The following is a 288,358-nucleotide window of genomic DNA, read 5'->3' on the forward strand; positions in this document are numbered from 1 at the left end:
CCTTTCTGTAAAAAATCAATAAAAATATATTTAAAAAAAGAATCAAATGGAAATTTCAGAACTGAAAAATACAATAACCAAAATTAAAAGACCAGTGGATGCACTCAAGGGCAGAATGGAAGGGACAAAAGAGTAGCTACCGGTGAAATTACTCAGCCTGGACAACAGAGGTCAAGTAAACTAAACATAAATGAACAGAACCTCTGGACCTCTGAGATTATAACAAAAAATCTAATATTCATGTCATTGGATTCCTAAAAGGAGGAGAGAAAGAGGACAAGGATGAAAAAAATACTCAAAGAAATAATAGCTGAAAACTTCCCAAATTTGGCAAGATATATAAACCTACAGATATAGGACACCAAATGAGTCTCAACGGAATCAATGCCAAAGCACCTCAAAATTAAGCCACTGAAAATTCAAGACAGAAATTTTGAAAGCAGTCAGAGAAATACAATATCTCCTGTATAGGAGAAAAAAACAACAGAATAACGAGATTTTTTTTTATCATAATCTATGAAAACTAGAAGGAAGAATTGTCAATACAATCTGATAGCTGGGGAATATATCTTTCAGGAATGAAGGGAAAATCAAGAGAAAAACTAAGAGGCTGTGTCTTAGGAGATCTATCCTCAAAGAGTGGCTAAAGGAATTTCTCTAAACAAAAAGGAAATAATATAAAATGGAACCATAAAATATCGGAAGGAAGGAAGGAAGGAAGAATATAAAAGAAGGGACACAATAAGCACAAATATGAGTAAATATAACAAGCTTTTATTCTCTTGAGTTTTCAAAATTGTGTTTGATGACTGAAGCAAAAATTTTAAACTGTCAACTGTGATTCTAAATGTATGTGGAAGAAATACTTAATACAATTATAAATGTGTAAGGTAATGAAAAGTAAAGGGAGCTAGGGTTTATATACTTGACTTAAGTTAAACTGGTAAAATAAGATCATCAATGAGTTAGTTGTGTTACGTACATATAATGTAATACTTAGAGCAACCTGTATGAAATCTGTATGAAGAGTTATACTCCAAATACTATAGCTAAATCAAAATAGAACTCTTAAAAAAAAAATCCAAGTAACTCACAGGAGGACATGAAAAGGAAAAGAGAGAAATGAAAAAGAGAAGGATCAAACAGAAACAAAATGGCCAAAAAAAAAATCTCAAACACACCAATTAAAACACTAAATGTAAACAGTCCAACTATAACAATAAAAATGGAAATTGGCAGATTGGATTAGAAAACATGATGTACCCTGACCAGGTGTTTTAGTGGTTAGCGCACCTGCCTCAGACCTAAGGGTTGGGGGTTTAATTCCCCATCCAGGACACTTATCTTGGTTGCAGGCAACCAATTAATTTGTCTCTCTCCCATCTATGTTTTTCTCTCTTCCTTCTTCTCCCACATCTCTTCCATTCTCTCTAAAAATCAATGGGAAAAATATCATCACTTCTCAGGTGAGGATTAAAAAAATAAAAATAAAAAAACATGTTGCATCAATGTTTCTCCCTCCCTCTCTAAAATCAGTAAATATATATATATATATATATATATATATATATATATATATATATATCAAATGATATAGTCATCTTGATGTTTACAAAAATATGACTGCTATATTTTAGGGTTAATTCTCTTCTAATTTTTTTCTTTGAAAAAAAGGAGCTTAAGAAAATAGTTGTGGCATGTTGCCAGCTGAACTTTGGATACAGATGGGAATTCCCAAGTAACTTGTGCCGTAACTAGAAAAACTACAGACAAACCATGCCTAAAAGTTAATCTATTTAAAGAATTTGGATTTTGAAATAATTCCATAGTGAACAAAGTTTACAATGAATAGTCAGAAATGGTCCTGATCAATGAAGCTCTAGGCATCTAGAAGGCCAGTAAGATCAGAGGAAAAAAAAAAAAAAAAAAAAGAGGAAATAAAGATTTTTTTTTGTAAATGGACATGAAAAAGTTTTCAACATTTCAGAATTATAGGAGGTGGGAGGAAGCCTAACGGTCAACATAAATATTGACAGTTTATAATTTGTGAGGAATAGTTGTTAGATGTGTTGTTCTTAATATCACCATCTGTTTTTTTATAGGCATCTGTCTATTTTATGTGATAGTTATATCTCCAACTACCATCACACTGGGAGTTATAATTTAACGTATACATTTTGGGGGACAGATAGTCTGTCTATAGCATAGATATATAAAATGCTCATGCATACACATGGACTTTTTATCTCGCACAAAAGATGTAATACAAAATTTTGACTGCTTCATTTTTTAACCTAATGTATACATTCTTGAAATCCCTCTATATCAGTTAATAGAGATATTTACTTTTTTTTTTTTGCTTGATAGTTCTCTATTGTACAAAACTACCATAATTTATTCAACCACTCTCCTATGAATAGACATTTAGGTCATTTCCAATATTTTGATATTGCAAATAATGCTGCAGTGAATAACCATGAGCATATATTTTTTTATTTGGGGGGGAATGTTATCTGTAAAAAGGGAATTTCTGGACAATTAAATATGAGCATCTTTATAAATGTTTAAGGGTCATTTGAATATCTTTCCCTGTAAATTGTCTACTCATGCTCTTTGCACATTTTTCTGGTGAAATTTTGTCTTTTAACCTTTTGATTTATTAAGATCTCTTTACTACTGAGAGTGGTTCTAAGAGTAAGTTTATTTTGTAAAAAATGCTCAAGCACCATTATATTGACAATTAAGAACTGAAATTGGCAGACTATTTCCTTTTTTTAAAAGAAAACCAAACTCCTAGAAAAATAATACTCTATTAACTTTGTTGTATAGCTTGTCGTATAGAAGAGGAAAAATCAGGAGCTCACTGGCCCTCGGAGAACTGCACCCACCCCCAGGTAAGCCTGTCTTGTATGGTGAGAAACAAATATACAATTGAGCAGTTCTGTTCAAAATAATCCATATGGGATTTTTAAATATGTCTATTTGTATTTGGTTCACAGAGTACAGTTCTCTACATATTACACGTAAACTGACTGTCATGGTCAAAGCAGTCTTCTGTGTCCACATCTGACCAGAACACTGCCTCCACACAAACTTTCTGTGGTACCTCGTTAACAGTGTGACCGCCTTCCATGTCATCCCTCAGAGAACACCTCTCGCATTTTCCCACTTTAAGGAATACTTATACCTCAGGAATCTTTATCACTATTAGCCTGTTATTCTAACTCATAATTATCTAGATCAGAATTATATTATAGGATGCCCTAAGTAATATGTCTTACGTGTTATTAGTAACGTACAAGTAACATCAGACAGCTTCTTTCTCTCTCTGACTCACTCTTTTTCTTTCCTGTAAGATACCCTTATATGTGTACCTGAACCTGGGTTTGTACTATGTAAGGCCTTTCTCCTGCATCCTGACTTCCACAGTTCAAAGCTATGTTAGCCTGGTGTGTAGGCGTTTCAGATTGCAGAGTGAACAGAAGGACCTGGAACTGGATAATCAGGTGCCTCTGTTTCCATCGGACTCGCCCACTTATTTGCATTCTCTGTGACCACATGTGAGGGGTTCCATGTGAAAGCCCACATTTTTATGTGTTTGTGTATTTTATTTTTCATTTTGGAATTGGCTGGTAGATAATTACCAGTGATAACACCCATTTAGATAAAATAGAAATCAACCCAGCAAGTCCACATGTTTATAAACTGTTATTTTCACACTTGGGCAATTTATTACCCCTGCTTAAGTATATTACACTATCCTGAAACCTTTTAATTATTATTTCTTCCATTTTCCCATTTGCTACTATTCAGATTCTTTCCCATTCCGACTTATAATTGAGTAAGTTGTTTCTAGACAAACATAATTCTCAAGTCTGCAACCTGAGATGGCGTTTCTTTCAAGAGGAATCAGATTATCTCAACAAATGAGTCATTAAGTTTCCTTTCTACTGCCAAGTGCACATTATCTTTTCTTCAACATGATACGCTGAATCCAGAAATGTCCCTCGATGCCAAAATGTCATTTCTCTCTCTCCACACTCTTCTCCAGGGATCCATGCATTTCTGCTCACTCACCTCGGCCTGATCCACATGCCTGCTATTTCCATCGCAGCCATCCCTTCGAGCTGCCAATCAGCCTGCACTTGGCCAGAAGGCTTGGAGCTTTTGAGTTTGTACAGCCAGCTATCCAGAGGCTGGGTTCACTCCACCCAACGCTTTTGGATTTGGATTTTGGCATTTATTTTACACACAGACTTCCAGAAAGGAGCAGTTGCTTTACCAAATCCCCATGCCACCAGGCTCTTCCTACTTATTTATTTTACATTTCCCCAGCTACACCATAGCAACCACTTAGAGGGAGACAGCAGGGACTCTCGGGGGTACACTGAGTTTCACCCATGCTGCCCGATTGCTGCCCAGGGGCCTCATTTACTGAACATTTCAGTTTTGTGTTTCCTTCTAAGCCACCTCAGCAAGAGCTTTTCTATCTTTCTTTTTAAACTCATCTTTATTGTTGGAAATAATAGAGAGGTCCCATTCTTCCCCCAACCCCCATTGACTCTCCACCACACTCCGATCCCCTCCCTGGAGCTTTTCTTTTGGATTTCAGTGGAGAAGGATAATAGAATGATGACAGGTTGGGGTGATGCCACATACCCATTTGAATAGAAAGAAGCTTAAGGATTTTGGAGAATGTATCTGGAAATAGCTGGAGATCATTCGCTTTGAGGATGCTGACTGGTTCAGCTGAGAGAGGCTGAACCACTGAAAGTAGCCCATTTGCTTCTCACAGTGACATTCTTATTCTTCGCAAAATTTGGAGTGAAAAGTTTTTGGAATTAGTATATTACTACATCTTATCGCCTCATGTTTGATAATGCTTATTATTGGGATATAAGAATTTACAAATACAAATCAACTTGACCAAAAGGGTTAAGAATATCATTTCATCATAGACAATTCATTACTTGTGTCTCATTAATTAAAAAATACACATTACATTTCTTAAATCCATCGCCCTAAAATAAGGGATTTATTATTAATTAAATCTATGTTCTCCTGCACTAAGAGGGTATTTTACTGCTATTTGTTAAAAACGGGTGTTTTTAATAAGTAGCATTGTATGCCACCCCTGCCTCTACCCAATCCCTGTGTGCGTGCCCCTCTCTGCAATGTATGCCCCATTGTCCCTGCCCCATATTAATAAATCACATATCTATATATCTATATCTATATCTATATCTATATCTATATCTATTTCTATATCTATGTCTGTCTATGTCTATGTCTCCCTTACACTCTTAAAATATCCCAATCAAAACCAACCAAATAAAACATCCTTACAACTCCCCACCCACAAAAAAAAGATCACTTCTACTATATTAGATAACCCAACTCTCAATGTGAAAGAACTGAGACATGAAATTAGCAAGCAGAGATGGTTTGGGGAGAGTGAGATCACACAGAAGGACTGGAGAGGGACTGAGCATGTCCTCATTCAGCCATTTAAGCAATGTTGCTCTACAGGTTCCTTCTTTCTGAGGGCCAGTCCTTACAGTCAGTCTCACTCACATGCCCTCTTGTTCTCTACTCTTCCTTGCTCCCTTTCTCCTTCTCTTTCTTTTTAAAATGTTTCTGATAACCACCAGTACATTTTCCCCCACCTGGCATGCTCTCTTCGTCTCATTCCATTATAACTGGCTTTCGTTTATGTTGAAATAGCACCTTTCTTAATTTCAGCATACCTTCAAGCTGAAAGGGGATAGATTTTTTTTCCTTTGCAATTGCTTAGTGAGGTTCTTATTTCTCGTTTTTAAAGAGATTAATCCTACCAATAAGCAATATTGAGGAACTTGTGTTTCGGCCATGGATGGTTTGGGAGAGGGAATCCCATCCACCCATCATGTACTCATTCTATTTAGCTTCTTCACAGTTGCTTACCTCTCCTTGGGGAGCCCATCTTTTTCTGGACTTGAAGCCTCATACGTCCCCTAAATATCCCTCCCCCAAAGGTTTTTTTATAAGGATTACTGGAATTAGAAGTGCCACCTGCAGTGAAACTACATGGGAAAATCAGCTGGCTTCGGCTCCCTTAGCCACAACCAATGGTTGTATCAAAGGAGGCATATATTAGAGGGTAATGCTGCATGCAGGCCAGAATTGGTTCTCTTGTGAGAGATTTGGATTTGAACGTCAGCTCCACTGTTACTGCAGCTGTGGAACCGCTCTGAGCTGTAGTTTTTGTGTTTGTAAAATGTAGAAAATAAATCCCTCTCCCACTCCAACCCACTCTGTCCCATACCACCACTAGGGTAGCTGTAAGATTTCAATGAAACCTTTTATTCTTGGACTAGTCATAGTGGCTTTTTCTGACTGATTCCAAGCTGACAGAGCTGGCTGTGGTCAAGTTCAGGAAGTTTCCAGAGAGTGGAATTCATTAGAATAGGGCTACTTTCTGTCCTCCATCGAGAGGACTTATAGATTATTCGAATAATACTGTTCTCCCCCATTACACTGTGAACCCGAGTCCAGTGCTTGGCACAAAGTAGTTACTCAAGTAACATTTGTGGAAAGCCAGCATGCATGTATGACATCTTCTGTTTATTCCACTGCTCACTCCTCTTCTTAAATATATTCTTTCTATCCCTCCTACCACAGAATGGCTAGGCAAAAACCACATTTTTTTTTTTATGGATCCTATTCTTCTGGTCACATTGCATTGTTCCAGATCACATCTGGTTAATCCAATGTTTTTATAGAGTTTTTCAAGTGGAAACCAGCATAAGGACCTCTTTCCGTATCAGAATAGGTTGGCAGCCACCAGAAGCCATTATTTCAACCGTGTGAAGGGAGTCTCTGGAGGAATGGAATGGACATGGAAATAGAAGGCATGTGAGATGGTGAGAGAATTCTGTCAGTAGTCAAATCTCCTAGCTGGAGTATTCCCCAGAAGGTGGCATATTCCTCACCATTACAGTTTGGTCACGAAGGATGATCTATCACCTACTTGCCTAAGCAAGTTTGAGTTGAGTTTCTGTCATTGCACCAAAAGATATACCTGCTCATATACCAATAATTTTTTTTAATGTTTATAAATGAATGCATTCTGTTCTAGCAAAAAGAACCAAGAGCTAGTGTAAGGGCATCCATTTAGTTTCCCATTACATTATCCTCAGGATCCATGCTAACTCATAAGTGCATTGAATCACATGCTTGCAACATTACATCATATTTTACCTGCCTACGAGTCATTCTACTTCATTACTCTGTAATTGACAGGACAGCAGAGATGGTCTTTCATTCGTTCTCACATTCCCAGCATCTAGCATATTGCTTACTCCATAGTAGGTGATCAGCAATTTTGTGTTGGATGAATGAAATGTATTTAGACAAAGTATATAACAAAACAATATCTGTTTTGAAACACTGTTTTAAAAAGCATCAATAGGTATATTCATTGAAAGAAATATTGGACATATTGTAGTTTTTTAATAAAAAATTTTGGATAGTTTCTTAACATTTTGATTACCTGGGGAAATACAAGCACACATAATTATGCACCACTTTAAATTGTTTCCTTGAATTCAGAGTGGGGGAAAAAACAACACAACACTGGAAATACTATGAGGTAATTATTTAGTATCTTATCCCTATCTCCCTCACTCCCTTTCTTCTTTCTGTGTGCCAGCCTTATGCTATAAAGGCTGGGGATAGTTAGATGTATAAGCAATCAGTCCTTCCTTAAGACAGATGGTGAAATCTAGTAAAAAGTAGAGATAGATACCCTGATATCTATCTATCTATCTATCTATCTATCTATCTATCTATCTCTATCATCCATATAACATGGTTAGACTTATTAGAGAGAAATGTTATTTTATAACCAAATGACCAGTACAGGATCTAGTAGCAATAATCATTTTGTGTTTTAGAGTAAAAATTGGCTGTTTTTCATTCCCTAAAATATTGAAAATTGATTTAATTTTAACAACTTAAACAAAAGTGGAATAAATATATGGAAAAGAGTACCTAGAGTTAATGCTTTGGAAAATAATAATGATAATAATGTCTAGTAGTTATGGTGCTAAGTACCATGAACTCTGATACATGTATTACATATGATACCTATATCAGTGTATTCCTACGAAATCATATGAGATAGATGTAAATTATCAGGGGGACAGCCAACATTCAAACCCACAGGCCTCTATCTGCAGATCCAGCACTCTCCTGAACTTAGAGAGGCAATGTCCAAAACACACACACAACAAAGAGGAAAATCACAATGCTACCACTGACAATATGGAATGTGGACCTTATGAAGCTGGTGGAGCAGAGTCTAGCAGAAGCCTAGTGATGAGAACTATGCAGTTAGGGAAGTTGGGGGTGAAGTTTAAATATTTTAGAGATGATCTTATCGGGTAAAGGCAAAGGTTCACAATGTCAGAGGTGGAAAAATGCTTCAATACACATTTAAATGAAATACAGCATAAAGATACTACTACAGAACGGATGATGATCTTCAACAGGTCAGATCTCAGAATTACCAAAGGTTAAGTAGAATATTCTTGTATCCACTTTATAATGTTTACTCTACAAATGTTTAAGACCTTGGGTCAATAAAGCTAGAAATATACAGATTAGCAACAAGGTGCTCCTAAATTGAGGGGCTCCATTTAATTTAAAGGACTGAATCTGGACAAGGCAGTTCATTGAGGAAAATTGGAGCATTCTCATAAAAGCAAATGATGCCAGGCAGGAAAAATGAAAGCAGACATTTGCTTCATGTCGCATTTGAAATATTTCTGAAATCTGCCCAGTATATCTAGCTGGAGCTTTGAGTCCATATGTGCTCCTTGTGCCTCGACTCCACTACTTTTCCTTTCTACGATTGGCTTTGCATGTGCCCTATGGCTCCTGGCCTTCGCCTCAGTCTCTCCTATAGGAGGTCAGATATGATGGTGGAAAGAGTATCAGACTGAGAATCCTGAGTTCCAGGCAGGACTCTATGAATGCTGTGATTAGGCTCCAGATCACCAAACCTCAACCGAACTTGTTCTAATTCAAAGGAGATGAGTGACTCTGAGAACCCATTCACTTCTAAAATTCTATTACTCTTTGCTGGTCCTCAGCCCTGAAGTTATAAAATCCCTTTCCTGCAACCCTCCCCACTCTCTCCGCAAGCATCCTGAGTTGGTATTTTCTCTTCCTATACACATTAGCATAGGAACTTGTGATCTCTGCCCAACAGGTTTTGTCAAGGTTGGTACATTTATTTATTTGAACATGTGTATGTCAGCTCAGCTCTGAATTATTTTTTAAAGGGCTATATATTATATACTGTGACAAATACAAATTAAAGGCTCAACATATAGTTGTTTAGTTAACTAGAAGCCTCCGAGCCAATTCACTGTCTCTTACAATGAAAAAATAAAGTAATCTCTCTCTAAAAATTGTTTCCATCATTAGGAATCAATCAGTACTGTTTTGTTTTACAGAGGTGTAATTTAAAATGAGGCAAAGCCAAGATTCATATCTAGGTCATACCTCATGTTTTGTGATTTCAAATCACACTTTCTTCCATCTATATCACATAACTATCTGCTATAAAATGTATGTTTGTAATTAACAGTCCAGCAAGCTGATTCTGCTTCCAAATGCTCATCCATTTTTTTCCAGTTGGTGTGTTTTGTACCTACTGTATGCCACGCCCTATGCTTGGCACGTGCAATAGAAAGAAAAAGAAGCCAGTGATTGCTGTAAGTTGGCTTATGGGGTGGTGGTGGGTACGTGAAGGCAACAATATAGTGTGAGGAGTAGAATGAGGGGCCAGGATACAACGTAGGGGGTACCTCATCCAGATTGAATGGGATAGGGACGGTCTTCTGGAGCTAACGAGAGCCAAGCTACATCTTGATGGGAAATAGAAATCAACCAGGCACAGAAGGAAAGAATGAACCTTTTAGGCAAATGAAGCAGTATACACAAAGGCAAAAGGACAGGAAGATGCCTCATGCCTTTGGAGTGTGGCTGGGCCCAGGGGCAGAGAGAAGACTCTACATATAAGAATTCTTCTTTAGTTAAAATAATTAAGTGGGTTTATACTATACTTAAAAGGAACCTGTAATCCATCACAAAGTGAAAATAGGTGTGTGTGGACTTTTTTTTTTTTTTTTAAAGTGTGACAATAATATAAGGGCTGAAAGAACAAGATCAACCCCAGAAGGAAGGAAAATGAGACAGAGAAGCATGAAAATAGCTTGACTTTTGGTAGCTGGGAAGCAGATGAAGGTCTCTCTGTGGTCTCCCCAGCACAAATCAAGTCTGCCAAGGTGAAAGTCACCTGAAGAAACAGACATAAGTCACCGGGCGCATTTATTTTCCCCACCACAATCCAGGAGGAGGACGAAATCAATTCAGATCTTGTGGCTTTGCCTGCGTGAGTGATAGCAGGTCGTTTTCAGTGGGCCAAGTCCAGCACTGTATTTATTCAGTGTTGAAATGTAGCGAGGGAACAGGGAATTGGTTGACTTCCAGAATTATGAAATAAAACATTTGGCCTCAAAATTAACCAAATGAACAAACGGCTTTTGAGGTCTGTTGTGGTAGCTGCATTTTGCATCAAGCCTGCTTTGGGATGTATAGGGTTTTCATCTTATACTGCATCAGTTTGCCTCAGCCAATGAAAATCATCAATGTCAGAATACATAGGATATTATGTATTACAGAATCCCCAGTCGTTTCCTTGAGCCCCAACAGAAATTGATACCTGAATCACTCTAAAGGCCGCTTGCTTTCAACACTGGCCATCTCACCAGGGAGGTAAGTCTCTGATTTTTTTTTTTTTTTAAAGTTCCCCAAAGCCAATATTAACACAGGCCCTGAAGTTCTATTCACTTAAATTCTGCCTGTTTCCTTTGTCAGCTGAGGTTGAAATTGGCTATCCAACTAGACTTAATTAGGTTGTATTCTATTAACTCTGGATTTTATTACTATTCAGTAAATGCCTAATAAAGTGGGCTGGGCCCACCCACTCTATCAGAGTCTCCAAACTGGGAAGAAATACATCAAATTGTTTTCTGTATTCTTTGTATTCCATTTTGAGTTCTAAAGCATGATTTTAAACAGTTTTGAATGAGAGCTATTGTAAATTACCGTTTTGTAATAACAAAAGAAACTTCTTGCTTTGGCATAGTAGAATTATCACTGTGTTTAGGGATTAGAAACCCTGTCTCCTCCCCTAGATCTGAAACTAGCTACACTCTTTATACTGAACAAGTCAAACCTCCTCATTCTTCAAATTCTTCCTGTGTAACAAAGTATATGGACTAAAAGGCCCCTATGATTCCTTCCTATGATTCGCTGAATGTTTAAACAAATGTTCATTCAAGGCTTCTATTAAAAGAAATCTAGAAGCAAAAGATAACTTACCATGAAGTCACACCATCAAATGATTTTTTTTGACTAGGTGATTAGTAAGCCCAATGATAGCCTCAACTATCATGATATAACATTTGTCAAATGTCTACATGTTCATGTCACCATGCTAGATGCTAAAATATATCAAATAAACTAAACAGATGTGGTCCTGGCTGAACTCCTAGGAGCACAATAGATAAAAAGAGAAAATGGTTTCCCACATGAAACTGCTCCCTCAAAGGAACTATTCTTCAGGCTTTTCCTTCAGCGTGATTCATGATGTGCAGTATTCTGTTCACTTCCAGGTTAAGATAGAACCACCGAGTACAGAACTGACAAATTAAGTCAGTCAGTGCCACCTGCAGTTGGAACACTGACACAGGTCCTTCCACTTTTTACAAGGAAAATCTATTGGAAACTATTCAGAAGAAAACCAATTAAGCCATCAAATATGGGGCACTGGTTACACAGTTTTCAGAGGGAGGGAGAAGGGAGCAGAAGATGAAAATCTATACCTTAGTGCATTCATACTCAGGTAAGAAGTACAATTACAAATTAAAATGGACTCCAGAGATTATTTGCCATTTTATTAATTCTAATAGTTAAAGTTGTAGGAATGGAAATACTTACGTGCAAATGTAGGACCTGATGATTGTCATAAACAGAAAATAGTCCATGAGCTGAACACAGAATGACTGCTGTGCTCTTTCTAAACTCATTTGTGACTTGAATGAGGCATAAACATGGGATAACTTCCCATTTATTTGTGTCATCTTTATTTATTTCATCAATGTCTTGTTGTTTTCAGTGCACAGATCTTCCACCTGTTTGGTTAAATTTATGCCTATTTTATTCTTTTGTGATGTTGTAAATGGGATTGTTTTATTAATTTCCCTTTCAGATATTTCATTGGTAACATTTAAATATGCAGCTAAATTTTGGGTACTGATTTTTGTTTCCTGCAATGTAAATGAATTTGTTAGTTCTAATAGCTTTTTGGTGGTCTTTAGAATATCCTATATACAACATCATGCCATCTACAGAGACAATTTTACTACTTCCTTTCCAATTTGGATGCAGTTTTTGATTTTTGTTTTTTTCTTGCCTAATTGCCTTGCAAGAACTTCCTGTTCATTTTGAATAAAATTGACAGCCTGGTATTGTTCCTGATCTTAAAGAAAATCTTACTTCAGCATTTCAACACCGAGTATGATGTTGGCTGTGGGATTGCCATTTATGGCCTTTATTATGTTGAGGTATGTTCCCTCAATACCCATCTTGTTGAGTTTGTATCATGAAAGGATGTTGAATTTTTGTCAAATGCTTTTTCTGTACCTATTTGGTGCTTTTTTTAAAAAATGTTTCATTTTGTTATCTTTCATTTTGCTAAGGTGGTATATTACATTTATTGATTTGCCTATGTTGAATTATTTAAGCCCAAGAATCAATCCAACTTGATCATGATATATAATTCACTACTGAATTTTTTTGCTAATTTGTTGAGGATTGTTGCAAATATACTAGTCAAGAAAATTACACTTGTAATTTTCTTTTCCTGTGGTGTCCTTCTCTGGCTAGTGTCAGGATACTAGTTTTATAAAATGAATTTGAAAATGTTCTCTCTCCAGTGTTATGGGAGTTTGATAAGTCAGTATTAATTCTTTTCTAAGTGTTTGATAGAATTTGTCAGTGAAGTCCTCTGGTCCCAGACTTGTATTTGTTAGATTTTTTATTACTGATTCCGTCTCCTTACTAATAATGTGTCTGCTTAGATTTTCTATTTCTTCATAGTTCAGTCTTGATAGGTTGTATTTTTCTAGGAATTTACCCCTTTCTTCTAGGTTAATCAATTTGTTGAGATGTAGTTGTTTATAGTAGCCTCTTATAATCCTTTGTATTGGCATAAATTGTAATGTGGCATCTTCATTTATAATTTTGTTTATTTGAGTCTACTAACTTTTCTTGGTTAGTCTAAGGTGTATCAATTTTATCTTTTAAGAATCACTAGTTTAATTTTTTCTATTGTCCTTCTAGTCTCTACTTCTTTTATTTCAACTGGTTTTTTATGTCCTTTTTTTTCTAATGTAGGCATTTCACTATAAACTTCACTTTCAAAACTATTTTTGTACCCCAGAGAGCTTGGTGTGTTGTACTCTCACTTTGTCTCAGGATACTTTCTGATTTCCCTTTTTTTCTTTGACCCATTGGTTGTTCAGGAGTATGTTGTTTACTATTCATCTATTTGTGAATTAAAAAAAAAATATCTGTTATTGATTTTTAGTTTCATATCATTGTGATCAGAAAATATACTTCATATTATATCTTAAATGTGTTAGGATTTGCTTTGTGGCCTAATACATGCTCTATACTGGAGAATGTTGTGTGCAGTTGAGAAGAATGAATTTTGCTGTTGTGTGATGGCATGTATTTTTTTTTTTTTTAATTTTTATTGATTTCAGAGAGGAAGGAAGAGGAAGAGATAGAAACATCAATGATGGGAGGAAATCATTGCTCAGCTGGCTCCTGCATGCCTCTCACTGGGAACTGAGCACAAAACCCTGGCATGTGTCCTGACATGGAATCGAACCTGACCTCCTGGTTCATAGGCCCATACTCAACCACTGAGCTATGCCAACCGAGTGGGATGACATATTTTATATTTGTCTGTCAGGTCCATTTGGTTTACAGTGTTATTCAGGTTTATTGTTCTTTATTACTGTTCTTTCTGGCTGATCAGGTGTTGGTAAAACTGGATATTCACGTGCAAAATAATAAATCTGGACATTTTTCTTATACCATACCAATAATAACTTAGAAATGTGTTAGGACACATTAAGGACTTAAATGTCAGACTACTAAAAAGCTTTCCACAGCAAAAGAAACAATCAAGAAAATAAAAGGGAAACCTGTGGAATGGAAGAAAATTATATATAAACCAGATATCTAATAAGAGGCTAATATTCAAAATATATAATGAACTAATACAATTCAATAGCAAAAATACTTTTAAAATCCAAAAAACAACTCCGTTTAAAAATGGGCAAAGGACAACACGACATCTCCTCAAATCTGTTGCGATGTGTATTATTTTTTTAAAAAGATAACAAAGGCTGATAAGGATGTGGAGAAAAGGGAACTTTACTACTCTGTTTTAGGGCATGCAAATTGGTGCGATCGTTATGGGAAACAGTCTGGAGGTTCCTCAAAATATTAAAAATAGAACTACCAAAAGTTCTAGGTACTAGTATATACCCAAGGAAATTGAAACCAGAATCTCACTTCTAGGTACTAGTGTAAACCCAAGGAAATTGAAATCAGAATCTTAAAGAGCTACAATAATTGCACTCCAATGTTCATTGCAGCATTGTTCACAATAGTCAACACATAAAAGCAACCTAAATGTCCATCAACAGAAGAACAGATAAAAGTTGGGATATACTTACAATGGAACATTATTCAGCCTTTTGAAAAAAAGAAACTTGTGACAACATGGATAAACCTAGAGGACATTATGCTAAGCAAAAAAAGGCAGATCCACAAGGACAAATACCACGATACTACTTATATCGGGAATCTAAAATAGTCAAGCTCATAGAAACACATAATGATGGATGCTGGGGACTGGGGCAAGGGAAAACAGGAAATATTACTCAAAGGGTACATTAATTATGTAATATGAATAATCCCTAGAGGTCTACTCTATAGCATACTCCCTATAACTAATGATACCGTATTATATGTTTTTAAATTTGTCGAGTATATCTTATGTTAACTGTTCTTACCATTAAAAAAGTCTACATGCTGTGTGATTCTATGAGGACAATCTACAGACAGGGAAGAAATCAGTAGTTGTAAAGAGGGTTGATTGCAAAAGGCACAAGTGAATCATTGGTGGAGAGAGGAAACGGATCTATATCTTTTTTTTTTTGTTTTTTTTTTCCCCTGCAAAAAAGCTTTACTGTTTCCACCCGGTCTAATGCATGAAAGAGGGGTCTAGCTCGGTTAAAAGAATGGCTAGTGATTTCAGGGAGTGGCTCAGGCAAAAGCCAGACACCAGGAACATGCAGAGGGGTCCCTCAAAGACCTCTGGGCTCTAAATGCTCCTTGTCATGTTTGAGGGAGAGCCGTTCTGAGTTCCTTCCCCAGCCCCACCTGGGTGCTGGCTGCCTGCTGAGGTGAGTCAGGTGTTGCCCATCTTCCTGATGAGTTTCACTTCCTCACCCCGGAAGTGGTTCTCCCGGAAGTCCAGAGCTGAGCTGAGCTCTGGGCAGGCAGCACCCGGGGCACGCAGCTCCTGGAGGGCCTGGTTTGGGTTCCTCTCCCAGGCCAGGGCGGCTTCCCTGGCGCCCTGAGTTTTGCCCCACTTATCTTGGGGAGGCTTCAGCACATCCTGGAAGAGAACGTGGTCACCGTGCTGATTTTGCATCTTTAAGGGTCGCTTGGGACCCTCGGCCTTCTCCCAGAAGTGGCCCACGCCCTCGACAGCCACATTGTCACGGTTGAAGTAGAAGCCCAGCGAGAGGTAGGTGTGGCGGGCCCCACAGATGCGGGCTGGCCGGGCGGGTGAGGGCAGCCCCCACCTGGGTGGAATAATGCTGACTAATTTGGGAGCCCATGGTTGTTTGGCAATAAGGTAAAACAACAAAAAAAGCCCACAAACCCACTCCCTCCACCAAAAAAGGGTGTTGGATGGTCTCAGAGGCTGAGGATGGTTGAGGTGGTTCCAAAGGTGGAGACTGGAAAAGTGGCTGGAAAGTGGTCAGAGGCTGGAAGAAGGGGTCTCTTCCGTCCAAACACCGTTGAAGCAGGAGACAGATCTGGGGGAGGGAGGGCACTTATTCTATATATTGATTGTGGTGGGAGTTAATATTGCTGAGTATATTTGTCAATATTCATAGAATTGTATACCAAAAAGGGTGAACATTATTTTGTGTGTGTGTGTGTGTATTTCAATTAATTTGATTTAATTACATATATTTTATATATATGAAAACGAAGAGGAAATCAAATGTTTTACTTAAAAAATTTTAGCAAACACAAAAGAAGGCAGTATTGGAGGAGATGAGGAATAAGAAAGATATAAGACATAGAAAATAGCAAAATGGTAGAAGCCCTTCATTACCAGTAATCACTTTAAATGTAAATCAATTAAACTCATCAGTTAAAAGATAAAAATTTGCAGAATGAAAAACAATACATAATTCAATGATATGCTGCTTATAAGAGACTTATTATAGACCCCAAAACACAAATAGATGGAAGGTGAAAGGTTGGAAAAAGATTCTCCATAGCAATAGTCACCAAAGGAAACCTAGGGTAACCACACTAATATCAGACAAAATAGTTAAAGTAAAAAATTTTTGCAAGAGACAAAGAATGAAATTATATACCAATGGAAGATATAAAAATTATTATAAACAAATAGACATCAAACAACAGGGCTCCAAGATATATGGAGCAGGGAATTGAATGGAGAAATAGGCAATTTGGCAATTTTAGTCAGAGTTCAATAATCCACTTTTAATAATGGTTAGAACACTTAGAAAGAAAATGAATAAATAACAGTTTGAACAACACTCTAAAGCAACTAGCCCTAACAATGATATATCACCTAACAGTCACATATATAGAAGGTCTAATATATACATATATGACCAAACAGCCACATACAAAGCACTTCACACCACAAAGGCAGGTACACACGGAACATTCTCCAGGTAGAAGATAAGTAGGCCATAAGACAATTCTCAATATATAGCCAAAGAATGAAATTATATTACATGTCTTTCAATTACAAAGTAAATGAAGCTGGAAATCAATATCAGAAGGGAAAGTGGAAATTTTGCAAATACATGGACATCAATCAACACACTTAACCAGTGAATTGTACAATAGAATAAATTAGGGGAGTTAGAAAATGCTTGGATATAAATGAAAATTACCAAAACCTGGGATGGAGCAAAAATAAAGAGCAATAAATGCCTACATTAAGGAAAAAGGATGATCTTAAATTAACAACTCAACTTAGATCTTAAAGAATTATAGAAAAAAGGGGAAACGAAATCTTAAATCAGTAGAAGTAAATATAAAGATTAGAGGAGAATTAAATGAAATAAGAGAATAGAAAAACAATGGAGTTAATAAATCCAAAGTTGATTGAAAAGATAAAGAAAATTGAGAAATCTTTAGAAAAAAGACATAAATCAGAAATGCAAATGGAGATATTACTTCTGACATTGCAGAAATTAAAAGGATGATAAGAAATACCATTAGCAATTGTAGGCTAAAAAAGATGTGATATAGGCGAACAAATTTCTAGAAAAACAAATCACCAAAACTGACTCAAGAAGAAATAAAAATCTCAACAGACATATAACAAACATTACAGACATTGAATCTGTAACAAATCAAAATCTTCAGATTTAACAGATAAAATTTGTGGTCCATATGGCACATATAAAAATTAACATCCTGTTAATTTTAAAAGGCTTTTAACCAAAATTTGCTTAAAATTAAGTTAACAGGTTATTTTTTGTTATTAATTCACTGTTATTTTAAAATATTTTAGCAAATAGGCCATATGTTGAAAAAACATTATAGTAATTTTGCTGATATAAAATATTACATACCTACAACTGTAATCTATATATTTAAATGCAAGAGTCACCACTCCTAAACAATGTTCAGGGAATGATTAGCAGGTGATCACACTTCACCTCTTGGTAATTGGTTTTGCTGTCCTGTGGAGGGACTTTCTGCAGCAGTTTTAACCCATGAGGCTGACATTCCTACGTGCCCTAAGCCACACTCCATTTGTTTACTCACAGTGACTGGTGAATGCACCCGTTCACTAGACCTACTCAGTATAAATTTAAAACTACAGTAATACATATAGAAAATTTTCTTTGAAATTAAACTTTTCATACATACTTAATTTTAACTATGCTCACATGTCTATATAAGTAAAAACAGGTAATGGAACTAATTTGTCAATTGTTTTAACATAAGCATTCATTTGGAAAAACTGCTTTATTATATAACACTACTTTTGGCTTTAACAGACACCCCCTTGTCTGAATTAATCTGTTACATGAAGGTTTTACTGTATATTCCTAAAAGAATTAAAATCAGAGACTCAGACAGATTCTTGCATGCCCATGTTCATTGCAACATTTTTTTCTCAGTAGCCAAAAGGTGAAAACAATCCAAGTGCCCTTCATTGGATGAATGAATAAACAAAAGGTGGTATATACATACAATAAAAAGGAACAGTATTCTGATACACATGTTACAATATGCATGAACCTTGAAAACATTGTGCTAAGTAAAAAAAGCCAGACACAGAAGGTCATATATTGTCTAATGCCTTTTATATGAAATATCCGTACTAGAGACAAATCCATAGAGACAGAAAGCAGGTTCAGGGTTGTCCAAGGATAGAGGAAGTGGGGGGTGGAGAGTGATTATGTAATGAGCACAGGGGGTTCTGGGGTGACAAAATAGTTTTGAGATGGAGATTGTAGTTGCCCAACATTTTAAATGCACTAATTGCCACTGAATTGAACACTTTAAAATGTTAATTTTGTTATTTGAATTACATTTCAATGAAAACTTAAGTTGTTTAACAGTTATATACTTGAGTTCTTACCACTCAGCAGTTATAAAAATTAAACAATTCTTCGGTTCTGAAATTAATGGCTTTAAACGTCATCTTACTCTTTCCAAATTATCTTCATTACTAACTTAATCGTGGCTCCATAAACATGCACAGAATGAGGTGTGGATCTAGGGAAAGAGGCTTTTTTTCTGTTTTATTTGCTTCATTCAGTGATCATAAGTTGAAATACTTTGGAAAGATAAGTATGTCTGGATGAGTGTTCTGAAGCATTTTGGTCTAAGTCGCATGTAACACTGAGAGACTTCAGTGATCTAGAGGTCTGAGCTGTGAGCCACTGGATACTGTTTCAGCCTGCTTTCTTCCTTTTGGCATTTGTGTTTGGATGATATCTGTTGTTGCTGCCTAATCATAGCGCCTGCCCTTAGTCTACTGAGTCACATACAGGGGACATCAGGCAGAGAAGTGCTATGGGCATGTAATGTCATGACTGTCAAGTCCCTGAATTCTGCCCCAATGGCCTGAGCTTCCAGGGAGAGCATTCATGCTTGCTCTGACTTAAAACAGCATTGAGTAATTGAAAGGAGGTGCCTTTTGCTATAATCCAGCTAGGAATTATTTATTGTTGTCAACAGACTTTGTTTTGGTAAGTCAGGTGTTCAGCATGATGCTTCTAAAGCAATTTAGGCCGAAACCGGTTTGGCTCAGTGGATAGAGTGTCAGCCTGAAGACTGAAAGGTCCCAGGTTCGATTCCGGTCATGGGCATGTACCTCGGTTGCGGGCACATCCCCGGTGGGGGTGTGCAAGAGGCAGCTGATCGATGATGCTCTCTCATCGATGTTTCTAACTCTCTATCCCTCTCTCTTCCTCTCTGTAAAAAAAATCAATAAAATATATTTAAAAAATAAAAAAAAATAAAGCAATTCAGTAGCACAGCCCCATTTTCAAAATAATGAAATATATTAAGAACTGTTTTTTAACACGAAGTCTGCATTATTGCAAGAAATACATAATGTAAAAAAAATCACCAAAATGGTAGAGTGTGCCAGGACCCCTGCCTTTGAAGAAGAAACATACATAATATAAAGGAAATTAAATACCTCAAGACAATATACCATAACAGCTCCATAGGATCGGAGATTTCTTTGCTTCTATTGAGGGTCAAGTGAAATATTTATGTTTAATATTTTTCTTAATTATACCTACTATTCCAAATGAGTCCTATAAAGTTCAAAATTTTAGTGCTCCAAATTTCATCAACATATACTAAAACCCCATTTTACTATTTACCCACGTAAGAGAATTAATCGAGTTAGGAATGTTCAGTGTAAAAAGGCCCCATACTTAAAGCAATACTCCACCCTGTGGTAGAGTATAAAAACGCATAGAAATTCTTTCAATAACAAAGAAATGATTGCAAATTTAATGCCTCTGAAATAGGCTTTTTTTCTTTTTTCTTGACTTGGAGATAATGCAAGATGTATAGATTTTTTTTGTAATGACTTCTCAAATAATGATTATTCAAAAGTAAAATTTCCATCTAAATAGAAGAAAACAGACCTTTGCGATAAATAAAATACTCTCTGTGATATTATTGACTAATTTTAATGTGCATATATTGATAAAAACACATTTTTAATTTAAAAGAGGTGTTGAGTTAGTTTTCTTGAATAAAATACAAAGCATAAACTTTTTAAAGTATTAGAAAAGTCAAATATAAAACTAAAACTAATTTATGCACATGTTATACATTCATAACATAAGTGATTTTATAAATCATGATTCCACCATAACATACTTGATAACAAAAGAATTGTGTTATGGTGAAGAGAAGCCCAAAGCTTTAAAAAAGAACTGAAAATCCCCACTATTATTCAGAAATCTACATAGCCATTACAGTTTCTAATTTAAAATCTGATCATTTTAAAGTTTAGTAGTAAGTGTTAAGAGAGTAAGTAGTAAGTAGTAAGATATTTTTAAGTATATATTTTTCGCGATGGTATTTTTGTTTTTACTTTTTCAATAAGAACATATCTAAAGTATGTTAATACATTTTCTTTGAATAATAACAAAGTTTTCTTTGAAAAATCTGTGCATAGCAAGAACTGTTGTTTTAGCTACAATTAGTTGTGGATAACCATAGCTAGCCAGTGAATCAAGTATTTTTCCTACACTACCTCTAAACCTTTAACATTCCCACATGACAAATCTTATTGTCCCTACTTGAGGAAATAGGTTAAGTAATCTGCCCAAGGATTTGAAACCCTAATTCTGCCAGGATTCAAACCCTTCCACTCCATAAATACCCTTCTCCTTTCCAAGGCAAGGAAGGGCAAAGGGGCAGCTCATTTACAAAACAAATTTTACAAGTTATGTGAGGATTTTTTGTTTTTGTTTTTAATATTTTTAATGATTTCACAGAAAGAGGGAAACACCCAAGATGAGAGAGAATCACTGATTGGCTGCATGCCCCACACTGGGGAGCAAGCCTGGGCTATGTGCCCTGATGGGGAACCGAACCGTGATCTCCTGTTTCATAGGTCGATGTTCAACCACTGAGCGACATTGGCCAGGGTGCTGTTGGTTTTTTTAACAAATGGGAAATAGTATTAAATTTACATAAAATCAATGATTAAAGATATATTGCTATTGTCAAAAAAGTTTCAAAAGGTATATGTCAGACAATGTATGAATTTATTGTGTGTAAGTTAACAATACAGGAGTTAGAAGTTTCACCTGAGATTAGGATAAATTAGCCTTTTATTAAAATGTCAGGTCTGATTTTAAGTATCATGATGAAATTACAGGTGAACAAATTGAGAAAGATCCAACAGGAGTTATTCACTCTTCCACAGCCTGAAGTAACGGGCAGGTGGTCAGTTAACCTAAATGAAATATCTTGAAAGTACTTATGAGGAAGAGCTGAAGGGTGGAAACATTACTTAGGGCAGTGATCGGCAAACTCATTAGTCAACAGAGCCAAATATCAACAGTACAATGATTATTATATAAAATTTCTTTTGAGAACCAAATTTTTTAAACTTAAACTTCTAACATCATTTCTTCAAAATAGACTCACCAGGCCGTGGTATTTTGTGGAAGAGCCACACTCAAGGGGCCAAAGAACCACATGTGGCTCATGAGCCAGTTTGGGAATAGGCAAAGGACATATTTATCAAAACTGCCAACCAGCGGAAACTGGTTTGGCTCAGTGGAGAGAACATAGGTCTGAGGACTGAAAGGTCCCAGATTCAATTTTGCTCAAGGGCATCTATATTGGTTGCAGGCACATCCCCAGTGGGGGGTGTGCAGGAGGTGACTGGTCTGTTTCTCTCTCATCGATGTTTCTAGCTTTTTGTCCTTCTCCCTTCCTCTCTGTAAGAAAATCAATAAAATATAATTTTAAAATTGCCAACCATGTCAAAACTGTGATATGGATTATATCTCTTTGGGGGAAAGAATGATGATTCCTTAATTTCCATAAAGTGGTTACTTTTAGGGAAATGGAAAGAAATGTGCTTTGGAGATATTCTCAAAAGTTTGCAAAAACCATCAAATGTACTTGCATTTCTGCTTATTAAAGGGGCTTTTTAAGGCAGGAAGAATTCTCTTAGAAATGAGAAAAATACCATCAGCAATCGTGGGGTCTTCATAATCCTCACTCAAAGAGCTGGTATCCTAAGCCTTTCTTATTTAGCTTGTATTTCTTTATCTTTATTATTGAGAATATTACAGATGTCCCCATTTTTCCCCCATTGACCGCCTTCATCCTGTTCCCCACCGTGTGTCCATGGATAGTGCATATATGCATCCAAGTTCTTTGGTTAAACTCTGCCTGCTCCTTCCCCTTCTCTCTGGGATGTCAGTCTGTGGCATGCCTCCATGCCTCTGAACCAATTTTGTTCATCGGTTTATTCATTAGATTCCAGTGAGTGAGATCATGTGATACTTGTCTTTCTCTAACTGGCCTATTTCACTTAGCATATTCTCCAGGTTTCTTCAAGCTGTCTCAAAGGGTAAGATAAGAAATCCTTTTTTACTGCTGCGTAGTATCCCATGGTATAAATGCACCACGGATTTTTTTTTTACCCACTCATCTACTGATGGGCACTTGCGCTGTTTCCAAATCTTAACTATTGTACATTGTGCAGCTATGAACATAGGGGTGCATATGTTTTTGTTTTTTTTTCTGATCAGTGTTTCAGGTTTTTTAGATATATTCCTAGAAATGGGATCACTGGATTAAATAGTTCAATTTTTACTTTATCTTGAGTCAACTCCATTCTGTTGTAGCTGCACCAGTCTGAATTCCACTAGCAGTGTACTAGGGTTCCCCTTTGTCCCCATCCTTGCCAGCATTTGCTCGGTGATACACTGATGGTAGCCATTCTGGCAGGTGTGATATCTCATTGTCCTTTTGTGTCTGACAGTGACTTTGAGCACTTTCTCATGTCTCTAGGACATGTGTATGTCCTTTTTGGAGAAGTGTCTATTCAGGTCCTTTATTCGTTTAATTGGATTGTCTGTCTTCCTTTTATTGAGTTGCATGAGTTCTTTCTATTTTTTGGAAATTAACCCCTGATCAGATGTATCATTAGCAAATATGAGTTCCCTTTGTATTTTGAGGGTGGTTTTTTTTTGTTTTGTTTTTTGTTTTTTGCTGTGCATAGCTTTTTAGTTTGATTAGTCCTATTTAGTTTTTCTTGTTTCTCTTGCCCCAAGCAATGAATGCATCTATGAAAATTCTGCCATGTGAGATATCTAAGGTTTTGCTACCTATAGGTTTCATCTGAAATTAACCCTTTGCACTCCGCTGTCCCCTCTCAGGGGACATTGCAGTTTATTAGTGATTACGGGGAATTGAGTTAATTCAACGCACGTTTCGCAAAGTAGTGTCGAGTAGCTGGTAGACAATGTCCAGAATGGTTCAGAGTGCAAAGGGTTAATAATGCAGTCATATATAGTGACATTTTATTAGGAAAATCGTCCTTGCCCACAAACCACTTACATTAATAGCAAAAACAAATAAATAAAAAATCAACCTTTAGGAGTCAAACTAAAAAAATATGTTAATGTTATTTTGTAAGAGTTCAAATTAGACATAAGAAAAGGAATACTGAATTGTTTTTGAAAACAACTGATTTCAGGGAGTAAGGGAGGAGAGGAAGAAATACCGATGAATCATGGATTGGCTGCCTCTTACATGTCCCCTACTAGGAATGTGCTCACAGCAACTCAGTCATGTACCCTGAATGGGAGTCAAACCATGATCTCCTGATTCATGGATCTACAATCAACCACTGAGCCACACCAGCTGGGCATTTTTTTTTTTTTTTTAAACTCAAGTGTGAAGGTTCTAATTAGGATGTTTAAACTCGATTATTGAATTAAGATGCTTAAAAGAACTGTGTTTGGGTCACAGTTAATTTGCACACCCAATGGTGCAAAAAAAGGTCAAAGGGTCACATGAACTGGAAGTTATAAAATTTTATACAAATGTATATTCATTATAGAGAACTTGAATGTCTTTATATACTGCATGCATTTTCTTATTTAAAATAGTGTGTGCCAAAAGAGAATAAAACGTATAATATATTTCATTTTAATGGCACTAAGATTTTTAAATTAAATGCTGTGAAACTGATACCACTACCTATCCATTACAATGGGGGTAGGGAGGAGGCTGACAGTACTAATTGCTGGAGAGGATGCAGAGCAACAGGAACTCTTATTCACTGCTGATGTGAATGTAAAATGAGTCAACTATTTTGGAAGGCAGTTTGGCATCTTCTTACAAAGTTGAACAGTCCAGCAAGTGCACTCCGGTCTTTACCCCAACTGATCAGAAACACTGTAGCGGCCTACTCATAATTGCCAAAGTGTAGAAGCAGCAGAGGCCCTCCACAGGGTGGACACAAACCACAACATAGCCATACACTGGTACTCTTCTGCAATAAAAGGGGAAGAGCTTTTGGCCATCAAAAGACACAGATTAAAAGCATATTGCTAAACGAAAGAAGCCATCATTGTGTAAGTTAGCTGTCCTTCCTTTATGTACACCCGAGGTTCTGAACTATTTTATTTTGTCTCTTTGAATAACTTTTTACTTTTTCTGTAAAAGAATATTTATTTGATAACTCAGAGATAGAAACAGTAATTCCTAAAAGAAATAGGCTTAGGAAACAAGTTATGGAGATACAGGACCTTTGGGGCTTGGGAGTGAACTAATGGTGAGGTGCCTGGGTGGGGAGGGGTGGGAAGGGGAATAGAAAATGCAAGGGCCTGCTCTCTGGAGGGAGAGCACTGGGCCCCGCACCTGTAAAACTGCTGAGCATTCTACCGAGATCTTCCCCTGGGATCTCTAATTGTTTTTGTTTTTGCAAAGCTAGTATACTGGCAATAAGTTCCCCCAATTTTTGTTTGAGAAAGTAGGTTGGTGTTATTTTTCTCTCACCACAACAGTATTTCACCCCATTATCCTTTTTACATGGTTCCACAGGAGAAATTCAATTTATAATTCTTTTTTTTTTTTTAATATACATATTTGATTTCCTACAGAAAGGGAGACGGAGAGTCAGAAACATCGATCAGCTGCCTTCTGGACACCCCCCACTGGGGATGTGCCCGCAACCAAGGTACATGCCCCTGACCAGAATTGAACCCCGGACCCTTCAGTCCGTAGGCAACGCTCCATCCACTGAGCCAAACCGGTTTCAGCTGAATTTAATTCTTACACTTGTCCCTTCATAGGTAAGGTGATTTCCACTCAGGATTTTTCTTTGATTTACTATAATTGGGAAGTGATATGCCTAGGTGTTTTTTTTTTTGGCACTTATTCTGTTCCTAGTTTCCTGGATCTGTGGCTTGGTGTCTGGGCAAATTCTGTCATTACTCTTTCAAATATTTTTTTTTTTTATCTCGGTCTCCTGATATTCACATTAAGTGTATATTATGCCTTTTGTAGTTTCTCATAAGCCTAGATATTGTTTTATTTTTTCTTTTTCAGTTTTGGAGGTTTCTATTGAGATTTCCTTATAGTCAGAGGCTTTTTCCTCAACTGTGTCTGGTCTTTCTAATAAGCCATCTAAGGTATTCATTTCTGTCACAGCATTTTTAATGTCTAGCATTTCTTTTTGTTCCTTTCTTTGGATTTCTCTCTGCTCATATTGTTCATCTCTCCTTACATGATATTTCATGCATTGAAACACTTAGCATATTAACATAATTGTTTATTTCCTAGTCAGATAATTCAAACATCTCTGTCTGGTTCTGATGCTTTCTCTGTTCCCTCAAATTGTGGGGTGTTTTTGTTTTTCCTTTCAGTATGCATTGTCAGTTTTTCTTGATGGCTGGACATGATGTACCAGGTTAAAGCACATAGGCTGTGTGAAGGGGAAGCATCTGTAGTCCTAGGAGTAGGAAGCTGTTTTGGTGTGCTTGTGCCTCTGGACTGTGACCTTCACAGGTTATGTTCTCCTCCTCTTAGGTGGTAGATGGCCAGAGAGGGCCGGAGTTGTGTTTTCCCTTCTCCCACAGAGCAACCTGGAGCTGAACAGTTATTTTCCTTCCCCTGAGCTAGACTCTGCACATCTCCCAACAGGTCAGGCTCAGGTGAACTAATTTCCCGAGGATAGCTCCTTAAGAGTGGCTCTTTTCCCTCCCCTGGCCAGAAGCACAAGGGGATTTCCCTCCAATTTTACTATGAGAACCTGGTCAAGCTCCTGGAGGTAAATCTCTCAATAGCGTGCACACCCCCCCCCCCGCCACCCTCATGTCGGGGTTCCCCTGGAGCCCTTCAGACTTATCAATGACAGCCCAGCTTTTCCTTCTCTGGCGCTGGCTTCTGCTGGAAATAATAAATTTTCAATACACTTTTTAAAGTTTAAAAATTAAATGTCATACAGTTTTTTTAAAATCTCATGTATTTGCCCCTCTCCAGTCTGGGGGAGTGGTTTGCCCTGTGACTTCTCCCTGTGGATCCAAGAATTGTTCCAGCTTCTTTCTTTTTGTTAGGATGGAGTGTCCACTTCCAGGCTCCTCCTATGTAAAACCAGAAACTGAAAGTCCTCTCATGTGTGTGTTGATTTTTAACAAGTTTCTCATAATTTAGGTGCATTTGTAGGGAGTAAGCTAATGGGGAGGATGCCCTTAAACAAATACCTATATTGCACATTTAGTAACTAGAGGGCATTTGAAGGAGTTCACATGAGAAGAGAGTTTCAGTGGAAGGATATGAAAAAGTGAGAAGCGTTAACAGTGAAAAAGGAATTGAAAGTTATTACCCTGGGAGCTGTGAAATTGGAATGTTTCTTTAAATGCTCTATGAAGAAAAAATATTAAAACAAAAGTAATGAAATGCAATCTCTCAAGTGCAGATATGAGGAATTAACCCTTTTAACTGTCATCTTCACCTCATAGTGTTGGGAGGGCCCAAGCATACTCCGCTTTCCTCTCACAGAAACCTGAACTATTGGGACTTGTTGCCTGGCTACCTTCAAGAAAAATTATACAGTATGAGGTTTTATTTAACACAGTTGACTCTGCATGAATAAATTCACTTATTCTGGAATTATCAGTTCAGTTAAATTTCACTTTTTACCTAATCACATATAAGTTTTTGTCTAATTTTATACTATTATAATCCATTTTACTTTGGGCTTAACTTTTAAATGTTCAAATTATTTTAGTGATTATTTTGTCATGTAGTTAACTCTTTTACCACTTAATTATAGTTATTTTAATCTTGCATATATCTCTCCGGTCCTTAATTATTTCTATTCTTCTCAAAACAACCTTCAATTTGTTAGCCAGATCAATGTATTTTATATATAGCATTATACTTTATAATAACTCCTTGAAAGTTTTTAAGATTTTTTTTAAAATATATTTTATTGATTTTTTAGAGAGGAAAAGACAGATAGCTAGAAACATTGACCAGCTGCCTCCTGCACACCCCCTTCTGGGGATGTGCCTGCAACCAATGTACATGCCCTTGACCGGAATGGAACCTGGGACCCCTCAGTCCGTAGACCCACGCTCTATCCACTGAACCAAACCGGTTTTGGCTTAAGATCTTTTTCATATTGAATTTTAGGATTGGACAGTTTTCATTAGCAGAAAAATGTAGAAATTGAAAAAATGTCAAAATATCTTCCCCTGCCCATTCATCTTATCAGATCTGCAATCTGAACAATAAAACTTTAGGACTGAAATTTAATGTGACAGACAGCCTTACAGTATAAATACAGAGGGTAAATATTGTTTCATCTTGAAACACATTATCCCTCACTTCATTGATCTAATAGTTGGCTGATTGATTAAAAATAGTTATAGTTAATTCCTCTTCCCCACCCCATACACGTTTTATCTGTTCGGGGGGGGGGGGGGGGGGGTTGGTTTTTAAAGTGTAAACTATATCTTTTATAAAATAACATTACATGCTGATACCGGTTTGGCTCAGTGGATAGAGCATCAATCTGTGGACTGAGGGGTCCCAGGGTCGATTCCGGTCAAAGGCATGTACAGTGTGTGCAGGAGGCAACTGATCGATGTTTCTTGTTCTCTATCCCTCTCCCTTCCTCTCTGTAAAAATAAATTAACATTACAGTGACTTCCAGATTTACCTTACAAATCTTGCCCATTTTGTGAGGTGACATAATCAGCTTTCTAAAAATGGTTCTCCACCATAAGCAAATGTTAACTCATTCACATTACTTGGCTATCAGAAGTTTGAACTATATTAGCATAATCCAGAACATGGCACATTGCATTTTAAAGATTTTTAGTTCACTAAAGATTTTAGCTATAGGGGAAGGAACAATGTTTGTAGCCTTTTTGTCCATATATGGAAACTGCAAACAGTATGTTTTCAATACATTCTTTTTAAAGTTTAAAAATGCAATACAGAGTTTTTTAATCTCATCAATGTTCTTTATATACTTTGGTCACTCTTATAAAATGGGGAGGAAAGGAAAAGAGGTAGGAGAAAAATTGTTTAATAACATCCATTCACATGCAAATAACAGTTACAAGTCTAGATAGTTCCTCCAAATAGCGAACATGCCACATGCTCACCAGGGTAGCTTTACAGTGCCCAAATGCATCAGGGCGGTCACTAAACTCAGCCTTACTCAGATGAGGAAAGAGAAGAGAAATGCCTTATTTCAGTAATCAGAAACCTGAGCAACTTTCTATCATACTTAAACAGTATTTTAAATATTGCAATAAGCTTACATGATTTAACGTAAGTGAAAGCCTTACAATAACCAGTCCCTAATGGTAAAGAGTTCTATGGTTGCAAAAAACAGAACTCTCTCAAAAGGATTCCAATTAAAAGCATGTTTATCATTCATAAAGAGAATACCCTAACGGAAGCCAAAAGCAGGAACTATAGCCAGGACTTACATGAGGTAGACATTTGGCTGGCAGCCAGTCTCTCAAAGACTATCCCTCTGGGTCTTACAATCTATCATCTTCGCACAGATAACAAGCTCTCTTTGCAAGGTCCTAATTTTTGCTTGTCAGTAGTTTAGCTTGCACCAGAATCTAGCTGACATTATCTCTCTTCTTCATGAATTTACAACTCCAAAGTCCATATAATATGCTGGTTCAGTTTCTGGTTTTCTATCTCAACTTTTTCAGAAAGAGAGCATGACTGTTTCCGCTTGTGTCACTGTCCATCCCTGAGAAAATCAGCATGGCCAGAAAACTGTAGGTGTATGATACAAAGTCCCTTCCTGGGACTGTGGGCCAGACTTGATTGGGTTAAAAGAGAATGTGCAAGGAAGAGAGAATTCATTTCTTATCATAGCTAAAGAGCATTTCTCTTAACCACTTACTTGTGATGAGGATTTTAAATTACATATTTACTTCCATATGCTAGTTAGTCATGTGGTTTCATTGCAATGGTTATTTTTATGGACTTTAAGTATTATATTTCTTAAGCATATTAAAAAAACATACCTGAATCAGTAAATTATACTTACTGGAAGAGAAAATAACACCTGGAACCATATAATTGATCTAATTATTGCACACAGGTTGAAAGCCATGAATGAATGAAAAAAAAAATTATATATAATTTGAAATCAAAACAGATAAAACATGTTTCACGTGACATGTAACATATTTTTCCCTGATGACAGGTCTTATCCTTGAAATAACTAATACTAAAACAATTATTGAGCAAACACCATTAATTCCTTCAAAATAGTTTCAATGGTCAGCAAACTCATTAGTCAACAGAACCAAATACCAACAGTACAATGATTAAAATTTCTTTTGAAAGCCAAATTTTTTAAACTTCTAATGCCTCTTCTTCAAAACAGACTCATTCAGTCCATGGTATTTTGTGGAAGAGCCACACTCAAGGGGCAAAAGAACCGCATGTGGCTTGCAGTTTGCTGACCACGGGTCTAGATTATTGGTCAAGGCTAAATCATGTCAATGATTCAAAAAGATGTAACTTTATTTGAACTCATCATGTCTCATTTTTCTACTTTGCTCACTCTAGTTTAGCCACACAGGTATCCTTGATCAGGAAATACTTCAGAAATCTGAAACCCAGAACATTTCTCCCATCTGTAGGCCTTTACTGAACTCTAAAATTCTCTACCTCTAGAATCCATCTCCTTCCAATAGTGTCTTCATTTACTATCCTGTTAAAAACAGTAAACCTCACCACACTAACATGTCTTCTGCATTATTTTTTCTTATAACATTTATATGACATACCACCATATACTTAAATTTTTGTCTGTGTCCTCCACTAAATAGGCAGTTTTGTGTCTCTCGTTTTTTTGACAACTCCAGTGCCTAAAATCAGGTCTGACACATGATAGGCATATACCAAGTACTGGGTGCAGGAATGAATGGCATAAGACAAAAAGGAAAAACCAGAAACTGTCTTAACTGCAACAAAGCAACTGACTTTCAGCCTCACAACATAACCAGGGGTCTTCAAACTACGGCCCGCGGGCCGAGGAGTCTGATCTGGCCCGCCAGGTTTTTTGGGCAGTGAGAGCAGCCGAGGTGTCACAGTAGGAATTAGTAGTTCATATAGTCCGGCCCTCCAGCTCTCTGAGGGACCGTGATCTGGCCCCCACTTTAAAAAGTTTAAGGACCCCTGCGTGTAGCCCTTATGGTACGCCAACCTGTGATATTTAGTAGGTTATGCAGTCTGAAACCAAATTTGACAAAAAACGCAATTGTAGTCCTGGCTGGGTAGCTGTTAGGTGTTCGTCCCAAACACCAAAAGGTTGCAGGTATCATTCCAAATCAGAGCAAGTACCTAGATTGTGAGTTTAATCCCCAGTCAGGTCCAAACAGGAGGCAACTGAATGATGTTCCTCTCAAATCAATAAAAATATTTTTCCTTAGAGGATATTTTTTAATGCAATTTTAGTTAAAAAATTTCATGTAATACATTAAATGCAAAGCTTTTCAATTTTATTGGTATTATATATGTTTCTAAGACAAATTGATAGAAACTCCCCAGCAATGATTTCTGGAACCATACTGATCTCTACTTGAGATTAGAGCTGTCACTTTTACGATCTGAGTTGTTTCAGTCTATAAACTCTATTTGGAAAAAATTCAAAGTCCTTAAAATGTAGGTGGGAGTATTACTTATGATTTAAAGAGGAAAGAAAGAAGATTGGAGTAATAAGTGATGTTCTTAGAGCTAACAGTATAGAAATATGCATAGAAAATACATTATAGAAACTTGTTTCACTGCATAATTTACTTTTAAGACATAAAATAGGTGTCTAACCAAAAACAAAGCTGTTTTTTTTTTTTTTTTTTTTTTTTGAGCTTTAGTCCTGTCTAGTCCAAAGTGTTCATTTTGGACATTTTAGAGGCCAGGGGAAAGTTTTCACCCTTTATTTTTAAATAAGTTGGCAGAACAGGTTTTCCATATTTTGAAATAAATCAAACTCAAATGCAGAGACAGTTAACAAAGGAACCCAAATCCAGGCTGTTCCCTCCCTGTCACATGTGGATTGGGAAAATATACAGAATCTCCAACACCAGGCTGGATGAAAACAATGCTGCTCTCGGCTTTCCTTTAATCTGCTGACTACACCCAAAAGGGCACTCTGGCATTCCTTTCTGTTTTCATTTGTTTTTCTTGCACAGAGCAATAAACAGCATGCCAGCACCACAAGCCACAGCCTCCAGGCCAATGAATGGGGAATCAAACAATGAATGGGAAGACTGGAATAAACTCTGCTGCCCCAGGCCTGGTTAAAACTAATGAGTGACCTAAAAAACAAATGGCTTCTTTCCAGTTTATTTTAATTTATGATTTTTGAAAGGAGGAAATGAATAAGCCTTGTATTTCACAGGGAAAAAAAATACAAATTTCCAGAACTATAGCTTACTAAATTTATAAATGCCTCGCCTAATCCTCCCACCACTTATGGCCCCTTTGTGATGACACAGGCATATTACCTCTGGGTTATAAAAACAGAACATACATCTTCTCAAGGCTGTATGTTCCCAATTTGGATGATTCATTTAGCAATAGCCTGAGGTTGCAATTTGCTAGTAGATTCAGATGTTAATGTATAATTAAGATGATTCTCCATGAATAAAAAGTTGCTACTTCCATCTCATTACTTTTTCACTGAATAATAGAAGGTACAACTCAGTCAAAACTCTATTGGGAAAGAAAAAATACAAAAAATGTCACCATTTCAAAAATAATCTAATATGAAAATACTACGTTGTTGAGTACCAAAATGTAGAGGTCACATTTGGAGTATCTGCCTTTTGGGGGGAAACATAATTTTACAAGTCCTTACAAGTTATCGTAAGTCCGAGTGCCAGGCTATCTTAGTGCTACCAGGAATGCACCACATCCCTAAACTGGGCCAGTGGGACTAACACTCTCCAAATGGTTGGGCTTGCAGGGAAGGCCTGGGAGTGGTCAAGAAAAACTCAGCCCTTTCCAGTACCTTCTAATATTTCTTGAGGTCCAGCTGCATTCTTGTCCTGGAATCAGTATGGCAGCCCTGAATTTTTATAGCCAACTCTTATTCCCACTTATGGCTTCATTTGCTTGGGAAAAAAGTAATTCTAAATTATAACATGGGAAGATGACTCAATAAACTGAAATTCTTATTTATTCCAACAAAGATACAAAATGTCCATGTAACGGGTCAAGTCAATGTAGCTTTGAAAAACAAAGCAAAACAAAAATGTTGTTAGTGGCATATAGCTCTAGAGAAGGTAAAGCTCCCTATGAACCATATTAGAATTCAGAAGTGCTCTTCTCTCTACAGATGAATTCCTCAGGCCACTGGCCTGCACTCAAAAGGGAATGGAACAGGAGTTCTCTCCAGCGCATCTCCTGGACTGAAGGAGTACACTTTCCATGACTGTCCTACATACTTGGTAATAATCGGTCTTAAAGGGTAAGAGGGTACAAGAAGAATTAAGAGTGTTTTAATTAATTGTTTTCATAACAATGCATGGTACCAGATGGGTACTTGAATTATAAGAGGTTGTGATGGGGGAGGAGAATCACTTTGTAAATTATGTAATTGACTATTTTTTATGCTATATACCTGAAACTAATAAAATAATATCAACTTTTCAAATTAAACACAGTTTTTTAAATTGCCAAATATATCTTTAAAAAATAAAAGGGTTGATGTAGTTAAGGTTAGGGCCACCCAGATAATTTCTCTTTCTTAAAATCAACTGTGCATATAATTATAATCATTGTAATCATAGTTATAAATAAAAATCATCATCTACGGTTATGAGAATAAGGGTGGGACATATCAGGGGCCACGTAGGCCTTCAAATCTGTAGAGAAAATATGGATTGAATTAAAAGTTTGGAAACATGTGAACATCAATTTTGGGGGAAAGTAAATTCCTGCATCAAACTACATACCAATCCAGATGGATTAAAATTTTTAAATGTATAATCATAAAAAATATCTGAGTGTCTCAGTGGTTGAGCATCAACCCATGAACAAATGGTTCAATCTTGGTTAGTGCAGGCAGTTGAGTTTCAGGCTTGATCCTCAATAGGGAGCATACAGGAAGCAGCCAAGACGGATGATTCTGTTATCATTGATGTTTCTATCTCTCTGCTCTTTTCCCTCTATGAAATCAATAAAAATGGTTGTTATCTTTTAATCTTGGGGTGTAAGTGCCTTAAAACTCAAAAGAGATCACTAATTAAATACCTGAACAGCAAATGATAAAGCTAAAACAAATTACAAAAATTGAACATATGCAGGGAAAAAAATTATCATCCCAATTATGGAGAGAGCTCTTGAAAAAAGTTACAAATGGAAAAACACCACACAAAAATCAAAGGGCATGAAGATAAATTTAAGGAAATAAATGCATAGACAATAAGTGGTTCAAGCTCACTAAAAAACAAATCAGTAACAATTAGTTACGCAGCATAACATTTTCACCTATCAGATTGTCAAAATTTACAATGACAGGTAACTTCCGTGTTGGCAAGGCTGCCAACCACACATTGCTGATAGGACTGCAAACTGGTACAGTGTCCTGGAGGACAATCTGATGATCTATATCAAAAAGTAAAATTATTTATTCCTTTCATACAATTTCACTTCTGTGCTTTTTATCAGTCAAATAAGGATGTATGCTCAATGTGTGTGTTTGAGAGGGAAAAGTTAAATCTAAATGTTCACCATTAGCAAATGAAACAAATTACATATTGAAATTCTGCCTACATTAAAATTAAGAATACCTTTATAGTCCTGACTGGTTTGGCTCAGTGGATACAGTGTCAGCTTGTGGAGTGAACGGTCCCAGGTTTGATTCTGGTCAAGGATATGTACGTTGGTTGCAGGCACATCCCCAATGGGGGGTGTGCAGGAGGTAGCTGATCAATGTTTCTCTCTCACTGATGTTTCGAACTCTCTATCCCTCTCCCTTCCTCTCTGTAAAAAATCAATAAAATATATTTTTTAAAAAGAATACCTTTATATATTCATATGGAAGTATATATCAAATGAAGAAAGTAGGTTAAAGTTCTATGAATGTTTGCATTTATAATTTAAATATTTTAAAGTCCATTTAAAAACAAAAATCTAAGACTATAAAGCTGACAATAGTACTTATTTTTGGGACATAGATTGTTACATGGGTATGTTGAGGTGGGGGGGGGGGTTGTAGAGATCATATCTAGAAAAATGGGGAGATACTTTTGCACTTGGAATTTAAAAAAAAAAAAATGGATACATACTAATTTTGTGATAAAGTATGTCTTCTTTGTGGATGAAAATGTCCAAGGATGATCCTAGTGGTGAATACATAAGCAAGTAAGAGACTCAATTTTGACCATTTAGAAGTTTTCCATTAAGTTATCACTGACACACTTATGGGATAAAAAATAGTAGAAAACCACATCAAAATATATAAGCAAAGCACTTAATGCATTAATTGAAGTAACAATATGTGAAAAGGTTAAAAATATATATAAGAGGCAAGGGAATGCCACTTGAAATTGTGCTTTTCATTTTATCAATTTAAATGAACCCTAGTGCACACACTGTTAATGGAATGCAGACTGGTATAGCCACCTTGGAAAGCAGTATGAAGTATCTTCAAAAAATTAAAAATGGAACTGCCTTTTGAAACAGCAATTCCACTTTGAGGAATGTTAAGAATCCTGAAACACCAATTTGAAAGAATATATGCACTCCTATGTTCATAGCAGCAATATTTACAATAGCCAAGATCTAGAAATAGCCCAAGTGCCCATAATGGATACAAAAGTTGTGTTACATTTACATAATGGAATAGTACACAGCCATAAAATAGGAACTCTTACCTTTTGTGGCAGCCTGGATGGACTTGGAGATTATTATGCTAAGTGAAATAAGCCAGTCAAAGGAAAGCAAATACCATATGATTTCACAATGGAATCTAACAAAACAAGTCCAGAGGCATGGAACAGACTGACAGCTATCAGGGGGGAGGTGGGAGGAAGGAGATTGGATAAAAGACAGTGTGAAAGGATTAGCCAAAGAACAAACATACCAATTATTTTTAATTGTATACAACATGAATGAGAAAAGCACCAACTGAAACTATACAATGTGGAAATTTGCTTCTTTTGCTAAGCCCCAATTTATTTTTTCATGAATAACAATTGGAAGCTTCCCTGGTATAAAGGGAAAATTGTTTCACAAAATTTAATTTTCTACATTAAGTCAGACATGATTTCAATTATGTATTCAAATATTTTTAAGGAAGCACTTATAAAACATTTTCAGGGCATGCCACTATATTCAACACTGAGAATATAGCTTGTTTTAAACCTTTTTCAACTCATCCTTCCTTTAAATCAGTGTTGTTAAAAAGAAAGATAATGTGAATCTCAGATGTAATTTTAAATCTCAGATCTTTTAGCAAAATAAAAAAAAGCCAAAAAAAAACCTGAAAAGGCTGAATTTTAATATTTTATTTAGCCACCAAAAATAATTTCACCAATATACTAAATTGAGATATTTTATATTCTTTGTACATCCTTAAAATCTGGTATGCATTTTCTACTGACACCACATCTCCAGTTGACTATCCACATTTTAAAGGCTTCACACTCATGTGAAACTAAACTGTGTGGGAAGACACTGGCTCGCACATTTTTCCGCTGTCTGGCACACCTACTGTAGACTAACATGGCAAGCTCTGCATTCTATCATTACAGATTTGGATCAAGAAATACTATGAGCCCTAACTGGTTTGACTCAGTGGATAGAGCGTTGGCCTGTGGACTCAGGCATCCCAGGTTCTATTCCGGTCAAGGGCATATACCTTGGTTACGGTACATCCCCAGTGGGGGGATATGTAAGAGGCAACTGACAGATGTTTCTCTCTCATTGATATTTCTAACTCTTTATCCCTCTCCGCCTTCCTCTCTGTAAAAAAAAAATCAATAAAATATATATTTTTTTTAAATACGAGAATTTATACAGTAACGAAAATTAAACAATGTGAGACCAGTACAATTTCTAATGCTACTTAAATGGCAACAAAAATGGCTCAATTCAACCATTCACCCATTTACGCATGCTAACACAACTACCAGTAAAAGGAAAATTATTTTTCTTTATAGCACTTACCAGTTACCAATTTTCTGTGTGTGTTCTTTTATTGTATTGGCATCTGTTTCTCCTGATATTCTGTGAGGGGAGGAACTGCATTTGCCTCACTGGCCATTATATTCCTGGGCCTTAGTAGAATGTGTTGCACATAGAAGATGGTCAAGTACCTGTTGAGTGAAGACTGCCATGTATTGGTTATCAACCTGAACCGGTAATCATTTCATCACTCAGTTATCCAATAGTCACGGACTTGGACATGTTAATGCTTGGCATGTTCTCAGTAAAAGCAATGAACAGCTGTTTTCTCTTCAGAACAATTTCTAGCAGCCTAACCCAATTATTAAAACGTAATTGGGAAAGTCCCCACTAATCAGAATCACGTTTTTCCTGTCTTCATCCAATTCTACTTCTCCAACACTCAACAGAAACAAAACGGTTGAGGCACCAATGAGGAAGTACAAGTGGAACAACTTTCCACTAACCCCAAAGACTAGATAAAAAAGAAAATGACACCACACATGCACCTGGAAGGAAAGAACAGTGAATACTGTTCCTACTAGCCAGTACTGACATGGTTCCTAGGAGTGCTGGAGACTGCAGAAGCTCCTGTGGCAAACCACTCTCAGTTAAACAACAGGAATACTAGAGTAGCCATGATAAATGAAAATCTGAAACTGGCAAATGCCTTGAATTTTTTAAAAAGCTGGTAATTTCATGATAAAGGTAAAATCCATTTTTTAAAAAAAGAGCAATATTTGATCCAGTGATCTCACTTCTAGGAATATGTCATAAGAATCCCAAAACACCAACCAGAAAGAATATATGCACCCCTATGTTTATAGCAGCACAAGGAACAATAGCTAAGATCTGGAAACAGCCCAAATGCCCATTAGTAGATGAGTGGGTAAAAAAAGATGTGGTACCTTTACACAATGGAATAGTATACAGCAATAAAAAAGAACTCTTACCATTTCAGACAGCCTGGGGGGATTTGAGTATTATGCTAAGTGAAATAAACCAGTTGGAGAAAGGTAAGTATCACATTATATGACTTATATGTGAAATATAATGAATACAATAAACTGACAAATAAAATAGATCCAGAGACATAGAAGCATGGAACAGACTGAGGAATCTCAGAGGGAAAGGGGAAGGGCCTGAAGAGATTAACCAAAGAGCTTATATGCACAACCCATGGACACAGACAATACTGCAGTAGGTCTGGGAAGGGGGAGGTGGGCAGAGGGGACATGTGTGGGGTTGAGTTAATGGGGGCGGGGGGAAGGGAGAAGAAGGGAGACATCTGTAATACTTTCAACAATATAATTTTTTTTAAAAAACAATAAACCAAAAATCCAAGCTCAAATTGACTCTTTAATGATATAACACTGCATTATAAAGTCTTTTACTGGTATTGAGTTTGTAGAAATAATTTTATTTAGAATGTAAAAACTGGAAAAATGCCAAAGTTACGACTAAGAGCAGATCTTACCTTTCACTCTGTATACAATAAAATGGCAGTTTAATAGTTTCCTGTTTTGAGAATTATTTCATATTATTCAAACATTTCATCTACAATCTTTAAAACAATTGTATTTACAATGTACTAAAGGAAATCATCTTTTCCTTTTCTTTTTAGGAGAGTGTTCCAAAACTGTGGTCAATTCAGCCTCCTCACTGTGCTTTCTTTTCTTTTTCTTCTTTTTATGGTCACTCTGGTAACCACTGGAGTCACTGGCCAGAAAAACAGGGTCCTGGCTCTGATCGTCCTGGTGCTGCTGCTTCTCTGGCTCTTCCTGCCAGGGGCCACCATTCACATTATCAATCTGCAGGTCTGTCTCCTCCCTCAAGGGGACGCCTGGGAAATCTGCTAGCTCCGTGCTCCCACCCTCTACTTCACCCGGCTCTGGGTCTTTCTTCTTCTTTTTCTTTTTCTTCTTCTTTGGCTCTTCCTCCCAGAGGCCATTCACATTCATGGTGTTACCGATCTGCAGGTCTGTCTCTTCCTTCACGGCCACTTCTGGAACACCTGCTAGCTCAGGGGTACCACCCTCTGCTTCATCTGGCTCCGAGTCTTTCTTCCTTTTCTTCTTCTTCTTCTTTGGCTCCTCCTCCCAGAGCCCATTCACATTATTACCTATCTGTAGGTCTGTCTCTTCCTTCCCGGTGACATCCGAGAGATCTGCTAGCTCCGTGGTACCAGCCTCTGCTTCTTCTGGCTCTTTCTTTTTCTTTTTCTTCTTCTTCTTTGGAGGTTTTTCAACAGCTTCTTCAGTCCCAGTTTCTGTTACTTTTTCAGAAACTGCAGAGCACTTGGTTTGTAAACTAGAAATGAACAGTTAAAAATTTTAAAGAGCAGTAAGCAAAAATAGAAGAACAAAAACATCAAGAGCATCTCAAGCTACTAAGATTTTTCTAAGTGGCAGCAGTATGCTGCATTCTATGGTATAAATTTCAAACAGTCTTTCCCATTATCCTCTAGCCCTTTGAAATGTTAAAATTACCATTTCCCAAGGACTTCTCCCAGATTGCTTCCACACACGTGAACGGCATGAAAAGGTTGTCAAAACATGGCTTCTAAATTCTGGTTTTGTTCACAAAAATTTGGTCCCTAAACACTACACATCACAATATCCAGGCTTATTAGGTAACAAGTATATTTTCTGTCAGTTTGTCTATCAAAATAATGGAGTTTCCTACTTTCTCAATCCTTGTTTCAAATAATTGTTCTTCCTAACCTTTGCTGAAGCACATTTCACAGTTGTGAATTATATCACTAAGATAAAAACAAGGCTCGATGAAGCTGCCTTCTTTCTAGAACTCCCACTTTTTTTCTAGAACTAGAGAGAGCACTAGCCACATATCTCACTGAAATTACTTAAATTTAAATATTTATAACTTTAAAATTTAGCTCAGTTACACTACTCTTATTTCAAGTGCTCAATTGTGAGACTACAGAATTGTACAAATACAGCACATCTCCATCATAATCACAGTTCTATTGGACAGCTGCTCTAGAACTTGAATCCACATGCTGGTTATTTATCAAAGCAGAATCCAGAAAAATTGCTAAATTAACATTAGTAGTATTCCAAAAGTATCCCCACTCCCAAAGAGAGCTCCTAGAGCTCAAGATTCAAGATCAAAGTAATTCTTATAAGAATTTCAATACGGAAAAATATAGAAATTAAATGGTCTACCTGGCATAATGACATTAATCAAATTATTTTTGTTTCAATCATGTACAAATAAAAGCAGGCTAATAGTTATACAATATGATTAAATTGCTAGTTTCAAGCTCAGATATTAGCTATTTTAAAAAATTAACAATTAGAAACTATACAGTAAAATTGAGTTATTAAAATAAAGACCATTTAGCTATACGTAGAGCTTTAGAATATTTAATGCACTGTCTTAGCACTTAAGATAATGGTTTATAATGACTTTCTGGTTTGAAAGCATAAGTATAATAAACAATTTTTAAGAGGGCTTATGGTCTCTAAATTCAGAATTAAATAGAAACAAGTATCAAAATGACAATGTGAGTAGGAACTGACCTAGTGGTATTTAGTTTTCCCCGAATGCAGAAGACTCCGGCAGCATCTGAGTCTAAACGAAATACTTCAAATTCTAGTTCATCACCCACATTTATCTCCAGGGTCTGCCACTGCTCAGTTGGCATCTGCTCAGGTTTAGGGATGGAGGCATTGAAACACCCATGTACTAAACAGCCAATGTGGCTGGAAGACACTTTATTAACTGTACCCTAAGAAGAAAAAAAGGAGAGTATAACATTAAGAAGGGATCCAAAGAGTTAACAGAAAAATCAAACTTTTTAAGATTCAAACTGATCTTCAAAGAGAAAACATCAAAATAATAGTACAATTTGGTATGGAAAATGTTGATCTCAAAATTTACATGTTATATTAAAGCAATGCTTTAGAACACTGTAGAGGTTTTAGAAAGTTCAAACTTGATTAAGCAAGTAACTGCTTATCAACTGCCTAACTGGATAAACATTTACCCACCCTTTTACCTCGTGAAAAACCCACCTTAACTCTCATCTAAGATTCCTAGGGGAGTGGAGTACTCTACCACCATATTGAACCAAGCAGAAATTACTCTTTAATATGTCCTACACGTAAGAAGACCTCAAGGCAGGAAACATATGCTTTTTATCACTAGGATTCACACTGTATTTCTATAAACAGTCTGAACTTCAAAGCTCAAAGAGCATTCTTTAATGATTACATTGAGCATGATGTACTAGTAAGCAGTCCTATTAGAAGACAGCTTACCCTTTATATGTAAATCTTGAACAGCTGTTTGGACTAAATTACAAAAACACTAGAAGCTTAAAAACTAAGATAAAAGGATGTACTACAGAATTTTAAGCTTGAAATAAAAATTTCCAAAAAATTTAGTTTTCTATTCTTTCTATATAAGAATCAACAGAGATAAGGTATATGAATAAAAACCCAAAATAGTTTAAAACTATTTTAAATTATAGATTTTAAAATAATATTAACATGCATAATGTCAGCAACTCCTTATACATGTAATAGAATAAAACTTCAGTCATTATCAGGAGGCAGCTGTCCACAATGGTACCTTCTGCAAGGTCTGGAAAAATATGGTCCATCTGTAAAATGGAGTAATATTCAGAAATAAAACAAAATGAACCAACAAGTCATGAGAAGATATGGAGGAATCTTAACTGCATAAATGGTAGGTGAAATAAGCCAATCTGAAAAGGCTGCCTATTGTGTGACTCCAACTATATGACATCCTGACAAAAGAAAAACTAGGGAAATAGACAACACAAAGAATGAACTCTAATATAAAGTGCAAACTTTATCTAATTATCAATATTGGCTCAACAACTATAACAAACGTACCACACTCACACACAATGTCAATTATAGAAATAGTGTGTTTGTTGCATTTTTTCTGTACCTCTAAAGCTGCTGTAAAAAAAAAACAAGTCTATCAATTAAAAAATATTCAGTAGGGAAAGGAAAATCTTTTCAATATGTGGATCTGGAATAACTGAATAGCTAATGGACAAGGAAATAGATCTCCAGGGCCTACCTCACATTATACACCAAAAATTAAAGCTTGAACACAGACCTACATGGAAAAGCTAAAACTACAAAAATTATAGAAGCTTCTAGGAGTAGACAAGTTTCTTAGATCGGATCCAGAAAGCAATATCCATAAAAGTATACTATGCTGAACTGGACTTCACCAAAAGTAAAAGCTCCTGGAAATGCTAATTAAAACCATTATGAGAACTACTATACTAAAAGACTGACAGCACCAAATGTTGGCAAAGATGCATAGCACCTGGAAGTGGTGTATGGGAAGTTAGCCTACCAGTTTTTCATAAACACACATCTACCCTGCAACCTAGCAATACTGCTTCTAGTTTTTTACCAGAAGAAATGAAAATGTGTGTTCTCAATAGTTTTATTCTGAAAACTACCCAATGTCCCTCAATGAAGATGGTTAATCAAAATGTAGTATCTATAATAATAAAAGCATAATATGCTAGTTAGACCAGATATCCTTCTGGACAAAGCCAGGGCTGCAAGAGAAGCTGATGCCAGCAGCTGGGGGAAAGAAAGGCCTACTATTGCACGAATTTTGTGCATCAGGCCTCTAGTATTCATACAACTGAATACCACAAGTGCTGAAAAAAAGAACAGTACACACAACAGTATGGATGAAACTCATGGTGAGCAAGAGACTATATGAGAGTTTATAATGTAAAATCCCACTACTATGAAATTCTAGAACAGGCAAAACTAATTTATGGTCAATGAAATCACAACAGTGGTTGTATCTAGGATAGAGAGAAAGGATTGACCAAGAAAGGGCATGAGGGTATATATACCATCTAAGGACACACAATGGTATATGCCTTTGTCAAAATTCATTTAGTTGCACACCATGATCTATACATTTTATTGCATGTACATTATCTCATATTATTAAAAATAAAGAAAAACTGAAAAAAAAAAGAGTATTTAAGGACTGGATATTATTGTAGAGGATAGAGTAAAAAGGATCATTTTACTTTTCATTTTATATTTTCTTTACAGTTAGAATGTTATTTCCATGGACATGTTTGCATTGTAATTTACACAAAACAGATGACAGCTGAGTTGTGGAATTTTTAACTATAAACCTACTGCCAACTTTAACAGTTGAAGGCAGGTTGTAGGATTCCAGTTTGGCAGTCCAAGTATACTATTTCTTCCAGGTTAATAGGTATTAAAAATTTTTTTAATTAGAAATGCCATGTAAATCTTGCCATAGTAAAATCTAAGCTATATTTTTATTAACAGTATCAAGGCTTAGTTATTGTTATTAAACAATTCCTCTAAAAAATTTAAGGTAGAGCCGAAACTGGTTTGGCTCAGTGGTAGAGCGTCGGTCTGCGGACTGAAAGGTCCCAGGTTTGATTCCGGTCAAGGGCATGTACATTGGTTGCGGGCACATCCCCAGTGGGGGGTGTGCAGGAGGCAGCTGGTCGATGTTTCTCATTGACGTTTCTAGCTCTCTATCTCTCTCCCTTTTTCTCTGCAAAATATCAATAAAATATATTAAAAAAAATTTAAGGTAGAAAAAATTGCATACATACATATACACACACAGAAGTGCAAGTGAAGAGGATAAATGCATAAATTTCAGATTTCATGCCAATTTTTGCATTTCCAGCTTCTCAAGGAATAGACTCACTCCTGTTTTATATTCTACAATATGGTTTGAGTCTTTTATAAAGTAACCATATTTGTGTATAATTGGGAAATTTTAAAATAATCAAAACTGATTTTTTTTAAAAAAGAATGTGTTCTTTTGTGGTTTGTGTTTGTTTTGTCAATCCTCGCCAGAGGATATTTTTCTATGGATTTCTAGGGAGAGTAGTAGAGAAAAGGAAAGAGAGAGAAGCATTGATGTGAGAGAAATACACTGATTGGTTGCCTCCTGCACAAACCCTGACCAGGGCCTGGACTGGGGAGGAGCCTGCAACCAAGGTATGTGCCCTTGACCAGAATCGAGCCTGGGACCCTCTGTTCTGTAAGCCAACACTCTAGCCACTGAGTCAAACCAGCTAGGGCTGATTTTTTTTTTTTTTTCTTTTAACCTAAGTTCACTTTGGTGCTATATGAAAAGAGTAAGTTGAATGGACACATACTCTACACATGCATGTGAGTTTTAGGATGATGAAGTTTCAAAACATACCTAGATTGAAATGATGGAAATGAATTTCCTTTTATTTTTTAAAATAACTTTTAGTTATCCAAATAACAGTCCCAAAGTGTATAGTTTCTAAAGTTTTCAAATTACATAATTATATAACTATACAAAAAAGAGACATACATACCATAATCTTTTGCCCTGGTTCAGGACAGAAAATAATGAAATCGGCTTCAATATTAAGATGAATATGTCCTTGATCATCATAAATATCTCCCAGTTCACCAACTACTTTAATGTTATCATATGCAATGGGAACACCTAGAAGGCTTTTTAAAAAAAGGAAAAAAAATGGTATTTTTTTACCCTCTTTTAATTGGCATTGTCATATCGTTTAAAAACTCTTAGTCCAAAAAATATATCTCTAAATATAACCACCAAAACCAAAAATACCATATAGTATATTACAGGTTAGCCCAGTGGTTGGCAAACTCATTAGTCAACAGAGCCAAGTATCAACAGTACAACGATTGAAATTTCTTTTGAGAGCCAAATTTTTAAAACAAACTTTTCTTAATGCCACTTCTTCAAAACAGACTTGCCCAGGCCACGGTATTTTGTGGAAGAGCCACACTCAAGGGGCCAAAGAGCCACATGTGGCTTGAAAGCCGCAGTTTGCCGACCATGGAGTTAGCCTGTAATAATTTTAGTAGTCCAATTTCACAATGTTCCTAATATATTGGCTAAGTTAAAACTGATTTAACCTAACTTTAAGATAGATACCCAGAAATATCCAATTACGCCAGAGCAAAAAGTTTACCCTTCTTCTCTATTTGCTACTCATTTGGATTCTAGTCATGCTAGAATGACAGGAAAACCTGGCCAGTGTGATTCAGTGGTTGAGCATATACCCATGAACCAAAAGGTCACTGGTTTGATTCCCAGTCAGGGCACATGCTCAGGTTATAGGCTCAATCCCCAATAGGTGACATGCAGGAAGCAGCTGATCAACGGTGTTTCTCTGTCATTGATACTTTTATCTCTCTATCTCTCTCCTTTTCTCTCTTGCTTAAAAAAAAAATCAATCAAACATATTTAAAAAAAATAGTAATGAAAGGAAAAAATAGGACTTGGCAAGAAAAATGTATTTTTTCTGAGTATGACTTAGTCAAAGAAATTTTGGCATTATCCAGCATTACTGAATTTCTGTACTAGGTGGCACATAGCAAGAGAAATGTTAAGGTTAAAGCTGAAGCCCCTGAGCATTAAAGCCAATGACTAAATAGAGAAAAATCCAAACTGCAACTGTTGCTTAGTAAGTGGAAAGGCTAAAAATACAATTATCTTATTGCTGACAATGACTCTGACATTTTAGTCTACAGGCTTGTCAGTCAGGATTAGGGAGCAACTACTATAGCAAAAAGTCATTTCCAGGTTCTTAAGGAATTATACTACAGAGGTAGACCTAGTGGCTTCCACTACCACACCCACAACTCTTTCCAGAAAACTTCCCAGACAAGGCTGACACCTACACTCCTTTACTCCTATAGGAATCCAGGCACAGCATGATCGTTCTTAATCTCATGCTATTGAATCTATCTGTATATATGTTTGGATTCCACTAAGATTCCTTTGAGAGAAGAGAACATTTTTGTTGAGCTCAATATTCTAGAATAATCTCTCTATATAAAAGGCTAATATGCAAAGTGTCCCCTTGGGAGTTTGACCAGGAGTTTGGTCATTTACTATGACGTGTGCTGACCACCAGGAGGCAGCACAGAATGAAGGAAAGCCCCGACCAGCAGCCAGAAGGCCCCAATCAGCCTACTCGCCGGCCAGGCCTAGGGACCCTACCTGTGCATGAATTTAGTGCACCACGCCTCTAGTTTATACAGAATAAGAGAAAGAATTTCTCCTAATAGCAGGTGTTTGAGCAAAACAGCCAGGAGTCACTGGAAAGGAACTTTAATAACTACTAAATTAGGAAAAACTTAAACTCAGAGACTATTCTGGAAAGCACTCTTTTGAGTTAATTTCTGCATGTGACTTTCCTGAACAGGAACACCACCACTGAGACAATATTAGGGGCACCGAAAACAAAGAGTTAGAGAGCAAGGGTAGCTGCCATATTAGACAGAAAAACAAAATTAAGACTGTTTCCCCTAATCAATTATTAGAAGGTGAGTCTCAAGTGTCGGGGGATACTGCTGTCCCCTAGGCAGCATTTGGGGATTTGTGGTACTGACCATGGCTGTGACAATCACTGGCTAAGGCCAGAGATATGAGACATTCTGCCCTGTGCAAGACAGTTCTGTACAATGAGGAAATGTCCCTAGCTCTACACCACTTTTGAATGAGGGGATAGATTAATTTATAAATATCTGGGCATAGAATCTAACTTAAAATCACACACAATATTAAAGTCATTTTTGAATGGTTTTAATATGCATTATAAATTCCAGGAATGTAGCTGGATATATTTAAGGCTAGACTGTTTTGTGTGAAACTTTCCTGAGAATTTCCCATTGTTTCAGAAAAGCATTAGACCACTGGAGACACTGTGTTTGTGAGGTGTCAACTCAAAACCCCTGCATCAATGTACTTTTGTAACTGACACACTCACAATTATTCTAGGTGTAGGTGTGGGAGGCATCTAACTACTTTGTTCTTCCCAGGTAATCATGCTTACGCATTACCACATTGAAATGCATTTTACTGTACGGTGTTAGAGCACTGAATGTATTTCTTTCTTTTTTTCTTCTTTTTTTGCAATTGCGTAGGTAGGTTATATTATCTTTTAATTTTCATTTCATTTCATCACAGCAAAGAGCATTTTCATTTCATTAACAGCAGAACTGCAAACTATTACAAGCGGGAGGTTATAGGGTTCTGTAGAATTCAGAACTATTGACTAGGGAATGAAACCACAGAGCCTAACTAAGCCCCAAAGGATTTGTATAAATCCATCCAATCTTCGGGAAAGCAACTCCCAGCATAAAACTCACTAACTCATCAGATATATAATGATAAGCCCCTTAACCATGTTAATAATACCTGATTTACTTTTATTTTCAGACACCATCCTGGATAGGTTGGTAGCTTTAGGTTTAGATAGACAACAATTAAATCAAGTTTAATGGCTGCTTAGATTGCACATTTAAGGCTTCTATAGAACTAGTGGGAAGGAACATTATTTATCACTTCCAACTAACTCAAGAGAAATATCAATGTGAGACACATGGATTGGTTGCCTCCAGCAAATGCTCTGATTAGGGCAGGAATCGAACCTGCAACCTAGGTAGGTGCCCTTAACTGAAAATTGACTGGAAATTGAACATGTAACCCTTTGTTACGAGGGCTAACACTAACCACTCTAAACACCAGTCAGGGCAAGATTTTTTTCCTTAATGGCCTCTCAAAGATATAACTTAGAAATTATGTGATTTAGAAAACTACTTGTTCTGCCGAAACCCGTTTGGCTCAATGGACAGAGCGTCGGCTTGGGGACTGAAGGGTCCTGGGTTCGATTCCGGTCAAGGGCATGTACCTTGGTTGCGGGCATACCCCTAGGAGGGGGTGTGCAAGAGGCAGCTGATCGATGACTCTCTCATCGATGTTTCTAACTCTCTATCTCTCTCCCTTCCTCTCTGTATAAAATCAATAAAATATATTTAAAAAAAAAAAAGAAAACTACTTGTTCTAAGCAAAAGTTTTCAAAATTGATGTGAAATAGCTTTTAAAAAAATTATGTCACTGGGGAAAAAGGGTGCAGTCTGTCAAATGGAGGATGCTGTTGAGATAACTTGGATGCTACTGAGAGCTATTCTCAATTTCTTTCTTTTCCTCATTTGCTAAACAAAGAAAAGCAGGTCCTCTTGCCTCTACAGCAGTGTTTCCCAAAAGTCTCTCATGATGAGAATCACCTAGTGGAGTTGTTAAAATACAGATTCCTGAATCCCAACTAAGAAGTGCTAAACTAGAATTTCTGCGAACATATATAAAATTGCATACTTAGCTAGTGCTCTAAAAGCTGTAGTTTAACAACTCCACCAGGTGATTCTCATCATGAGAAGTTTGGGAAACACTATTCTACAGGATGGCCCCAGTCTGCAGACAAACAGCTATACCTGATATATGGTTGATTGCTATAACAATTTCCTGCGGGTTCAATGTTTGCCCCTCATTAGTAATCACAGTTAAATGTGTGGTGCCTGGCTGCACTGAATACACTGGAGTTTTGAGCACATCCCAGAAATAAGGGGTGTGAGCCGCCGGGTGAGGTAGGCTGGATGGGGAGCTGCCGATATGTTCAGAGTGCAACCTGCTCTATAAACTGACATGACAACACTGTCCAATTCATTTAAAGGAATTATCATCCAATCAGTTCCTAGTCTCTCTGGTGGAATGGCTCCTATTGGAGGCATGTGGGTGATTTTGCCCTAGATCAGTGGTCGGCAAACTCATTGGTCAACAGAGCCAAATATCAACAGTACAACGATTGAAATTTCTTTTGAGAGCCAATTTTTTTAAACTTCTTCTAATGCCACTTCTTCAAAATAGATTTGCCCAGGCTGTGGTTATTTTGTGGAAGAGCCACACTCAAGGGGCCAAAGAGCCGCGTCTGGCCCGCGAGCCACAGTTTGCTGACCACAGCCCTAGCCTGTCAAGTTGAGACATTGATGTATTTTACAACTTTCTGAAACCAATTAAACAGTTGCCTATGTTTCCACATTTTCTGACCACCCTGTATATCCATCCTCTATGAACTGGTCTTTTGCCTAATGTATCACCTCCCTTAAATCATAATCTACCACTACCAAATCGTAACCAGATTTGCAATGTAAGAAATTTTCCATGTCAATTTTCTTTACACCCCAAACATCAGGGACATGTACTATTCTCAACAGTGTGCCAAGCATCAGAGTTAAGAGGATATTGTGCTAATCCTGGTTAAGCAAAAAGTAGAAAACACACACACACAAAAAACACACCCAACAATTGGCAAAGCCAAGAAAGAAGAGCAAAATGGCAATCTTCTCTGATTTGTCCCCCCACTCTGTCTTTGGCCCACTGCCCTCCTCCAACTGTACCCACCGTCTTTCCCGACATAAACTTTACTCCAGTTATTTAACACGTACAATCCTCTGGTCAAAGCATCCTATTTCACATCTACCATCCACTTGCTTATGCCACTCTCTTTGCCTGTAGCACTACCATCTCCTCCTCCTCCTAGTAAGTTGTTCTCAAAGATCCTATGAAGGAATTCACCACTCAATATATATTAACAGACTTCTGCAAGGTTTTAACATTTCATTGCATTTGGCTTGCCGGTATACCTCTAATAGAGTCTAAAATCCCTTAAAACACAGATCTTGTTTTTTTTTCTTTGTTTTTACACACCCCAACTCCCTATTATACAAAACAGGCATAGGGTGTGTTGGTGTTTGGAGGGAAGCTGTATCTTCTATTTGATTCTTAACCTGTGTGAGGTTCAGGGTTTTCTTTGAGAAAGTGGAGAAACGTCTGGATGCTTTGATTTAGAAAATGGACAAGGAAAATTCCTGCAATTTCCAGAGGCTCATGAAATTGGTAGCAAGCAACCGCTAGAGAGTCTGCTCGGCCTGGTTTTGGGGAGATCCCAGGGAAAGAGCCCAGTGGAAAATTCAGCAGCATCCCAGGTGTGTCCGCTCAGGGTCTGGTCTCCCCTGACTGGCTGCTCAGCGCCAGGGCTGCGGGTCATTACTCCGCGCAGCCGGTCCTGAGGGCATCGGTGGCTGGTTTTGCCTCTGAGCCCGAGCAGCCTGGAAGAGCATTAAGATACATCTACCCACCCCCTCCCCCGACCTCTACCTACCCTAGCAACTCGGCGTTTGCAAGTTATTCTTCAAGGTCTTCATTCAAATGCACCTACAGGTTCTCACCCCGATCGGAACCAAGAGACGAGGAAAAGTGCCGGCCGCGGCCATGACCACAAAACCGCCCCTTCGCCCACCGTTGACAAATACAAATTGTATTGATACCAAGGCTTCAATTTTCTATACAATGAGTGAGAATCAACTCAAGTGCCACACTCCAAACGTTCACTGTCTCCCTTTAAAAACGAAAACACCCACATACAGACCTGGGCCTAACGGGTCTCCAGACCCCCGCTCTAGTCTCAACCCTACCCCCCGCTTCTGGAGCGAAATCCCCCCCAAATCCCCCGCCGACACAGAACACACCACCTTCACGCTGTCTTTCCTGCTGGGACCGGGGCCCCGCACGGGTCCGGACCCGGGAGGCGCCGGGGGACCAAGCGCACGAGGCCGGCGCGCTCCTCCCGCCACCCCCTCCCCACCCCCGTGCGCCCCTTTCTCCGGCGCCATCGGCACCTCCACCCGCGGACCCCTCCCGCGCCCCAAAGGAAGAAGGGGCCGCGCAGGGGGAGGCCAGGCTACCTTTCGGAATAGCGCAGCAGCTCCGCGTCCAGCTGCTCGCGGATGCCCGTGCGTTTCCGGTGCAGGTAGCGCGGCGACAGCGCGATGTGCCTGCGGTGCGGCCCCGCCACCAGGCAGGAGTAGCGGCTGCTCAGCAGCGCGCACGCGGCGGCGTAGGTCGGCAGCTCCAGGCAGGGCAGGGCGCCCGCGGGCCCCGCCACCGGCCCCTCCGAGGCCGCTGGGGCCCGCGGAGGCTCCGGGCAGCCGGCGGCCATGCGGCTGGCTGGTCGGGTTTCCCGCGGCGCGCGCCGCTGACGCAAACGTGACCTACTTCCGGTCGCCGGTCTGACGCAGCCCACCAGCCGCCCCGCCCCCTTGTGAAGGGCTTCGCTTGATTGAGCCGCAGTACCCAGCGCTGGCCAGCAGGGGGCGCCCGCTTTCGCTTCGTTGGACGACAACTGGAGCTGTGGACTGTGGATGGAGCATGCTAAGAAGAAGGGTTAACAACCACCACGTTTCTTAAGGGCTGGCAAACCTGTGTTTTTACTAAGGTTCTCTTTGTATGTAGTATGTAGGTTTAATATGGATTTAGTATGTAGGTTTAATAAGAGTTCACACGTGGGTCATTTCCAATAGTAAGGTGGTTTGGTAGATTTTTGCAAGCATATGGAATGCATCTATAGGCAGCCTGGATGCCCCAAATGAAACAGTCTGTAAAGGAACCCCTCCCCCCAGGCCCCTCTCTCTCCAGTCCCTCATTCTGAAATTGCTAATTCAGGAAATCTTACCGCTGGCTTTCAAAGGGCTTATCCAGCTGTCCTCCGTGGGGGGCTTCTCTTGTCCTGTTGTGGGCAGCAGAAAGGCACTAGGGGTGAGGCCAGTGGGGTAAGACAGGACCTGGGTTCAGCAACTTCGATACTTGAGTTCGGGCTAGGGGAGGATTCAGAGCCAAGACCCCAACTATCACAGTTAGAAGAAGTAACTGATAGAAGAAATGGACCAGGGAATGAGTTATGGAGGTAAAGGAAGGGCTGTGGAGCTTGGGAGTGAGGAAGCGAATGGTAATACCCTGAATAAGGGGAGAGAAAAGCACAGGCCGTGTTTTAAAGTTAAAGAATTTAGAGGAGGTCCCAGGGGAAGATCCCAATAGAATATTCAGCAGCATTCCAGGTGTGTCCGTTCAGGGTCTAGGTCTCCACTCATTGGTTGCTCAGCGCCAGGGCTGCAGGTCATTCATTATTCAATGCAGCTGGTCCTGAGGTCATCGGTGGCTGGTTTTGTGGCTTTTCTGGGCCAGCAGCTGACATACAACTGAGGCCTAGAGGTTATCTCTAAGGAGGAAAGGTCAGGGGGGTCCAAACTGAATGACCAGCGATGTTAAGGGAAGAAAGGTCACCCTGGGGGCCTGGTCCCACCCTACATTGTCCATTGTTAGGTACCTGGGGCTTTCCACTAATTGCCTACCACTGTCCTCCCAAACATCAAATCCGCCCCAAGGCCTGCGGGAACAGAACCAAAACATGGCTCTCTGGGGACACTTCTCTCCATTCTAGCTCTAAAACTATGGAACTGCATGTGGAAACTTAGCCTAATGGTCAAGAGGGCTCTTTTGGAGTAGCCAGATTTTCTCTGAAACAGATATGAACATGACTTTCTCTGTTTAAAGCGCCACGAAGGTGCCCCATTTTCTTCAGCATAGTACACACTCCGCAAGTGTGTGTTTATGTGGCTCTCCAGTCACAGGGCCATTGTACGATCCACCTACAGCAGTTTCATTTATCACACTTCGTCTGCTAGCCAGCACCCATGCTCCTTGATCCGCTTTCATCGCTCTCTCCTCTCTCAATCCCCAGTTCATTCTATTCCTTCTTCCTGGGAATATAGACGCTTCTCTCATAAGGGGAAATTCTACTCCTGCATCAAGTTTTAGCTTAAAAGTTATAAATATATGTTTTATTTTAGAGAAGAAGGGAGAGGGATAAAGTGATTGAAACATCAATGGTGAGAGAGAATCATCCCTTGGCTCTCACCTGTACACCCCCTACTGGGAATTGAGCCCAAACCCAGGCACATGCCCCCACTGTGACCTTCTGGTTCATAGGGTCCATGAGCAACACTGGCTGGGCTAGCTTAAATTTTATATTCTTTTCTGCAGTTTACTGCCACACTTTCCTCTTCTCCCATTAAGAATCAGGTAGTTCCCCATCTTTGTAAATTACCACCATCAAGAACTTGTTTTATGTTGATTTTATGTTAATTGCCTCTTTGCCAGATCCTTCACAAGACTCCAAGTTAAGGGACCCTATTTGTGCCTTCACCACTGCAATCCCTTTCATGACTAAAAAAAAAAACAACACACCACCAAAAAAAAAAAATCTCTGTAAAGAGGTCACAGTCTAAGTGAGGAAATAGAAACTAAACATAAACATAGAACACAGATTACACTGTACAAGTGCCAAGAAAATTGTACAGCAATTAGTGGTGTGAGCACTGGCACACTTGTGCCTCCCATAGCTCCTGTAAAAAGGCTCTCACCTCCTAAAACCAGTTCTCACACTTGTAAAACAGGGACAAGGATGCGGGTTCTCAGTTCTTCTTGCAAGAAAGATCTCGCAACCTGAGTCCATTATGTTCATTAAAGTTTAACAAAGGAAGGGCTTAGGTAGAAGAGGCAAGACATAGCCACAGCAGCGAGCCCAGGTGGAGCTGCCTTGGTCCTTAAGTCATAGAGGCAGAAGAAGTGCGCCATCTGGGCTGCGTGGACTCAGGAAACAAGTTACTGAGACAAAAGAAGGGGTCATTGGAGAAAGAAAACAAAGATCTATGCCTTAGGAAAGATGGGGGGAAGGCAGAGAGAGAGAGAGAGAGAGAGCGCGAGCTGGAACTGGGACCATTGCTTTAAGAGCTTTTATCTGCTTTCCAAAGGCAGGAATTTTAGGTGAGGATCTCACCAGAATAGTCATCAGCTTTCCAGGTGTGCCTGTGGTATGCAGTTAGACAGGAGCAGAGCAAGGGCAATGGGACAGAAGGTCACCAGTGTGGGAAGCCCTAGGTGCCTAGCAAAGGACAATTGTAAGGCAGAACCTCGCCCTCAGGGTGACATTTGCTTCCCTAGGATTTTGCTGGACATGAGGTTTGGATTCCCCTGACCTTTCCTCCCTATAGATAACTTCTAGGCCTCCGTTGTGTTTCAGCTGCAAAACCAGCCAGAGGACCTCAGGACCAGCTGCATTGAATAGTGACCCTCTGGTGCTGGCCAATCAATGAGCAGAGACCACAACCCTGAAAGGACACACATGGAAACTACGGAATATTCTAAGAGATCTTCCCCTAGTACCTCCCCTAAAATCTCCACCCTTAAAACCCTTAGGCCCAGAATGCAGAGAGCTCTCACTCTTGGGAGCATGCCCTCCTCTTTCCCTTTCCCTTCCCTTGCCTTCCTCTACCTGCACCTCCTCCTCTCCCCAGATGTGTTATGACTAGCTTCCTCATTCCCAAGTTCCAAGGGTGCTTCCTTTACTTTTATAACTTTCTTCCTAAGCCTATTTCTTCTAGGAATGACTTCTACCCATAGGATTTTATAAATAAATGTTCTCTCGTTGTTTGAGCCTTAGTTCTGAATTTTTTCCTAGCCAGAACTCAAGTACCGAGGTTGCTGAGCCAGGTCTAGTGTGACCCCTCGGGTCTAACACCCAATGTCCTTTCAGGGAGGTGGCCTCTACTGATTGGTCAGGGCTACGTCAGGGGTCATTAATCCATGCAGCTGGCATCGCCTGGTCTGGTTTTGCCACATTTCTGGGCCTGGATCTGAAACACAGCTGAGGCCTGGACATTATCTCTAGTTCAACCAAAACTCTGTGTCTGTGGTCATCAGACATGAGGCTTTGTTCCTCAGATTCTTTGACGCTGATCAGAGCCTCCTTGTCCTGAGGACTTAATGTTTGAAGGACCGGCAATGCCAGAGAGGAGGAGGCAGTTGAGTCAGGGTGCTGATGGGGCCAGTTTGAATGGCCAGCTGTCTCACTTTCCCCATTCCACTAATCGAGGAACTTTCCTGGATTTTTACTCTCCTGCCTCAATAATACTTGCCCTGGCTACTATAGAGAGGATAAGAGGCTCAAATAAGATAAGTAAAAAGCATTTTCGGTGGTATTCTTTAGCTGACTCCAAATTCAGCAGGAGATGGCGATGGGATGAAACGGCTCCCTCAGCCCAGTGAGAAACATGTTAAGTTCATAAATGGGAAATGTACGAGCCTTTACCTTGATTTTTTTTTTCAAAGTCCTACCATAGCCCTGTTGGAACTTTAAAACCTGAGGAACTTTAAAATATTTGATGCCTTGATGGTGCCCAAACCAACTATCAATAAATCTAAACCTCTTCTTGCAGTCAAGATGCCTCTAGAATGCCTGTGAGTAATTTGAAATAAAACAATTTGTCCAACAGCAATTAAGCAAAAACAATAACAACACAAACAAAAAAAACAAAAACCCAAGCTGGAAACCAGGATAATTCAGTCAAAACAAAACTTACCTGAAATAGCCCGGCTTGGAAAGGCTCAGGGAGGTCACAGTAGGATTCAGCATGGGGCACGCAGGAGGCAGCTGGTGGATAATTCTCTCTCATCATTAATGTTTCTGTCTCTCCTATCCTTTCCTCTCTGAGATCAATTTTTAAAAAATCTTAGCGGAAATCAATGATCCAGGAATGATTTTCTGCAAATTGTAAATATGGAGTTTTGTAACTGCTTCTGTGTTCATAAACAATTTAGAACTTTGCCTGTTTTCTTTTGAAAACTGTTTTAGTTCTCTTAATTCTGGTCTGATTGCTAGTCACTATCCACACTCAGCATTGTTTGGAAATTAAAAGGTAATTCAGCCTACATGTACATAGTCACCATTATGAACTTTCTTTATCAAATTAACCGTTTCTGCCTATCACCCAGGGAAGAGGAAGGGAAAAGAACCATGAGATCCCTCCTACTAACCTCCCATTTCACATACATACACAAAGTTTATTTGATCAGGGACCTATCGTTGGAAGGCACCTTTCTCTTTTCTCCTAAAATGTAATCAAAGTGCCACAGAAAGTCAGGCATTGGCGGTCCTGTCTCAGGAAAACCTGTGGAGCCAAAGGTAAGTACATGTGAGGAGAATCTGCTTTCTCCAAAGTGAGGAGAGAAGGTTCGAAACGGCTTTGACCCCGTGTCCACTGACCCCTGAGAACAATGTCCCAGGAATACTCGGTATTATTCTTTTTTAACCATTGACTTCTCCCTCTCCAACATGCACGTATTATGTTAGCATGTTTCTATTCCTCACACCAAAGAATCTCTGGAATAACTAAATGTGCAATGGTTAGCAGTTTGCTGAAATAAATTATGACATGCTCCAATTTTTACAGCTAATACACATGCTTATTTAATTAAAAAAAGAATCTGGATATTTAAATCCCATGCATTCAACTTCCTAATCTGTAGTGTAGGGGTATGATGATAGGGAGAAGTTGTGAGGATTAAAGAAATAATGACAGTGCAATACTAAGCACAATGACTGGCCACCATTAAATGATCAATATAAGTGATCATATATAAATAAATGATCAATAGTATATCCATTTTTGAGTCTGTGATCAGCACTTCGTTTACCATATGCATGATTTCAGCATAATTAAGACTATAAAAACTAAACTTGGGAGCAGGAGCATATGGCCTCCTTGGATAAATAGCAAGGTGGAGCCCTGGATTTAGGAGGAACATTTTGGAAAAGAGTATGAGTAAAAACTGCAGAATGCCTTGGCTGCCCCTCTGGGAAGGATGTTTTGTTTTGGTATTATTAGCATGATTAACTTCAACTCCACTTCAAGGTAGTACTGTTAATATGAGCAATCGACACATATAAACATTTGATTCAGCTTAAAACACAGATTTCAATATAGCATCCTCTTAAAATATTTTACTGATAAAATTCACTGTGTATATGCACTAGGGATACTGAAATACAAGTGCGCAATTTTATTTTTCAGTAGCAAGACTTAAAATAGGTCTAACACAAACTGGTTGTTTGAGGTAATTTGTAAAATAGAGTGGTTCTGGGGGAAACACACGTTTAAATTTTGCCTAATGGGTTTTGAAAATGAAAAAACAAACAAATATCTGAACATAATGCATATCAGTATCCACCAGCCCTTGTAACTCACAAATGTGTCAGCAGATGGCAAACGTGAGCTTTAAATGGGTAAAGTCTCACTTTACCGGAAGTACTGTAGGAAAGGCAATTACTTGCTGAGAACTTGTTTTTAACTACAACCCTTCAAAAGAGGACTTAAGATCAACTTTTGACCCTGAAAGCCCTTCTCACTTCCCCATTAGACTGTTGAACTTAGAGATGTATGCCATATTCACAAATGTAGAAGTGTTACATTTTATTAAGTAGGCTGTTACTGAAAATACACAAAAATGAAATAATTCACATGTATCTGTCTGTAAGATAAGACCCAACTCCTTTTATAGGGTTACGTTTTCTTGGGGGTCCTCAAAGTCAGGTCCCCAAAGTCAGTTCCCAGACCAGGGACCTGGGCATCACCAGGGAAGTGGTTAGAAATGCACATTCCCAGGCCCCGCCCTGGCTTACTGACCCAGCAGCTGGGGTGGAGCTCAGCACTCTGTTCACCAAGCCCTCCAGCTGATTGTACTACCTGCTGAAGTGGGAGAACCAGCACTTAAAGTCCTGCCGGACTTAGAGGACAGTAGCTCTGAATTGATCCTTTTTATTCATATTGATGTAAAGGCCGTAATAATTAACAATGTAGTTGATTATTTCTTTCATATAGTTCAGTGTTCCAATTCAGTAAAATTTGCAAAATAAGAAACATAAAATACTGCACAATTTACACTGAATGGCCAGATTATTATGATCTCTGAATGCATAATCTGGCCACTCAGTGTATATCCTATATAATAAAAGGCTAATATGCAAATTGTCCCCTCGACCAGGATTTCAACCAGTAGGCAGGCTGGTCAACCACCCATGTTCCCTACCCCTGGCCAGGCTGGCTGGACCCCACCCATGGATGAATTCATGCACCAGGCCTCTAATACACACACACACACACACACACACACACTCAGAAAGGTAGAATGCCATTACTTAATTTCCACACATTTCTTATGCTGAATGAAGAATTTTACTTTGTATTCCCCTTTGGATTACACAAAAAGTGACCACATTCTGGCAAGTTTTGCATTAAAACTTAACTAATGAAACAAGTAAAACTAAGAAAAAAATATGATTCTTCCCAAGGAGTATGGAGCAATCTTCAGGAAAGAAAAGAATTCTCTAGAAAACATGTATTATTCTCATTTGTACTTGCACATATGTACGGTCCACTCTCAAGTGTAGCCAAATCCTCCTGTAAGTCTTCTGTCACTGAAATAAGACCAATGAACAAAAAATGCTCAGGCCACATTTCATTTGTAAAGAAGAGAAGGTATACAATAACTGTTTACTTTGTGGTAACTTTATCCTAAACACTACCTTTTTTTTTTTTTTTTTTTTGCCTCAATTATCTTATTATTTGAAATTACCTTCTTATTAATTCAGAATTTCTCAAGGAACATAAACTACCACTTCCAATCAAAGTGTTTATTCTTCTTCAATCCAGAAGCAACCTTTCCTCATGTCCATAATGTGTAAATACAGTTTTTACATAGTTTTAATAAACAGGTTATTTATATATCATATTAGGTGTTTATGAGGGTAATAATAAGAGCAAAAAACGTAAGTTAATCATTGTATTCTTACTCTCTGAATATGTAATTATGTGTGTCTTTCTCACTTTTGTAGTAACCAGATATGATATTGTAAACTCTAAATATTATCTACAAATATAAGCATGTGTGTATATACACAATACATATAAGTTTTAAATCTGAACTTTAAGACATGGACTTTGATAAAACCATACCCACGTTTTAGCTTCACCTGAAGTTGCAATTATCTGTCTAGATATCTATCAATCAAGGAGGCAACTACATAGCCCTTTTGGATGAAAGACTCTAGTTGAAAAGGATTGACTTAAGTGATAAAATCAATTTAGATGTTTGTGCATGTGCATGTGAGAATTAATGGCAGCTGGGAAGAGATAAAGAAGATATCAGAAGTGGGTGGGCCATTTTCTGAGGTTATGATGTCATCTTTATTGTTGTTAATCCTCACCTGAGGATATTTTCCCATTGATTTTTAGAAAGAGTGGAAGGGAGGGGGAGAGCCAGAGGGAGAGAAACAATGATGTAAGAGAGACAAATCAATTGGTTGCCTCCCACACAAGAGCCCCAACCAAGGCCAGGACCGAGCCTGCAACTGAGTATGTGCTTTCGACTGGAATCAAATGTGGGACCCTTCAGTCCACAGGCTGATGGCTCTATCCGCTGACCCAAACCAGCTAAGGCCATGATGCCATCTTTATGTAATTTATACTGACCTTTATAAAGATATATATTTTTATTGATTTCAGAGAGATAAAGGAAGAGGGAGAGAGAGATGTAAACATCAATGATGAGAGAAAATCATTCATCAGTTACCCGCACACCCCCCATTGGGGATCCAGCCTGCACCCTGGGCATGTGAGCCTGACCAGAATCAAACCCAGGACCCTTCAGTTTGCAGGCCAGTGCTCTAGCCACTGAGCCAAACCAGCTAGGGACTACACTGTCCTTTTATGAGAACTGGGGTCAGCATTTCTCATCAGGCCCTATTTCTTTCCCAATTAAATCTTACTGCAATGGAGTTTCAACACCCCTCTTTCAAGGTTTTCAAACTTCAGGAATCAGGCCAATAAAATTAACCATGGCGCTTTCAAGGGTGCCCGGGAAAATTCTCATTTACTTCCATCTCTTTAGCTCAGTGCAACACAAAAATAGAAAACCATTTTATTTTTATTTTTTTTGAATATTATTTTAAAGCTGGAGTTTAATAAGCCACCTGCTGGCTGCAGAGTTTGTGTAGTTGTGGACTCACAGGTCCTTGACATTAAATGTATTCCAAAGAACATGGTATGGAAAATTTGAGGGTGAAAAGTAGATGTGAAATTTAGACACAGTGCATTCAGATATATAATTCATTCCCAAGTCATTAGACAAAATGCAAATTAATGGATTATATTCTAGACTCCCTCATACGAGTCCACAGGGTGTTCTTAATACTTCTGTACTTTGGAAATTATTACAATAATGCTTTATTCTTTATCCAGTAGCAAAGAGTGGACCTTCCCAGTCACAAAGAATGCAACAGCCCTGGCTGTGTGGTTGTTGGTTGCAGGTTCAATTGAAGTCAAGGCACATGCCCAGGTTGCAGGCTCCATCCCCAGTTTGAGGTGTGCAGGCATCAGCCAGTTGATGTTTCTCTCTCTCATAGATATTTCTCTTTCTCTCAAAATCAGTTTAAAACAATTTTTTTTTGAAAAAAATGCAACAGCACACAGAACATATCTAGGGAAGACTAGATGAAAGCCACATTTGTCAATAAAATAAAGATCTGGAACTCAACAAGTCACACTGAAAAGGGTATTTGCATGAGGAGGAGCACTAATTAAGAAGAGCAACTCTCTGCCGGGACCGGTTTGGCTCAGTGGATAGAGCGTCGGCCTGCAGACTGAAAGGTCCCGGGTTCGATTCCGGTCAAGGGCATGTACCTTGGTTGCGGGCGCATCCCCAGTAGGGGGTGTGCAAGAGGCAGCTGATCGATGATTCTCTCATTGATGCTTCTAACTCTCTGTCCCTCTCTCTTCCTCTCTGTGAAAAATCAATAAAATATATTAAAAAAAAAAAAAAAAAAAGAAGAGCAACTCTCACTTTTCCTTGACATTTCTCACTGGGATTCCTGCTGTCTTGTACCATATCCATTTAGTGTGGTACCGAGAGTGTTAGTTCTGCTTGAATAAAAACTCTTCTTTTGATGTCTTTTATGCAGGTAGGAAGACTAAACTAGGCATTTCAGTAAAGAAAGACAGATATTACAAGAAGTAATCATATCTCCCGTACAAAGGAAGAATTTTGTTCATGACAAAATTAGTTCTTTCTATAGCTTACTGACCCAATTCCCTTCTGAAGCTCAAGGTAAGATGGTCAGCTTCTAACTGACAGCTCCTGCCTGTCCCCAATGATCTCCTAGATCTTCCAAGTTTTTTCTTTTTACACCAGGGGGATAGGAAGCTCAAGTTTTCTCTTCAGTTATCTGAGAGCCTGCCATGGAGTTCCTATTTCTGATTTGAGTTCATGCCTGATTGCAGGTGACCAGCATTGCTGAAGCTGATTCTGTCACTGGGTGCGGCTGGCTTGGTGGCCAAGGCCAAACTTCCCTGGCTGATGCAGGTGAAGGCATGTGTGAAACCATCCTGAGAGCCTGGAGTGAAGGGAGTGGGTGCAGTGGTCAAAACTTGGCAACTAGAGAGAGAAAGTCTCAGGTTCAAGTTCCAGAGGCCAGAAACGGACATCAAGGCAGCACCACCGAACCAGAAACTTGGATATGAGGGCAGAATAAGCAGAACAAGCAAAGGGTTGTGGTTCCTATGGGATGGATTTGTGGTTTGTTTTTTTTGGACCTAAGTGTATACAAGATGCACGGTTCAGTGGAATGGCTTTAAAATACATGCCTACAGCCAGACATCATTTCACCTTTTAGCTGAAATATTGATGTATTCCCACATTATCCTTATTTCATATTAAATAAATTATATTAATATCATAAAGGGATATCTACACTTATAGACAACGTACGTTAAAATGGCACTTGATAAATCCTTATGCTTTCTCTGCTGCACCACATCCTTTTTTACTATTAGGTAATAATAGCCAAAAAAATAAAATAAAAAGGATAACAATAAGCTAAAATTACCACTATTCACTCTATCCTCACTTGGAAACTTGAAATTCTCTCCAAAAGTTTGCTTTATTAGAGAGAATGGAGAGCCTTTATTTTATTTCATTTTTCTCTGAGGTTGATGTACAAGTATAACTATACCTAGAAGGCAGCAAAGACAGAAAAGCTCAGATCTCAAAAGATTTTGAATTGTAATGAGGGCAGTGGACATCTAGACAGCATTGGGCCTTTAGGGTGTGTTTATATGATAAGGTTGAATGTTACCTCTTTGCTTGGCTGATTGATTATGAAGGACAGAGCGAGGGTTAGTATTGGCTGGTAAAGCCACCCACAAAGAAAACAATAGCTTTTTAAAAATCTTGGCAGTAACATTGGAGGGCCCAAGACATGCATTTCTTCCAGCCCTCCTTTCCTCTGCCTGAGTAAGGTGGGGACCAACAGATTAATAACAAGGAACAATCATGAGTCCTGATTCCTTGTGCTTAAAGAAAGGTGTTTGCTTTTGTTGTTGTTTTTGTTTGTTTGTTTTTGCAAATTTGATAAGATTTTAGCCTTTTCTGTAAAGCTTCAGGCAATATCTAGAGGCAATTTTCAGTAATATTTTGAATTGTTGGGGTAAGGCTTGCAATATATTGTATGGCAAAGAAGCAGAACTTTTGGGTGTTAATGAAGAAAAAAATTTGAAATCAATAGTTTGTAGTTGATGTGAAAGAAATAAATATGGACCCTGGTTCTTAAAGATTTCCAATTAAATAAGGCCTATCTGCCTATAATTAGTTGATACAGGTAATATTTAACTGTTAAAATACTGAAAATTTCTTAACTAGATTTGGAATTTGACTTTTCAAAATATATCGCTTGGGAAAATCATTCTTGATAAGAAGACTCGTGTCCAGTAAATAATTTTACTGGCAAAAAGAGTTTAAAAAAAAATTCTTATGTGTAATTTTAGGTGGCATCTACCTTTCCAAGCAATTTCTGAATTGGTTTCCTCTGCGATCACTAACTGACAACCTGTGATTTATGGATTCAGAATAATTGAATTCTTGGCTGTCAGATACTTTGAGCAAGAAATATTACATATGTTTCCAGAAGAATGATCTAAGGAAGAAAAGACTGGAGAGACGCCAGGTTCTGAAACTGTATTTGCAAACTGTGCTCTTAACCAAATGGTCCTGAAGATGCTCTCTCTGACTTTCTGAAACATGTTTGCTAAAGAAGCTTTGAATAATTTTTGAAAGTAGGATTGAACATAAGGTTTCTAAGCATGCTACTTTTGAGCTAAAACAAAGCAAAGAGAAGAGAGCAGCCTATTGTTGTTCTCACCTTCCCCAGAGCAACCAATATAGATTTTTTTTCATTGACGCATGAAATAGGCTGAATAAGTTTCTTCAGAAATAGGAGCTACACATCTCTTTTTACCTGTCAAATGGAAACTATTTAGTGAAAGCTTGCCATGAATAGAATTTTAAAAAAACCAAACATGAACCCTCTAATGCACCTTCTCAACTTGGTTATGTTTTCGTCTACATTGTACTTTTGTGAGTTCAGTCAATGATTGAATTGGTCCATCGACTTCAAATTCCATGGAGTATCTTTTCATACATCCTACTATAAACGTCATTGGTTGACAGTGGCACAGCCTAAGTACTGAGGGTTAGGAAGCAGGTCTCCTCTCGAGTTTTTGACCAGCATTGTCCCATAGGACTTTCTGAGATGATGGGAATATGCTGTAACTATTGTCTTTATCTGGCTATTCAGCCCTAAGAAGGTGGCTAGTTCAATTGAGAAACAGAATATTTGCTTTTGTTTCAATTACTTTATAGTCAAATAACCACATGAGAGAAGATAGTGGTTATTGTATCATAATATAGGCCAACTTTAGAACCGTGAGTTTATAACCCTGAGTAGTTCAGGTCTACGCTGATGGGTAGCATTAACATTGGCTGCTCTGGGTAATGTTCAGAGGTTTCTCTGGGTGATTCTAAATGAGGGGGCAATGGTTTCCTATCAAAGAGACAGGTAAAAATTTGCTAGGACATTTTTGGTTGTAACAACTGGAGAATTCTCCTGGCATTGGAGGGTGGGGCCCAGAGGTGATTAAAGGTCTGAAATATATAGGACACTCTGCCAATGAATTATTGTCCACCTCAAATGCCAGTGGCAACCAATTTGACAAACCCAAATAGATTAGTAGAGTCCTCTAAATACAGATATTCCTTAAAATAACATTGGAGTTACATCACAATAAACCTATCAGACGTTGAAAATATCATGTGAGAAATGCATTTAATATACCTAACCTGCTGATTATCAGAGTTCTTAACATAACCTACCTTAACTGTCCTCAGAGATCATCAGACATAATCCCACCTTAAGTCAAGGAGCAGCTGTAATTGCCTTCCTCTTTCTTCTCACCAGAAGCAAGAGACACATTGGGCATTTTGTAAACATGATGGGATGAAAAACACAAAGCATGCTATCCAGAAATACTGGCAATACAGTCTTACACTGTAGAGTATCAGTTGTTTACCTTCAGAATCACGTGGCTGACTGGGAGATGAGGGTCACCACTACTGCCCAGAATCTCCAGAGAGTATCTTACTGCAGAAGGAAAAAATTCAAACTTCGAAGTACAGTGTCTCCTGAAAGCCTATAGCTTTTGCACCATCAGAAAGTTGAAAAATCCAACGTCCAACCGTTGAAAGTCAGGAACCATCTGTATTGTGGTTTCATTTGTGAGGTCTCCTGTGGTCTCCGTCCTATCTGTAGGTAATACTGCCTCTTGTGATCCCATCTTGTTTTCTTCTGCCTCCTCAGGGACCTCGCTTTCTAATTATGCTCATTTTGTCTTGTATCTCCAACCACTCTTTCTCTATATCTACCACATTCTAATCCAGTGGTTGGCAAACTCATTAGTCAACAGAGCCAAATATCAACAGTACAACGATTGACATTTCTTTTGAGAGCCAATTTTTTTAAACTTAAACTTTTTCTAATGCCACCTCTTCAAAATAGACTCGCCCAGGCCGTGGTATTTTGTGGAAGAGCCACACTCAAGGGGACAAAGGGCTGCATGTGGCTCGCAAGCTGCAGTTTGCTGACCACTGTTCTAATCTATCCTATCTCAAATAATGTCTTTTCTTAATTCCAGATACTCAAGCTGGGACCATCTCTGCCCTCTGTCCCCTGCCAATCGCAGAACAGAACATTTATTCACCTAGCTATCCGGGGAAATGACTCTATTGTTGTTGTTGTTAATCCTCACCAGAGGATATTTTTTCCATTGACTTTTTGAGAGAGGGAGGAAGGGAGAGAGAGAGATGCATTGATTGGTGCCTCCTGTACACTCACCCTGATCAAGATGGGGAATGAACCTGCAATCCAGGTACGTGCCCTTGACTGGAAATTAAACCCAGGACCCTTCTGTGAGCAGGCTAAGTCTTTAGCCACTGAGAAAAGCCAGCCAGGGGTAGGATATTACTTTTTGTATCGTGATGAAAAGAAAGCACACCATATATAGTTTCAAAAGACACAATTTTTTATTACATAGACATATCAATAGAGTCATCATACCATGTTCTACTTTTAAACAATGGTATATATTTGTGTGTAGGTGTGTACACATACACACACATATATGGTTAAAAAATTTCAAGATGAGTCCACTTTTAATCTTCTATGCTTATAACTGCACCTTTTGTAGCTAGTCTCTACACCACCACACTAATTTCACATACTTTTTTCTATTTTAGGATCCCATTACTTTTTCCCCAGGGAAGGCTCATACTAAAGCTGTAATGCAGTCACTTAAAAATGCTCTAGTTCATAGTTCATTATTTTGTGAAAATTAAATGTTCAAGTACTGCAACAATGTCTCCCTAATCTCCCCTATCTATCTCAAAAAGTATTACTATACATCCCAAATATATCACTCTAAGTAACTGAGCCTGAAAATGGTGGGTTAAAATAACTTACATTTAAAGATATAGCTCTACTTGGCTAAATACACCGTAGACTATTTGGAAAATTGTGATGATTGTATTTCTCCTTAATTCTATGTCAAAGCAGTGGGATGCCTACTTTTGTCCTTTAAGTGTGATTTCATAAATTATTTCAAAGGCAATAAAAGATCTTACTGATGTATTATAACTGTGTATTGTGCAAACATGTCTATGAGGAAATGTAACCTGAAGTTAGAGTTGGTGATTATTTTTTCAGTGCATCCTTGGATAAATTCAGTAGGACCACATATACACAAAATATCTGCATTGTATAGTTTAGATCTTTCCAGAAATGAAGATCATGCCTGCTTGTGGCATCCAATGAACAGTGCTAATGTTGATTCACCATGTGAGGTTGCATTTATGGCAACTTCTATAATCTACTGGATAATGAAGTTATCCAAATGAGTTGGGAGAGTTCAAAAACTACACTACACAGCCATAGTCCAGTTATTTCTTTTGACTGGATACAGCCAGAAATTTTTAATGAGCTGATTGAAATATGGTAGGTGATGACTAGGTTGCTCTAAAACTAAAAGACCCTCAGATTTCCATTAGAGGGAATTATTATTTCTTAGCACAATTAATACCCATATTTTGCTTCTAAGTTATAATATGTTCTCATACTAGATATTAAAGGTGTTACTTTACCTAAGGTTCAGTAGGCAAGTCATAAAAAAATCAGTTGAAAATGTATTAGCTTTGGGAAAAAATAAAAGTATGCAATACAGTGAGAGTTATATATTTTAAAATATGAGTTCTTTATCTGCTGCCAGAGGTTATGTTCTTATAAATATTATCAAAAACCATGCTATTTTCTTGCCTATTGTCTCAGGTTGCTATTTTAACATTCCATCATGGAAGTATTGAATCTTGCTACGTAAATGTGAGCCTATCATTTTATTTTATCCTACAGATAAGTCTTTCAGATTCTTTGAAGATATGCATTCTTAAAAATGGCTTGTCTGTATTATTCTAGAATTATAAAGCAAACAAAACACTAAATTAAATTATAGCAAAGCTAATGGTGACTTCATCATTTGGGCATACTTCTCCTATCCTTTTATATAATTTAATTGGGCTGTAAAATGTTTAAAATGTAAATACCATTAATAATCAAAAGTAATTATGTGGCAGTACATAATTTAAAGTTATGTTTATAAATAAATATTAATAATTGCCATCACATAAATACCATAATAAAATAGCCAAATAACTAAGTAATTTATCTTTGTATTACACTATTCAGATCACTCAACCCTATAAATCTCAACTGCAATAATTTTTACAGCAGACATAATAAAAAGAATGAAAATGAACCAATAAAGTAGAAATTAAAATGTGATTTTGGGGTATAGAAAAGCCTTGAACAATTGCTTTTCCATCTCTGTAGGAATGGAATCTTGATAACATCCCACGATATCACAATTTCTTTTCTACTACCTACTTACATTCATGATGCTATACGTATGTGCTGTATATATTTTCAATATTTACAGAATATATACGCACAAACACACACACAGTTTGTTTTGTTCCTAGGCTCATTCATGAACATGCAGATCAATCTGCACAGTATGATCAATACATGTTTATATACCTTAAATGATATTTATTTACAACTTTTCATTCTTGTGCAAAAATGCAAAAATATCATACAGATTAGTGTTCTCTCTCTAAAAAAAAAAATCTTTTTTATGGTTTACATTGTTTTGTCATTTACAAATAAATTATGAAATATAGTTCATTCACAAGTTGAAAATAATAACAATGTTTTTACAACAAGGCATTGCTGAGGTTTTGAATCATGGCTTTCTTGAAGCCACTGTCTTTCAAAACAAAGACGTCAACAGTTATTGTTATTTTTGATTCTTGCACTTTTTTGAATACTTATATGAGATAGGTGATAACAAATCTAACACTCATGCTAGTCAAATAATGTTTGTATAGAAGAGGAATCTTTCAGTTTTATCTTTTCCTCTTTTTCCCCACCCTGAAAAGTCTTTTTTAGGACCATCTGTACTAGAACATTTCTGGAAAGTTTCCCCCTAATAAAAAAACAAAACAAAACAAAACAAAAACCTGAAGACACAAGTGAGGCAAAATAGAGAAAAAATAATTTTAGTGGGTGCTCAGGAGAGATAACAGCAAACGCAAGAACTGTTTCAGTTTTATCTCCTAGTCCTTTGGTATTTCCTTGCCTCATGAAAATCCTAAAAAAATTGTTCAGTCCTTTAAAACATTAATTATACTCTTCCATTAAATATCAGGTGTGGTCCTCCATTGCTCATGTTGTCTGTCATTTCCTGTTAGGAAAATAACATGAATTAATTAACATTTCTTTCAGAGTAAGACATTTATTTGGTTAATGGGTTTGCAAAACAGACATTTCAAGCCATTGAAAAACTTGCTGAGTTTTGGGGAAGGTCAATGATTAATACTGGTGTTGAGTTTGAGGAAATGAAATTTCATGGCATCTCAGGCACATGAAATTGCTGAAGTGACAGTCTCTGAGACCAAAGTCTTCTGCCCTCATGAACAATTCATTCGCTCCCCAGTCCCGATTGATTCCCCATTGGTTCCTTAACTGTCTTTTGGGAAGACCTACCTAGAAAGAAGAAGATGGTTATATGCCCAAATTTCTCCAAGGCAGGCTCCTTGGCTGAGCATGTCAACAAAGGGCCAACACCTTCATTCTACAGAAAAGTGAGTGGCCTTTTTGCTAAGAACTGAAAAAGGCCCCTGAGGGGCTGATGCTTACTTGCAACTATAAATCACGGTGGAAAGAGTAGTTTTCCCAACACTGTTACTCATACAGTTAAAAAATAAATAAAATTCTTATTATGTTTTTAAGGGATCAATTATTAAATTAATAAGAAAAACTCCATGGGAAGGCAATAAAATTTAAGTATAAAAGATAACCCAATATAGTAAGCTCCATTTGCAGTGATAGGAAATATATTAATTTAAGAAAAATTTAGAAGCTTTCCATTTGTGTTTTATTAAACATTAAACTCTTCCCTACACAATAGAAGGTAGCGAGGAGATGTGTGGCCCATTCACATTTATAAGTGCACCAGATTATAAATAATTTGGCAAAACTATGTAAAGGTAGATGACAACATCTTCCCTCTCTTGAACAAGACTATTTAATAATTCAAATGGAAATTATTTTCTCAATGATTTCATGCCTATCAGTTTATATCGACTTACGGTGTGGATGAATGAACAATTACAAAGTAAAGCGTTTGCTGTTATAAACTTTAGAAACTCTTCCAAATACTTATTTGAAAACGAAAAGTCATCCATACCTCATTTTTAGCCTTTATCTCTTTGAAAATTCAATACAGAAGGTAAAAGAGTGAACAGGCTTGCTTTTTCGGATTGGGTGGTTTGGAAAGTTGCTTTGGAGGAGCAGTGAGGAACTTGAGTCAGTCTGGTGTTTGAATCTTACTTTTGAAAACTTTGGTCTTTTAGAGGATGGGTAGAGTTTCTTCCAAGAAGATTGTGGGAAAGGAGACACTAGGCACTTTTCCTCTCACATCAAGAAGACCTGTCTTGCCAAAACCTGTTTGGCTCAGTGGATATAGTGTCAGCCTGCGGACTGGAAGGTTTGATTCTGGTCAAGGGCATGTACATTGGTTGCGGGTACATCCCCGGTAGGGGGTGTGCAAGAGGCAGCTGATCGATGATTCTCTCTCATCGATGTTTCTAACTCTCTATCCTTCTCTCTTCCTCTCTTAAAAAAATAAATAAAAAATATATATTAAAAGAAGAAGAAGAAGAAGAAGAAGAAGAAGAAGAAGAAGAAGAAGAAGAAGAAGAAGAAGAAGAAGGAGAAGAAGAAGGAGATGGAGAAGGAGAAGGAGAAGGAGAAGGAGAAGGAGAAGGAGAAGGAGAAGGAGAAGAAGAAGAAGAAGAAGAAGAAGAAGAAGAAGAAGAAGAAGAAGAAGAAGAAGAAGAAGAAGAAGAAGAAGAAGAAGAAGACCTGTCTTTGCATGCTTTGTGCCCTGACCCAGTCCAAGCTCTAGGGGATTAATTGTCTTGTTCCTGGGCAGCCATTATGTCTCCCCTGGCAAGATGGCAATAAATTACTAGAAATAAAAAAACAAACAAACTGAAAACTCAAACCCATTCAGATAAAGCTATGCTGGGAAATGTAGAACATCCTTTGAGCCAGCAGCTAGCCTCAATGGTCTGGTGATGGTTCAGCTCACTGAGGGGCTGGCTCTGTTAGTGATATATGAGGTGGAAGTAGTCTAAAAATAAACTGAGATTATTGAACTGTGGTAAAGTTAGTAGATAAGAAACTTGACTTGAGGCTTCATTCAAGAACTCAGTGTTGGTGGCAAGATAAGTAGAACGAATCCCTCAAAAAAAAAAAAAAACAATCTTTAACAAAATTTACTCATACACCTTTTTCTGCTTTTCTTACTAGAACAAAAATACAATTTCCCAATGAATTTATAAGAAATAAGTTCCTTAGATTTCTTTTCTTCTAAAATGCTTTAAGAATATAGCTTCAAAACTATTTACAAATTTAATCTAATGTATAATCTTTTATTGCAGGATTTTAAAAATCCAGTTTTTAGAAATTTTACCAAAAAAAAAAAAAGAGTTTCCTTAACTAAATTCATCCTAATACAGATACAATAAAATTAGTGATAAAAAATAACAGTAAAAATCAGTTTTTAACTGGATGAGTATCTTTAGGTTATTTGCAAGTGAGCACATCCAACTTAACGAGATTACACTCTAACTTTGGGCCTGACCAAATGGGAGTATTTGCAACTGGACATAGTACGTCTACAGTTGGACCACGGTATCTGTGTGACCGTCTGTAGTTCCAATTCTGCTGTTTAACCAAACCAAGGATGGAGACTACTCTCAGCAATCCAAATTAAGGGAGCTAAATTTGAAATGCATCACATCAGATAATTTTACAAGGAGAAAGTTTCCCTGCAGAATTGTTACTGTCTTAGTGCTAGGCTTATCTGCTCAGGCAGATGCAGTCTGTCTTTATCAGATCCGTCTATGATTAAAAACAAAACTCTGGTCTGTGAAGGATGAGACTGAGTCGGAATCATGATGTAGCAGAGAATAGAGGAGTCAGGAATCATCCAAGCAGAGAGGTGTTTGGATGCTTAGAGGAGGCTGAATATTTTAAATACTCAACCAAGTTTCAAGCTGCAAAACTCGGCCATGTAGGTTTTGGCAGGTCCTCAAAGTCGCTCTCATGAAAGCAGGACTTTGAGGAACCACATCCAGCAGTCGAGGCTGATCTGCTGACACCATGGCTTCCTGGAAGAGGCAGCACTTTGGGCAGTGACATTACAACATGGCAACTCCCTAGAAATTCGCGTACCTTGTAGGTAACTCTGGTGTCGGGGGCACCACCGGGCAGCTGGGCAAGTCGGTTATTTCAATAGCCCTCAATCTCTAATATAAATATAACAATTATACAGTAAATATTGCACACACATTTACACACAAAAAACGACATCACACTAGCATAACAAATAGAGCATGATATACCCTCTATTAAACATATAATAATAATCTACTTTGAACAACCCATTTCTGTAAATGACCAGTTTTACTATTAACTCTTTTTTCAAGGACACATGTAAATCTGTTTAAAATTGCTTTCTTGAAACAATTTAAGAGCATTTATTCTGTTTACTGAGACGTATACAAAATTGAAACACATAAAACTAAGAATAAATACTTTTCCTTCAAAACAACATCATATAGAAACACCTGGCACTAATTCTTGCTGTTCTTTCCTCTGTTCTGTGGTAATGCAGTTTTATTTCCCTGATCTCAAGTAAATTATGATGTAGCTATTATCTTAGTGAGTTTATGTCACAGATACTTGACTTTTCCTTAATAAATCCAGTAGCAGGAAGTAAATTTTAAAACATATGCAAATATAGTAGAAACACAGACAGTTCACTATATCATTTGTCCTTTTCTGTGGTAAATGTAACTTCCTGTTTGAATGGGTTTCATGAAACAATTATGCAAGGAACACTGTTTAAAATACAGGCAAAGCTACCCAAATATGCATGACATGTTAGACAAGAATTAAGTGAAGCTTTATGTGAATTGTAATTTCTGCACTGGTAGGCAAGGCTTTTTGTTGCCTTATTAAAGGGCCCCTTTATGCTTGAAACTCTAATTTACATAATCAAATGCATCTCCTTACAAGCACAAGGGTGGGCTAGAAAGGCGAATTCATCCGATTTCTAAAACTGGGGTTATTGAGTTGAGAGTGTACTTAGTGTTTTTCCTCAGCACAATACCTAAAAATCCATCTTTATTAGGCATTTGGGTATTTTATGAACTCTTATTTTAGGAGCTGTGCTTTTGTATAGAGAGGCTACAAAAATTATGCTGAAAATAAGTGTGCCCAGAATTGCAGAGGAAAAAAAGTAATACATTCCTATCCTTAGTCCAACGGGACCTACATTTCACAAAATCTAGTTTCTCACTTTCTCATCTAAAGCAACGCGTCGGTTCACCTAGATTTGCCTGCAGTCTTCATCACATACCAGCCACGAGAGGAAAAGGGACGAGACTCACTTTCTCAGCCATCTCATGGGAGTGGTGCAGGGAGTGCTCCCTCTCCGAGAACATCCTCCTCTGTTCATAGCTGGCCAGCCGACAGGTGAGCCAGGAGGAGAGGGTGCAGCCCCCGATCCCGATGCACGCCAGGGACATGGAGGCCACGTGCAGCGGGTACAGGGAAGAGGTCCTTCTGGTCACGGCCCGGAGGAACTGGAAGTTCAGGATGCCCCCGATGAGGCCGCAGATGCAGCAGGCGGAAAAGAGGATCATCTGGCAAGAAAAAAGGAGCGTTAATGTGGAGGAAGGATGGTTGATCTGTTTGGTGCTTCCTACAGGACAGGAGCTGTGCTTTCCCCATGATTCTATGTCATCAGACTGAATGGAGAGGGCATAGACCACAGTGTTCCCAGAATGAAGTGCTGACTATCCAGAAGCCAGGGATACATCTTAAGAAAACTGTGAGGTGAGCAGAATTGGTCTTCTAAGAAGATTCAGATTACCTAATATTGATTTAATATCTACTATGTGCTACTATGCGAGGTACTTGAACAGAAATCTCAATGAACCCATCCAGCAATTCTCTGAGAGAGGAAGGTAACAATCTTACTCAGGGACTGAGCCCATATTTTCTGACTCCAATCCAGTTTCACTACGTGAAACCTCCTCACCCCCCAACATATCTAAAGACATTTTCATTGAACTGCCACTAGGTCCACAGGCTTCAGATATTTATACTTCTTTAGTGTTGTGATGTGAGGGAATTTTGTTGACTATTCTATGTAATAAAAGCCTGATATGCTAAGTATCCGGTTGTTCAACCAATCAAAGCATAATATGCTAATGATATGCTAAGGCCACTCAATCGCTCACTATGACGTGCACTGACCACCAGGGAGCAGACAGTTGACCAGTCAACCAGTTGCTATGATGTGCACTGACCACCAGGGGCAGATACTTAGACTGCTACGTTAGCTTGCTGCTGGGGTTCCTGCCAATCAGGATTGAATGAGACAGAGTAGACATGCCTTGGAGCCCTCCTGTGGTTCCTCCCTGGGTGGCAACTTCCTGCATCCCTCCCTGGCCCTGATGGTACACCAAAAGAGTTCCTTGGCCTGGCCTACTCCCTCTTGCAATCTGGGCTTAGGGTTCCCTCTGCCCCTGAGTGCATGAATTTAATTTATAAAATGTTTATCCCTGTGAACTGACCCTTCATCTTGCAAATCTTGTGTTACCATGAGGTGCCACAGTGAAGCATACACAGTAGGTATTCCCATAATACATTTGGACTGGCTGCTTGGGGGAAACTCGGTATGTGGCTTTGCTTTTGATCCTCCTTTTGGCTTGATGTGGATCTCTATTAATAAAACCAAAGTGTTTTTTTGTTTGTTTGTTTGTTTTTATTCAAAGCAAATATCACAGGGTCTCTGGTAGAACTAAGTATAATTCCTGCTGTGTAACAAATGTTTTGTGAATATTTAATAAATTTAATAGAATATTCTAATAGCTTTAATAATTTTATTTTATTTTGCACAAGTATCTAGGGTTTTCATGATACCTTACAGTGTAATGCTAATTTAATTATCTAAACTTATCTCCATCATTCTCCTGGCACAGCATCTGTTCCAGTCACCTCTCTTATCCATCAATATAGCTTGTACATTCCTACCTCAACAATATGTTCATTTCCTGAAAATAACTTTGCTTTTTTCTTTGGACTCTTAGATGGAAGGCCCAAAGCCTGTCCTAACTTTCTCAGAACGTTTCCATGATTTTATTGATCTCCTCCTTTGGCATAAATCTTCAGGGCGGACAACTATACAACTGACCTGAGCATTTAATTCTACAATATCAGGTATTTTGGCTGTTGACAGTTGAATCTAGCAAACACATATTGAGCACCTATTATCTGTTAGGTCTTGAGTGAGGTTGCAGTTGGCATTACAAAAAAGAACAGCTCCTAGTTATTCCACTTGAGTACATTGCAGTCTTGGAGAAGATCCAACATTTCAAATAGCCCATGTGAAGAGTGGTGAATGGGTTGCCCTCAGAATAGGGAGCAGGGGAATTCAGTCTAACCGGTGGTTTTAGACAAGACTTCCCTGACCATATGTCACCTAAGCTAAGTGCATGCAGTTCCCAGTAAGGGGTAAGGCTATGGATGCAAGAACTAGCACAATAAAATAGCATAATAGAGAGAAAGAACTACAAGTAGTTTTTTTTTTTTTTTTTTAAATTTCTCTAACTTTATTCAGCACTCCTTATTGTCTGTCTCATGGTACTCATCATCAAGGCTAAAAATCTAGTGATGGATAAGTAAAATATTTTTTATAGCGATTAAATGTAATCCTAGGTATCAATTATCAAATAATTGAATCATCCCAAGCGGGAACCTGTAGCTCCTTCTGGTAGAATCAACCAGTTATATTCCATTTTAGAGTATATTCAGGAAATGTAGATTCTGGATAATATATTTTGGTGTCTAGTCATTCTCAGAAAATATGAAAAGAATTAAATGTTAGCTTTTTATTAAGTCATTACTGTTCATTAAGAAAAATGGCTAATTCAATTGACTATTAGAGGAAAATATATTTCTTCTGATTTTTTTTTTTGTAATTCTTTAAAGGCACCAGACTTTATTAACAAGTGCAGATAGAGCATTCTCACCTAGGAATTAAAATGTAAAATCTACACCCAAATATATGCATATTTGCATATAAAGTATTTGGTTAAACTCTTCCTGTCCCCTGGCCCTGCTTCCTCTGAGATTCAACAGTCTGTTCCATGGATCTATTTTGTTCGTCAGTATATTTTGTTCAGAGTAGGGAGCAGGGAATTTAGCCCAACCAATGGTTTCAGACGAGACTTCCTTAACATGAGTGAGATCATGTGACACTTGTCTTTCTCTGACTGGCTTATTTTACTTAGCATAATACCACTCTTCAGGTCGCACATGTCTAAGCAATGGGGCCTTCACTCTTTTTGTCACAATTGACATTCTCACAGAGAAAGATGTGATTAGAAAAGGAGATAAACAAAATAGCTGCACTGCTCCCCATTCCCTCCTTTCCTCCGATAATTGGTCTCCGCTTGGAAACCCTTTTTAGGCTCAAAGATCACTTCCTCGGGTCCATGTATATTATTCATTTTGCCAAACTTTAAAAGTGTATTTTCCTATTGTACTCAATAAAGTAAACCATGCCTTTTCCTTCTTTCCAAACTCTCATAAAATGCAGGGAAGCCACATTGGAGCACGCAGAAGCTGTCCTCCAGCCAACATCCGAGTTAACTGGGAGCATGCTGCATACCCCGAAGCCCAGGGTAGTTCCATAAAGCATCTGAAAACACTTACATTTGCATTCACAGAAATAAAGAAATAAAATAAAACATCTTTGTGAATTAACTGTCACTATAACAACACAGCTGTTTTGCTGCTTTGTAAAATTATCTTGACAGTCAAACAAAGCCAGCAATCCGTAGGCCCAGGTCCATGTTTAAACAGTTAAATCTCCCATGAACTCAAGTTATGTCTTTTTCAGTTTACTGAAGGATTCATGCGAATGTTTAGGAGTCTATAAACTGGAAAAGTGGATACTGTCATCCACAGAAGTCATGAAGGCTGCATATTCATGCATTTACAGGGTATATCAAAGCCTTTCTTTTTCTCTCTCTCTTTCCTTCTTTCTTGCTTACAATCTGTAATAATCTTTTTTTAATCCTTAAGCAAAAATATTTTTCCATTGATCCCTAGATAGAATGGAAGAGAGAGGGAAAGACAGAGAGAAATATTGATGTGAAAGAAACATCTCGACTGGCTGCCTCCTGCATGAACCCTGACCAGGGCCTGGGTCTGGCCCCGCTGGAATTGAACCTTGGGCCCTTCCGTCCACAGGCTGAAACTCTATCCATTGAGCAAACTGGCTGGGCTCTAATAATTTTGATGGTTTTCTTTGAAGATTAAAAAAAAGCCAGGATTTATTTGTCAGTCTTTTTTTCTACCCTAAATGAGTCACATTCAACATATGAAAGTTGACTAGTCACCATTTCCATTTCTGTGTTCTGACATTTCAAATACTTCAATGTACAACGCAAACAAGGCAGAAACTTACGATAAGTCCAGACTTTTTTTTGGCGCACAATATTCCACATATGCCACAAAGAAGAAACTGAAAGGAAAAAGAACAACAATCATTTCACATCCAAAGATAAAAGAACGCCTAGTTTTTAGCTTGTAGTTCACTCATGACATTTGCTCCAGGGAAGCTGGAAAAATTTATGCTCTCATTAAGCTGAAAAGGAACATCCTCCATTCCAGAATAGGAAGAAATAAAAGTGTAAGCGCTAATGAAAGTTTGTTTTTGCCAGGTTGATATGGGTAACTATGGGATATAAGCAAAACTTGAATCAGTTTTATCACCAGTCAAAATTCGGAAGCAAATGAATGTAGACTTGTTCCTCCTGTGTCCATTCATCATCTTCTTGTCCTTTCCCACTTTCTCAGGGAGAACAGTGGTGTGACACAATCATTCCTGCTAAGCAATCAGAAACCAATGGGCTATCCTAGCACTAATGAAAAGATAAGGCATTGGACAGGGATATGTTTTTCTTCAGAGACATTCTTTATACCTCTCAGGTAAAATGGCTACCCCCTCCTTCTGCCAGAAATACTGTCCTTGGAGATACATCAGAAGAACACAGGGGATGAAGCTACAATAGTTCCCCCATCCACTGGGGACACATTCCAAGACCCCCATGGATGCCTGAAACCACAGAGTACCAAATCCTATATATACACTTCATTTTGTCCTATTCATACATACCCATGATAAAGTTTCACTAATAAATCAGGCACAGTAATTAATTTATAACTAATAATAGAAGAAACAATTATAATAATACTAGAGGCCCAGTGCACAAATTTGTGCGCTGGTGAGGTCTGGGGCCTGCCCTAATCGAGGTATTTAATCTACACCTTATTAGGAATTCCCTAATAAGGTGTAGATTAAGCTTATAATCATTTAATTTTGGAATGTTTCCATTTAATATTTTCAGACAACAGTTTTCTATAGGTAACTGAAAGAGCAAAAAGCAAAACCATAGGTAAGGGGGAAATATTATATTGATGGCATCTAATTTCTTGTAAGAAAATACATGGGTGACCTATTTGCTTGGCAAAATTAATTGCATCAACTTACCTATCAATGATAGTTGTCAAAAAACAGTAAATTGTTTAAGTTATGTAGAAACAGGGCCATTTAAATGCACATTTATACATAATTCTGGTTGAGAGAAACCCATGTAATAAAATAATCATTCATTAATAAATAGTAAGCTTACTAAGGACTTTTAGATTAGCAAAGAAAACTTTGAGTTGTTTTAAGACAGCTTATTGAACTTTCCCCCCACATAATGTTTACCCATCCCAGATGAAACAATTTTCACTGAAATTTACTTCTCTAGAAATACACTCATTGGTGAATAGAAACAAGCTTACATTTTTCTCCTCAAGATAATGAACTGAATCTCAAAGTGAGCTTTAAAACGCTGATAACCTTTAAAGATTTTTATATGATTTTATCAAAACAAATCAATTTTTTTTAAAAGAAGCATTATGCTAAGTGAAATAAGCCAGTCAGAGAAAGATAAGTACCACATGATCTCACTTATTTGTGGAATATAATGAACAACATATCGATCAGACCGTCAAACCTCAGAGGGAAGGTAGGGGAGGGTGGGAGGTAAGGGGGAGAGATCAACCAAAGGACTTGTATGCATGCATATAAGCCTAACCAGTGAACATAGACAACAGGGGGATAGGGCATGAGTGCGGGACATGGAGGGGCAATGGGGGGGATAAGGACACATATGTAATACCTTAATCAATATAGGGGGGAAATGATGTAGAAAAAATAATAGGAAAACACAGACAAATGTTAAATGTTGACTAATTGATATGAGAGAAATCTATCTTTGGTTCAATAGTGCATTTTCCTTGTGTCTGGATTAAAAGTTTGGTGATTTACTTTGCTACCACCAATTCTTGGATGTTTTTATTCTACTTCAGTCACCAGTTAAAGAATGACAACTGGACTCTTTTAAAAGTGTTATTTTGTAGTTTAGTTCACAAAATGCCAGTGTGCTGAGCAATTCCTTTTTTTTTTTTTTTTAAATACTATGTTAATGGGATTATGATTTTCTTAGAGGACACCCTGGCTAGACATCTAAGGCTGTCTTCTAGGCCATCAGCTTCCTTCCATTTGGGATCCCATGTCTCTAGTGATTCCAATATAAATTACCTGTGTAAAATGGGGAAAGTTTATTAAGTTGGCAAGCCTGCCTGATGGCAGTGATTCTTGGCTGTGTATTAGCGTTTAAAATTCCTGATACCTTGACTAGCAATTAAAAACCAGAATTTCCAGGTTGGGATTCAGGCATCAGTATTTTTAAATCTTTCCAGTATTTTAAAAACTTCAATGTGTTCTTAACATCCAGAACTGCAGGCAGGGTGCCGGCCAGTGCTTTATCAGCAGAACTGCTCACTTTAGAGCTCATCGCTGAGGCACTGATGTTCCCCTTAATTACTCTCCGGGAGATATGGAGGGACACAAAGCTACATAAAGTGCTCTTCAAGGGAGAAACATTAAGTGCTTGTTTATGACGTAAGGTCAGAGTGTCAAGACTGTTTGGTCTCTAATGGATCTTAAAAATAGAGATCCTTATTTCATTATCTTTTGACTCATTCTACCCAGTGCCTTTCTTTCATCATTGCAAGCATGTTTTCTCCCTATTTTCTTCAATTTTTAGTTAACTAGACCTAGAATTGGTCAGGACACACTATTATCTGGAAGAATCTGACTAAACTTATATTGGGAATTGAGAAAATAGGCATAAAAAGTCACATATACAAATTATCATCATTGTAAAAAGTGTAGGAAAGTAATAGATTGAAACCAAACAAGATCAATGTCAAGGAAATAGCAATTGAATTAAAATATGGGCAAAAGGTCTGAACAGACTTGACTAAAGAACATTTGCCAATGTCAAGTAAAAGTAGGAAAAAACATTCAACAACATTTATCATGAAAAATTATGGATTTAAACAACAATGAAGTGCACTACCCACCTATTAATTGGCTAGAATACAATAAAACAACAACAAACAAATTGGTGATATCAATTGCTGGTGGTGTAGAGTGACAGGAATTTTCATTCCTTGCTTGTAGGAGTGGAAAATGGTGCAGTTATTTTGGAAGTCAGTATGACAGTTTCTTACAAAGCCAAACACAGACTTTCTAAATGACCCAACAATTGTGCTTTTTTTTTTTTTGTATTTACTCAACTAACTTGAAATGTTACAGCAGTGTTAGCCATCACTGACAAATACTGAAAGTAGCCAAGATGTCTTTCAGTAAGTCAGTGGATAAACTGTGGTATATCCATACAATACAATACCATTCAGTGATATAAAGAAATGACTCCTCAAACTATCGATACTCAGAGACATAGATGAAATTTACATATATTGTATATATGCAATATTCATATGTTGCTAAATAAAAAAACAGCAGTCTTTATAATGTATGATCCCAATTATATGGCATTCTGAAAAAAAAGTGAACAATAGGGACAGTGAAAAGATCAGTAGTTTCTAGGGTTTGGGAAAGGTAGAAAGAGTTGAATAGATGAATAGGGGACATTTTTTAAGACAGCAGAACTATTCTATATTATACTGTAATTGTGGACACATGATACTATTGTTAAAACCCATAGAAATGTACAACACAAAGAAAAAACCCTAATAAAAATTATTTAGGGGGTCAGGAGAATCCCACGATAGAAAGCAGAATATGATGACAAATCTAACTGTATAACAAATGTATAAAGTACTTTCACTGAAGGAGATGGGAGAAAAGACACTGGTCTAAGTAACTTTGGAAATGAGTGGAGTCTGTAAGACTAAAGGCAGAAGAACATGTACATAAGCACTAAACTCTATTTGATACAGTGTTACTGGTTAATAATTCTTATAGTACTGTACATGTACTGAAATTGAACAAGTAAATTCAATGGATAATGGGTGGTGGGAGCAGGTTCTCGCGGTTGGAGAGAGTTTATAGATAAGCAAGGGGACAAGCTAAAATGATCCATCTGGTAATGAATTAGCACTGTTGATGTCAGAATGAACTGATTTTTAGCTTAACCTTTATATAGTTATATCTACTTATAGATCTGTTCAACTTCATGTGTAACGAGAGAAATGCAATTTCAAACTAACTCAAGTATACTTCTTTTCACCTGTCAGATTGTTAGTAATCCTGAAGACTGGTAATAAATTAGATCATCTTGTCAAAAATATGGGGAACTAGATGGTCATACATTGCTTCTAGGCACCCAAAGTGATAGAACCTCTACTGAGAGGAACTCAGCAATAATTATAAAAAATTAAATACATATGCATATATACAATTATAATGTATCTGTATATCTCTTTTGCTTCAGCAATCCTGGACTTGACAATTTATCCAAAAGATATAGCTACATGTCTGCAAAACTATCTGTGTCAGATTATTCATTTTAGCATTGTTAGCAACAATGTAAGGGGAGCAATCCCAAATGTCAATCAATAGATAATTGATTAAATTCAATGGATTTCTTTGAATCTATTAAAAAATGTGAAAAAGCTCTCTATACACTGATCTGGAAAGTTCTCCAACCTGTCTGGTTAAGTGAAAAAAAGTAAGCTGTAGAACTGTGTGCGAAGAAAGTGACATTTTGTGTGAAAATGCAAGAAAGATGTTAATTTACATACATATTTGCTCTGATATGCATAAAATAATTCTAGAAAAATATAAGAAACAAAGAGCCGTGATTACCTTGTTTGGAGAAATGCTGGAAGCTGAATTAAGTGGCTAAATTTTCATCAAATACTTTTGGTAATTTATGTTTGAGCCATGTATAAATGTTACTACTAAAAAGTTCAATGAGTAGGCTTCTATTTGTTCAAGACAAAACTATTTTTGAGGTATTAGGAAACAATTGCCCATCATAATTCATCCTTATTAGTGAATGACTCCCAGCCTTGGGTATAGGCAGGCAAGATAATGGCCTCAGGGTTGAGATTGAAGAAACGTCAACAGAACTCTTTGACTCCAAAGTACAGGCTGCAGTCATCCGAACACATTCTGAAAACGTATAGTTTGGTGAATGACTCAAAGTTCTATTCTCCTTTATGGGTATTTACAAAGAAAAAAATGAATGAAAATTCCCTAAATTATATGTTTTAAAAATATTTTTAATCTGTATGTTTTAAAAAATATTTTTATGAATTTTAGAGAGGAAGGGAGAGGGAAAGGGTGATATAAACATCAACAATGAGAGATAATAATTGATCGGCTACCTCCTGCACATCTCCCCACTGGGGATAAAGCCCGCAACCCAGGCATGTGCCCTGATTGGGAATGGAACCGTGTCCTCCTGGTTCAACCACCGAGCAACACTGGCTGAGTATCTGTTTTTAGAATGTGTCTTTGGAAAGGAGGTTGGCCAGCCATATTTTGGGGTCTAGGAGCTCTGCTTAGATTTCTTCAATTTCAACATGTAAGGAGGTCTTGTCTGCTTTTACACAGGTTGGTTTTGCATGTTTGATGGAATCGAATTTGGAACCTGCTAGGGGCAGAACTTTCAGGCACAAATCCAAAAGTGCCAGAGAAATTTACAAGAATTTGAGGTCATCCTTCTGAAATAAACAGAGCTTATCATGGTGAATTGAAATTGAAAGCTGAATGTGGATTATTCTGAGTTAAATATGACAAATCATAAACCACTGCATATTAAAGTAGATGTGGCTTCATCTTCCATGACCAACATACTTCATCTTTATTCAGATGAGATTTTGTAGTTCTATACATTCATGATAGTAGTGGAAATAAAGGTGTCTTGTCCAAAGCATTTTAAATCCCTCAACTCTCTAGAAAAAATAAATGGACTGAAAAAGGAAATTTTACTCCATGATGAGCAAATCAATGAAGAAAATACATTTTGGAGCAAAGAAGCAAAAATACAATTGAATATATCATTTCATTTGCCATTATTGGTATGGTTATGGTGTGAGAACTTTTATTTTTATATCTAACTTTGCAACAGCTACTCAGACAAAGCTGTGTTGTTGAAATAAAGTTTCTAGATAACATAATGGAATTTGAAACTGAATGAATGAGTTAGTAGATGGATGGATGAATGTGTTTACAATATACATGGGAGGAAAAGAAATTAATCAAATTTAGTCAATTTCAAGACACATAACTGGCTGTAATTAATCTTTTCACTGAATAAAATCCAATTAATTTCTTTTTTGTTTTTCTGAAATACTCATGGTTGATCAGATTAAGCTAATTCTCTTCTCAATGGTAGCATTTTAAAATAATTTGAATGGTATTGACCTTTTAAATGTCACAATCATAGCTTTATGAGTTTCAAAATTTCCTTCTCAAACCTCAGATGCTCTTTATATGTCAGCATTAGACCTTTCAACACAAAAATCACTGAAAAAGATCTTACCTTGGCACTGAGTGATAATTGCCACATTCTTTTTGAAGGTGAGAAGTCACTTCCCAAACTAGAAAAGGTTATGATCTTTTAAAAAAATTTTATTGAGGTACAATTGATATACAACATTATGTTAGCCTGTGTTCATAATGATGTGAAACAAGATGACTTGGGAAAGTAACCTATGAGTATATTTCCCAGCTGTCGATTCATTTTCTCTGAGAACACCAGGATTGGCTTCTGCAAAGACACAAAATAGCCTTTTCCACTTCCTGAAACTAGAAACTGGGCAGTGTCTCCGGGGCACTCCTCCTCTGCATGCTACTGTCCCGCATTGGCTGTTCTGCAGTCAACTGTGCTTAGTGATTATAGTTCAATCTCCCCTATAGTCACCCTTTAACCTTGATGCACACACTATATCCCAATCCCGTTCAGCAATTTGATCCTGGAAGAAATCCAGATCCTTTTTATTCAGTCCAAGATCAAATAGTGTAAAAATAATCACATAGTGTAAAAACAAGCACTAAAAGCTTTAGGAGGTTAAAATATCAGAATACAAATTTTTAAAAATTGGTTTGTTGCTTTGTGGTTTTGTGTGTGTGTGTGTGTGTGTGTGTGTGTGTGTGTGTGTGTGTGTGTTTTAAGCCATTAGGTACTATACCTGGCAAATCAAACCTGTCTGAAAGCATAGGACTGATCCACGTTTCTAGTTTGACTTAACGAGCTGGCCCCACCAAAAGCTGGCTGGAGGTGGGACCCACCATGGGAGCAGCAATGGACATCTGATATCTGACCTGAACACTAGGCTTAGCTGACGAACCCCATGTTTTCTCTTTCCTGGAGGGTTTAAACTCTCCTAAAGAACACTTATTTCTCCATTCCCAGGGACCAAGCCAGTTAACAGAAGCACCCTAGCAGAAGTAAGAGTGTTTTGTTCACACATATTTCCATCAACCACAGGAGAGGAAGTTGTGCTAATTTTTCTGGATCCTATTGTAGACATTTTATGCATTTGCCTGGCCAGTTTTATGTGGTTTATCTTTTTAAAAAATATATATTTTATTGATTTTTATTTATTTATTATTATTATTATTATTATTATTTTTTTTTTACAGGGAGGAAGGGAGAGGGATAGAGAGTTAGAAACATCGATGAGAGAGAAACATCGATCAGCTGCCTCTTGCACACTCCCCACTGGGTGTGTGCCCACAACCAAGGTACATGCCCTTGACAGGAATCGACCCCCGAGTTCGCAGGGCAAAGCTCCATCCACTGAGGCAAACTGGTTAGGGCTATGTGACAGGTTCATTTTCCCATTATAGAACTAGGGGTATATTTGGACTTTTAAGATCCTTTAAGCTTTTTTATCCCCCCTTTGATTCCCATGAGGGTGAATTATTTTTGGTGATCAGAACACCAAGATTTAAGTGAAGGTGGGGCCACCAGCATTCCACATGGAGCCTCCAAGGAAGGAGAGAATTGCTTCTCTAAAGGGTTATAACAAATGGGAAGTTTTCTTTCCCTAATGTTTCTTATTCATCTCTTTCTCTCTCTGCCTCCCTCTGTCTTGTAAGAGAGTCTGAACCAGCTGATTGGAGTCTTGCAAAATAAAAACAGAACATTTTTAATTGCACGGTGTGATTCCACATTATAATTTATATTATTTAGCTAGGCTTCCTCTGTTCCCAACAGTTCTTATAATAAATACTTTGGATCAGGTGGAAAATTATAGTTTTCTTTTTGAATACATTTACACCAGAGCCTGTCAGTAAACATAAATGGACTGTGAAAACCGAGAGGTTGGAAAGAGTCAATCAGAATAAGGTGTTTCCAAAACACAGGGGTAACCAAAGAGTTGCAGAGCATTATTTATAACTCACCCGAAATTTCCTTAGGGAAAAGCATCCCTTCTCTCCACAAAGCTATTTAGTTCAGTTCAAACTGGTTTGAAACAAGGGCAAACATGTATTGCATCTTCCACGTACCTGTTTCAAGTAGATTGCCTAAAACTCTGACAAGGCTAAATAGAGAGGCTTGTAAGTCAAATCTCAAAAAAGGTCACTGGAAAACTTATAAAAGTGAACTGATCATAAATTTCTCATTGCCTTAATAATTTGAAAATATCTTATAAGGACATGAATCAGGCTGTTAAAACAAGCATATTCCGGGAAATGATTCTGAAGAGAGGTTTTTGAGGCCTGAGCTTTGGAAGCAATCATTGTAATTGAAGTGCCATAATGGTGAGGAAGATTTATTAACGTAACCTAATAAAGGATCCAGGGGAGATGCCGCGTTTCTGAATTCTTCAGCATACCTCTGAGCGATGGTTTCTGAGCCTCGCTGATTTGGGTTACTCTCACGATGGCTTTCAGCTTTCCCTGGATAAAGAGGACCATCATAAACTATTAGAACCCACCTGCCAGGCTTCTGCTGACTCATTTCTTCAGCAACTTCATTATGCCAGTGTAGTTGTATAGTCACGTATATGATTTGGTAGTATTATGAGATGATACTATAGTGTATAAAAAAGTAACATCTACACACAAAAGAGCCATGCAATCTGTTCTGGTATTTATTGAAAAAGGAGCAAAAAGATTTAACCTGACAGATTTCCTACTTCCTGGAGTTAAGGTGTGCTTTTACTGAAAACCACACAAAGATGGCAGGAAGAAATAATAACATGGCAAAAAAAAAAAAAAAAAAGGAATTTTGGAGCATAAATATACACTTCAGAGAGAGTCCTTGAAGAAAATATGAAACGCTGCACTCTCCATCAATATACTTCAGCACAAAGAATATTTGCCTTACTGGAAGAGCATGCGAGGAGATCTTAGCAGATGGGTCTCTCCCTTCACCATACAGTCCCCCCCTTTTTTAAAATTCTTATTTATTGTAAAAATGTGACTCTCTGCAATTTATCTCTGATGAACCAGAAGACATTTTGATTTTAGGCTCCTTGGTGTCCAGGGCTATTTTTCCAAAGGGAAACACTTTCTTAAGTATTCTGTTGAGATCAATTCTCAAATTTCCGCAGTTTACTTTTGCAATAGTTCGTAACACTTATTATTTGGGTTATTCCTCTAAGTATTTCTGGGAAGGCTGGAAAAAAAAACACCCTCTTTAATATTTCCATTTTGTGACTATAGGAATTCATATGCCAAAAATCACACAGCACGTCAGTGGCATTAGTTCAATGAGAACTGAAGATTGGGGTTCCCAAATTATTGCTTGTTTTGTGCTACACCTTGTTTCACAACAGCTCTCCGTATATTAGAGACTTCTCACCAAAAATATTCTTTTGATAGAGAAGTCATAAAATGTTCCCATGGAAATGCTTTGAGAGAAACTTTTCTGGAGAGAAGAACAGCTGTACAAGTGTGCCTGTCACCTTAGTTTTAACCTTCCACTTGACATTCTGTTCCATCTTTCCTCACAGTCTCAGGTTATGTATCTCCAGTTCCACTGTGGATAAAGCCTAGCATTAAATAAATCCTTTCCTATTCATCTCCTCAAGACAACTAAGATAAGCTGATACCGTAAAAATAAATAATAATAATAAAAAAAAGCTTGGTAAGATAACCAAGGGGTATGACAGAAAAATTAACAAAGAATGTGTGAGATGCGGGACCATGATCCCCTCCCTACAGTACAACTCACCCCATATGCAGGCTGTGTTCTAACCACATCCTGTCTGAAGGACCAGGACTGATGATTTCAAGAGGATATCAAACCTGAGGAGAAAAGGCCCAGAGGCCTCCTGCAGGATCACCTGCTTCCAACTAACATCATCCTATGGGGTATTCTGTGAGTTGATTTAATAAAAATGGTGACCTCTTTGCTTTTCACTCTGATCTCTATCCAGATTGTTTTTTTAAGTGGATTTTCTATATGTGCAACTTTCTATCCAGATTTTTAAAAATTGAGTACCTCAAGGCTCTTTGTCTTTATTGATTTTAAAGTGCTGAGAACATAAAAATGCCTGTCCATTTGGTCACATGATTGGTCAAAGATAAGCTATGCAGAACAGGTGCCTTTTGTGCTGTAGCATGTACCAATTCATAGGATGAAGGTATTAGTACCAAAAGTTTGGTTCTTTGGACTATCTGGGACATGGGGGTGGTTTAGGATGTTGACTATTATTCTTGGATTTATATTCTAGAACTAAGAATAATGCATATGAGTTACATGGAGGGATTTTTTTCACTCATTACCAGGAAAATTTTCCTAATGAATAGACCTGTCCACAAAGTAGCTTGGTGGGGGAGCACAAAACTAATGAGGTCCCTTTGGCAGATGGGTCTCTCCCTTCACCATACAGGAGGTGTTCAGGGAGTGACCCAATGACCTCCCCTTGGGGTACAGAGGACAGGTTGGTATAATTCTGACAAGGGGCTTAAGTAGGATCCTGTGAACTATACTGACATTCTGTTGGGAGTAATTCACCACATCGCTAGATGATCAATTTTTACAGAACTGGAGTTTAGCGATAAACATGTGACTCTATGTAATCTATCTCTAATGAAACAGAGGACATTTTAATTTTAGGCTCCTGAGTGTCCTGGGCTATTTATTTTTCTGACCATAAATTAGTCATGACAATATATAAATGTATGGATGTACTGCTTAATCGAGGCTGCTGAAAATAGAATGTCAGATAATAGTTTACTATAACTGCAAAAGCAGCCTTGCTATTTTTACCTTTTTTTATTTAAGGTTAATAATAGATGACACTTCATGGTTCCTAGTGTATAAAATTATAGTTGGCATTCATATATGGGTTTTGTTTTGCAGGCAACTTTCCAAAGAATTAATTAATTCATATTCTTTTGAGCACTGTGAGTTAGGGGAACTATAAGGGGATTTAATTGCCTTGCCCAGAACCTCAGCAGGAAGTAACTACTGCCAGATCTGATTTAGAATATAGAGGGTTTTTCCATTCCTGCCTTCACTCCTTAGTTCTTCTCTCTTTGGAATTAGAGAAATCATATAACATCCCTCTCACGACTGGCAAAGTTTGCTGTTGCATTTATTTTACCTACTTAGCTTCTACCTCTTTAGGTTGGGTTGGATTGTATTAACAATCATTGTATTGACAATAAATATTTAGGTTTATGGAATGTAAATGTAGTGTCATAGGTATAGTAATAAGAATGGGCTAGCTGGAGGGTGTAGTTCAGTGGTTGAGTGTCAACCTACCAATCGGGAAAACACAGTTCAATTCCCAGTCAGGCACATGCCTGAGTTGTGGGCTTGATCCCTAGTAGGGGGTGTACAGGAGGCAGCTGATGAATGATTCTCATCATTGATGTTTCTCTCTCTCTCCCTATCCCTTCCTTTCTGAAATTAATAAAACTCTATTAAAGAAACAAGAATGGCCTAACATTTATTGAACACTTGCTAGAGACCAGGCCGTGGGCTAAACATTGTACAAACATCATCTAATTAAATCCTCATATTCTACTTAGAAAACGGATCCTGAGACCAATCCTTTCACCTCCTGCAGCTGATAAGCGGCAGATCAAGTATCCAAGCATTGGCCTTTCCAACTCTAGAGACTGAACTAAATTAGGAGTTCCCAATCATTGTTTCACCCCAATCCTCTCAGCATTCATTGCAGTCATGTGGCTTTTTCCTTTCTGTACTAGAGGAAGCTCCTGAGACAGAGATCAAAATGAGCCTTAGATTTCTCTTTTGAAAAGAGGATATTTTTGGCAGCGTGGTAACAGAAACCAAAAACAGCTTTCCATTTAATGACGATCACAGCTTGGGTGGATGTGATGCAATGGGAAGAAATGGAATAAGTGCGGGTCCACCACATAATCACTAAGTTGTGACAAAGGAACTTTCCCCCCAAAGGCTATGGATTCCAGTCTCTAAAGAAACACTTTCCTACCACTTGGTGGCAGTAATGACTAGTTAATTTACAGGATGGTTTTTCGATTTACCACTAAAATACTGGTCTTTATCTCCATCTGGGAGAGATTTTTAAAAAGATTTCTCCCTTCAATTAATCAACCTTTTAATGAAGCACATTTACTTCTATGAGTTCCTCTCCCATGTGTGTGTGCATATATATATATATATATATATATATATATATATATATATATATATATAATGCCCTCCTGCCTCTCCTTAGTTAAAGTTCTCCTGCTTTCTCTTTAGAATAAAGACCATATATAATTTCAACAGAGAAATCTCTGCCATTCAACCATTATAGCTTTGGAGGTGTTCATTGTGTGGCTGACCAAAACCTGGTGGATGAAAGAACTTGGGGGAAAAGGATAGAAGAGCTTATCAAGGAATAAATGGAAGGGAATTTAAACTCACTGAGAATTAACTTATTAGTATTGATTTATAATAACCAAGGAACTTCAAGCATGTTGTCTCAATTGATAAAACCAGTTCATTTTACAGAAGAGGAACTAAGATTTAGAGAAAGATAAATGATCTTGTCCAATATATACTTGGATGGTGTTAATAAATGGCAGAATCAGAATTTAAATTCAGATCTGTCTGACTCTACAGCGTGTGCACTCCCTGCTGTCTCATGCTGACTCTAATAATGGTATTATCATGTCCAGGGAAAGAAGCAGTTAGGAAAGACATCTAATTTTCAAGCTCGAAAATGAATAACATTCTAAGGATGTTCAACTCTCTAATCAAGAGACAAGAAGAAATGAGTTTATCTTGACAAAGAATACATTTGGTTAGCTTTGATATAAGGTAGGCAGTTGGAGAGGTCTACTAAAATGAGAAAAAGCAAATATTTTTTTTAGGAAGTATAGATTGCATCGAAGTATTTGGAAGAAGAAAACTGGGCTAAATAACTAAAATTTAGTCTTTAAAATCATGTTTTCTTAGAATGTGTTGGACTGTGATAAAATGCTTATAACATTTATGTTATAAACACATTTTAATGCTTATAACACTTATGTAAACATTTTAATTTTAACATTCATAACAGAATACAAAATGTTATGTACTTTTTATATTGCAAAAATTATTCTTTTCATACTAACAAAGCTAAGGCAATATATCACAATATAATCACTGATTATCTCTGAGTAGTGGTGATTGCTGACTTTAATGTTACTTTTGCTCTTTTTTATTTTCCCAATTCTCTATAGTGAACTATAAAATAACAGAATATTTCATTTACTATTTCTAGAACTTTGTTCTGGTTACATTTTTAAATCAATGATTATGGCTTTAGCCTTTAGAGGAGTTAATGAACATGAACAAGATGGAAAATAAGCTAGCAGAGACAACCCTTCTTAAAAACACAGAAGGACACAAAGTGTAATATGGAAAAAAACTAATCGAAATATTTCTCTCTCTGGTTTTAAGTTCCCACCATGTGAATATATATATGAATTAAGTCACAGAATCCCCAAAGGGCATTCACTTAAATTCCAACATATCACTTGGGTGGGTTAGACACACAAAAAAATTAGTATCCATATGGGGGAAACATCATTTTCTTGTTTATGTGTACGTCAGAACCTTGGTAGTAATCCAGGGCAATGCTAAATGTCCAAGAGAGTTCTGTTCCCAATGAAAAAGAAGGTCAAGGGATTGGGGAGTTGGCCTTGTATTCAGTAACGGCTCCTCCAGATTCCTCTCTTCCATTTATCTTCCTTCCTTTGTCCTACTCCCTATTCCTGCTTCCAAATAAACAACATACACAAACAATTCTCCTACTTAGTAAGCTGGGATGTCAATGACTCATGTGTCCAACACCACTATTTCTTTTAGGAAAATTTCCAGATCATTGAGGTCCCCAATGATCACTATGTCTAGTCCATAATATTTACCCTCCTTATGGATATTTGTAGAATTAACATGTCCTAAACTAGTGGAAATTTTTTTTTTTTGTAAATATATTTTATTGATTTTGTACAGAGAGGAAGGGAGAGAGATAGAGAGTTAGAAACATCGATGAGAGAGAGTCATCAGTCAGCTGCCTCTTGCACACCCCCTACCGGGGATGCGCCCGCAACCAAGGTACATGCCCTTGACCGGAATCAAACCCGGGTCCCTTCAGTCCCCAAGCCGACCCTCTATCCATTGAGCCAAACCAGTCCCGGCCTAAACTAGTGGAAATTTGCTGTTGGCTGGCAGATTTCTTTAAGCAGTGGCCTTCTGTTGTTTGATATCCCAGGCCACTTTCTCTATTCACAAATAGGATAGCAGAGGTTAAAATATATGAGATCTACAATGTTTAGTCCTTTATAAACAAATATAATCCATAATCTAATTCCCTTCCTTTACAGTTTGTTCTATACTTTACAGAACTCAATCAAATTAATGTCATTCCCTCAGAAATAAAGTGAGGCTTGTGCAATTGACACCCAAAATACAGCTTCAGAATCTCCAAAGGAGGAAACATCATGTAGTATGTCATTTTAAATATTTGTTTTAAAGCTTCCAGTTTCCCCAAAGCTCATTTCCTTGAATAATGTTTTGTTTTCAAAGGTGTATGAGAGAAGTAACTCTAATACTTAGAACAAGGTGAGGAGAATGGTTAAACGTGCAACACAATTTTAAGTTTTACACTAATTTCTTGGGGAAAAATAAAGAAAAGAGGCATCTGAATAGAGAAAAAATATCATAATTATTTTGGGGTTTAGGGTAGAACTAGGAAGAAGCAGGTTGAGCATCTGATAGATCACATGAAGAGGAAACAAATATTGGAAGGAAACATATAGCAGACAGATAGCATGGTGGTTGTGCATTGACTATCACACAAGATTACAAGGGAGAGAAGGGGACCCTTGGCTTTTCAAGCAGAGCTGCTGGCTACTAAGAAGCCTTAAAAGAGTCATATTTATGCTTCAGGTAATTTATCACCCTAAATAAAGATCAATCTATGGGTGCTGTCCACTAAGTCCTGCGTTGTAGAGCCAGCACTACTCTTTATAGCGAAGGCTTAAAAGAAATGGATCCCTATTAAAATACCAACAGCATATTTCACAGATCTAGAACAAATACTCCAAACATTTATATGGAACCAAAAGAGACCCCAAATAGCTGCAGCAATCTTGAGAAAGAAAAACAAAGTTGGAGGGATCATAATATCAGATATCAAGTTATACTACAAAGCCACAAATCAAATCAAAACAGCCTGGTACTGGTACAAGAAGAGGCATATACTCTGAGTGGCCAGATTATTATGATCTCTGAACATATAATAATCTGGCCACTCAGTGTATATCCTATATAATAAAAAGCTAATATGCAAATTGTCTCCTCGACCAGGAGTTTGACCAGTAGGCAGGCTAGCCAACAGCCCATGTCCCCTCCCCCTGGCCAGGCTGGCTGGACCCCACTCATGCACGAATTCATGCACTGGGTCTATCTATCTATCTACACACATACACACACACACACACACACACACACACACACACACACACACTCACACTGAGTGGCCAGATTATTATGTATTTAGAGATCATAATAATCTGGCCACTCAGTGTAGATCAATGGAACAGAACAGAGACCTCAGAAATCGACCCAAGCCATTATGCTAAATTAATATTTGACAAAGGAGACAATAGCATATATTGGAGTAAAGACAGTCTCTTCAATAAATGGTATTGGAAAAATTGGACAGATACGTGCAAAAAAAATGAAACTAGACCACCAACTTTACACCATACACAAGAATAAACTCAAAGTGGATAAAAGACTCAAATTTAAGTCATTAAACCATAAAAATCCTAGAAGAAAACATAGTCAGCAAGATGTTAGACATCTCTGGTAGCAATATGTTTGCCAATACATCCGTTAGGGCCGTGGTCGGCAAACTGTGGCTCGCAAGCCACATGCGGCTCTTTGGCCTCTTGAGTGTGGCTCTTCCACAAAATACCATGGCCTGGGTGAGTCTGTTTTGAAGAAGTAGCATTAGAAGAAGTTTAAATTTTAAAAATTTGGCTCTCAAAAGAAATTTTAATTGTTGTAATGTTGATATTTGGCTCTGTTGACTAATGAGTTTGCTGACCACTGGCCTAGAGCAAGGGAAACAAACGAGAAAATAAACAAATGTGACAACATCCAAATAAAAAGCTTCTACACAGCAAAAGAAATCATCAACAAAATGAACAAAATAAAAAGGGTGCCCACTGTATGGGAGAACATATTTGCCAATGATACATTTCATAAGGAGTTAGTATCCAATATATAATTAACTCATATAACCGAATCAAAGGAAGACAAACAATCTAATTAAAAAATGGGCAAAGGGCCTAAATAGACATTTCTCCAAAGTGGATGGCCTAGAGACATATGAAAAAATGCTCAAAGTTACTAATCATCAGAGAGATGCAAATTAAAATGACAATGATGTATCACCTCACACCTGTCAAAATGGCTATCCTCAAATCAACAAATGACAAATGCTGGCAAGGATGTGGAGAAAGGGGAACCCTAATACTTGCTGATGGGAATGCAGTCTGATACAGCCACGATGGAAAGCAGTATGGGCTTTCCTCAAAAAATTAAATATGGAACTCGAATTTGACCCAGTTATCCCACTTCTAGGAATATATCCTAAGAAACCCTAAACACCAATCAGAAAGTATATATGCACCCCTATGTTCATAGCAGCATTATTTATAATAGCTAAGATCTGGAAACAGCCCAAATGACCATCAGATAAATGGGTAAAAAAGCTGTGGTACAGTTACACAATGGAATACTATGCAGCAGTGGCAGGAAAAAAAAAAAAGACCTCTTACACTTTGAGACAGCATAGAGAGACCTGAAGAGTATTATGTTAAGTGAAATAAGCCAGTCAGAGAGAGACAAGTATCACATGATCTCACTCTCCAGAGACATAGAAGCTTGGAACAAAGTGAGGAATCTCAGAAGGAAGTTGGGGTGGGTGGGAAGGGATTAACCAAAGATTGTATATGCATATATACACTGAGTGGCCAGATTATTATGATTTCTGAACGCATAATAATCTGGCCACTCTGTACGTGTGTTTATGTGTGTGTGTGTGTGTGTGTGTGTGTGTGTGTGTGTGTGTGTTTGTGTATGAGGCCCGGTGCATAAATTCGTGCATGGGTGGGGTCCAGCCAGCCTGGCCAGGGAGGCGACATGGGTGGTTGGCTGGCCTGCCTGCTGGTCGAACTCCTGGTCGAGAGGACAATTTGCATATTAGCCTTTTATTATATAGGATATGCATTTAAAGATCATAATAATCTGGCCACTCAGTGTTCATAACTCATGGACACAGAAAATAGTGTGGGGAAGGCCCGGGGCAAGGGCAGGTGCAGGCTAGAAGGGTTCAAGGGGGAAAGAGGGAACATCTGTAATGCTTTCAACAATAAAGATAAATTAAAAAAAAAAAAAAGAAATGGGTGGAGAACAGCATACCTGTAAAGAGTACAGACTTTGGAGTCAGGAAGGCATGGGCTTTAAGTTTGGGCATGCAACATATTAGTGGGACTTCAAGCAGCTCCTTAAACTTCCCCATCAATAAAATTATACACTATAAGTATCCTAATACTTATAGTGCTATTAGAAGGATTGAGATAATGCTCATGTTGAACTTGTTATGATTTCTAAATACCCAATACAGCATACATAAATGAGTTACTCATAATTAGAAAAATTGTATAATATTGTTGAGCATCTGATAGATACACACCAGTGTCTGAATTACTGAAAAATTAAAAAATATATTTTATACATTTTTTTTTTATTTATAGAATCTTGTCTTATGCCAACCCATGTGTATATTTGATTACATAACCTCCTTCATGGAAGTGGGTTGTTTGACATCAAATCAATATGTATCCAGGGATTTGGGTATTATAATTCCCTCTAGCTTCTTCTGGCCCTGCTATGCCGAGCTGCAATGCTGAAGACTCTAAGGCTTATAAGTGGACTACATTCTAGAAAGTAATAATTAAATGTACTAATTTCTATTTGATACAAGGGAAGCCTTTCAAGTGTTACTGATATTACTTGCCTCTGAATGTGATATTCCAAAGCAAAATGTCATGTGTAAAGTGGGTTCATGTTACAAGAGACCAGAGAATGACACAGTATGTTGGTAGTCATGAAAGCTTCGTCTATTATTAGCTCAGCCTACAATCAAGCTGCAATTCAGTGTGCTCGCAGCCAGAAGCTCAGGGATACTGTTAGTTCCAAACACTCAGAAAATACCTCTCAACTCTGCTTCTACCCACGACTTCCCCACTTTTTATTACTCTTACTACTATTCTCTCAAAAACTCAGAGGCCCTTTTGACCCTGCCCCCCTATCCATAGCGTCCCCATCAAATCAATCACTGCGTGCCATGAATTCTACATCCACAGTGACCCTCTTATTTCATTCAAGCCCTCACCAGCCCTGGATTATTTTAGAGTCTCCCTGGCCTCAGATGCCCCTTTGTCATTCTAAGCATGATTTCCCCCGCCTCTGTTCATTCTTTTCAATGGCTGCACACACTTCTTGGCCTGTAATCAGGGCCCAGATGGCCGGGTCATAAACATTTGCCCTTTTGATTTCCATTCCCACTGGAGTTGCCCTTCATTCTGATTCTAAATTTTAACACGAAAGATGCACATAAACCCCCTGGCTCTAATCCTCTGCACTGCTGACTAGGCAATTATCCCTAAAATACTCATGTTACTCCTATCCTCAAAACCATTAAACCATGTTTAGTACCTGTCAAGTTCTTTAAAAAGTATATAATTCAAATTTCATAGCATAGTACTCAGGCTCCTCACAGGTCAAGCCTACCTCTCCCGGCTCTCTTCCTCCTTCCTGCACGTTCTGTGCTCAGAAACCAACATGCTCTACCATTCTCAGGCTTCCCTCGGATCAGGCCTCCACACAGCTGGAATGCCTTTCTCTCCTCTCCTCCCATCAGTCCCTCTACTTCATTTTCCCAAGCTTGTTCCCAAAGAGGCAGCCCCCAGGAAGCCATCTGTCTCTCTCTTCCCTTTCCTTTGTGCATCCATGGAATAAGCATACATTGCATTCTATATGTATTTTCTTTAAGTTAATGATTAAGGGAGATGGATCTGGAGTGAAAGTGGCTGGGTTTGAGTCATGGCTCCATCATTTTCCAGCTGCGTTATTTTGAGAATGTTCTCAATTTATGGTATCATGGTGTTCTCTTTAATTAGGTGCAGGAGAGTCCATCCCTTATAGAAGTGCTGTAAATATTGGATAACACAACAGATGTAAAGCACTTAGAAGAATTTACGTGCTTAATATGCAAGATCATTTCCCCCACCGGCTGTAAAGACCTGAGAGTCAAATTCCGGGGATATTATCTATCCCCACATTCTTAGCAAAGTGCTTCATTTAAAGTTAGACTAGTAATTATTTGCCAAATTGATATATTGGGACGCTCTAGGATCCTGCATGTTCTGAGGCTTTGTATTATCATCAATCAGCTCAGTCCTGCTACCGCAACAACTACCCTGTTTCCCCAAAAATAAGTGTCTTATATTAATTTTTTCTCCCAAAGTTGCGCTAGGTCTTATATTCAGGGGATGTCTTATTTTCGGGGAAACACGGTAGGTAGGAAAGGAATGAAAAGAGGGAAAAGCAGCAGAATTTTAAAAGGGGAGATGATGGGGTAAAAGTGTTAATAATATTATAATTGCGACTCTAGATAGAACACAGAGAGGAATCTTGAACGAACCAGTTGACAGCTTGCAGGAGGCTGCAGTTACACACTAATGAGGAAAAGTTTTGCACCAGGCTCCCATTCAGCCTTCCTTCGCCATTTACTTACATGAGGCCAGTCAATGGGTTTTATCTTTAAAAGGAGGGCGTTGGAGTGGATGGGGTTTGTGAGATTCCCCCCAACCCTGACATTCTCTGATCACTGATCTCAATGGTCCTGTTTTTCTACTCATTTTTAGAAGACGTTTCTCTAGTATCTCCCCTGACACACATCATAGCACTGTGACACTAAATATATATTGATTCCTTTTATACACATGAGGAAATTCATTCAAATACCCCATGATTATGAATTTAAAAGAGGCAACCACGTGAGAGAGCTTAGCTTTGGGACATAGCAGCAGCCAATAAATGTTTACTTTTTTGTATTCTACTTGAAAATTCTTTCCCCCTCCCCCATTTTGAAAATTCTTTCTTAAACATCAAGATCCAGTGTAAATATTAATTTTTTTTGTGTGAAGCACTTTTAACTTCGCTATGCATTCCTAGTCAAAACCTAACAAAGTATATGATACTCATGTCTTGCAACACTGATCATATTTTATTGTAATTATTCTCTATATATTTTTCACCCCATAAGGTGTTTTTTTAATGTTTAATTCTTTAGCTCTAACACAGGACCTTGCATATATAAGAAGTTTTTTGTTGATAAACAGATAAATGAATGAATGAAGTTCAGGTTAGTAGGAGAAGTGAAGGGAAAAAACCCTTCTCTCCAAAATACTTTTGGTACTTGCAAAAGGACAACTGAAATCCCCTTTTAAAAAGTCAAGCAACCAAAACCGGTTTGGCTCAGTGGACAGAGTGTCAGTCTGTGGACTGAAAGGTCCCAGGTTTGATTCAGGTCAAGGGCTTGTACCTTGGCTGCGGGCACATCCCCAGTAGGGACTGTGCAGGAGGCAGCTGGTCCACAGTTCTCTCTCATCAATGTTTCTAGTTCTCTATCCTTCTCTCTTCCTCTCGGTAAAAAATCAATAAAATACATTAAAAAAAAAAGGCAAGCAAAGGCCTTGCCAGTTTGGTTCAGTGGATAGATGGTTGTCCTGCCGACTGAAGTGTCCCAGGTTCAATTCCAGTCAAGGGCACATGCTCAGGTTATATGCTTGATCCCAGTGTGCAGGAGTCATCCAATCAATGATTCTCTCTCACCACTGATGTTTCTATCTCTCTCTTTCTCTCCCTTCCTCTCTGAAATCAATAAAAATATATTTTTAAAAAGTCAAGCAAAGTGCAAATATCATATGATCTCACTTATGTGTGGAATCTAATGAACAAAATGAGTTGACGAATACAATAATACCTGAAGCAGGGAGGCATGGAATAGACTGACTTACTTTGATGTGGGGTCGGGCGGGGAGAACTTATATACATACTAGAGGCCCAGTGCACAAAATGCATGCACTGGTAGGGTCCCTAGCAGCTGCTGGCTGCCAACCAGGTACTCCCTCCCTTCCCCCAGTCACCTACCCTCACCGCCACTGCTCCCTGGTTAAACTCCTGGATGAATTCCCGGTTGAGGGGACAATTTGCATATTATACTTTTATAATATAGGATATGCATAGCCCTTGGACACAGGCAATAAAGTGGTGAAGACCTGGGGGTGAGTGGATAGGGGCTGGGTTGTGGGGAGTAAAGGAGGGGTTAATGTGAGACAGCTGTAATACTACCAACAATAAAAAATATACTTCCCCACACCTCTCCCCAACACACACACCCCAAAAAAGAATCTGTTTTTAAAGACTTCCTGGAGGAAATACAGGAAGGCTTCATAACCTAAGTTGATCACCAGTTCTTGTGGGTTTGGAAACATTAGCGAACTTTAAAAAATTAGCTTCAATTTCTTTGGAAAAGCACCATGGAGAAAACACTACTATTTTTGTAGAAAGTCATTTCCTTGAAACTCCAACTGGAAGGAAACCCCTCAAATCTGTTAAAATGCTTATTATATCTGTGTGATGGTTGAGCAGTGCCAGTAATTTGAGATCATCCTTATTCAGTTTGGGGCGGCAGCCAAATAACTGCATTTTCCCTTTGGTTGAGCACTTATTTTAAGGATCTATAATATTTGGAGGCATCTGTGGAAATCTTGTTGGACCAGGATTTGGACTCGTCCCGCTTCTGTATCAGCTGTGCTAGTTTTCTGGGTTCCAGTTTGCTTACTTGTGAAGTGATGAATTTGGAATAAATTATTCTCAGGTCATTATCCAAGATTCACTGTGCAAATTCTAATTCTCAACCAAACAGGGAAAGAAACACTTTAATGAAATTCTCCTCAAACCCCACTTCTATTTCTTCTTTTCCCCAGCTATCAGATCTCTGATTAGACAAAAAACACAAGAGCCATTCGAAAGGCCTCTCACCACTCACCCTGAAGTGTGAAAAATTCCACATCTTTACTCATATTCATCTTGCTCTCTTTCTTTTACAATAGAAAAAGACAAAACTTATCAACATGAAACCTCCACTTCAGCTCTAAATTCAATCACACTTCACCTACTCAGAGTTCCTCGCTCATTATATTTTCACTTCCTACTCCATTATTCACCAGCATTCAAAAGTGTTCCAAAATCTCCCGTAAGTAAAAACCTTTCTAGATTCCAAGTCTTTTTACATCTGTTGCTTTATTTCTCTGCACAGACCCATCTTTCCTTCACCAGGAGGCGTCTACACTGAGCTATTTCCACGTTCTTATTCCCATTCTCCCTTTATCAGGCTTCAGGCAGCTTACATGCCCATTCTTTATTGTAATGACTTCTGCTAAGGTAGGCCCTAACTTCTACCTTTCGGTCTCCTCTTACATGGAAGCCTTCTTCTTTGGGCTTCTTGACCACCATACTCTCTTGGTCTTCAACGTATTTCTCTGGTCAAAAATTCCCAGTCTCTTTTATCTATCTTCTCATCAAAACTTTTAAATATTATAGCAACTAAAGGCTTCATCTTGGGTGGTTCAATCAGTGGGTTCTAAATACATTTACATGGCCTGTCTGGTATGGTTCAATGGTTGAGCATCAACTCATGAACCAAAAGGTCACTGGTTTTATTCCCAGTCAGGGCACATGCCCAGGTTGTGAGCTCAATTCTCAGTGGGAGCTTGCTGATCAATGATATTTCTATCTTTCCATCTCTCCCTAAATATCAAGATAACCATTAAAAATACATTTACATGTATTTAATGTATTTATACACTACTCCCATGTTCCTATTTCCAGCATAGTCCTGATTTCTGAACTCTGGACCCATCTAACAGTCCACAGCATCTCTCCTTTTGGATATCTCACAGACACCTTTAACTTCACAGATCACAAATAGATCCTTGATATCTTCTTCCCTTATACAGTTACTCCCCACTCCTCACACACACACATACACACACATAGGAGTTTTACCTTTACTAAGCATCTAATTTTCAAAAGAGTAAGTGGGATCCTATCAGTTGCTGGGTCCCACAATCTGAGACTCATTCTTTCTACTTTACAATGGCATCTATTCAAACACAGAGTCTTGTCAACTCTATGTCTCAAATATCTGTGTTTTCTCTATTCTTATCTTATTCTTTAACTCTTATCAATGTAGCCATTATACCACACATCCTAGTAGCCTCCTAACTGGACTTGTGACTTCTTAACTTGCCTGACTCTAAAATGTTTTCTAATCTGCAGCTCTAAGTGGCTCCTATTATAATTAAGGGGGAAATTAAAGCATGGTAGCATGTGTCTTATTTGACTGTTTTCCATTGGCCTCCCTACCTCCACTAGGGCTTTCTATATTTTTCTGCTTACTTGCCATATTCTAGTCACCCTAGCCTTCTGTCAGGCTCTCAAACACATCAAGCTTTTCCTATCTCAGGGTCTTCATCCATGATGTTCCCTTTGGTTTAGACAATGCTCTTCCTCCTCTTCATCCGGGTAATGCCCCATTCTCCTTCAGAAAATATTGTTTTCTTAGAGATTCTTCCCCTGATTCTCTTATTATTAATACAGTTAAATTCTTCATAAACCTATGTTTCTCTTGTTTAACAAGTCATAACCTGTAATTGTTAATTTGTGCATTATTTGTTCATGGTCTACATTCTTTTTTAAATTAAGCTTTAAAGAAGATCAGGGATCACGATTATTGTGTTCACTGCCAGATCCTCCAAATCGAACCCAGAGCATAGATTATATGCTCTGATAAACAGTATTTGTTGAACGTATTTTGACTTTAGTATTAGCCTTGGGAGTCCTGGGCTCTGAGCTGTACTGGCTCACAACTCAGCTCTTTGGACTTGTTCTGCCGTTGTTAGATTTAATGATCTCCTCGGTGGCCTCTGCTCTCTCCTATCCCAATTCTTCTGTATTTTTAGCTTAGTGTTTATGTTAAAATGAATTAAATTTTTTCTAAGTAGACACTTCTCCAAAGAGGACATACTGATGGCCAAGATATATATATATATATATATATATATATATATATATATATATATATATATATATATATATATATGAAAAAATGCTCAACACCACTAATCATCAGAGAGGTGAAAATTAAAATGACAATGAGGTATCACCTCACACCTGTCAGAATGGATACCATCAATAGATCAATAAACAAGCAGTGCTGGTGAGAATTTGGAGAAAGGGGAACCAAAGTACACAGCTGGAGAGAATGCAAACTGGTACAACCGTACAACCACTGTGGAGAACAGTATGGAGTTTCCTAAAAAAATTAAAAATGGAACTGCCATTTGACCCAGTGATCCCACTTTTAGAAATATATCCTAAGAAACCAGAAACACTAATCTGAAAGAATATATCACCACTATGTTTATAGCAGCATTATTTATAACAGCTAAGATCTGGAACCAGCCCAAGTGCCCATCAGTACATAAATGGATAAAAAAACAAAAACAAAAAACCTGTGGTACATTCTCACAATGGAATACTGTAGAGAGAACCTGGGAAAGGCCACTTGAGCTGAATGTCCTCTGAATTCAGTGCCTGGCAGAACCATGCCCTGGAAATATACCTTGCCAGAGGCAGGTGCCAGAGGATAGATTTCATTATCTAAATCCAGCCAGGCACCAGTAACAAACACAATTACCTGGGCCCACCCAGAAGTGATCATTAAAAAAAGTCACAAGAATGCACATATTTTCTTTATTTTAAACTCTAGTAAAACTTCCTGGTATCTTACTGCTTCGACTCTGGGTCCCTGTCTCTCTACCAGAGGATAGCTGTCCCACCCGGTCCCAGCTTTCTCTACTGTCTTTGTGTCTGTCTCTTTCATTTTATCAATCCCCCTTTGCCCCTACTCAGGACTCTGGTCCACTCTCTAGTACTGGTTGTGGAAAAGAGAGAAATATTTATAGAATACTATGTAGCTATAAAAAAGAAGGAATTCTTTCCATTTGAGACAGAATGAAAGGACCTGGAGAGTATTATGCTAAGAGTAATTTAGTAAAAGGAAGACAAATATCAGATAATTTCACTTATCTGTGGAATCTAATGAATAGAATAAACTGATGAACAAAATAGATCTAGAGACATGGAAGTCTGGAGCTCAGAGGGAAGGGGGGAGGACTGGTGGGTAGAAATTAATTAAAGATCATATATGCATACCTGCATAATCCAAGAACACAGACAATAGCATAGTGAGGTAGGGCAGGAGCCAGGTCGAGGGGATTATTGGGGGGCAAATGAGGAGCATCGGTAATACTCTCAATAATAAAGATAAAATTTTTTAAAAAAGTCTCTTTTCTATTTATATTTCTCTCTTTCCTTAGTCCGTGGGAAACCCTGCTAATTATGCAATGTTCACTTTTCCTCTTAAGCTAGAACAATTTCTTGTTTTCTACCCCCAAAAAGAAGACTGAAGTAAAACAAGGCACATAGATCCATATACCATGTTTCTGCCTCTCCAGAGAATTTTGAAAATTTCCAAAGTTCAACTGCAAAAGGGTAAATGTACATGTTTATCAATAGAGCCACAACATCTCACAAATATAATCACCTTCACAGAAAAATAAAATACCAAGAGGATAATATGTGCAACAGAGAAGTTGGTGTGATAAGCAGTCCTTCATTACCACCAGGCCATCTTGGTGGGATAGCAGGATAGCATGGGCTCAAAGGCAACCACAGCAAACAAAGAAATTAAACCAAAAGTACTCAAGGGAGAGAAGGAAATAAAAACCTCACAGTGGTAAACAGGTCACAGCAGGTACAAAGAGAAACCTTTTCAGAGACTGTAAAGTAACAGAATGAAACCAGCAAAACAAAAGAATGAATTTTAAAAGAAATTGTCAAAATATAGCATGTAGCTAGCTGATTGGCATGCCAAGCTCTTCTAAATGAATCCAAGTTAAAAAATCTCAGGACCTTTTTCCTGGCTTAAGACCCAGATATTTCATTGCACAGAGAAAATCAGCCCCGATCCTCAGAATGTCTTTCCTTCACATGTCCCCCTCAATGTTCATGTAACCCAACCTTTCCTGTAGTTAATTCACTATGCATTGTGTCCAGTTCCATTCTGGGTTATGATAGTTTTCCTTTTTTAAAAAAATAATCTGTTGAATATTTTGAGTATGCTCACATGAACAGTAAATAGGCTGTTCGCTGTGTCTGCTCCAACAGTAGCAAGGAAAATTACAACTAAACTTATGAATCTGGGTCATGGGGAGTTTGAATTTGCAGTATGTTTAAGTGTCAGTTGTCCAAACAAATCTTAGGTATAGTCATTGTTCATGTTAGCTCTTAAAACAAACAAAATAAATGTCTTCTATATAGCAGTAATAGAATCTGAAGAGTTTATCCCCGGAATTCCAATTTTTGTTATTTTGTTATTTTAGTTATTGCCAAGTTTAAAAATCCAAACTTATATAAAAATTGAAGGTAATGATTTGTACTTTGAAAGAAAGTAAAGAAGGATGCAACTACTATGGAAACTCCAGGTATAGATAATGTTGTCAATTACATTCTCTTTACTAGAGTAACTTAAACATTTAGTATACATTATACTCAGGACCTGTGTACAATATATTCCATAATCACAATTCAATATAAAATAGTTCTATATACCTTAAGGTAATTTCACAAATTAGGTTTCCCCAGTTTGCATGATTTTGTTTATATTTTTATGTTTAAGATTCCTTCATGTCATAAATGAGTAAAATTAACTTAGGTTTGTCATATATTTGGGTAACATTCAAAAATAACGATGGCAGCTTGATATATGTGAAAATATAACCAAGTTTACAATGTGGAAGATGGATTTGGTGAAGAGGATAGAAAAAAAATAATCTTTGGACATGTGCCAACTATGAGTGTAGGACTTGTGACTGGTCCTCCCAGAGGTGAAGGTGGCCAGGGACTCCAGGGGACTAGAGGACAGAGCTTCTGCTCTTCCCAGGAATTGTCAACACCACAAATGAATGTCCATCCAACATGCCTGGCCATTTCAGAAAGCAGGCCAGTTAGGGAAATGAGCTGCAGTTGATAGAGGGGCACTGCATTGTGAACACGCTCCCAAATCAGGGCACTAGCAACCTGAAGGCAGCTTATATTGTGCATGATTGACAATTGTGAACTTTCTCCAACGAATCGCCTATCTCTTCATCTCCACCTTCCATACACACATTCTTTCTTCCAGTGGTTTAGGTTCTTATCCTATCCCTGTTAGCTTTAACACTTTCAGATCTTAAGTTGTTAAATCCTAAATCCTTTAGGTTCTCATCCATCACAGAAGAACCTCATCTGCTGAAATAACATGGTATAATGAAAGCATTTGAAATTCATAGGCAATGTAATATACCATTAACATAAGAAGACATTGCTGTTATTGATGTTATAATTATCACTATTTTAATTCTTCAGAGTAATCCATGCAGGAAAATACTTGGCAGGAAACAAGTAAGAGAGAGAACTAAGATATCCAACAGCCCAGTGAAAATAAAGAGAAAAGTAAGCTCAAATCTCTATTTAGTAAACAATAATTATTCTTCTATATCCCAATATTGACCTGGAAAATATCCCTGGAACACTAAATCACAATTAACTATTAATTCCCCAAATTGGTTATGAAAAGTACATATTTTCTAAGAGAGAGTACATGACCTAAATGTTACCAAACCTTGAGTCTAAGGTCAATTTCATCAATGGTCTCACAATAAGCTCCCTTTCAGGTATGTATACAAATAAAATGTCTATAATACATAAATAGAAACCATATCCAGAAAATGGATTTTCTAGAAATATGGCAAAGGCATGCAGCCATTGTTGTGGGTCACTTGTAGTTATTGAATACTTAACATACACTGTATAAAGCCCATATAAGTATTACTTGATTTTTATTTTTTTAAAATACTATAGTTTATTGAAATTTTAGAGAGTTAGAAACATCAATGAGAGAGAAACATCAATCAGTTGTGCCCACTGGGTATGTGCCCACAACCAAGGTACATGCCCTTGACCAGAATCGAACTCAGGATCCTTGAGTCTGCAGGCTGATGCTCAAACCACTGAGACAAACTGGTTAGGGCTACACTTGATTTTTAGAACAATTCTGTGAGATAGGGAGTAGTATTGCTGATTGCTAATGAGTTAGCTGATTGCTCATTACATTACATTGTGAGATAATATAACTCATTTAAACTTAAAAAAACTAGGAAATGCTAGAGCTAGAATTTGAACCCAAGTCTTCATACCTCCACAACCTATTTTCATTTCTTTATGTCATGCTGACACCTCCAGTGAAATAGCATGAATTTGGGGCTGTCTTGCCCAGTCCTGATTGGTGCTGATTGGGGCTGGCCAGGGAGGGACCATGAGAGGTTGGCTGGCTGCGGGAGGTTGGCTGTGGGAGCACACTGACCACCAGAGGGCAGCTCGTGCATTGAGAGTCTGCCCCCTGGTCAGTGCGTGTCATAGCTACTGGCTGGTCATCTAGTCATAACAGTCGCTTAGGCCTTTATATATATAGATGTCAGGCAGCTGTAAGAATAACTGAACAAAAGGAATTTCTGACCTTACAAATTCATTGTCAAACAAGGAAGTCACTTGAAGTTGGAGTTAGGTTTATGATGGTCGATTTATGCTTCCCTTAAGTTTTAAGATTTCCTTCAAGTAGTTCTTTTGATCCAGGATACACATCTTAGAACCAAAGACTGGTGTTTTGTCTTAAAACTGTGCAGCAGTGCCTGGCTTAACTACCTTCCCCTCATGATTATCAAGTTCTACCCAGCAGAGCTCACCAAGCTTAGTAAAAAAATCAAGAACAGACTTTTGTTGTTGTTAATTCTCATCTGAGGATATTTTTTCATTGATGTTTTTGGAGAGAGTGGAAAGAAGGGGGAGAGACAGAGAGAGAGAAACATCGATGTGAGAGAGACACATAGATTGGTTGCCTTCCACCCGCACCCCAACCGGGGCTGGAGCCTGCAACTGAGGCACAAGCTCCTGACTGGGAATTGAACCCCAGACACTTCAGTCTGCAGGCTGATGCTCTATCCACTGAGCTAAACTGTCTAGGGCTTTCTGGACACTTTTAAAGCTGGTCCCATTATATTTAAATGAAATAGATCTTTACTCACAAGTCCTGTCTCCTCAATTCCCCACAAACTGCTTTGTTGTCCCTTCCATGATCTTACACATGGTGATAGCAATCTTAGTGCATCTTATCTCCTTTGCCTACTGGAAACATGCCCAATCTCCAATACCTGGAAAAAGTTCTCCCTGCAAGAGGAAGGAATCTTTGGTCCCTATGGATAACCTTTCATTTTGAATGAACTATGTTTAAAAATGCTGTTTTGTGTCTTCCTGACCTGCCCTCATAATATTTAACTATCAGTTGAGTTGTATATGTTAGTCTTGTTTTTGAAGCTAAAGCTTAAGCTTCAAAGGTAGGAACAACTTAGTTGAATATCTCATTCTCCTCTAAGAACAGGGGTTTGAGTTTGTTGACCAGTTGACTGTGCCATTCTCTTCTGAAAAGTGGATACATACGCTGATCAAGACTTGGCCTTTATGCCATCCTGCCTGACTCAGACACTCAGGAGTAGGAGAAAAGAGTAAGAATAATAACTTCATTTCCCAGACCTCAGTGAATGACTTTTCCTTAAAATATTTCCACACAATGCAACAGAAAAAGTACATATTTTGAAATAAGATGGCCAGGCTTTAAATACTAACTCAGCTGATGAAACAACAGTGGGCACTAGATAATTTTTTTTCTACGTAAACTTTATAAAATACTAGCATTTTCACAAAGTGGGTAAGATTAGAAATAATAATGTATATCAAAGCATCTGAACTGTCATTAACTATTAATAAATCATGCCTACTATTATTTCTACAGGACACATAGCTCAAGCTACTCTGTCTCCCAAGGTGATTTACTGAATACTTTCTTTTATCTTTGACCACATAATTTTGTCCAGTACTGTATGGATGAATGTAATTTAGAATTGCTTCTCAGGAATCATAATACCAGAGCTAAAGATCATGGACACTAGTTAACATTATAAGAATCATTATTGAAATATAGATTCTTCATTGATGTATCTGTTAATAATATAACATATAGTAAACAGTTTCAAAAGCTACATGGGTAGTTCAAGCAAAACTATACAAGCCTCAAAGATATTAAGTATTGTTATTAGAAGTATTAATTTGCACATTTACTTTAACATTATGAGGACTTTATGACATAAATAGTAGTTATGATATCCTCAAGTTGGAGTTTCCTGACTTAGATAATTGGCTCATTTATCCAATTACAGAATGTTTTTATGTTAGAGTTTCTATCACCCGCTCCACTCCCAAAAGAAAGCAGCCATTTCTCCATTCATTTTTATCCGATGTAGATACTTTGGTTCATTTTTAAAGTTACTAATGTATTTACCTGAATTAAATTAAAGGTTAACAAACCAAATACTATACATGAAAAAAAAAGGATGAGTCAAACTAGAGTTGATTCAGGGGTTTGGGGAAATGTTGAGAAGCAGTGTACCATGGTGTGCTGTGGGTTCCAGACAGTCATGGATCACATGAGGACAGGAGACAAAAAGAGCAGCTGATGCTCCCTCAGCACTTGCTCTGTGCCAGCGTGGTCCTGCCAGCTTTGTAAGCATTGCCTAGGCTTCACTGCAGCTTCACAGCAGCCCATGAAATAGTGCTGGTAATGCTCTCCTTGACTTAATGAAGATACTAAATTACCTAGTGCCAGAGTGACACCGAGAGAGAGATGTATGAATCCAAACTACCATTCAATTTGAATAAAGTATTTGTACATTAGATCTGTTTGCATGAGGGCTGTGTGGCTTTGAACATCACAGATGAAATGGTCACATAGTTTCTTCTCCCTGTTTCTCTCTCTCTTTCTCCCAGAAAGATGATCATTCAGAGACCTTATATACTATCATTTAATTATTCTGGCATTGTTTATTTGGTGTGTTGAAATACACATCTATCTGCAGAGTGACCATTTGGTAATTAAACTAAATTACTAAGAAAATGAAGTATTTTGAACAACTCTGAACTTAGTCATCTCTATATGTAAAAGACTAAGTGACTATTACAATCAAACTAGCAGAATGACCAGATGACTGGCCGGTAGCTATGACACAAACTGAGCCAGACCTTGCTGCCCGGGCTCTGACAGCCCCGAATCGGGTTCACCCACACCCCGGACGCACACAGGAGGGAGGAGGGAGTCTGATTCCTCGCGGAGCAAGCCATCAGTTAGCTTGCTGCTGGGGTCAACTTCCTGCGGTCAACTCCCCCAGGTGGCTGCCCTCTCCTTACCCGCAATTGGCCCCAATTGCCAGCCAGGCCGAGGGACCCCACACATGCATAAATTCAAACACCGGGCCTCTAGTTTAGGTATAAAATGCTATTTGAATGAATATCATTTACTACTGCACTAAATATATAAATTTACTACTGTAATAAATATATATATTTAGTGCAGTATAAAATAAAAGTTTGTTCACTTCAGAAGTGAATGACCCAACATTGTTTGAACATAACCTAGATTTTTTTTTCCTCCTTTGGTGGGTGTATTCTAGTTTTTACTGAATTTTCAAAACAAGCACTTCAGCTGGGATTGCTGGGCTATACTCTTACCTACCATTCATATTAAGTATTTTCTCAGGGAAAAGTAAATGTATAAAAAGTGCATTACTTGGCCATATTCAAAGCACATAATGGATGATCTGACTGATAATTAGTCACTGCAAAAAGTCAGCTTGAACATTTTAGGCAAAACCATCCAAATGAAAGGCTGGCTTTATTTAGATTGTTTGTATCAAACAAATTGTTAACAAGTAGATGACTGAAGGTGACCAAGGTTCCTTGAATAATAACCACATTTCCCAGTAATTTAACTGCCTATTCTCTAATTTCCCTAACCTAACCCCAGTAGATAACAAGTAGCACTTGAGAATAAGAGTGTATACCAGGTGAGAAAGATATTCTTTAACTGGGCTCTACAGAGTTTATAAATAGGCTTTATTATATGCAGAAAATTGATCAAATTGACCCATATGTTCAAATAATACTATTTATGCATGGAGAATTATCTATGAAATAGCACACTAAATTTGCAAGTGTAGCTAATTTAGATAATATGACAGGAGAAAGAACTTCAGTTTTAATTCATTCTAATCCTTTGAAATGAGAATATACTTGTTAATTACTTGCATAGTTAAAATTAATTTAAAACTAGGTATACATTGTAATTTTTTCTTAGGATGGGATATTGTTTTTATAAATATTTTGACTCTGACAAATAATGATATATTATCTGGTCAGAGACATACTAGCTTCAAATTTTGCACATTTGAAGTAACTGAGGGATTTCTTTCACCTGATTGTTTCATTTTGCTTTGGGCTGATTTAAATATTAAAAATTAGACTCTGGAGCAGCTATAATTCATATATATAGCACATCATTTGTATTTCTATGGTGTGGATCAAAATGTACAGTAGGTGAATTTTATCACAATCTTAAAATTGGTTGAGTTGTTGCCATGGTGAATCAGGTGTCCACACAACAGGTATGTGCCTTGATTATGTTATACATTCCATTCACCTAAATTATCAGATTTATTAAGCAGATAACGTTATGATGCACAAAGCAAGTATGCTCCAGAAAAAATAATCAATAAAAAGTACTCAAACTTTATATGACTTAAATAAAACATTTTGAATATTATAAAAGACTATGTTTATATGTGGGGTGAACAGGGTTTAGAAAGTTCTTTTAATATACTTAGTTTATAGAATGATTGTCAGATATACAAAATGGAATTTACCATGGGATATATCAACTGCAACTCAGAATCTTGACAGGTTGTTCTGGGCATGGCCCTCTGAATCTCTAGATTTCCAATGGTCAACCTAGAGCAATAAAATAAAATTCTCTTGGACCCATGAATCTCTGTACTAGTAAGTACAGTCCATTCCCATTATAGATAATGCACTGGAGACTGAGAAAAGTACCTATCACACAGCAACTCGGAAACATAGCCTTATCTATTTAATGCCTGGCTAATATATGTCACACATCAATTATATTTTATATGGCAACGTCTTTTCCAAAGCAGTTTACTCAACGGTTCATTCATTGTTATCTGACAGTTATATCTTCTTTTATACTTTTAATGAGGTGACTATATATATCAGCTAAAAAAAGAATAAAAAAGAAGCAACATACTATAAAGACATTTATAGCTTTCTTTCTCTAAGTCTAAATACTTTTTCCCTTCTAAATACCCACATCTTTTAAACTGATCGCAGACGCACCCTTTGCCTGATTATAAAATAGCGACTGAAAATAGTCTGTATAAGTATCAATTTCATTGATTTTACTAGTAACTCCTTTATCTTGGTACTATTTTATTTTTAAACCATCTTTTAGTTATATATTTAACATTTTAGGGGCATATAATCAAAATAGGTATCCAAATTCTTAGTGCATTTGACCTAGACAAAAAGCTTATGATGTTGGGTTCTCTGCTAGTAAGAAGCAATCTTTTCATACTACAGTTTTTGTTTTCATTGACTTCTAAAATTTAAGTCAGAAGTATTGTAATAATGATGTTAATGTGTGGGGGAAAAACTTCATGGCACCAATCAAAAAACAAATTCTGATTATAGACTATGGTTATCCTGACAGGTTATTATAAAATATCATTCTGTGTTCATAAATAATACAGACTTTTCATTCATAAAATGCCAGAGAGATTCATAAGTTTCTGTCTAGTTTTCCCTTGCCTCTCCCTGGAGTCTTTTTAGAAAGTAAGAATTGCTATCATTAATTTTTTAAACTATTGAGAAATAAATCCATTGCCTTGAACTGACAAACAACCTCCCATGTTCTGGCCCCAACCACTCTTCCCAACCTTCTCTCTGCCTCACAAACCTCCGCCCCAGAACACTATTGGAGCCTGTTCCTCCTGGGACATAACCCACCCGGTCCCAGGTTTTTGCCTTCATTCATGCTGCCTGAGAGGTTTTCCTTCCTCATGCTCTTCTCTGCCGGTCTGTGCACCCAGGATTAGCTGCTCACATTTATTCAGTGCTTACTCCATGCTGTACTTTTTTACTAAAAGCCTTATTTCATTTGTGCCTTCTCACAACGCCGTTTTACAATGTATGAGGAAACTCTGGCTAGTCAACCAGGTAGTAAATGGCAGCTCTGGGATCTGCACCCACGTAGACTCCAGATTTCACACTGTGCTACATTACTCAACACAGTGATACATTAATTCCCAGCACACTTGTACGATCAAGAGAAAAATAATCATTCTCCCATGGATGTTTCATTGGTCATCCCCACCACTCTTCCCTTTACCTGCCCCTGTATCTCTCTGAAGCCAAACTCTTATGTGTCACTGATAAAGATGTATCTATCCATCATGTTTCCTTTACTAGGCATTCTGATTCATTTCGAGAATCTTTGAGTTATATAGTAAAATGCCTTACACACGGCAATCCCTCTGTAAGTGTTGGTTATATGAATTCATCATTGGCAGAATGAAGAGATAATTCAGACTGTATCAGAAATGACCTCTGCAAAATGATTTTAAAAATCTATTTATCAAGCCTATAATTTGATAAACAATGATCACAACTTGCTATTGATTCTTTCACAAATTTGCTTTTTTAATTTGAGTTCATAAAAGTGACCATCTGGGCATTCTAGTTTCAAATCCATTCATTCAATCACATGTAGTTTTTTTTTTTTTTTAATTTTCTACTGAGTCAAATTGTTCTAGGATCATAGGTGAATTTTGGCTACTCTAAAGAACCAGTTAAACATGGAAATAGTTCTTTATGATAATTACTATATATATATGACTGTTTTATTTGCTTTTCTCTAATTTGATTCAAATTTTCATTTTCTGTATATACACATATATCAACTCATCTAGATAATAGTAAGTAGTTTGGGAAGAGGGATACAAATAATTTAATTATTTTTCTTATATGATGTCAAGTAAATGTAACTTTTTAAATTCTTAAATAAAAACAGGATACTTCAATACTATTTAGAGACAACTTAAGTTTGTTCACCCAATCTCTGACATGTCAGAGGGGAAGTGTTTTGAAAGTATTTGAGGCTTCTCCCTCATAAAAAATAAGTCCATTCCCTTGAACTGGTGAACAACCTCCCATGATCTGGCCCCAAAAGATCACATTTTCTTCCTCCTGCTTTCAATGTTGACATTACATTTCATTTTAATAATTGTCTGATAGAAGTTTTAGAGTATGACTATTTCTGTTAATTATAAAATGACAACTCTCAAAATAGTCACTATTACATATAAGACATAATGTCATATTTAAGATTTGCCTTTAGACTTTCAAACTTAAACTTAAAATATTCATTGATAAATTTGTATAATAAAGAAAAAGGTAATTATTAAGAGGTTGGTAGTAAGTTATTATTGAATTTAAAACAAGGATTCTTGGAAGAATTCACCATTAGAATTGAACACCATTTTTCTTTTAACTTTGAAAAATTACAATATTAAAATAAATTTTCTAAAGCAGAATGCTTTAAGAATGATAAAATTTTAAGTATGCTAGAATTTCCCTCAAAAAACGAATTACTTTAGAAAAACTTATTTGAACTCATACACGATCATCTTTTTCTCAGTAACTTAAAGCACAAGTAACTAAGCCATGATTGCTAATTATGTCCATTGATTATCAGGGATAGAATAATATCCCATAAATTATCTAAAGTAAGATGGAGAGATAGAGACCCCCAAAGAATAGAGCAGAGCGGCTTTCTACATTAAAGGAGAAGAAAAGCTGTTTTTCAAAATTAGGCCTCTACTAGGAATAGTGCTAAGTTACTTCATTGATTCTTGGTGGAAGGGATGGGTCTCCCAGGCTTTCCTGGAGACTCACTCAAAGTAAATAAACAAGAAGCTCCTTGGGTTAGCCATCTGACCTAGAAAAGATGATGGCATTTTCTCTGAGCCTTAGGCACTCTTTGAGCTAAGTTATTCTCCAATTAGAATGTTGTTAAATACCATACCATTTGTTGTTCAACTTATTGCCTAGAACTTGCAAGAGAGTTTTTAGAAATGGAGTACAGAAGGCTATCTTGGGAAAATCTAGAGCAGTGTTTGTGGGTGTTTTGGGTTTTTTTTTTGTTTGTTTTTTTGTTTTTTTTTGGGGGGTGGGGTGGTGGTGGAATAAAATGCTCCTTTTACTCACACCACATCTCTCTTTTTGTCATGCCTTTAGTGTACTCAGACATGAATGCACAGAGTCTACCCTTGCTTGTTCCTGGCACACAACAACGACGTAAACCCTTTCATTCTCATCTCCCTTGTAAAAGAAACAGCCTGCCCCTGACAGGTGTGATCCCCGAATCAGCACCACGGGGCAGTCCTCTGCAGATTCAGCTGGTGACAAGGGTCCCCTCCCCAAACTTTAAACAAAGGCATTTAATTTGGTCTTGAGCCAAGGTAAGGAAGAAAAAAAAAAGCAAAGGAAAAAGAAAACAATTGCTGGGCTAAATAAAAACACAATGTAACGAGGCATAGCCCGTCAACATGAACCTTCATGCAAGCCCAGGAGCCTTATGATTCTCTTTCCCCCGGGGGGTGGGGGAGGTGACTACCGCACGCACACTGACCATCACCTTAAGGAGGTAAAGAGAGTGAAATGGCTCAACGTACACACACCCCGCTCCATACCGGGGACGAGTCTCCGAGCTGCGGCTTGTGCTGCCGGAGGGCCAGGCTGAAGCTGACCGCCCCCACGGCCACGCTGGACACCCCCAGCCCTATCTCCAGCACGGACAGCACCAGGAGGCTCCCGATGATCTGGCCGCTGGTGCACATCCTTCCTCGGTCATCGTTCCTTCCAGATCAGCGTGGGAAACTGACCATCCGCCTTCTTTCTTCCTCTCTCCTCCTGTTCCCTCTTTTCCTCCCCCCTCCCAGACCCCAAAACTTTTCCTTCTTCACCAGCCGAGCACTATCCACAGGGACTGCGTTCCCAGCACCGGAGACCCGCTTCCTTGACCGGGCCACAGGCAAGAGAACCGCTCCTCTCCGGAGCCCCCTTCAGACAGGGATGGTGGAAGCAAGGATCCGTGGTCTGAGTCCAAGAGGGGAGAGGAAACAGGTCGCAGGGGTTTCCAAAAAGGAGCCGGAAACCTGGGGCAGCAGGGAGCTCCCAGTGCAGCTGGCTGGCTGGCTGGCGAGGCGCTGTCCAGAGTTCTGCCGCGTCCTGGTCTCCGCAAGGAAACCCGCTCCCTCCTGCGCCTCCTCCCAGACGCCCGGGCCCCCCTTCCCTTTCTTGCCAAGGAGATGAGCTTTGCTTCCCGGAGATGCAGAGCCAAACTGCTCAGAGCCTCTCTCTCTCTCTCTCCCTTGCACGCCCGCCCCTCTCCTCGCCTTTGTTTTCGCGGCAACACCGAGCGCTCCTGCCAGCCCCCCTTCCACAAGGCAGAGTGGGCTGAGGAGGTGCAGCACCGCGTGCCTGGCAGTTGCTGTGTGGCCAGAAAAAGCAACCTTGTCGGATGGCCTTTTCCAGTCTGGGTTTCTTCGCCCCCCGCCCCCCTCCTCCTCCCGCCCTCTTCCTTCCCCCTCTCTCTGGATCTGCTTCTCTTTCATCACGTGGTGACCTCACTGGGATGGAAGGGGTTGATGCAGGAGGGAAATGCTTGGTCTGTTCCCGGGTCTAGAACTGATGCTCTTGGCTGGCCTTTAATTGGTCTCTCTTTGGGACCCTAAATTCAGAGACAGGAGGGATCCCCACCTCTGCATCTTCCCCCACTCGCTTCCCTTCTGGGCTTCTATCCAGATGGAAGGGGAAGGGATGCATACGTCAATGGGGCTCCTTCAGTGTAAAACACTTCTATGTGTATGTGTATGCCAGGATAGGGTGGGGGTGCAGTGGCTAAAGAGAGAGCTCAGGGGCTGGAGAAAGGCCAGACCCCTAAATTCAGCAGGACTGAAGGACCCTCGCCATGGAACTCCTCTCTCTGGAAGACTCAAGGAGCATCCATGCCCCTGTCACCTTTCTTGTCTGGGGGTGAGGGACATGCAACTGGCTGGGGCCACACTCCGGTGGGGATGTGGCCAGCAGACCCTTGCTGTCCCTGTCCCCTGTGAGCACTGCTACAACTTCTAGGGTGCATTCCCTGATGGAGCAGGGCTGGGACCCTGTGTGCTCACTGGAATTTGGGAGATGTGTGCATTTAAGTACTAACTATAGTGGAAAGGATGCTGTTAAAAACAGGTATCTAGCTGAATGCACAGTCTACAAAAAATCCTTGGGGATTTTTGTGAGGTAGTCTGATGAAAAGGGGACTCTAGAAGCCTGAACATCACTGGGTCAGGACCCTGTTTCCATGTCTCTGATTTTTACCCCATGAAAATCACATGATATTTCATCAAAGAGACCCAGGACATGAAGGAATGAGAAGGTGTTTTGGGGTGTGGATCATCTTTCTCAAAAAGTGGGTGGTGCCCCAGTTGGAAATGGATTGAAGGAAAATAGAGGAAAGGAGGATTGATTTGGACACATTAGCAAGACCAGGTTAACGAGACCTCTGAATATATGCAGACCAGTGCAGTGCGGACACCTTTCTCTTTAGAAGCTTCTTTTTTTAAAGCCCCATTGAGGAGAACATGGAAGCTGAGTTATATATTATACAATCTATAAGCAGAAGCTTCTGTTTTCTTCAATTTGAATGAATTGGGGCTTCTTTCATATTTTAATTCAATTTTACACTATAATTTACTTTTCTTAATGTGATGTTTATACTTTGCATTTTAAAAAATGAGTTTTCTTCCCTTACAAAATAGAAAAGATGGGGAGAATTATGTTACTAGGCCTTAAATAGTCTTCAGTTATTATGATATTTGGAGAACAACTAATACATTGATGTTCACTAATTAGTGGATTCACTTTTTACTTCTTAACAACGAAATCCACCAAGCAGTTAATTGCTAGAATCCTTTAAGTACTTTGTGACTTCAATGAAGCACATATTATTTTATTTAAATCTTGTAGAAGTCATCTAAATGATTCAATTTATATGTGAAAATCATGAAATATCTCACTACTAACTTTGCTTTGTTTTAAATCATTGCTGTTCTACTTAATATATATATATATATATATATATATATATATATATATATATATATATATATGTTTATTGGTTTCAAAGAGGAAGGGAGAGGTAGAGAGATATAGAAACATCAATAATGAAAGAATCATTGATCCTACTGGGGACCCAGCCCACAACCTAGGCATGTGCCTTTGACCAGAATCAAACCTGGAACCCTTCAGCCCACAGGCTGATGCTCTGTTCATTGAGCCAAACCAGCTAGGGCTTTTTCTTCTCCCCCCTCCCCCCGTCCCCCCATTAGGAAGAGAATAACAAGCTATACTTATTGTTAAAATAGAACACAGACATATGGAAAGAAATATAACATATAAAGGGAAATTAATTTTTTAGAGAACATATAATGTTAACAATTGATGAATTTCACAGAGGGAAAAAAATGAGCAAATCATGTATTGTGGTTGAACTTTTGTCTCTGAATGTAATAGAATATATTTACTTAAATACTCCAAAGTGTAGTCATATGCCTCAATATAATCAATCTTGATTGACCCTTTTTATTGGTACAGAATGTAAACCTCTTGAAAATTGAATGTACATGAAAGAAATTAAATTCATCTTCATGTATTACTTACTACCAATAAATGACACTAAAATGGAAATACTCGTAGGAATAAAATTTAAAAAAAATATCACCCATAGAAGAAATTACTGCTTTGTGTTTAAAAACATGAGGATCAATGTTGTTAAAACTTTCAAAAGAATATGTCATTGTTCTGGAAGACAAAGTATATTTCTTAAACGATGTAAAGATTTTCCCTCCCATAGTAAACACAAGAGCAGCTAAACTTATCTCTTAATGAATAAAATCACAGCAAAAATAGATTCAAATTGGCATTATACATGTGTCAAAACTATCTGTTGGAGAAAGAATTATAGGATAAAATAGTAACTCAAGAAAAAACTAAATAAGTACATTTTTATCCAAATACCAGTGGCTCTACAATTAGAGGTTTTAATTTTTCTTATGCTATGGTACACTGAAAGAGCAAATCATGAGATTCATTGACACATTGTTTATTACATCTTCCACAAGAGCAATAATACAAAAAATCTCAAGTTTGCCACCTGCTGGCTTATTTATGACACAATGAATACAAATGTGTAGACAACCTCAAAGTAATTTTTATTAAACATAGCAGTTAATCAGAATAAAATCCTTCATAATTGCTCTCTTCAAGAACCTAAATTCTGCCAATAAGTATTTAAGAATTCTGGGATCCTTCTGTACCCATTTTATCCAAATAAGATTTATAGACATTTTAACATATGAGTAAAGAAAAAATCTAAGATTTGATAAACAAATACCACCTGTCATAGTGAAGTAAATTAATGAAATAATTCAATCACTAATATAGGGTTAGTGACTGAAAATGTCAACATTTGAAACTGATTCATTTTGAAATCTGAATTAGTGTTCAAGCTATTATAAACTAAATTTGTACAGTGACCATAAGCACTGGACTGAATGGCCAAAGTAGAATTGAAGATTAAGGAAAATAAAAATCACAAAATTGTTACAAACCATTTAGCTGTTTTAGGTGCTACAAATATATTTAATATTATAATACTATTATCACTGTGGTTAAAAATGATTGTACCCAAATGCTTAGCTATGCTTTGATAAAGTGATTCAACCAAAAAGCGGAAAAAAAGAAAACAAAATATTGAGGATTTTTTTTACTTGAAGATCAAGAAGCAGAGACAACAAAATCTGAATTTAGCTTTTTTGTCTTATAGAAATAACATAGTTTAGAAGTTATTATCCTATATAATAAAGAGGTAATATGCAAATTGAACATCATGCCCTTGCACAAGATGGCTGCCCCCATGTGATCACAAGATGGCTGCCACAAGATGGCCAGCAGGGGAGGGCAGTTGTGGGTAATCAGGCCAGCAGGGGAAGGCAACCAGGCTGGCAGGGGAGGACAGTTGGGGGAGACCGAACCAGGCCTGCAGTGGAGAGAGGGCAGTTGCGGGGGGGCGGGGGGATGACCAGGCTGGTAGGGAAGAGCAGTTAGGGGTGACCAGGTTGGCAGGGAAGGGCAGTTAGGGGTGACTGGGCCAGCAGGGGAGGGAAGTTGGGAGGATCAGGCCTACAAGGGAGGGCAGTTAGGAGCAATAGGGCTGGCAGGGAAGCAGTTACGTGTCGATCAGGCTGGCAGGGAGTGGTTAGGGGGTGATCAGGCTGGCAGGCAGAAGTGGTTAGGGACAATCAGACAGGCAGGCAGCCAAGCAGTTGGGAGCCAGCAGTCCTGGACTGTGAGAAGGATATCCAATTGCTGGTTAAACCGGCAGTTGGACATCTCCTGAGGGGTCCCAGATTGGAGAGGATGCAGGCTGGATTGAGGGACAACATCCCCCTGTGCATGCATTTTGTGCATTGGGCCTTTAGGCTAATAATAATATCAGTACTTATGAAAATAAGAGAAAGTATAATACTAAACAGAGTTAAGAGTTCTTGTTGAATACTCAGTCTTAGGTGGAGAACACAGGTAGGGCACACACAAGTAGTGGGGCTAAACCGTATCTGAAGTAAAGACAACTCTGTATCTTACCTTCAAATGTTATAAAACAGATCCCTTAAGTATCAATTTTTCATTAAGTAACTTGTAAAGCCTAACAACTACATATTGAATACAAGATATAGACTTTAAATAAAAATGCAGATAGAGTAAAAACAAATGGAAGGAAATAATATTTTATGCAAACAGTGGCTATGTTAATAAAGGATAAAATATACTTCAAAACAGCAAGAAATGGACATAAAAGGATAAAAGGGTTAATTTAACAAATAGATTGTGGTAGTTAGCTTCTGACCGCAATGATTCCTGCCTCCTGGTATTCAAATCCTTGTATAACATCCTCCCCTTGACTTTGGTAAAAGTGATGAATGTCACCTCTTTGATTAGGTTGACAAAAGACTGACTACCATCTTAAGCTCCTCTCCATTGTCATCTCTGATTGTGTTTTAAGAAAGCATGTTGATATGCTGTGAGGCCTACAAGACAAGGAACTGAGGGCAGCCTCATTCTAATAATCAATAAGGAATTGACACCCTCTGTCCAACAAGAGGACGAGGAACTGAATCCTGCCAATCATCACATAAGTGAGTTTGGAAGCAGATCTTTGACCAGATGTGTCTTGAGATGACTGCCAATCTAGCCAACATCTGACTGCCAGAGAAAACGCACCTAAGCTGCACTTGGGTTCTTGAACCCCAGAAACAGAGATAATAAATGTTTTCTCAGGCTATTAAGTTTTGGCATGATATGTTTACAGACCAACAGATTAATTAATACAAAGATATAACAATCATAAATGTGGAAACTCCCAACAACTATGTCAAAACATGAGGCAAAAATTAATAGACTAAAAAAGAACTGGAAAATTTCATAATCATACTTGGAGATGTTTAATACCCAACTGATAGACCAAATACAGAAAAAAATTGGCAAAGGTATAGAAGAAATAATCAACTCTACTAACCAACTGTTCTAATCCATAAACCAGGGATAATGATGCCTACTGAGACTTGCTTTCTACAGTAAAAAGAATCCGCTGACTGGCTACTGAGTCAGTGAAATGCAGTGTTGTGCCTAAATTCTTGCCAGAAAGAGACAGTTTCCACACAATTTCTGATTTTTGATACCCTCTTGAGTACTTTAAAAAATGAGTGCTAAGTTATTTAATAATTATGTTATATATTATCTGACGAAACTTTTATAAAATTATTTCAGAGACAAAGAAATCAATGATAGCAAGCTATTAGGTCATATTAACCAATATGAAAAGTAGATTAGCATAAAACAGTAAAAATGATAGGGCCACCAGAATGCCTCTTGTTAGATTTCATCCTGTACTTACATTTAAAGTACAACATTCCTGACCTCCTTCTCAACTCTTCCTTTAAGCAGAACACACTACATTAAACAAACACCTATATTTTTATAAATCCCATCCACTACACTCAGTTATATCTTCTACTAGAACAACAGAGAACAAGTAAAACCTATTTTTTTAAAATCATCATAGTCATTCAAATATTTTATAATTTCCATGCCTTCTGTAGAGTCTGACATTACAGGAGAAATTTGCCAGGCCCTTAGAGAGCATAAAAAAGGTCCAGGTCATTGACACCAGCGAGTCTTAACTTGTCCCTGTTTTTCTAAAGTAAAAACACAACTGTCAAGAACCAAGTACAAGATGGTAATTCCTCAATAAGTATATATTTTTATAAATGTGCCTTGTATTAATATAACCATTTTTGGCCACACTCTGAACCATATTTCATTTTCAGTGAAAACCCAGAATATTTTCCCTGTTTTTCCAATCTTGTATTTGTACAGATGATTTCCCCCCTGTATTAAATTTATTCGGATGACATTGGTTAATAGGACCATATAGGTTACAAGTGCACATTTCAATGTACATGATCTGTATGTTGCACTGTGTGCCCACTATCCAAAGTCAAAGGATCTTCTGTCAAAAAGATCGTTTATATATTTGGCCCCCTTTACTCATTACTACCCCTCCACTTTTTTCCCTCTGGTAACCACCATACCTTTGTCCGTGTCTATGAGTTTCTTACATATGGGTGAAATCATATGGTTCTTAGCTTTTCCTGACTGACTTATTTTGCTTAGAATAAGGTTCTCAAGGTCCATCTAAGCTTTCAAAAATGGCAGCATTTCATCTTTTCTTATGGCTAAGTAGTATTCCATAATATATATATGCCATATCTATCAAAGGACACTTTAGTTGTCTCCATGTCTTGGTCACCATGAATAATACTGCAATAAACATAAGGGTACATATATCATTGCAAATAAATATTTTTGATTTTTTTGCGTAGATACCAATTTGGAAGGAGAAGTAACAGTGTCACATTTTTTTGCAGATGAGATGGTTCTGTATATAGAAAACCCTAAAGATTCCAACAAAAATGATTAGTAACAATGAACAAATACATTAAAATACAGTAAAACTGCAGAAAACAGCTGATTTTTGTTTAACCTAAGGGCAGGTTGATTTATTGATCACTAATTTCATCTTTCTGGGTTTGAACCTTCATTCTTTCCTGTAGAGACAGATCTTTTTGAATCTCCTTTCTGTCATCTGATGCATTAGCTATTCTTTCCAAATTTATGTCATATGCCCCCAAGCAGCGGGCCTATTCTGGCCTCATTCTTCTTGTTCTGAACATTTCTAAAACTTGTCACTTTTACCATCTTCGGCATTTTTAACAGGCCTCTGCTCAGTTATGCCTCTTGCATTTCTGTCTCTATTTCAGATTCATGCCACTCCAGGACTTTTCATCAGGTCCCTGCCCCACCTTTTAGCGTTTCATATTTCCCTAAAAATACCAGAGTTGTTCCTGGGCAGGCACACGATTTAATGGTTTTTGTCTTTTTATTTTCCCTCAGATGGGGAATTTATAGTTATAGTCAGAATTTTGGTTTCAGGAGATCCCTATCTAATTCAGCTACCTTAAAACTGAAGTATCTGGCCGGGCGCTTGTCTTCCATGACATAGGAATTCGGGTGACAATCTCACTGTGTAAAGCTGTTTTCCCTATTTTGAGTTGACACTAACTTATAAACTCACTGAAGAAATACTTAATAAATATCTGTCAAACAAATATATAAAAAAGTAAAAGAATTCATGAAAAACTGAGATATGGTGTTATTTTTCCAAGATTTTATCTACTTCAACTTATTCAACTGCTTATGTTTTATTACCAAAATCAAATCAGCATAGTGATTTCTCTCCTTACTTCTCTCACTGACCCACTTAAAAATAAAATGAAAGAGGGAAAAATAGAAAGCATTTATGACAAAATGACAGTTTCTTTATTCATATATAAATAGCTATTTCAAACCAAAAAGAAAGCCACCTGATGGAAAAGATCACGATGTATAAATAGGCAATTTTCATACCCAAAGTATTAAAAATGGCTGGTTAACATGTTAAAAGGTGTTCAGACTCAATAGCAAAATGTCCAACTGGTCATTAATTCTCACATTGGACTGACAAATATTTATTTTAAAATGATCATTAGTATTCATAGGAAAATGCCTGTGAATCTCAATACCTCCAGAGACCACCATTATATTGAAATTTAATTTAATAATGATAATGTTTGAAAATTAAAGTTATATTATATTGACTATTCCCAGTTAAAAAAGCCAGAGGAATGAATCACAGGTTTTAAAATAACTTTTAAAATAAGAAATCTTTAAGCTTTTAAAAAAATGAATTCTTCTGCCCTTTAGGAATGAAGGTACATTGAAAATCCAATAATATAGTAGGATTTATCCCTCCAGTGATAGGTTATAACTGTAGCAGATAAAATGCCACAGGGGTTGAATAAGCATAAAGTTTCTGTGATTTCTAAGGAAATCCTTTCTGCTCAGCCAACACTATATTCTCTCAGCATGGATGCCAAATGCTGGGAATAAATATAAAAACACCAGAAGTTCTTGCCCTGGCTGGTGTGGCTCTCAGTTGGGCATTGTTTTCTACTCTGAAAGGTTGCTGGTTCGATTCCAGGTCAGGGCACATGTCAGAATTGCAGGCTCAATCCCCAGTAGGAGGCAGCCAATCAATGTTTTGCTCTCACATCAAAGTTTTGAAAACTTAGGAATGGTTCTTAGTCCAGAACTCTATGTAGCCAAATAGCAACAAAAACTTTTAGGTTTATTGATTGGACTGTTGCATTGTCTGAAAAGAAGTTGGTCAAATTTTATTTTGAGGGGTTTGGATTAGGAAGGGAGATATAACATAATGTTAAAAAAATTGATTAAATTAATTTTTCTTTTTCTAATTAGTTTTCCTTTGCCAATACACGAGACCTTGACTTGGGGTTCTATGTATCATCTCAAACCCTGGAACACTTTCTGAGCAGGGGGACAGGGTAATACTGATTTATAAGATAATACTAAAAATTAGTGACAGCTAATATTTATGGAGTGTTTACTATGTACAAGACACTATTCTAGCCACTGGAGATACCCCATAAATAATAAAGAATATTTTCTTTAAAAATGTTTACATTCTGTGAAGGATTCATCAATAAACAAATCAACAAATAATTATATGATAAAATTTCAGATAGTGGAGTAAATTAAATCAAGGTATGGGAAGGAAGTGACAAATGGGTATTTTGCACAGTGTCCAGATGGTGACACACACAGAGACCCAAATGAGGTGATTGTGTAAACCTGAGGAAGAACTCAAGAGAAACCATCACTGGCAAAGGGCAGAGATGAGCACTGTGTGTTTCTTAGAGAGCTTAGTGAGTTAGGGGGAAAGTGGTTGGAAATGAGAGTGCAGAGAGAGTCAGGGATTAGATTATGTAAGGCTTCTTGATCATGGTAATATTTTTTATTTAATTCTAGGTGAGTAGATTAAAGGTTTTTGAAAATGGATGCAACACGATATCCTTTACATGTTAATATAATCAATTTTCCGATCTGCTGACTCCACATACAAACCACTGAAGGATGGGGTGGGGATAGAGGCAATAGGAGACTATTACAATTAATTATAAATGAAGGCGTGGACTAAAGGGGTGATGCTGGAGGCGGTGAGAAGAACAATTTGACAATAGCATGTAAGAGAGAAATATGAATTTAAAAAAAGTAGAGCTTTGAGCTGCAGTCTTATTTTACGGTGCTGGATTGAGAAACTGAAACCAAGCCAAGGACTGAAGAGCAGACAATTAGGAAGAGTCACTCCTGTAAAGTCGCCTAAGGCAGAGGTTGGTCCTGGTGTCTCACCACTTTGCAGGTGCCAGGAAATATTTGTCTTCGGGGTCTTTAGAGTGGCTGGTGGGGTGGGGTGTTGGGTGGATGCAGCCCTTCCTCCTTTCCCTCATCACCTCCCCCCTACCCACTGCTGGACACTTCTCGCTGCTAGATGAATCTGCAATCCACAATTGCAAAGGCAGCAATGTGTTCAGTATCCTCCAGTACTTGCCAATGTGGTACTCTATCTTTTGGGCATCTACGTCAGTAGCAGGTGCAAACATGCTCCATGGAGAATGTGAAGGAGACCTTAATCCAGGTGCCTATGGGTCACTGAAGCGGTATAAGGTGACAGAGTTGGGGGAAGGGAAATAAGTGGCCAGGTGGAAACTTCTGGAGGGTGCAGCTTTAGTAATAACGTCTTCATGTTTATTGGAAAGTGTTTTTTGTGGGTCTTGTGCCCTTTTAAGAGCCCTGTAAGCCAGTTGAAAGCAGTTTTGAGATTCCAGATAATTATTAGAAAAGACTAGATTTAAAAAATGTACTTGAATGTGAAAACTATTCACATTACTATAAGAAACTTTATCTTATTTTTATTACTATAAATTTTAAAAGTACAAAACTGTAAATTACAGAAAAGAAATAGCTTTTGTAATTTTTACATTTCCATTGCAATCATTTATGATGATTTATAGTAATGATACAAAATTATAAACTGCTGATCCAAATATAGTTTCCTATCAAGAATTTGAAATACCATTTTAGCAAAGTTTTAATTGGGGATTATGTATCCATTTTATGGGAAAACAAACTTGATAAAACCTTATTTTCTATAAAAAAATTTTTGTTAGATTATATTTGAAAATTTTACACAAATTCAAAAGGTAATATTTTTCTAATACTTTATATAGTTTAAAAATAATTATGCTGTATAAAGAAAATGTAATGACTTTTAAAAAATAAAACTTCATAGATGTCCCCAAATTTCCTCCAATTTTCCCCAATGGGCCATATATTACCCATTATTTTCTCTATGTGAAACAAACTGAAGAAGGGAAGGAAGCTCAGGAAATACTGTAATACTGAACCTCAGGAAGGAACAGCTAAGAGTATAAAGCCAGTACAGATGTTCATGTTTAAATGGACCGAGAAATGATCTTGCCCTATTACTTCTTAGCCTCTTCAAGAAAGAATAGAAGGCAATTTCTCTTTCTTTTTTCAAGAGAACAAACTGATCATGAGAATTCTTTGCTCTAGTCAAGAGCAAGAGGTTTTGTTTTTGGTAGAGGGAAAGAACCTCTCAGAAGGGTTGAAAAGAGGTTGGGGAAGACTGGATTTCCTAGGATCAGTGGCCAGTGGAGGAGGTAATTTCTTTGTGAGTGATGAAATCTGGCCCCTGGGAAGTCGAAAGACATTTTATAGAGCTACTGTATTTAATTGATGGGACAGGGTCCTTGGAGATGTTAAAAAGTCCCAGTGGCCTGGAGATGAATGGCTGCTGTAAGTAGTCAAGGAATGGAATTAAAATGGACCACATGGATTTGGACCACCAGGTTCTAAAAAGAATTAAACTTAATAGGAAATGCATATTTTTTCAGTTCTCACAGGAATGGTTTATATGCAGTGCAGGTAGAATCATAGGAAAAAAAATTAATTTGTTATAGACAATAAATGCCTTCACGTTTCAGGGCTTAACTGTTCTTATGGAATCCTTGATTGAGAAGTTCTTATTTGGACAATGACCTTCCCAGGGTGGACCATAATGGATCAAGGACAAAATAATTTTCCAACCTTTTGCATTGGGTGAAATCTTTTCAACATTTATATAACAATTCTTGGGTGGAAAAAACATGCCTCCCCAGACCTCCATCATGATTACTTTTAGTAGAAACTCTGAAAGTGGTGATTTAAGCCAAAGTATTTAAAGTAAAAACAGAGTGATGTTTCTCACATATAGCTTTTAAGGAAATTGTTTATACCATTTTTATGTAATAGACATTTTACAAGGCAGAAGAGAGCAAAGGGGTGAACAAATGTTGCTTTTATGGGACTCAATTACACCATAAAATATAAATTGATCTTAGATTCTCACCATCATGCTTTGTATTATATGGATAACATTCACATAGAGAAGGAGACAGAAGATCCTGGCAAAACACGTTTACTCTGAGGGGAAAAGTAATAGCTTGTCCACTTCATCTGGTACAGTTACCTTTTTTGTTCTCTCTGGTCAATGATATTTAAAATATCACATGATCTCACTCATTTGTGGAATATAGTGAACAACATAAACTGATGAACAAAAACAGATCCAGAGACAGAGAAGCATCGATCAGACCATCAAACCTCAGAGGAAAGGTAGGGGAAGGTGAGGGTAAAGGGGGAGAGATCAACCAAAGGACTTGAATGCATGCACATAAGCCTAACTAATGGACACAGACACCAGGGGGGTGAGAGCATGAGTGTGTGTAGGGGGGTGGTAGTGCGGCAATGGGAGCAATATGTAATACCTTAATCAATAAATAAAGTAAAATAAAATAAAATAAATGTTTGTAAGTAGAACTTGGTATAGCCAGAAATTCTTATTATAATTTAACTTGTATATAGGAAATCTAATACTGTATTATGCTTTGACATTCAAAGAGCTTTAAGGAACAAGAAAAGATAAAACAACAGATTTCCAAATACATGGCGGGGCCAAAGTAGGCTTACAGTTGTGACTACACAAAGCACAGTTTATTCTGGTATTATTTATTAATTACTGTATTCCACACAACCTGTAAACCTACTTTTGCCTCACCCTATATATAAGGATTGAACATTGAACTTATTCCAAAGCACTTACACTAACAAAATCTGGTATTCAGTATGGTGCTGAACATTGAATCTGGCATGGCATGATAATTTTCCCACTTTATATTTAAGTACTGAGCATAATATAGGTATGTGTAGTTTCCTCTACGTTCAATCTTTTCAGCATTTATATTTACTGCTTACCTGCAAGGCACTGCTTTATGAGCTGAGAGTAGAAGAGAAAAACATGCTTTTTCTATGGGTCAAAAGCTTTAAAATATCATTAGTTTTAAGACAATGCAGAGACACATTAACATCTTCCATAAAATAGGTCTTTTCTCTTTCTTCTCCACCCACTCAGAGACAAACAATAACAAGGCAAACTAAAAGGCTATATATTGTACAATATATATATATATCTGAAATTAGGTATCTCTTGGTATATATTTTAGTGAGTCTCATTTCAGTATTTTAGATGCTAAATCAAACCAAATTCTTGTCAGCGAAGTATTGTTCCCCGTAACGCATCCTCTGGTTGCTTGGCCTGCTTGTGCTTACACTGTCTTCAGAATTAGAACTTACATTGCCTCTTCTAAACGAACGTTCCATGTCAAACACTTTCAGAAGACTTTTCTTTCTGAAGTTTAACCTACATTGTTCTTTTAAGAATGATATCCTACATAGATCTACATTCTTTCACTTGACTAGAGTCATTTATCCTTCTCTTATTTTAGAATTGATTCCTTTCCCATATTTCTGAGCTATTATGTTCATTCTCGCTGACAGGACAATACTAGATGCATTTTTAGCCCATCTTTTTTTTTTTTTTTTATCCCCTTAACAGTATGGAACCTCACAGATTCTTTATACCACTCCCTAGGTTTCCTGCCACTTGTCCGACTGCTGGAGGCTCCTTAGCTGCCAAAAATTAAAAACCAAAAAACAAAATGTTTTCCAGGTGTAATCTGAACACAGTCATGCTGAAAGTGCTAATATTCCTCTCACTATGCCACTGCCCAAAATAGTGTTGGCATCCTCTGACCTCGGGAGGAAGCAACTTTTATTTTGTCTTATTTCATTTTATAACCACTTGACAATCATGCCATGTGGCACAGGCTCATTAATACAGGAACCCTCTGGATGATTGAGCTTTAAATAACCATTCTCTGGATAAAGAATAAAGAAAGTAATGAAAAATGAATAATGTGCCACTCATTGCTTCACAGAGGTGGTACTGATAATTCAGCAGTCTGAAACCCATTGCATAGGCAAGTGTGGTTAATACCGGTTGAGGAATTTGTGTGTGTGTGTGTGTGTGTGTGTGTGTGTGTGTGCACGCACGTGTGTGTGCACATGCACATGCAATGCTTGCACATAATTTGATTTTAGTGAATCCTCACAATTAATTCTGTTATTTAATTTAAATGGGTGAACTCAGTTTCAGAAGTTAATTAGCTCAGGCTCTTATAGCTGTTATTGGCAGCTTTCATAAATGCAATGATCTTCACATGACAGCCTAGTGTCCCTCTTGTTTTCAAATTCCTTCAGGTTAAATATAAATATACAACCAGAAAAGTGCACATAAGTGTGCAGACATATGGGCTTTTGCAAACTGAATACACTCATGTAACTGGCACCCAGACCAAGAGCCTTAGAGCTGTCCACACATTTGGGCCTGCTTTTGTATTTTATATCAGTGGAATCATATTTATACTCTTTTCTACTTGGTTTCCTTAGCTTAACATTTTGTTTGTGGAATTCATCCATATTGTAATTCTCTATCCTTATTCTAATTGCTGCATACATTTCATAAATTGTAAATATGCCACAATACTGTTGATAGGTCTCTGGATATTTCTGGTATGTGGATATTACAAACAGAACTATTATGAGCATTCTACTATATACCATATGGTGAAATATATACACATTTCAGAAATACACATACACACACACCCACCTCCTGGAAATAGGATTGCTGAGGCAGAGGCTGTACAAATATTCTTTGGGAGATTTCACCACTATCGTTTCTGAGTAATAATTATGAGCCAGACACTGTAACAAGCACTATATATATAAAAATTGTAAATATGCAGTATATTATATGTAATTATATAATATTTATATGTAATATAAAGTTACATAGATTATATGTAACAAATAAGAATATTATAAAAAAGCACTATATTATAGTTACATATTGTTATAAATATCTATATATATAAAGCCTAATATGCAAAGTGTCCCCTTGGGAATTGGACTGATTGGGAGTTTGATCAGTTGCTATCATGTGTGCTGACCACCAGGGGGCACCACGAAATGAAGGAAGGCCCTGGCCAGCAGCTGACAGCCAGAAAAGGGAGGCTCCGGCCGGCAGCTGGCAGCTGGCAGCACTAAGGACCCTACCCATGCACAATGTCATGTACTGCGTCTCCAGTACATATATAATGTAAGAACTATCTTATCTGTGTCATCTATAATATAAGCACTATATTATATGTGTACATATATACATTATGTATAGCAACCATAACAGAGTTATACTCCTTAAAGGCTGTAGTATATTCTTTTTTTGAGGGTGGTCTATCTATATAAATTATTTGAAATTATTTTGCATTAGAAACTTATCTTTTCCCCCTGTTTATCTATTCCCCCATTCACCATCCAATCATTCTTTCTTTAAAAAAATGTTTTTATTGATTTTAGAGAGAGGAAAAGAGAGGGAGAGAGAAATAGAAACTTCAATGGTGAGAGAGAATCATTGATCAGCCCTCCAATACTCTCTCTACATGGTATCAAGCCTGCAACCTGAGCATATGCTCTGTCTAGGAATCGAACCATGACCTTCTGGTTCATGGGTCAACACTCAACTGAATCACACTGGACAGGCTCAATCTTTCATTTATATCAGTATAAACTTATGGATATTTATTTTATACTTCAGGTTATAGTACAATACTAATATTTTTTTCTCAAATTGTTCTCATGTTGTCTCTTAAGAGCTCTTTCAATGGTTCCAGTCCCATCCCTAGATTCAGCAATTACCCAAGGCCCCTGGTTCTTTGGTTTGCAGTATGGTATTAGAAACCAAGTTCTGGATTCCTGGTGTATTAATTGCTACTGAGGTGTCATTGCTCGTAAGTCTTCTCAGCTGACAAAGCAAATAAACAAACCAGGTTTATGCCAAACTGTGTACATACACATCTATAATATTTCTATATTTAACTTTCAATGTCCATGTTAACCTAAACATGACTTTATATTGATATTTAACTCTAATCCATTTCCACATGGATTTTTTCATAAATTCCTTATCCATAAATTCCTATAACAGTGAAAAATACAACTGAAAAACATGATTCCCACCATTCTTTTACTTAATTGTTCTATTCTAGTATACTAGTTTATGTACATCAGTATCAGAATTGCTAACTAATATTCCTGTGGGAAGAAACCTTATTAACTGAAGTGCTTATCTGCATTTCCTTTTGCCATGACTCTTTCAGAATTCACTTGCTCTTAAAGTTACCTAGGTGAACACCTTTCCCCCCACTCCACTCAGCGAGGTTGTTGCCTACATTTGTGATGCAGTTAGATGTCTTGTCACAATTTGCATTAGTTCCTGGGGTCCCTGGCCTCCTACGTGATTTTTATAATGCTCACAAACAATGCCAGCTCTTTGCTCTTATGCTTTATTTCTTTTGACAAATCGAAATGTTATGTATTTTCCATCAGAGTAACATACTGAATAGCTTTACTGTTACTGTTCCCAACAAACGACCAGGTTTCACTTATTTAATTCTTCCCCCAAACCTTTAGGTACCACTGATCTATTCACTGACTCTATAGTTTTGCCTTTCTACAATGGCATATGATAATAATTATATAATCATATTGCCTTTCAAAGTGGCTTTTTCTTTTTCATTTAGCAATTTGCATTTAAAATTCACCCATGGCTTGGGTATTTTCATTGACTTCACAGCATATTTATTTTATTACTGAATTTCCACTGTGATGTTACCTGTTTGCTTATTCATTCACTCATCAGAAGTTGCATCTATCTCTCGGCAATCATGAACAACACTGCTATAAACATTTATGTGTAGGTTTTGTGTAAACATAATATTTTAAACCAGTTGACTTTTCAAAACAATTGAAACTGTCAATCTATGCTCATGGAATATTTATTTATTTCTTGAGATTTTAAAAATCAGAGTTGTAGAGTTTAAGAAAATATATTTTTCCCATTGTGTTCTTCTGCATTGGCTCTTTTCTCAGATTGGCTCTCTCAAGACAACAGCCTTGGAAAATTCATTTATTTTTCAAGTCCTTAAGCAACATCGAGAGAAAGAGATACCTTTTCCAAACAGTGAAAGTTTAGGGTGGGACTTGAGTCCACATTATTCCCTATGCCCATTATAGGCCATTCACAGTTACTCTGATTGGCTAATGAAGCTAGGGGATGATGTCAGGCTCATTAGGACCACACAGATTGAGAATAGGAGACTTGTCCTCTAATAGGAAATTAGAGTTATCAGAAACAGGGTGGAAGATTATTGATGCTGGCCAAGCAAGAGTCTACCACAGTGGGGAAGTTTTATATCTAGTCACAATCTAAACATGCATGTTTTTCTTGTTGTTGTTGTTGTTGTTGTTGTTTTTGTTTTTTGTTTTTTTAAAATATAAAGAAGAAATAAATGGTTTGAAAGAAAGAAAACAGTTACTAGGATGGTTAATCTATATGATAATAACTGAGGTTTGGCAGATTGCTATTCTTAATTGGCTTAATTATCATTATAAAATATGGTCTTAGATTTCTATCTGCTCATGATTAATTACTGATTCATAACCCTGTGTTTACTGACAATTTGCCTTCAGCAATTTCCCAGTAAATAGGAAAGCTTGAGAAATGAGTATTAGCTACTTTGAAAAACCTAGAGCCCAGACGAAGGAAAGAGAGCCAACTTATATAATGAGGCCCTAATTTATTTAACTTTAAAAGGCTATGCAAAATTTGGGGTTATTGAATTTTTAAGAATATGGTGTAGATGTGGGTTTGAGAGTAAATACCCACATTCACATTTATGATGTATTATTATTACTCCAGTAGAAGAGATGAGGTCTGAGGGTTTTTTAGTTGAGATATGATCGACATATAACATTGTCAGCTTAAGGTGTACAACACAATGATATATGTGCATATTGCAAAATGATTGCCACAATAAATGTAGTTAACATCCAACACCATGCATCATTGCAAATTGTTTTTCTTATGATGAGAACTTCTAGGATCTACTACTATCTTAGCAACTGTCAAATATCCAATATAGTATTGTTAACTATAGTCACCACGATGTACATTATATTTGCCGTACTTATTTATCTTATAACTGGAATTTTGTACCTTTTAACCAACCTCTACCCATCCCCTTCTCAACCCCAGCCTCTACATCTGTGAATTTGTGTGTGTTTTTTTAAGATTCTACATGTAAATGAGATCACCTATAGTATGTATTCATTGTTCTCTGTCTGACTTATTTCACTATACATACTTTTAAAAAACAAGTCTTGCTAAGCTCTTCTTCCTTAGGAGGAAGCATAGATTGAGCACTATTCTCTCCTTCATATTCAATCATAAATAAAGTTCATAACTGTGGTAGAAAAAAAATAGTCAACTAATATCTAATCAAAGTAGTGTTACTAAAGATTAAGAGAGCAGATATGGATAAACCAAAAATAGTCTACCTAATGAATGAGCAAGTTCATTTTGGAAATGTCAATACAAATGTTCTGTGTGTGGCAGACTCCCTTGAGCATAGGAAAAGTCAATAGAGAAGGAGGCACACATTTAAAAATAGTTCTCATAAAATGTGAATTAGTCAAGAGAAGGAATATCATATTACTTTTTCAGATGAAATTTTCATGCTAAACATTCCATCACTCTATTCCCTTCACTCTCATTGAGCTCCTCCAGGATCCTTAGGAGGGAGATCACGCTATTTTTATAAGAGTCCAGGTTACAGAACAGTTTACAAATCAGAAGTAATCTGAAATGGCACACACACATTATTTTTTCCTTTGGCATTATTTTCATATCTAACACTGATATTTTATATTTAAAAAGCTAATCCTATATAATAAAAGCCTAATATGCAAATCAACTGAACAGCAGAACAACGAAGGAGGGGAGGAATGATCTGTGCACACAATTCATGCACTGGGCCTCTAGAAATAATATATCCTGTTCAAAGAATGGAGAAGTGATTCTGTTACCTCATTAAATATTCTTCCCTTGAGTCAGGTGAGTCTTATGCTTGGGCAAGTAACAACTCTAACCTGTTGTGACTATTAACAAAGTAGCTTCTTTCCCATTTTCTGCAAAACCATATTTCTAGGAGGCTATTACTGTGAGGTCTACAGGGGCCCTGGTCTAGCTCTCAGCTACTTTATGATTAAATCCAATACACATCATAGGGGGCAGGGTCCATTAAAACATAACCCAATTAGGAAAGCGTGTGGCTATTGAGAAGGGGCAGTTCTGTCTTTCCCAAACCAGGTTTTGATTTTAGGCAGATTTCAGCTCACAGTCCTTGACTCTTCCTCATGAATTATGAGTCATTACATCTTTGATTTACTCTATTCACGGATGCTTAAAAAATGCAGCAGAATAGAAGGGATAGTTATTACAAGAAGATAAGGCCTTTCAATGAAATTTTACTGCAGTTTTAAGTTAGTAAGACAAAGAGTATGCAACCATTGTCAAAGACATTATGGGCTGACTCTTTCTTGAGGTTTCAGGTTTATAAGCATAATGAAAATCAGCCACAAATGAAAGTTTAGAAAAGAAGAGCAGAAAACATGATTTAGAATATAAACTAAATAAAAATAATTATAAATTAAAATATTGCTTGTCTGTTTATTTGGAACTGATATTCCACCCCCCATCCCCCCACCCCCACTTCTTGGGCCATTTCTTTATATTGTTTGAATAGAGCCTGGAGGAAAAGAAAAAAGAGAAGCAATGCAGGGGCCATGAGTAGTAAAAAAAAAAAAAATATAACACTCAGGATTGTGCCTGCTCTGTGTCAGCAACCTCTTGGACCTTAATTTAGACCTAGAAATATAAATGTCTGAAGAGTAGGTCTTGTGATCCCAGTTTCCCCAGGAGAAAATGGAATCTGAGAGGTAAGGACTTGCTTGAAGATGCTTAGGTCTAAGCAGGGAGCATGAAGCATAGACCTCTTCAAAATCTCTCTGCTACTATTTCTTAAATAAACCGCTCAAGAGTTAGAATTTGTTATGATAGTTCAGTTCATGAAAGATGAGAGTTACAGTCAATCAGGGATTTGTTTCAAGACAATTCTATTTATCAATTTCAGTAGGAATATTGACAAGAGATATGGACTGTGTCAGAGCTACTATTCTATTTTCTGATAGCTGAGTCTGATTTCTCGGTGGTCTGTTCTGATTGGCTGCTGCCATGTCATATAGGTTATTAAATATTTTGAATATCTCCTCTAGGAACCACAAAAGTCATGTAAGCAATTAACCTTGATGAATGTAGAAAAAAATGCCATGTTATATGTAGAGAAGAAAGAGGAATTGAGACATTTTGTCTAAGATCTCCATTAGGAACATTCAAATGACAGAACTGACTGGACAGTACAACCCAGACTAAAAACATTTACAGGCTTTTTATGCCAGAAAGACCAGAGGTATAATTTACTACCTTTTCAACTGCTGTCATAGTGAACAGACTATGTTTATTTTGGAGTCAAAGTATCCTGTGTTCAAGTCTTAACAATGCCAACTATAAGACAACGAAACTATGATTCTTGTCTCAGATCCCCAGTTCTATTATGTATGAAATTAGGATAAGAATACTATACTTGTAGCCTTGTTATGAAAATTACATGAAATATTTTAATAGGTTCATCATAGTGTCTGGGATATTACAGACAATGAATCACACTTTTATTATAATATTAATAGTTGAAATTAGTGTTTTGAAAGAGAAATTTTGGCATGGGCATATAAACAAATTCCTCTTATAGAGGAAGAAATGTCAAATAATTGAAGGTGATACATTCTTGTTTTATTAAGCTAAGAGAGATAGGAAATGAAAATAAAAAGGTTGTACAACTCTGCCAGGTCCTTTCCAATGCTGGCTTGGAGAGCATTAATCTCTGGAGCTCCTCTGAAGGGGACTGCTATATTTTTAACAGAAAACTGGCCATAATCCTGATCCAAACTATTGTATTCTCACATACTCTCAAGGAAAGTTCTCAATAAAATTCATCACATAATTCAAAACGTTAGCCACTCTCCCTGAATTAAAGAACTATGCTTACCATGCTAGTCAAGGTCCTCTAAAGTCTGAATCCAATGGGTATTTCCAAACATTGTCTACTATTGCATTTTAGTCATTCTCTGATCTCAATGAACTGAAATGTTGGCTCTTCTCTATCTACATCCCACCTTCCCCACTTTTACTCATTTTCTTGTTCAAGTTGTTGCTTTTCCTTAATATAACTTTCTCATAATCTCTGTTTGTGTCTCCCTGGCACCCGTCACTTTCTTCATTAGATTAGATTTAAGCATTTCCAGCTTCCCTGTGAGACATTATTAGCACCTAGAGAAGAAGAATCATAGCTGATTCACTCTGTACTCCAAAATGCCTAACATAGTGCCTGGATTCAATACCATAAATAGAGAAACAAAAATAGAAAAATAATTCACCTAGGTTTCCTTGGATGTACTGTATCCATTACCATTTTTACTTTACTTTTCTAAGACTTTGGTGTTGCCCATGTCTCTCAGGGTTCACAATAATTGTGGCCTCTGTCTTTTTGAAGACATGTTGCAATTTCTATGCCATAGAATCTTAAAGAAGCATTTTACTTGTCAACCATTATCTGAGTTACACAGACATTGAGGGATTTTCAAGTCTGGTTACTTTGGCTCTTGCCTTCTCTGAAATTTGGTTTCCTCTTTTGTAATATTAGGAGTAAGACCTTTCTCAGTATTGAAAGACCTCACAAACAATTTTGAAGATTTTAAGTTTTTGAAGATTATTTTTTTTTACAACTGTTAAAATTGCCTGTGCTGTTTTCTCCTCCTCACATATATTTTCCACATTTTTAATAAAAATTAGATGTTTGGATATATTATAGATATAATTAAGACCAATCTCGCCTGTCCAACCAGTGTGGCTCAGTGGCTGAGCATCAACCTATGAACCAGGAGATCAAGGTTCAATTCCACGTCAGGGCACATGCCCAGGGTGAGGGTTTAACCCTTAGTGGGTGGTGGTGTACAGGAGGCAGCCATTCAATGATTCGCTCTCTCCACTGATATTTCTATCTTTCTCTCCCACTCCCTTTCTCTCTGAAATAAATAAAAATATATTTTAAAAAATAAAGACCAATCCCTATGTATTTCAAGTGGATGAGTGGTTCATTACCCTCTAATTCAATTAAATTACACTTCCACATTTGATTGTCAATCTGAACATTTATAAAGAATATAAAAAAGTACTCATACTAAAACATACTTTATATTGAATAGCATTACAGATTTTCATTTTTTTTTAGTAATCTCATCTTAAGACAATTATATTTATTATTTATGCATGAAGTGTAAAACATCCAGAAATTAACATATTTATTTCCATGCAAACAAAATGCACAAATATTTAAGAGTTCATTGACTTAATATTTTAAAGTGAAGAATTAAAAATCAATTTCATATTTTAATTTTGTTGAATTCATTGATACTGTAATTTAAATGCTAAGTGTCTCAAAAATGTATATTAAGTAGAAACTTTTTTTCCAATGTTAATTCAGCATTGTCTGTATTTTAGAATATGCTCTCCAATGTTTTTAATCCTGAATATCAGTGGGGATTTCTGATAAAATTTTGGAATTGAGAAACCATGATAATTCACCTCCTCCCTTTCCCTGATCCATAGGTCTCATCTAGGGAACACAAAGATGACCAACCTTTTATAGATAAACAAGATAAATCAAGGTGGAGAAAATCACTCCCAGCTAGTAAAGAGAAATAACAAGAAGAAAACAAAACTTTCACAAACTCTAATTTATCTATTTGACTTCCAGCAGAATTTTATGTTAATCACCCTAGAGACTTCCAGAAAAATCTATTACCCATTCAATGTTTTATAATCCCCAGTATCAAACATTTTTCTATATCTAATGCAAATACTTTACTGACACAATCATTAAAGCTACTTCCTCTATTTCTACCTCCAGGCTAAGTGCTATACTCAGGAAAATAGCATATATATATATATATATATATATATATATATATACACAATATATATATATATATATTTCCCTACTTGTTATTCAATGGATGGTGGTTATTGCTCATAGTAATATAACTCTAATACTAGCTTGGAAATGCCAAATCAGGGCTGGTGGGGTGGGGAACTGAGGAAGAAGGATGGACAGAGGGCAGGTAGCAAAAATCACAGAAGACAGTCCATGTGAGGACAAGCCAGGTCCACAAGAAGGCCCGAAGATTTCTGGCAGAAAGAGGAAACCAGCAGGCTAGCCAGAAATAGCGCACCCTAGACTAGAACAAACGTGACAACACTGGATTTCTTAGAAAAATAAAATTGTAACAATCCATACATAGACTCAAGCACATTTTGCCTCCAAAGGTTGTTAACCAGGGAGACCATACGCTTATTGGAATGCTGGTGTCACTGTCCAAAACTGTTCTGGAATTTTGGGGAATAAGACTCCAGAGCTTTTGGCATGATCCTGTAGCAGATGTCCATTCAGGAATGAAATGCTTACAATAGTGTACGATTCTCTATAATTACCTCAGAATCATCTAAAATACCTAAAAAGAATAGACATTTCTCAGGGTGGGACCCTGGGGTTTGCATTTTTGTAGGTGTTTCAGGTTCTCAATAAGCCACTAAATTAAAAGATGGTTTGGTAAACATTTAGAATGTTGTGAGCCTAATCTGGTGGCCATGAACAATTATACAAATAAACAGTCATAAGTATGTACATATGACTATCGAGGGAAGGGATGAATTTTCTTGTCTTGGTTGTCATTTATACTATATCTTTCCATACAAAAAATTTTCCAAGTGTTTTCAGTAAAATTATAATGGTGACATTTGGGTCATAGTTCTTTAAAAACTTTGAAGGCCCTTGAAAATATGTATAATGTGATTTTGCAAATTTTTTAAAAAGTGCTATTTAAAAATAGTCACACCCTGCAATAAATTATTTAAACCTTTTAAACCCTTGTCTGCACATTTTTATAATGTAATGTAAAATATATTTACAATATAAAGTATATTTATACTATAAAATACGTTTATAATAGAAAAATATCATATTTCTCCAGGAGACTTTGATGTATCCCCATGTGAAGGGGATAGGGGGATAGTTTATTGAGCATTATTACCTGTTTCCATTCAAATGAGCAAGAGTCATTTTTTCTCAGTTGAGAACACCATCATACAGAGAATGGACATGGAAACTGGAAGGTAAACATTTGTACACTTTTTCCCCCCCAGCAAGTGTTGCTAATAATCTTAAAACACCCCATCAAAGACAATGTTTCTACCCAGCCCTTTGGAAGTGCTATTTAGCTTACCTAATTTTCTTCTCATTTTATTAAAAACTTCATTTATTAAAGACAATGGCAGGATCTGCCTCCTCCTACTGCATTAAAGATGTTGTCAGTTAAGCAGTGGCCATAGGCTGTGTTTTCTGTTTTGTTTTTCTTATGTGAAACGACAGTGGCATAAACTCAGAAAATAAAATTTCCAAAATTTACCTCTTCAGCAACTGCTGTCCCAGCGGACTGCTAAGTCTTGAGTCTAAGTTCAACTGGTTCCATCCTGGCATAAATAACGGTATGAAATTTAATGGCGTCCAGGTGTGGAGAGAGTTGCTTCTCTCCTGGGAGTTGGAGACCTGCTTGGCAAGTCGTAAAATTAGTTTCTGAATTCCACATATTTGCATTTTCTTCTTTTTTGTTCAGTACAATAGTTCTGCTGTGCTAAGGAAACTTTGCTAACGTCTAATTTAAGAGTTGGTGAGTGGTAGTCACAGACTTGGCGAAGGAATTGGAAATCTTAATAGGACAGCAGCCAGATCGCAGAGAGAAGGTTCGCTGAAGGCTCCAACTCCCCCCACTTGGACTTGGAAGCTTGGGCTTGGACACTTCCAGAAAAGTCTCACACCACGAGGGGGCTGACTATGACATCACATGCATGTCATCAAGAGCTGGCTAACTTGGCTGCATTGGCATATTAAATGCAGAATTCAGGTTGGTTGTCAATTCAGTCTTTGGCATTCTGACTGTGTTGACTGATTTTCAATTTTCTCTAGACATACTTCCCAACACTGAGGGTTTTTTTTTTTTTGCAGCAGTTTTTAGTTAAGGCAATAATTTCTCATTAAGTTATTTTTGTTTTGTTTTAGGGAGCTGAATAATTAAATTATGTATTATAATAGAAAGCATCTAAGTAATGCATGAAATGCTTTAAAAAAAAAGTTGTTACAAAATAGAAAGCCTCTCCTCCACCTAATGTCCCGCCAAAGGAAAAAAAAATGTAAGCCACAAATGACACAAAAGGTACCACTGCTGTCTAGAAGGCTTCAGCGCAGTCAGAAAGCCTGTTTCCACATAAGGGCAGTGGCTAGCGTCATGGAGATGGTTAGCATTTCGTAGGGAAAGCAGGGAATAGGAAATAAGAGCTACCATTTCTGGCTGGCTTTCAGATTCCTGAACACCTTAGTAAAGGTGTTCTTGTTTTTTTCAGATGGGGCAGTGAGGGTATGGAAATCATCACCTCATGGGTTCTAGAGAATGGGAAGTAAGGATAATTACTGAGCAAAGAAACTTTGCAAGCCAGACACTATCTGGCTTCTGATAATCTGAATGCAAAGCTTTAAGGGGACTGAGGGAAGAATGACTGAGTTTAGGTCACTAAAGGGTCTAGGCTCCACCCCCCCCATCCCCCCCCCCCCCCAGTGATACTGCCTGAACCTACACCCTAGGACTCAAACACACACACACACACACACACACACACACACACACACACACAGGCAAATTGATATGTATCTAATCAATTTGCGTGTGTGTGTGTGTGTGTGTGTGTGTGTGTGTGTGTTTGAGGGTCAGTTAAGGCTCTTATTATTTCTTTTAAAAAATATATTTTATTGATTTTTTACAGAGAGAAAGAGAGAGGGATAGAGAGTTAGAAACATTGATGAGAGAGAAACATTGATCAGCTGCCTCCTGCACACCCCCCACTGGGGATGCACCCACAACCAATGTATATGTCCTTGACCGGAATCGAACCTGAGACCCTTCAGTCCGCAGGCCAACGCTCTATCCACTGAGCCAAACCGGTTTCGGCAAGGCTCTTATTATTTCTGTAGTCAGGGAGGGAGATGGTAAAGAAGGCTCTCTGTCTTGCGGAGGTGTATTTCTTTATACCAGGTTTTCCTTTCCCCTCTTTTTATTTTTTTATCCTCCTCTGAGAATATCTTTATTTCTCTATTGATTATTAGAGAGAGAGAGAGAGAGAGAGAGAGAGAGAGAGAGAGAGAGAGAGAGAAATTGATTGGTTGTCTCTCGTTTGCACCCTGAACAGGGATGGGACCAAAACCCTAGGTATGTGCTCTGATTGGGAGTCAAACCCATAACCTTTCTGGTGTACAGGATGATGCTTAAATTGACTGAGCCACCCACCCAGGGACTCTTTATGCTAGTTTTGAGGCTTCCTAAATTATTCTTATCTCATTTATTTCTTGAGAATAGGAAAAGATGAAAATTTATCTAATTCTTCAAAGAGAGACTCTAAGGCTATATGAAGTTTTTAAGATGATGTATTCCTAACCCATTACCATAATTGTCACCATTATCCTAATGACTTCTCTATGCATTATCGACAACACCTGAACAGACCAGGATCCTGAATCAGTAGAAAGGCCCTTCTCGCCTACAGAATCAATGGGCTGTAACTGCCTTCCCCTACCATGGTACCTGACTTTGCTTGGCCTTGAATTGCTCTCTCATAGGCACTTGGGGAAAATGACACTGTAGAAATGTTGAATAACCACCAAAGGGCTGAGCAGCTGCATCTGGGCCTTGGACCAGAACTCTCAAGTTTGGAAAAAATTATCATCAGAAACTTATTGTCAACAGGCCTACTGAGATCAGTGTTGTTGCTTTTTGGCTGCTCAAAACTATTGCATACCTGGAAACTGGGAAGTTATATGTGTATGTGGTGTGTGTGTGTGTGTTTTTAATATGTTATGAAAATAAAGACAAAAACTGTATATGTAATATGATATATAAAATATTTGCAAATATTAAGGAACTTGTATCCAAAATATGCAGAGAACTTAAAACTCAACAACAAGAAAGCAAATAACTCAAAGATATTAACAAACACTTCACCACCAAAGTAGACTGACAGATGTCAAATAAATATATATATAAACTCAGAAGAATATATGACAGAAGACAGAATAATATTTCCTTATACTAAATCACATCTTTGTAAATATACAGCTTCTTGCAATTATGGAGGCTAAGAGGTCCCAAGATCTGAAGTCAGCAAACTGAAGACACAGGAAAGCCAAAGAATAGGCCAAACCTGAGTCTAAAGCCCTGAGAACTAGGATAACCCTGGAGTAAGTTTGACTGAAAGCTGGCAGGCTCCAGACCCAAGCAAAGCCCAGGCATTAAAGGGACAGGGCTCCTGCTGACTGCATTCTGGTTTACAGCTGGAAGCCTGCCCAGAGGCTATTGGGAACATGTACTTTGTCTGATATTGTAGTGATGGCTACATGACATTATGCATTTGTCAAAACTTACAGAAATGTATAGCACAAAAAGTGTGCCTTGGTGTAAAAATTGTTTCAAATAAAAATCATTCAGGAGATAAGAGGATCTCAGGATGGAATGCAGACTTGGATTTTAAAAATCTAATTATAATATAAGCCCATAACCTCCCTGAAGGGGTAGGAGACACCATGCTGACCTAGGTAATTAGTGAAGACTGGGACACTTCATTCTATATTCTCCATATGAAGATATATAAGCTCTGTTTCCCATGGGAATGAACAGAGGTTAACAAATATAAAACAATTCAGTCTTACTCTTGTTTATTTTTTTCCCCCCGTAGTACTTAAGTCTTCTAAAATACTGGATTACTTTTGTTACTTATAATGTTTGTTGTCCACTGTTTCCCCTATTCAGACGTGAGCTCGACAGAGTCAGGGCATTTTGGGCCTAAATGATAGAGGAAGCACTCAAAAAGTTTTCTTGGAATTATTTTTGAATCGAACTGAACAGGCTTTACGTGTCAGTGCAATGACCTCAGGAGATACTAGAGCAAGAAATGTGTAATGTGAAGATCCAGGTTCAGCTAGAAATAAGTCCTATCTCTAACACGTACTGCGTGCTCTATGACCTCGGGAAGGGGACCTAACACTCAGTGAGGGAACTGCCATACCGATGGTTAAAAAGCAGGTTCACATACCCCTTCATCCTCCCACCCATACACTGACATTTGATTTCCTTTGGGGAATGAGACTGTGCTTTTATTTCTTTTTATAAATATATACATATTTTTATTTATTTCAGAGAGGAAGGGAGAGGAAGAGAAAGATAGAGACATTAGTGATGAGAGAGACTCATCAATCGGCTGCCTCCTGCTCGCCCCACACTGGGGATTGAGCCCGAAACCTGAGCATGTGCCCCAACTTGGAATTGAACTGTGACCTTCTGGTTCATAGGTTGATGCTCAACCACTGAGCCACGCCGGCTAGGCTGCCTTTATTTCTTTACCAGTACTTTTTTAGTTCCATTGAAGCCAGTATTGAGGCAAACAGGGGGGCGGGGGGTGGGGGGGAATCTATTATAGATTTTAAAGATATATCTCTAAAGAGTTTTAAAAACCCATTTTATTTACAATAAAATGTACATGGACAGCCTAGAGTCTTTGAAGGTGAAAGAAATAATATTTTGGTTGCCTTAACTTACATCAAAGTTAGGCCACAGCAGTGTAGCTGTAATAGCAGTGTAACGAGGAGATCAGTCAGCATGGCTATTCGTTGAGTAAGCTTCCAAATTGAAATTTTTGGTTTTCTGATTCAGCGTACATAGAGGATACCCACAGTTCTGTGGAAATAAAGGGTTGTTCTCAAAATTGAGCCAATCTGATAAGCATTATCACAGATTAGAATGGGGAAGATCAAATACTCAATTCTGTGAAGTAAAGTTAGGAGAAAATGTTTATCTACTAACCACTAAATTCTGAAGACTGAATGCCATAGATTTTATCAAATGTACTTCAATATCTTATTCCCCTTAAAATAATAAAAAATTATGCCTGGAAGGGAACTTTATGAAATAGCAGTAAAACTTCTTTTAAGTATCTTTTAAGATCTAAGACATGTAAATATATTAAATAGTAAGAGTTACTAAATTTTCTAAATTTTTAAAAATACAAATAAATACTATCTATTGCCTAGCCCTGAATGATAAGATAACCACAGCCCAACACTATGGAGAAGAAATAAATCTATGAATATAGGATCGAATGACAAATTCTCTAAAATGCTACTGAAATAAAGAGAATTTCAGTAAAACATTAACCCACAATTAAACCGTTCTGTTTTCTTGCCAAGGTGAGTCAATGCTGCTAGCTATCATGCAAAGTACCAAAATGGTCTTTACATCTTATGACACCAGCTGTTTTTCTTCTAGAATTTTATGGCCCTTGCCCTCTCTGACCATCTCAGCCACAGCAGCAGTGCAGTACAAGATAATTCCAATGGTCACTTCATGTAAATAATAATCCTGAAAGATGTTGGCTTCAGCTGGGATGACTCATCTCTTGTTTTTTGTTGTTGTTGTTTCCTTTTGTTTGTTTTTCTTAACCAACATTATCCCCAGAGAGAAACCACACTGCACTCCAAATGCCTCAAATACTTCCTAAGCGACCTGGGTAACTAACTATTCCTCAGATTTTAAAACAGAAACCAGAGGGACAAGAAGGAATAATACATTATCTCTGCCCTCAGGCTGTCCAGAGTCTTGCAAAAGAAATAGGCGTGGAAATAAACAACAATAATATGTGTGATGTAAAACATGAGAATTGAGGACAAGTTTTACAGAGTTTACATTGGGTTTCACAAGCCAGAGTTTTGAAATTTTCCTAGAGAAACTTAAGCACAGCCTGAGAGTAGGCATTCCAGGGAATAAATGCACTGATAAGGCATGGAAGGGTTATTCAGTGTTTTGATATTTCTAGAGTATAAAACCAAGGATAAGGCCAATAATTAAAATTCCTATCTTTTGTCACACTAAAAAAAAATATTACTTGGTTGAAAATTAGGCACTGGAGGTATGTGAACTTGAGGGGGAGAAGAGAGGATTAGGATCAGATAACGATTTCAGAAAGAACATTCTGGTGGCAATGAACCTTAGGGAAGTGAGACTGATAGCACACAAATTAGAGTCTGCCTCAACAGTGTGGTGACAGATGAGGAATGTTTGAACTAAAGCAATGAAAGTGAAGATGGAGAAAAAGCAAAAAAAAAAAAAAAAAATTAAAAAAAATTGAAACCTATTTAAGAAATTAAACTGACAGGTCTTGGTGATTAATTAGCTCCTGGGGTGGATTGCAAAGGAGAGGGAACTTCTAGAGGAACTCCTAGGGACTCTGTATTGTACTGTGTAAGAAATTGCCTTCTACTGCTGGTAACCGACACCAGAAATATTGGTGGTTAAAATAAGTAGCAGTTTATGTTTCTCTCGCTGACGAGCCAACTGTGAAGGTCGGCTTTCTAGGCCTAGATGATAGCAACACAGTGTTAGCAGAGATCCGGGCTTCTTCCATCTGCTGCTGTACCATCTGTTTTTCTTCTTCATTAGAATGTGCATCATTCAAGCTGATTACTGGAGCTCAAGTATCATTTTCATATCAGACATGGAGCAAAAGGGACAGAATGAGCCCAGCCCAGCCTTCTCTCTCCCTTTTGAAATTCTCACACAGGATCCCCAGCTAACAACAGCCATGGAGGTCTCTTTGCCAGAGCTTAGTAACATGGTCACACCTAGAGGCAACGATGGCTGGGGAGGGTTGTGTTTTATCTGAACACTTTTCCACTGAATGCATTGAGAGCTGAGTTGCTACACAAGAAGGAGAAAGAGATACTAGATGGGCAATTACTTTCTTTATAAGTATCTTTATAACCGCTAAAAACAAGTATACTTGATGATTATGCCAAGTGAAATAAGCCAGTCGGAGAAAGACAAATACCATATGATCTCACTAATATGTGGAATCTAATGAACAGAGTAAACTGGCCAACAAAATAGAGCCAGAGGCATGGATACATGGAACAGAGTGACAAATGTCAGAGATTGGGGGTGGGGGGAGGGAATTAGAAAAAGGAAGGTGAAGAGATTAGTCAAAGAACATATATGCATAGCCATGTGAAGTTGGGGTAGGGGAAGGGCTGGGTGATGGTGGGTAGAGAGGGGACATCTGTAATAATGTCAACAATAAAACAAAAAAAAGTATACTGAAAGAATATAGGTGTGAGATAGCAAAGGGGGAGGAGTATTTACTTTAGAATATATTGAATATAGTACAGTATTGGTTTTATGGAATATACAATCAATATTGATCTTGTTTACATTGGACAATCCAATGCTTGGTGTAAAAGAAAAAGTAGAGCTAGCTCGAGTGACTTGAAGGCATCTGATGATATGAAGATACTAAAGGTAAGCAAAGCATATATTTTCCCATGAATAGTATTACAGCTAAAGACAGGCATACATTGCGATAATGGGGTCAGCTATATAAACCACACTGGAGTACATCTCTACACCTCCTCACAAGGCTGGTTTTATTGGACTTGAAGGAACATAAAGAATAGCCTGAAATACAAACCAGGGTAAGGTAAGTAATAGCTTCTCCTTTTAGGAAAGTATCATTACCATGATCTTGGGAAAAGAGGATGCTTCTGGCTCTTTTATATTATGTAGCCTTATTCCTAGATGAATGAGTAGATACTCTTTATACCTTTTTTTTTAAGAAAATGTAATTTATTTTTAAAGCCCCTACTGCCAAGCTCTAGTTGCTAGACTGGAGAAATGGAAAGTAAAAAATGATCTGTGTTACTTGATAAATATGATTCAGCTCATGCCCATGGAAATGAAAATAAGTAGCCTGTTACTTTGACATTCATATTCTTATCAGAAAGTTTTCCAAATCTATGGCACGTGATGACAAAGCCGAGTTCCATTTCTGGCATGTGTGAGAATTCCTATAATTTTTTTTATATCCTACTATTTCAAAGAGGAAAAGCATTCCTTTTTTCAGAATTGCATTTTGGAGATAGATGAATATAAATTGTACATTTATGTTAAGATCAAGCCTACAATTATGGAGATTATTTTCCAATTGAGAATTCTAAGGCACAAGAAGATACAGATTTGGTTGAATGTTTTCCTTATGGAACATTAAGCTGTGTATTATTTGAAAATTTTACAACAAAAATGCTTTCATGTGTTACATGTTGATTTGTTTGATAAGCTACTGCAATAGACTAAATACAGCTTTGTCCTCTTTATAAGGTCCTAATTTTCAAGTATATTTCTTGTACTTGGCTTATTTTCACTGATGTAAGGAGTCTCAATTATAAAGGCCACAACTTGTTTAGAATGGTTCCTGGGATAAAATCATTTAGTGGTTTTTTTTTTTTTAAAGGTTTGAATTGATCTTCAAGCTGAATTACTAAAGGGTCCAAATTCTCTCTCTCTCTCTCTTTAATTTAATAAATCTTTTTTGTTCAGATTATTACAATTGTTCCTCTTCCCCCCCCCCCACCTCCACCCCCTTAGCTCCCCTCCACCGGGTTCGCACCTCACCCTCTGTCCTTACCTCACCCCCCGCTTCACACTGTCCTCATCCAAATTCTATCTTAGTGGCTCACCAAACATTGGAACTGCAAGGAGTTTTAACAAAATTAGTCTATTTCTCCGGAAATGATCCTCTCTGTGTTAGGATTAAAATTCTGAACTGCTGAGTTATTGACACAAGAGCAGTGCTAATTTTCTGACATCATCTAACTGGGCCTTGTGAATAAGTTAATAAGAGGATATATGTAACTGAGTACGTGTTTTGTGTGTGTGTCTAAATTCCATAACTTGAGAATTTAAAACAAAACAATTTTCCAATTATACAGATAAATATATTCCTTTACTTACTCCGTTTACTGTAGATACCTATATAATAAAAGGTGAACATTAAATTGTTCCCTCAGGAGTTTGACCAACTAGGAGTTCGACCACTTGCTATGAAGTGCGCTGACCACCAGGGAGTGGCACAAAATGAAGAAAGGCCCTGGCCAGCAGCTGGGGGAAGGAAGGCCCCAATTGGTCCTAATAGCTGGCCAGGCCTAGGGACCCTACCTATGCACAAATTTCACTTACAGGCCTCTAGTTAATAATATTTAACAATCCAACTACCCTTTAAAACATCAGTGTAATCCCTTCCTACTAGTATAGAGATTTCATCCAATCTTTTTAATAGTATAATCTCTTCGGTAGCATCATACTGAAAGCTTGAACAATGCAGTATTTAAGGAATTAAATAGAACCCCTCTGTGAAATCCTGTATGTAATTTGCAGTAGTAGTGTGGTTTAATCACTATATAATCTCCTCCTTAAGTAAATTGTTTCTAATCCTCAGGGCCACATTTCTAAATCTTTAGTAATGTACCTTTTGGAAAGGGATCCTTTATTCCTTATTTTATAGCTTTTCAAAAGCTTTTTCTCAAATAGATGATCTAGATAAAATAGAAAAGTTTAACATAAAAGTATTTTATTGTTATCCATCAGCTATGAGTCCACGCGTTTATCTTTCGTGTGATTTTAGTTTAAATTTTTTTTCACATTTTCAAATATGTAGTTACCTTTTGAGTTAAAGAAAATAATAAGCTTTGCCCAATTGGCGTGGTTCAGTGGTTTAAGTGTCACCCTATGAACCAGGAAGTCACGGTTCAATTCCATGTCAGTGCACATGCCTGGGTTGTAGGCTCAGTTCCCAATGTGGAGTGTGCAGGAGACACCTGATCAATGATACTCTCTCATTATTGATAATTCTATCTCTCTCTCTCACTTCCTTTCTGAAACACATATATATGCATATTTTAAAAACCTTGATTATAATAAGTCTCAAAGTTCAGCACTATTTTAAACCTCAATCAAGTGGAGTGCTTAGTTTAACTTTGCTGATTAATTATATGCTACCCTTTGGTTTCAAACCTTGTGATTAAGATTATCTATCAGATATTCTTTCTTATTATTGTAAGAAAAAAGGAATGTTAAACATACTATTTCTTAACTAATTAAGGACTTCACAGTGTCACTATGGGGTAGTTTTATAGTCACTCTCATGGTTTAACACTTCATATGTGTGGATGATGAAAATGCAAGAAAGACATAGTTAAACTTTCATTTCACCTCTAAAAGCATGTAATTATTTTATTAAGTAACTAGAGGCCTTTTGCATGAAATTTGTGCACTCGGAGTGTGGGGGGTGTCCGTCAGCCCGGATTGTAAGAGGGCATAGTCTAGGCAGAGGGACCCCACTGGTGCACAATCGGGGCTGGGGAGGGACACAGGAGGATGGTCAGCCAGGGAGGGATTGCAGAAGGGTTCCAGGGCATGTCTGGCCCATCTCACTCAGTCCTGATTGGCCAGACCCTGGCAACAAGCTAACTTACCAGTTAGAGCATCTGCCCCATGGTGATCAGTGCTCATCATAGAGAGCAGTTGAGTGGCCTTAGCATATCATTAGCATATTATGCTTTGATTGGTTGAATGGCCGACCAGATGACTAGACACTTAGCATATTAGGCTTTTATTATATAGGATTTTTATGTGAGCTTGTTCCTTTTTATTTATACTTATCCCCTTGACCTAAAATTAAAGCTAAAAAGCATTTCAGGGAAGCTCACAGGTCACTGGGTTTGAGTATATTGGCATATATAGCTGCAAACAAAATAAGTTCATATGTATATGCCTACAGTTCCAGAGTAAATACATATTTAGACTGAAAAGAAAATGTCTGTTCATTTTCTGCTGAATGTTATCTTAATATTCCTTTGGTTTTCTAGGTTAGAAATATTAATGAGATTTATTGACCTATTTCCACATTATCTTTTAACTCTATTAAGATTCATTACCCTGCAGGTAGTTTTAGCAATAGTTTCCATATTTCAAGCTTGCTCTGAAATTATTAAAAATTTAACAGCTAGATGCTTAATTTTGAATGTTCAGAGTCCTGTCTTGTACGAAAAAGACTCAATGAGAAGTTAGCTTATTACATACATTAACAGGTGAGGGGAAATCCATATGCAAAAATACCTGACTTTTGCACAATACATAGCTCCTAGAAGCACACATTTTCTAAAAGAGAAAACAACACAAGTAACAGTGTCAGCCGAGTACAGCATCTGACTGTCACTGCAGAACTTTTTAATATTGTACCTACTGCTGTAATTGGAAGTGAGAACTATCAGGCTGCAGAATTTTCCTCCTGACAGATGCCTTTTTTGACAACCATGTTCATTCTACCTGAACTACATACTTTTGCTTCTGTTGCTACAATCCTCCCAAATAGCTTTCAAACATTTCAACTGTCATTGGGCCTTAAAAATGACAGTTTAAAATATTTTGAGGGGGAAAAAAAAAATAGCACCATGGTTTTTTGTTGCTGTTTTCTTTTAGAACATAAAGTATTATTTTTGGAGTCATTTAGGGTTGATGGTTCCAGGATATTTTTGGCATACTTTCAGAGACTTGCAGTTCTTTTTAATCAATTACTCCTCCAATTATGCAGCATCCTCATTACAAGATCATGACGTGAGAAAGCAATTTGATCCTAGTAGAATCTAAAGATCCAAAATAGGAAACTCTGTACTTAGTAAATAAAAGATTAGTGTCAAGCTAGGTTTCATGCATTGGGAGTACACATTTCAAGCTTTTTACAAATGAAATGATAGACATAAGAATATAAAATCAGTTTCCTTTCTGAGTTGAGTCTTTTAGTTATTATGTACCCAATCAGTTTACATATTATTAAATGCATGCCTTTCAAAAGAGCAATGCCTTGAAAGAATACTATATGTTGTGCATACAGTGAGGCTATGAAAGTCAATCAAAAGAGTGAATCCTAGGCTTCATTAATATTATAACATGTCCAGCTGTTCTTTCAGGGCAGAAAAAGGAAGAAGTAAAATCAACATACAACAAATTTGAAGTTGGAATTGATGAAAAAAATTGAAATTGGAATTGATGTGTGGTTTTCAAGTTAGGATTTTAATTTCATTTAACATTCAATTTTTCCCTTTCCCATGTCCTCAGTCACTGATTATATGAAATGAAAGAATAAATATAATATTTTAAAATTCAGAAGGCCATTAATTTAGAAGGCCTGAAATTATGAATATAAAATCCTATCTAATAAAGAGGAATATGCTAATTGACCATCACTCTGCCAGAAAGATGGCTGCACCCACAGCTGAGGCCAAGTTCCCATAAGGAGCCTTAATGAGCAATCAGCAGGGGCCTGAGGCTACGGCCTCCCCCACCTCCGTGGGGTTTGACAGGGAACCTCAGGCCTGCCCCCACCCAGCGGGGCTTGACAAGGGACCACAAGGTGCACCCCAGTGCTAGATTGGGGGAACTCAGGCTGTGCCCCTGCCCATAGGGCTTGAAGGGGGACCTGAAGCTTCCTCCCCCCCCCCCCCCCCGCCACCTGGAGGAGTTGACAGGGGACCTCAGGCTATGCCCCCACCTGGCAGGGCTTGTTGGAGGATCTTAGGCATGCACCCCGGTCTGGGCTGGGGAACCTCAGGCCATGCCCCCCATCCTGGTGCTGAGCCAGGGGCCCTGAGGCTATGCTCCCGGCCTGGCAGGGCTTGACAAGGGGCTGGCAGGTCTGGATCTAGCCCAATTGGGGAGGGGAGGGCAGCCAGGTCTGGGTCTCATGTGATTTTGAGGTGCATGTGGGTGGGTGAGTGGGGAATTGATTCTGGGTCCCATGGTGTGCCCCAGACTCTGACAGGAGCAAGGTTTTCAAATACATTTTACTAATTTTCTTTCATCTCCAGTACTTCTATTATAGAGAAAGGACAAATAGCAATATTAAATTATTTCCTCTAATTAACCCCCTTTTAATGTGCATGAATTTTGTGCACTGGGTCACTAGTTAATAATAAGGATGCTTACTATTTAAATATCATTGGTATGGATTAGTAAATGCTAGTATATAAATTAAATACAAATTATAAACCTTTTTTTTAAAAGAAAGGGCTGATATAATCTTTCATTATGTTTTTAAGATGAATATTTGCTGTGAATGGCCCTGAACTGGTATAATTACTTTTCTATATCGGACACTAGTAATTCAGAATGTTTTAGCTATCACATTTGGACCTCAGAAGGTAGCAGGAGTAGAGTTACTGATGTTTTATTTTTTATTTTTTTCTTTGCTGATTAAGGTATTTCATATGTGTCCTTATACACACCCTTACCCTCTCAAACCCCACCCCCTTCATGCTCTCACCCCCAGGGGTCTGTGTCCATTGGTTAGGCTTATATGCATGCATACAAGTCCTTTGGTTGATCTCTCCCCCTTGCCCTCATCCTCCCCTACCTTCCCTCTGAGGTTTGATGGTCTGATCGGTGCTTCTCTGTGTTTTATTTAGAGCTCTCTGCAGGAACCCATCCCCTGGGATCTGTTGAATTGCTGTAATCCTGAACCATCTCAAATATAATGCTGTATGTAAAGGCCAATAATAGAAACTACAGAAGGACCAGATAGCTAGCAAAAGAATTATAAAGCTTTGACCCCCTTTAAAAGGGAATTTGGTTGGATTGTAGTGTGATAGGAAGAACAACATTGAAATGACACTGGAGAGTATGTTGCAATATCAATGCTCTAAAAATCTTTTCTTGCCTTTTCCTCATGGAATGGAAATTACCATGTGATCATTGAAAGCCCTTAAGAGTCTTCAAACGTACTTGTCCCTCTCTAGCCCATAATTTCATAGAAGTCCAGGCAGCCATGACTACATGGGAGATGACTCAGACAAGTAGAAGAAAATAGTTAGAGACAGAAATGGTGAGCAATTATTGCAGGATGCCATGGAGTCAGATAATCTTGACCCCACCTAACACTGTGGGGATTGCCCAGTCCTGGAAGAGGCATGCCCATCTTCTCAGGGACATTACCTGAACATGAGGCAGGTACACTAGCCAGAGATGAGGTTCTTCAGTCGGGCATCACAAATATTTCTCTTACTTCTCAACTGTTCACACTAGGTACTCCCTCTCTATGACTCACAAGCAAAACAAACCAGCAAAACTAGAGAAAGAACACATTTTCCTAAGACCTAACAGAGAGCCAGGTAACATCTAACAGGTACTTACATGACAGTAACACAATTGCAGACTGTTTTTTGTGAGGATTAAGAAATGAATGGAGAAAAAAAAGATTGAATCTGTTATTTTTAACTGACCTGACCCAATTGGCTGTTCAACTATTGGTAGCTGCTGGAGATCAGCGTTGTGTGGGTACTCTATGGTGTCGGGTTGTCAGGTGGTCTGTGAAAATGAAAAGTAGGTTTAGACCAAATCTGCCACATGAACCACATTAATCAATAGGAAGATACAAACACAGTCATCCATGCTCTTGCAAAATTGGGGGTGAATGCATTCGTTGTCTTCAGGTACACCAAAGAGGATCTTGCCTGAGAAATTCATTCAAAGTTGATTACAAACACATCTGACAGTAGAATCAGCCTAGCTTATTGTTGAGCTTATCTGTACAGTCCTCTTTGTTATACAGACTCTGGGCCATGCAGACTTTGGATGTCATGTGTTACTCCAAAGGTTTCAGCACCTGGGCTGGACTAGATGATTACATATTGTTCATCAGAAATGTGTTGCCATGTGAACCACATATCTTGAGTGTCATTAAAATTCACCAAACTAATTTCCAACAACCTTTAAGGTGATGTTCCTTCTGGTGTACATTTAATTATGTTATTTTAACCCCTTACTGATAAAGCCATGCACTTAGTGGCTTCAAACATGTGCCTTAGGTGTGAACTAAAAGTTAACACAACACTTTTTTGCCACTGTATTTTGAAATAAATTACCAATATATTACTTATACAAATTTACATAATACAAAAAAGGGAAACTTATTCTGAGTAATTAAATGGCATACATTCAAAGAATGGAGAAAATTAATAATATACAACCTGGGGTATCAGGGAGACTTAAAGGTAAAATAAATCTATCAAGGATAATAGTCTGAGATTAAGAAATAGTGTCTCCAATGAAAAACAAAATTATCAAATTTAAATGTGCAATGGAAACCTTGAAAAACTGATAAGACCTTATAGAAAATCAAGCCAACAAATTAAAGGGCAGTTATAAGAAATCTCCCAGAACATAGCATAAATGGGGAAAGAGATACATTTTAAAAAAGGGGGGAGGGAGAAGAAAAGACATAGAGGATCCATGTGACATGAATTCCAGAATAGAACAGTGTAGTTTCTAATATTCAGGGTATCCCCAATTGCCCATTGAATATTTATTCAACAATTATTCATGCTTATAATTAAACTCAAGAAGTTTAATTTCAATGCAGAATTTGAATGATTGTCACTCTAGATTAATATTGTCCAATGTTAGCCACATCCCACAATTGGCTATTGAGCACTTGAAATACTATGTCAAGTTCAAACTGAGATGTGTCATAAATGTGAAATTCACAGTGATTTTGAAGACTAAGAATTAAAGATATGAAATATGTAATTACTAACGCTAACAGTTATTACATGTTGAAATAATTATATGTTTGATATATAGAGTTAAATATTACTAAAATTTATCCATCTGTTCCTTTTACTTTCTTTCAACATATTAGAAAATATTTTTATTGGACAGTGCTGCTCTAGACGATACTAATTTGCCTTGGAGACATTCTGTTGCTCTTACTTAGAATTATTTTCAAAGACTTGGGGCACATTTCTGGAAAAACTTTAGGAGCAAATCTCATTTGAATGTACACTGGATCTTGGAAAATAATCAAAAATCATTTCAAACTAAACCTGTTAAGTGAGGTGGTGATAAAACTGAATAACACACTAGGGGTCAAAAACAAAATTCAAAACTAAATCTGATTTGGGGTGACTCATAAATTGGATTGTAATACATCTCTTCAGACCTTTAATTTCCTTTTCTATAAAATGAAAAGTTTCTACTAACCTATTTTGAAGGCTCCTTTAGCTCTCTTAGTAATTTCATAAATAATTTCACATTAGCCTTAATGGTATAAGATTGTGGAATTGGTTTTAGAATCCACTAAAATACTGAAAGAATTATTTTAGCCATGTCTAGATCCATTGATGGCATCATTCTCCACTGAGAGTAGAGACTTTAACCAGTGTAATACAAGCCCATTACAGCAAGCATTTTCTATTATTCTTTCTCTCCTCTCATGTGTTTGAGTTCACTAGACCTTTTCTTTGTAAAATAAAGAAATAAATGTGTAAAGGTTTATTTATACTCAAACACTATACTTATTCATCCCTATAATGACCCTTTAGGTTTCACAAAATAGTTTTGTTTTGTTTTTTTAAATATTTTTACTCATAGAAGGTATTTGTTTGCATTTGATTTATTGAGTCTATATAGTTATACTCTTATTTGTCTTACATTTTGCTAATTATTTCTTTGATGAGTTTAAGTCTAAACATTTCAACACGAACTGAAGGTAATAAAATCACTTTAATGGGTATTTAGAGAAAAGTATTTCAAAGCGAGGTGAGTGGATTTATAAATGTAATAAACCTTTTGGTCTTTTTCCATGTGGTTCTGGCAGAGTAGGCAATAGGAAAATAAATAAAATTCTTTCACTGCAAATGTATCTGTTATGTCTCTGGGCAGGAATGTGCTTTTTAATGAAATACTGAATGTGCATATGCTGTTCTAGTCAAATAACCTAAGGGTAAAAATACATATTCGGTCGTAACCTCAAATGCTCTGAAGTTTTCCCCTGCATTTTAGATGAATTCTACTAAATCATATTTTTTTTTCAAGGACTCTGGGGAAAATGTTGTATTCTTCAGATTCTCTGTGTGTAATTTGTGTTTTGGGCTAGTGTAAGCTAGTTTCATATGGCTGCTAATAGATAACATGAAATCAGTCCACATTGAACTATAATGATCAAAGCCATTTGTCAATGAATTAATTCATTAACCATCACATATATGTACATTTACTTCTGGATACAGTAATAGGTATTGTGTCTGTGGTCTGAAATTCTCGAATCCTGAAAAATCTATTTCAGTTCTATCTTTGAGTGATGATTAAATACCTTGGGAAAGCAATTCTTAGCATACAGTAGGGGATTACAAAGTATATGCTGAGAGAATGAAAGGTTGAACCATGTTGCAATAATAAAAAAAAAAAAAAGCATATATTTATTAAGGGCCTGTTCTGTGTAAGACACTGCGTAAGAACATGATGTAATTTAATATTCATAACAACTCTGTAAGTTATGTATTACCCCAATTGGATAGATGAGAATAGGAGGCTCAGAGAAGCTGGGTGATTGATTTTGCTACACAGCTAATAAATTTTGATGCTGGGATTTGGACCTAGATCCAAAGAACTACAAGGATTATCCTATGAGGCCACCTGACATTGTCATCCTGAAACTATGGTGTTCTGACCCTGTGGCTCTGCGTCAAGACATACCCAGTTGTGGTCCAGCTTGCTGTTGATCAACTATAAGCATGAAGGGGTGAGAATGGAATGTGATCACCAGAATTGGGCAGACAGTGAAGAACTGAGCAGACCAAGTTCAGTACCTCAGCCAGACCATGGTATCCAGTGTTAATTGTCATAAAATGATGACACTGATTTCACTGTACAGCTTGCATCATTGAGCATGCACAGGAAATTTACTTTTCTGTTGCTGCTGTAACAAAATACCACAAACTTGGTATTACCTACCTACTATCTTACAGTTCTTTAGGTTACAAATCATGTGGTGAAAGGGTCAACAGAGCTTCATTTCTTTCTGGAGTCTCTTGGGGAGAATTCCTTTCTCTGAGCCTCTAGTTTCCAGAGGCTATCAGCATTCCCTGGCAGTGGCCCTTTCTTTATCTTCAAAGCCAGCAGTGGGCTGAGTCATATCATATTCTGACCTTGTTTTCCATTGTCACATGTCTTTCCCTACTTTCTTTTGTTTCCTTTCTCCAGTTTTTTTTTTTTTTAATGTTTTTTATTGATTTTTTAGGGAGAGGGAGAGAGAGAGAGAGAGAGAGAAACATTGATGAGAGAGTAACATTGACCAATTGCCAGCTGCACGCCCCCTATTGGAGATCAAGCCTGTAACCTGGGCATGTGCCCTGACCAGGAATCCAACCAGCGACCTCTTGGTGATAGGATGATGCTCAACTAACTGAGCCACACCAGCCGGGCTCCTTTCTCCATCTTTAAAGTCCCTCGAGATTACATTGGGCTCATATGGATAATCCAGTGTAATTTCCCCATCTTTAGATCCAAAACTTAATCACATCTCCAGAGTCATTTCTGACATAAGGTAAGGTAACATTTTCACAGATGCCGGGGATTAGAACTTGAATATCTTTGGGGGATCGTTATTTTACCTAACATATATACTAGATCTAGTGTCAGTAGCCTTCACGATCAGTATTCACTCTCAGTAACAGTATTCACTATTACCATTCAGTAGCCTTCATTATGTCTTATGTTTCTTGAATTTATAAACTTTTCTAAGCCTGGTTAGCTGAGAAACCAATAGAGATTCTGAGATTGTGGGGAAGCATCCCTAGGATCAATAGCAGTTAATGAAAGAAGACAGGATATGAGATACTAGTATTGAACTGTAATGTAATCATAGCAAAGGTCTTGGCCAATCCCTTGGGGTGGCCTTGAGAGTTATATTTCCTGGAGGCACGGAGCTTGAGCCTTGGAACCCTGCATCAAATAGCCATTGGATACAGGCTGCCTCTCCAATCATCCCCCAATGGGTGTGGCCATGGATCCCATCAAAGGGACTCCACTGAGACCCTCAATGAGCCATGTTTCCCATCACCTGGGAAATGAGTGTCTCCATCCTGAAAGGATACAGCATGGGATTCACAACACAGACTTCTATGCCACTATTCATTGCAGGAAAGCCCAGGAGGAAATACTTCAAGTTAAACATCTTCATTAAAGAGCAGTAGGACTCATTCTCCAGAAATTAACTTCATTTCTTGTTCTTTCTTGGCATCATCTATTCCCATGGGCACACCATTTATGATTTTTCCTTTGGTTCCTTTTTACCTTGCTGCAAAGTGACACCTGAAACAAAACGATGTTCCTTACCAGTGCTAACATGTTTAATCAGATAAAGTAATTAGTAGGGATAGATGAACACTTTACCAAAACAACAAGAACACCAAATATGAGTTGCAATGCTGCAATTACTCATCTGTATTTAAGTTATGAAAATGTGTTATCCTTTCCCCATTCTGCACTGTTCTTTGAATAACAAAGGGAAAATATTTTTTTAAATTTTTAAATATATTTTATTTATTTTTCACAGAGAGGAAGGGAGAGGGATAGAAAGCTAGAAACATCAATGAGAGAGAAACATCGACCAGCTGCCTCCTGCACACCCCCCACCAGGGATATGCCCACAACCAATGTACATGCCCTTGACTGGAATCAAACCTGGGCCCTTTCAGTCTGCAGACCGATGCTCTGAGTCTATCCACTGAGCCAAACCAGTTTCGGCAAAGGGAAAATATTTTAAATGCTATGCATTACCTCGGGTTCCTTATTTAATTCTACCAAATGCCTCCTTTCTCTAAGGAAAAAAAAAAAAGGAATGGATAATAATTTTCTCTCATACAATTGGCAGAGGGAAATGATCTCACCCTGCTTTGCCTAGCTATATGTAGTGAAGAGCTCCAGGAAAGAGCTGCATAGAATAGGAATAAAGAGGGTCAGGGGGTTGACATCCATTGTGACTCATTTCCAAAAAAGGGAAAAATGCTACTAAGTAGTTCCATCACTTGGGAATCTGAGAAAAATTAGTCCCAGGGCTCTGTTTCTCAGAAGCATATCTGCACCAACAGTCCTGGAGCCCCTGGGCAGTTTTAGGTCATTTTTATATCTTCCACACAAAGCGGGTAATCAGGTAGAAAATGCACTAAGCAAACTGCATGTCAGAAGAAATAAAAACAATCAAAGACTTCTCATGCTTGAGGTTCACAAGGAAGTTAAACATTCTTGACATCTTAGGTAATCAATGATTCAGTGATGATAAAACTTTTGGAGGGGGTGCTGAGAAGAAACAAATTATTTTTAATCTCTTTACTGCTTGCAAAGAAAGATATTTTTTTCACTTAGTTTTATTCTCTGATGGATAAGTATTATGCTGAAAACCATAGCAACTAGACATTAAAGCATATAACTGGGTACCGTAGGCCTTCCATTACCTGTGGGCTCTGCATCAGATTAAACTGCAGATTTTATGTATCTGCAAAATTTATGTATCAGATTGAAAACAGTAATTTTGATACACAGTTGGGAACCCATTGATGTGGCAGACCAACTGTATATATTTTTCTCAGCCTTTGTAGAAGGGTCCTGGGCTTCCTTAGGATTTGGGTGTCTGCAGGGAACCGGGAAGCAATCCCCTGCGGATACAGAGGGAGGACTCTATTATTGATAGTTTCCTTGGGCCTTGGGAACTAAGTATCTCAGAATTAGAGGGTTTAAAACCATGGAAATGTATTTTCTCACAGTTCTAAAAGATAGGAATCCAAAATCAAAATGTCAGCAGGGTTGGTTTCCTCTAAAAGCTCTGGAAGAGACTCTGTTCCATGCCTCTCTCCCAGTTCTGGGGATTCTTGGTATATAGATGCATCAGTCATCTCTGCATCCGTCTTCACTTGAGTCCCTGTGAACTTTTCATGTACCCCCTCATGAGTTTGTGTGTCCATATTTCCCTCATCTTGTAAGGGCACCAATCATATGGCTCAGGGTGCAACCTAAAACCCTCATGTTGCCTTAATAATATCTACAAGGACCCCATTTCCATATACGACCCCATTCACAGGTACTAGGAGTTAGGGCAGCAGCATGTCTTTTTTGGGGGAAGATAATTTAACCCACAACAAAAGGAAAAATTTGACTAGAAGAGTCAAAGGTGTAGAGGAGAGGAGAGATTTCAGTCCACTGAGGGGAAGTAAGTGTTCTAGGTACAGCTTTGCTCCTTACACATGGTGAGGAGTGCAGACCAGCAGAGCTGGTGAGGCCTGAGGACTTACTGGCAAGGCGGAATCTCGGGCCTTACCTCAGAATTACTGAATCAGAATTTGAATTATCAAAATTCGCCAGCTATTCAAACACACATTTTTGATTTAAGAAGTAAGCTTTAAGCCTCACAGTTTAGAACTTTATTAGGTACATAATTCTATTAACCAATGCCACAAGCACATGCTTAATGATTTTTCCTGTCCTTTTTAGTTGCAAAATGACACAAAATAAAATGGTGCCTCTCACCAATGCCTGTATGTTCAAGTAGGTAAAGTATTTAATTATAGGAAGACACTTTACTAAAATGACACAGCAAACACCACTTTAAATCCTGAATAAATAAAATAAAAATGGTAGTGGCAAACAATAGTTTATTTCTCCCCTCTTCTTTTTAGCATATCTGAACTCCATCTGTAAAATATAGTTTATGGCATCTTACAATGCTGTCATTACCTGCACATACATGAACCTGGTCAAAGCCATTCATATAGATGCCATTTTAAAATAATTATTGGCACTGTCAGCACCACATATGTTGAATTTAATTGATATTTTTAAGGTCAAGAAAAAAGAGTATACCCAGTCACGTATCATTGAAACAGAACATGATTAATACTCAGCAAGTCACAGACACAGAACAAGAGGATATCAATTTGTATCAATGAACAAAATACAAATTATGGAAATAATCACAATTCCATAATTTTTTCTTTATGAAAACAAAATTTTAAAAAATTAGAGGCTAGATTAGTGGCATTGTAACCTTAACATTAGATTAAGCTGTTCTCAGATCACGGTTAATAAAACGGCATCTAAAAAATCTTCTCATTAGACCTTAAAATATTTTTCTTCTTCTTCCTAGTTGCTTACTAGAGTCTTTGCCTCTACATAAATAGAAGTAATTTTACATGCCTGGGATATATGTGTGTGTGTGTGTGTGTGTGTGTGTGTCTGTGTGTGTGTGTATATATATACATACTAAATATATATATACCCATATATATATGAGTATATATATACTAACTATATATATACTAACTATATATATATATATATATATATATATATATATATATATATTTAACTAATCCATCCATAATTGTTTCCTGTTAAGAATACTGAACACTAAGAATGGATGCCAAAGGAAAATAACAGTGCTAGTGTGTTCAAACGGCCATGATTTAGCCACAGACTGCAAATGTGTACAACACCTCCAGAGGATTAAATGCACTTGTAGAGCAAAGCTTTTGTATTATATTTAATTTCAAAAAGTTGAAGTTAAGGGCCTGGTTCACTATAGATTTATATATATTACACATTTTTACATATTGGAAAGACATTCAATTATTAATCAGAACTTTGCTTTTTAAGGCATAATTTGTTGGTAGAAACATAAATTAGGTAAAATATTATATATTTCTAACATTTGTATGGTGATTTTTAAAAAATATATTTTATTGATTTTTTACAGAGAGGAAGGGAGAGAGATAGAGCCAGAAATGTCGATGAGAGAGAAACATCGACCAGCTGCCTCTTGCACACCCCCTACCGGGGATGTGCCCACAACCAATGTACATGCCCTTGACCGGAATCGAACCCGGGATCTTTCAGTCCGCAGACGGACGCTCTACCACTGAGCCAAACTGGCTTCGGCTGTATGGTGATTTTTTACAAAATGTATCCCTTAATCTCTCTCTCTCTCTCTCTCTCTCTCTCTCTCTCTCCCTTCCTCCCTCCCTCCCTCCCTCTCTCTCTCTCTCTCTCTCTCTCTCTCTCTCTCTCTCTCTCTCTCCTAATCCTAAACTGAGGATACTTTTCCATTGATTTTTTTTTGGGGGGAGAGTGGAAGAGAGAGGAAAAGACAAAGAGAGACATTGATGTGAGAGCAACACATTCAGGCCAGGTTGGAGCCTACAACCTAGGTATGTGCCCTTGACTGGAATTGAACCCAGGATCCTTTGGTCCGCAGGCTGACACTCTATCCATTGAGCCATACCAGCTAGGGCCCCTTAGATATAATTTTTATTAGGAATTTTTAAAGACAGAAAATGTCTTACACCCACCTGAGAGTTTAGAACTAGGAAAACTTGAATTTTGCTCCTGGATATAATGAACTTGGGTACATTTTTTAACTTCCATGTGTACCAACATCTTCACCTGCAAAATGGGAATAATAATAACTACTCTGTAGAATGGTAAGATATATATGTATATTGACAGAGCCCCTAGATTTCAATAAACAGTAGCTATTTTTGTATTACTGTTCAAGTTACAATATAAAATTTTTATGCCCTAAAGTACATATACATTTATTTTTATTTGTCAATCTATAATAATAAAAGCAATCTATAATAATAAAAGCATAATATGCTAGTTAGATCAGACGTCCTTCATCCAGGATGTCCTTCCTTCCAGACAAAACAGCAATGGATGGGGGCCGTGGCAGAGGCAGCAGAGGCCCCCAGCCATGATAGCAGCAGGGAGGGGTGAATTTTGTGCATTGGGCCTCTAGTCCTATCTAATAAAATAATATGTAAATTGACCATCACTCCAACACACAGGATAGCTGCCCCCATGTGATCAAATATAGCAGCCCCATGTGGACACAATATGACTGCCACAAGATGGCCAGCAGGGAAGGATAGTTGGGAGGGATCAGGACAGCAGGGGAGGGCAGTTGGGGATGATTGGGCCTGCAGGGAAGGGCAGTAGGGCGGTATCCAGGCCTGCAGGAGAGAGTAGTTAGGGGGGGGGCAGGCTTGCAGGGGAGAGGGGTTAGACATCAATCAGGCTGTCAGGGGAGTGGTTTGGGGATGATCAGGCTGGCAGGAAGAAGCTATTAGGGCAATCAGGAAGGCAGGTAGGCAAGCAGTTGGGAGCCAGCAGTCCTGGATTGGAGAGGGATATTCAATTGCCCGTTTAGGCCTGGTCCAACTGGAGTTGGATATCCCTTGAGGAGCCCCAGATTGGAGAGGGTGTATGCTGGGCTGAGGGACACACCCTTCATGCATTAATTTCATGCACCGGGCCTCTAGTTTATTAATAAAATGCAAAAGCTATAATGATAGAGACTATACCAGTTGTATTCTCTTACATGTCCTCATCATGTGCACATGATATATATACATATACATATATATGTTAATCTTTTTATAATGGGTAGATGAATTAGTATTTAGACCCAATGAAGTGAGTATTTAGTGGAGGTTGAACAGGTAACAACAGCAATTTCTGACACTGCCAGCAGCACATGGGTCTTAAATAAACACCTTCAGCTCCTCTTTAGCTTTCCTATTTATGCAGAAGTGTATTTACTATATCCCAGAACTCTCTTGTGATTTGGTTAGGGCCTGCGTGAGTGAGCTTTCCTTCAGTGTTAGAAGATGTAGCGTGACCATTAAATAGCAGCATGATCCTGGGAATGTCACATCCTCTGTGATTCTGAATATCTCTGTCTGCTAAATGACAGAGTTGAACTAAATCATCAATGTTAAAATATTTTCTTAACAAAAGCAAGTTTTTCTCAAAAGTAATCTCTTATAGAACGCCACTATATAAAACTGATAAAAATCAGAACTGGTGCATGAAATGTGCCGGCATGTCTATGTGCGTATGGAAATGGAGTTTGTGCCCAACTGGATGGACAGGAAATATAGTCCATTAAACATCCTTGGAGTCACGCTGCCTACCTGCTACCCCATTCACCCTTGACCTTGCACACAAATCTATTAGCCTTTGCTACAACTCTAAGAGAATGCTAGAGCCCCACTGTTCACAGTTTGAAAATCAATATTGTAAACAGTAGTTTCTACTCATGCTTTAATATTTTATGAACTTGTGATTTTAAAGTTCAGAAGACCCCGTATTCCTATTACTATGTAACATTCATTTTGATTTTGTTAGGTTTCATGTGTATATCAATACTAACTTTCAACAGGAAGCACAAAGAAAGCTGAGCTGTTGGAAAATGTGCTAATATATCACACACACATTCAAACACACAATCTGTTCCAAAGCCAGAGAGCATTTCCCTGTGACATTCCTTTGGAACTGCTTTGTGACATCTCATGCACCAGTGCTGGTAGCTTTGGATGAAGTGGTTTCTGCTTGGTCGTAAATTCCACTTTGCATCATTGTACACATGGAACAAACCCATCTCATTTGTTTTCTTAAAAAGGCAGAGTTTTTATAGGTTTTTTTGTTTGTTTGTTTGGTTTTTTTTTTTGTGTGTGTGTGTATGTGTTTGTGTGTGTTTACATGGTAAAAAATACATGCCCGGCTTGTGTGCTTCAGTGGTTGAGCCTTGGTCACGGTTCGATTCCTGATCAGGGTACGTGCCCCTATTTTGGTCTGGGTCCCCAGTATGAGGCATGCAGGAGGTAGCAGGTCAATGATTCTCTCTCATCAGTGATGTGTTTTTGTTGTTGTTTTTTTCTCCTCTCTCTCTCTCTCTCTCTCTCTCTCTCTCTCTCTCTCTCTCTCTCTCTCTCATTTCTGAAATCAATAAAAAATATTTTAAAAATATAGAGTGGCCCTAACCAGTATGTCTTAGTAGACAGAGCGCCAACCTGCAGGCTGAAGGGTCCCATGTTAGATTCTGGTCAAGGGCACATGCGTGGATTGCAGACTCCATTCTTGGGGGTGTGCAGGAGGCAGCCAATCAGTAATTCTCTCTTATCACTGATGTTTCTATCTCTCTCTTCCTTTCCCTTTTTCTCTGAAATCAATAAAAATATTTTTTAAAAATAATAATAAATGAAAATATAGAGTGAAGCATGGGGATTCTATTTAAGACATATCAATGAATATTCATATATGGATTGAAGAATATAAAATATGATATATCTTTCCTAGAAATCATCTGAATAAAATTTCTGTGGAAGACAACTATATTATTCAACCCCCCCCCCAAAAAAAACCCCAAACAAACAAAAAAACAAAAAACAACAACAACTAACCACTCAAACTTCAATAAACAAACCAAAGCCATAGAAACAACTGATTGGTGTATATAATGCTATTGATAAAGAAGAAACTTTTAGAGAAACATAAAGAAGGAACTGGCATGCTATTGTTAAATGCTATGCATTATGTTATATTTATCAAGTGATGGCAGTAAAGAAAATAGAAATATGAAAAAAAGAAATAAGAAAATATTAGTAATGGTATTTCTAATATCATTAGAAATGGTATTCCTAATATCATTTGCATTTTCTTTCTCTTCTTACTATAAAATGGATCTCCTATTACAATATAATTATGTTGTTTTGTTTATTGCTATATCCACAACAATCTTTTTTTAAAATATATTTTTATTGATTTGTTACAGAGAGGAAGGGAGATAGTTAGAAATATCGATGAGAGAGAGTCATAGATCAGCTGACTCCTGCAGACCCCCCCACTGGGGACATGCCCACAATCAAGATACAATCGAACCTGGACCCTTCAGTCCACAGGCCAACGCTCTACCAACTGAGCCAAACCGGTTTCGGCCCCAACAATCTTTTTAATAGCTGGTACATAGTAGGTGACAAATGTTTACAAATAAATAAACTGATATGTGGTAATATGGGCCCAGATATAGCCTAGTGAATTTCATTGAGTATAAAAAGAGAATCCTTCTGAGGTCAAGGCAAAAAGCTCAACTATGAGTGGATAAAAATAACCTGGGCTCAAATTCAAAGTACATTCAGGGCCAGAGGGCCATGAAGAGATGATTGTAAATGTCATGAAGGAAATTAAGTTTAGATTGTGGTAAAGATAGAGTTCCTTATATATTATATATCAAGGTTAACTCTCCTGTAAATGACTATTATAACAAAATAATCTATAAACCAATTTGAAGGCACATTAAAATGACCAAAAGGAAGCAGAAATTATGATAAATTCAACCCTCAAAAGAATTAAGTTGCATTAGGTCAGATGCACATTTATTTGACTTTTTTTTGTGAAGGTATTTTCCAATTTATATGGCGCCAGGCAGTTATAATTCAAGCAGAAATCTGCTGTTTTATCAAATTGAGGTGACAGAGGCCAGTCTCGTGCTAAGAGAGGAGATGTAAATGGAAGGGGAAATCCTGAGAAGGAAGGAACCACAAGGGGAAGAGTCCCCAAATCAGCCCATAAATTCTACTGAAGTCCTTGGTTGACCTTTGAAAACACAAGGAAAACTCCAAGAAGTTTAGTGGAAAACAACAGCTGGATATTTGAAAAAGCTGAGCAGCTATCTCAGCTCCTGTCAAATGCAAATGAGATAAAATACAGCATCTGACTTTTGTTTTATTCACGTTAGGATTTCCATAGAAATTACAGAAAGCCACAACTTCATACTAAAACAGGACTAAAAAGTTATCTTTAGATGGAGGACAAAACAAAAAAGATCCACGTTTTTAAAAAGTAAAATTAAAAGTGCTATCTGTTCCAAGTAATTAGCCAGTAATATTTTTTGCTTTCTAACACCAAGACAATAGTCCAACATCCAATAAAAATATTACTAGACTTGCAAAAACATAGGAACATGTTAAATTGTAGTTAAAAGAAAAGCAATGTATAAAATTGGACACTGAGTTGATCCAGTTGTTTAAATTGGCAAACATTTTAAAGCAATTACTGTAAATATGTTTAAGGACATACAAACCATAATGATGGCCATAATGAGTTATTATGTTGAAAGTCTAAGCAAAAATTGTAAACAATTTTTAAAAACAACTGAAATATCTAAAATAAAAAATTCAATGGATGGGCTTAAGAAGAGCTGATTGATGATGACAAATTAAAGGGTAAAGTAAACTTGGGCTTAAGAGGAGCCAATTGATGACGATAAATTAAAGGGTACATAAATGTAAATAATAAAGAGAAAATATTGTACATAAATACATAAATGGTGCCTAATGTGATCTGTGAGAAAATGCCACTTGCACATTTGAAGTTGCAGAGGAAAAAAAAAATGACTGTGAACATTAAAAAATTATGACAGTAGCCCAGCTGGTGTGGCTCAGTGGTTGAGCACTGACCTATGAACCACAATCGCAGTTCCATTTCACGTCAGGGCACATGCCCTGGTTGTGGGCTTGATCCCTGGGGCGTGCAGGAGGCAGCCAATCAACAATTCTCTCTCATCATTGATGTTTCTATTTCTCCCTCTCCCTTCATCTGTGAAATCAATAAAAATATGTTTTAAAAATTACAGTAAATGACAGATACAGGTAACTCAGCAAATCACGAGCCACATACATAGAAGTGAACTACGTGCAGACACATCATTATCAAACAGCTGAAAGTCAAATACAAAGTGAAAATCTCAAAGTAGCCAGATATAACCTTTGGATGTTATTATTTTATATTAGGGGTCCATTGCACAAAGATTCGTGCAAGAATAGGCCTTGCTTCCCCTGGCTTCACTCCCAGCCACCCGGGAGCCTGCAGTCTTTGCTCCCGGCTGGAGCACCACTCCTGTAGCTCCCTCTGCCTCCCACCCTCCGCCTCATAGCAGGCGTCCCACCCTGCCTGGCCGCTTGGCACCTGTGTATGCAAATTAACCCTCCATCTTTGCTGGGTTAATTTGCATACTCATGCTTAATTGGCTGATAGACATCATGGATGTATGGTCAATTTGCATATTTCTATTTTATTAGCGTAGCTAAGGATTCCCATGTAATGATTTTTTTCTTTTTTTAAGCCTTTTTTAAAATTTTGTTTTTATTGTTTAAAGTATTACATATAGTAGTACATATGTCTCCTTTTTCCCTCCCCCATTGACCTTCCTGCAGCCTCCCCTACTCCTTGTCACATGCCCTCCCTGTCACATGCCCTCCTACAGCCCCCTCCCCCCCAGTGTCTTGTGTCCATTGGTTATGCTTATATAAAGAGATCAGGGTTGATCTCTTTCCCCCTCTCCCCAACACTCCACAGCCTTCCCGCTATAATTTGACAGTCTGTTTGATGCTTTATTGCCTCTGTACAATTTCAAACTTCCTTTTTACTGTTTGGACTGGCTATTTCTATTATTTCCTGCTTAAACATAAGGGTATTTTGTACTTTTGAATGATCAAATTATTCTTAAGAAATTCAGTGAGGTTTCTGCCTATTATACTTTTGTGATAATGATAAGTCTCTATTTTCAAATAATTTCCCAAGATTATGTCATATACATATATATATACATCTATATATACATATCTATGTGTGTATATGTGTATAAGATGTCCCAAAATGTATACACACCTTGAATGATTATAAGTCAGTGTTTATTAAACATACAGTTTATTTTCAAAATTTAAAAGAATCTATAGAAATTAATACTTCTTTTTATCAACACTTATTTTAAAACTGATGATCATTCTGGTCCAGGCACTGCTAATAACTCTAATCAAAGAATGGCAAACATCAAGACTCATTTTGTTTGGTATTTGTGTGCTATCAATTCATCCACTGTTGCTGGTTTTGTAATGTCAACTCCGCCTTTTATGTATCCCCAAAAAAAGTCTAATGAGAAAATTTTCTTTGTGCAAAGTTTAGTGTGGCTTCACCTGTCATTTCAAATCAGTTAAAACTGAAAAGAAGTGAAAATTAAGTAAGGTATCAGATGTTAGTGTGTGTATTCATGTATTTGGGATACCTAATATATAGTATGTTAGAGTAAGTCCCTTATCAAACTTATTAAAAATCTGACAAATTGTCTCTAATAAAAAACCCCAAAGCTAACATTAAACTTGGTGGTGAAAGATTGAGTTATTCTGCTAAGATCAAGTAAAATGCAATAATTGCAATAATGTCCACTTCCACAAATTCTATTCAATATTATACTAGGGATTATAGCCTTTGTAATGAGGCAATAAAAAGAAACACAGAAAATAGAATCAGAAAGAAAAAGTAAAATTATATCAATTTATTAAATTAACATATAATCAAATGTTCATTTATTTGTATATAGTTCTATGAAATTTAATGCAGAAGTCAACTCTTTCTGACAGTCCTACTTGCCATGAGTCAGCCAAATGAATCTTTCTCCTATCATCCTTCTAACCCAAGGGTTGAACACTATACCCTACTCCTTGACCAACCTGTACCATTTCAACACATAGGAGCTGAGATTATAGCTGCTAACATCACGGTGAGCAACACTGAAGTATGGTCAGCACAATTAACACCAAAGGGAAGGCAATAGTGATGCCTGAAGCCCCAGATATATATATTACCTGTCCTGCATGCAGGAGATGATTAACATGGGTTAATCCATGTTATGTAGGATATATTAATCAGGTGGAAAACATCTGTTTGAATGACCAACAAAATAGCACACAAAATTCTATTTTCTATTTGGATAACATCTTAGATGCCAAAAATAAATAAAATAATTCACTTAATGCTTAAACTGTGTGGGAGACACCTGCCTTTGGAAAAACAGTTATCTTCTATTTATGATCTAAACTATCAAATGACTCCCGGATTGCAGGATCAGTTGGTTGGTGATTACCCTGGGGGCCACCCCATCTGACTAATACCTTTGCCGTTTAATTTACTAATGCAGGGATAAAATTGTGGGTTGGAATTTGTCCTCAGCTGTTGATGATATGCCCCTTAATATTCTTTATTTTATGTACAATCTGATTATGCTCATCCCTTTGATGGTAGCTGGGTAGACACTCCCATATCCAAGCATTTCCATAAAACAGAAATGAAATATCATGAGATACATCATTTAGTAGGATTGGAAATCAGACAGAGAGAGAGACTTTAGCACAGGGCTGTGAGACATGATCAGGAACTGAAAATGTGAAGCTAAATAAATAAATAAATAAATAAAACAAACTTGGCCTCTGACCTTATTTTTCTACCACATAATTTAGGGTTGGCAGACAATGTGCCCTACCCCTGACTTATGAGACACTTGGACTCAAGTCTTGAGGCTATGACTATCTGACATAAAGGAAACCTTGCTTCCTGTCCTATTTTACCACTCGGGGTTTATGAATGGAGAATAGCCCTTCCTCCAGCATATTAGAAGTAATGAGGTCTCATTCTATAGATAGCAACTGTATGGCATGGGCACTAGCAGCCTCTGGTCCTGAGTCACTACCTCCGCCCTGTACCAGGATTGCTCATTTTATCCACCTAATTGGTACCTGTTTCCATGGAGCTACTAGGAGTCTAGTAGCTTCCTGGCAGGGTGGCCTATAAATAATGGTTTTCAAAGTATGGTCCCTGTCCTAGCAGCATAGGCATCCACTGGAAAATTGTTCAAAATTCAAAGTTAATGTATACTGAGAATTTCCAAGGTATGATGTGCAGTTCTCCAAACACATTAACCACAGAAACTTTCCTTTGGTACATAAGCCTCTCTTTAGGTTTATCTATATATATAAAAGCCCAATGAGCAAATGGAATGACCAGAATGACAGGTAGACCAGTCACTATGACACACACTGACCACCAGGGGGCAGATGCTCAATACAAGAGCTGCTCCCTGGTGGTCAGTGCACCCCCACAGCAGAAGCAGCCGATAGCAAGCTCAGGGTGAGGCCAAATCTCTGCACCTATCAAATACTGAGACAGTCCATACTCTGGCCTGACCCTACCAGCTGATGCAGGCCCTCTAAGGTGTGTGTTAGAAAGAGTGCCGGGAGCTGGCATAGGTGGATGGTAAGAGGGCAGGTGACTATGGACTCCCCAGGGAGGCTGTCCTGATGGCTGAGGATCTTGGAGCATGGCTGCCGTGAACATTCCTGATGGTGTCACCAACCTGGCACCACACATCAAGGACATTCACAGAGTGGCTTTGGGGTGCAAAACTCTCCGCCAGGCTCCTCCAGGACACAGAACATGCCTTTACCCAAGACAGTACCTTGAAATATCAGCTCAGACTAAATCCCTCATTCAGCAGCCACTCAAAGGGTGGTTCCACAGCTGCTCGGCTGACCAGGATGACCACCGTGGGCCAATCCCCGCGGCCACCCCTCCACCGGGCCTCTAGTGTTCAATAAAATACCCTTACTAAAACAGAACTTTAGAGCATAAAATGCAGTTCAGAATTATGCCCAATGATATTTTCTTTCCTTTAGTTGAACAAAAGGCACAAAATTAAAAAGCACATGAAGAAAGCAGGCTGTTTCTTTAAAAAAATAAATACATTTAAAGTGAACGGATGAATTCTTTGAAGTAACTAATGTTGAAATCTAGTTGTTAATTTTTTTTTACTTTGTGGTTAAAAAATTTTAAATTCCTAACATGTGCCAACATATGCTTACTTGTCTTCTTTTATAATAGTCCTCATTTTTTAAAATACTTGGCAGATATGGCTATAATCAAGACAAAGTAGATTTTTAATTAAAGAGGTAAGTATAGAAGACTGAACTGAAATATAAAGGTTTATTTTAACCAACAGATTCATCTAAGCATATAGCTGCATCTTATTCATGGATAAGCCATTGAAATCTAGATAATGAGAAGCAGATCTACTGTGACTCTATGTTCCCACAGTTCAATGCCTGTGAGACCCAGTCTGCTGGAGTTTGTCAGTGTTCCAGGTTTTAAATAAGATGTCTGTATATTTGCTCTAAATGATATTTCAGGAAGCTCTTAAACTGATTTTAACTGCTATGTCACAACAAAGTTACTTAATTTGAGCTGAGAACTGAATGAGTTTCCATCCAAAATCAGTTCTAAACTAATATGTCTTTGTACAGTCATTGATGGCCATTTTCCCATATTTCATGAGTTCGGAACATTCACAGTTCTACTTCCTTGTAAATTTGGTTGAATGATTAGAACCAAAGGGATCTGGAAATTCAAATGAGAAATGAGTTTAAATGATAGCCCTCTATCCAGAAAGAAAAAATGAAGATAATCAAACATTTCACTTTTCATATAAGTAAGCTGGCAATTAATAATAACATAATCACAACTTATAGTTATTAATTACTTATATATTTCAAAAAATTAAGTTCAGTAGGTTAAAGTAATTATTAAATCAAAATAAATTCACTTATCTAAACTTATCTGTTGATATACTTACACATATATTAAGAAATATATGTATAAATATATATTTATATGTATACACACACACACACACACACACACACACACATATATATATATATATATATATATATATATATATATATATATATAAACTAAATGATCATTAATAAGACTTAGGTTAATAAATTTAGTACATGTTTACAATGAAATGCTATTATGGTAACAGATCACTGTATGTTCATATTGTTAAGTTCAACCTTGGTTAGAAATTTAAAAGCCACCCGCTTTAAACCTGAGCCTGTGACAAAATAATTTAAAGAAATGGAAAAGTTTTGACACAAAGATTTGAGAAGTTTCTCAGATATTTTTCTTGAAGGCACAAAGCATGTAGACAATAAACCAGAAGGATTTTTAGAAGCCATTGATTTGAGTGGTTAGGTACTTTATTAGTGCTCACGGGACAGGCTGTAGTTAGAATAACAGTTGGTTGAAGAAGCCCTGCATTCTGGTTTGTGTTGCCATGATTTTGGACAAGTCCCTGAATTTCTTTGAGCAACATCCTCCACATTTGTAAAATTAAAAGGCCAGATCAAACAATCTCTAAGAACCCATTGCAATACAAAATTCTGTAACTTCTTGTATCATTGACACTTAAATTTTCCTCACTCCTCTTTGGGAGATCATGCTTTTAACAAGCTGAGAAAGACTTGAAAAAATTTCTTCAGAACCAAATACTATACAGCAGCATGTTTGTACTCCCAAGTCCTCTGAGTGATGGGGAGGCTTCATGTTTATTAGAAGATCCTACTGCTCATTCTGGCTACTGGTCATTCCTGTGCACAGGCCCTGATGCCAACCTTAAGTATTCTTAACATCAAGCCTAGACTTATCTATTTACAAGAGGAAGGACAGAAGGTGTGGATAGTTTGGACCTAGAAAAAGACTTTAGCTTGGTTCTAGGGCTCTCTTTATTCTCTTTACAAATACTGTGTCTTTCTTTTGAAAATGTGGTTATAAACTATGAGTCATGTTTGGTGGGTGATTGAGAACCAAATGGGTAGCAATTGTGTTTTAAATAAAAATAACCGATTTGCATTAACTGAAAATGCGAGAAAGTTATATGCATTTTTGCATAACATTTACATATATTTTTATTGATTTCAGGAAGGGAGAAGGCGAAAGAGATTAGAAACATCAATGATGAGAGGGAATCATTGATCAGCTGCCTCCTGCATGCCCCACACGTGGGATCCAGCCAGCAACCCCGGCATGTGCCCTAACTGGGAATTAAACTGTCACCTACTGGTTCATAGGTCAACATTCAACTGCTGAACCACTCCAGCTGGGCATTTCCATAATTTTTAAGGCATCTGGCCTGTGACATCACATGCAGAAGAGGCTGCTGGCAGAAGGGAGTGGATTTCTAATGATCCCTGCTGATTTACACAGTCTTGGGTAGATCAAGTTACCAGCAGATGAGTTATGCTTTTCTGGAAACCTCTGAAAGCAGGATTTCTAAGTCAGGAGTTACTAATAGTATAATTAAAAATAAACTCAAGATTCAAAGCTGAATCCCGAATGATAGCAACAAAGGCACTGAGTTCTTCATATAAAGATAGTAAAGAGATTCTAACAAGCTCCATGCAGTTAAGATGCTGTTACTGTCCATGCAATATCATTCACTTTAAGTGAAAGGTGACCACAACAAAAGGGCCATTGTCTTGCAGTGATACTTAATGCCTACACAAAAGCTGCCAGAAAAACAACTTGTGGACATAAACAGGCTTTTCAGAAGAATTCAGGTATAACAGCTATATTAAATTATCTTTCCAGTTTCTTTATACTTTTCTTCCCAGTAGCTCAACCCCATATTATTGATTAATTCTTCTAACTACTATGATCACTTTTATTGAACTCAGAGATATAGCTAAAAATATAAACACATAGGGCATTACCTAGGACCTTCAGGTGGGGCTCATGAGTGGTCTCATTTAACTACACATTTCTGATGTGCCCCCTTGAGATTCTAAGGAGACTATCAATCTATATTCATCAGCAGTCTGTTACATTGGTAGATTCTAGGATTGAGAGTTACCCAGTATAATTTGTATTTCAGATTAACAAGGTACAATGTTTCAGTATTTCAATTTCAATTATATTTTACCTGACTACTGTATGCTGGCTTCTAATGCAACACATCTAAGATCCACACACTTGAGTCACTCTCATCCCTTATATGGGCTGGGCTTGTGGCTGCTAAAACAGCTTTAGGCCCAAGAGTTGGCAAGAACTGGCAGCTTCTGCTTTTGGGGTTTTTGGGTTTTAAATCATCATATAAGCAATCCAGCTAACTGGTATGACTTCATGGAAGTTAGCTGAGCTGAGGCCCCAGTCGTATGACCTCAATTGTCCTGTGCCAGTCAGGCCCTGAGGATTTGAGCCATCTAGTGGAGGCACCAGACATGCGAGTCAAAAAGCCATGTTGGGCCTGAACCAGAGCCTTACCCCTACAGTGCCCTGTCTGGTTCCTGAGCCACAATTTATGAGGAATTATAAAAAGATGGCTGTTTTTAAGTGCTAAGTTGTGGAGTGGTTGTTATGCAACCACAGAGGACCAAGATGGACAGTCCCAGCCCTGACTATACAGTGAGCCTCCAGTTTCTCTAAGGAAGTTGTCTAACTTCTCCACTCTCCTTTGCAAAGTAAGATAATATTTACCTACTTCATAGGCATAACAAGAGAGTTAGCACATTCCCTGTGCAATGTGTTTGAGAATATAAAAATATGTATAAATGTTAAATAGAAACATGGGAAGGTTTTCTAAAACCAAGGTAAATATTTAAACTGAGCAAACTCAACATCAAAGAAGTAAGTTTGATCATCATGGTAGAATACTCACAGGAATTCCTTTTATTTTTTTAAAAACACTTTCTCCTTTTTATTGATTTGTTTTTAAAAATATTTGTATTGCTAACCAGTTTGGCTCAGTGGCTAGAGCATCAGCCTGCGGACTGAAGGGTCACAGGTTCAATTCCAGTCAAGGGCATGTCCCACACTGAGGCTTGAGCCTGCAACCTGGGCATGTGCCCTGATTGGGAATTGAATCATGACCTTTTGGTTCATAGGTAGACACTCAACTACTGAGCCACACCGGCCAGGTTAATTTCTTCTTTTTTAAATAGCTTCCCAGAGCTTAAATTTGAATGGGATTTTGCAGCTGACTCTGTAGTTTTAACTCTTCTATACTTAATTTATATTAGAAGATTTAAAGTTTTTGTCTCAAAAACAAGAGTGAAAACCATTGGAACAATAAGTCACACAGCACTTTTTCACATCAGGAAGAGGGAAATAAATTCTCCATAGATGTTACAAAAGAAACAAATTGTCCATTACAATCTTGATGAAAGTTATACAGAATATCAATTTATTAAATTTACATTATAGCGAAGCTGGATAAACCCAAAGATATCCATAATATTAATTAGGATGACATTTGGCTATAAGAACCATAAAATTAAAATCAATTAACAGTGCTTAAAAGCACACATTTTCGTTCTGTCATGTAAGAAAAGTCCTGAGAGGCACAGAGCAGGGCAGTGTGACAGCTCTGCCAAGTGTTACTTCTTCTCTCTGGCTTCTCACAGTTTGTGTGTTTCCTCATGACAGAAAATACTTGCTTGAGTTCCAGTCACCACATTCACATTCCAGTCAGTGGGGAGGAGGAAGGGACAGAGAATGCTGTGCCCATTCCTTGGAAGTAAAAATTCCTCCTAGAATTTTTACAAGAAACTTTGCCTAATTTCTTTTGGGCAGAACTTAATCACATGATCATATGGTTGGGAAGAGTAGCTTCAATTCCAATCACCAGGTTTCCATTTTAAACAGAGATGACTACTAGTGTTTCCAAGAAAGAAAAGGAGAATTCTTATTGGGGACAATTAGCATACCCTGATTCACATGGCTTATTCTTAACTGACTGATACTTAATAACTGACTTCGCATATATTAGAAAATTATTATTTAGTCCTGGCCCATTTTGCTCAGTGGTTAGAGTGCCAGCCTATTCACCTAAAGGCTGTGGGTTTGTTTTCCTGTCAAGGGCATATACAATTTTTTGTATGTGTACTTTCAAGTAAAATTTCTAAGGAATTATTGAGTATCTCCCATTACATACAGGGAAGTCTGTTAGTGCTATGAAGAATATACAGGTGAATAAGATAGTTTTGGCAACAAGGAGTACACAATACATTATGAAAAGATCCTAATACAATGTTTGATTACTAAAGGAAGCCCCCAAAAATATTATAACAATAGTCTTCTAGCCCCACTTTTTTTTTTTTTAATATATTTTATTGATTTTGTACAGAGAGGAAGGGAGAGAGATACAGAGTTAGAAACATCGATGAGAGAGAGTCATCGATCAGCTGCCTCTTGCACACCCCCTACTGGGGATATGCCCGCAACCAAGGTACATGCCTTTGACCGGAGTCGAACCCGGGACCCTTCAGTCCCCAAGCCGACGCTCTATCCATTGAGCCAAACCGGTCCCGGCTAGCCCCACTTTTTTTGATACCACTTCTAGCTCAATATTCTTTCCCTCTCTTGCAAAAATCCTTCTTCTTTGAGAGGCTAATGTCCTATACAGCACCACGGTCACTCTCTACTCTTCCTCATCATTGCCCTCTATCAATATCTCACTCTCTCCCTAATCCATGAAGATTTTGAAATCTGTCTTACATTCTGTCTCCATATTCTTCTGTAGGTTGTCTTGGGTAAGCTCAACGTCCACATGCTTGACCCATCTTAGACCTTGGCCTCACAGCCTCTTAACTTCAGGATTCTAGCCCCTTTTACCTGTACTGCAGCGTTTTTCAACCGCTGTTCCGCGGCACACCAGTGTGCCGAGAGATGTTGCCTGGTGTGCCATAGGTGCAGACAAGACAAGAATTTTATAATTTTTCACTATTTTGTTTACTTAATATTTCATAATAAAGTAATTATAAAATACTTTCTTTGTGTTTATTTGATTCCTATTCAAGAGAATTACTTTATATATAGTCAATATAGGCACAGAGTTAAATTTTTTAACATTTTCTAATGGTGGTGTGCCTCGTGATTTTTTTCATGAAACAAGTGTGCCTTTGCCCAAAAAAGGTTGAAAAACACTGCTGTACTGAACCTTAGCCACTCACAATAGCAACATCTTCAACCTGCATGTCATGAGTTGAGCTATTTCTAATGTTTTAGACTTCAATGCCTAAGATGTACTTCTTGTCTGATAGTTTTGAAACATTAACAAAGCTTCCAATTTCTTCCCACTTCCTTCATCCATTATTATTCACAAATTTCCAGTTCAAACCTTGTGTCCATGGAGCGTGGGAATGACTTCAATTATTGTATAACTACTGCTTTTAAATTTTTATTCAGCAATAACTGTGCACTGTTGAAAAGTACTATTTCTTTTTAAATTGAGATAGCACGATTTAGAATTTAAGCTTTCTTCAGTTGTAAAACAACATTAAAGATATAGTCTACAGTGTCTCTAAACCACAGTCTGTCATTCTATTAATCTACTTGAAGAATAAAATGTCAAATGCAAATATCTATAGACAAATCAATTCATGTTAAAATACTTTCCTTTTGGACAGTGCTTTATTTCTAAGAGAGATGAACTGAAATCTACATTTCTTATATTTTATTACCTCATATTAGAACTTATTCCATTTGCTAAATGAATCTGCTTGAACTACAATTTGTGGACTGATTTTCTCTCAGTGAGTAAAACTCACACATGTGATTCTCAACATTAATTAAACCAGAATGTAATGAATATGAGCTTTTCTCAAGGTCATTACTGAATCAGTCTGCTCTCCCCTCCTTCTATGCTCTTCTGTTCTCACCTCCCTTCTCTTTCTCATTTATTCTTTCTCTTGTCTTCCCCCCTACCCTTCCTACCTCCTGTCTCTTTCATCCATTACACACATGCATACGCACATATACAATATATATGCATATACACACTTACCATATAGACAGAATTTACCAAATTTTCTTGATTGGTTAATTTGTTGTTTGAACTTTTTTTCATATGTATGGGACATTATCTACATGTTATATATGAACACCATAACCTGTAGTGAACTTTATAGCTTTCCCACACTCCTCTTAGAAATGTTCCTGCTAACAATATGTTTTGAGTGTGTAACTCCTTTTCAGACCCTGCAGCAGTTGTCATAGTTGAAGTTAAGTTTTTCAGATCATTTCCCTGGTATTTTTAAACTTGGGAACATGTAGAGTGAGTTCAGTCCTTCCCTGTGGAGTAGGCTAGAGTTGTTGGTGACCATTCCAACAACGTGGGGAAAATTGAAGAAAGTAAAAGCAACCCATGTAGAGAAGCAGAAATAAGGGCAGCAGAGAAAATCATTGTGGATTCGAGGTCTGGTTCTGATTGACCTTGAGGTTATCTCTAGCCTGCAGTTCCTACATTTTGGTTGCAAGTACCAATATGTTTTCTTATTTCTTTGACTTAGTTTGAGTTAACTTTCTGTCAATTGCAACCAGACTCCTGAGTTGGATTTATTTATATATACATATGAATATTGATATATCAATTGATACATATTGATATATCAATTAATATATATTGGTTGATATAAAAGAATAATATGCAAATTGACCATCACTCCAACACACAAGATGTCTAATAAAATAATATACAAATTGACCAATCCTATATAATAAAAGAATAATATGCAAATTGACCGTCACTCCTACACACAAGATAGCTGCCCCCATGTGATCAAAGATGGCTGCCCCAATGTGGACACAAAATGGCTGCCACAGATGGCCAGCAGGGGAGAGAAGTTAGGAGGGATCATGTCTGCAAGGGAAGGCAGTTGGGGGTGATCAAGCCTGCAGGTAAGGGCAGTTAGGAGTGACCAGGCCTGCAGGAAAGGGCAGTTGGGGGGAGCGAACCTCAGGCAGGGGAAAGCAGTTAGGGTTGACCAGGACTTCAGGGAGGGCAGTTAGGGGTGACGAGGCCAGCAGGGGAGGTCAGTTAGGGGTAATAAGGCTGGCAGGTGAAGAGTTAGGTATCAATAAGTCTGGCAAGGGAGTGGTTAGGGGGTGATCAGGCTGGCAGGAAAAAGTGGTTAGGGGCAATCAGGCAGGCAGGCAGACGAGCAGTTGAGAGCCAACAGTCCTGGATTGTGAGAGGGATGTCCAACTGCACGTTTAGGCCAGATTCCAATTGGATCTAGGCCTAAATGTGTAGTCGGACATCCCTGGACGGGACCCAGATTGAAAAGGTGAAGGATACCACCCCCCCCATGCATGAATTTTGTGCACCGGGCCTCTAGTATATACATATATAAACTTATATATGTATATACTAGAGGCCCGGTGTATGAAATTTGTGCATGGGGAGGTCCCTCAGCCTGGCCTGCACCCTCTCCAATCCGTGCCCCCTTGGGGGATGTCTGACTGATGGTTTAGGCCAGATCCCACAGGGCCTGATACTGCTGGCTCCTAACCACTCGCCTGCCTGCCTGATCACTCCTAACCACATTTACCTGCCAGCCTGCTTGCCCCCTAACTGCTTCCTCTGCCAGTCTGATCACCCCCTAACTGCTCTCCCCTGCCAGCCTGATCACCCCTAACCACCTCTGTCTTGTCTCCTGCCACCGTTGCTTTGTCTGGAGAATGTCCAGAAGATTTCTGGTCTAATTAACATGTTACCCTTTTATTAGTATAGATATATTGATTTCAGAGCAGGAGGAAGAGAAGGAAACATCAATAATGATAGAGAATCATTGATTGGCTGCATCCTGCTTAACTCCCACTGGGTATCCCACCCATAACCAGGGCATGTTCCCTGACCAGAGACTGAACTGTGAACTCCTGGTTCAAAGGTCTATGCTCAACCACTGAACCACACCAGTTGGGCTATTCATTTTATAAATGCACCTTTTATGTTTCTCATAAAGGAAAATAAGCACTCTATTTAATTAGCTATGAGTATTGAAATTGGGGCATATGAATTGATTATTTTTATTCTGTGGCAGAGGAAGAATTGTTCTCCTAGGATATCCTTGTATCTCCTTGCTTTTTCATTGCTTGCCGATATCCCAACATTGAAATTGTGTTCTTTTAGATGTATGTTTGTAATGAGGAATCTACTTACAAGTAGATGGTTTAAGGCAAATTAACTTCCATTAAGGGTATATTGCAAAAAGCAACTCTAGCTGGTTTGGCTCAGGGAATAGAGCGTTGGCCTATGGACTGAAGGGTCCTGGGTTAGATTCCAGTCCAGGGCACATGCCTGGGTTGCAGGCTCGATCACTAGTAGAGGATATGCAGGAGGTAGTGATCAATGATTCTCTCAACATTGATGTTTCTATCTCTCTCCCTCTCCTGTTCTCTCTGAAATCAATAAAAATATATTTAAAAAAAGAAAAGCAAGGATATACTTATTCACTTTGCTCATGACATTGATCATTTTGCTAGAGTTTTAGTGTTCTGTTTTCCTAAAATTAGCCTCAGTAATTTTTGGTTTCAAACTCCACAGTGAAATTAATGTCAATAACAGAAGCTGGCACTGCTGACAATGTGTCATTTCATGCCAATTTGGCTTGCTAGGATAAGCCTCTTGTTTAGTGTTCATATTACTATCTAAAACCCAAAGAACCGCTGTGGAGACAGTTCTAAATTATTTTGGAGTAGTTTATAGGATATAGGCATGTAAACAGCAACACATTTAAATTTCTAGAATTAAGCTGAATTACACTTTTGCTACTTTTACTTGCAAAACAGTTTCAGTATTTAAATGCACTGCAATAATTGTTTTGGTTGCATATGTGTGTGTGACTTTGCTTGTTTTTGCCAAGCAAAAACTAAAAACTAGAAACCGTCTGCCTATCCATAGTGTTTTGCCTTTAAAATATGTTTTATTCAATCATCGAGGTTCTTTAGTCAATTAAGACCTGAGTTAACATATGACACACGTGCAATTAGGGAACTACTTGCCAAACGCAAACCATGTTTACATAGCAGAGACTGGCTGATGATGCCAAAAGTACTTGGAGAAGTATCTGAAGAATCATCCTTCTATAGCTAATGAGAATTTCAATTAATAAAGATAAACTAAAACTATAACTATTCATTCTTTCTTTGAAATATATACAACAGCATATAAAATATTAACAATAATACTGTAATAACTGTGTATAGTGCCAGGTGGGTATTAGATTTATCTGGGTGATCACTCCATAAGGTATGTAAATATGTAGTCACTATATTGTACACTTGAAACAAATATAAGATTGTATATCAATTACAATTGAAAAATAAGAAAATATATACATAATAGCAAAAGTGTGTGTTGAAAATGAAGTCATAACTCCTCCAACCAAAGTATGTGGAGATCCTGAAAGACAAAGTTCAAAACCAGGAGACTCAAAAGTCAATTACTTATGACAAAGCAGCCCAAATATATGATGTTAGGAAGAATAAACAGCCACATGAAAAGAATAAAACTGTACCCCTATATTACACCATACACAAAAATGAACTCAAGGTATATCAAAGACTTAAATGTAAGACCTAAAGCCATAAAACTCCTGGAAGTGATATAGAGAAAAAGCTCTTTGGCATTGATCTTGGAAATTATTATTATTATTATTATTATTATTATTATTATTGGATTTGAAACCAAAAGCAAAGGCACAAAAGCTAAAATAAGTGGGACTATACAAAATAAAAAGCTTTTGTACAGAAAAAGAACCATCAATAAGATGAAAATACAACCTACAGAACAGGAGAAAGTATTTCTAAATCACATATCTGATAAAGGGCTAATATGCAAAATACATAAAGAACTCAATAACAAACAACAACAAAGCCCAAACAATTTAACTAAAAATATAAACAAAATTTTTGAATAGCCTTTTTCCCCCAAAGAAGATATCCAAATGACCAACAGGTACATGAAACGGGGCTCAACATCACTAATTATAAAAGAAATGGAAACCTAAACCACAAGAATAGCTATCATCAAAAAGCTAAGATATAATAAGTGTTGGCAAGTATGTGGAAGAAAAGAAACCCTTGTGCACTATTGGTGGGAATGTAATTTGTGTAGCCACAATGAAAATAATATGGCTGTTACTCAAATAATTAAAAATGGAAGCATTATAAATCCAATAACCCCATCTCTGGGTATACATCCAGAGGAAATGGGGAAAAAAAAGATATTGAAGAGATATCTGCTCTCCCATGTTCACTGCAGCATTATTCACAATAGCCAAGATATGGCAACAACATAAGTGTCCATGAACAGATGCATGGATAAAGAAAAATTATATCATATATACACAATTGTGTATACATAAAGAATTGTGTTTTATATACACAATCCAACCATAAGAAAGGAGGCAATCCTGACATTTGCTGCAACATGGTTGGATGTTGAAGGCATTATGCTAAAAGAAATAAGCCAGATAGAGACAAATGCTTCATGGTATTGCTCACGTGTATAATTGAAACAAACAAACTCAACCTCATAGAAATAGAGAAAAGAAGTTGCTAGGGGTTGGAGAGGAGATGAAACAGAGATTGGTAAGGGCACAGACTTTTAGCTATAAGGTGAATGCGATCTGAGATCTAGGGGAAAAGTTCTTTGTCTTCCCAACTATGTTCAGATTCATATTCATCCAGTCCTGTCTTGCCAAGTATTCTAGACACACTTATTGCGTCTCGGTGAAGAACAGCTGATCATGAATATGCCGCCTTTGCACACGCTGCTCCTTTTCCTAGAATGCCATTCTTCATTTTTCTGAGGAGGGCCGCCTCATAAATACTTATTCTATTGCTTTTAAAAATGATCTTTAAAAGGCTAGTTTCCAAGGACATTCAACACATGCAATTGTGAGGTCATTCTTTGGGAATTTTTGTTAAAATCCCCTTTATCACACCTTTTATTTTAAGACTGAAGAGCAATTTTGTTGGGTGAACTCTGACGAAACCAAACTAGCATTGAATTTAATCAGGTTCCGGATCCAAATTATCATTGAATCTGAATGGAACTTGGCTGTTCAAACTAAATTCAGTGAGAGGGCATTGCATTAATGTGCAAGACTTCTAAAGGACCTGGATAAAAAGCAACTCTTCCCCCGAAGGCATGTTTTTGGAAATGTAAAAACACATGTTTTATATTAAGGCAAATACAATATATGACTTCTCATGCTTTAAAATAAATAAGCATGTTAAAATAAAAATATTCTATGTTGAAGTTTTTCTCAAAAGGAAAAATGTGAAGACTTCCTTTCTATTGTTTCTAGTATGAACTGAAGATCTGATCCTATCACTATTAGGTATCCTAGCTTTGGAGTTTTCCTCTAAGCCCTGTTACCTAGTCTAACTGACTTGATTATACAAGAATATCTTCACTTCTTTTTTTAAAAATACGTTTTTATTGATTTTAGAGAGAAAGGGAGAGGGATAGAGAGATAGAAACATCAATGATGAGCTGCCTCCTGCACGCCCCCTACTGGGAATCGAACCTGCAACCCAGGCATGTGCCCTTGGCCGGAATTGAAACTGGGACCATTCAGTCCACAGGCTGACACTCTATCCACTGAGGCAAACCAGCTAGAGCAGTGGTCGGCAAACTGCGGCTCACGAGCCACATGTGGTTTGCTGCTCTGTTGACTAATGAGTTTGCCAACCACTGAGCTAGAGCAAGAATATCTTCACTTCTATAGCATATAATGTGCATGAAGAAGTGGGTCTTTTTTTTCTTTTCTTAAAAGTTATGTAGCAGAGCATTTTTAAAGGTCATTGCTATGGCCCTTATTGCATTGTGGAAAGTGGGAAATTATTAACTGAGGGTGACAGGAGGTACAGCTTATTGCTCACTTGCTAGGAATTGTAGCCTTTGTTGTAATGACATAAGGGAAAATTGGGTACCGAGTTATTTCTTGTATGACTCGCAATAATTAGATTTGGCTCTTCTTCTAAGCTTACATGAGTCTGATGAAAATCATAGAATGCTTACGTAAGCCAAACTGTGTTTTGGGAAAGCAAGTCAGGGATAATGTGGAAATTGGTACTGACACATTACATGACCTACACTTTGTTCCATAATTTAAGTTTGGAGAGGCTTACAAAAATGCATGTCTGTTGTTAATGATTGTCAGCTGGTTTCTCCCAATCCTTGATTTTTCTGGATCTCTTTCAAGAAAAAAAAAATGGCTTGATAGAAATTTGACAAGACTGACTCAATGATGTTTTTAAAAATTATTTATTGATTTGAGAGAAAGAGAGAAATGTCGATTTGTTGTTTCACTTATCTATGCCTTCACTGGTTAATTCTTGTACGTATCCTGACTGCAGATTGAACCTGTAACCTTGGCACATGATACTCTAACCAATTGAGCTACCTGGCCAGGCAGGGCCAGTGATGTGGCCTTAACTGCAAACAAATCCATTAACTAATATTTTGTTTACATTTTAAAGTAAGTTACTGATTCCAGTTTGGGGGCATTATTGTTTACCTTAAAAAAAAAATCCTCTTTTGTTATGACCATCTCTTAATATTGTCCCACTAAGCCTCTTTTTCTCAAGAGAATAAAAGTGACAAAGAACTTGCTGCCTTTCACCAAGTGGGAGTAAATGGAAGCTTTGGGTCTGAATACATCTTTCAGGGCATGTATGAGCTCTAACTAGTGAGGGCACAATGAACAATGTGTACAGTCCTTTGGACACTCTTCTCTGGAAGAGAAGGGACTGACTCAGAAGCAGCAAATGGCATTAGGATTAGTCACTCGGCAGCAGAACAGCAGCACTTACTCTTTCTCAAAGCCCGTCCTTTTCCAGAAGGGGACAGCAATAATGAAACATGGGTTTTGAGTTTTCAAATGGGATACAACACAAATAATTTTATGGTTGGGGGTCACCACAACATGAGGAACTTTATTAAATGGTCTAGGCATTAGAAAGGTTGAGAACCACTGCTATAGGTGAGAAGCCCTATGAAAGTATTTCTTCATTGTATACCGCCTCCTCTCTCCCCACCAACCAATGACTCTCCAGAAGTTTCCATTAATAATTCACTTGCCTTTTTTTGGTAAAAGTTTCTATTATTAATTTTACCACTGATATATGCTTTCTTAGAAAATATGTGGTTTCATTTTAATTGCTTTTAAACTTTATATAAATGGAATTCAACTTTATTATTCCATTGATACTTCTTTGATCCATTAGTTGTTTTTTTTTAACTTCATCCATTTTGAGGCATGAAATCGAAATTCATAATGTTTCCTTGTGTTCTCCATATGGCAAATACCAAGAAACAAAATTATTCATTTTACTGTAGTCAAGTTTTTATTTATATTAGCTTAAATACAAAATTATATTTTTTGTTTTTAAGAACCACAGATTTTTATTGTTAATTTTAAGATATTCTTTACATCTGAGTGCATATTTTACTTCCTCTAAAACTTTTACATTTCTCTAAATAACTTATATTAGTGTTTTTTGAGTTGAAATTCCAGTTGTATTTCTCGATGTGTGCTTTGCAAGTTATCTAAGAACCATTCATTACACTTGGTTAGGAGATAGTTCTCCATAGGCTGCTTGTGTTTCTGTACATATTCTGAAAGCTTTTGATGTACACTATTTTTTTAGGAATGTTATTTCTTTAAAAAATATATGTCTTATTTCTATATCTGATAATTCTAATTTTGCAGTTTTGGACAACCATATTTTCTTAGTTGAGGTGCAGAGCTGTTTTAGTTCTCACTAGCATTGAAAATGTTACTTTTCAAGGTCACAGTTGTATGTGTGGAATGATGTTCTATGAACTCCCTTAGGTAGATATTTGTCTTTGCTACTTCTTCCCTACTCTCAGACAGTATTAAAATTCTAAAATTCATGTTTCATACAATGTCTCAGTGGGAAACCTGGCTTCAAGTTTCGTACTTTCTCATTGGGTTTCTCCCTTCATTTGTTTGGACTAAGTATACCAAAAGTTCTGACAAGCTCATTAATGCATTTAAGAATGGTACTGTACTGTTAAATAATTTATCTGGAGTACCAAATCATCATAAGAGGAAGCCTAATCCTTTTGACATACAATAGATATATGAATGTCCTATTTTGTCTGCTTCTGTATCCTTTTTTGTGAGTTTTAACTCTCTTATTCTATAATTTTCTGGGTGTACTACATATTGAATTAGCATGTATTTACTTGTTCTGTATCAATTTTGTTCTTTTTCAACCTGAGTTCTATTAGTGATACTACAGATTGATTGAATATCAACTAAATATGTTTCAGATTTATAAATAAATGAGAGGCTGTTATTTTCCCATATAGAGTCTGAGGGGTAAAAGTGATATGCCTTTCAATATACTCAGAAGCAAGCCCCTTCATGAGCTGAGAGAGGAAAATAACACAGCTGGGAAAGACAACCAGCTAAAAAAGAGAAAGGACATGAAACTCGGAATAAGCTTCAAATGACACAAGCCTAAGAGAAAAAAAGACAACCTGAAGTCCAACACTACCAAGAAGAAAACTTAAGGAAATCTAAGTAAGTACAGCACAGTGAAAGGCTAAAATAAAAAAATCTATGAGAGTCCAACAAATACTTAGAAGATAAATTGAAGGTAAGAGCAAATATTGCTGACATTTGCCATCGTTTCAAGTAGGAAAAACTCCTTAATCTTCAAGGTAAGAATTGAGGTCAGAAGGAAAAAGCATAAGACTTTGTAGATAAAGGCAACAAGAGTTCTGAAATTGCACAATTGATCGTAGAAACTGGAGAAAGATAAGAAGGAATAAAGTAAATAAAAGCATTAATCAAACAGAAAGGAGTTTAAAGGTTTAAAGAATATAAGTACATAAGTAATTTGGCTGGTGTTAGAGAGTGAAGAGCCACTAATTGAAAAAATAATTTGTAAAGAACTATTTTCGATATACAGTATATAAGATGTGTTTAATGTACTTTTTTCGCCAAACTCTAAATTTGAGTGGAAGTATCAAAAGAGAAAGCAAGCCAATGAGCACTGATTAACAGGTCTTGCTGGGAACACATCCTGGGCCAGATGGCATTGTCAGCAGAAGGTATTTGTGGATACTTGTTGCTAAGCATTGCCAACAAGTTGGTCCTTGATGAGCAGCTACACGTTCAAAAGGCTCTTCTCATAGGGTCTGTGCTGAGATGCCAGTAGCAATTTGTGAACGCTATTTTAGTACCTTAAATAGCCTCTCATATATAATATATAGCTTGGGATAAATCTATTTTTGGGCATATGTATCCTATCTCTGTTCAATAATGATTTCTGTTTTCCATTAACTTGGTTTATGTATGTCTTTATGGAATTGACTTCTTAGCATTCCCTGGACTCTTATAAATACAAATATTCCCACCATACTGAAAGAATAAAAATGGCTTTGTTCACAAAACTCATAGATCCAGACAACATTATGGTGATCAAAGGGGAGATGGGAGAGGATAAAGGGGTCAAATATATAGTGATGGAAGGAGACTTGATTTTGGGTGGTAAACATACAATGTAATATACAGATGATATATTATAGAATTATATACTTGTATACAATATTGTATAATTGTAAATAACCTACATAATGTTATTAACCAATGTCACCCCAATAAATTTAATAAAAATGTTTATAAGATTTGTTGTTGTTGTTACTATGCCTGTGAAGATTAGCTTTGCACACTTGCAATAATACTATCTACTTATTGGCAACAGCTAAAATTATTTTATATGTTAAAACATACACATACAATCTCCTCTAGCTTTTACTATTGGGCTCCTGATTACCAATTCATACCAGCCTTTTTTGTCATCTCCCTTCCAGTATTTTACCCCACACAGCATGAGCACATAAAGTCAGTAATTCCAGAAATAAGAATTTGAATGGGCCCAAAATTTAAGTCCTCCAAATACTCTTACATCCTTTTCATACAACAAATGCTGTTCTTCCTTCTCCTAAATCTCTTTTCTATGCTCCCCTAATAAGCACTGAGTCTAATGTAGACACATTGAACTCAATCTGCAAACGGATTCTTTAAATTAAGAGTCATGGCTGTATAAGGCTCTAATTTAGCATCAGTTAGTAATCAACTATTAGGTTTACTAAGTGTAAGGTATTGTTTAAAAAATATTTGAGAGGCACAAATAAGCACAAAAAGGTCTTGGTCCTCTTGCCCACAGTCCTCATTTAGATTTAAAAAGAGACACATATACCTTAGGTCGGGAGAAGCTCATCTTTGGATGTTTTATAGAAGCTACTAGAGGCCCAATGAACGAAAGTTGTGCAAGAGTAGACCTTCTCCCAGCTTCCAGCACTAGCTTCCCTCTGGCACCTGGGACCCGGGCTTCTCTCCGGCCACCAGCAGGCACCTGGGATCCGGGCATCCTAACAACTCTGGCTTCGTCTGGAAGGATAGAAGGACGTCCGGAAGAATGTCCAGTCTAATTAGCATATTATGCTTTTATTATTATAGATTTCTCCCTTTTCCTGGGACATGCCCCATATTCTTCCACCTGCCTCTTCATAGTTCTTTGTCCTCCTTTTAAACCTTCATTCATTCTAGGTCTTTCCTGACCAGCATATCACTTCGTAATCTTCTGATTAGCCAATTGGCAGCACCCTGAGTTTTCCTTTTAACATCACCCTCAACTGCAATTATTTTTCTCATAATTATTTGTCTTCTCTACTAGGTCTATCAGTTATTTATCTTCTCTACTAGGTCTATCAATTATTTGTCTTCTCTACTAGGACCTTGTTTGTTTTATTCACTCCCAGAGCTTTCAGATTAAAAAAAAAACAACAACCAATAAACAGGTACTGAACAAAAAATCAAAATGGATATCATAAATTTTTGAGGAAGGGTTAACATATTAAAAAGTGCCATTGGCATTTCCAGAAGGAAAGAGATGACCAGGTTGTCAGAAAAGAAATCTTCATGCAGTAGGGTAGGTTTTAGGTTTTTGTTAGTACCAAGGTAGAAAGTAGTGCTGATAAAAACACACGAACACAAACTTGAAAGTGTGGGTTGACACCTAAGGAAAAGTAAAAATTGCTTTTCATCTCTGGCCTGTGGTTTATTTCCAGAATTAAACTCAACCAAGATCACACAGTCCATTCTTCAGATAGCTAACAGTTCTAATTGATGGGCTCTGTGTGTGGAGCATCATAGGAGCTGACATTGCTGGATTAGAATCAAACAGCTTTTTTTTAAAGCTGAAGGGTTATAATTGAGACACCTTTAAGTTTTATTACTTTCAAATAGCTTGATTCCAGGAGCAGTGTGTGTAAAAAGATAAAATGATTATGAGAAAAAAGTCACTCCTACAATTTTTAGATAGGCCCAATACACTTATAGATTTAACGATGGGAACTATTTTTTATGGGAATTTCAACCAATCTTATAAAGTTTTCTTCTTAAGAAAAATTTTAGGACCAATTTTTTTTTTAATATCCAAAGAATTTCTCTTGGGTTTCTGAATGTAATGTACCTTACTTTTTAGCTTCTGATTCAGATCATATTTTTTCCTTGGCATATTCTTCTCAGGGCAACTTGTATTACTTTCGTTCACCAAAGAACTGTGAAAGAACGGATTGTGCTAACCAGATGGCAATGCCCATTTCAAACTACGCTGGGACCAGAATGCTTTCAAGAAATTCCATGTATTTATAGTTATATTACCAGTGATGACTAAAGTGTAATTTTAGAAGTCTCTACTTTCATTCTATACTAAAGGCCTGGTGCATGAAATTTGTGCACACCAAGGGGGGTCCCTCAGCCCAGCCTGTGCCCTCTCACAGTCTGGGAGCCCCATGATCAATCACCTAGCAGAAAGAAGCCCTGCCCACCCAATGCAGCGCTGCTGGCCAGTTAACCTGGGCCTCCCTCTGGGGATGATCATGACACTCCTCGATTGATCACCCCTCAGAGGGAGGCCCTGCCAACCCGCTACAGCCCACCAATCAGTGGCCTGGACCTCCCTCTGTGGGGCCCCGTGACCAATCACATCACACCTGCCTTGGCTGGCCTGGCACCAGTGCCTGCCACTGCGTGGTCATCTGGACAGTCATTCTGCTGTTCAGCTCTTCAGTAAATTTTGAATATTATGCTATTATTATTATAGAAGATACATAAAAGTTCTTACTATTTTTTTTTTAAATTTCTATGTATACTTTACATTGCAATTTTTCTTAGACACCAGAGAATTGTTTTCTAATTATTACAGCATTGCTTAATATTTGAATCTCAAAAAGGTCTAAAATTGAGACTATCATAAGCAAACAAGGGGTAATTCCTTATAAATTATGAGATTTTTTTTTTCCTAGGGATGATCCCCATCTATAAAAATATAGCTCCTCAAATTTCTATCTGTCACTAGTCATTGTTAACATCTGATTTGGGAACTTCTTGTTTGGCTAGAATTTTTTAAAAAGCTTCAAGAGTTGACTAACCGTTTACTTCATCATGTGGTGCTTCCTAATCCAACATTAAGAGAGATGCCAGAAGTAGTAGTTGGTGTATCGGGATGACATTCTAACCAACTGAGCTACCAGGCCAGGGCCTTTTAAAAATTTTTCATTGTTAGTATATTGAATACAGTGGATTTTTGTATAATTTTTTTAATTCTGTATTTCTACTCTTTTCAAAAGTTCATAAACACCTTTGATTAATAAAAATTGAAATATTAGCACTTGAAATAACACTGTCAAAGAGTCTATCTGAAATCTGTCCACAGATACTTAATTAAAGCAAAGTAATTATTTAATAATATATCTCCTTTTATTAATAGATAAGCATCTTAGAAGAGTATACTTCATTCTCTAGTCCAGCACAACATGGCTTTTGTCCCTTACACTCTTCCGAAATAGTTTTTATTATGATCATTAACAAACAAATCCAAAGATAATTTCCCATTCTATTTTATAGTCCAATGCCATGAGACTTTATCTCATGTTTATCTGTGACCTGAATTATCATTTCTAGTCCAATAGCTCCCATTACTCTATGTAGAGACCAGATTTTTTTCTCCTGAGATGCTGGCTCATATTCCAAATGCCTAATGATACCTATATTTGGATGTTTTCTAGAAACATAAGACCCACAATTTGAAAACGAAATACATTCTACAACTTAGTTCCTTTACCTATAAAATTTGGATAGTAAAAGTACCTATATCATAGAAAGTTTAGTGAGAATTAGAAAGCCTAGCACAGTGCCTAGCATAAAGCAGTAATATTCGCTATTATTATTATTATTATTATTATTGATATCAATACTATTTTCCTAGTTGCTTATTTGATTCCAACATATACTTCATCTCTTGGATATTCCATTTTATCAAGGTTAATTTTATCCAAATTCACTTTCTTTGTTTTTAAACCTCTAGCATAAGCAGTGACTGACCAAGTCAAATTCTTAGTTATATTCTAGATATTAGATATATACTCACTCATAAAACAGCAACTCCAATAAAACAGCCCCTCCTAAACCTCTAAAGGACAGTGGATTATTCTGATAAGAGTGCTATTATGATTCAAAACTCATAACAAGATGCAATATCCATATAGACTTCTAAATTTCTTCTCTTTAAAAAATTAGCCATATCACATTCTATTTGTAAGTTCACACCCTTTAATTCTTCTGGGTAGACTTAAGTTTTATATTTCTTTAATCTGTCCCAACTTATTTCATGTTTTGCTTACTATATGCATAAAATGTTAATTTTATTAAATACTGGAAACCTATATTTCTATGATGGAAAATGGGTCAAGGTTTTGTTTTGTTTGTTTTTGTTTTTTTAGGATCTTCAGGAATAATCAGGTAAATTTAAGCATTTATTACCAGAAAATACATTAAATGAGTGAGAAAAGGATATAACCAAAAAAGTCATCCATTTTCAAGATGTCTCTTAACTGAGAATTCTTATTTATAAAATATGGAACAGAACGTCTTACTCATATATTATCTTTACCCCCTAACAGTATAAGTTTTATTTTTAATAAGATACTCAGAGAATTTTGTTTTTAAACAAGGAAATTAATGGGCCAGACGATGGCTTGTTTCTTCATTTTTTTCAATGATTCCCAATTTTACAATAATTCTCCTCACATAATCCCCAACTCTACATAATTTGGAGTGACTGCTTTTCAAAATCCTTTAGAAATGGTTTGTGATTAGGTCACACCACCTAAGTGCATGGGATCCACTAATATTCAGGTAACCAGGCAAGACTCTTAAGCAACTCAGGGATGGAGATGCTATAAATGGTTTTTCAAAGCTATGGGGCTGTAGCTTAATGTTATTTCCAGAGAATTAAAGATGGATTCCAGAGGGAAAGCTTAGTGATGTAAAACAACTGAAAACCCATAGTGCTACTTAAAACATCATATCCTTTTGGACAAATGCCAGAATGTTTTCTGAAGTGCTTTACATAAGGCCCCCAAACTCCTAGTTCTTAATAAACTGTTCACTACTTGTCATAGTTAGATTATTTCTCCGGAAAAATGCTGTTTCCTACAGATTACTGAAGCATATGCTGGTATGTGGCTCTGTTACAAGCAAAACAAAATCCTTTATTCCATGAGTTCAAATACCCCAATATAAAATTAATTTTCTAAAGAGTATGTTCACATTATGCACTTGCCCAGTAATAAATATACAATTAGTTACACAGTTTCTAAGCCATTAGAAAATGTTGTGGTTCCATACTCATAAGTTGTGGGCGATGAGAGAGGTTTAAAAGAAATGGATGGGAACATTCTTTTGAAGGAAAGCGAGTTGTTATGGTTCATACATTCTCTTAGGTAAATCATAAGAGACTGATTAATTTTTTTCCACTAAAAAAAAATTTTAAACTCAGGCATGAAGATAACATTGAAATTCTGCCCAAATCAGCTATTGCTGGAATTTATAGAACAGATTTGGACTGACCAATTTAAACCTCATAGTTGGCTGAGAACCCAGCTGTGTCTGCTCAGCCAGGGAATGCAACGAAGGTTAGACATTGACATCATCTGACGCCAACAAGAAGGGATCTGGGGGAGGTAGGGCTTCCCACAAAGAGCTGTTCCTCTGTAAACAGTGACCCCCGGGGAGGGGGCAATTTTTCATTCTGGAAGCAGACTCTTACTGCCGTGAAAAATGTTAGCTTTAATGGTAGCAATTTAGCAACACTCGCTTTAATTGTAGAAACAACCGCTGTAGTCTCCAATGTGTGTGGCTTGGGAGCAGCCAGAAGAGCACCACCACCGCTTGTCCCAGAGGTGAGAAAAGCTGTCTGCCAAATGGCCAATTAAAGCGAATGTCCAAAGGCACCATGCCAGATACAAACGCATTTTCCGTGGTGGCTATTTTTAACTCTGTGCAGTATCTTTTGACCTATTTCCCCTGGCTTGGCTATCTTCAATGTTCCCATTCTCAAGGATGACGTATGTGAACCCCATGCAAATATTCTTCTCATTTCCAAAGCGGGAGCCATAAGGTGGGGTCCTGGCCCTGATCTAAAGGCTGAGTCTCTTGGCCAGTTCACGGCTCGCCCAGGTCACCTTTCCTGCTTTGCTCAGGGTGATGGCTCAGTCTCTTGACCCGAGAAGCCTTGTCATGCTGCATGACGTCATTCTCAGGGAAAGAGACCTCTGAAGAGAAGGTGTCTTCTCCTCCTTATAAAATTGCAAATGTGTCCTAGGAACGCTTGCTCTTCTGGCTGCTGCGGTCCCCGAATACGGGAAGGAAATCTGATTCGGGTGTGCACATGCATAAATACACACCCAAACACACACACAGTGCATGGGGTGTGGGAGCTGATGGGAAGGTTAGAAGTGAGGACATGGACACTCTCTCTCTCGAGGGAATAGACTGCCTGCCTTGAAGCCACCACAGAAGCACAAGAGCGAGTATGTATGCCTCATGGTGCCTGCAGTGAGCATTCCTCCTTTTATATTCCTTGAGCAGAAGAAGAAATAGAAATATTCCTCCATAAATTTTAGAGTTGAGGGAGTTGAGAAGACGGGAGAGATGGTTTGCAATTATTTGAACCCAGCACTGAGGATGGAGCTCACACTTCTTTTGGGGAGCTATGTTGGCACCCCAAATATTTTTCTCCCTGAGGCACTCCACAACCACCATTTAATGCTGGTACTTGGGATGATAAATGGAACTTTGCTAGACCAGTTTAGTGGGGCCAAGAAAGTAGAGACTCCCCCAATTTTCATTCTATAAAATTCCAGCGTATGGTCACTCTGTGAGAAAAGATGGAGCAAGCTCATGTTCCCTTTGAAATGATGGGCGGTGTGTTTGAGAGCCACCAGCCTTCACTTACCTATAACTTGCTGTAGGTTCCTTGGAATAGGAACATTGCTACTGTTATACTCACACTTTTAGGAAAAAACTTTTTTTAAAAATCTTTCCAAAGCACTTTACTATCATTTATCTCATTTAAACTTTGCAAATCTTTGAAGCATTTAGGGCAGAAATCAGTACAGCTGACCAGTGAACTATGCAGGGGTTAGGGCATTCACCACTACCCACCACACAGTAAAAAATCCATGTAGAACTTGAGTTTTAGAGAATGCCACGGTCAAACAATAAGGGGGAAATATATTTTTGACATCCCCAAAATTTTACTACTAGTAGCCTACTATTGAACAGCAGCCTTACTGGTAACATAAACATATCGTGTATAAGTTCTATATGTGCATTCTTACAATAAAGCAAGCTAGAGGAAAGAAAATGTTAGTAAAACTTATAGAAGAGAAAATACTATTTGCAATAGCATAAATATTTATTTTTTGAAATAATCTGCTTTTGAAAACGGGCCTACGTATGTTGTTCAAGGATCAACTGTACTTTCATCATGAAGACAAATAAATCAAGGCCCAAGGCATTTAATTAACTGATATAAGTTGATACGGAAACAGCAAAGTAAGAGCCCCGGTGTAAGTATAACCCCCCAGACATTAGATCATGTCCTTCCCACAGGGTTGTATAATTTGCCTTTGATATCTCAGGCCAATCTGATAGTCTTAGAAATCTGGAAAGCCCACCCGGATGATGGGTCCTACAATCCAAGGACTGGTTCAATGCGGAAGCAAAGGTGTCCGGTCCAGGGCAGAGCATCAGCAGGGAAATCCAAAGTTGCATCTAAGAGAATGCCAAGATCCAACACCTAAAGGGAAATATATTTCTGGGTCTAAGAGAATAACGTGAGGTTGAGAACAAATGAAGCCCCAAAGGTCAAGATCCCGGGTAAATACAAGAAAAGAGTAGGCTGGGATACACTAGACTTTGACCCCTGCGGGACAGTTGGCAATATCTGGAGATATTTTTAGTGATCAACTGCATGGGAGGGTGGTTGCCATTGGCATTTATTAGGTAGAAGTTAGGGATACTGCTAGACATCCTACAATGCACTGGACAGCATCCCACAAGAGATTATTCTGCCCAAATTTTCAATAGTACAGAGGTTGAAAAATGCTGGTTTACTTAGGATAGTCATATGGCAAGTGGCACATCAGTTTGATTAAAAGGAGGGGAAATTAGGATGCTTGATATTTATTCCACCACTCTGGACACCCTCTGATGTCTTTCCTCAGAGGTAGATCAGGATGTAGTAGGTTAGATGGAGAAGAGGACTTAAAGAGAGAAGTAGGTGTCATTTCTTTTCTCAACTCTGGTCTGAAATTAAGTTACACAGATACAAGTTTCTCCTTTCCTGTTGTACCTGCTAAAAATAGTTTTTAAACTCATTTCTTATCAGGGGATAGAGTAGAGCTGTTTGTGATATAATTATTAGCTCCTTTAGTATAAGGATTGTGTAAGTTATATGGTTGTATATTTTAAATTACATTGTGTCAAATTTCAGAAACCATGTAGAGGAGGTATTAACTATTCATTTTTGCACATCCTTTTTAAAGTTGCTCAGTAAATGTATGCATATCCAGAGATTCACATCAGCACTGGCTGCAGAGAAGGAAGCAATGTATAATTAAGTGGAAATCTGCAAAAACCCCTGGCTTTGCTGTCTGGCTCAACTGAAAGCAATTTTGTCCCATGTTTTCTCACCCAATCTCATTTGCAAGGAAGCTTCTGCCAGGGGCATCTTTCCCCGTGCTGGGAAATGAGCTTTCTGCTTTGAGCACATTTAAGGAGAGATGTTTTGTATTTTCTCCTTTTGTAGTGTTAAGATGAGCTAAGCACACACAGCTGCAAAAAGATAATAAATAAACCGCACAATGGAACCAGGAACTTGAGGTTCATTTAATATTTACTAGAAAAGACCAGCCTGAGGCTGTTGGAGGCAGGCAATCACTGCCCTCCTATGATGCAGGCCTGTGTTATCCAATTTGATAGTCAGAGCTATTTAAATTTTTAAAATGAAAACTGGTTAAAAATCATCTCAAATGCTAAAATAGTGCTAGTGGCTACTGTAATGGGTAATGAAGGTATAAAGCATGCCCATGATCACAGAAGTTCCATCGGACAGTGCTTCTCAGGTGGGATGGATGCACAGGTTGATAACAATCTGAGGACGCTGCTAAAGCCAGAGAGCTCCTCTGTCCTGAGCATGCAGAGTGTCCCGCACTGTCACTTGAAGCTCTACATTGCAGGCTTAATAATTGTAGAGATCTCACTGCATTTTTCTTTAATTTAACAATTACTTATTCAGTATCTGCTACAGGTCAGGTCTAATTCTTGGTATTGAGGATGGAAATGAACAAAACTAATAATGTTCTTGCGACAGGGAGGTTAAATTCTAGTGTGGAAGTCCAATAATATATACATAAATAATATGCCTACATATATACATATACACACATAAAAAAATATACAGCCAGGAAATGACCATTGTTAAGAAGAAATATAGGGTTGGCTTTAGCTCAAGGGATGACTTTGTCATGGTAGACACCAAGAAGAAATATAGCCCTGGCCAGTGTGACTCAGTTGACTGAGTGTCACCCCATACACAAGGGTTGGGGGAGGGGAGGTTGTTGGCAGACAGCCCCTCTCTCATCATTGTTTCGCTATCCCACTCTCTCTTCTTCTCTCTCTAAACATAAAAATAAAAAGAAGAAATAAAAGGTAATGTGAGTAGATCAAGTGATGTGGTAGATGCTATTTCAAATGAGTTTTCAAGGAAGATTCTTTTGAGGAGGTGATACTTAAATAGAGACCTAAATGCAGTTAGGAATGCCCCATGATCATATCTGGAGCAATGCATTTTAGACAAGAAATAGAAAAATCAGAGCATCTCATGTTCAATAAAGCCCAAGGAGGCCAGCATGGCTGGAATAGAAGGAACAAGAGGAAGGGCAGTGAAAAATAAGGTCAGCTCTAGGTACTGCCAGATCATACGTGTATCAAAACTCATGGTAAGGATTTGAATTTGTTCTTAAAGAGATTGGAAGCCTTTTTAAGGTTTGAATAATGAAACAACATAACACAGTTGACATCATTTAAAATCTCCTCCAACTCCTGTGTGGAGGCCAAGATTGCAAGAACAGAAGTGGTGTGAACAGTTAATAAGCCATTATTGTAAACTGGATAGAAAATAATGGTGATTTAGATTAGAGTGTTTGTACTGAAGGAGATGAGAAGCTATTCAATTAAAAAAATCCACACACATTGAAGCCAAAAAACTAACAAGATTGACTGATTACTTGAATGTAGGCTCTAAAATAAAAGGATAGGTCAAGAGTAATTCCAAGATTTTGTTTCAACAACTCAGCAAATAACAGTGAGATGTTGTTAAGATTAAGGAGACTGGAAGAAGAGTGATTTGGGAGAAGCATGGTAATCAAGAGTTCACTGTGGGAAATATTTAATATGAGATACTCACTGAACATCCAAGAAGAAGTTTCCTGTAATTGAATATAAAAGCCTGGTCAGGAAAGAGATTTGGAGCTTATGGTAAAAATTTCAATGTTATGTGGTATTCAAAACTGAATAGTTAAGGAAGAAATTATACGTAGAAAAGAGATAACCAAGAATTGAATTTGAAACATATCGACTTATGGAAATTAGGAAGGGAAGAAGAAGCAATAGAGTTTAAGAAGTAGCCATCAGCCATGACCAGTTTGGCTCAGTGGCTAGAGCGTTGGCCTGCAGACTGAAGGGTCCCAGGTTCAATTACGGCCAAGGGCACATGCCTGGGTTATAGGCTCAGTCCCCAGTAGAGGGTGTGCAGGAGGCAGTTGATCAGTGATTCTCTCTCATCACTGATGTCTCTATCTCTCTCTCTCCTTCTCCCTTCCTCTCTGAAGTCAATAAAAGAAATGTATATTTTTAAAAATGAGCTTTTCTTCCATCTGGTTGGGATAAATAGTCTGGCGTTGATTTAAAGCAGGTACAGTATTATGAGCTCTTGGTTTGCTTTCATTTTGAAATGGATACAGTCCACTCCCTAGATGTGAGTATCTGTGATTGTCAACCATATGTCCCCGGGGTCCCTGGAGCCAAGCAGTTTAAAATGCAACTGGTAAAGACTGCGAAATATTTTGAGGGCCTTTCCAGCTGAGGTGAGAACTCACCATCTGCATTGAAACCATAGGGGCAGTCAACCCTGCTTGTAGCTAACTCACAGGACATAATTATTTCAAAGAGGAGAGAAGCCTTAGGCAGCCAAATGTCAAAACAGCTGACTTCTCCACATACCTGGATGCAGAGTCAGCACTGCTGCGACGGAGCTTTGAGGGTGAATAACTGCACAGGTCTGGGGCCCAGCAGCTGGGCAGGAGACGGTGATGAAAAACCTATCTATCTATCATTAGTCAAAACCAACCCTCGGGTGAGTCATGGTTTCTTTCCTAAAATAACTTTGCTTACTCCCACAAGGTACAAAGGACTATGACATGGGATTGATTATTCTGAAACAGTGCCAAACTTTTTGTAAGCAGAAAATGATGAAAAAGCATTAGATTCCTGCCATTGCTTTCCCCAAGTTAAAGAAATCAAAGTCTCCTACTATGATTGTACTAGAGGCCTGGTGCATGAAATTTGTGCATGGGGGTGGGGGGGGTGTCTCTCAGCCCAGCCTGCATCCTCTCCAACCTGGGACCCTTCTCACAATCCAGGACTGCTGGCTCCCAACTTCTCACCTGCCTATCTGCCTGATTGCCCCTAACCACTTCTGCCGACCAGCCTAATCACACCCTAACCTCTCCCTGCCAGCCTGATTGACAGCTAACTGATCACCCCCAACTGCCCTCCCCTACCGGCCCAGTAACCCCCGACTGCCCTCCTCGGCCAGCCTGGTCACCCCTAAATGCCCTCCCCTGCTGGCCTGGTCCCCCCTCCCCCATAATTGCCCTTCCTTGCAGGCCTGGTCACCCACAATTACCCTCCTCTGCTGGCCATCTTGTGGTGGCCATCTTTGACCACATGTGGGCAGCCACCTTGTGTGAGGATGTGAGGGTCAATTTGCATATTACCTCTTTATTATATAGGATTACAGTTGATCTCTCCCTTCTATATTTGTGTGCTCCTATGTTGAATGCATATATGTTTACTAGAGTTCTATCCTCTTGTTCTATCCTTTAATATTATGAAGTGGCCTTCATTATCTCTTGTTATGGCCTTCACTTTAACAACCCATTAAATTTACTGAATCTTCTGCTGTACAAAATTTTCCCTTTAAGGTAAAGTGTTATGAGAATTAAGGTACTCTTGTTGAGAGCAGCAGACACAGATGCTGGCTGAATTAAGATGAAATGGAAAGTGTTAGAAGGACATCTTTGCACGTGGGAGCTTTGCGGGAGAGAAGAGAATAGATGAGAAGGATGCAGTGGGCAGTAATCAAGCATCTCTAAGTGGTCTCTGTGGCTATGTATCATAAATCTTACTGGGCACCCTGTCCATGTGTCAGCTGACTGTAAATTCAAGGTGCTGACAGTCAGACTTATGATACAGCCACGTGCTGCTTAATGACAGGAATACGTCTGAGAAATGCATCACTAGGCAATTTCATTGCTGTGTGAACAACCCACAGGGCACTTACACAACCTAGATGGTATCGCCTACTACAAGCCTAGGATATATTTTATAGCTTATTGCTCCTAGGCTACAGGCCTGTACAGTGTGTTATAGCAAAACAAAGGAAAACTTAATCAAGCACAAATCGAGGAGGAGGTAAATACAAGATATATGAGGCTGCTGCCAGCCTCAGAAGGCATGCTGTTATAGCAAACTATTTTTCTTTATCCTTACCTGAGGACATGGTGTATTTTTTACGTTGATTTGAGAGAGAGAGAGAGAGAGAGAGAGAGAGAGAGAGAGAGAGAGTGAGAGAGAAACATGGATGTGAGAAAGAAACATAGATTACTGTTTCCTGTAGGCACCCCGACGCGCGGAATTGAACCTGCAACCTAGGTACTTAACCTGACTGGAAATTGAGCCTACAATGTTTGATGCATGGGACTTCAACCAACTGAACCAGGGTCAAACTATTTATTTTTAATATAAGTAGAGAGAGTACACTCTAAAACAGTGATAAAAGCATAATATAGTAAATCCATAAACCAGGAACGTAGTCATTTATTTTTATAGTCAAATACTGTGTACTATACCTAATTCTTTGTGCTATATGTTTATATAACTGGCAGCATACTAGTTATATTTACACCGGCTTTATCCCAAGCACAGAACTCTTGCATTGCACTATGACAGTAGGGTATTTATAACATCCCCAGGTGATGGGAATTTTTCAGTTTCATTATAATCTGTATAAGCTAGGGGTGTCGAACTCAATCAGAGAAGGGGCCAAAATCTAAAATCCAGCCTAAATCGCGGGCCGAATGGTTTACTGAACAGTCATAAACTGACAATGTCATAAACTGACAGCGGAGTGCAGTGATGACAGCGCGGTGCGGGCCACATTGCAAGGCATGGCGGGCTGGATTTGGCCCGCGGGCCTTGTGTTTGACACATGTGGTATAAGCAGTGCATCATTGACATCATCATGTGGCACATGAGTGTGATCACGTTACATGTCATGGCCAGGAGAGAAACAAATAAGAAAGGTCTTCCAGCATCCCCTCCAGCAAGTCTAACCTGCAACTGGGAAGGAGCCTCCACGGTGCCCGGGGCAGGGGGCTGGGTGTATGAGTGTCTGGGAAGGGGTAGAAGGAGGTCCCCCCTTGCAGGGATGGAAAGGCTGTTTGTTGTGATTCCTTTGGGGTTACCCAGGTGTATAACTTAGTTAAAAATCAATTACATGTACTTTTAAAAATGGGTACATTATATTGTACATAAACAACAAATTTAAAAAGTTGATTTTAAAAAGATATCACCCTAGGGCAGTGGTCGGCAAACTCATTAGTCAACAGAGCCAAATATCAACAGTACAACGATTGAAATTTCTTTTGAGAGCCAAATTTTTTAGACTTAAACTTCTTCTAACACCACTTCTTCAAAATAGACTCACCCAGGCAGTGTTATTTTGTGGAAGTGCCACACTCAAGGGGCCATGGAGCTGCATGTGGCTCACGAGCCGCAGTTTGCCAGCCACAGTCCTTAGGGGACACTGTGAACACTACTGTAGTAACTATCTATGGTGCCAGGTGGGCACTTGATTATCGAGGGGTCACTTTGTAACCTACATGGACACCTAGCTCCTGTGCGGTACACCTGAAACCAATACAAAAAAGTGTTGAATGTAAACTGTAATAAAAGAAATAAAATTAAGAACATATCAGAATATTACAGCTCACAGATACTGAACGATGCTGAGAAGAAGTTTGATGGTGAGAATTAATGACCCAGCTATGCCCACCACAGCTCTAGAATGGCAGAGGGGGACACAGGCATGGCAGAGTGAGGAGATCCAGAAAAAACAAAGGCGATGTAAAGCCCAAGGGCAAATGGCAAATGACAAAACATCGATTCACTAGCCTGTTTGGCTCAGTGGATAAGAGCTTTGGCCTACAGACTAAAGGGTCCCAGGTTTGATTCAGTCAAGGGCACATGCCTGGGTTGTGGGCTTGAGATTCCCAGTATGGGGCGTGCGGGAGGCAGCTGATCAATGGTTCTCTCATTATTGATGTTTCTGTTTCTTTCTCCCTCTCCCTTCCTCTCTGAAATCAATAAAATAAAATAAAAAAGAATATCTATGGAAACGCTGTAAGAAAGTAAGTCTATTCTCTTCCTTGCCCTTTCCCGATTCCCCACACCCCGCCCCCACCCGCCCTCTGTCTGCAGCCAAAAATATGGGCCCCTTTTCCCTTCACTCACAGTTGAGGTGCTTTCCTCCTGGGAGGATCAGGATGTCAGCATGTCCATCTTACCCTCAGCTGCCCGCTGCTGAGGCTAACACCTGGGCAGGTTAGTTAAGAAGTTAGGTCTCCTTTCATATGCCCAGATCCCATTCAAGGAACAGACTTTCTACCTCGCGCGTCAGAATACTAGGATCTCGGTCACTCCTGTCTGGTTTGTGAGGCAGTGTCAGTGCCGGGAAAGGCAAACCAAGAGGACTCCGGCTGCTGCCCCACCCTCCAAGGCTCAGCTTCAGGTCCCCACTCAGAAGGTACTTCAAGATTTTGCTGGGAGTGTGTGTGGGGGGGGGGGGGGGGTGAGAGGGAGCAGACCATAAATAACGCCACCACCTCATCTCTGGGCAAAGGAACTGACTTCGTTTGCAACATATTTTGGATATCGGAGAGTGTAAAGGCACTTTCGAGAACAGTGGAGGCTGTGAAAGACAATGGAGAGGGGATTCAAGTTCCAGTCTAAACTGTAGGAAGGGAGCTTGCAGGAGAGGACAATGGGATCAGATGGAGGGAGGAGCTCTCCTGCATCCAAAAAGCCCCCAAAGGCTGATCCCCAAAAGTACTCTTTCAAAGAAGCCAAACTCTGATTGGTTACTTGTAGAGCAATGTATGCCCTGGTGTGCTGTTGAAAACAATGGAGCTTGCATTGAGCAATTACTGAAGTTTACCAGCTGGGTCCAGTCAGGGAAAGAGGAAAACAGAGCTCAGCTTCTGTCCCCTGGGGACAAAGCCAAACTGTTCCTTCCAGAGAAAAGCATGGGAGGCTTAATTAGCACGGGGGGGGGGGGGGGGGGGGGGGGGGGGGGGGGGGGGGGAGGGTAGATTTCACTAAAAGAATCCAGCCAACCACAAAACAAGTAAAGCAGCCCGAGTTGTTACAGTCCATTGTCTAAAATGCCCGGTTCCCAACAAACAAGTAATGAGGCAGGCAAAGAAATACAACATCATCCACACAGCAGAAATGCAAAGGGGGCTGCTGCACAAACTGCCGGTGAGAGCAACTAGATACTGTATTTGCCAGAAAGAGATTAAAAAGGATATATTCCTCAGTAAGAGCAGTCCGTGGGTCATCTCCGCCTTCCCCAGAAGGGGTGACCTGAGGAATGAGGAACTGGCCTGTCTGAGCTCAGCTGCCCAAGGAACGCTGTACCCAAACCCAGCATCTCATTGGACACGGAGCTCTTCTCTTCCCAATGGGAAGGCTGCAACTTTTCAAGCATCTGTGGGACTCCAAGTACTTGGCCTTTTGCCAGCAAGCTCTTAAACATCTTAAACATCAACTCGATCCTCACGTCAGACAGCTTGCGCCTGGATCTAAGATAGTTAAGAGCATTCTGTAAGGTTTGAGGCGCAGGAAACGAGGAATGCCATACAGGAGTGATCTTTCTCTTACAGTACAGCAGCAGTGTGGCCTCTAGGCCCCGGGCCAAGCACACCTCTCTATAAAAGGGGGGCCCTCATGTTCCCCCCAACTCCCCTTCTTTGGCTTGTAAAGGTTCCAAAAATACCCTGTCTTATTCCCACATGTCCACACAAGGAACGTCTTGGCTGCTCATTCACCTTGCCATGCTCCTTAAGATTAGGGGCGGTGTCTTTTCCAAGTTCTTTCCCCCCCTTTTCCCAATGTTTCACATGGCACCTGGCATATGGTAGACATTTTAATAAAAACATATGCTGTATTAAATAATTAAGTTATCATGGAAGGACTGGAGGTCTGGAGAAGCTAACTTAAATTATATTTAGCTTAAATGCAGTGAAGAAATAAGAAGAAATATGGTTCAGAGGGTAAACTGGATGGGAGAATGTCACAGAGGAATCACAACAAATACAAATAGTGCATTTGGAGAAGGAAAAAGGAGGCCTGACGTGTGTAGCCTCTGGGTACATGTGGGTCAGGCAGAAAGCTATGTGGAGGCTGAAGCAAGTTTGGGGCTGTGGACACTTGCTCTGCGCAAATTCTTCCTGAGTCTGTTTAGCCATGTCCCCCAGGACTTCTCCCTCCAGAGGCTGTGCTGACGACATGGCTTAAATAGGATAGCTTATGGTGTGTGCTGGTCAGACTCTCCTGGTGTGACCTCAGCTCACATTACATTTATTTTCAAAAATCATCAAAAACATGCTGAAACTGGTTTGGCTCAGTGGATAGAGCGTCAGCCTGTGGACTGTCAAGAGCATGTACATTTGTTGCGGGCACATCCCCAGTGTGTGTGTGTGTGGGGGGGGTGGTGCAAGAGGCAGCTGATCGATGATTCTCTCTCTCATTGATGTTTCTAACTCTCTATCCCTCTCTCTTCCTCTCTGCAAAAAATAAAATTAAAAAAAAAATTATCAAAAACAAAATCATCCCGTTGCTGCCCAGAGTGTTCTGGGAAGATGAATGTTAATATTTATTGACTCCATTGCCTACAACATTGTTTTGCCCATGCAAATTCTCTCCTCTGCTTGTCTTAGTTGACAGAATAAAGAGGGAGTAAAGAGGACACATTAAATAATGAGAAACCAGTGATTTTATCATTCAACTTTCTAATCATGTAGGTAGAAAGAGTACTATGTCATTTTAGAGCAGGGGTCTTCAAACTACGGCCCGCGGGCCACATGCGGCCCGCAGAGGAGTCTGATCCGGCCCGCCAGGTTTTTTGGGCAGTGAGCGCAGCCGAGGTGTTACAGTAGGAATTAGTAGTTCATATAGTCCGGCCCTCCAGCTCTCTGAGGGACCGTGATCTGGCCCCCACTTTAAAAAGTTTGAGGACCCCTGTTTTAGAGCAACCTACCGTATTTCCCCGAAAATAAGACATCCTCTGAAAATAAGACCTAGCGCATGGAAAGATAAGACATCCCCTGAAAATAAGACCTAGCGTAACTTTGGGAGAAAAAATTAATATAAGACACTGTCTTATTTTCGGGGAAACAGGGTATTACTGAATGCTCGCCAATATACATGTATTGATAAATGGAGGATCTAATAAACATTGTCTACATCAGAGTTCAGCATTTCTATTTAAGAACTGCCCCAGTGGGTGCATATTGACAAATTATTACCAAGATGCTACAAAGTTAGAGCAAAAGGCATTCTAGCTAGACAGAGGCCTGAGAGCCATCAGCCAGTGACAAGATCAGCAGAACAATCACTGTAATCTATCCAGCACCAAGCTAGTGTTGCCCCTTTTCCAGAAACACTTCCTTAGCCCCCTTAGGCAGACAAGTCTCCCAAGAAGATATGGCAACCCATATTTTTGCCACCCTGTTAAGTGACTACAATAACTTTACTATTAGGGTTAATTATAATACCAGTACCCTGGAAATATGAGAAGTGTGGGAAATTCCTAAGAAAAAATCAACTTTAAAAAATAAAGAGGGAAGATGAATAAGAGGCATTAGATACAGTAGAAGAAGGTTCGTTCCAAAGAAAGTTTGCTCTGTAGTGGCTTGATCAAATTAGAGCCTCCGGGAATATTGACCACAAAGGAACCAAGGAAGGAAGCTATGGCTATAACACTACCGGGAAAAAAATATCCATGCAAAAGCATTTCAAAATGTGTTACTGACTGTTACGTTCAGCGACCCCCATTGAATGCTGTGGATATGTTTAAATATACTGTAAATATTAGAAAGAGAGAAAGATGCCTAAGCAAAGGGAAATACAAGGACGAGAGCAACCAAGCACCTGGCTAACCTTGAGACAAGCTGACTTCGCTGTAAAGCTCTCCATCTGATTGAATTCTTTGAACGCTGTCTTTAAAAGTATTAGTACCGTATTTTCCGGCGTATAAGACGACCCCCTAATTTTACAGTTAAAACATAGGTTTAGGCCTATATTCGCTGTATAAGACTACCCCCCGCCGGCCCCCCCCCCACACACACACACTTCTGAGGCAACACCAGTTCTTTTTTAAATTAAATTTTTAATGAATGACATTTTTTGAACATACCATAATATGCTGTACATTGATATGATAAATGGAAGGTCTCTTCACAAATGGCAATGCCATGAACTTGACCGAGAAACAAGAAATCCAAAAGAGAACATTGACAATGATGGCATCATCTGGAAAGAAAATTACATGAAGAACTTGCAGAAAACGCTTGTTTGTGACTGACTGGGATGATAAGAGGCTTTTCTAGGCAGAGGAGCATTGTGAGCTTAAAATCCTTCAAAATCCTCATCATGTTCTTCTTCTGACATCATAAGTTCATCAATGACCTCTTGTGGGACATTTGTAAGACAGTTATCATATGGATCAAATTCCAAATCAGATGGTGTGGCTTCAGCTTCGGCTTCCCCTTCATCTTGCCACAAGAAGTCATCCTCCATACTGTCCAAAGAATTTGATATGCCACACTTCTTGCAAGACCTGATTACTGTTTCTTCAGTAATATCATTCCAGGCTTTTATGACAAAGTTACCCAAAACATCCAATTGTGGCGCACGCATGTTTCCTCCTTTTATGAATAACTTTTCGCCGCTAACCATCCACTCATTCCACTGTTCTCTAATGCGATCTTTAAATGGCTTGTTTAGGCACACATCCAGTGGCTGTACCAATGATGTCAATCCTCCAGGAATAACTGCCGCATCTGTGTTTATTCTTGCCAGCCTGTTCTTTGTGCTGGTAATTAAATGAGCCCTGAACATACCCCACACCAGTAGGCTACGTTCTTGACGAAGTCCACCTGGTCGCCTACTCCATACATTATCAAGCCATAGCTTTACCCCTTCTTCATCCATCCATCCTTTTTCATTCACATGTACAAAAACTCCAACAGGGAACTTGATTTTCGGCATTGTTTTTCTTTTAAAAATAATCATTGGTCTTAGTTTGGCACCATCAGCTGTACATGCTAGTACCACTGTAAAACTGGACTTCTCATGTCCTGTTGTTTTAATTAACACTGTTTTTGCACCTTTTGGATTAACAGTTTTATTTCCAACCATATCGAAATTCATAGGAGTTTCATCCATATTTCCGATCTGATTTAATGCATAGCCATGTTTCTTGCACTGTTGTATTACATATTGATGGAAAAGACTTTGCCATCAAGATCTGCAGGTAATTTTTGTGCAATTTTGGTCTTTTGCCTCAGTACCAGACTGTGCCTTTCCAAGAACCTAGTACTCCAGGATACAGTGGCCTTAAATCCTTTGCTGTTATCTGGGTTAGATTTGGCCCACTGAAGTGCAAAAATATGTATTTTGTTTCGTGTCACTACATAACCATTTTGACGATGCTCAAGAACCATGTCTGCTACATGCTTTTCGAGTTCTGGCCAATAAGGGGTGCCTCTTCTTAATGCACACTTACTCCTTGGCATACTCTTTAATACATCTTCATTTGCTTTCCAGTCTCAGACCATCTTTTCTGTTACTCCATATTGTCTTGCCGCAGCACAGTTATTGTGTTCCTTGGCAAAGTTTACAACTTTCAGTTTGAAACTGGCTTCAAATTTCCTTCTTCTTGCTGGAGCCATGATGGGTTCTCTTCTACCAGCCATTTGTTGTACACCCACAGTACAGTAGCTTCAGCTACACACAGAATGTTCTATTACGGTACCTTTTAACTCACTGTATGTGTCCTGATACAGCAGCTTTGGCTACACAGAATGTTCTTGTGCTGCAACTGTATGTACCACGGTGAGCCAATCACAACAAGCAAAGGTTCAAAGGTTATAATAGACCTCCTCTCTGACTCTGGCCAATCTGAGCAGGCTTTTTATTAGAACACAGTGTAGCTTCGGGTACAGAACATGTATAATTTGCATGTATAAAAAGTCTGCTTGGATTGGCTGAGTTAGAGAGGCAGTCCGAGCAGCCTTGCAGTGATTGGTGCGGGATCGAGTTGGAAAATTTGTTTAGTGGCATATCGAGACGTTTTTCGGGATATTCTCGGCGTATAAGACGACCCCCGATTTTCGGTTGACTTTTTTTCCTTTCAAAAGTCATCTTATACGTCGGAAAATACGGTATTTTAGCCTGGCCAGAATGGTTCAGTTACTTGGCGTGTAGTCCCATGCACCAAAAAGTTGCTGGTTCCGTTTCTGGTCAAGACACAAACCAGGATTGTGGGTTCTATTCCAGGTAGCGGTGCTATGGAAGGCAACCAATAGATGTTTCTCTCTCACATCCATGCTTCTCCCAACCCTTCACCCCCACCCTACCCCCAGCCCACAGACCCTTCTCTTCTCTAAGCATGTCTTCAGGTGAGGATTAAAAATATTAGTATTTAAAATTTTTATCAATTCTTATTATTTTTAAGACAAATACAAGTTTCAACATTGACCACATTTATCTTCACCTATCCATTTCATCAGTCCTTATTCTTCTGCTGTGCAAGACAGAGAATACCCAGATCTAGAGCTGAGTTTCTTAGTGTTCTTTGGAGAGGTCTCAGGGAGCCCATATGCCACCCGATATTTTATGCAACATGTTATGTTATGTTATGTTATGTTATGTTATGTTATGTTATGTTATATATTATATTATTTCAGGTTGTTTGGGGAGAGAGTCTGTCACCATGTTTTAATATTAGGAGGTTTTATATAAGATAAGAAAAAGGAAGGATTGTTCCTTTGCTAATGCATGGTCGACTGCTTCCATCCATGTAGTGTTTCTGTTTGTGCATTCTTAATGATCCAATTTCCAACCATAGGATGGAAATATGGGCTTGCTTGTTGTAGGGGATGTCAACAGTAACACATGAGGTCTAAAATCCAATATCATCTAAGGGATTTTATTTTCCCATAAGCTCTGTATCTACAGAAAGTATTTTCCTATTCTATTTTCACCAGGCACTCTGTGGCTTTTCCAGGCCGAGTTACAAGTTATCTAGTGTGTGTGTGTGTGTGTGTGTGTGTGTGTAAAAATGAACATCTCAGTACAGAAGAACCCCTCTGACTCCAGGTTTAACTTGGATCTTCCTCTGAACCCTTTCTCTCTCTTTACCTGCTATGACACCTAAGAGTTTGACTTATGGACCTGGGGAACTACCAGCAATTTCGTTCATATAAAATCATTACAATGCTTAGTGAGGATAAAAGGGCAGAGTAGCAGTAAAATCCACAATTCCTCCACGAATTTATTCTATGATTCCTGAAGCAAGACTAAAGATTCCCGAGTTGGCCTCATTCTGTCCTGATTTTATTTTTCCAGTAGCCCTAGACTGTCAGCTTTTTGTGGTCATAACAGTGTTCCCTCATCTCACTATTGTATCTTCAGGTCCTTCAACATAAGAGGTGCTCAGCATAGATTTCTGGTGGTGCTGTCAGTGTTTTTGTTGCCATTTTTAGGAGCCTTCTTATCCACCTGATTTTACTGCAAAGATTGCATGAAAGCTGCACATGAGGTTACTTTGGCTGGCTCCATGAGATAAACAGATGTTTCTGCCACACCATTCACTCTGCATTGACATAAAACCAGTGGGGAGAGAACAATGTTATCTTTCATTAAGTTGTGGCAGACTGCCCCTGTATTCACCAATTTATGTTTTCCAAAAATGTCTGTTGGCCAAGGTGTAGGAGATGATTATAATAAATGCTAATAGCTTCTAGCAGTTTGTCTTTTCCATCACAGTCACCTCTTTGCACTCAGTCCAGTTTCAATCAAGATACACAGATATGGAGTTTATTTGGATGAGATAGGCTGGGGATTTATAGTCATTATACCTCCTACCAATTAAGGGGAATTACCCAAATAATTCTTGTTCACTTTGATTAAAATGTAGGTTAAATGCAATTATACTTTTCTTTAAGATCAATCAAGTTAGCATCTTGCATTTTTATTCAGAAATTAATACTGGTGAACAAATGGCTCTGCTTCTTTTCATTGACCAATGGTGGCCTAAGTCACATTTCCCTGTCAATTTATTGGCAGAGGGCACCTGGAAATCATATAAGAAAAAAAAAAGATATGTTTCTTAAAGGCTAACTACATCCTTAAGAGCTTAACATTTAGAAACAGTTGGCAGGAATGTAGATGAATGCCTTTAAAAATGACTTAAGCTGAGCTTAGAAAGTCCAGAAAAATACACATTAGCAAGTCTTTGAGCAAGATGAAAGAAAATAGATATGTTTGGGTGTAGTTAAAACATCCTATCCTTCTGGTGCCAGCACCCACTTCCTTTTCTAAAAGTCACTTCTCCATCCCTCCTAATCCATGTGGGTCTTGTGGAGCTGCTTGCATCCATGATGCCAAAGGTGAGCACGTGACCTGCCCTGGCCAATCAGAGTAACTTACTCCTTAGAGTGATAAACTCATGCATGGTTATTACCCAATCTCAAATAAATAAAACTCAATTCTAGAAAGCTTTGAACATCTTAGTGCAGGGAAGCTGATCTGCTAAGAACAGATGATACTTTTAGAGTAATTGGCAGCCCTATTGCAGTAATTTAGGGCCTTTGCTTTACTATGAAAATGAATTTAAAAAAAAAGAAGATAGAGCTAAGGTTTAGAGACTAATTATTAGGATACTTATTGAATCCCCAAATGCAGCCATTTTCTAAAATAATATTCTAAGACTTTTTAAGAAAGTATTTGGTGTTTTAAAATTTTTTAAAAATGTATAAAAATAATATATATTCTCCTAAAATGATTAAATAGTACAGATAAATTGGAGTTCATATAAACATTTCCATCTGCCCTTCTCTCCAAATTCTAGACTGCCAAATAGTCAATGAGACAACTGAGAGGTCTCATAAAACAATGACTGACCATTATCTACAAATTCAGAAAGTTAGCAAAGGTCAGTGGTGACAAGGAGGTAAGCAGTATTAGTATATTAGTAGGGCCCAAAGTTGGATTTAACCATTGAGAAGAGAGAAATTGAGGCAGAAATTAAGTACTAAGTGTGGTTTGTAGGTTTTTTGTTTGTTTTAGCCTTTTTTTTTTTTTTTTTTTTTTTTTTTATTAGAAGGTTTGCTAAAAGGCAAGCAAACTAGTAGAGTGATGTTGGCCTAAGTGGAATCAATAGCATTCACTCTCCAAAGGACTCCTAATGCATTTGAGTGAAATTGTACTACCTACTTACACAGGTGACTGCCTAGCTGAGGATCAGAGAGTGCAGTTCACCCTGCTAATTCCCTGGTCACACTCATTGCAATGATCTATTGGTATGTCAAATTTTTTTCAGTATATTTTTTAAATTGTATTTCTAAAAATATATTTATTTATTTGTTTGCTTATTATTTAAATTCCATTGGTATACCAATTGCCTCCACTGGATTGGGAGCTCACTGAAATTGGGACATTTGCTTTACTTATCATCACACCTCTAGTCTAGCACTTCATAAAATATGGCATATAATGGATGATCAATGCATGGCGCTCTCAGTGAATACAATATTAACATAAAAATAAAATATCATTTGTACAATCAAATTCACATACTAGGGACCTATATAATGTGTATGAAATGTAACAGGCATAAACATCATGTCTATAGCCTTGTTGACTCTTCCCTCCCCTGCCCCCCCAAAATGTTCTCAATTGTGCACATTCTTTCACTATTGACAGACCCTATATTTTAAAAATAATTGTCTTCCAGAAATCTATAACACTTCAATATTCCCTATTTATGTTAACTTTAGGGTTGAGTTTTTATTATTTTTTAAAAATATATTTTATTGATTTTTTACAGAGAGGAAGAGAGAGGGACAGAGAGTTAGAAACATCTATGAGAGAGAATCATCAATTAGCCTTCTCCTGCACACCCCCCACTGGGGATGTGCCCGCAACCCCAACCAAGGTACATGCCCTTGACCGGAATCGAACCTGGGACCCTTCAGCCGCAGGCCAACGCTCTATCCACTGAGCCAAACCGGTTTCGGCTAGGGTTGAGTTTTTAAAAAAGCAAGACTGCATTGAAAATGTTAGACCAATAGATTGGGGAAACTTACAAAACTGGGGAATGGAGAGAGCAATGCTGTTCTAGGAGGGATTACCTTTGGGAGCTCTTGATTCCTCCGTTTAGCCATTTTGTGTATACTCACATCTCATTAGTGCTAATAGAGAAAGAATTCCATACTTCATTTTCCTTTCTATTTAAAGGGTCTTCAAGACTTTTTCTCACAAAATGTATACACCTTTGCTTTCCATTGCCACAGGAAAAGTATGTGCATTTGTGTGTGTGTGTGTGTGTGTGTGTGTGTGTGTGTGTGTGTGTGTGTGTCTGTTTGTCTGTCTGGGGGGACAAGGAAGGGAGGGGGGAGAGAGAGAGAGAGAGAGAGAGAGAGAGAGAGAGAGAGAGAGAGAGAGAGAAGGAGAGAGAGAGAGAGAGAGGAGAGAGAGAGAGAGAGAGAGAGAGAGAGAGAGAGAGAGAGAGAGAGAGAGAGAAGAGAGAGAGAGAGAGAGAGAGGAGAGAGAGAGAGAGAGAGAGAGAGAGAGAGAGAGAGAGAGAGAGAAGTGGGGGGGGAGAGAGAGAGAAATAACCAGGTCCTCTAGACTCTCTCTCTCTACTGTAGTGCAGCTTAGGAAAATTTAAAAAGCCTGAATGTTTTTGTTTTCATAAACACAACCCTGAGAAAATTAATCAAACTGATGAGAGAAGACAGGCCAATGAAGGAGGCTCTCAGAGATTCTAGAACAATTTGCCAAGAAAATGGAATAACAGTCATTCTCTAGCATATCTTAATTTTCCTGTGACTTTTAAAAATACACCTATTAATTGATACAGACCCTAGAAATATGAATAAAAACACTTTTAAAATATGTGTGTTGTAAACATGCAGCCTCTGTTACCCTGTGTGATGCTTAGCAAAAATGTTATTCAAAATGTTATAATTATAGACATACAGAATTATAGAATCATTAAATTATCAAAATTTGAAATCCTGAGAAATGAAACTCATTGCTCTCTACTAGGCTAGGTCAGAATGAGTCAGATGAGATATTATTTAAAGAGAAATATGAATCATAGAACCTGTCTACTCTTGGGCCAACCACCAAAGGCTAAATCATTCACTAAGAAACTGGATACATTTATCCCTTTATCATAGTGATTCTCAACCATGGGCCAACTCTCCTCCCAACCCTCCCAACCCCCAATATCTGGAAGTGTCTGGGGTTTCGGGGCTGGGTGAAAAAGGCACAGGGATTAAACAAACAAACAAACAAACAAACAAACAAATAACAACCCATAGATACAGACAACAGTATGGTGATACCAAAGGAAACAGGGCTTGAGGGAGGTAGAAGAGGGTTAGGGATGATAAATGGTGATGGAAAGAGACTTGACTTAGGTTTGTGAACACACAGTACAATATACAGATGATGTATTACAGAATTGTACACTTGAAGCCTTTGTAATTTTATTAACCAATGTCACCCCAATAAATTCAATTAGTAAAAGAAGAGATGTGAGAGAAGCTGGAATCAGTTGGAAGGCAAAAAGAGGTGGGTGGGACTGGCTTCAGTTTAGTGTATTCTTGTATATTGTGTAAGACAGCGGTCCAGTTTTATTTTTTGTTATAAATTTTTTTTTTTGGTTATCACAACTGAAAAGAGTGTTATTGTCATGTAGTAGATAGATACCCAAAGTGCTACTAAATATCCCACAACACAGGAAAGAACCCTACAACAAAAAGTGACCCATTTGCTCTGCCAGTATTGCTCAGTGGTGAGTGTCCACCCATGAATAAGTAGATTGTGGTTCAAATCCCTGGTCAGGACATATGCCCGGATTGCAGGCTTGATCCCAAGTAGAGGGCATGCAGGAGGCAGCCGGTAGATGATTCTCTCTCATCATTGATATTTCTATCTCTCTCTACCCCTTCCTTCCTCTCTCTGAAATCAGTAAAAACATATTTTTAAAAAGTGACTTACTCCTAAATGCTAATAATCTCATGGTTGAGAAACCCAACTGTACTGGAACTCTAAATTAGCTGTAGTTGTAATATGTGATATTGGGCAATACAGTTATTAAGTCAATAGATATTTGATTTTAATTGGAAACATATCACATTTTAGTGGGAGTATGCATGCTGAAATAGTAACTACTTGGTGAGCATAAAAATAATACTATAAATAATTTTTATGAATGATTAATCACTAAGAGCTTCGGAAGTTACTCAAATCCGTACAGCTGGTGTTTGCTATTTCACTCTCCAGTTTGCTAAATGCTGTAACAAACTTCTGGTAAAACTCTAATTATGAAGCAACTTTACAATGAAATTGGATATGAAACATTTCACTTTTAGTATTTCCCCATGTCAAGCCCATTTTATTTTTATATGAAATCTCAGTTGTAAAATAATTAACTGTGTTGTGATTACTTAGACACTTCCTTTTATGGGAAGCAGTTAAGCTTTATAGATTTCATAATGGTTATAAAATATCATTGGTGGTGCTTCACCATTTAAAATGGACATACAGCCTGGATGGCATGGCTCAGTGGTTGAGCATTAAGAAATCATGGTTTGATTCCCAGTCAGGGCACATGCCCGGGTTACAGGCTGGATCCCCAGTAAAGGGCATGTGCAGGGGGCAGCCGGTCAATGATTCTCATCATTGACATTTCTCTCTCTCTCTTCTTCTCCCTTCTTCTCTGGAAATCAACAAAAAAATGAATTTAAAATGAACATACATCCAGAGTTCCTTTTGAAAGAAACCATAGTGTGTATTTTTCAGTTCTAAGACCTCTCCTCACCTAACTGTCACCTTCTTAATGAGCTTCTACATCTCTCTGAGCTTTTCTGAATAAAACAGTACTAGTCACAGAGTTTATATATTACGATGGTTCTTTGGAACTAAAAAAATGGGGGCATCGGGTTATTTTTATAAGTGAAACATTAATAAACTAACCATACCCAGAAGGTGACCTATTATCCTCTGGGCACGATTCTGCACCTGGATGATCTCATTCTGTCAATCCCATCCCTGGTCTTCCACAGGATTCTAATGGGACGCTCCAGGGTCCTGCCCTGTGACCCTTCTCTTCTCCCTCTGCTTCCAAACTTAGAGAGGCTGTAGCCAACTCTCTAGGTTCTCTTCTCTCTGATTCTCTTGTGAAGGAGAAGTTTCCTATGCTTAGGAGTTACTATCTCTTGCTTTCCAAGGAATACACTCCCACCGCAGAGTACCTGTAGGGTGGTACTGTAATTAACCCAAAGAATGTGTGATTCCCACATTGGTAATTTTCAAATCTACTATTAGCCTAGCTTTGAGAAAGACAGAGGGAGCTTAAGATATTTATGATTTACAGTCATTTAGGTACCTGCCAACTTTTACTACAAGTGTGTCTGATGAGAAATGTGCCCATAAATCTGCTCTTCAATAAGGACATTTTAAGACTTCTCACATTCAAATAGCTTAGTTTTTTGTTAAATTTCTCTGGGCAAAATCGATGCTCATGTTATATAATGTATTTTTAAGCTTAAGAGCATAGGCTATTCTGAAAGCCTAGTTCCACAATATTTTTGCTTTATAAAGAGCTGTCGCAAAATATGGGTGTTTCTCACCACTAAACAAACAAACTGCTGTAGACTGAATTGTGCTTCCCCTCCAATTCATATGTTGATGCTCTAGCACCTCCAATACGCTGGTGCTTGAATATGGGGTCTTTAGAATGTGATTAGGTTTGGGTGAAGTCACAATGGGATTAGTGCTGCTATAAGAAGAGACAGCAAAGCGCTCCCACAAACCATGATCTCAGACTTCCCAGCTTCCAGAATTATAGAAATCAATTCCTGTTGCTTAAGCCACCCAGTCTATAATATTTCCTCATGGCAACCCCCAGCTGTATAGAATAACAAACACAGAATGAACTGACTTCCTTCCGAGTAAATTATAGATATTAGGAATTAGTACTATTTTTTCCTTAAAAATTTACTGTAACAAAATTAACTGTACAACTGGTATCATAATGGCAGTATAAAAAAATAAATTGCAAACAGTTATCATAAGAACATGGCCCAAACAAAGAAACTATTTTGTTTTAGGATATACATATGCTACCAAATTAGGTTCTTCATAGATTAGTCTAAGCCTTGCTCCAAGGAGACTGAAAAGCGTAGCTTTGAGAAGAATTCTTGTAACTTATTGGGCAATCTTAGTATGTGTTGCCACTCTAGATATCCTAGTAGCTTGCACATCTGTGAAACATTGATATGCCACAAAGAATTGTAGTAAGCACCTGATAAACATCACTGTGACCATGAGAGAGAGATCACTGCTATGTGTTCATTGGTTGCTTCTTGTATGTGGCCCGACCGGAGCTTAAACCCCATCCTTGGTGAATTAGGATGATGCTCTAACTGAGCTACCAGGCCAGGGCCCTGCCGCCTCATTCTTAAGGAGGAGATGTGATTTCTCAGCTAAACCTTTACCAGCTGCAGCAAAGAACGTGAGATGCTACATAGAGCATAAAGACTGCAAAAAACAACATATTTTCAAGCAGAGGCACAGTGTGTGGTCTCTTTCCACTCAGTACACAGTCAGAGAGTCTCAAGAATCCTGAGCCTCACACACCCACTGCCACAGTAACAATGCGCAGGCAGACACAAAGCATCATTCTATCCAAGAAGTGGGCATTTGTTGAGCTGAAGGATAAGTCATTGGAAAAAAAAAATGACTTCTAGATGTGGTCCATATTTCTGCTGCATATTCTCAATTCTCTCAATAATTAAAATGACCTTAGTTGACTACACAAACTCCAGAATTTGGAGATTTTTTTTTTTAGTTGTGTGAAAGTACACTTGAAAACAGTGCCAGACAGAGTCAGGCTGTATATGGAATAACTACAAATCATTAGGTACCCAAAGTATTTCCGTGTCACAAGGACAAGTATTAAACCATCAAATAATCTTGGGGCATTTTGCAGCCAATCTAAATAAACACCTAATAAAATGAGCTCATAGGTTCTTGGGAAAGCAAAGCTGGCTAATTTTGGAATTAGCCAGCCTTGCTTTAACTGACTTCCTTGTAAATTTTGGAGAAAGGCACTCAGGTTTTTCCCTAGGGATTGAGGTCCATCTCTAGGTATCTCTATTTCAGAGTCATGCTAGTGTGCCACAGGATGTTCCTTTTTATTTATTTTATTTTTTTAAACATATATATATACAGTGGTGCCTCGCATAAAGAACGCCTCTCACAGCGAACGCTGCACACAACGAACTTCATTTCATGATTCATACAACGAACTTCGTTTCACACAACGAAGTCGCCCGAGCTTCCACGATCGCTGCCGATGTATTGCATCCTTTCGCGCAGGCACTGCAGGCAGTCGTTAGTCACTGCGCTTAACTTAAGCACATATCGCGGCAATCGTTCTTCATTACGAATTAAATCACGCACATATCAAGGCAGTCGTCCTTTTAAGTTAAACTCAATACACTGTATCCGGATTCAGCTGAAGCAAACAGGATCAACGATCTTTACTCCGATACTCTTGTCCGTTATTTCTGGCAGATGTTGGAGAAAAGAGAAAAACAAACGACTTTGGACAGGTTTTTCATGAAACCATCGGCCAAAAAGCAGAAAATGGATGAAGATGTGCAAGATTCGGTAGACTCTACTTAGTCTGTCTTAAAATTAAAAAAATGTGTGTTTTTTTTTAAAAAAATTATGTTTTTAGATGTATCTAAATAATAATAACAAAAAATTTATCTTTTTTTGTCATCTTAGCATATTTTATGCTACAGAACGAATTATTTTTTTTAACATGTATTGTTATGGGAAAACACGTTTCACATAACGAACTTTTCGCATAACTTGCTCCTGGAACGAATTAAGTTCGTTGTGTGAGGCACCACTGTATATGTATGTGTGTGTGTGTGTGTGTATGTATGTATATATATATATATATATATATATATATATATATATTGTATATAATTTTTTTTTTTTTTTTCCGAAACCGGTTTGGCTCAATGGATAGAGTGTCGGCTTGGGTACTGAAGGGTCCCGGGTTCGATTCCGGTCAAGGGCATGTACCTTGGTTGCGGGCATATCCCCAGTAGGGGGTGTGCAAGAGGCAGCTGATCGATGACTCTCTCTCATTGATGTTTCTAACTCTCTCTCTCTCTTCCTCTCTGTACAAAATCAATAAAATATATATTTTTTAAAATTTAAAAAAAATAAACATTTTTTTTGATGTTTTCACAGAGAGGAATGGAGAGGGATAGAGAGCTAGAAACATCAATGAGAGCGAAACATTGACCAACTGCCTCCTGCACACCCCCACCAGCAATGTGCCCGCAACCAAGAGACATGCCCTTGACTGGAATTGAACCTGGGACCTTTCAGTCCTCAGACTGATGCTCCATCCACTGAGCCAAACCGGCTTCGGCAGGATGTTCCTTTTTAAATTTTCATTTATTTTTATTGATTCAGAGAGGAAGGGAGAGAGAGAGAGAGAGAGAGAGAGAGAGAGAGAGAGAGAGAGAGAGAGAGAGAGATGGAAATATCATGCACACCCAACACTGGAAATCAAGCCCACAACTCAGGCATGTGACCTGACCAGGAATCAAACCACAACCTTCTGATTCATGGGTCAATGCTCAACCACTGAGCAACACCAGCTGGGCAAGACATTATTTTAAAGCTGTTTGGATCATTTCTCTGAAGGCTTGAGTTTTTTGCACTTGGTAATTCTTCCAAATCTACTTTAAAATGCTAAATGTAATATTCATTTAAATAGCAACATAACCTTTAGAAATATAATTGAGAAAGTGAAAATGTAAAACTCAAAGAATGTACACAAGATGAAACAAAAGAAGAGGGGAAAAAAGAGATAATGAGGCCCTAGCCATTTTGTCTTAGTGGATTGAGTGCTGGCCTGCAAATAGAAGGTCCGGGGTTTGATTCTGATCAAGAGTGCATGCCCAGGTTGCGGGCTCGATCCCCAGTAGGGGGTGTGCAGGAGGCAGCCAATCAATGATTCTCTACCATCATTGATGTTTCTTTCTTTCTCCCTCTCCCTTCCTCTCTGAAATAAAAATTAAAATACTTAAAAGAGAGAGAGAGAGAGAGAGAGAGAGAGAGAGAGAGAGAGAGAGAGAGAGAGAGAGAAATGAGAATTGGTGAAAGGTAAAATACACAAGGGAGAAACTGCAGCCACTGGATATGGGAAGCTTACAAACAGATTTCCATGCATTCTTGCCTTTCTCAGGAGGCCGTGGAAGGTAGTTCCAATGCTGAGTCAGCCTGGGACTGAGCATCTGTGTCTCTATAACGGAGCAAGCTCACTGCCATGGCAGAATACGTGCTAAGCACACTTTCCAGCAGCAGCCTTCTTTTCTTACTCAGAATATTATTTGTATTCTCAGGCTCAGTTATTGCACCCTGGAGAGCTGTGCGCATCAAGCCTGCTAGCTCCTTGTGTCTTCCTGCCTTCTGATTTCAGATGCGTACTCTCCCAACTGCAGTTTATCAGGCTGTTTCCTTTCCCATATCACTCATGTAAACACTCAGAGCAGGCAACGCACTGTGTTAAATGCATGATGCTGCAGAAACTCAGAGGGGTACCTTGTCATTGTGTTGGCCAAACTGTTCAACTGTTGCCAGCCATGTTTGCTGTCTGATCAGAAACACATTGCCTTTGTTCTCATCAGCTTCTGAAGGCTGATAACCAAATCAACGCCATCCACTAACTAAAGACAAATGAGGCCGCTTGGCCTGCAAATTCTTTGTCGTTGATGTAGGCACTCTAATATATCTTGCCGTTTCAATGTGAGACTGCTGTTAATTTCTCAGCGTTATCTGGACAGTGAGCAGGACTTGACACATTTATTGGCAGGTATATTATGCTTCTTAGATACTCGGTTATCACTTCATGCTTGGAAAGGTTTATTAACTAAGAGATAATGAGTGAGCACACCTACTTTTTATGTTTTGGTAATGTTTCTCAGATTGATATCTACAGACTGCCTGCATCAGAATCATTTCTGAGGTTATTAAAGATAATTATTTATCAACGGAAGAATTTTTAAATGAATTGTGGTGTATTTACAAAGCAGAAACCTACCCAACAATAAAAAGAAACAACGGATACACTTACTAACATGGATGAATTTCACAGATGTACTGACGGAGAGTTTAGATACCAAAAAAAAAAGGGGGGGGATACTATGTAGTACTTTTACCTGGATCTCTAGATTAGGCAAAACATAGCAATGGATACAAAAATCAGGTAGGTGGTTGCTCTGGGAGGGGCCACTGACTAGGCAGGGAATGAGAAGCTGTCTTGGGTGACAGAGATGCTCTATATCTTGATTTGTGGTCATAAAAACAGGTTGAATGGAAGAAGAAAGATCTTAGTATTTCACTGTATGTAAACTGTAACTCAATTTTTTTAAATGCTGCCTCTTCTGTCCTACCACCCAAGCATCTGCATTTATCAAGATAAACTTCTGATTCTAGCTTTTAGATTTACAGAAAAGTTATGAATATAATACAGAGTCTCTTTATTCCCTGCAATGTACCCAATCTCCCACACTGTCAACACCTTACATTACTACAGCACATTTGTCAAAAGGAACGAACCGGTATTGACATGTTATTATTAATTACACCTCATGCTTTATATTTGAATTGCATTCATTATTTTCCCTTACTGTCCCGTTTGTTTGTTTCAGGGTCCCATCCAGGATACCATATTTAATCATCCTCTCTCCTTTGGCTCCTCTTGGCTGTGACAGTTTCTCAGACTTTCCTGATTTTTTGATGACCTTGACAATTTTGAGGAGCACTAGTCAGGTCATTGTTCTTGCGATGGCCCATTCTCTCTCTCTTGCATCATCATCTTTCTCTATAACAGCTTGCTTTTAGGACAGATGTATACTGTCTTAAAAGAAAATTTCCCTCGATTCTATATCTCTTCAAAATTTCTGCTCCATTTCTCTCCTCTCCTTTCAGCAATATTTCTTAAAAAGAGCTTTTGAGGACACAACGTCTCCTTCCTTTTCCTCACATGCCCACTTAGCTCCCACTCCATTTTGTGCCCGTGAAATGTTGCTCTTGTCAAGGGCACAGAAGACCTCTATATTATACCATTTTTAAAAAGGTCAGTTATCCAGTTTGACCAATCAGAATCATTTGGGATGAAAGATCATTGTTACTTAAAAAATGTGTTTTGTACTTCACCTCAGAGCATTGACTTTGCTTTCCCCATACCTGGCTAGATGCCCCTTCTCGGTCTCCTTTCATAATTCCTTTACATACCCCACATCTCCAAACATTGGAATATTACAGGGCTCATCACCTTTGAGCCTTGCAGATTTAAATATTCTTGCTACTCAGACAGTTCCTAAATTTATATTTCTGGCCTGCACCTCTCTCTCTGAAAATCCAGACTTATATACCTTCATATCTTGATATTTTAAGTTAGATACCTAATAGACATCAGTAAAAGAAAATTCACTTCAGATCAGTTCAACGGGCAACGGAGACTTTATTCGAGACTACTATGGTAGAAAAGAGAGACGGAACTCAACTCTGCTGAAGCCAAAGGAAGCAGAATTGTTCAGCACGGGGGTGAGGTTGGTCCCTGTAATTTGGCCATCAGTTTTGGTACCTGGCACTTATTGAATTTAGGTCCTACCATCCCACAGATGGAGAGAGAGGGGTGCTTTCATTTTGGAAGATTATGCTTCAGAGATTTTCCTCCAGGTCCTTGAAAAAGCCATTTCTGACATAGATTTACATTTCCAAGGGGCAGATGAAGTTTTCTCTTATAATGTTTCTAAAGTAAAAGCTCTATGAAATGGGAGGTCAGGAAAACAACAACACCTGTCTAAAGTTTAATTAAACTGAGGGGAATTTTAAAGCCATCTTGGTCATATCTCAAACTTAATATGACCCTGTGAAAAATTATTTGGGCCCAAAACCTTAGTGTTCTCTCTCTCTCTTTCTCTCTCTCTCTCTCTCTCTCTCTCTCTCTCTCTCTCTCTCTCTCTCTCTCTCTCTCTCTCTCTCATTCTTTCTCTCTCTCCTCTTCCTCCCCCCCCCATCTCTTCCACACACACACATAAATATCTCAAAATCTCAGTAACAGTATCATCCTTGCCATGCCACCTTAGCACAAGCCAGCCACCAAAACTGGCCAATGGTTTATTACATTACTTTCCTAATTGTTTTTCCTAGTTTCAGCCTTTTCCTTTCCACAATCTATCAGACTGCCAAAATTTCCTTTCACTCACAGTAAAATCTATGCTTAGCCTATAAACCAAATGTACTCTTCCTTCTGCTCTCTTACATTACTCAAACTTTTTCTGTCTCCACTCCTAAGCATTCTTTACACCAGCCACATTTGCCTCTTCGTTGTTACTCATATTCCTGCTCCAGGGTTTTTACATGCACTTTCTTCTTAGTCTGACATACTCTTCCTACAGATGGAGAACCACGTGGCTTTCTTCCATCTCACCTCCAATGTCAAGTGTTATCCCCTATTTGCATCCTTCCCTAAGCTTACATATCACAATAGGAGATCCCTGCTTTAGCTTTCTCCCTATTATTTTGTTTGTTCAATGGTTTATTTTCTCTCCAAATAGAATGTATATTACATAAGAGTAGAGACTTTGTATATTTCTGTTCACTGCTGAAGTGTGCCAGACACAGGGTAGGCAATAAGTATTTGTGTAATAAGATAAATGAATTCCCAGCCCTACCCCAAAGTTTGAAAATGGCTATTGACCTCTATGAAGGCTTCCTCTCTATCTTCAATGAATTCAGTGCCAGGCTCTTTATTATCTTCTCAACCCTTGCCTCTGTTACCATCAATAATTGAAGCATCAACACATTTGCTTATCTTAGCCACACAGGCATCATTATCTCCAGTGTCTCAAACTAAGTATTTAATAAAAATGCTATACTTGAATACATGTTTTCAAATTTGGGGGTAGATACCTAGAAGAGAGATTGCTGGGTTCTATGGCAATTCTATTCTCAATTTTTTGAGGAATGTCCATACTGTTTTCCAAAGTGGCTATACACATTTACATTCCTACCAACCATGAATGAGGATTTCTTTTACTCTCCAACACATGTTATTACCTGTCTTGTTGACAACAGCCATCATAACTGGTGTGAGGTGGTATCTCATTATAGTTTTTATTTGCATTTCCCAGATATACAGATGATGTATCATAGAATTGTCACATAAGATGTTAAGTGTGTTTCTCCATTCACCATACACCAGAATTATCACTAGAATAATGGTTCATTATTTCAAATTTGGGGTGATCGTGAAGGCAGTGAAATGCTCTTTAGTTAGAATATTTTATATTCTATGACAATCACATTAAAACATTCCAAAATCTGCCAGGACCGGTTTGGCTCAGTGGATAGAGTGTCAGCCTGCGGATTGAAAGGTCCCGGGTTCGATTCCGGTCAAGGGCATGTACCTCGGTTGCGGGCACATTCCAAATGGGGGTGTGCAAGAGGCAGCTGGTCGGTGTTTCTCTCTCATCGACGTTTCTAACTCTCTGTCCCTCTCAATTCCTCTCTGTGTAAAATCAATAAAATATATTAAAAACAAAACAAAACAGAAAAAAAACAACATTCCAAAATCTAAGACTGTGTGCTGATGAGTCTTAGACCTCATTTCTTTGTTCTGTGTTCACAGCCCAGTGGATGATTAATGGAACCCTACACCACTTGCATTATAACTCTGAATGCTCTAGTGAATCTCCATTGAATCCAACTTCATCCATCAGTAGTGTTGTTTGGAAGAATCTCAGGAAACCACTCCTAAGAGTTCTATATTGCTCCATTTGACCTTGGAGACAGATTGATCTTCAAATTGTACTATGCAACCAAATGTTCCATTCTTTCTTAGATGCAAAAAACCAAAAACAAACAAAAAAGAGCCTATAAATATATAATCTTTTAATAACGATAATACAGGGGTGAGCATAAGGAGGTTTGCAGTTGCAAGTACACAAAACCAGAGTTTATTCCTATATTATTATTTATTTATTATTGTATTCGTTACTATTGTTTCAAGTGTTAACATACTGTTGCCTACCCTGTGTTTTATTGATTTTCTGAAATTACATTTTAAAAATTGAAACAAAGGCCTAAATTTCATAGTTTATTCTAGTGTATTTCATTTTGCAGTTATTAGAGGGCTCTCTATCATGGTCAAAACACATTATGGTCCTTTCCTAATTCTTGTACTCTCATAAGGTTCAGATCTGGTAGCAAAGGTGGCAAAAACATCTCATTATTTTTATTTTAATAAACTTTTTAATATACTTTTTTGACTTAGATACTCAATTGGCTGTCTACACTGCTTCCTCTGCAAGAATTGTTTTTTAATGCACTTTTAAAATATTATTTGTTAAACTAAAGGAGAAAATGAAATTCTTACAAAAAACCCAAAAAAACTCCCACCTTCATATCTCTCATCAGAAATAGATGGTTTGGGCTCAAAAGAGAAGGAGAACAAAGCTGAGCTCTGAATTCTTTCTATAACTAGGACTCTATGGAATTTTAAAAAATGCTTATTCCTTAAGTTATTGAATTATAAACCTGGACTTGTTGACTAAGTAATGTATAGTAGTCCAGAAGAAGGTTATCTTAAAAGATGTCCACATCCTAATTTCTGGAAGCTGTGTTACCTTTTATGGAAGGAAGTTCTACACAGATTAAATTAAGAATATTGGGATGGGGAGATTATATTGAGTTATATAAATGCTATTCTATGTATCCATCTGAAGGGACACAGAATAAGATTTCTCACATGTTAAAGTGAAGATGGAGGCAAAAATTCATGTATGTGGCCACAAGCAAACGAACGTTGGCAGCCACCAGAAGCTGAGATGGATAAGGAACAGATTTTAAGAGAATACAGAAAGAACATGGCTCTGCTAATTTAATTTTGACTCCATGAAACTGATCTCAGACTTGAGGCTTCAGAGCTCTGAGAGACTACATGTCAGTCATTTTAAGCCACCAGTTTGTCTTATTTGTTACAGTAGCCATAGGAAAACAATATGTATTATAGTATGGACACTTTATCTAGAGAAAGAAACAGGCTCATGTAATATTACTTACATAAAGTTACATTGATAGTGAGAAATTTAGGGCTAGAAACCAAGTTTCCTGACTGACAATTTAGGAACATTTCATTCATTATATGATCACTTCCTCTTCATGCTCATTTGGATACAAATGACGATAGCCATGATTCTATTGAAACTTCTAGAATTAATATCCTTGTTATACCCATTGTCCTTCACCTGCCCTCTATTTCCACATACATGGCTTCATGTTGAATAAGGATGTAGTATTTATCTAACAACTACCAAAGAGCTAGAACTATCAGATGCCAAAGATTCAATATATTTTCCATTCTTTCCTTTCAAAATCAGCTAAGAAACCAGGAACAACAAGCATATCCACGCTAGTTAGGGCTGGAAGATTTTTTAAATTATCAACCCTTTGAAATATCTGTCTTTAATGTTATTATAATGGACCTAGGGAAGTGGTCAGAAATACAGTCACCTTTATAGGGGCTGCAATCATTGAGTTGTACTGTCCTCACTCTTTTCTTGGATGGCCTGACAAACTTCTTACTTCATCTTCCTTCCTCCTCTAACTATTTATTACATATTTCATACTCTGAGTATTACTCATGGGCAGGGATGTGTTAGTAATTTTAGTGTTGATCAGATATATAAAAGCCCAGTCCCTTTCTTTTCTTTTCCTCTCCTTCCAATTACACACACATCTTTAAATTCAAACATACGGCCCTAGCAAGTTTAGCTCAGTGGATCGAACACTGACTTGTGAATGGAAGGGTTCTGGGTTCAATTCCTGGTCAAGGGCACGTACCTGGGTTGCAGACTTGATCCCAAGCCCTGGTCAGGACATATGCTGGAGAGAACCAATCAATGCGTCTTTCTCACATTGATGTTTCTCTCTTGCTGACTCTTCCTCTCCCTTCCACTCTCTCTTAAAAAAAAAAATTGAAAAAATATGACAAAAATATTTTTAAAAATTAAAAATTGAAACATATGTGTATAAATATGTGAGATTCTTCATAAAGTACAATGATTGGAAGAGTAGCCTTAAAATCAGTATAAATTCTTCATATTACTAATGAGTTAAACAAAATCCAAAGAAGTTAGGTAATTTTCCTAAGGTCCCATTCCTAAATTGTGGTAGAGAGATTATTAGGAGTCTCTGAAAGTCACATTTATAAAACATTTGGTAAATGCACAACCCTGTCAAGTTTTCACATGTGCATTTGTGTTAACTTTTATATAATATAAAAAAAAAGAAAATTGGAAACTTGTCCAATTTTCACAAGTATAAATAGTTGAGCTGTGTTTTAATTTTGTAACTTTTATTTTTCCTTTATTATAGAAATAGATTATTATTGAAAAAATATAGAAAATAGAGATAATTAAAAGTAGGTAGGGCCAAAACCGGTTTGGCTCAGTGGATAGAGCGTCGGCCTGCGGACTAAAGGGTCTCAGGTTCAATTCCGGGCAAGGGCATATACATTGGTTGCGGGCATAACCCCAGTGGCGGTGTGCAGGAGGCAGCTGGCCAATGTTTCTCTCTCATTGATATTTCTAATTCTCTATCTCTCTCCCTTCCTCTCTGTGAAAAATCAATAAAATATATATTTTTAAAAAAATAAAAATAAATAAAAATAGGTAGGGCAAGAGGATATTGTAGTCTTATCATACTAAACTCATCACTATTTCTAGTTCTGATGATATCATTCAGATTTTATCTACATATTCAAATACACTTATCCTTGTGAAACATGGCATTACATTTTACATATTTGCAGACATATTTTTTCAATTAACAACAGATGATGAGCATTTTTCTGACAATGACTGTTTATTATCTAAAGGCTAACCATTTATTACATAGCTGTATCATTATTTATTTAACTCCTGTATGGTTGAACATTTGGATTATTTTCTTTAAAATAAAATGCTGGTTGTAATAAGCCAGACTATGGGAACATTCTTATGTTGAGGCCTTTGGGCCTTTTCCCATTTCCCCTTCTAAGGATAAAGTGCTTGTAAAAGAAATACTGCTAAGTAGTAGGGAAGGAACGCTAGGATTTTCCCACTGTGGATAAGGCCCTCAGCAATTCATGAATGTCCTCATTGTTACAACTTCTCTCAACATAAAATATTCATAGTTTTAATCTTTAAAAATTGAGTAGAGGAAAAATGAATTTATTACTAGTCCCATATCTCTTACCTCCAGAGATCCTTCCAGAACCCTGTATTTCCATAATGTAATGCTCTTAGTGATTTATTATGAATTAATCTTTTAGAGTCCAAATGAATAAGAAAGTTTTTTTTTTTATGGCTTTAGTAATCCCTTTTCTAACTGGAAAAAAAAAAAAAAAGGCTTATATTTTGTATTGATTAAAAAGCCACTTTAAAAATCTGTGATCCGTAAATCCCTGTTCTCTGAAACTCACATGCACTCTATTCTCTTGAAACTTTCTGTTTTTAAAAGCAGGGATTTGTGTATAATGGCCTTATCAGTGGCGAAAATAAGAATTTCATGTAGATAATTTAGTTAAATGGTATTCTGAGTTTCTAGTTGGAGGTCATACTGAGTGGATTAAATTCTTTCTATTTTTACTTTACCTTCAGTCAAGAAGGAGGAAATGCTATTAATCTTATATTAGCTTTAATACTATGTTATCTAAATATAGCTGCATTCCTTCCTCTTTAAAATGTTTGTTTATATCAGCAAAAAGAGGCTATAAAATGCTAATGGTTGAGCTATAAAATACAAACAACAAAATAATTAGTTGCTTTCTACTTTAGACTTCAGAGTAGAGACCAAATGAAATGTTAAATCTATTTTAAGAAAAAATTCAAGTATGACAAAATACTGCCTCCCTAGCCACCTCCATTTTCCCCTTTCTACATCAGCAAAATCTCATAAAAGGATAATAAGGAGACCCTTTTTAAGCCATTTCTTTCAGTCAGTATATTAATAATACAGTGAACGAGAATGTCATATAAAATAAAGTTACTTAAATTAGAAATTTATATTCAGCAGAAATTCTTATTGAAAGCAAAAATGCATCATTTTTATTAATTTTATGTCTCTGGAAAGAATTTCATGACATTGCTTTTTTTCCCCTCCAGGTTAAAATATTTAGTTTAAAAACTGAAAACACAGATACATGTATTATACAAAGAAAGGTATTATACCATAAAAAAAGAAAAAAGTATTGTTGGGTATGTCATTGACTTTTATTAAAATTGTAATGCCTGTAAAAGACGAAAAATACTGAAAGTAAAAGTTCTACCCTCAAAAACAAAAACAAAAAAAACGACCAAGTTGGTGAACATTATTCCAAGCCTCTCCCTGTCATCCATGTGAAGGCAAACCCTAAATACGCCATGAAGCCGAGGGACATGGTAGCCTGGCAGGGTAAACAAACGGGATGCCATACTTCAGATTTCGCCAAAAGCTGACCCTGAAATAAGAACTCGGATGCGGGTAATTTAGTTGGGGATTGATCCCAGAAAGATGAGTAATGTAGGAGAGAAAGTGATCTAGGGAAGGAAACACTTCATGAAGAGGGCTTTGGTGAGCGGACTGCTTCTGTGGACAACGGAAGCTCGGTCCTGTAGAGAACCTTCAGAGGGTTAAAGGTCCCTGTGGAACAGGAACACAGATGAGAAATGCCCCACTAAATTATTTGGGAGATGGGATATTTGCCCCTGAACTCTATTATTCCTCGCTGGTTGAGGACTGCCCCAAGGGGCAGATTTCAGGGTGGCCAGTGGCCTCCAAACAAGCCCTCGGGTGGAGAAGCAGGAGATGCAGACACCGGAGATGGGAAGAGATTCTGTGCCCAGAAACAGTCCACCGCATCTGCAGGGGAACTCAGGAGGATGGGATTGTGGGTCAGCAATACCTGCTACCGGGACTTTGATCTAGTCTGCAAGGCCAGGGAAGGATTCCCCAAGGGAGAAATGTTGAAAGGTAGTGATAAGGACATACCATTATTTTAAATAATGGGTTGAAATAAAGAGATATGTATCTTGAAAATATTAGGCTGTAGAGTGGAAATTCAATTTGAAAAAAAAAACACAAAAAAAACAGAGCCAATGAAGATATGCCCCTTATAAGATCACTGCAGTTATCCTAGCTGGAGGCAGAAAGTCGGAAGGAAATAGATGATCTAAACTGCACCATCAATCAACTTTATGAAACATATATATATATAGGATACACCATTAAATAACAGCATAATATACATTAGTTTCAAGTGAGTATGGAGCATTCAATAAAATAAACCACACCCTGAGGCATAAAACAAACTTTAGCAAAATGAAAAGGATAGAAATCATACAAAGTGCATTGTCAAATGATAATGGAATAGAATGGGATGGAAATTGGAAATAGGAAGGTAAATGGAAAAGCCCCAGATCACTGGAGTTTAAACAACCCATTTCTAATAACATTTGGCTCAAAAAAGGCAGCTCAGGAGAAAAGTTTTTTAAAATACATTTTTATTGATTTCAGAGAGGAAGAGAGAGGGAGAGATAGAAACATAAATGATGAAGGAGAATCATGGATCGGCTGCCTCCTGCATATCCCACACTGGGGATGGAGCCTACAACCCAGGCATGAACCCTGACCAGAATCAAATCCTGACGCCCTGGGTTCATAGGTCAACACTCAACCACTGAGCCACACTGGCTTGATAGGAGAAATTTAAAAAGATATTTTGAATTAAGTGTAAAAAATTCAACTTATCAAAAATTGTGGGAGGCGCCGAAACCGGTTTGGCTCAGTGGTAGAGCGTCGGTCTGCAGACTGTAAGGTCCCAGGTTTGATTCCGGTCAGGGGCATGTACATTGGTTGCGGGCACATCCCCGGTTGGGGGTGTGCAAGAGGCAGCTGGTCGGTGTTTCTCTCTCATGGACGTTTCTAGCTATCTCTCTCCCTTCCTCTCTATAAAAAAATCAATAAAATATATATATTTTTAAAAAATTGTGGGAGGCAATTATAGTGCTTAGAATGAAATTTATAACACTAAATGTATATACTATAAAAATGAAAATCTAAAATTTTTTGAAAATCTACTATCTGCCTTATAGAACTAGTCAGTAAAAGCAGATTATTATAAAAATAAAGCAAGCACCTGGCCAGTAGCTCAGTTGGAACATCATCCATACAAAGAAAGAAAGAGAGAGAGAGAGAGAGAGAGAGAGAGAGAGAGAGAGAGAGAGAGAGAGAGAAAGGAAGGAAGGAAGGAAGGAAGGAAGGAAGGAAGGAAGGAAGGAAGGAAGGAAGGAAGGAAGAAAAGAAAAGAAAGAAAGAGGGAAGGAGGGGGAAGAGAGGGAATTAAAATTAGACAGGAAAACAATGGAGAAGAGCAATGAATTTAAAAACTGTGGGGTTTTGTTTTGTTTTGTTTTGTTTTGTTTTGTTTGTTTGTTTTAAATACCAGTAAAAGTATAAAACCTCTCACTAGGATAACAAAGAAAAAAAAAAACAAACAGAGAAGACACAATTTATCAATATCAGAAATAAAAGACCTGGTCATTATTACTGACCCAACAGAAATTAAAAGAACAATAAAGAAATGATAGCAACAAATTTATGTCCAAAAATTTGATAACTTAGATGTAATGGACCAACTGCTTGGAAGACACACACTACCAAAATTCACACAAATAGAATAAACAACCTTAATAGGCTTATATTTATTAAAGATTTAATGAATAATTATTAACTCTAAAAAAGAAAGCAAAGATCTATATAATTTCTTTGGTGAATTCTATCAAACATTTAAGGCAAGATAGTACCAAATTTACATAGTTTCTTCCAGAAAACAGAACCAGAAGAAATACTTCTGAACTCATTTTATGAGGTCAAAATCATTTCACCATCAAAACCAGATAAAAGACATCACAAGAAAAAGCAAACAATAGACTAATATTTCTCATGTACATAGATGCAAATTTTCTCAACAAAATATTACCAAATTGAGTCCATTAATGTATAAAAAGATATAAAGATATACTTTAGGGAAAAAAATATAAATGGCCAATAAACTCAGCCTCGCCAGTAATTAGAGAGATACCCATGAAAACAAGATACTGTTGGCATCAATTGGGTTAGCAAAACGTTTTAATTGCATGGTATTAATGAGGATGGGATGAAATAGATATTCTAGAGAACATATAAATTGGTACCAATCTCTGGAGACTCATTGACAGTATCTGACCAAATGGAAGGTATGTATTCTTTAGTGTAGTGATTCTCAACTGTGGCTGATTTTATCTCCCTGGGAACTTTCTGGAGACATTTTGGTTTTTACAACCGCAGGGGTGGCACTGTCACACTTACCTTCTGTTCACCAGGACCATGAGATGCAGTAGCGGGGCCTAGCTTCAAAAGCTGAAAGGTAATCTGCATGGCAGACTCAGCACCATCTCAGGCCAAAGGAGCTCTGCTTCCTGGAGGTAGAATGAGGCAACAGGGTGAGTCCAAGCCCCTGTGTCTGCGCATCCCTAAGTGGGGTAGAACACAGGATTCCCTGGGAATGGAAGCCCTTTTTTTTATTTTTCTTTCTTTTTTTTTTCAATACAATTCTGAACTGCATCAACAAATGACACTTTTAATGCTGTGTAGTTGTTGTATTCCGGGGGTGGAGGGGAGGGTGGAGTGTGTGGCCACATTGGACGGTTCCCAAATGTGGAAGCCAAAGCAAGAGAAAGGCAGTGTAGCTGAATGCTCCCAAATGGGTAAGTTGGTATGGGAGCTGAGCCAGGGACCCAAGCAGCTAGCAGACTATAAATGGAAGACTGAAGCAGAGAAAGCTAGTTGGGCAAAATCAAGTCAGATTCCCTAAAGGAGATACGAGAAGAGATAGAAACCCAAAGGAGAGCAGATGCCAAAGTCAATTCCTTCATGACGTTGTGACATAAAACTAGTTTATTGCAAAATTCTTTAGAAAAGTGACTCATCCTCATAAAACTATCGCAATGTTAGCCAGCTGGAATAGAATCATGCATCTATTTTACCAGCCATCTCTGTGGGTTTATCTGATGATGATCAAACTCCAGTGGACTTCTTTCACTCTGACATGTACTCTGTGTGCTGGATATTAACCTGAGGCTCAGCTTCACACTCTCCAGACATTGGACCTACAAACTCGGACTGGATCATTGTCAACAGACATTTGTTTTTTCTGGCTAGACTTGTGATCCAACTTGTTTTCCGTTGGCCAGGAAATAGCAAAAGTACAGCCTTTCCTGAAGAATTTGGCCATTTAGCTGTAAGTTCTTTGCCAGAATTTAAACATGTTAAATATAGGGACAAAGGAGATGCAAAAATATAACAAAAAGGAAGAAAAAAGAAATAGCACAAATTTTTTAAACTAAAAAGGGACAATAAATTCTTTTGGAGTATTAAGTGAAGAATTTTGAAAGGAATCAGGAAGTAAATATTTTATGGGCAATTTGCTTTATTCTGTAAGATTGATGATTAAAAACAACATAACAAATAAACTGAACAAAATAAACAAATATTGATAAAATAGAAACAGACTCAGAGACACAGAGAACAGACTGACAGCTGTTTGGAAGCATCTTTGGGGAAGTGGGTAAAATAGGTGAAGAGATTAAGCAAAACATCCTATATAATAAAAGCCTAATATGCTAAGTGTCTAGTCAACTGGTTGGCTGGTCAAACAATCAAAGTGTAATATGCTAATGATATGCAAGGCCTCTCAACTGCTCGCTATGATGTGCACTGACCACCAGGGGGCAGACAGTCAACTAGTTGACCAGTCGCTATGACATGTACTGATCATCAGGGGGCAGACTGATGCTCCGACTGGTAGGTTAGCTTGCTGTTGGGATCCGGCCTATCAGGACTGAGTGAAAGGGCTGGACATGCCCTGGAGCACTCCCACAGTCCCTTTCCAGCTGGCCAACCTCCCACATCCCTTCCTAGCCCTGATAATGCACTGGTGGGGTCCCCTGGCCTGACCAGAACCCTCTCACAATCCAGAACCCCATTGGGGGATGTTGGAGAGCTGGTTTTGGCCCTTTCCCGCAGGCAAGGCTGAGGGACCCCACTGGTGTATGAATTCCTGCACCAGGCCTCTAGTAAATAAATAACTTATAACAGACAACAGACATCAGTATGGTGATTACCAGAGGGAATGGGGGTGGGGTCAGGTAGAAGAGGGTAATGGGGGTGATAAATAGTGATGAAAGGAGACTAGACTATGGGTGGTGAACACATAATGCAATATACAGAATTATATACTTGAAACCTACCTAATTAAGCAATGCAACTTCAACAAACTCAATAAAAATAAATTAAAAAAACAATATTAGAGCATATATTCCCTAATAATCATTAATGAAATATATTGCTAGTGTTTGTGTGACTTGTTGAATCAGTTTTCTTGGTTCTCATTGATGAACAAAATGGTCATTCTAGACTACTTCAAAATGGAATTAAAATGTCAGTTGAATAAGACTGATTAAATATTATTGCCAATTGATATTAGATTAGATGAGAAAAGTCAAAAGTAGAATTTTAAACATTTCCCACGCATGTACCATATCTATTCCTTCATATCATCTCTAGTTGGAAGAGGTAGAGAAGTGTGAGTAAAATTGTTTCTAAATCTGTATAAAGAAGGCACATTTCCAGAAAACAATGTGGATGGCAATCAGGTCTGGCAGTACCACAAGAAGAAGGATCAGAGGAGTGCATGGATAAGGTGATAGGCTTTGGTCTAGACACTGTTAAACTCCATTTGGCCAGTATAGTATTTGACTTGGGACTTAGTGAAAATCCTGCAGTGGGTGGTTCTGTAAATAATATCCAGTTAAACCATCTGGCTCTTCAGCTATGCAAAATAGAAAACAATTTGCCTGGCTCCCCTCTTTCCATCACTCCATCTCTGATTATTTTCATTGCTAGATTCTATTTTTAGTATTTTTATTATTCAGAAAAACATCTGCACATGCTGAATCCCCTTCTACCAATTGGTATTGATAGGGGAACTTTACAAAGCATAAAGTATTGACAGTCATAGATAAATTAGCTTTTGAAAAATACAAACATAAGACATTAAACCAGATGATACTTTTCAGACTGTATTTTACTATCATAGTGGGTTACTTTTTAAAAATATGTTTGTTATTGATTTCAGAGAGATGAAGGGAGAGGAAGAGAGAGAAACTACGATAGGCTGCCTCCTGTATGCCCCCTACTGGGGATTGAACCCTTAACCCTGGGCATGTGTCCTGACTGGAATAGAACCGGCAACCTTTTGGTGCATGTGGCTCAACCAAGTGAGCCACACTGGCCCAGCTATGTTATTTTTGACATGAGGTTATATATAGATGCTGTTTACTTAGTCTCCAGTGGTTGGGTTTTAAGGTTTTGTAAGCTATCAAACCATTATATAACCAAGTTAAGTAATAAATCTCATAAAATGGAAAACAGCCAGTCATGAAGTGATAACAATGCAGGGCAAGAAAATGAATTCAGGTACAAATTCATATTTAATGGATATAACCCTCAAGGCTGTGGAATTGAATGCTAAATATAGTTCATCTAATTTACTAGTAAGCTTCTTTAAAGTAATCAATATTTTCTCAGAAAATTAAACTATCACACACATTATTTTTGAATGCACATTTTTCTTTGTTAAGTGTGTCTAGAAAAATACACATATAAGGTTATTCAATATATGACACAAAAGGGAATGTGTAGCTTATGGAATAAGACTTTTTCATTTTAGTCTCATTTCTCATTTGTCCTGGCAAGTTGTCACTTGGATCATAAACATAAAACTGTGTAATATTAGTAACATTTAAAAAATTATACAGCCAAGCAACAAGAGGTCACTTAAAATGATCAACTTGAAAAAAAATTAGAAATTACTCAGTGTTACGGAGGTAATGTAAAAATATGCATATCTATGCCCTGATGGTAAGACAGTAGGAAATTTTTAGAATGTTATATGAGAATAAATATTAAATATTTTAGAATAGACTTGCCTTTTGAACCAGAAATTTCATGTATAACAATTTATTCTAAAGAAATTAGAATAGTGTACAAACACTTTACATACACCTGTACATACACATACACACATATACCAGCCACAAGAAGGTAAATGTTTTTATATTGTGTGTGTGTGTATGTGTGTGTGTGTGTGTGTTAGGACAGCATTATTTATTCATTTTCAAAATTGGGAAAAATCTATGTAAATATATGCAATCTATGCTATTTGCAAAAATGCATTGTTAAAAAGCCAGAAAAAAATGATTAAAATTCTTATTAACATGGCAATTTATTGATAATTATAGTATTAAAAGAAGGACATTTATGATGTTTTTGCATGGTATGTCCTTTCTGTTTCTAAGAGTGTGTGCACATGTGTGTGTAAAATATGGGAAGGAATAAAATAAATAAGACAGGTAAAATGTTGTCCTAGCCACTTTGGCTCAGTGGATAGAGGATCAGCCTGTGGACCAAATGGTCCTGGGTTTGATTCCAGTCAAGGGCACATATCTTGGTTGAAGGCTCCTACCTGGCCTGGGCTTTGGTCAGAGCTCATGCAGGAGGCAACCAATCTATGGGTTTCTTTCACATCTATGTTCCTCTCTGTCTTTCCCTCTCTCTTCCATGCTCTCTAAAAATCAATGGAAAAATATCCTTGAGTGAGGATTAATAAAAAATAAAATAAATAAAAAGACAGATAAAATGTTAAAGCTGAGTGATATGTACATGAGAGTGCATTACACTAATATTTTAATTTTTGTGTGTTTGAAAAATTTCACAGAATTTTTTTAAACCCAAAAGATTTTACACCCCTTTTTAATAGTAATATATTTGGTGGGATTATGGCATTTCTTTCCTCCTGCTTATCATCAATATTTAGAAAGTAAAAATGAATAAAAATTAAATCTATAGAAATAAACAAGTTTTGCTTGCTGTTTCTTCAACTCTGCACTCCATCCAAGTGTTGTTGACAATTCCATCTCCTCCCATACTTACTTGCCCTCCAGAGCCAATTCCTGCCTAGGGATAAATGTATAGTAGGTAATACCTTGGAAAACCTTTGGTTCAGCATAGGTCTCTTTGCTGCTGCTGAAGCCATAACACTGGCTAGCATTCTCCCATGGCTCTGATTAGTGATGTTACCTAGAACCAATATTTAAGTCCCAGCAGTTTTCTTGGATGGAGTTCTTTGTCTCCCATTGTTCTGACTTGCATTTGGCCCAGTGCATGAATTCATGCATGGGTGGGGTCCCTCAGCCTAGCTGGAGATCAAGGTCTATTGGGGTCTATCAGAGGACTGTTGGCCAGCAATGGAGAGGGACTATGGGAGGCTGGCCAGCCACGGAAAGACACTGCAGGAGGTTGGGTGGCCGGGGGTGTTGGGGGGGACCAGGGTCTGCAGGATGCTGGCCTGGCCCACGTCCCTTGATTGGGGCCAGGGGAAAGGAACCAGGAGGTTGGCTGGCCAGGAGGAAGGGCCACAGGAGGTTGGTTGTGGGAGCACACTGACCACTAGGGGGCAGCTCCTGTGTTGAGCATCTGCCCCCTTGTGGTCAGTGCACATCATAGTACATCATAGTTCCAGTTGTTCTGGTCATTTGGCAGTAACAGTTGCTTGGGCTTTTATATATATATATATATATATATATATATATATATACACACACACACACATACACACACATACACTAGAGGTCTGATGCATGAAATTTGTGCAAAGGGCTCAGCTCTTGCAGCCCCAAAGGCCTCGACCCTCAGAGCCACAGCTGCCCCGAGGCCCTGCCTCCTGCCCACTGGTCCTTCTGGAAGGTTGTTCCTCTGTCTGGTCTAATTAGCACATTAGCTCTTTATTATATAGGAATAGAGGCCTGATGCATGAAGATTTGCGCAAGAATGGGCCTTCCTTTCCCTGCTGCCATAACTGCCTTTGCTCTGGCCGGAGCCGCCTTTCCACCTTCCCACACTGCCCAGAGGCCTGGAGCTGCTGGGGCGGAGTGGAACGCAAGCATCCTGCCCCACCCCTGGCTACTCGGTGACTGTGTATGCAAATTAATCCATCATCTTCGTTGGGTTAATTTTCCATATTCACTCCTGATCAGCTGATGGGCATCATGAAGGTACTGTCAATTTGCATCTTTCTCTTTTATTAATGTAGATAGATGGACATACACATCTGCCTACTCTTTCTGATTTTAGTCCAACCTTGTCCTATCAAATCTATCCTCACACCTGCCTCTGGCTTTCTAGTGCCCCTTTTCTCTGTAGATTCATGACATCAATTAACTTTTCTCTTGTTAATTATCTTCACTCGTCAGATTTACATGGAATATTGTTGCTTATTTTTTATATATCCTGCCCAAAACAACCACCTCCAAGGGCTGCACAGCTCTGGTACTGCCTAAGTAGAAATAAGACAAATCTTAGCAAAGAAAATAAAACCAAGTTGTGTCAGTTGTGAATGATCTAGCTAGAATTTTTTTGACATTTCTATATTCTCAGAGATGAGGCACATGGCTGGAGGAAAAGCTTGATCCTGGAGCTAGACAACCTGGACTCATATACTAGATCTGCAACTCAGTAGCTACAGAACCTTAGACAAATTAAGTGCCTGCGTGTAACCATCTATAAAATGGGAGTAATTTGGGCTGTGAGGATTAAATAACCAAACATACATAAAGGATTTAGAGCAATGCTTGACAATAATGCTTAAAGTCATATTTGTTTTTATTACTAATATCTGAAATTTATTTTTAGCTCCATTGAAGATGTGTGAGAAACTTAGAATGGATATTAAATAACAAAAGAACAACATAAAGCACAAAAGGTAAGCCTTGAATGAAAATGTGAATACATTCATTCCTTTAGTAAGTATTGACTGAGCTTTTGTGACAGACAGCCTCTGAATCAGACACTGGGCACAGGACACAGAACAGGATAAATGAAGCCTTTGCCCTTATGGCTCTTATACTGAGATAGAGCTTAAATTTGAATTGATGAATAAATGTCTCAATGACATTACTGATGCCAAAGAATATAATTGTGACCTTTGTTCCAAAGTGGCTTTCTCTTTGCCAGATAAGTAAAGTCATCTCTGGGTACATTCCACTATTTTAGAAATTTTGTCTCAGTACTTATGACCTTGAAAGGTTATTTATGACTATGTATTTATTAATCAAATAAAATACTGCTTACTCATTTAATAAGATTAGATTCTATTGAAATTATATAAAGAACTGAATAGAATAAAATATGCATCACACCAACATAGCAAATAAAATATTAGGCCTGATAAAATATTCAACTTTTTTTGCTTTTCCTTTATAATTTTTCTAATAATTGCCCATGGCTTTCTAGAGTAGCCATATCAACTTAGAGTCCAAAAGCAATTTTTGAGAATTCTCATTGCTCCTCTGCCTTATTAATAGTTCACATATTCAGGGTTTTATTTATTTTTAAATAATTTGGTTAATATAATAGTATCTCATTTTAATTTAGTTTTGCATTTCTCTTATTCTTCTTTGAATTCTCTTCATATTTGGGAATTCATGAATATAAATATGAGCTTTTATCTTTCAGAAATTATATAAAATTTCAGTATTTTTCCTTACTACCGTAGACTTCATTATATATATTTTTAAATCAGGTTGTTCATTTTGATCAATTTTATTTTCCATACTAGAGGCCCAGTGCATGAAATTTGTGCACAGGGGTGTGTGTCCCTCAGCCCAGCCTGCACCCTCTCCAGTCTGGGACCCCTCGAGGAATTTCCGACTGCCAGATAGAATTGGGCTTAAACGGGCAGTTGGACATCCCTCTCACAATCCAGGATTGCTGGCTCCCAACTGCTTGCCTGCCTGCCTTCCTGATTGCTCCTAATGCTTCTGCCTTCCAGCCTTATACCCCTAACCACTCCCCTGCCAGACTGGCCCTAACTGCCCTCCCCTGAAGGCCTGGTCACCCCTAACTGCCCTCCCCTGAAGGCCTGATTATCCGTAACTGCCCTCCCCTGCAGTCCTGATTGCCCACAACTGCCTTCCCTTGCAGACTTCAACTCTCCCAACTATCCTCCCATGCTGGCATCTTGTGGTGGCCATCTCGTGTCCACATGGGAGCAGGATCTTTGACCACATGGGGGCAGCCATCTTGTGTGTTGGAGTGATGGTCAATTTGCATATTACTTTTTTATTAGATAGGATAGAAGCCTGGTGCATGGGTGGGGGCCAGCTGGTTTGCCCTGAAGGGTGTCCACATCAGGGTAGGGGTTCCTTTGGGGCATGGGACAGCCTGGGAGAGGAGCCTGTGGTGGTTTGCAGTCTGGCCACACCCTTCAGCAACCCAAGTGGAGGCCCTGGTATCTAGGATTTATTTATCTTCTATAATTGAAACTTTTTAGCCTTGAGTGGAGGTGGAAAGCTTGGCTTCCTCCATTGCTGGGGGAAACCCAAGACTCCTGCTTGCTCCAGCTACATGGCTGCCATCATATTTGTTGGGTTAATTTGCATATTCTCTCCTGATTGGCTGGTGGGAATGGCTTGTGGGCATAGCAGAGGTAGGGTCAATTTGCATGTTTCTCTTTTATTATATAGGATTACTTTAATACCCTCTTTTATTCAATCAAACTTACTGGACATACTTATTTAATTTTCTATTCTATATATCTGATCATTCAAAATTGGCAGTCTATTTGCCTGTAATTTTGCAGAGATTTGTAGTATTTTATTATTATTATTATTATTTACAAAAGTAGAATCTTAAATATTCTAGGTATACAGTCTTATCATTAGCAAGTATATATCTTTTTTCAAGATTTATACCAGTTATTTAACATTTCTTGCCTAATTGTATAACTTGAAAGCAATATTGAATGTTGTGGAAAATAGTAACATTCCTCTTATTCTTTAATTTTCTATTACAAATACTGATAACTAACAAACTTGATACATAAACACATCAAAGTACATCACAAACACAAAATGCAAACAAAAATGTACATTTATTATCTAATGATCTTTTTAATGCATTACATATGCAAGGTATTATTTGAATAGCTCTAAAGAAAAGGAAGTAAAATCCACAAAAATTATAGTGGTTTATTGTAGGGAACGGTTATAGGGTTAAGCCTTGGACTGACCTGCTGTCGAAGCTGCAAACAAGTCCCAGCTTAGAGGGCACAGCCCGCTTAGCATAATTAAGCTTGATCTTATGACTGCTCCCTAGATCTTTCCTGGGTAGCTAATGGGCTGTGGTAGGTGCAGCAAATGCTGCCAAAATAAGTGAAACATGCAAGAACATTGTAAATTACCTTGTTTGCTCCTCACTATAAATAAAGCATCAGCTTTGTAGTCTGGATCTGTTCTGTGGCCTCAGCAAGGCACAGAAGATCCACCTAGACCCAGCTTATTCTCTTGCCTGTCTTTTTCTTCATCCTTCGCCTCCCTCCCTCAGGCTCGCCGAACCCTTGGCTGTGCTAGCACAGCCAAGATTGTAATGATATTAAGTATTTCTCTTACCCAAACTCCTAGAAAAAACACAGATGTTTGAAAGAATTTAAGATGAGCAGACTGTGTGAGAAGGAAATGACTACAATACAGCCTTGAAACTGGGAAGCAGATGGATGGATGATGTGTAAGTTTTGTATGACTGATTTCAACAATTACAACAAACTTGGTGACTTAATACAATGCACACTTATTCCCTTACAGTTTTGATGGAAAGAAATCCAAAATGATTTCACTAGTTTGAACTAAGTCGCTGTCAGTGACTTACTCCCTCAGGAGGCTGTGTGGTAAAGGCTCCTTTTCCCTATTCTTTTACAGATTCTAAAGCTACATTCTTGGCATTCCTTGGCTCATGACCTCCCATCCCCACTTCAAAGAAAACACCAAAGCATCTTCAAATCTCTGCTCCCTTATCAATTGCCTTCTTCTTGTGGTCAAATCTCCTTCAGCCTCCCTACTTATATGAGCACTTGTGACTATATTTAGAGACCACAGGTATGATCAAGGGTAGTCTCCCCATCTCAAGCTACTTCACTTAATCACATCTGCAATGCCCCTGTTTCCCATGTAGAGTTCATTCCCAGGTTCCATGGATTAGTCTTGGATATCTTATGGAGCCATTATCCAACTTCCCAAACATGGTCAAGAATACATCAAAGCTGACATCTACACTGTCCATAAGGAAAGCTACAGAACCAGAATGTTTTGTCAAAGAACTGCAGTGTGACATGGCAAATGAACACACCAGCCATGGACCTCTGCAACAGGGGGTATTGGGTGGGGTGGAAATCAGGAGAACTGGTTAGCCATGGAAGAAGTCATTAGATTCCTTAGATCACCTCCCCAGGCATTTGCAGTCAGGCCACTGTCCCTCATCTAAGGTGGACTCAGGGACACCGCACATTACTAGGCAATGGAACCACAGGGAAAGTTAGAGTATTCATTAATTACCATAGCAACCCAGCCATCTTTTCCCAATAGGCGATAGGAATGTATAGAGATAAGGTTATACATCCCTGGAAGGAGGACGAATAAATATTCTCTGAAGAAATGTACAAGAAGAATAAGAGAACAAATACTGACAAATGTGGAGCTCCTAATCAAACCAAATAAAGTAACATGTCAGTGAATCCCACCAATGAATAAGACCCATATGCATACTACATACTTCCAAATCAATTTTTAACATCTATTTCCTAAATCTGAATTAAAAGTCACGTGTAAACAGACATTTGAAGAAAGCCTCGAATATAAAAGCTAAAGACTAAATTAAACAAAAGGGATCTCAGCAAAGAGACAGATTTAAAAAAAAATAAAAAACAAAACACACCTTAGCTCTTATGAGAGATTATTATACTCATAAAATGAGAACATGAGGTAATGTTTTAAACTGCTGTGCATAGAAAAAATTCTTGGAACAAAAATTATGACAGTAAAAATGGAACATTCAATAAAAGGGTTAAAGGCAAAGTAGTAAAAAACTACTCAGAAAGCAGGGAAGAGAAAAAAAATAGAAAACTATTCTAGGACTTAAAACACTGAACATTTAGAATTCTAGAAAGAAATATTAGAGAAGATGGAGGGGAGAAAAATAACAGAAAATGTTTAAAATATTTTCCAAGCTGAGGCATATGAATTTCCACATTGAGTGGGATCATCAAGTTCTCAGCACAACTGTTACATAAGACCTACAAAAACCGTAAAGCACTGTGAAATTCCAGAATGCTTAGGGACCAAAAAGAACTTCTAGAGGTTTTCCAGGAGAGGTACCAAGAGCTTACATTTAGGAATATTAATAATATCAGATTTGCCCATGAAATGCTGGAAGGTGGAACACGTTGGAGGAATGCTTTGAAAATTCTCAGGGAAAATGATTCCCAACTAAGAATAATATACCCAGCTGAGGTATTAAATGAAGTAGAATAGCTCATGTTTAGACATGCACATTTTCAGTAATTTTACTACCCTTACATTGTATGTCAGAAAGCTACAAAAGTTATCATCAACTAAGATGAAGAGTTTAAACAAGGAAGAAGAAAACAAGAGCTCCAAGCCAAAAAAAAAAAAAAAAAAAAAAAGATAAGAATCACCCCCCACCCAATATGGCGATGAGATATTTAGGAGAGTTTTACTCAATTGAAGGTGATTTATCTCGCTGGGGACATTGGACAATATCTGGAGACAAGTGGGGTAGTGGGAGAGTGCTGCTGTCATCTAGTGGATAGAGGTCAGAGATGCTGCTAAACATCGTCCACATACCAGACAACCCCCTCCAACAAATAATCACCCAGCCCAAAAGGCCAATAGTACCAATGAAACTGAGAAAACCAGTTCTAGGTTAATAGCTGCACAGCAGGGTGAAACAGGAACCAGTGCGAGTTAAATAAAGATTTTGAATTTATTCTGTGGTCAAGTCAGAACCACTGACATATTAGAGCTAAGCCTCAGAAATTCTCCTTTAACAGACAGAAAACGATGACATAATGCGAGCAGTGTGATAATAGAGGCAGGCGGAAAGTACTTGGGGAAGTATGTCTGATATTCTTTTCCTTATTTGAAAATATCAGGCTTACTACCCTGAGCCTTTTTTCCATGACTCTGATTGCTGCATTAGTTTTTAATTTGGGGCCTTGTATAAAAGACTCTTTATGATATTCTCACTAACTAACATGGCCACCAGATCTGCTGTCAGTTTCCTCCACAGTACAGTTTGTGAGTCTTTAAACACACATCAATTTAATTCTCTATTCAATATACATACTATGCTTCCCTCTGAGATTTCAGTATCGACCTTGTCTTCTCAAGGAATTGATCGCCATTATCCAAAATAAGCTCCAATGTCCATAAAGCAGGAGTCAATTAAAAGTAAATAAAATGGCCCCTAAATATCAGTCCATTCTTACTTAGTTCTGAATCATATACCTAGCTTCATCAGTATATGTATTAGCTAAGCTGATGCCAGCTACTGTAATCAACAACCTCAAAACATACAATAGCTCAAGCTTGATAGTTTTTGGCACATAAAATTCAAATCCCAGGTAAGTATGCATCTCTCTACCCTATAATGATTCAGAGTTCCAGGTACCTTCTATTTTATAGTTCAGCCTTTTTGGCTTCTAATTTTAGTTCATTCTTCAGCATTAAATACGTAGATGGATAAAAGCCTGCAGAGGAGGTTTCATGGTCCAGGCCTATACGTGGCATACATCACTTTCAGTTTGGATTGGCTCAAACTCAGCCACACCACCAGACATCACTGCTAGGCATCTGGAAGATATCAGCCACCTGAAGGCCCATGGAGAAAAAGAAATGGCTGTTGAATAGACAGCCATTCTCTGCCATGGTGCTGTTTCCAAGACAATTTTAATAATGTTCAGAAACAAACAAAAAAACAAAGTCCAAGGAAATTTGGTTTTTCAAAAGGCAAATATATAATAACTAGAGGCCCAGTGCATGAAATTCATGCAAGGGGGAGGAGAGCAGTCCCTCAGCCAGGCCTGTACCCTCTCACAATCCAGGACCCCTGGCTTCTAACTGTTCATCTTCCTGCCTGCCTGATCACCCCTAACTACTCTGACTGCCTGCATGATCACCCCTAACTGCCTCTACCTAGGTCCCCCCCACCCCGCCCTGCGGCTTTGTCTGGAATGACATCAGAAGGTCGTTCTGCTGTCTGATCTAATTAGCATATTATGCATTTCTTATTATAGATTATCACATGGGTATTAAAATCATAGAAACAATAACAGTAAATGAAAACATGAAGATAGAAACATTAAAGAATACAGGAAAGTTCCCCAAGTTTCTAAGTATAAAATAAAGGAAGAGGGCCAGGTAAAGAAATAGTGTCAATTTCAGACATGGGGATGCTGGTAAGCGGTGGAGAGCAAGGAGATAAGCATTGCCACGAAGGGCAGAGAGAATGCGGCTCTTTTTCCCTTGAGTCAGGAGGATTAGAAGAAATAGCTCTTTTAGTTATTGAAAAACTAGAAAGCCAATTTTGTCCAGCAGGTTAGAAAGTGCAAAGATGGCTTGGAAAAAAAGTAGGTATGCTGAAGAGAGGGTTTCTTAATACCTGAGGGATTTCTTCATGTGGGTAATTGTACAAAAAATGATGGCAGCATGGAGTAGGTGAGGATTCTGAGTGAGGCTCTTATTAAGGTGATCTTTTGCTTCACCAGGCTGTAGGCAATAACAAAAAAGAAAGGCAGAGTAATTTAAATTTATATTACTGGTTTAGTCATGTTACCTTTTATTGTGATCTTTGTGCCAGGCACGAAATTTGATAATTATCAAATCCTTACAGGACATTGACATGGGTATCACATGTCATCTTTTACTGAAAGTAAATCAGTCGCCATATGTCATATATGTAGATAAGGGGTTGAGCTGAAATTAGAATCTTGGTCAAGTTACTTCCAAGGTTACTTCCAGAATTCCTTACATATTTACTCAAACTAACTATTATTTTTTTGTTTCTGCTTATCTGTGGTCTATGTTTCCTTAATCAAGTCTACAGACTAAGTTATAATTACTATTTTCAATATTTTGTTAATATAATGTCATAAAATTTTCACCCTATTTAATTATTTTTCAGTATTCATTAAAATGATGAATATTAATCCAATGGCTGAAAACAAATTCAGGGCTTTAATGTAATTTTTAAGAAGAAACAGGAAGGAGTACATACAAAATAAATTAAATGGTTTTTTGAAGTTCTTTCTGGTTCTAGCATCCTATCTTTGAATGTAATATGTTTAAGTAAAATATATGTCTCTAAAACTTCTCTCAGGAAATTTAATTTAGAATACAACAGTGATCACACACCATGTAAATTTTTAAAATTCTACTGGATATAAAAACTATTGCCAAACTCAGATATGTAAAGAATCCTAAAAATTGTCATTAGAACATCTATTTCCTAAATAATTCTTCTGAAGCAATCATTTGGGAAGGTATCACAGCTAACATTTAATTGCTTCTACATATTTAGGAATTTGAGCTCATTCCTTTCTTTTACAAATTATGTTAGCAAAATGTCAGTAGAGAAATATGTATTAAGAAACTATACACTCGCCAACACCGGTTTGGCTCAATAGTTAAGAGAGTCGGCCTGTGAACTGAAAGGGACCAGGTTCGATTCCGGTCAAGGGCATGTACCTTGGTTATGGGCACATCCCCAGTAAGGGGTATGCAAGAGGCAGCTGATCAATGATTCTCTCAAATCAATGTTTCTAACTCTCTATCCCTTTCTCTTCCTCTCTGTAAAAAATCAATAAAATAGCCGGGACCGATTTGGCTCAATGGATAGAGCGTCGGCTTGGGGACTGAAGGGTCCCGGGTTCGATTCCGGTCAAGGGCATGTACCTTGGTTGCGGGCATATCCCCAGTAGGGGGAGTGCAAGAGGCAGCTGATCGATGACTCTCTCTCATCGATGTTTCTAACTCTCTATCTCCCTCCCTTCCTTTCTGTATAAAATCAATAAAATATATTTAAAAAAATCAATAAAATATATTAAATAAAAAAAAAAGAAACTAAACACTCTAATTAAGGGAAACTGGAATTTAAATAAAGTGGGTGTCCCAAGTCTCTCATATTTAGAATATCCTTTCATGTTGAGAACTAAGAAAATAAAGGTAAAGGTATTTGAAATGTCTGGCATATGCTCCTGCCACTGCAATTTCTCTGCTAACAACTTCCTTTCGATTGAAATTTAAATGTCACCTTAATGAAATCTTACCTGACCCACCAGAAGGTGTCAGGTCAGAACTGCCAGGACTCAGAAAGATTCAAAGAATATCAGACAGATTATTAGTGTCTCCCATGGACACAGCTAAAAGAGCTGTGTTTATGTGCCATAACCAACGCGGATTGTTAGTGGGAAAAGCCAGATACTCCTGACATCCTATAATAGCAATAATGTTAAGTCAATTTATTTATTAGTTTTGCTCAGATTATAATTTTGGTGGTGAGGGGTGCATATATAGGCTATAAACAAAGACCTTCTTATTCCGTATTCACATTTTTCTCCTTTAAAACCCAAACTATTCTACAAATTCCTGAGACTTCAGGATATCATTCTATTCAATCTTTTAAACACAAGTCAACCCAGCCCAGCTTGTCTGCCCAGTCAAGCTTACTATGAACTTTCCCTGCTTTCTTCTCTAGTTGAACTTTCCAACTCAATATGTGCTATAATTTGACATTTCTTACACGTTTCTGCTAAGCTTTTCCTATGTGATTGTGCACTTGTTTGTTTTTGCTTAATCACAGCCTACAGGAGGCCATTTTACCATGATATCACCAAAAAGTCATCTCAATATGTGTACCCAATTTGATAAGGTCCAGGGTATCGTTTAAGTATAGATTTTGATTATGACTAAGGAGAAATGCCTGCAATCCTATTGTGTAATAGTTCTTCCAGTTCTCCAGGTAAATATCCTTAGATTACAAGTTCCTCAGTGATAAGAAGGGTATTTATCTCTTGCTCTTGCCTGGCACATAATAGACAATCATATGGTGTCAATAGGTTTGCTTAAGTCCTAAAGCACGGTGTTATTTTTTTTTTTTGTCGTTGTTACTAATATGCTTTTAAATTTAATATCCTTTCAAATGAGATTTTTCATTTTGCCTATCCATTGTGTGCAATATTGTAAATAAGACGTGAGTTTATTTCAATCACTTTCCAGTCCAAAGGTCAATGTTTTCATGGAAAAGAAGCCGAACGTTTCAAAAGCTCAGGGAAGGATCTACTTTTGTTTGACTTAACGCAAAGGCCATGAGAATCTGACATCCTGATCCGTCTGGTCAGACATAAATGTCCTTATAATGATACTTTGGAAAGTTACTCTTGAAATCCCATTTGGTTAGACGATGTAATGAGAGTGGCACCAAGGGTTGCATAGTCTGCATCACATCCTCATTCCCCAGAGTCAGATCATCTTTTGAAGCATTTAGAAATTTAAAAATAGATTCTCGTATAGAAGTCCCATTACCCCATCCTTTACCAAGATTGGAATTACTGAGGTTGAAAATTTTGTGGACGTCTTTAATCTGGTTTGTGTGTAGTAAACTGAGACTGAAAGTAGCCTTTACACATGTGAAGGGAAACACAAACCAAGGAGTAGAAGGCAAACCAAATCTCCCACTGGGCAGATATTTACTTCCTGTTACTGAAACCCAGATTGTTTCTTTGCTATTTTTTAACCGTAAAACACCAGGGAGGCCGAAACCGGTTTGGCTCAGTGGTAGAGCGTCGGTCTGTGGACTGAAAGGTCCCAGGTTTGATTTCGGTCAAGGGCATGTACATTGGTTTCGGGCATATCCCCAGTAAGGGGTGTGCAAGAGGCAGCTGTTCGGTGTTTTTCTCTCTCATCGACTTTTCTAGCTCTCTATCTCTCTCCCTTCCTCTCTGTAAAAAAATCAATAAAATATATTAAAAAAAACAAAAAAACAAAAAACAACAACAACCAGGGAGGCATCTGGGTATGAAATTTTAATATCTTTTGCTAGGATCAGCACTTGAGTCCGTGCTCAAGGAGAAAGCACAAAAGGGAGAGAGGGAGGGAGAGACGCTGCTCCCCTGACCAGCCTCTTGACCTGTGCAGTCTCCACAGTTGAAGACTTCAGTTTACTTCCCCTGCAAATCGATCTGACACCGCTGAAGTCTGGCGTGTTCACTTGCCTGATCAATTTTTTTCTTGAGAACCCAAACTCAAAGATAAGCACTTCTGGAGAAAATAGCTAAACAAATCCATTGCCAGCATTACATCAAACTCAAGACAGGAAATGCACTCAACAGAGATCATCCTACTGAGTCGAAGATGTTGAAAATGACACTTGTACTGGAGAGGTCGCTCCAGGAGAGAGATTGTTTTCCCGGAGAGGGAAGTGCTCTCCCACACACCTTCCGGGCGCAGCAGTCTGGAGGCTTTAAATCAAAGCAAGGCCTGTGCTGCGGGGGACACTGGTGGCTCTAGTTAGGGGAACCTGGAATTCCATAAGCTGCTCTAACAAATGGAAAACCCAGCTGGAAGCCTGGGGTTGGAATGACTTTGACTCTTTGCTTTGTCAGCCAAAGGCTGTGCTGTTTCAGTGAGCTCTATTTTTGGAATAATAGAGAGGATGATGCTACAAAATCATCATGAGGTTAGCTTACCAACTGTACTAAAATTTCCATTCCTTGTATCACTCAGGAGTTCCTCGCTCTTAAAACCTAGCAAGGATATTTACTTGGCAAAGACCAACATAACTATGGATATTGATAAGGAAGCTATTTTGCAAACAAAGAAATATATTGAATAATATCAGGGTACCTTGCAAAATTTTTCTCTTCTCTTCCCCCCCGCACCCCCCCCCCTTTTTATGTATGTTTTCTTTTGTTTAGTTTTGTTATGATTAGGGCACAAACCAGAGTTTAAATCTTGGCTGCTTGATATGTAGCCTAAAGAGTCCTCTAACATCATTATGCTTGAATGTCTTTTTGATAAAATGGGGGTTATATATCACTTCAAGAGGTCATTGCAAAGCTGACAGGAAGTGCCCAGCCAGTGTGGCTCCGTGGTTGAGCATTGACCTGCGAACCTGGAGATCTTTGTTCAATTCCTGGTCAGGGCACCTGCCTGGGTTGTTGGCTGGATCCCCAATGTGGGGTGTGAAGGAGGCAGTCGATCAATGATTCTCTCTCATCATTGATATTTCTCTCTCTCTATTTCCCTCTCTGAAGTCAATAAAAACATTTTTTTAAAAGATGACCACCGGAGGCAATGCATGATAGCGTCTGCAGGCTATCTGACATGCATAAGACACTAACCACTAGGTCTTCAATCGTCCTCCTCTGCTAGGAAATCGTGGCTTATATTCAAAGGAGCTCCTTATAGGACAGGAGATTTCTGAAGTCACGGATCATTTTTAATGGTGCTTCTTAGTCTGTCTCTTGTGCTTTCCTATTATGCTGTTATGTTAGATCAAAACAACACAATGCTTAGAGTGTTAATCTTATTTTAATATTTTGATACAGTTCTAACCAAAAACTTCAAGTACTGAATTATTAGAAAAAATGTGTGGACCTATTGATTTTGAGAAACTTTTACTTCTAAATTAACCATTAAAACACTCTAAAATCAAAATTGGGCAGGTAGCCAGTCTAATTCACTGTGTGCAGCATTAATTTTTTTTAATTTATTGTTTAATTTGAGAAGAGAGAGAAAGAAAGAGGGAGAGAGAAGCATCGATTTGTTGTTTCACTTGCTTAAACACTCATTGGTTGATTCTTGTATGTGTCCTGACCAGATATTGAACACACAATGTTGGTGTATTTGGACAACACTCTAACCAACTGAGCTACTAGCCAGGGCCATGTGTGCAGCATTTTTTATTTTACAAGTTTTTTCACAGAAGCTTGTTTTCTCATAACAATATGAGGTTGTACATTATTTTTCCCCTTTAAAGGATGTAAAATGAGGAATCAAGTAATAAAGTCACCTATTTAAGAACAAATACTAAATTATAAAGACAAGACTAGAAACTCAAGTCTTCTAAACTGAAGAAATATTGTGTGGTTTAGTTTTGAATGGGGTGTGTGTGTGTGTGCGCACGCACACACACACACACACCAAAGTGCTTAAATGTTCTCTCAGTACACATTCTGCTGTTCTATCTATCCAGGTCAAACTGAGCAGGTTGCATAATCTTTCTGTATCTCAATGGGAATAATTTTACCTGAATGAGTATTTCACTAGGGAGGCTTCATTAAGATCATGTATATGAAAGATTTGAAAAGCATCAAATTATTATTATCATTTCTCAGGAGAGGATTATTAACATATCTCCCTATGACCTCTTTCCAACACTGGGGAAGAAGATATAAATTTGACATATGATGAAGGAGAATAGATAAGCTGTTTCTGAAACAAAACTGTAAATGGTACAAGACTGTACAGCTATGCATTCTCCCTATGGGTCACCCTTGAGATAATGAATGTGATAACACATATCCTAGAGAAACACATTTCATATCCCTAGACTGTGAACCTATGGCAGATATCAGATGCTGCTTTACGGCGGTGTGTCAGGGTTCTCCAGAGAAACAGAACCGAGAGGAGGTACGAAGAAAGATGTGTATGAGAGGTGGTGTGACTTGCAGATTGTATCCACAATCTGTAAAATATTTATCTTATTTTCTCCTCTTCTCTATCTGCTCCTGTGAATTGTGCATTTAATGAGTTTCTCATATATTTTACTCCCAATTAGTTCAAAGCGGTATAAATTAAGCCACATTTTTAGCATTTTTTCATTAACTACCCTGTTTCCCCGAAAATAAGACAGTGTCTTATATTAATTTTTGCTCCCAAAGATGCGCTAGGTCTTATTTTCAGGGGATGTCTTATTTTTCCATGAAGAAGAATACGGTACACATTTATTGTTAAATGAAGATAAAGGAAATTTATTACCTGTGTACGGTACGGTAGTACGGTAGTTGTCAACACAAACCAGACAAACTGTGAATCCTACAGTATCAAGAATTTACTCATTTATTCAATGACAATCATGTCATCATCTTCTGGAACATCATCATAACAATCCAATTCCTGATTTCCTGGTGAATTTCTTGTGACTCCATTTCTTTCAGAATCAGTGGACCAAATCTCTCATGTTTAGCCTAGGGGGGCCTTATTTTCGGGGGGATGCCTTATATTTCACTCAGAAGGAAATCTGTGAGTAGGGCTTATTTTCGGAGGATGTCTTATTTTCGGGGAAACACGGTACTAGAGACGAATACATGTTTAAAGGCCTTTAGCAAGCATTCGGGTGAGGAGGAGTCTTGGTTGTATAGTATTTTCTGAATATTTTTAATAATTCATTGTTTTCAGTACTTTAGGGAAATATGAGGTAAAGGTTCAAGGAAACTGATAAAAAATGGGCTTCTTGGAGTGTTTCATTAAAAGACTCTAACAAATATAAAAGTGAGACTTGAAGCGTGATCTAGTTGCTCTGTGATAGAAATTACTCTTTGAAGGTTGCTCAAAATGAAGAATCCAAATGAGATGTGTGCTGGGATGAATCAATGTGACTCAAATTATAAAAAATAGAGAAGAATAAGAAGGAAGGCTAAAGGAACAGGTTAATGGCCATCAGTTTCCTGAGGCTTTAAAGACAAAAGAAAAGGAAATGACATTTATGAGCTTATTTTATATGCAAGATTTTCTATTTGGAATTTTACATGTTATAATTTAATCGCTTTTGAATACTATAATTTAATCGCTTTTGAATACTAAATTAAGATGTAGACTTAATTTTTATCACAGTTTTAGGTTTTCTGAAAAATTGACACTCGCATAGAGTTTCCATACACCCCACACATTTCCCCTATTAATGTGTTCCATTGGTATGATATGCTTGTCACAAATCCATGTGCACAGTAAAACCCTTAAGATCCTTAAATTATTTATCCTCATTTCTACAGATGAGAAACTGAGGGTTAGAGAAATTAAATTTCCCAAAATATGTGTCTGTGTTTTACCCACACGACAACAGATCTTTTAATGCTCCAATAAAGTCTAAAGTGCCCATTTAGTTAAAGACCTATTACATTATCTCTGTCTCTTACACCTGTCCTTATTATAATACAGCACATATTGGATAAGGTTTAGTATAAAATACACTGTATGTAAAAAATACAAATCAGCCGGGACCGGTTTGGTTCAATGGATAGAGCGTCGGCTTGGGGACTGAAAGGTCCCGGGTTCGATTCTGGTCAAGGGCATGTACCTTGGTTGCTGGCATATCCCCAGTAGGGGGTGTGCAAGAGGCAGCTGATCGATGACTCTCTCTCATCGATGTTTCTGACTCTCTATCTCTCTCCCTTCCTCTCTGTACAAAATCAATAAAATATATTAAAAAAAATACAAATCAATTTGAAAAAGAGTATAATCAAATGCAAACAAATAAATAAATAAATAATAAACAAATAAATAAAAGATGTAAACCGGAACTTCCATAGAATCGATGCTGCTCTATTTCATCCCTTTAAGCTTTTATTGCCCAGGACAATCTTAATGTATGTCACTTATCCTAGTAAATAATTAATAATGTACCCTTTTACTTTCAAGAGTGTCCTAATGTTTTCTCCAAATTGTATGTTCATCCCTTTTAATCTTTCTATTCTCAAGCCTATCTTTTATCCCTAACTTCTGAGACATCTGAAGCCTGTACTTCCAGGGCCCACTGGGGTTTGGCAGAATGAATCTTCCTGCTTCTATGAGGCTTCTTCATCTAGAAGTTCCTGCTTTCTGTTTTTGAGTTTTCTATTTCACAAAATGTTATCACCATTTCCTTCTCCCTTTGTCCTTATGAGTTTATAACACCTTATTTCATCACCATCATCTCAAGAAGGATGGAGAAGAATCTGGAATAAGTGATTATACTGAAGCGTCACACTTTACCCTAAGTGCTCATTGTACTGCTATCAGCTCATCATTTAAATGCCTGGTTGATTCATATTCACTTGAGAAATCCTTCACAATGAAATAGGAGATGGTGATATCTTCTTGAAAAACAAATCTTCCTCCTTCATCTCGATAAATGCACTTCCTTTGTCACCTATCTGGTCCCATACATCTGCTGACCTTTCTGCTATATTGCTTTTGAATGATTTTTTTCTTAGGATTATATTAATCCATTATGTCTATTTATTCACTGTGTGGCATGTATACACTGAAAGGGAATTAATGCCCATAAAATAGAAACCTATAAATCATTAACATTGTTTGAGTTTTGCTTATGAGCCTGTTCTATAAACATAGGTCTCCTTAGCTTGTTTTAGACTCTGTAGTCAGAGATATCCTGGAGATTCACAAAAAGATGCTGTTTGCTGACTTTCTATTCTCTTCCTGGTTTTTATTCACAATAGCATTTGAGAAAGGAACCAAATTGATCTCTTAAAAGCTACTGCTTCTTTAAGGACATCAGTCCAGATGCCAGGGACACAAAATAACAATTAGCAGAATTTATTTTGAATGTTAGCTGACAGGACAGGGGCCACGTTTTAGTCCTTTTGGGATCTCTGGCCGTAAATGTTCGAATTTGAAAGGATATTTAAAGTGACTATTTTCAGTCCCCTCACCGAGTAGGAATAAATATGCCATTTTTACTGAGGGTGATGCACTAGGGCTGTTCTGTTTTCTCCCTTTAAGTTTTTATCATCTTGGTAATAAAGACAAAAGCATGGGATGGACCTGCCTAAAGAGAAATGGAGTTGCAGCCACATTTCAAGTAGGTATGTGTACTATACACATATCCTAAGAAAATGCTTTTGTGTGCTGATAGCTTCTTTAGAAGGTGGAACTTTCAAATAGATTCTTTAGCTTGAGGGGGAAAAAATGGTAGAAAAATAAACCATTTACAATTTCTGTATACTTCATTTCTATTTCCCCTCGCATAGCAAAAGGATCACAGGAAAGTGTCAACCTGAGGAGAACAGATCGTTGCTTTCTATATCCCTGTCATGTTCTGAGGTTCAAGCACAGTCCTGAGCCTTAGGCTGCGGAATCTGTGCTTACAAGATGAAATTACATCTTTGCTAATCATCGTACAGCAGTCTGTGTCCCTGAGAAAATTTTCTCAGAGAAAATGAGAGGCCCCGAGGAGCATCTTTACTGAAAATCTGCTGAAACTGGGAACAAGGGAATTTAAATGATAGGACTGAAGTTGCTTTGCCCATGGTGGGTTTGTAATTAAAACGTAGATCTCTTGACTCAAGGTTGGACTACCCTCACTGGGCCTGGGAAAAATCCAAGGGCAATGACAGAAAATAGCTCTTGTCAACTCCACAGAACCTCCAGGTGTGCAAAGAACCCAGCCCTTCATTGTGCGTCCCAGAGAGGAAGCAGGACTTGGAGAGTACAATCTCCACTTCTCCTTGGATGATTTCTATAGAATGAACGAAAGGTAGTGACCTATAACGGCCCCAGTGGTGTGGTGATAGGGGTAGAAGATGAGAACACTAGATTAGTCAGTTTCTGAATGGAAGTGAGGAAAGTTGTAAGGAAGGGTAGTCTAAGCCATATACCCCAGGTCTTATACTGGCCCCATAAATTTAAAATAAAATAGTCACAAGTATTCATTATACTTGAAGGTTTACAAATTAATTTTTTATATATATTTATTTTTTGGATGTAATCTTCAAAGCATTCCTATGCCAAAAGTATTGACATGTCTAATTCTATATAGATGAATAAAGGAACTCAGAGAAGGTAATAACTTACTCAGGATCATCCAAGCACTAAGAAAGTGAGAGTAACAGTCTCAATAGAGACCTTGAGTTTGATTTCTCCTTTCCTTTTTGCAAAAGGGAAGGGCAAATGGAGTCTTTTACTGGGAGTCACTTTGGTTTAGGGCAATGTAGGTGACTTCAAGCAAAACATGATAGCCTCAATACATTTTCAATGCTAAGAAGAAATTGTGCTTAGTATCAAGATAAGTTGGGAGTCACCATTTTAAAAAACCTAATAGAAAATGCAATCCTTTCTTTGGACCATTTATAGTCAAATGAAAGAGTATATAAAAGTTAGTGTCATGCAAACCAGCCCAGACAGACACTAGATCATGCCTAGTATGTGCATGCTGGTGACCCTTGAATGGGAAGGGTTTGAATCACACAGGTCCACTTATACAAGGATTTCTTTCAACAAATATAGTTGGCCTTCCAGATCCCTGGGTTTCATACACACAGATTCAACTCATCATAATCCAAAACAGTATTTTTAAAATTGATTTTTGAGAGAGAGAGAAGGAAAGAGAGAAACATGGATATGAGAGAGCTACATGGATGGGTTGTTCCCACCCTGGTATGTGCCCTGACTGGAAAGTATCCTGCCACCTTCTAGTGCATGGGACTATGCTCCAACCAACTGAGCCACACCTGCCAGGGGCAAAACAGTATTTTTTAAATCTGTGTTTTGGAACCCCTATGTGGAGGGCTGCTTGTTTGCATTGTTCCACACAATTTTAAAAAAGGGATCTCAAGAGCACAAGCTGATTTTAATACAAAAATTCATATGAAACCAAAAAAAGACCCTGAATAGCAGAAGCAACCTTGAAAAAGAACAAAGTTGGTAAAAAAAAAAAAAAACCAGAACAACAACAACAAAAAAAACTAATTCACCAACTTACACCATACACAAGGATAAACTCAAGATGAATAAAAAAGGACTGAAGTCATGAAACCATAAAAATCCTTGAAGAAAACATAAGCAGCAAAATCTCAGACATCTCATATAGCAAAATTTCCACAGACACATAGCCTAGGGCAAGAAAAACAAAGGAAAAATATAAACAAATTGCTGCAGTAATAACATTTAAAAAATATTTTTTATTGATTTAAGAGAGGGAGAGAGAGATAGAAATATCCATGATGAAAAAGAATCATGAATCAGCTGCCTCCTGCACACCCCCTATTAGGGATCAAGCCCAAAACCTGGGCATGTGCCCTAACTGGGACTCAATAATGATTCGCTAGTTCATGGATTGACGCTCAACCACTGAATCACGTTGCTGGGTTGTAATAACATTTTAATAAATAATCATTAGACATTACTGTTTCCAAATTTCTTGGGCAACTTCACAATGTGACTCAGGCTTTGGCTCTTTCCCCCTGTATTTTCACATTTTTAACTGTCTATTGCTTCCTAGACTTCCTCCTAACCTCCTTCTCATGGTCTCATATTCCATTCCATGTAACCCCTCTGGGTTTTTCCCTAAAGAGAGAATGTTTCCACTGGTGCCAGCTATTAATATTAATATTTATTTTCACTCTGCTACTGAAGACACTTGCTTTCTCATGGGAAATCTTCATTTCACCGAAAAGTGTCATGTAAGGTCCTTTCCTTAAGTTATCTCCCTAAGTAGATTTTGATTATATTGTTTTTCATAATTATAATGTAATTACCTTGATTTCTATTCAATAGCCTCTGGGAATAAAGTGGTCTGGCCAGAGTGTGATCACTATCCTATCCACTTTCACCAGAGAATTCTTATACACTGGAGAACATAATGGCTTAACATCGATTTCACTGAGCCATATTTCACAATTACAGAGCCAGATGTACATGATGACTCAACAAAATCAAAACACCTAATTAGAGGTTCTAATTAGTATGAAATAACTGGTAAAAGGGGGCTGGAGAGCAAAAATTTAAGCAACGAGCAAGGCTATTTCCTTTTGCTGGAATGAAGAAAAACAAACAGAATTTCTTCCTTAAGCTCTTTTACTGAACCTCACAATGCTGGAACGTGTCAGGTCCAGACATCCTCAGCCTTACTTTATCTTCTATACTCACTCCTAGGATGAGTTCATCTCATTTTATAAGCTGACCAGAGGCCTGGTGCATAAATTTGTGCACTGGTGGGGTCCAGCAGGCCCACCCCAATAGGGGACATAGGGGGCAGACTGGCTAGGGTTGGGGGCAAATTGAGGGTGGGACCATCTGAGATGAGGGGCTGTGGGCAGTTTGCCAGCTGGCCCTGTCCCCAATTGGGATGGAAGTGCCCACTGGGGGGGGTGGGTTGGGGGGAGAAGGGCAGGGCTGGCTCGGGTAAGGGGCCATGGGAGTTCTGATTATTCCACCATTCGCAATCAACTTGCATATTACCCTTTCATTATATATTTAGGATGCTTCCAAAAGAAATCTGAGCCTCATTCCTCCTCTGAACTCCACCCAGCCCATCTTACCCCCCCCCCCCCGGGCTCCTTACAAGCACTTCAAGCAAACAAGGCCAAGGCAGACTCTTGATTTTCCCATCTAGCTCTCCAATCTTCCCCCCAAACAACATGTCGCAACCATTCCCTGGATGAATCCAATTCCTTTTGCTTGCATTTTTCCAACCAACCTACAGATTGTATTGACTCTGCCTTCATCCTAAATTCTATCATGTGTCAGTCTATCTGCCGCTAATTGAGGTGGCCATCACCACTTGCTCCAACCATTACAGTTAATAATGGCCTACTTGCTTTTTCCTTCCTTGCCTCTCTATAATCTTCCACTCAGCTGCCAGAGTAAGCATTTAAAAATCATGTCAGATCAAGACATGATTTTCCTATTCAAAACCCCTCTAACTCCTTCCTTTTCACATTGTAATAAAATATAGAAATGTTTTATTATGGCCCATAGGTAACTATATGTAATCTAGCCCTTGATTCTCTCTTTGACCTCACCTTTGACCTTTCATCCTGTCTTCTTTAGCTCCAGACTCATTAATCTTCTTTTAATTCATTGAATATTTCAACATATTCCTACTTGAGACTTTTATGATCTTGAACTTTTGACCTAGCATAAACTTCCAAAATCATTTGTTTTCATTAAAATCAGCATCATTACTTGAATCCTTCCTTCCTCTTATCTCTCTTCCTCACTCTTTTCCTTCCTTCCTTTCCTCCTGTTCCCCTTCCTCTTCCTCCCTTCATCCCTTCTTTCTTCAATGAAATTTATTGTTTTTATTCCACTGAACTGCTCATAGCATGATGGCATAGACCCTGTGTCCAGAAAAATGCTTAGCACATATTAAATGTGAATAAATAATTTCTAAATAAATATATGGATAAATAATTTCCAAATCTGAAATTGTAGAGAAAATTAGATATGTCAAGGAATAATTGTATAGGTAATTAATTCCTAAAATAACAATTCTATGTTGAAAGTTTCTGTAATGTAACCACAACAAACAATCTTAATAATAGACAAGCATGTAAATTGACCATACCTCTGCTACACCACCAGCCAATCAGGAGTGATATGCAAATTAACCCAAAATATGGCAGTTAATTTGCATACACAGGTGCTGAGTGATGGGGGCGGGACACTTGCATCATCACCATGGTGATGACACAGGCATTCTGCCCCACCCCCAGTCTCTCAGGGCCTCTGGGCAGCAGCATGGGAAGGCAGGGCCAGAGTGGAAAGATGCAGATCCCAAAGCAGAAAGAAGCTTCTCTGGGGCCTGAGCAGAAAGGGGCTGGGCCGGAGTGGAAAGCAGTGCCTGCAGCCAGGGAAAGGAAAGCCCATTCTAACATGAATCTTCATGCATCAGACTTCCTGCACTTAATATTCTTCAGGACATTAAGCTAAGTACTGCATGGATATCATTTCATTTATTTCTCACAACAACCCTCCGAAAAAATGCCCTTAGGTTTCCTATATTAATAAGAGGACCTGAGATTCAGAGAAGTTAAGTGACTTATTTCCCATAGTTACACAATGAGGATCTTGGGTCTTGACCTGGTTATATTCCAAAGACCATGCTTGCAAAAAAATAATGGGGTGGGGCAGAATGCCTGTGTCTGTATTACCTGAAGGTAGTGACAACACATACTTTTGTGCAAGAATTTAAAGATTGCTGAAGGACATATAAATGTACTGCAAAAGAGTCAAGAATGGTAGTGGGGGTGATATTACTGTATTAGGGGCGTCAGAATAACTGGGTTCTAGTTTTCTGTAGGTTGCTATCTAGTATTATAAATTGGAACTCAATCTCCTTTTCTACAAAGCAAGGAAATTATACTAAAATTAATGGTTCAAAGTGACTAGTTATAATTCAGTTCCCAGAAATGTTTTCTTAGGTTACCACTATCATCAAAGGAATCTTTTATGGTAGGGAATTTAGGAATTTTGTTTACTTCCTGATTGTCCCAAGGAGTTCCTTCTGTTTTTTGTTCAGCCCAGTTAACTTATTATTACTTCTCACCCTGGAGGGCATTTGATTTTGTGACCCCTGAGCTAGAGTTCAAGGCAAAGCATGCTATCCATGAGAAGTTATCCATGGGTTAAATAGCAAAAAAAAACAACAACACAATAAATAGTTGACTCATGGTTTTCAATTGTCAACCCAAGCATAAACTAATGCTATTCATATCTTGCATATCTGTAGAAGGACAAAAGCATACTAAATATATACTCATAATGCATCTCTTCAAATATTTACTTTCAAACATCGTTTTAACTGTGGCTTGACAGATACATGGAAGATATGTAATTTGTATCATTGCTGTCATTTTAAAATAACTCTATTTTAAAGAATCATTATAAGAAACAAATGTTTCGTATAAACAGCCAAGAGAATACGTCTGCGGTTGTAAAACAGTCAGATGTGAACTGAAATTCAGTCATGTGACAGTTTCCGTACAGAATGCCAAACATCTGGAGGATTCAGAGAACTTGACAATTACCTCAATATTTCATTTCTTATCTGAATGTTTATTTTCCTGTAGCTTCAATCTAATCTGGCACATTGTGAGTAAGTAAGGGACAGGTAGGGTGAGTGTTAGATTCTAAGGAAAAACCTGCATTTTCCCAAAGATCTATGTACGATATTGTTTTATTTATTTTTAAATATATTTTTATTGATTTCAGAGAGGAAGGGAGAGGGAGAGAGAGATAGAAACATCAATGATGACAAAGAATCATCAACCAGCTGCCTCCTGCAAGCCCCCTACTAGGGATTGAGCCCGCAACCAAGGCATGTGCCCTTGACTGAAATTGAACCCTGGACCCTTCAGTCCACAGGCCGATGCTCCATCCACTGAGCCAAACCAGCTAGGGCTATTTAAGATATCATTTTTATTTCTTTAAAGAGATTTAGTCTAATCAAAGGTTATTTCTTAAATTTGTCTGTATTTCACATAGTACAATCCTAAATCATGAACCTTTTAGGTTTTGCCTTTAAATACATACCTATTTATTTTTACATGTGTGTGTGTATGTGTGTGCACATGTGTATGAAATATAGGGCAAAGAGAACCAAATAGTTGTAATTGAATAATAAATCTTTTCTTCTTGTTAAAATTGTATCAATTCTTCATTAATCTGGTCACAATGGTGTATGCAGAATATGTATCTTAAAAATTTTGGAAGAAAATAAACTAAATGTAGCTTGTTTTAGAATATTCAGAATTTGAGATGGTTTTCTTTTTTATTTTACTTTCTCAATTTTCTAGAACAGATTATTTTCTTAAGCAGTCAATGTTGTCTATCAGCTGATCACAAACATTTATTAATTTAGTTTTCAGAAAAAAAACCACAAAAAACTCTTTTCAACATCACATTCCAGGTAGGATACCTTATCAACATGGTTTCTGTGAAGGATACCCATGGCCTTGGGAATCTGAGCATTGGCAACCTGCTAATATTTACAGAGTGCACTGGCTGGCGTTTTACCAGGCAAGCAGTGTAATGCAGATGTTTCTTACTAGGGAATGGGGCAAGCATCTTTAGAAGCATCACACTCTCACAATGCTCCATGGGACATTCATACATACATAGTAGAAGCCCAGTGCTGAGGAGAAGGGATCTCTCAGCCCAGCCTTCACCCTCTCTAATCTGGGATGTCTATTTAGGGGATCAGGCCTAAACTGGCAGCTGGAAATCCTTCTTGCAATCCGGGCCTGCTGGCTACTAATCGCTCACCTGCCTACCTGCATGATCACCCCTAACCACTCTGCCTGCCTGCCTGATGCCCCTAACTGCTCCCCTGCCTGCCTGATCACCCCTAACTGCCTCTGCCTGCAGGCCTGATCACCCTTTAACCACCCTCCCATGACTTCTGGTTACCCCTAACCACCTCTGCCTCAGCCCCTGCCACAGTGGCTTTGTCTGGAGGAACGTCCGGTCTAATTAACATATTACCCTTTTATTAGTATAGATATTTATGGATTTCAGAAAGGAGAGAGGGAGAGATGAAAACATCAATGATGAGAGAGAATCACTGAATGGCTGCCTCCTGCATGCCCCTATGGGGGTGGAGCCACACCTGGGCACATGCCTTCACCAGGAATTGAACTGTGACCTTCTGGATTATAGGTCGATACTCAACTGCTGAACTATGCTGTTTGGGCTAGAACACATTCTTTTTTTTTCTTCTTTTTTTAAAATATATTTTATTGATTTTTTACAGAGAGGAAGGGAGAGAGAGAGCTAGGAACGTCGATGAGAGAGAAACATCGACCAGCTGCCCCTTGCACAGCCCCTACCGGGGATGTGCCCCCAACCAACGTACATGCCCCAGACCGGAATCGAACCTGGGACCCTTCAGTCTGCAGACCGACGCTCTACCACTGAGCCAAACCGGTTTCAGCTAGAATACATTCTTAATAAAACTAAAGAATTTCCAGGAATAGCTCCAGTGGTGTTATCAGCTTGTGGTACTTAAAAGAATTTATATGAAACTAGTCTTGAATGTTTAACTCACTCATAAAAATGAATTGTGCAAATAAATATTTGGGAAATAAATTTGAAAAAGAAAAATATTAGAAACATCCAAAGAAGAACTACCAGAAATTCAGACACCTAATGACTCAAATTAACAAATTTATTGACAGAATATTAACAAATTAACATTAAAATATTATTGACAGAACTTTCTTTTACCTAGTTCTTCTATTATAGTTAAAATGTGTGCTGTCAAATTAGACCATCTGGGTTTGAATTCTGCCTCTGCTACTATTTTTCCTGTGTGACCTTGAATTCTGAGCAAGTCCCTCAAAAGGAGATAATAAAAATATGGTTGTTGTGATGATAAAATGACTAAACATGTAAAGCATGTAAAATAGTGCCTACTGTATAGTAAGTGTTGAAAACAGTTAATGATTAATGTTATTTTTTAAAGTTGCAGAAGCAATAACCACAAGGTAGAGATCATGTTCCATTACTAGTCTGACTAGAACTTAGGGTTCACCTTACTGCTCATAAATCCATCAAGAACCTGGCAATAGAATTATATGAGATGGAAATGTTCTCACCATAACAACAGAAATCAAATGGATAATGCGTGAGATGAAAGGATATGCTAATTAACCTTAACACGGTAATCATTTCTCAACATAGAGGTATATCAAATCATTACATTGTACACCATAACTTACACAACTCTATACGTCAACTATATCTCAATTTCTACCTTATACTCTCATCACAGACCCTGAATAACTTAATATAAATAAAGTGTTAAATGTCTAAGAAACAAAAGAATAACATGAGATGCTGTGTTTATAATTGCACCAGCATGCATGGTTAGATTAGAAATTCCTTGAGAGCAGAGACCACATCTGTCCATCATCTTCCTTTCTGGGGGTTAGGGGTGAGCTTAATCAATCTAAGCAACTTAATAATTCAGGAATGTGTGGTGGTCCTATCAGCATAAGGAGCCCAGTCACTGGGGAATAATCAGTAGGGGAACTTGAGCCAAGATAATCAGCTCCCTGGATCAACAAGACAAAGATGTTCTGTTAAATAAGGAAGAAGACTATTGTCAACAGTCTTTTTACTTGGGTGATGTAGATGGAGGGCTGGAAACAGGATTTCACTCACTGGACCTTCACAACAGAAGAGTTAAAAGCAAACAGGTGAGGAGACCAGAGATACTAAAATCACATTAGTAAAACTAAGGATTGGAGTAAATGCTTCCATAGTTGTTTTTCTTTTTTGTAAATCCTCACCTGAGGACATCCTTAGGGAAGGTGAGAGGGAGGAAGGGAAACATTGAGGCGGCAGAGAAACATAGATAGATCGCCTTCTGAATGTACCCAGGGATCAATCCCACAACCAGGAATGTGCCTTGACTGGGTATTGAACTGGCAACCCTTCTATACACAGGATGGTGCTCGGCCTGGCTCTAGCTATTGTTTTAATGCCTGATATTCCTCAGGCTGATGTGATGAGAATAAGGATTATATGTTTACCTACCAAAATGCCTAGTGCATATTGGCATATAGTAAGGTGCCAGTGACTGTATGGTTTTGAGCATGTGATGTGATAAGGATGAGTAGTGACCATTATAGAACTGACACTCCGAGTCTCCCAGTCCAGGTGTGGGAAAAGGAAAAAGCAGACAAGTAAACAAGAAACAGCAAATGAATAAAAGCAGAGAGAAAGAAGGAACTGTCTGTTAGGCAAAAACAAGCATTAATTCACAAGAACTGTAGTTTCTGTCTCAAAGGACTGAGGGGGCGGGGAGGGGGAGGGAGAGAGAGGATGAGACAGCCTTTGGCGATCAGGACTTCCTTCTGTAATCTGTTTGAGGAGAGTGCCCTGAAACAAGGGTATGAAAACACTGCATGTACAGCCTCCGGCTACCTGCAGCGATGGGAAGCTGCTATTTTTAGCCCAGGTTCCTGCTGCTGCAGGTCAAGGTGGGGGGCATCTGCTGAGAGAGGCATGAGTTCCTTGCAGTGAGATAAGTTTGATGAATAATTACCTGTGTTATAATGTGCAGTCAGGGCCTGCTCCATCCCACTGAAAAGGAAGACTTCCAGAAAGTGAGCATGGGCAGGTCCTGGGTGGCTGCTCCGGCTTCAGGCGTAATGAGCCTTGGCAGGGCTGCGGGCATGACCAAGAACAAATTGATCTGTCGTGAACCCTGCCAAAGGTCAGTGCTACATGGTGTAGCTAGCTACATGGTCAAGGCACGCCGGAATCATTAGTTATTTTTTTGTATCCATATTCCAGAAAAATAAGTAAAAAATCCGTTTTCTTATAATTCTGTAATCCTTTCTACTTTTAATTTCTAGCCCTAGACTTTCTAGTAAGTACAGAGGCTGGTTCACAGATCTCATGTCTCAAGTGTAGAGTAAAAATTTCTCCTGTGTTTATTCACTTACAACTATTTCCTGAAACAGGTACCAGGCTTCTTTCTTTCTCTTCTTTCCCATAACGCAGTGTTGCCAGCCCCTGCCCAGCTCTGACCTTGTTTATCAGAACATCCTAACATTAGATTAGGTCTTTAGGTACTTTACTTCTGAATCTGGGTCCAGTTTTAGGGAATTCGGTCACAGCTTCGATTCCTTTAAAAAAATAGAATTCATTGCCCTGGCCAGTGTGGCTCAGTTGGTTGGGCATCGTCTCATGCACCAGAGGGTAGCCAGTTTGATTCCTGGTCAGGGCACATACCCAGGTATGGGGCTCCATCCCCAGTACGGGGTGTGCAGGAGGCAGCTGATTGATGTACCTCTCTTACATCAATGTTTCTCTCTCTCTTCCTCTCCCTCTCTCCAAAAGTCAATAACAAATAATTTAATTCAGTGTTTCAACTGGTATGCTGTGACATGCTGGTATATGGTTCAAATTTTTAAAACATGCAAATACCTGACTATTTAGTCAAGGGCACTGACCTTGTTACCCTTAGATCAGTGGTCGGCTCATGAGCCACATGCGGCTCTTTGGTCCCTTGAGTGTGGCTCTTCCACAAAATACCACGTGTGTGTGCGCACTTACAGTGCGATTGAAACTTTGTGGCCCATGCGCAGAAGTCGGTTTTCAGCTCTCAAAAGGAATTTCCAATTGTTGTACTGTTGATATTTGGCTCTGTTGACTAATGAGTTTACCGACCGCTGCCTTACATTATCAAACAAACAAACAAAACTGACAACAGCCAACACAATAACCATCAGTATGAATAAATAAAAAACATACCTATTTTTTGTCAGATAAGCAAAAAATGTATTTCTTGGTGTGCCACAGAGTTTAGATAATTAGTTTATGTGTGCCATGAGCAGAAAAAGGTTTAAAATCACTGCATTAATTGAACACATTAAACAAGGACCTACCAAGTGCAAGAAATTGTATGGAATAGTTGTTGACTTTTTTCATTGTAAAAGCATTACATATTTCTTGCAAAAATTATTAGACCAAATATAGCTACTCAGCATTTGGAAACATATCCTTCCTTTTTATTCAGTGCATATATATTTATATCATGCCAAATCTTTTGAACCTGATTTCTTAATAGATATTTTGTGAACTTTTCTACATATGCTCAAAATTCTCAGAAAACATGATTTTAATGCCTCTTAATTGTTTTAACTATAGATACAGTGTGAATTATTTAACCAATCTCTTATTATGGAACATCGATTATAGATTTCTTATTTTTCTTTCTAATCTTTTACAGTATGAATAATGCTGTAATGCATATCCCCATAATATTAATTACCCTTAATCTACCTTTGACCTTTCCTTAATAAATTTCAAGGAGTAAAGTTATTGTGGCAAAATTATACACATTTTCAAATCTCTGTTACATATTGTCAGATTTCTGCTAAGATCATTTCTCATTTTTAAATTTAAACCTAATTATATTCTCACCACATATGGGTTCAAATAATTTCAGAGTATTATTTGTCTTTATGATGTGTTATCATTTATGATGAGAGGGGTTGATAAAATGAGGCTGTAAATATTTTAGATAGACAAGTCTATAAATGTTTTTCATAGTAATTTATTTTGTACTTTCATACTTCTGTTTTCTTCTCTCACTCTCTACCTTGGGCCTAGAAGTGGGCGCTACACAGCCCAGACCTAAAATGTGTCCCATTGATTTTGGAACCAGAGAGAACAGAGTGTGTTAGTGAAAGCTTGAAGCACAATGAATAAATTATTACTAGAGGGTGGGGGAAAATGAGAACAAAGCTATGCTGGCAGAACAATTAGTGAATGTCACCTGCAATATTATGGAAGACAGAAAGGTTTCTTAATAAACCGACAATTTTGGCCATGAAGCTTTCAGTCAGAGAGACAAAAGGGCTTCTTCTAGATGCCTATGATCAAAAGGGTAGGAGCAAAAGAAGTTTAAAACAAGGGGGAGGGAACTGCCCAATTTTCCAGAAGAATTTAGAGAAAATGTTAAGCATCCAGGACTTGCTGAGTTCATAAATAATACTGTTTTTCTTCAAACAACAAAAGACATTCTCAAAGTAAGAAATGACCTCAGGGCAACGATAACAGCAAGAACAATGTCATTAAAACCTGGCCTCAGGAAAGAGTTCATTGTCTAATGTGAGATGCTTTGTTAAGACCTCAGAAATACTTGAGGTACCTCACAGACCCTCATAATGATTAAGGAGGGCTTCTAAAAATCTTAAGGGTGCTGTCCCACAATTCCTCTCTTTCAGCAAAGGGTAGAGAGAGGCCCCTCTCAAAGAACTGGGTATTTCTTTTGTCTAATAGATTTAAAACCACAATGAGATTCATGGGAAACCTGAAATATGGTTGCAATCATACTTGGGTAAAAACTGCTGTCCTTCACTTACTTGCTTTGTTCATTGCACAATGGGCTTAGGGAGGATGAATTCAAATTCTAAGCAAGGTTACAGGCAGAACTTTCTTTTTTTTTATTTTTATTAAAGAGCCAGCCCTATGTGCACTTAGTGGTTATCTGGATGCTGGCCTTGAAAAACAATACAGTTCTATCCAATTGAGAAGGTGCACCTGGCATGGTATTGAGATTGTGGGCATATCTGGTCTCTGGCCTACAAGGTCAGACAGCTAAGTTTATCTTCATCATTCTTCAAATGGGCTAAAGCAAACTAGAAAGCAACATTTTATCTAGGAAGAACAGCAGAAAATTCTAAACAACAGTTTGTTGCAAAATAGGAATTTTCCTTCTCAGAACCTTTAAAAAGAACTACCTGCCCCTGAAGCAGTGCAGTCGTGTGGAGTCCACCTGCGTGTAGTGCTCTTGCGGCTGTCCTGGCCAGATATTTCAATAAATCTTTGTCTGCTTTTTTTAAAAATAAAACATCAGCCTCCGGTGGTCTTATATTGAACCCAGGGTTTGATCCCACAACAAAACCCACAACGTTTACAATGAAGAACATTAGCATGAATGTAAGCAGTGAGCACATGTACAAAAGGGATAGAGACAGTTCAAAAGGAAAGCATGTCCTGGAGAATTCAACCTTTCTAGGATAAGAAACAGCTACCTGCTTAAATGCAAACATGGGCCATTTCCTGTGGTACGGAAGAATGACAAGAGGGTGGTGTCTTGACAGCATAGTTAATGGCATCAGAGGATCATTCTCAAGTAGGAGGGCTGGACCCTAACAAAGAGCCTGGCAACATGTGCCCACCTGTACTTCAGAATTTCTATGGAAGTGACTGCTATATATGCAGATATTTATAAAGATATCTAGATGCTACATACAAACATATATGTCTACATACACATCCATAGGATACATAATAAGATTAGCAAATCAAATAATCAGTGTAGGCAACTTAACCTCTCAATTTCACTCAACTTCGCTTAAAGTGAGAAATTACCCTGATTTAGTGATAAGCAAGCTAGTCCATCAATGCACAGGCTACAAATGCTCTGTGCAAGCCATGCTCCAATATGTTCGTTATTATTATATCATCATTATTTTCACTATTGTTATCATTATTACTCCTAGCTCCATAATTTTGGCCAATTATATATCCTATCTGTGTGGGTTAGAAGACATTTGTCTAGCATACATATGAACACTTAAGTAATTGTAAGTATGCAGTTGAATACTTACCACAATAGAGTTTTAAAATAATTTTTTATTGAAATAGGATGTTTAGATAAATCTAAAGTATGCTACAAATTTCCCTAACTTCTGAAAAGCACGAAACGTTATTTCAACTTTTGTTTACGTGTCAAGGTTACAGTAGGTCCTCGGATTACGTCGGAGATCCATTCCTACGGCGTGACATAATGAGATTTTTTGCTGGAAGTTGGAACCCACCTATATAAGCACCTACATCACTCACATGCAGCACATACACAGCAGTAATGAAATGAGACAGTAAGGGAAAAAAATTAAAAAAAGATAACAATTCCTGACCTTTACTGGTAGTAAATAAATAATTAAAAAAACATAAAGTACATATGTACATACAACAAATTGACGGAACTTTTTTTAAATAAATGGGTGATGGTGACTTAACGACAAAAGGATGTACATGGAGTCCGACGTAACCCGAGGACTGCCTGTACTAGAATTACAAAATATTTTAGGAACTATTAACTTGCCTTTTCAGTAAACTACCTTGAGGACATGGCAACATTTCTCTGTGCTTTTGGTGTTGACTCAGTCTTCCTCAGTCTTCCTCCCAAGGGCTGGCAAGGTATAGGGAGCAATTTATCCCAGTCCATAGCCCAATGCTACGTATGTTTTCACTTCCTCCTAGATTCTTCTTGTGATCTGGTTCTCTCAATGTTTCTAATCTGCCCTGATGCTCATTTCCCCCTCTATTTAACTTTTCTAATCTCTTGCTCTACCTCTTATGTTCATTGCCATTCACTAGAATACAGCTCAGTATCGCCTCTTCCCTTCAGGTTAGAGATGTGAATTGAACAAAGGGAATTAGTGGTTTATTTTCCACATTTCTCACAGACTGACAAATCTCCACTTGTTGTGCACTTTTAATTCATTCCAAAGTTGCCTTTGCCAAAAATCTCATCTCCCAATGAGTTAGCCATGTGATTTATAATAATGTAACATATGTTACAACTATAGAACAAAACATGTTAAGATTTTTAAAAATACAATGCTGTTTATTACAAAGAGAAACCCATGCAAGGAATTTCCACTTTAGATTCTATTCTAAAGTGTTTATTATGGAGATGCCAAGGTAAGTCCCTCTTTCTTGTACTGAATAAATGGAAAACTGTTAATTGATAATAGAAGGGATTCCTATTTTTCACTACAATGTTCAAGTCTGCTTTTCAAAGTACACTTGCCCTGGCCGCAGAGCTCTTAGAAGCAAAAACAGTGACAATCATGAAAGCCATGATGACACAATACAATCCACAGACCTTCCTTGAGTTTTTTTCAATTGTCCTATTAAGGTTCTAATAACCTCATTTCTTGAGAAGGATCAATGACTTCTGTTCATTGCTAACTCACCATCGGGTATGGGCTGATTTTACTACTTTAGGGCTCATTCAATGGGGTCCCGTACAGGACCTGAGCTTCATTTTCAGTTAGTATGAGGGAGCGGGCCACTGCAGAGGTGAGCTTAGGCAATGCCACATATTGGTTGTGGTCAGGGGGAGTGAGAAGTCACCAAACACCAAATCATTCTTTAACTTAAAAAAAAAGAAAAAAAGAAAAAAAGAATTATGTCTTATATAGGTCTAATGTCTAAAACACATTATTTTTAAAAAATATATTTTTATTGATTTCAGAGTGGGAGGGAGAGGAAGAGAGAGAGAAAAACATCAACGATGAAAGAGAATCATTGATTGGCCGCTTCTTGTAACTCCGGGCATGTGCCCTGATTGGGAATTGAACCATGACCTCCTGGTTCATAGGTCAACACTCAACCACTAAGCTGCAATGGCTGGACTAAAACACATTCTTAGATTCTGAAGAAGATAATCCACGTCATGCATTCCTGCCCACATCTCTGTGGCAAAGAGAAAGATATTACAGGGTCCCTAGTGATTTTACTGAGTTCCAACCCATTAGAAAAGCTAGAGTGTGAGAACTCTGAGTTTCAGAGTAAATAGCTCCTGGCTTCCATCACTGAGAATAAAGAAATCTCTGTGTTCACCCCTGAACGGGAGGTCACTAAGTGAGATGAATAATGTTCTGCAATTACTGAGCCATTCAGGATATGCTGAGTAATATATTTATGTGCAATCTGCATAACTTCTTAATTAGTTTTAAATATCAGCCTTATCCTAGATGACATCTTAATGTCAATATTATCCAATTCAAGCAAATATGTGGTTTTGAATTTGCTTTGCAAATAGTATGTTCTTCAGGGTTGCTTATGCAGCAATATCCTGATCTCTGATGCTACATGATCTGTCTTAAGAATGTTGGCCAGATACTTCTATTTAGCTGCAAAAAAAATAGAATACAAATCTCTGAATAGATTGGGTGAAATAATGATTCCAGAATAGGATGTTCATCTGACTTTAAAAAATTGATAAAAACCTTTTCCAGATTATGATTTTAAAAAAGATCAAATAATCATGTAATTTAGCTTCCTTCAGAAAAAGAACAACAGTCATTCAAGCTTTTGCAAAGGGAACTTAGAAAACATTCACAAAGAGGGGGTAAACAACTGATGGGCCCGTGGGGACCACAGATACTGTGTAGGACAGAGGCTGGGAAGAGGGCCAGGGGATGCAGAACCCAGCTCTTTACCTTGCCATCACCAAGTAAGACCTGTGTCTTCTGGAGGGAATGCTTTTTCTTAATCCACAAAAAAATAACTGGTTGAGCAAGCCCAAGAAGGCCCACATTAAAGTTGGCAGTGGAGAAAACAAAGAACCCACACTTTTATTTCAAGGAGCACAGGGGCTGAGCACTAAGTGGGTACTGAGGTGACGGACTAGCATGAGTGCTATTTGAAAAGTTGGGTCCTTCTCCCACCTCGTGCCTCAGGGGAAGTGACTCACACCCCCAGCAGAAATCTGGAGGTTTAGTCTTCAAGCAGGTGAAAAAGGGTTTCTGTTGGAGGGACCCCAGAGGAATTTCAGAGCTACATTTCTGACATGAGGATGAAGTGACCACTGACAGTCCAAACCCTAAACAGGGAACACCCCCTTCTCCTTGAGTTGGCTGCCTGAACAATGTCAGTTTCAAGGTGTTGATCCTAGGGTGTCCTCAGAAACAACCCACGCAGGTAAACCTAGAGGCCAACGTAAGCCACACAGAGATTCAGTCAGCTGTCTGTCTCCCACTCATGCGTGAGCACAGTGCCAAGTCTTCACTGACCTCTGAGGGATGAGATGTCTTTCTTGTGGACTATACGTCCTGTACAAAGATGTTTGGGTCAACAAGGGATTCTCATACAGGACAGTGGTCCCATAAGATTATCACAGAGCTGAAGAATTCCTATCGCCCAGTGACGACATAGCCGAGGTAACGCCATCTGCTGCTGGCAGGGAACTGTAGCGTGGCTGCCAGGCACCTGGTGCCTCTTACCTGACTTCCTCCTAAGACTCAGTCCTCCCTTCTTCCTTTTCCCCCCTCCGCTGTCCTTTTCTCCCCTCCGCTTCCTTTCCCTCCTCCCTACTTTCTTTTTCCCTCTGTCCTCACTGCACCAGGGCACAGTCCAGGTGGAACCTGGAGCCCAAAGCCTGAAGTTACTCTGCCAGGGGCCTCAGACACCTTTCAGGGAACAGGTCTGGTAGTGCAATGTATTCGTTCCTCACATATTTGTGGTCATGTTGGCGTAAACAAACCCACTGCGCTGCCAGTGACATAAAAATATTGCACTCACAGTGGTGTTACCATTGCCTACAGAGTTCACCCAGTAATGTGCTGCAGAGGTGTCCTGCCTGGGAGCAATAGGCTATCCCATGTAGCCTAAGTGGTTAATAGGCTAGGAGTTTAATCAAAAGAACAACAGCCAGTAATTATTGGAACCAAGAGTTTAGGTCAGTGGTCAGCAAACTCATTAGTCAACAGAGCCACAGTTTGCCGACCACTGGGCTATACCATCTAGGTTTGTGTAAGAGCATTCTGTGATGATCCCACTCTGATGAAATTGCTCAAGGACCCACTTCTCAGTACACATCTCTGTCGTTAGGCCATGCGTGACCACAGCGATACAAGCAATCAAAAAGGAGACAAGACAAATCAGAAGAAACAGAAATCATGAGGGACAAGGAAGCACTGAATATGTACAGATATGAGAAGATAATTGTTTATATTGCTTTGGGTTGCTTGAAAAAATTGACAAATAAGGGTGCTTACAAATTAACATATATTATAGTAAAAATGAAAAATTCAAAAGAAGGTGGGTAATTGGAAGATATAATTGAGGAAATCTTTCCAAAGAGTACAGCAAGAAGACAAATAAATGATAAATAAGGAAAAAAGAAATTAGCGAAGCAGACTAGGCAGTCCAACATCTGTCAGCATTTTTATGTCCTCTTTCCTATTCCTGTAACTCTTTTAATGCTAGCCCAAACGGCATATATTCTCTTTTGAAGAATCTTTGAAAGGCATATGTTGTCTTGGGTAGCAATAATCAAAGCTCGGAAGACCATCAGCGTAATGAGTTATTCATTAGTGCCAGTGCAATTCTTCTGTATAACCCTGAATTAGTACCCACAGCATATCCACTTAAGGAGCAGCACCATCCGCACTGCAAACCATCGCTGTCACACACGTGAAGTTCTCTCCTCCATAACTGAATAGTCCGATCCTGAGTCACTGCTGTCCCAATGTTTAAACTGTATCTCTTGGCACATAATGAACACCTACTAACATTCTGCATAAACATTGAGTGAATTTCCACAAACCCCCAGTAGTGAAGGGATATGTTTTTCTCTGATATATATAGAAACTGAAGGTGACTCAACTTCAGCAGCTGCAGTTAATTAAATAATTGCTATTTCCTTCACTTAATGCCTCTGGTGAGGTCGTGGCAATTTAGTCACAAAAATAAACAAATAAATACCAACCCACTTTGCAGAATTTATTCACTGATCTCTGCAGCTGTCGAGTTACTCTATGATGAATGCATTCGGCATTGAAGAACATGGAAATATGCCAAACTGGCCAGAGACTGGTTATGACACTGATGAGGCTAGAAGTTCTTTGGATTACTTAGTTGTTATGTATTAAAATAATCAAGGGAAATCTGAGGTCCACCACAACTTACGCTGATGCCAAGAATAAAGTATTATCAAACTATGCCAGCCCCAAGAGAAGCAGTAATTCTTCCTTAATGGAGGGGACTTCTGGACTGGATATAGCTTCTTATTCCCAGTTTCTAGTTGTCACCATTAACATGAGAGACTCACAGAATGGTTGAGTCACTAGTATGGATCCTCACCTAATGTTGCCTCAGAAAAGGGACCCATTTTATAGTAAAGAAGTGGCAAAACTGGGCACACAAACAAATGTTCTACTAGTGTTCTACTCCAGCAATTTACAAATAATCCACTGCAAGCAAGTGTAACTCAGTGGTGTCGCACCTGCACTGCTCAACGGTGGCTCACTTTCTGCCCCCATGCTGCTCTGCTTCCACCACGCAGGATGCATGCAAGAGCTTGCTCAGCCATTCTGACACATGCACAAATCAGAAAAGGCAGGGAAGTTTATACCCGGTGGGGGAGCATTTGACTGATGGCAGGAACTGGCCAGCGGCCAGCCTGAGCCCCCACCCCATCCATCCTGACTCCTCTTCAGGGTATTTTTTTTTTAACATGGGTGATCTGCAGAAGTGGGTATCTGTAGGGCTGGAGGGGTGGTGAGGATGGGGCAAGGTGACAAAGATTCACTCTCTGTCACCTGCCTGCCTGCCTCGCACCTCATATCTCAGCAGAGAAGCCAATACTAGCCATTCAGCCTTATAAATTTGGGTTTGACTTCTACAAAAATAAAAGTTTCTTAATTGTTCTCCAGAATTAAATGATTCATGCTGAATCATTCCTAACAAAAGTTCAAAGTAATCATGATATGGATTTAGAGGAAAATAATGATCATTATATTATAGACATATTATGAAATTAAAATAAAGTTGGGTTTTGAATATATCCAAGGAATCATTCTTATTATACTGAGATACAAATGTACCTGACTTACTGAGTCCTATTAATAACAGGCACTATTGTAAGCTATTAGGAAAAATAAATTAGTGAAGCAAACAAACAAAAGATCCCTGGCCCTGAAAAAAATGTACATTTTTAAGGAAGGAGGAACACAGTAACATTATAAAATTATAACTTATATAATATTTTAATTGATAATATGTTACATCATCAATAATTACTGTGAAAATATAGTGAAGGATAGGGGAATTGCAAATGCTGTGATGTAAGGGAAGAAATCATTCTTAAATAGGGTTTTCAGGATATAAGAGGTATTTGAGCAGTCTACAAATAGCCTTGTAGATATTTGAGGGAAGAGTGATTCTGGACTTTAAGGAGTCATAAGGAGCTAGTGTCACTGAGAAAACTGAACAAGGGGAAGATATAAAAAGATATAAAAGCAATACATCCAAAAAATCATACACCATGACCAAATGGGATTTATTCCAAGGATGCAAGGCTAGTACAATATCCGCAAATCAATAAATGTGATACATCACATAAACAAGTTAAAAGACAAAGGGCACATGATCATACCAATTGATGCAGAAAAAGCATTTGACAAAATCCAACACCCCTCCAAAAAATTTAACAAAGTGGGAATAAAGGGATCATTCCTCAACATAATAAAAGCCTTATATGATAAACCCATAGCCAATATCATACTCAATGGGCAAATACTAAAACCATTTCCTTTAAGAATGTCCACTTTCACCACTCCTGTTTGATATAGTACTGGAAGTGCTAGCCATAGTGATCAGACAAGAAGAAGAAATAAAAGGAATCCAAATTGGAGAAGAAGTAGTAAAACTGTCATTTGTAGATAACATGATATTATACATAAAAAAAACCCTAACAAGTTCATCAAAAAAATACTAGACTTAATGAATTTGGCAATGTAGCAGGATACAAAATTAACACCAGGAAATCTGTGGCCTTTTCATACACCAATAATGAACTCACAGAAAGAGAAACTAAAAAAAAAAAAAAAAAAAAAAAAAAAAAAAAAAAAATTCCATTCACCATTGCAACAAAGAAAATTAAGATACCTAGGAGTAAACTTAACAAGGAGATAAAAGACCTTGGAAAACTTGGAAAACTACAGAACATTGAAAAAAGAGACAGAGAGAGATATAAACAAGTGGAAGATTATACTTTGTTCATGGATTGGTACAATCAACATAATTAAAATGTTTATATTACCCAAAGCAATATACAGATTCAATGCAATCCCATTAAAATACCAACCACATATTTCACATAACTAGAACTCTCCAAAAATTTGTTTAGAATAAAATAAAAACTGAATAACTGCATCAATCCTGAGAAAGAAGAACAAAGTTGGAAGGATCATAATACCAGATATCAAGCTATATTACAAAGCCACTGTCCTCAAAACTGCCTGGTACTGGCAAAGAATAGACATATAAACCAATGGAACAGAACAGAGAACCCAGAATCAATCCAAGTCATTATGCTCAATTAATATTTGACAACAAAGGCAAGAGCATATAATGGAGTCAAGACAGTCTCTTCAATAAATGGTGTTGGGATAATTTGACAGATACATGCAAAAAATGAAACTAAATATACACCATGTATTAAAAAAAATATCAAAATGGATAATAGACTTAAATGTAAGATAGGAAATCATAAAAATCTTAAGAGAAGAATCCATAGGAAGCAAAATAACAGACATATGTCATAGTAATATGTTTACTGAGACATCTCCTAGAACAATGGAAACTAAGGAAAAAATAAACAAATGGGACTACATCAAGATAAAAAGTTTCTGTACAGAAAAAGAAACCACCAACAAAATAAAAACAAAGCCCACTGCATAAGAGGCAATGTGACATCCGATAAGGGTTTAATCTCCAAAATTTATAGGGAACTCATACAACTCAACAAAAGGAAGATAAACAATCCAATCAAAAAATATGCAAAGGACCTAATAAACACTTCTCGAAAGTGTTTATTATATTGGACATACAGAAGGCCCAAAGTCACTAATCATCCAAGAGATGCAAAGCAAAACAACAATGAGGTATCATCTCATACCTGTAAGAATGGCTAACATCAACAAACAAGTGCTAGCGAGGATGTAGAGAAAAGCAACTCTTATATCGATACACTGCTGAAAAAGGAACCCTCATACAGTACTGGTGGTATATCTACAGCAGGACTATTACCCTGCTGTAAAAAAATAAAGAACTCTAACCATTCGCAACAGAATGGATGGACCTGGAGAGCATTATGCTAAGCAAAATAAGCCCATCAGAGAAAGATAAATATCACATGACCTCACTCATTTGTGAAATATAATGAGCAACATAAACTGATGAACAAAAATAGATCCAGAGACAAAGAAGCATGAAACAGACCATCAAACCTCAGAGGGAAGGTAGGTGAGGGTGGGAAGTAGTGTGTGTGTGTGTGTGTGTGTGTGTGTGTGTGTGTGTGTGTAAAAGATCAACCCAAGGACTTGTATGCATGCTTATGAGCGTAATCAATGGACACATACAGTATGGGGGTGGGGACATGTATTGGGGGTGGGAACAGCCAGGAAGAGGTCAATGGGGGGAAAAGGAGACATATGTAATACTTTCAACAATAAAGAATTTAAATTAATAAAAAAAAAAAGAGAAGGTAAAGTGGGTTAATTGGCAAGAGCAACTGAGAAGATGAGTTGGCATTAAATGAGTTGGAGAAGGTTGCACAGAGATAGGAGTATCATCAGTTTAGTGTTGTGCATATTGATTTGTGATGTATATTCCATATCCAAGTGGAGATGTTAAATGGGCATTGAGATATCATTACAGATTTGGCCAGAGATCGACATTTGGAATTCAGTAGTGATTAGATAGAATGAGATCATCAAGTGTGTGGGAATATGTGGAGAAGGGGTGGAAGAACTGAGCCTGGGATAAACTTATTGGGGGAAAGACAGGAATCAGAAAATGAGACAATTAAGAAATGACCAGTAGGAAAACTAAGATCGTACGGTATTCTGGAAGGCATGTGAAGAAAGATTCTCAAGTGAAGGGGTGGTTACCTGTGCTAAGTATTGCACAGGTAATAGGTTAATGTGTACTGAGAAATGAATGCTTAATTTAGCAACATGGAGATCTGACCAAAAATCCTGGTACAGTGGTGAGGTGCAGAAATTTGATTAAGTTAAAAAGAAATTAGAAGAGAAGTAATTTCAAATAGAATATATAAACAGGGCTCACAAAGAAAGTGAATGAAGATTTTTTTTTTTTTTAAATACGGGGGAAATAACAGCATGCTTGGATGCTGATGTGAATGATCCAAGAAACAGTGAACTAGAAATAATGTAGAGAGGAAAATTTCTAGAGATGCATCAATGAATTGACTAGTGGGGATGAGACCTAATGTACAAGTAGAGAGATCACTTTAAGTTATGTTATCTACAGGAAGAGGCAGGATGGCAAATTAGGAAACTACAGATGCCCTTTCACGTATGTTTTGCTTTCTTGGACAAAATTATTTCCTATTTAGGAGTTATATATTACTTTTTTCATGCCATTTATTAATAACCTTTCCATTAATGATGCCTATAAAAAACACCATCTATATATATGAAAACAATATGTCAACCACTTCCTCTACCAACATTCTCTATTCCCCAGATGTCCCACACATAAAATGAAACCTTTAGAATACTGTAACTATCCCCTGTCTTTTCACTTCCTCTGCTTTCCTTCTCCCACCCCCCACACTCTTTTCTTCCACCCTTAGGGGAACTCTTTGGAGTCCCTTTACTTCTCTTTTTTCATCATGAGTCTAACCCAACTTCTAAATTCTACTGAAGTCACTTGACACTTTCAATTTCAAGCTATTATTAGAATCTCCCCACACAAATTTAAGAACCTTTATTAAAGTCTCTCAGGCCTTCAGTCACTATCTCTATCATTGTACATTCAGATGTAAACAGATACTGTATGGCTCCTTTCTAACCATTGTTCCTGTACTCCTTGTTTTTATCCTTTTTTGACTAGTTTCATTTATTTGCTCTTTGAGGAGAGCTTTTCCATTTCCAGATTAGGTAGTAATATATTTTCTAAAAATATGTTTATCTATAAATAGTCATTCCTTCACCTTAGCACATAGATAGAAAATAGGACTGTCTGGGCATAGGATTTTTAAAAATATATATTTTATTGATTTTTAGAGGGAGGAAGGGAAAGGGATAGAGAGACAAACATTGATGAGAGAGCTGTCTCCTGCATGCCCCGCTGTGGGGATCCAGCCTCAACCTGGCATGTGCCCTGACTGGGAATCAAACCATGACCTCCTGGTTCACAGGCCAATGCTCAACAACTGGCCCAGCTGAGCATAGCATTTTGAGGGTGGATTACTTTTTCACCCAGTATTCTATAGATCAGATGGCAATGTTAGTTATTTTTAGAAACACCCCGATATCTAGAAATACACATACTAATTCTTTACTCACCTCCAGATAGTCTGATTTACTTTACCTAAGGTGGAGCCTGGCATCAGAATTTTCCAAAGCTATCCAAGAATTCTGAGGTGCAGCTAGGATTAAGAACATATAGATGGTATTCTATTGTGGTACTGTCATGCTGTTGACACTGCTGTACTGTGGTTCAGCATGGGAGACCAGAATCCCATATTCCAGTCTGCCTTTATAATTTACTAGAGACCCAGTACACAAATTCATGCAGTGGGGTCCCTTGGCCTGTCCTACAGGATCGAGCAGAAACTGGCTCTCTGACATCCTTTGAGGGGTCCAAGAGGGTACAGGTCAGGCCAAGAGACCCCACAGGTGCACAATCGGGGCTGGGGAGAGATGTAAAAGGTTAACCAGTAGAGAAAGGAGTGTGGGAGGGCTCCAGAGCATCTTGCCCAGTCCCGATTGGCTGGACCCCCAACAGCAAGCTAACCTACTGGTCAGAGCATCTGCCCTCTGGTGCTCAGTGCACATCATAGCAACTGGTTGACCAGTCTACTGTCTACCCTCTGGTAGTCAGTCATATCATATAAAGCAGTGAAGTAGCCTTACATATCATTAGCATATTACACTTTGATTGGTTGAACGGTCTACCAGTCAACCAGACACTTAGCATATTAGGTTTTTATTATATAGGATTCTTCCAAATAGAAACCTTAACCTTTTCTCTTCATGTCTAAACTTTCGGAATTTTACCCAACTTCGGTATGAGGTATGTGTGTGTGTGTGTGTGTATTGTTCTCTTATAAATCCTGACTAGAAATGGGAAATTCTTTAAATTGGGCTTTTTTCCAACTCAAAGAAATTTTTCTTTATTATTCAATTAATTCATGTTTTGACATAATCCTCCTCTTTTATTCTTCCGGAATTCCATTTTCTGAATCTCCTTTGTCACTTAGCTCTTCCCTTTTCTTTTCTAACCCTTTGCATTTTATTCTGTGATATTTCCTTTGCTTTTCCTTCTATGCTACTAATTCAGTAATCAACAATAAACATCTCTATTGGCATGCTGAACTTTTAAACTTTTGAAGATGGTGCTATTAAGTGCCTTAATTTGCTTTATATTATCCTTAAGTTTTACTAAATGCTTTTTATCATTTATATTCTCAAATGTCTAGCAGGTATGCCACAGCATGCATCTAGTTTGAGTGTTGATCAGTTACTTCTCTTTTTGTTTAGGGAAGTTGAGGTCTGCTTGACCCTGCTGTGACATATTTTGTTGATACTTCTTTCTTATAACCTTTGCCAATCACTTGTAAAGCTTGGTGCTGGGTAACATTTCATGTGAGTCTTATTGACAAGCCTGGCTTTTGTTATTTATTATGTAGGTGGAATGCCTCTATTTCCTCCTCATTGTATCATGAGCTCCATGAAAGCAGAAAGATGACTCTTTTATCTGACAGCTATATTCCTGGGATATGTCTTGGTTCTGGAGTGAAGGGTGCTCACTCTGGCTTGAATTAGCAAAGAAAAGCCTCTTTGTGTGGTGGATTGTGGTCTCACAGTTTACATATCTCATCATTTCACAATCCTAGCCACGTGATTCACTGGCATTCATCAGCACAGCTGCAACTCATAAATCTATAACTTACAGATATATTTACAAGCAACAGTCCAGAAGAGAGATCAGGTATATTTGTTAAAAGCATTCATAGTGACCAGGAGCTAGTAAATTTCACAGTCAATATTTGCAAGATGTATGATTGGAGTTAAAAAAAAAAAAAAAAAAAAAAAAAAAAAGTACCTCAGCCGTTTCCAAGGTGAAGAGAATGTTCCAGACCCACTGTCAACATCTTCCTGTGTAGCAGCTGATCAAACAGTCAGCCCAACAAAAGCAAGCCTGACACAGGGGTGAGTGTCCCCAAGGCATAGTGCATCTTACTAGGAAGGGGAGAACTGACAAGTCAGAGGAGTCAGAGAAGATCTGTGTGAAAAAGTGGCATTTGAACTGAAAACTAAAGGTGACACAGAGTATGAGAGAATTCTCCAGGGAAAGGAAATAGCATGTGGGTTGAGGGATCAACATAGGCAATGGGGTAAAAATGCTTTCTGAGAGATCTGAAAGGGACACTCCATGGGTAAAGCAAGATAGATTAGTGATCAAAGAGAAACACTGCAGTAGTTTTAATGGGGGTACACAGAGAATGACGCAAGCATTGGAGGTGAGAAGCAGCTGGAAGTAAGGAGATGGGATACCTCCTGCAGACATCTTAGGAGAGAGCTGATGACATGAATTGGGATCGTGTCATGTAGAGGAAGGTGGTTTCATGCAAAAGATGGTTTGGAGGAAAAGTGACTGAGTTGGTGATAGGTTGTATATGGAGTGAAGACTAGAGACATCTCCGTGCTTACTTCCATGATTTGCATTAACTATTCAATAGATGACAACATTCCCACAATAGGAAACTCTGGAAGCAGAACAGGTCTGGGCCACTATGGGAGACAATTCAAAACCAATGGAGCCAATTCTTGACCTCAGCACTCAAGCATTGTCGGTCTAGATGTGGGATGAAGTTGTGCAGAAGGCTCCTTTGGGAAGAAAATTATGACTGCATTTTAAGCAAAGAATATGTGCAAGAGCGGAAGGTCAATGTTGAGATCAGCAAACAGTTGTCCAAATGTGAGAGAAATTAAACAGCAAATTGGTAATTGAAGTATCATTGTTGCATCTTTCATTTTATATCTGTTCAAACAGCTGAGGGCTACTGGAAAGGAAGAAATGGGAGTGTGGTAATGAAAGCAGAGAGAAAAGGAGAGGGAGAGAATATTTTTGCTAAAATGTATGATACATTGTGAGATATTAAACATTAAAGAGGGTAGAATGCCCTTGTTTTATATAAACAGATGGTTCCTTTTAAAAATAATCACAAAGAAAGAAATAGCTATGAGCATAAGAAAGAGTAGGAGGGGTTTCCCAAACATTTGTCAAAGTTGTGCAATAATTCAGTTCTAGATCCCTCACTGGCATGTCATAGCTATGTGATCTTAGACAGGTTGCTGATTCAATACATGCTTATTCAGAAACATTCATTTATTCAACTTCAAAATATAATTAATAATAGCTGTCCCATCCATATGAAATAAAATGGTGTATGAAGGTAGTTTGAAAATTGTAAAACAGTTTTATATTTATACAGACATCAATAATTATAAAATATTGTTACTATTAAATATAATTATTAATTCTCAGAACCAACTGCTACAGCCCAGAAGAAGCTGAAGGAATAAACACCAGTTTAAACAGAGCAGGGTAAGTTCACAGTTGGAAATCCATAAAAGGACAAATAAGGTGAAGTCAAAACTGTTTATGTTTTGGGAGGGTTTACTGGAAGTTCAAGTGCAGGAAAACTCAACTTCCAAGCAAATAATAAAAATCATGAAATTATCTTGCCAGGAATAAAATCTTAGAGGAGGGGACTTCCAAGTTTTTCTTTCTTTCCCAATTGTTTTTGTTTTTTTAAAAAGGTGTGAGGTCTGGGACAGCATACAATTTCCTGTAAATTGTGCAGAGTAAGTATGTGGTCACCTTTTCCCCTCAAACTTAATCTACTGGATGGTCCCATGGATTCTTCAATAATAAAGACATTAATAGCAATCCATGGGAACCTTTGAAGATGTGAGGGAAAGAAAGGTGCGTGCGTCATGAATGTGCAATGTAGTCATTAAGAAAGGCTGGGTAGAGGGACTTAATGCATGTTCAGTCAATCATTTCTAAAATGCATTCCTTTTCAGTTTTTAATATTTTTGAAATTGGGATGCAATTTATGAATATTTTAGTGCATTATTTCTTGCACACATACACCCCTAGCACATCATCAATAAAACCTTCAATTGTCAAATTGTCTTCATCTGGCATTGAAAACACATGTCAGTAAGGAAATACAATACTTCATATATTAACTTAGAGTGATCACAATTTTTAATGATCTTGGCAATAAAAATAAAACAAATTATTCTTTTGCAAAAAAAAAAAAAAGATATTTTGGAGAGGATTATTCATCTTCTTTTATTCATTTGAAAAACTTAATTAAATGCCTACTATGTGCTGGCCCTGTCCTGGAAAAAAATTTGATAGTCTCTTAGAGGTGAGGAGGTCAGCTTATGCTGAAAAGCAGTCACTCCCAGAAAGCCCTGGGTTGCCTCTGCCATGTAACAAGGAACTCACCCAGGAGGCATTTCTTTGCATCATCTCTCATTTCCTCATCCAGGCCTTTAATTCTCCAGAATTTAATTTACTAATTAATTTATTATTGATTTATTTTAAGACCATGGAGTCTCTTAGAGAATACTCTTGACCAATTCTTGCCTAGGTTGAGATGAAGGTCATTGATTCTGACACTTCATCAGTAATCATAATCTACTGAGGTGTCCTTAAATAGGAACAACAATATGCTTTCTGGAAGATGACCAAACAATTCTTCTAGTCATCAGTTCACCCCAATGATGTTCAAGAATAAGTGTGCAAGAATGGAATCCCCAAAGTCTACCTCGGATATAAGAAATAAGTTTTATTTTATCATCATGGCATTTAAGATTATAAAAACTGTGTGAAAGGACATTTTCAACTCTTCCTTCCACTTACCTATTATGTATATCCATCTACTTATCAAAATTATTTAATGCCTGATTATTTTCTTATTACTGCCTAAGGTCTTTAATCATTATATTCTCTCTTTTTTTTTTTAACAAGAAAGGAATAAAGTAAATATAGTTCAGTGCACAAACTACCCCATTTTTACTCAATATAAGTAAACCTACTTATTCACCACCCTTACCAAGGTACAAGCCATTTAAACACCTCATAAGACTACCTCATCTGCCTTTCCAATTATTAACATCCTTAGAAATAATTATTTTTGTTGTGTGTTGCCATAGATTAGTTTTTTATAATATGGCATGACTTAATTATCTAACAAGAATAAAACAATGAAAGAGAAGGGTAGTATAGAAAGGAAAACATATTTCAGTTTTTTCTGATTGGTTCCCTCTTTCAATAGCTATTCTACAACATACCAAGAACCACGAGTTTAACCTGGGTTACCATTTAGCGATAGCAATGTCTCAAATTAATAAATACTGAATCCACAGTTTTACTGCTATCTTCATCTCTTCCATTATTTTCCCAGTAGTGTCTGTGAAATAGGCTGACCAACATGTGATCCAGGAAAAAGAAAAAATTTCACTATGAGAGAAGAAGTGTCTTAGGAAATGACTTTATTTCACATGAAGATAGGAAGTTATAAAAGTAAGTGTCCAAACTCATAAATCCCCTTCTACTTCTACCACTAATTCTATTATTGCTGAAGCTCAGAACAAACAGACAAACAAGAAAGTAGGTGATAGCCCAACAATTGCTGTGTGGAAATATAAGGAATCTGATCCTAAGCGTCACCAGATGCAGCAGGAATTAATATGCCAACTGACACACATCCTCTTTTCCCTTTGGTTAATAGGAAGAAACTTAGAAGTCATCCAATGTCAGTTAGTATCAAATCAATCACTATGAATAGAAAAGTCCAACTCAGCATTGCATTTTCACTGGCCTGAAAAATTATGCTGAGAATAGTCTGGCTAGTATTAGAGTTCAGCTTCTTTGCTTCTTTGCTTGTCTCTAGATTGAACAACTGTCTTGTGACATCAACCAAAAGTATAATGAGAAGACTGAAAAGGCTATCTATCCCACATCTACTCCTGATATTTTAAATGAACATTTTAAATGTATTTTTATATATTTGTCAAAGAAATCTGTTTACACATCTAGCTCCTTATACATCTCACTTCATCTATTTCATGATAGCACATTTTATATTTGTTCAGGCATTCTGCTGTACAGATGGTTCTTGATTCATGGAAAAGGGAAAAATGATTTGTTGGTTTTCTTTGTAACCTATCTTTTTATATACTTGGAGGATATATAACATTCCCAAATGATTCAGTGAAAGAAATATTGTAGTATTCTTTGCTCTTTTTTCCCTCTCAGCTGCTCATTTCTCTCAGCCAGTCATGTCAGTCTTATTCAGTGGAGTGGAACTCTCTTATCTTGACTATTTGAGTCAATTCAAAATTGTTTTTTAGAAATGCTTGTTTGTCCATTTTTAATTTCTTAGAGTAGGCACTCTAATATACCTGAGAGTTACTTGTCTTTGAGCAGAACAAAAGCAAAGAACTCACCTTCACTGTAAGTGAAGACTATTTATATATTTATCTTGGTTGCATATTTCTTAAGCAAGCCACCAACCTTCTTTGCACCTCTCTTATCACTGAAACTTAAGATGTTATAATGATATTAGTAATGAAAATTTTTAATAACTGGTGGTTGACATTTTATGATATTTTAACTCAACTTTCTACATACATCATCTTCTGCATTCTTTCTCAACTTGAATGCTTTACATAAAAGGTCATGTAGACTCTCTCCAGCTTCATACTATGTGCCAGATGCCAAAAACATATACATGAAAGGATTCTTGAACTCTCAGAAGCGGCCATACAGAATATCAGTAATTCTTTTCTCTGTTTTCCTTGTGTGAGTCTATCTATTAATGTCACATTTGAGTTTTAGCTCATTTGTTTAGCTTTCTTTAAAAGTATTTTAGATCTCAATATGAGAATTCATATTATAAAGAAGGGTCAAATTCAACCCCTTCCCACAATTGTAGTTACTGAATCAAATGGTGCCAGTAATGTAATACATGATATAAATGCAATCTCATCAGTCATTTATAGCAACATTTTCAGTGACATGACAGTTTTATTTCTAAGAGGCAAATCAGATCATGATGCTATCTTCTCTAAAATGCTTCGATGGCATCTTATACCTCATTGTTGAAGTGAAAACTCTTGAGCATGGAATATAAGGGTCTTTGTTATTTTGCTTCTGCTTATTGCTTCATTCTTTGTCACTTATTGCTACAACCCACATTTTTCTCTTTGGCTTATAGCTAAGGCTGCAGCCTTGGTAATCTATTTGCAGTTTACAAACACAACATACTCTCCACACCCATGTGTTGCTTGGGCTACATAGAGACTACCTCCACCTCTTCACTTTCCCACTGAGATCACTTCTCTGGAAATGTCAATCATCCAGAATACTGACTAATCTGAGATGAAATTAAAATAGGTTCTCAAAAAAACTAAAATTGATGTTACAAAGATCAAAGAGAGACCTAATTTAGAGCCTGTTAACTCTAAATTTAGATAAGAACCATTAATCTTGTTTCTATCTCTATAACACATTAGAAATAGCTAATTTGAAAAAAGGTGTTAACTGATTGAGGGGGCCTGGTTATTAGTAAGAGTTGAAATAGGAAAAGCTGGAAACATCAAAGGAAGAGACCAGAAAAATTTAAAACTGTTATAAAAGATTGCAATATAGAGCAATGTGCATCATTCAGAAATAGCTAAGTTATGCTTAGAATATATATTATGTACAGGAGTAATATGCATTGGTAGAAAATTTTATCAGACATCTTGCAAAAACTGTGATAAAATATTGAATAACATGAAAGGGGATAATAAAGAATGGGAATTTATTATCTAAACAGATTAAACATGTGAAATAATGGCATAATTATTGATAAGTATAGTATTTTATTTGGAAGTCTTAACACATACTAATAAAGTTGTTCTATATTAAGGAAAGCTTCCAAATAAACAACCACCAGATTTTTTTTTCTTAATTGTATTGACTCAACAATACTTTTTCAAAGCAAAAAGAAATATTTGCAAGGCATTCACAGGTTTGGTTCTTGGTTATACCAACTCTTAATATTTGTATTTAAAGAGGGTCCTAGGAACAGGTTTCCATATAAAATAGCAGTTTGTTTAAGGTATAATACTAAAATATTAATGTAGATGTCTCAGGATATGAATACCTATCAGGCTATTGAGTCAAGCAAGTCAGGAAAAAGAGTTTCCAGGTGCCTGGTAGCTATTGGAGTCCATGAAGTTGTAAAGAATAAATAACTTGATTGATGTTGGGAGCCATCCGAGTTGAGACAAGCAACTCAGTCTTAAGGAAATAGAATTAAGTTCCTTCTAGCAGAAGTTATGCGGTGCCCTGAGGGTTTGGCCAGAAGATAAGATTAACCTGCTGCTTAACATCTTTGCAACTTCCTCTTCCTGATCCTTCCCCATAGATAGCCCAGCCTTGGAATGTTACACCTTGGAATGTTATGCTGCCCTGGCAGTTAGCCAATCCTGTGTTGCCAGATACCTTACCACCTTGCCACTCAGTACCTAAACCAATTATACACTGCCAAAGACCCCTCTGCATAGGCAACCCTGCCCCCCTTTGTTTCTGCTGTATATATACAGCCATTTCAAAGAATAAAGTTGAGGCTTGATCAGAACCTTGTCTTGCCTCCATTCTTTTGAGTTCCTTGTTTGTTTCATTCTCTTAGGTGGTTCCTGCGTACCCCCATTGTTGCCCCGTGGATCGGGACAGATTGAAGGAAATGGTAGCTCAGAAGAACATTCCATGCTTCAACATCATTCCTCCACAAAATTTGGGGAAAGGTACATTTATTCTCATTAATGGGGAAAAAAAAAGCACATTTCTGCAAAATAAATCCACAGGGTGTTTTGTATTGTGCCACAAGAAAAAGAAAATGTTCTCAATGATGAAGGGTAACCTTCTTTCTTAGCAGTAACTAGATACTTCCTTATGAGCTGAATGATATCACTAGTCATTTCCTTCTGAGCCATAACTAGAAAAAATCTTTCATTTCACTGCCTATTACTAAGTAGGAATGAAAAGTGAATTTCCTCTAAATATTTATGATTCACAATCTCATTTCCATTTCTCCACTGTGACCTGCTTATACATTACACATTTCTGTGATTTAAGGTTCTTCTTGCAGTTCATTTTTAGCATCCCCCTCCACAAATACCATTTTGTCTGTCTTTTTTTTTTATATACATGATGTAATATATGCATTGAAAAAGAGTGAAAATACATATTCTCTTGAAAATACATATAGCAACTTGCTATTTCTCTTCCTAAAAGAGTAAATCTTTTAAAAAGTATTTGGGCATTAAAAAAAAAAAAATATCTAGCACATGACTGAGAAATTTAGAATATATTCAGCAAATAATCCTCTTATAATAGGTTCTTGGTCAATAATCTGATACCTTGCCAAACCGGTTTAGCTCAGTGGATAGAGCGTCAGCCTGCAGACTGAAGGGTCCTGGGTTAGATTCCCATCAAGGGCATGTACCTTGGTTGAGGGCACATCCCTGGTGGGGGGTGTGCAAGAGGCAGCTGATCGATGATTCTCTCTCATTGATGTTTCTAGCTCTCTATCCCTCTCTTCCTCTCTGTAAAAAATCAATAAAAAAATATAAAAAATAATCTGATACCTTAACGACTTTACTAATAATCCTTATAGCCATCTGATATTGAAAGAGAGTTGGGCCCTGGCCAGTGGGTCTCAATTGGTTGGAGCATTGTCCTGTACACTGAAAGGTATACATACCTAAGTTGTGGGTCACTCCCCAGTTGGGGTGCTGATGGTAAGCCACCAAGGGAGGTTTCTATCTCACATGGATGTTTCTCTCTCTCTCCCTTCTCCTCTCTCTAAAATCAATAAGCATGTCCTCGGGTAAGGATTAAAGAAAGAGAGTTGGGAGCCTCATCGCATCGAAGGAAGTGTTGCTGAGGCTAGTGTTGCTATTTCAAGTGGACCCTGAATCTGGGTTTGGAGTTTCCTTTTCAAAACGATCTTGTTCACACAATGCAAGTGGCACCTGGCAGCAGCAGTAGCCCTGGACAGACTGCAGCCTTTTTAAAGAACACTGCCAGAGTGTGGTTCCACCAGAGTTCGAGTCCAAAAGTTTGGCTCTGGGGCCTACCACTTAAGCTTACAAGCTGTGTGACCATGAGCTATTTACTTAACTTCTCAATGGTAAAGCCACACATGATAATAGCCCTACAGCTCACAGGTGGGTACTATGCACATTAAGGCACTTAGTAGAAACGTCTGGCATATGGTTAATGCTTAATCAACATTAGTTACTTCTATCATTAAGGTAAGGAGTTATGTAGAAAAGAAAGCACTGGTAAAATTAAAAATACCCTGCAAATTCATTTTCAGCACTTTTGCTGATAGGATCAGAGAACACACAATTAGATCCTCATTCTCCTGAGCCATGTATGGAGTCATCGGGGTCATTTCAGGAAGTGGTCTGGAAATTTTGTGTTGTTTTAAGCCAAGTAGGGGTAACAGGAAAAAATACTTTAGTTCCAGCAATACGTCACTAATGGAAGGCTCTCAGATGCTTGTTGCCACTCTCCAAAGAGCCGCTTTCTGGCTACACTAAGAACACAGAGAACACCACGACGTGAAAACAGGAGTCAGTTATCTTGCTGCGTAGCTTCCATTTAGCCAAATGCATAGGACTCTTTGCTTGTTCTTCCTTGTGAAAGGCGACACAAAAGAAGGGGTGGGAGAGATTAAAATATCTGAAAGTCTCAGAGCCTGCTGAAGTGAATAAAATGATGAGTATGGGACAAAAAGGAACACATTCACTCAGGTTGGATTCTAAACCACTTTCTGTAATCACGAACTTAGTTCCATGAAAACCCTCTTCAGAAAACCAAAAAATCAACCAACCAAACAAACAAACAAAAAACCCTCTTCATTCAAAAATGTTT

At 37.9% G+C, this 288,358-nt stretch overlaps 2 protein-coding genes and 1 long non-coding RNA gene across 8 annotated transcripts; all 3 read right to left on the reverse strand.

The window, feature by feature from the left end:
• Positions 1–38,496: 38,496 nt before the first annotated feature.
• On the reverse strand, positions 38,497–51,065 carry POLR1F (RNA polymerase I subunit F). Its single transcript, XM_084897115.1, has 4 exons — positions 50,781–51,065; positions 44,531–44,672; positions 40,698–40,906; positions 38,497–39,465 (listed from the first exon to the last, which is right to left on the reverse strand). The coding sequence occupies exons 1-4, from the start codon at positions 51,032–51,034 to the stop codon at positions 38,757–38,759; spliced, it is 1,314 nt and encodes a 437-aa protein (XP_084753241.1). The 5' UTR covers positions 51,035–51,065; the 3' UTR covers positions 38,497–38,756.
• Positions 51,066–65,161: 14,096 nt separating this feature from the next.
• Positions 65,162–231,001, reverse strand: TMEM196 (transmembrane protein 196). 6 transcript variants are annotated; one of them, XM_084897877.1, is made up of 8 exons: positions 230,676–231,001; positions 161,163–161,256; positions 152,265–152,349; positions 85,067–85,130; positions 76,317–76,373; positions 72,226–72,480; positions 71,006–71,079; positions 65,162–67,946 (listed from the first exon to the last, which is right to left on the reverse strand). In XM_084897877.1, the coding sequence occupies exons 6-8, from the start codon at positions 72,478–72,480 to the stop codon at positions 67,940–67,942; spliced, it is 336 nt and encodes a 111-aa protein (XP_084754003.1). In that variant the 5' UTR covers positions 76,317–76,373; positions 85,067–85,130; positions 152,265–152,349; positions 161,163–161,256; positions 230,676–231,001; the 3' UTR covers positions 65,162–67,939. The 6 variants fall into 6 exon arrangements, with proteins under 6 accessions (XP_084754003.1, XP_084754004.1, XP_084754002.1 ...); XM_084897878.1 differs by lacking the exon at positions 230,676–231,001 and adding an exon at positions 201,357–201,636; XM_084897876.1 differs by lacking the exons at positions 85,067–85,130; positions 230,676–231,001 and adding an exon at positions 201,357–201,636.
• Positions 173,399–176,707, reverse strand: LOC311629610. Its single transcript, XR_014796230.1, has 3 exons — positions 176,248–176,707; positions 175,643–175,935; positions 173,399–175,408 (listed from the first exon to the last, which is right to left on the reverse strand). It is a non-coding gene; the product is annotated as an uncharacterized lncRNA (long non-coding RNA).
• Positions 231,002–288,358: the final 57,357 nt, after the last annotated feature.

This window comes from Pipistrellus hanaki, assembly GCF_964339955.1.
Source record: "Pipistrellus hanaki genome assembly, chromosome: 10".
In the NCBI taxonomy this organism is placed as follows: Eukaryota; Metazoa; Chordata; class Mammalia; order Chiroptera; family Vespertilionidae; genus Pipistrellus; species Pipistrellus hanaki.

Bases quoted from the DNA above. Each gene is read 5' to 3' on its own strand.
- POLR1F (XM_084897115.1), bottom strand. From the start codon at position 51,034: ATGGCCGCCGGCTGCCCGGAGCCTCCGCGGGCCCCAGCGGCCTCGGAG. The intron at 44,673-50,780 runs GTAGCCTGGCCT...TTTTTTAAAAAG, and splicing joins CTGCTGCGCTATTCCGAAAG to CCTTCTAGGTGTTCCCATTG. The intron at 39,466-40,697 runs GTCAGTTCCTAC...GTTCATTTCTAG, and splicing joins GGAAAACTAAATACCACTAG to TTTACAAACCAAGTGCTCTG.
- TMEM196 (XM_084897874.1), bottom strand. From the start codon at position 113,807: ATGTGCACCAGCGGCCAGATCATCGGGAGCCTCCTGGTGCTGTCCGTG. The intron at 76,374-113,660 runs GTATGGAGCGGG...TTTTCCTTTCAG, and splicing joins AGCTCGGAGACTCGTCCCCG to TTTCTTCTTTGTGGCATATG. The intron at 71,080-72,225 runs GTGAGTCTCGTC...TATTTATATTAG, and splicing joins CCCATGAGATGGCTGAGAAA to AGATTGAGGGCTATTGAAAT.